This window comes from Chiloscyllium punctatum, chromosome 3 (genome assembly GCF_047496795.1).
Source record: "Chiloscyllium punctatum isolate Juve2018m chromosome 3, sChiPun1.3, whole genome shotgun sequence".
NCBI classification, from domain to species: domain Eukaryota; kingdom Metazoa; phylum Chordata; class Chondrichthyes; order Orectolobiformes; family Hemiscylliidae; genus Chiloscyllium; species Chiloscyllium punctatum.
The window spans coordinates 97,490,607-97,778,964 of record NC_092741.1 but is presented as its reverse complement, the minus strand read 5'-3'; the positions used below and the strand labels follow the sequence as shown (position 1 = coordinate 97,778,964).

The 288,358-nt window shown below is 40.0% G+C and overlaps 4 protein-coding genes across 7 annotated transcripts; 3 read left to right on the top strand and 1 right to left on the bottom strand.

Moving 5' to 3' along the window:
* The first annotated feature begins 67,765 nt into the window (after positions 1-67,765).
* On the top strand, positions 67,766-113,617 carry rhag (Rh associated glycoprotein). Its single transcript, XM_072557175.1, has 10 exons — positions 67,766-67,983; positions 88,792-88,978; positions 89,734-89,884; positions 94,713-94,860; positions 99,372-99,538; positions 101,427-101,564; positions 104,707-104,840; positions 109,590-109,699; positions 112,021-112,094; positions 112,915-113,617. Exons 1-10 carry the CDS (start codon positions 67,809-67,811, stop codon positions 112,990-112,992), a joined length of 1,362 nt encoding a protein of 453 aa, XP_072413276.1. The 5' UTR covers positions 67,766-67,808; the 3' UTR covers positions 112,993-113,617.
* Positions 113,618-129,096: 15,479 nt separating this feature from the next.
* mmut (methylmalonyl CoA mutase) lies at positions 129,097-170,648 on the top strand. Its single transcript, XM_072557163.1, has 12 exons — positions 129,097-129,489; positions 146,602-146,969; positions 148,172-148,329; positions 149,533-149,704; positions 150,723-150,971; positions 152,670-152,781; positions 153,955-154,070; positions 154,477-154,592; positions 159,161-159,292; positions 159,859-160,006; positions 165,695-165,862; positions 168,169-170,648. Exons 1-12 carry the CDS (start codon positions 129,138-129,140, stop codon positions 168,295-168,297), a joined length of 2,220 nt encoding a protein of 739 aa, XP_072413264.1. The 5' UTR covers positions 129,097-129,137; the 3' UTR covers positions 168,298-170,648.
* A 4,747-nt stretch (positions 170,649-175,395) lies between these two features.
* Positions 175,396-225,770, bottom strand: LOC140463325 (protein downstream neighbor of Son-like). Of its 4 annotated transcripts, none has more exons than XM_072557135.1 (9): positions 225,371-225,770; positions 200,411-200,883; positions 195,832-196,017; positions 190,497-190,675; positions 189,568-189,746; positions 187,601-187,679; positions 179,636-179,755; positions 177,369-177,555; positions 175,396-176,402 (listed from the first exon to the last, which is right to left on the bottom strand). In XM_072557135.1, the coding sequence occupies exons 1-9, from the start codon at positions 225,684-225,686 to the stop codon at positions 176,205-176,207; spliced, it is 1,917 nt and encodes a 638-aa protein (XP_072413236.1). In that variant the 5' UTR covers positions 225,687-225,770; the 3' UTR covers positions 175,396-176,204. The 4 variants fall into 4 exon arrangements, 3 of the variants coding, with proteins under 3 accessions (XP_072413236.1, XP_072413244.1, XP_072413227.1); XM_072557143.1 differs by lacking the exon at positions 225,371-225,770 and adding an exon at positions 211,953-212,016 and having other exon boundaries at positions 187,574-187,679; XM_072557126.1 differs by having other exon boundaries at positions 175,397-176,402; positions 187,574-187,679.
* A 4,830-nt stretch (positions 225,771-230,600) lies between these two features.
* Positions 230,601-282,262, top strand: cdc5l (CDC5 cell division cycle 5-like (S. pombe)). The gene is made up of 16 exons (XM_072557112.1): positions 230,601-230,808; positions 234,520-234,623; positions 242,340-242,501; positions 243,522-243,649; positions 248,563-248,662; positions 249,830-250,048; positions 254,483-254,627; positions 258,796-258,984; positions 260,411-260,559; positions 261,143-261,305; positions 264,904-265,068; positions 265,342-265,422; positions 265,667-265,909; positions 270,173-270,370; positions 280,599-280,811; positions 281,773-282,262. The coding sequence occupies exons 1-16, from the start codon at positions 230,764-230,766 to the stop codon at positions 281,878-281,880; spliced, it is 2,412 nt and encodes an 803-aa protein (XP_072413213.1). The 5' UTR covers positions 230,601-230,763; the 3' UTR covers positions 281,881-282,262.
* Positions 282,263-288,358: the final 6,096 nt, after the last annotated feature.

Below are 288,358 nucleotides of genomic sequence, written 5' to 3'. Positions count from 1 at the left end.
GAACTGCCAGAGGAAGTGATGGTGCAGGTACAGATCCACCATTTTAAAGATATTTGGGCAAGTACATGAATAGGAAAGGTTTAATGGAATATAGGCCAAATGCAGACAAATGGGACTAGTTTAGTTTGGGAACCTTAATAGGCATGGACTGTCGCTGGTTGGACTGGTTAGATATAAGGATCTGTTTCTGTGCTCTTTGAATCTATGGCTATATGACATGAGATACATTTGAAATACGATGGATATCAAATGGAAAGATAAAGTACTCAACACAGAAATATTTCAAAGAGCAGAAATATGTAGAATTGAGGCATTGATCATCAGATCTTAGTTCAGATAAAGTATAGCTCAAAAGAAGGAAGCATATGTCAGGTATAGATAGGAGCAATCGAGAGAATCCTTAGAAGAGTTAAAGGCAGTAGGAGTATACGTAAGAGGGAAATCAGGAAGACAAAAAGGGGACATGAGATAGCTTTGGCAAATAGGATGAAGGAGAATCAAAAAGGTTTTTATAAATATATTATGGACAAAAGGGTAACTACAGAGAAAATAGGGCCCCTCAAAGATTAGCAAGGAGGAATATGTGTGGAGCTGCAGGAGATGGGGGAGATACTAAATTAGTATTTTCATCAGTATTTACTGGGGAGAAGAACATGGAAGATATAGAATGTGGGGGAATAGATGGTGACGTCTTGAAAAATGTTCACATTACAGAGAAGGAAGTGCTGGATGTCTTGAAATGCATAGAAATGGATAAATCCCCAGGACCTGACCAGGTGTGCCCTAGAACTAGGAAAGTGATTACTGGGCCTCTTACTGAGATATTTGTATCATCAATAGTCACAGGTGAGGTGCTGGAAGACTGGAGATTGGCTAACATTGTACCACTGTTTAAGAAGGGTGGTAAGGAAAAAACCAGGCAACTATAGACCAGTGAGCTTGACATTGGCGGTGGGCACAATGTTGGAGGGAATCCTGAGGGGCAGGATATACATGTATTTAGAAAGGCAAGTACTGATTAGGGTTAGTCAGCATGGCTTTGTGCATGGGAAATCATGTCTCATGATTGAGTTTTTTGAAGAAGTAACAGAAGATTGATGAGGGCAGAGCAGTGGACATGATCTATATGGACTTCAGTAAGGCGTTCGACAATGTTCCCCATGGGAGACTAGTTAGCAAGGTTCGATCTCATGGCATACAGAGAGAACCAGCAATTTGGATACAGAACTAGCTCAAAGGTAGAAGACAGAGCGTGGTGGTGAAGTGTTGCTTGTCAGACTGGAGGCCTGTGATCAGTGGAGTGCCACAAGGACCGGTGCTGGGTCCACTATTTTTTGTCATTTATATAAAGTATTTGAAAGTGAACATAGGAGGTATAGTTAGTACGTTTGCAGATGACGTCAACATTGGAGATGTACTGGACAGGGAAGAAGGTTACCTCAGATTACAATGGGATCTTGATCAAATAGCCAATGGGCTGAGGAGTGGCAGATGGAGTTTAATTTAGATAAATGTGAGGTGCTGCATTTTGGGAAAGCAAATCAGAGCAGGACCGTTACACATAATGGTAAGGTCTTGGAGAGTGTTGCTGAACAAAGAGGCCTTGGAGTGCACGTTCTTTGTTCCTTGAAAGCAGAATTGCAGGTAGATAGAATAGGCATTTAGTGTGCTTTCCTTTATTGGTCAGAGCATTGAATATAGGAGTTGGGAGGTCATGTTGCGGCTGTACAGGACATTGATTAGGTTGCTTTTGGAATATTGCCTGCAATTCCTCTTGGAAAGATGTTGCAAAGCTTGAAAGGGTTCAGAAAAGATTTACAAGGATGTCGCCAGAGTTGGAGGATTTGAGCTATAGGGAGAGGCTGAATAGGCTGGGACTGCTTTCTGTGGAGCGTCAGAGGTTGATATAAAATCATGAGGGCAATAGGTAGGATAAATAGACAAGTCTTTTCCCTGGGATGAGGGAGTCTAGAACTAGAGGGCATAGGTTTAGGGTGAGAGGGGACCTAAGAGGCAACTTTTTCACACAGAGGGTGATGCATGTATGGAATGAGTTGCCAGAGGAAGTGGTGGAGGCAGCATTTAAAATGCATCTGGATGGGTATATGAATAGGAAGGTTTAGAGGGATACGGACCAAGTGCTGGAAAATGGGACTCGATTAGGCTGGGATATCTGACTGGCATGGATGAGTTGGACCCAAAGGTCTGTTTCCATGCTGTACATCTCTATGACTCTATGACTATCAATTAATTCGCTAGAGTCATGTGGTCGAGAATTGGTTTTTAAAGTGCTAGCACAATATTATGTTCTGACGAAGCGGAAGAAATGCTGTTGCAACCATTGCAATTTCTGGGAAAGAATAGCTGCAATTTTTAAATTGCTTATAGATTACCTTCAATTGCTTATTGTCCTCATCGAATCACACACAAATGAAAATGTTGCATTTTCCTAGTCATTTTGCTTCACACATTACTGGCATATGTGAGTTGGATTTTCATCTGACAGCCGGAAAATATTAACACATATTTTCCAAGCAGTGCACTTCAAAAACTTCAGTCCCATTTGAGGTAATATAATTTTCAATTTTCCCTAAAATTACCGTCAGCAGTAAAACAACATTTATGTCATACTCATTATCCACCAAATATTAAAGAGAGTCATAACAGAAAACACAAACTCACTAAAATACTAATTAAGAATTTATTGGCAATGTGGGGAATGTACTTAATAAAATTGCCAACTTATCTCACTAAAGCTTCAGTACATAACAGTATTAATTATACATTTATGGAGAGTCTCTAACATTCACTGTCCTGAACAAATAAAGGATTTGAAGAATTTTACAGCAATGCATGATATATAAATGTGTTTACTAAGCTTATATGGTAGTTTGAATTCATTTTTGATTTAATTTTGTTCTCCATTTATTTGTGCTGATGCTGCAGGATGGATCTATTCACCTTTACATATTCCCTTACCATGACCATCTCCAACAGGAGACAATTTAATTACTGCCCCTTGACATTCAATGGTGTTACCATCACTGAATTCTCCCACAAGCGACATCCTTAGGGTTACCACTGACCAGAAACTCAATTTGACTCACCACATAAACACAGTGTCTAGGAGAGCAGGTCAGAGGCTAGGAATACTGCAGTGAATAACTCGCTTCCTGACTCCCCAACATCTGTCCACCACACACAAGGTAAAAGTCTATGATACAATAATCCTCATTTTCCAGGATAGATGCAGCTGCAACAACAGTTAAGAAGCTTGGCACCAGCCAAGACAAAGCAATGTACTTGATTCACACCAAGGCTGAAACACTTGGGGCTGTTTTCATTGGAGAAAAGAAGGTTTAGGGGTGACTTGAAAGAGGTTACAAGATGATTAGGGGTTTAGATAGGGTTGACCATGAGAACCTTTTTCCACGTATGGAGTCAGCTATTACGAGGGGGCATAGCTTTAAATTAAGGGGTGGTAGGTATAGGACAGATGTTAGGGGTAGATTCTTTACTCAGCGAGTCGTGAGTTCATGGAATGCCCTGCCAGTAGCAGTGGTGGACTCTCCCTCTTTATGGGCATTTAAACTGGCAATGGATAGGCATATGGAGGATAGTGGGCTAGTGTAGGTTAGGTGGGCTTGGATCGGCGCAACATCGAGGGCCAAAGGGCCTGTACTGCGCAGTATATTTCTATGTTCTATGTTCTATGTTCTAAAAAATCTCCTTCCTCCACTATCAACACTCAGTAGCAGCAATTGTGTGCACTACCTACAAGATTCACTGCACAAATTCACCAAAGATCCTTAGGCAACATCTTCCAAAGCCATGACCAGTTCCATCTAGAAGGACAAGGGCAGCAGATACCAGGAAATACCACCACCTGAAAGTTCCCCTATAAGCCACTCACCTACTAAACTTGGAACTATGTTGTTGTTCCTTCACTGTCACTGGGCTAAAATCTTGCAATTCCTTCCTTAATGGCATTGAGGTCATCCTACAGCATATGGGTTGCAGCAGTCCAAAAAGGCAGCTTGCCACCAGTTTCTTGAGGGCAACTAGGGATAGGCAATAAATGCTGGCCAGTCAGTGATATCCACATCCCTCGAGTAGATAAAAAATATTAATATTGCAATAAGGTTCAATTTAACATCAAGCAAATTCAACAGCCAGACAGATTAGAACTTATATCAAGCAGTCAACATTATTGGTACCATGGAAAGGTTTGTTCATTCTCTGGGGCCTTCTCACCCTGACCACTTTCATTGTGTAGAAATTTTAACACATTGTAGATTCAAAATTATCTTTGTGTTTTAATGAACCATTCTAATATAACCATGAGTTTTGTTTGTAATATAGGTAGTTTTTGTTTGCTAAAGTATTCTATTATACTTTATTACAGAGAAAGATTTCTGTCAAATTTTTGAATAATTAATATTTTTGAGTAATTAGTCATTTTTGCAAATGTTTCATTTCAGTAATATTTTGAGTAATTAGTAATTTTTGAATAATTGGCAATTTTTACAGATGTTTCACTTCTAGTAACTTATTCAATATGTTGAGTCAGTCTGCTGTCATCAAGAGTGCAAACAAGTTGCATTATTATATATATATCAAACATGTAATTTATTTGCTTGTAAAATTGAAACAAACACATGACTATAGACACTAAGTTGTTGGATGGTACAATACATAACAACAAAAAGTTTCACTTAAATGGCCTTTCAAGTGTAGCAAAACATCCTAACAGGTTTCACAAGGACATTATCAGACAAACATTACCAAGATACATAAGATATTAAGCCTGTTCAAGAAATTTTAAGCCGCATCTTAAGAAATATAGGGAAGTGGGAAGGTTTATAAAAGGATTTGCCGTGCTTAAAGCTCAGGCAAAAAAGGCACAGCTGTCAATAAAGAAGTGAAAGAAATAGGGCATACACACAGGTTAGAATTGGAGGAATGCAGAATTCTCAGAGGATTGGAGGACAGGATGCAGTTACACATATAGGGATGGGTGAAGCCGTGAAGAGATTTGAATACGGGGATATTGATTTTGGAGGTTCATGATCCCAGTTAATTAGTGTTGACAGTTGACAATTCGTAGCAATTTGCTGATTGTATATTGAGTTTGTTAAGAAGCGGCAGTTTAGATAGGATACATGAGTTAATTTGTAAAGAAAAGTATACAATATTGATAATTTAGGGATAGTTCATTGATACCAAAGAACAAACAAGCTATTGATGCAGAATGTGTCAGTCTCGTCAAAATTGTGGAGAAAGCTCTCTAGCTGAGGTGTTAGAGAACTCTTCTTTGGCCCTTCCTCCTCTTCGTCTGGTCTGTCTTCCATTTGGAGAAGACAGATTGCCAAGGATTACTCTCACAAGTGAGATCCACCGTCTGCATCTGAGCATTTGTTGGTATGCCCTATTTCTAAGGGCAGGTATCTTACACTGTGTCAATCAATTATCTAAATACGTGTGGCCAATGACCATGGAGCAACTATTCATTACATCGGATTACTGTTGCCCCCTTGCCCACCTCTATTTGAATGCTGGTTTTCATTTCTCCTGAGAACAAAGTCTTATTTTTAAAATGTTGCACTCAAAATAGTGTGGCACTCTATAAATCTTTTGTTTATGCTGGTAGAGTGCTAGTTACCATTGTAATACAGTTAAGTGGTACCTTATTCCACAGGAAATACTAAATATGGAAAACTAAACAATTTTAAAGGTGACCCCAATGTGCAACAGGGACAACAATTTTAAATTTAAGGCTCATCTGTACTAGAAGCTAATGTAGAGAGGGTGAACTTTAGTGAAACTGATGATTGGAGGCAGCCAGGAGGGTGTTGCATTTATGGAGTCTGGAGGTAACAAAGAAATGGGTGAATCACCTTAGGAGCAGATGAACTGATGCAGGAATAATATTTCTGAGGCGGAAGTAATTTGCAGTCAGAATTTGCAGTTAGTTTGATGGTCAAGTAGGACATCAAAGTTGCAAATAATCTGGGTCAGCCTCAGAAAATGGCCAGGAAAGAGGTGGAGTTGCTGACAAAAGATGGCCTTTTGTGGAAATCAAGGCTGAAGGCAATAAAACAAAAGTAAAATACAGCAAAGCTGAAAATCTGGATTAAAAGCAAAAGGTTTTGGAAATACAGTACTCAGCAAGTTAGGCAACACCTATGGGGAGAGAAAAAGTTAACCTATTAAGTTGGTAGACCTTTCGTCAGAAGTTATGGTATGAATGCAAGTTGTTCAAACAATTACTCTGTTTCTTTTCCTAAAGACATCAGCTAAGGGCTTATGAACATTTAATTGGGCAGAATTTCTGCTCACCTAATTTTGGATATCAGACAAGAAGCTTGGCACAAAGGCAGTGGATGTGTTGAGAAAACAAGATATTTGGGGCTGAACTTTGCGATAGGCTTTGTAACCCTGATGTTTGAACTAAATAACAGCCAGGAGCAAGACCAGAGAACCAATTTTCCCTGGCATAGCCTCCTGCTTGGCCAGCTAGGTACTTGCCATCTGATTAAAAGTGGCGGATGGGCTTTCGAAGCTACTGTTCTAATCAGAGGACCTCACAGCTCTGGACTAATAGAGCTCCATTAAAAGAAATCGGCACTTTTGACCCAGCTAAGCAACTATGAAGGCACTTCAATACAGAGACAACCTAGTTGACTAGGATAACAGTAAGCAAATGAAAAGAATCCAGACCAATAAATATATATAAATAGTGGGGGAACATGTCAACAGATTGGTCTTGGCCAAAATTATAGCCTTTTATGCACAAAGTCTACTCTTTGCAGCTCGGAGCGTCCATCAAAGATATCCACTCACTCACCATCGCTTTGCACCCCACCCCACCCCCCCTCCAATCTGCTATATCTATAGAGCTTGCATTTCTACTGCTGGCAAAGAGCCATTCTGCTTGTTACAAAATATTGTTGCAATAGCTCTTAATTAGGTTCTTAACTAAGTTAATTGGCTGCCTGCCTATATTGAATGGGAAGCCACCCCTATCCAAGTCACTGATGAGAAATAGGAAGGAGCAGAAAGCTGTTGGTGATTGGATAATACTTGAATTCTGTGCTCTCATTCCTGACAAAACCTGCCTTCAAAATCACACCTACGAATGATATCAAAATTAGAAAAAAGATTTCTTATCCATAAAAAATGAAATTTTAGAAAAATATTGCCAGATAAAATATCAGAAGAACACTGCCAGAAAATGCTGAAGAAAATCATTGCCCCTGGAGAATAACTGTTGATAGAATCTCTGTTTAAATGAACTCCAAAGATGTGACTTGCAGATGGCCGTTCAATGACCTAGGTAGCTCATTCCTAGGTACCAGGAATGTCAAATATTGCAAACACAGTCATGCACAATGCTGAAACCTGAAAATTTAGAATTGAATGTGATGTATCATTAACATGTCACTGTTGAAAACATGTAAATATATTAATTACATCAAAAAGGTTTATTCATATAAAAACTCCAGAATGCTAATATTTAATACAATCACAGCCATAGAGTAATAGGGACAGATAGCACAGAAACAGACCTTTCAAACTAACCAGTCCACGCCGAACATAATCCCAAGGTAAACTAGTCGTACCTGTCAAGCCCTATTGAATGTAGTTTAATTGTGTAATATTCTGCTGATACAGCAATGAATCATGTTACCCAGTTCATAGGTATGTTGTAAGATTATTCTCTTCTTGGGTTTTTTGTTGTGACATCTGATTAAGATTATTCCTAGTCACAAAATAATCTGGATTAAGATTGCTACAATAATCAAGTGTTGCCCATATTATTGTTATAAACATTTTTTGCAGAATTGGAAAAAAAATCACTTTTCAACTTGTTTTTGGATGCTGGGGATGTTGTAAGGCAGCATTACCCTTGTTCTTCAAGGAGGTGACAATGGCTTCCAGTAAGGCTACTGAATAGAAAAGTCTAGGAAGTTGACCCAAAGATGATGAATAAATTGTGATAGTCATCCTAGTGTTGTGCCCAAATTACAGGAAAAATTGGAAGGGCAATGTTTCCAGAAGAGTGTTGTTCCTCTCAGCGGTAGACGCCAAGGGAATCCTGGCACTGGAGGAGGCTCCAGGATTTAGACCCAGCAGCAGTAAAGGTTTGGTGGTCCCCAGTTTTAATGAAGATGGGATAAGGGTAGCAGAAATGTTGATTCTCCTGCTCCTCAGATGCTGCCTGACCTGCTGTGCTTTTCCAGCACCACATTTTTGACTCTGATCTCCAATATATGCAGTCTTCACTTTCTCCTCATTGATTTTAACCTTACTGCAAAGCCTCTTCCAAGGATGCCTACCATGAAGACGTTCACCTCCCCTTTCCCTCTACACAGATCTCAATTAGTCTCTCTCCCTCACTGTACCCCCCGGTCATTTATCAGCCCTGCTGACCCACAAGCCTCATTCCTGATAAAGGGCTTATGCCCAAAACGTCAATTCTCCTGCTCCTCAGATGCTGCCTGACCTGTTGTGCTTTTCCAGCACCACACTCTTGACTTAGACCTCCAACATCTGCAGTCCTCACTTTCTCCTGGCAGACCAATCTGCACAAGCAAGGCTGGTTGGTCACCATCATCATCCTAGAATTGTTGTCACATGCCGTTGCTTTACTAATCATTCTATTTTTAAATTCAGGCTTTCAATCTTAGGAAAACAGCAGGTGGAAGGAAACAAGCTGAGAATTTTTAGTATGGCCTATGAACAGCAGGAGTGTTTTCCCCATGCACATCAAGCTACACAGTAATCCCACAGCCACTAGAACCTTTCCAGATTCCGACCCTTTGTCACTGGACTTGAAACATTAACTCCGTTTTTCTGTCAACAGATGCTGTTAGACTTGTTGTGTTCCTCTAGCACTCTGGTTTAGTTTCAACTTGTGGAAGGCATTTGGTACATTGACAATAGATTTCTGTGAATGTTATAGGTCACGGAATAAAACAGTCAATAACAATGTGGACACATAATTGGCTGAATAATAGGAAACAGAAAATAATGGTCAATGGATATTTTGCCAACAAGAGGAAGGGTTGTTGCAGACTTCTCTAGCGGTCATTATTGTGAGCCTTGTTTTTCCTGATATATATTAATGATCCAGATCTTGGTGAGCAATGGGCAATTTCACAAAACTTGAAGGAATTTTAAACCATGAGCAGGATAGTGTAGGAATCCAAAAGGACATGGAAGCATTGAAGAAGTGGATGCATAGATGGCAAATGAAGTTTGATTCAGAGAAAGTGAGGTGATGCACTTTGATAGGAAGAACATTGCAAGCCGACATAGATCAGAAGGTATAATTCTAGGAGGGAAGGGGTAGATGTGCAAAAGTAACAGAAACTGGATGCACGTGCGCATAGAATATTGAAAATATCAGGACAAGCAACTAGAGAAGTCAGTAAAGCACACAGTATCCTACATTTTATAGATAGGGGCATACGGCACAAGAAAAAGGAGGTGATACTGAACTTGAGTAAGACATTTGTTAGACCTCAGCTAAAATATTGTGTACTCTTCTGGGCAATATATTATAGGAAGGATGTGAAAGCATTAGAGAGAGTGCAGAAGCAATTTACAAGAATGATTTCAGGGATGAAAAACTTCAGTTATGGCAATAGAATGAAGAGGTTAGGACTGTTCTCCTCAGAGAGAAGAAGGCTAAAAAGTGATCTGATAAAGGTTTTCAAAATCATGTATGGGCTAGATTGAGCAAATAAGGAGAAATTGTTCCTCATTGTAAAAAGGAACAAGAATAAGAGCTCATAGGGGTTTAAAGTGTTTTTCAGAAGAATCAAATTAGTATTTAGGGTGTGGAAAGCACTACCTGGGAATGTGGTGGAGATGGATTCATAAGGCATTCAAGCAGGCATTGGACAATTATTTGTTAAAAATAACATGGGGGGGAATCCAAAATGGCAGCAATCTGAGAAGATTGCACTACAGAGCTTCGCATTGCAGCACAAGCAGGAAGAACCTTTAGCCCGCCCAACCCAAGCCATCATAATATCTTGTGACTCCGGAAAGATAGTGGAGTCCCATGTAACTTCTAAAAATTAACTTACCTATGTTTCCAGGCATCCAGAGATGCTGAAAAGGGGAGGAGGAACACCCAAGGCCTGGTCTGCAGTTCAGCCTGCAGGATTGTCAGAGTCGATTACTTTCCAGGCCCTGATGAACAAGCTCTCAAAATCTCACAAGATGCTGGGGAAACAGATTGAAGAGAAGCTGGCTCCAATCTCCCTCATGCTGCAGAAGCATGAGCAGCAGCTGGGAGACCTGGAGAAGAAGACGGATGAGATGGAGCACAGGGTCACAGTGGTGGAAGACGATGCCAGTTCATCCAAGGATAGGATCCAAGCCCTGGCGACACAGGTCCGTAATTTGCATGACCAAGTGGATGAGCTTGAGAACAGGGGCAGGAGAAAAAAACATTCGGATCATCGATGTGTCTGAGGGGAAGGAAGGTGAACGGCCTGAGGGGAAGGAAGGTGAACGGCCTGCGGAATTTGTTGAGGACTGGTTGCTGAAATTCCTTGACTTGGAGGCTGGCATGAAAGGATTGAAGATAGAGAGGGCTTACCTGGTCTGGGTCAACGTCCTCAACCTCTCCTGGTGTAGTTCCATCATTACCAGGACAAAGAGAGAGTCATGGAGGCTTCCAGAGTCCAGGGGAAGGATCTGAAGGCCCTAATTTACATGGGCTCTAAGATCATGTTCTTTCAGGACTTCTCAGCGGTGATCCAGAGACGAAAATCTTACGACGGCGTCAAGAGAAGACTGAGGATGCTTGGAATTCAGTACTCTGAGGTATCTGGTGGTGCTTCAGTTCACCTTAGATGGATCTGTACATCTCTTTGACACTTTGGAGAAGGCAAGAAACTTTGTGGCCAAACTAATCTAATTTGAATAATTTTAGTATGTATAAATAGTGTTGTTCAGGTATGTGTTTATCATTCTGTAAAAGAGACTGAGGTTGTCTGGTGGGAGCTTTATCTTTTTTTACTCTGTTGATAATAATTTGTTTTAAACTATGTCTGGTGGCGGTTGAGATGTACATTTTCAATTTCTAAGTTAGGAGATACCAAAGAATGGGTGGGGTATTTTTTCCCCTTTTTTAAAAGTAAATGTTTTAAATTCATATTGTTATTCTATGGGGTTTATTCTATTCTGCTTGTGTTTGCGGTGCAGCTCTCGCTGGAAGAAGTGAAGGTGGTTGGGATGGTTAGATGCCTACTTATGGGCAGTTTGGGATGGGTAGTTGCCCCCTCTGGGCAGGAGGTGAGTTCCCCTACTCAGCGTTGTTGGTACTTTATATGTTGGTTTGTTTTTTGATTTTTGTTGTTTTTTATTCTCAATAGTTTTGTAGGTTTGTTAAATGTAGTGGTTTTAGTTTATGTAGTTTTTATATTTGGTGGATCATGTGACAATAAGGCTTAGCAGTTTGTGGTTCAGATTCCTCCTCTCTGGAATTTAAATGTTATTGCAGAAGATTATGGCTAATGATTTGATTAAATGGTGTACCTGGAATATCAAAGGAGGTCACTCGCCAATTAAGAGGAAGAAGATACTCTTGAGTCTTAGAAAAGAAAAGGTGGAGATTGCTTTGTTACAGGAGACACATTTTGATGACAAGGAGCAGCTGAAATCACAGCAGAATGGCTTTGACCAAGTTTATTTTTCATCATTTAATACCAGAAGTAGGGGGGTGGCTATATTGGTTAGGAAGAATCTTGCATTTAAGTTGTTGGAGTGTGTTAAAGACACACACACGGGAGGTTTATAATTCTTAAAGCCTTGATAAATCAGGAAGAATATAGTGTTTTAAAAGTTTATTGCCCTCCAGCTCATCCCCTTAAAGTTTTGGTAGACACTTTTTCTAAACTGATAAGTCTTGAGTCCCGGCACATCATTATAGGGGGAGATTTTAACTGTCTCATGGATCCCACAGTAAACAGGTTGCCCAAAGGTCCCTCGATACCCTCTGTACGAACTAAACAGTTAGTGGGTCTATCTGGGGAGTGAGGGTTGGTGGACGTCTGGAGGCATCTCCACCCTACAGGTAGGGATTTTATGTTTTTCTCTAATCCACATAGATGTCACATGAGGATTGTTTTTTTTCTGACCCCTGCAGATTTGGTGGCATCTTGTCATGCTCCAGTGTACCTTATGGTTAAGATTAAGGACGTTACAGTGGTTCAAGATGCTGGCGAATGGATCCCATTATCCTCAAGGATAATACGTTTGTGGAGTATTTCTCTAAGGAATTTCGGACCTTCCTAGACATCAACATAGGCCCAGTTGATTGCTCATCCGTTCTGTGGGAAACTGCCAAAGCTTATGCTCTGGGGTTAGTTATTTCATATTCCATCATTAGGAAGCGACAGAAGAGTGAGCAGCGACGTCTCCTCGAAGCACGGTTGAAGGCAGCCGAGAAGACCTACTTTGACAGACCCTCGTTGGTCAAACTACAGAGGATTATGATACTGCGGTCTGCATTAAACTCCGTGCACACGCAGAGGGCAAAAAAAGAGCTGGCTTTTGCAAAGCAAAGGGTATAGGAGCATGGTGACAAGCCAGGCAAATACTTAGTGTATCTTGTCAGAAAGAGGAGTACCCCACAAGCCATTACAGCGATTAGGGAAGGGTCTGGGAACCTAACATGTGATTCTAAAAAGATTAATGTGGCGTTCCAGAGATTTTACTCTAAGTTATAGCATTCTGAGGAGGGGTAGGCCAAATGAAATCCTTTTTTAGGGATCTGACGCTCCCTGGTGTGACTCCCAAACAACAATCCTTTCTCAATGCCCCGTTATCAGAGCAAGAAGTGCAGATTCAGAGTGGAAAGGCGCCCGGTCCTGACGGACTTCCCAGTGAGTTCTATAAGGAATTTATAAGTATACTGTCAGACCCAATGCTCAATATGTTTAATGATTCATACAGTCATGATTGTCTCCCACCATCTCTGAGAGAGGTCAATATTTCACTTACCCTTAAAAAAGGGAAGGACCTGGAAGACTGTGCTTCATACAGGCCCATCTCGCTCTTAAATGTGGACTTTAAAATCCTTTCTAAGCCTCTCGCGTTAAGGCTGGAGACTGTGTTACCTTCTATAATTAAAGAGGATCAGATGGGCTATATAAAGAATCCTAGATCCTCCAATAATGTTAGGAGGCTGCTTAATGTGATTCAAGCATGCCAACAGCAGTCAATACAGAGATTGGTGATTTCTTTAGATGCAGAGAAGGCATTTGACCGAGTTGAGTGGCCGTACCTTTTCTATACTCTAGACCGGTTTAGTTTGGACGAAGTCGTCATAAGATGGGTAAAGGTTCTCTACGGTGGCCCTCTGGCGGCAGTCATCACCGACGGGGTATGATCAAGTAATTTTAATATTTTTAGGGGCAGCTGGCAGGGCTGTCCCGTTTCACCATTACTTTTTACGTTGGTGAATGAACCACTGGCGGAGGCCGTTCGTGGGGATCCCAATATATTTGCTCCAGAAGTGGGGTCAAAATTATGTAAGATTTTGTTGTATTCAGATAATGTCCTAATTTTTTTTGACAAATCCAGTAGTCTCACATTCATGCGTCTGGCACTTTTTCGGGGTACAAGATTAATTTTGCGAAATCAGAGGCTATGCCAATGGGTGGTCTTACAAAGGAGGGCGACTACAGGTTCTCATTTAGGTTGTCACAGAGGGGCTTTGTGTATTTGGGCAGATTCATTACTCCAGTTCTGGATTGGCTGTTGAAAGCCAATTTTATACAATTATTTGGAAAAATTAAACAAGATCTTCAAAGATGGGAGGCACTTTCAGTCTTGTGGCTGGGTCAGATAGTGCATATTAAAATGAATATTCTCCCTCGTTTGCAATACCCTGTACGGGTGCTCTCCCTGATTTTCAATAAGCAAACACTCAGGAGACTGAACAGCTGGTTCAGCTCCTTTATTTGGCATCGTAAGCAACCCCTCATTAAATTAGCCAAACTGCAATTGCCTCACAGACTGGGGGGGAGTGGACCTTCCAGACATTAAAAATGACCAATTAAGCTCACTTTTGTTCTGCGTGAGTGATTGGGCTTGTGGAGATCCTCTTTCAATTTGGCTAGATATCGAAGCCTTCCAGGCAAGGTGCCCCCTTACCAGTTTGCATGGGAGGATGTTTGGGAGAATGCAAGGAAGATACCAATTTGTGATAGGATCCATGCTTTACAGTTGAAGATTCTCCACAGGGTTCTCTTGGTTTCGGACGGTTTGTCAAAATTTAAACCAGGGGTATCTTCAGCATGTCCCAAGGGCAAGGTCTGCACAGGCACTCTTACCCATTGTCTTTGACCTTGCTTCAAACATATTGGATTGCTGTGGCGGGCGCAATGGAGAGGATTTTGGGTGTAATCTCTCCTTTTGGGCCTGCCCACTGTATTTGCTGCAGATGCGCATAAGAAAAAAACTTTTCAATATTCTCACGTTCTGTCCAAGAAAGAATATCTTGCTCAGTTGGATATCCGAAAACCTCCCTCCACCCCCCCCCCCATGCCTGTCAGGTTGGCAGAAGATTGTTATGGAGCATATTCCCCTGGATTTTTTCACAAATATGGTGCATCACAAAACTGAGAATTTTACAAGACATGGGAGCCCTTTTTGGAATACCTTGACACAGATTTATCTGCCACACTAACAAGGGCTTTTATATAGTCCAATACACAGAAGAGGAACTGTGAACGGATGAGCATTTTGATTGGCTGGGCTGAGTAATTACTATTTATTAGTTTATTGTTGGTTACTTATTTAGTTTAATAGCCAGTTTGGGTTTTTTTTTTAATTCTATATTTTTCTATATATGTTTACACATTTGTACATGAGGGTGGGTTGGGGTTTTTTGTAAATTTAGGTTTTTTTGTACTGTTTTGAATTGTATTTTTTATACCTGTAATACTAAAAAATCTATTTTTTCAATAAAAATATTTTTTTAAAAAAGCAAGAGATTGACATGAGGTAAAAAGATGCTCACTTGGAGAGTTACAGCAGACATGCTTGGCTGAATTGCTACTTTCTACACTATTAGAATTTCTATGATTCTGAGAACAAGTGAGCATTGTTTAAAATTAGTGGTCATCCTTTAAAGACATGGATGAACAGAATTTTTTTTCTGTCAGAGGTTTTTGCAACTTTGGAACTCTGTATCATCCAAGGCACAAGTGGTTAGATTCTTGTTAGGCACGGAAATCAAAAGTTATCGGGGTTTGATAGGCATTTTAGAATTCAAATACAAACGGGTCGGCCTTGATATTATTAAATGGCAATGCAGGTTCAAAGGATCAAATGTCCTTTTTCTGATCTTAATTCATATGTTTCTTAATTCGTATATTCAAATGATGTTGCACAGGTAGATTCCACAGAGTGATGGACTTACGAGACAGAGAGGGAGCTGTAAGTTTTTGGTTTCTGATTCTGCAGGTAGGGCAATTTTAGCTGCCTAATTACTTCACAATATGTTTGGAGATGTCCCTTCTTTCTGTCGCCCTTTGTCCTTGTCCTGCTGTCTCAGCCTGCAGAGTGGCTTCTTCTGGATTGTTCAAGGTGGACATTTCTCTTTTGTTTAGGCAGCTTGCATTCCTAGCAGGCAGAGTGTGGTGGCCACTGTTACTGCAGACCTATGCAAAGAGCAAAGTCATTTTCTATCAAAGGTACTAGCATTCTGCAAATAGCATCTCTCCCACTTGTAGTTCATAGCTTTAGTTGTAATCTGTGCCAAATTATAATGATAGAATGAGTTGTCAATAAAACTTTGTTGTCTTCTGGATACGAATCTTTACATAGAGACATAGGGTCATAGAGATTACATTATGGAAATAGATCCTTTGGTCCAACTCATCCATGCTGACCAGATATCCCAACCTAATTTAGTCCTATTTCCCAGCACTTGGCCCACAATCTTGTAAACCCTTCCTATTCATGTACTCAGCCAGATGCCTTTTAAATGCTGTAATTGTACCAACATCCACCACTTCCTCTGGCAGCTCATTCCATACATGCACCACCTTTTGCATGAAAAGGTTGCCCCTTTTATATCTTTCCCCTCTCACCCTAAAGCTATGCCCTTTAGTTCTGGACTCCCCACCCCAAGGAAGACCTTATTTATCTATCAAATCCAAGCCCCTCATGATTTTACAAACCTCCAAAAGATCACCCCTCAGTTTCCAATGCTCCAGGGAAAACATGCCTGTCTAGAAGGTTTATTGACTCCATGTTGATTTTCCAGTTGTTTGGCCAGGAGACATGACCAGCTATGTTTTTAGCATCTTGTGTCTCGTAAACAGTCAAGCTGACAATTTTTTTAACAAGGAACAATTAACAATTGCCTGACACAATTCTTTTTCTAAAAAGTCCCAGGTCATAACTACAGAATCAGGACAATTTGTAAGTTATTGTTTAATTTCTCAATAATAAGTGAATGCTCTTACTTTACCACAATTCTCAATACAAAATTTAATACAAGATTTATGAATAGTATTGGACTATGTTAAATGGGTTTGATATACTTTCTTGTCCATCAAGTGCAAAATTATGCAACTGTTTGCAGAACCGATGTTTTAAAATCTTTCTCTATCACTTAGTGATTATATTACCACAATACTACCATGATTATCCTTTATGTAGTCTTTTATGTAACTCATCCTACTTGGTTACACTTTCACCCATGTCATACATGTCACTATATCCAATATGGAGGAATTCTTATTGTCAAGCTATTGATAGATTATTATACTGCAGAATTTACACAAAGACTTAACAGCATCAAAATACTAGGAGGTGAAAAACAAATAAACTGACATGAAAAATTGAACACTAACAACCTCAAAAACTGTAAAATGGAATGCTTTGACTCATTCAAAATATTTATCTGCTATGTACCCAGTGATCCTGCAATGCTGAGTTATATTGAGAGGTGATTTTAGTTACCATATGCACAACATTAATGCTGACAAACAACAAGTTTCAACATACAATCCAATAACTTTTAACATTTCAATACACTTCCCTCACCGAACTTTCAACAGGAACTTGCTTTGCCAACCAAAGCCGAGAGAACTGCTTGTATTGAACAAACAATGCAAAGCCTCTGTGTTTTGGGTCTCTTCTCCATTTCCTCATCACAATGTTATATATGTAAATGCATTCTCAGCTGAAATGGGAACTGAACACAATGACAGTGAAATTCAACATCAGAGAGGTTGAAAAATAGATGGAAGCAGATCAAGCCACCCTTTATGCATGCTGCCTGATTTTCCATGTCATTGGCTCTAGCCCCAAACTTCTCCATGCATCGATGTCCCTCCATCACCCCTCTGAAATAAACTATCAGTTTGTCTACTAGCCCCTTTATAAGGTTACAAAAAAGTAAAACTTCAATATTTTTAAGGGTGAACCAGTACATTTCAATTTACTATTCCAACTCATTATCAGTGTGCCTGGCAACCAAATACCTAATCACTTCTTTTCCAGTATTGGTCTTGTTTGAGGCAGGTTAAAACTTTGTTCCTAAAAACGTCTTGTAGGAACTGTCTCAGAAAACAGGGACCAGCTGACATTCCAGCTTTTTCTGGCATTTCTGGCATTGTGCCACTAGGTTTACAACAACAGTACAGACATTTCAATGGCTTTCCGTGTAACATCACCAATCCCAGCAAAATAAAGATGACTGGGTGTTTCCTCAATTAGTCATGTGTGAAGATAGCACTACTACAAATGATTGAAATTGATTTTTAAAAATTATTTGATGACATTAGTGTTGCTGGCATGATCAGCACCTGATAGCCTTTGTTATTTGTCCTTAAGAAGAAAGTGATACGTCAGCTCTTGAGCCCTCATAGTCCTTCTGGTATAAGTAAACCCAGAGTGCTGTTAGGGAGAGTTTCAGGGTTTTCATCCAGATAGGGAGAGATAGGGAGAGTTCCCAGTCAGGTTTGTCTTTGACACGGAGGGGCATTTTATTTCAGGTGGTGGTACTCCCATCTGTCTACTGCCTTTGTCCTTCCTTCTAAGTGGTGGAAGTTTCTAGTTTGGAAAATGGTGTTGAAGGAGGTTTGGTGAGTTGCTGGCAATGTATGATCATATGTACATAATTTGTAGAAAATAACTGTACTTCATTCATTGCATTTTGCTGCGGGAAATAAAATCTTAAAATGTATTATTCTGTCTTTTCCTTTTGGCCCATTGTGCCTTTATTAGCTGTTTCAATTTGTCGGATTCTCCTACTCTTTCCCCAGAATACAGCAATCTTTCCCATTCATGTGTGGATTATCCTTCCTTCAGCTTGTGAAGATTTTTTTTAGTAGACTCTGTGAACAGAATTTGATTGTTTTGCTGCAAATGCAATCATAAGTCCCACCCCGTTCTAAGTCATTGGCTAACACATTAGTATCAACAGGCACTCCAAATGCTTTTGGGTCTTTGGTATCTTTAATAATGTCCTGTTTGACACCAATGATTCTTTGGGAAATCAAGCCAACAAATACACTTCCAATTTCATAGATAAATCATTTGTCTTACATCATCAATTGTTCTCCAAATGAAGTGCAGTATTCAAATCGTTGGGAACAATGAATCATCCAAAAAACTGTAAGATGTAAAACATAAATTTGGAGTCATGTAGAACAACATGGAGCTGGTCAGAAGAAGATCTTGTCGAAAGTGGAAATGGTACACTGAAAGATGTGCTTATCAAATTGGCAGTGGAATAAATTAATTTTTTTAAAAATAGGTTGACACCATTGTCAAAAACAGCCAATTATAACAACATATTAGTGAGCTTGTTACTAATATGACTCAACACGATTTCAAGTCCCACATACAGCTAAATATAAACAGTTTTCAGGAAAAGAAGCTTTATCTTTCTCATGCTGTGTTTCTTTCTGCATTATCACAAATTGCAATAGACTGCAGTGAAAAGATATAATACGATAATACTATGTTGCACCCATAAAATATCACACTGTATTCCTCTTACTTTTAACTCATCATGAGATCATGGATCTTGCTGACAAGGCCAATGTTTACAACCAGCCCTAACTGCATTGTGGGAAGTGTAGCTAGCTATATTCTCAAACTGCTGTAGTCCATATGGAGTAGCTACAACCATGGTACTGTCATGAAGGGAGCTCCATGGTTTTGATCCTGAATAGTGAAGGAACAGCAGTGTATTTCCAAGCCAGGATTGTTCGTGGTTTGATAAAGAGTTTGGAGGTTGTGGTATTCCAATGTCCTTCCTATTCACATTCTTTGAGGATAGATTTGGAAGGTTCTGTCAAAGAAGCTTCAGCAAACTGCTGCAATGCATCTTGGAGATGATACAGATTGTAACTGCAGTCCTTTCTAGTAGGGAGAGTGAACGTTTAGTGCAATTAATTGGCTGCCAATCTAGCACTGCTTGGTCTTCAATGGTTGTGAGGATTTGATTGTTTTTGGAGCTTCAGTTACGCAGGAGAATATTCTGTCATCTTCTTGACTTGTGCTCTGAAGATGGTGACTGGCTTTCACAAGTCACAAGTCATTCACCACAGAGCTAAAGGCCTCTGAACTGCTGTTTCAACCACTGTATATGTGGCCTGTTCAATTCAGTTCCTGGTCAATGATAACCTCTGAGATTTTGATTATGGGGGATTCAGCAATGATGATGTCACTGAGACAGAAATGGTTAGATATTATCTTTTTGGAGAAACTGGGTCTGTATTCTCTAGAGTTTTGAAGAGTAAGTGATGATCTCTCACTGAATCTGGTAAAATTCTTCCAGGAGATAAGAGGGTACATGTAAATAGATTGTCTTCCCTCACTGGAATAAGGAGCAGGCTGTTGAAGATTGGGATAAGGTGAAAGACCTGAAGAGCTGTTCTGGCTGGAGACAAGGATGCTGCCTCATTTTAATCACAATTTTAATTTATGATAAGCTGTATACATTTCTGTTCAATTAACTAATATATCATGTCTAAACAACTGCTTCTTATCAAACTTAAACTATCTGAAAATTCCTTACGAATGGTTAACTACATATATAGGTAAGCAGTACCTACAACAGGTAACTGTTGTACTGAATCCCCAAAATATGACAATTATCTGCAACAAGCATATACATCTTCCTTTGTGCTGAATATGACTCCAATCAGTGGAGAGCTTCCCCAGTTTTTCTGGGGCTGTGTAATGCCATATTCTGTCAAGTGCCATCTTGTTGCTGTGCGAGTCACTCTCAGCTCACCTCTGATGTTCATCTATTCTATCCATGTTTGAACCAAAGTTATAAGAAGATGGAGCTGAATGGCCCTTGAAGAACTCAAACTGAACATCAGTGAGCAGGTTACTGCTGATCAAGTCTCACTATCATTGGCCACGTCTTTTGTTTTGCTGATGATTGGGAGAAGGTTGGTGAGGTAATAATGACTATGTTGGATAGGACAAATGGGGATAGCTTTCAATATTACTAATGGATGCTAAAGTTGTAGTTACTGTCATCATTGGTGGTGCCTCAAAATTAAGAATGATATCTGTCAGACTAGATGAAGTTTCAGATGTCTGAGAGCCAAATTATGATCCACAGATTCTCTCCACAGCATGGGGTTACATTGTTGCATGAAACAGTGAAATTCACAGCCCAGCTTGGCTTCCTTCTTTTTACTGTGCTGCTGCTATTTCACATCGTAGGTGAGTCACTGAGCATAAAATTAGCTGATGTGTTGATGGATGAGGAAATGCCATGCTGAGCAGGCCACAGCTAGCTGACTTGTCTCTTGGTCAGTGGTGTCAATGCTTTAGGGAAACCTTATGTTTATTCTTTTACCTTTTCCCTTTGGCCTACCTAAGAGTGTTGTTAAAGGTTTGCCTTATCAAGAATTTCCAGGTAACAGCTTATATTACAGATCTATACTACACAATGTTGAGGTGCAGCCACTATTTAATATAGCATAATTAAATGAATTGATAACTAAGATAGTCATGATGGATTTATGTTTTCAGCAAATAATAAAATATTTTCATGCCATTCATTCTTAATTTACCAATCTGCAAAGCAGTCCAAATCATAATTTATTTCAAATACTCAGTTTCTGTTTTTTAGACAAATGTTTTACATGATAATATCTTAATTCATACCAAAAACAAATATTCATCATTCCCCATGCACTTCTAGGGATTATGCTCTTTCAACAGCCATCCAAATCTAGTGTTTTGCTTTGATCCACTCAGATCATTAATTTCAGTAATTCCTCTTTATACGGTGCCTGTGACTAGTTCCCTGGCAATTTTGGAAGTTAGTAATCATGGAGTCCTCTTCTCTGAATTTCCAATTCCTGACATGAAGGTGGCAGGAAAAAATTGCTTTCCCAAAAAATTCTTTATAGCTGCAGTTCTATAACAAAGTTGAATCCATGTCAAAATTGATAGTCTATCCAAATGTGAGATTTGCACACATCCTAATAGTGTGAACATAAGTGCAGACTTATTTCTAATTGTTTTAGTCTTTTATATAACTTATCAAAATTCATGATATATTCTTGGCTGGCTGTCCTGTTCTTAAAATTGGAAGAGTGACCATGCCTCATAGGCTTCCAACATATTGTCTTGTTCACAAATATCGTTGTCCAGAAATTTTATTCAAATTAGCAATCCCTCTTTGGTATCCAAGTCCTATATATCTCATCCAGAAAATACTTACTTGTAATCTTACCTTTTCCTTGTAACGACAATGCCTTGTTTCTTCCTAGTTAGGGAAGTCACCAGAGTCCACATTTCCATATCATTCTTTCCTTGTTTGTATGGTATAAAATCCCTAAAGAACAGTGGATAGACATTGTTCCTAAAACTGCAAAGTGGCTCAGTCATTTTTGCAAAAGAATCTTCTGCCAGCTTTACTTTTGTTAGAAGCAAACTTCTTATTTATCTTACCACCTGAAGAGATTGAGATTTATCCTCTGCTACAATGTTACATTGTGAATCATTTATTTACTGAAACAGAAAGCCAGGGTCTGTCTGTTGTCCTCAAATATTTATTCGTATTTCATAGTACAATATCAATTTCAATCAGTCCTCTCCCTTCTTAACTAACTCCCCTTACTTGCTGACATCAGCCTTTCTGTTTCTTAATTCCAGAAGGGCTATCACACACAACCGAACAGCTTTTCCCATCACTAAATCATTTGTGGCAAATTTCACCTCTTAACCATACTAAATCAATAAAACTAAAGGACACCACTTGCTGGAAATCAGAAGCAAAAACAGAAATTGTTGCAAAAACTCAGCATGTCTGGCAGCAGCTGTGGAGAGAAAATAGAATTAACGTTGTAAATCCAGTGGCACTTCAGAACCAAACCACTTCAGAATTATTAAATGACCTGTGTTTCTAATTGTTAGAACTTAGCTCTTCCTTTAAAATTCATAAGTGTTCTTCTGCGCAAATGAACAGGTTTCTTTCCATCACCAAATCACCATTTGTTTTTAGCTATTAACCACCACCAGTAAATCACCCATGTTTCCCACTTGATTGATTTACATGCAAAGCCTGTTAAGAGCAATGCTGACCATCAAATGTGAGGGACCTCTGGAGAGAGAGGGATACCAATCAAAATGGAGTTGCCAGAAATCAACCTTCTTTTTAGAGACACTACCACTGTACAGCAAGAACACTCAGATTTGTGGTTTTAATTCTTTTACAGAAATCAGCCTTTTTTTTATATCCAGAAATCAGTCTTTTTATATATCTTGAGAAGTGCTATAACGCACAAATGAATGTTTTTGTTTCCATCATCAAATCACCAATGGAGTTTCAGTCATCGATTAATTACGTTTACGTTCAAAGCTTGTTAAGGGTGATGAAATTGTCAAAAGTGAGAGAGGGGGAGGGACACTAAATCACATAAAAATCTGGCATTTTTGTCTATTTTTCTAATCAACCTATTCAGAGAAGTTATTATACATGTTTGGAGCAGGCAGCACTTGTACTCCGGCCTCCCCGTCCAGGAGTAGGGCTACTACCACTGCGCCACAAGAGGGCCCATTGTTTTAATCTATTGTTCTAATTAACCTGTTCAGAGATAGTACTGCTTAACTCTAGAGCAGATGAGACTTGAAACCTAGGCCTCCCACTCCAGGAGTAGGGACACTACCACTGTGCCACAAGAGGGTCCTTTTTAGAAATCAGATTTAAATATAGGGTCAAAAGAGCATTAGCTGATCTCTATTATTTCTGGAGCATGTCCTGCCTTGTAATTAAAAAGTTTGTCAATTATAGCATTGACAGAATCATGGAAGAAGTCACGAGCACAAATATCTCAGGCTTAAGTTGGTTAGCACTGCTGCCTCACAGTGCCAGGGACCTCGGTTCGATTCCAGCCTCAGGCGACTGTCTGTTGGGAGTTTACACATTCTCCCCGCGTCTGCGTGGGTTTCCTCCGGGTGCTTTGGTTTCCTCCCACAGTCCAAAGACGTGCAGGTCAGGTAAATTGACCATGCTAAATTGACAATATTGTTCAGGGATTTGTAAGTTCGGTGTAAGTTGGTTGTTTTTGATATTACATCCTGACAATTGGAGTTATGGTGTATGATCTGAACAGACACTGAAGGAGAGTTGCTTCTCTTCGATAATGATAGCCCTTGTTGCTTTCATCGGCTGTCGGGAAAGCAGCCAACATGACTAAATCCTCCTCCCACCCCACTTATACTTTCTCCCACCCTTTTCCATTGGGCAGAAAATACAGAAATTTGAAAACAAGTAGATTTCAGAGCAGCTTCTTCCCCGCTGTTATCAAGCTCATTAATGGACCTCTCATATGTGTGAGAGTTGATCTTTCTCTGCACCTTCTCTGTAGCTGTAACACTATATTCTGCAATCTGATTGATTATCCTGATGTACTTATGTAAAGTATGACTCATCTGATTATCACAGATGAAAACCTTTCACTGAATCTTGGTATACATGTCAATAATAATAAATTAAATCGAAGACAAAATAGAAATTGCTGGCAAAGCTCAGCAGGTCTGATGTGAAGAGAGCTCAGAATCAATGTTTTAGGTCGAATAACCCTTCGCTGTCTGATGAACTTTGAACATCGTGGAGATACCTATGATCCAAGGTGGATTCAAAGCACAAAGGATGAAATTTGAGTTGGAATCTACATGGGGTGACTCTGAGCTGGAGGCAGTCACTAAAGAATATGGCTTGGAGGTGCCGGTGTTGGACTGGGGTGGACAAAGTTAAACATCACACAACACCAAGTTATATTCCAAAAGGTTTATTTGGAAGCACTAGCTTTTGGAACGCAAAAAGCGCTCTTCCCGGCCCCCTCATTTATCTGTCTGCCCCCTTCTCCCTCCCCAGTCCTGAAGAAGAGTCCTGCCTGAAACAGTGACTCTCTTGCTTGTCTGAGGCTGCCTCACCTGCTGTGCTTTTTCCAGCACCAGCATCTGTAGTCTTCTCTTTCTCCTAGTCTTCGCAAGTACTTGGTCAAGCACCAGAAGAGACAGTGAAATTATTGTTGGTGGACAAGAGAAAAGATTGGAACAGAAATCCTGTCAGAGAAAGGAGCAGGACCTCTTCAAGATGGGCATGCCTAGAAGAGATGTGGTAGTAAGTTAAATACTAAATAAAGACAAAAAGAACTGCAGACGCTGTAAATCAGAAACAAAAACATAACTTACTGAAGAATCTCAGCAGGTCAGGCAGCAGAATCAATGTTTTTGGTTGAGTGACCCTTCAGCAGCTTTTATAAATCAAATCAAATCAAACTTTCCCCATTGACTGGTGCCAGCAGATGGTATTGAGGCCTCGGCCTGACCACAGCCCTCCTCTGGTGAGTCCTCTCCTCTGCACCCCGAATATGCAAAATGATTGGGAGTGAGAGACCCACTGTAAGTCCACAGCGTGAATTTAGTAAAGAAAGCAGGCAAAAACATTTGCAGCTCTATTTTCACATCTTACGTTCTAAGAACATGGACCACGTCTAGAACTAACCCATCCCATGATGGCCTCATCCCACACCAACTTGGTCTGGCACAGCCAGGAACCTGACTTGATCAGCAGAATGCCAGTCCACGTTGGTGGTGATGAAGTTGAGAGCTGGCATTGAGAAGAAGGTACTGGCAGGTGTGGCAACTTGGGCTTGAAGCAGCTCACACTATTCTTAGATCTTAGAGCAGTGAGAGTGCTTCTTTATGATCAAAGGATGGTAATAACAAGCTTACCATTTTGGTACTTCTCCTGCCATGTGAGTAAAACTGAACCTATTTGTCCATCAAAATGCCAATGTGCTATTATATCCCATTGACTCCAGTTTGCAGACTAAAGCAACATGTTACTCAAAATTGGTGGACCTCTTCCCAGAGAAGAATGGCAGAGGAGCCTGGTGTAAACAGGGCAGTAGGTTATTTATGAGCTGCTATAGATGTTAAATCCCTTCACCACGAGTAATAACTGTTCCACCCACTTTTGTCTCCCTGAATATCTTGCCTGTTTCCCATTCGAGGAGGAAAACAGCCTTAATAGGATAAAAAGGGTAAAGGTGGGTGGTGGGCTTCCTGACATTTGGCTCCTCAGTCCCTTTATGCAGACAGCATCCCCAAGCACCTAACTGACTGTTTCCAAGCTCTTGAACTGGTATCGGAGTCTGTCCTTGGCTTCCTGTGCCAGAGCCCCCTGACTGAAGGCTATCCACTAAGCCTGCTGATAACCATGACAAGCATCCAGGCTTTGCATCTGCGCTAAACAACAAGGTCAGAGAGAAGTAATGTGAACCTGATATTACTTGCTAAGGGCAAGGCACAAAAAGTTGAGGCTTGGCCGCTCTGAGCATCCAGTTAGGCTCAAAGTGAGTGAACACTAAAAAGACAAGTGAACAAGTAGGTATGGAGATTCAACCTGTTTTAGTCCATGAGACCTTGCTGCAGTGTTAAAATGATAGCTGCCAGTGCCACCTGAGGTGCAACATTGAAGTTCAGAACCATCCTGTAAGTGAATCAAAGATGTGCCATGAGAATTGCACATATCAGATGGAATTCCCCATACACATGAAGTGTGTATGGCCAGTGTCATTGGAGCATGCCCTCAGTGTTGGGGCCTGCTGACCAACATGGAAGTCACCAGGTAGCCACTCTGAGTTCCATGCTAAGAATTGTCAATGTCTAGTTATTCACAGTCAATTGTTCAATCAAGATCTGCATGAGGCAAGATCTTCAGGTCATTAACTAGCAACAATCCCCTTTAAAAAGCAACTTGCTGCTACGCAGCAAGAATCTTGACTTGATGCCTGTAACTTAGTTAAAAGATGCAACATGCTGTTCCCAAAATCAAGATAAGCCATACTGGGCCACTCAAACAATTCTGTCACATTTCTCACCACAGCCTACATTGTTCAGGCATCTATAAGATTTTACCCTGTAGATCCTATAATCGCAGAAGCTAATCAAATAGTCTGACTTAAGTGTGTAAACTAAATATATACAAATATCTATGAAAAGAATATAGTTTTCTGCATTGAAAGATAATGGAAAGAGACAAAAAACAAAAAGGGTTCAAACCATGTTAACGGAAGCATTAGAACAATAGGGTAAAGGTTACAGGATCTGAAACAGGAAATATTTAATGTTGGTTTTCTCTATCAAAATGTTTTGGATTCGATTCAACAATGTTATTTATTAGTGGTCTCCCTTCTTTTGACTTGGATTTATATAGTGCCTCTCATGACATCAAGATACCCCATATCCTATTTAGCCAATTAAATACTTTTATAATGTAGTCACTCGGGACCCGGGTTCAATTCCAATCTCGGACAACTGTCTGTGTAGAGTTTGCACATTCTCCCCGTGTCTGCGTGGGTTTTATCCGGGTGCTCTGGTATCCTCCTACAATCCAAAGATGTGGAGGTTAAGTGAATTGGCCATGTTAAATTGCCCATAGTGTTCAGGGATGTGTAAAGTAGGTGCATTAGTTAGGGGTATATATAGGATAATAGGGTAGGGGAATGGGTCAGGGTGGGTTACTCTTCTGAGGGTCGGTGTGGACTTATCGGGCTGAATGGCCTACTTCCAAACTGTAGAGATTCTATGATTCTATGAATATTGAGAGTAAATCTATCTGACATATAGGAAACTGGGAGGCAATTTTCACATCAGCAAAATGCCACTGAAAGCGATGTGGTAATCACAGATAATCTGTTCAGTGTTGTGTATTGAAGGATGAATATTGTCTTGAGATTGGTGATAACTCACTTGCTGTTCTTCAGAGTTTTACATGGCATTTCTTACGTGCACTTGAAGAGTTCTGAAATATTAACTCTATTTTCCCTCCACAGATACTGCCTGACTTGCTGAGTTTCTCCAGCAATTTCTGTTTTTGTTTGTTTCTCTCAGCTTTCTCAGTGCTGAACCTGAGTGGCAGCCTTGATCTTTTCTCTCAAGGTTCTTCAGTGAAATTTCAAGCCACAATCATCTTGATAATGGACCTTAATTGTTTTATTATGTGCAGGATGTGGACATTAACTGGGATTCGATTAAGCCTTATAAATAGACTGACCAAAAACTAAATTATTGGGTGAGGAAGTATATGCTTGTGTTTTTGTATGAGCAAAATAATTGTACCAGATTTGGCTCCAATTCTGCCATTCACTAACTGACTTTCTGGATTAGACTATTTCTGGTGCAGAGACTAGAATGCTTTTGAACAGCAGAATAGCAGGGCTGTGCGTGGTCTCCTGAATGGGATTGTCTGCTTCTATCTGCTTTCTTTCTTTTCTTTAAACTTCTGGTCTTTTTCTTTACTTTCATTTTTTTTCTCATTTTTCTTTTCTTATAGCCTTTTGTGACAGGTTAATGGGCAGCATCAGCACAGCAGTGCGAATGGGCCATGTGCGGAATAGTGGCAGCCTGCCGGTGGTCTGAGGCAGCAGCAGACACGGTTCTCCTGAAAATTAAAGGCAGCAGCAAGGATGTCATCCTGGCGTTCCCGACTGGCTGTGGCGTCAGCGGTACCAAAGCTCTTTCAGGGATTGGAGGCAGTGCTGACATCATCAGCGGCAGAAAGAACCTAGTTCCTCCCAGCCACTGATGTGAGACTCATAGGCTGGCTGAGACTTCATACTGTGGCTAGGCCAGGATACCTGTATCAGTGGTTCCAAAAATCTACATGGAGATCGGACTCAAACCTTGAGATCTAGACATTTTTCTTACCTTTTGGTTTTCTTATTACTGCTGGGTTTTTTTTCAGAGATTCTGGTTTTGTAACTAACATGCTACAAGAGAATGGCAACTTAGTACTCTTTTCACTGTACTCATGTATTCCTATACTTGAGTATTTGAAAGAATAGAATCTAATACTAATTCTCAGCTGCAATCAGCTGTACCATGTCTGACAGACAGATAGAACCAAGTAGAAAAGATAAAAAGACAAAACATCATTCATACATTATCAAAATCACATTCACATTCCGTAGATGCCCTGTGGGACAGTTGTCACTTCTCTAATTGCCTTCTCGGGTCCTAGCCTTATCACTCTCTACCAGCTGCAGCTTCAGATTTTGCTCTGAGGCTAGTTCATGCCACAATAATACTCTCTCCCAGTTTCAGTAACAGCTTCCAGCTTAGTTTATTTTAAGGAGCATTGTTAAATTATCGATAAAGGTAAATTGCCTTAATGAAGATGGCTTTAGAGCTGATCCAGCAGAATAGCAATTCGATGACTTGCGAAAAGAGACAGTTCTGGTCTGGTGGAATAGGCCTGCTGAGCCAATTTCTTTCTAGTTTTCATTAGCTTCCACTTATATTCAAGGTGATCCTGATTAGTGAGGTAGGCTTTAATTCAAAAATATCCACATATACAAAGAAAATGGCAAAATTCAACAACAGTGCTTTGTTTTATTCTTTCATAGGATGTGGGCATGTGGCTGTGCTAGCAGACAGCAGTTAAAGTCAACCACATTGCTGTGGATCTGGAGTCACATGTAGGCCAGAACATGTGAGAATGGCAGATTTCCTTCCCTCAGGGACATAAGTGAGACAGATGTGTTTTCATAACAACAGACAACAGTTATGAAGTCACCATTAGCCTTTTTAATGAGGACCACTACTAAAGCAGGGTTTGAAACCATATTCCCCAGAATAATAACCAGCAATTGACATTACTAATAAAATAACATTACCACTAAAATAGTGATGGAAAGGGATAGACCAGATCTAAAAGTTGAAGTTCTAAATTGGAGAAAGGCCAATTTTGACGGTATTAGGCAAGAACTTTCAAAAGCTGATTGGAGGCAGATGTTCGCAGGTAAAGGAATTGCTGGAAAATGGGAAGCCTTCCGAAATGAGATAACAAGAATCCAGAGAAAGTATATTCCTGTCAGGGTGAAAGGAAAGGCTGGTAACTATAGGGAATGCTGGATGACTAAAGAAATTGAGGGTTTGGTTAAGAAAAAGAAGGAAGCATATCTCAGATATAGACAGGACAGATCGAGTGAATCCTTAGAAGAGTATAAAGGAAGTAGGAGTATACTCAAGAGGGAAATCAGGAGGGCAAAAAGGGGACATGAGATAGCTTTGGCAAATAGAATTAAGGAGAATCCAAAGGATTTTTACTAATATATTAAGGACAAAAGGGTAACTAGGGAGAGAACTGGGCCCCTCAAAGATCAGCAAGGCGGCCTTTGTGTGGAGCCACAGAAAATGGGGGAGATACTAAATGAATATTTTGCATTAGTATTTACTGTGGAAAAGGATATGGAAGATATAGAATGTAGGGAAAGAGATGGTGACATCTTGCAAAATGTCCAGATTACACAGGAGGAAGTGCTGAATGTCTTGAAATGCATAAAGGTGGATAAATCCCCAGGACCTGATCAGGTGTACCCGAGAACTCTGTGGGAAGCTAGAGAAGTGATTGCTGGGCCTCTTGCTGAGATATTTGTATCATCGATAGTCACAGGTGAGGTGCTGGAAGACTGGACATTGGCAAACGTGGTGCCACTCTTTAAGAAGGGCGGTAAAGACAAGCCAGGGAACTATAGACCGGTGAGCCTGACTTCAGTGGTGGTCAAGTTGTTGGAGGGAATCCTGAGGGACAGGATGTACATGTATTTGGAAAGGCAAGGACTGATTAGGGATAGTCAACATGGTTTTGAGCATGGGAAATCATGTCTCACAAACTTGATTGAGTTTTTTAAAGAAGTAACAAAGAATACTGATGAGGGCAGAGCAGTAGATGTGATCTATATGGACTTCAGTAAGGCGTTTGACAAGGTTCCCCATGGGAGACTGATTAGCAAGGTTGGATCTCATGGAATACAGGGAGAACTAGCCAGTTGGATACAGAACTAGCTCAAAGGTAGAAGACGGAGGGTGGTGGTGGAGGGTTGTTTTTCAGACTGGAGGCCTGAGACCTACTGGAGTGCCACAAGGATCGATGCTGGGCTCTCTACTTTTTGTCATTTACATAAATGATTTGGATGCGAGCATAAGAGGTACAATTAGTAAGTTTGCAGATGACACCAAAATGTGAAGTGTAGTGGACAGCGAAGAGGGTGACCTCAGATTACAACAGGATCTGGACCAGATGGGCCAATGGGCTGAGAAGTTGCAGATGGAGTTTAATTCAGATAAATGCGAGGTGCTGCAGTTTGGGAAAGCAAATCTAAGCAGGACTTATACACTTAATGGTAAGATCCGAGGGAGTATTGCTGAACAAAGATACCTTGGAGTGCAGGTTCATAGCTCCTTGAAAGTGGAGTCGTAGGTAGGTAGGATAGTGAAGAAGGCGTTTGGTATGCTTTCCTTTATTGGTCAGAGTATTGAGTACAGAAGTTGTTGGGAGGTCATGTTGCATCTGTACAGGAAATTGGTTAGGCCATTGTTGTAATATTGCATGCAATTTTGGTTTCCTTCCTATCAGAAAGATGTTGTGAAACTTGAAAGGATTCAGAAAAGATTTACAAGGATGTTGAAAGGGTTGGAGGATTTGAGCTACAGGGAGAGACTGAACAGGCTGGGGCTGTTTTCCATGGAGCTTTGGAGGCTTAGAGTTAACCTTATAGAGGTTTACAAAATTATGAGGGGCATGGATAGGATAAATAGGCAAAGTCTTTTCCCTGGGGTCGGGGAGTCCAGAACTAAGGGCATAGGTTTAGGGTGAGAGGGGAAAGATATAAAAGGGACCTAAGAGGCAACTTTTTCACGCAGAGGGTGGTACGTGTATGGAATGAGCAGCCAGAGGATGTGTTGGAGGCTGGTACAATTGCAACATTTAAGAGGCATTTGGATGGGTATATGAATAGGAAGGGTTTGGAGGGATCTGGGCCGGGTGCTGGCAGGTGGGACTAGATTGGGTTGGGATATCTGGTCAGCATGGACAGGTTGGACTGAAGGGTCTGTTTCCATGCTGTACATCTCTATGACTCTATGACATTATGCCATCACCACCACCTTCTCTCATGTTGTTCACATAGTTGTTGTTGCCATTTTGAATAGAGCAGAGCCCTTTAAAAAGAAAGAGCTTTTAAAACACATTTGGAAGAACTATTTTGTATTATTTATAGTATGTAGAAAGTGAGGTGCTTTTTAATCAGATATTTTGCTTCTAATTCTGATACTTTATTAAATTTTCTAAATTGATTTTCTCACGTACTGTAAATAATAAAACAATCGTAAGTGCAGTTTTCAGATGAAGCTGGATTACGGGGAAGGTGTAGATATAATTCAGTCCCTTTTTAAATGCATTTTGTCATTATTTTAAATGATCCTCTGAGTTGATATTATTGTTGATAGATAAATAACAAGTTTGGTTGATTGAATATTAACAGATTCTCTGCAGCCCAGGCTGTGGAAGTAGGAGACTCAAAACTGAAGTACAACAGAATCATCGCTGTTATCACTGTGATGCATTCACTTCAATATTTTCCATTATAAGTATGGACACAGTGATCTTTAATTTGGAAATTGACAATAGGAAATAAGGTATCATTGTCTGGAAGTTAGTACAGTTGCAATACTTTTAATATGTAGTAGATATCATTTGATTACACCAAGCAGTACAGAAAGAATAGATTTATCAAGCATAAAAGCATTATGGACATATTCTGAGTAATGGAATGAAAAACAGAGAATAAAAGAAATGATTAAACAAAGCTGAACATTACACAGGAGATATACATTGAGTTGATAGATATGCCATGCTGATTTACAAGTATAATGTTGTGCACCCTTGGGATGTGTTCCACTTGGTATAACCATTTTTTCTATTCGATTTTCTGTACCTTTCCCACTGTGATGATAAAGATGTACCTCTAAGCAAATGTGCACTGGATCTTTGCCTTACTCAGGTAATAACAGCCTTAGCAAGAGGAACTTAAGCCATAGACTCAATGATATGGGGGTCTTGAATGGAATATGGTAGCCATGATGTGGAAGTGCTAGTGTTGGACTGGGGTGGATAAAGTTAAAAGTCACACCACACCAGTTATGGTCCAACAGGTTTATTTCAAAGAACAAGCTTTCAGATCACTGCTCCTTCATCAGGTAGTTAGTGATGAAGGAGCAGTGCTCTGAAAGCTCGTACTTCCAAATAAACCTGTTGGACCATAACCTGGTGTTGTGTGGTTTGTAACTTTGGATGGAATAGGAAGAACTGTGCTAGTCTTTAAGTTCTAAAGTTGGACTGTGACAGATAGTACAGATCAGTCATTATTTCAACATTACATTGGAAATGCTAAACACAAATATCTTAGTTATACTCAGATGAAAGTGCCATTGTTTGTATCTACAACACATCATAACTACAGGAGTGAAAATAGAACCTGAGGCATTGTTATCTCTGCAGATAATGCAGGGCCCCATCAGCCAAATAAACAGAATGGCAGCTGACCCAACCATTCATAGCCTCATGAGGCTAATTAGCTCAGTTAGCTGGCCTGCTGGCTTGTGATACTAATAGCATGGATTCAATTCTAGTACTGACTGAGGTTAACCATGAAGGACTCTCATTCTCAACCTCACCCATTACCTAGGTGGTGACCCTCAGTTAAATGAGCTCCTGGTTAACTCACTAATGAGACGCAGCCCTTTCACAAGCCATAGGCATTAATATTATTGCTGGAGCATTTGCTACTCTACAGGCATAGCAATCACAGTAATTGTGCTTGAAAACTAAAAATATTGGTGCAAAGGTATCAATGCACTAATAGCAAAATAATTCCAAACAACACTTAAAGCTTTAAACGTGGGTAGCATGGTAGCTCCCAGCGACAGGGACCTGGATTCGATTCCTGCCTCAGGAAACTGTCTGTGTGGAGTTTGCACATTCTCCCAGTGTCTGCATGGATTTCTTCCGGGTGCTCTGGTTTTCTCCCATAGTCCAAAACCGTGCAGGTTAGGTGAATTGGCCATGCTAAATTGCCTATTGTGTTAGGTGCAGGGAAAAAAAAAGCTTTAAACACAGCCTAAAATAAGTATTTTTCAGTTTTTGCAACCTCATGAAATCCCAAAGAATTTTATAGCCCATGAAGTTTTTTTTTCTATGTCTCATCACTTTGGTAATATGTACACACACTGGTTATCTGTTCCTATCATATTCATCTATTCAGTGATATTGTTTGAGGGATAAATATTGGCCTGGATAAAATTTGGTGTAGTGGTAATGTCACTTAACAACTGAGTCAATACAACTCAGGCTCATATTCTGGCGACACGGGCTTGAATTCCACCATGGGCAAATAGTGAAATTTCAACTTCAAAGAAAAAGCAAACTTTCTGGGGATGATATCACTACATATCAATTCTTCTGATTCTTTCTTGTCCTTTGGGGAAGGAAATTTGCCACCTGGTGTTACCTACATGTGCCTCCAGACCTACAGCAATGTGGTTGACTCGTAGCTGCCCTCTGAGCAACTAGGGATGGGCAATAAATGCTATCAACCCCATAGAAAATGAACAGGAAATGACATCACCACAAATCCCAGGAACCCCATCCAGGAGAATGATATAAATAGAAAGCAGGAGACAACAGCTTCGCTGCACTTGGAGGTCACCACTGATGATGATACCTAGCCAGGTAATGAAACGTCTGGATATCAAACCTACAGCTCAGAGAGCAAAACTACACCCTAAACCTCAATCTGAGCTACAAACCTTCACAAATCTTGCGAAAATGCTGATCTAGTTAGTAATACCCGTATCTAAATGCTCTTTAAAATAGCATGTTGGGATCCATTACATTCAATTGAGAGGACAGATAGGGTTTCAGTTAATATGTCTTCATAACAACAGAACCTTCAAAAATGCCTCACTCCTTTCATTTGTACTCAAGTGTTCACATTTTGTACCCAACACATTCCAACATATGGATGCTGAAGCGATTCATGGCATTATCCTCAGCCCAGTAACCTTAGTAACTTCATGAATCTAATGATCTTCTGTTCCAATATAAAGTCAGAAATCACTGATAACCACACACTGTTTAATTCAATTCAAAACTCAAATCCTGAAACAGTCAATGTTCACAATCAGGACCTGTACAATATCCAGGCCTATACTGATAACTGGCAAGTAATAATTTTGCCAACAAGTGCCAAACAATGACAATCTTCAATAAGAGAGAGTCTAATTGCCTTCCCTTGACATTCAATGGCATTACTATAATTGAATCCACCAAATGTTGAACTTCATTACATACCTGAACATACAAACATTAGATCATATGAAATAGGAGCTAAACCAGTCCATTTACCCAGAGAAAGTGAGGACTACAGATGCTGGAGATCAGAGTTGAGAGTATGTTGCTGGGAACATCTGAGGAGCAGGCAGCATCCGAGGAGCAGGAGAATCGAGGTTTCGGGCATAAGCCCTTCATCAGGAATGAGGCTTGTTGGCCGAGGCTGAGAGATAAATGGGAGGGGTTGGGGTTGGGGGAAAGGTAGCTGAGAGAGCGATAAGTGGATGAAGGTGGGGGAGAAGGTGATAGGTCAGAAGGGCGAGTGATGGACAGGTCTGGAGGGTGGTGCTGAGTTGGAGACTTGGGACTGGGATAATGTGGGGGGAGGGGAAATGAGGAAGCTGTTGAAATCCATATTTATCCCGTGTGGTTGCAGGGTCCCAAGATGGAATATGAGGCGTTCTTCCTCCAGGCATCGGTGGTAACAGTTAGGCAGTAGAGCAGTCCCAGGACCTGCATGTCTTTGATGGAGTGGGAAGGGGAGTTGAAGTGTTCAGCCACGGGGCGGTGGGGTTGGTGGGTGGACTGTCCCAGAGATGTTTTCTGAAACGATCCGCAAGTATGGCGTCCTGTTTCCCCGATGTAGAGGAGATCACACCAGGTGCAAAGGATGCAGTCGATGACATGGGTAGAGGTACAGGTAAATTTCTGATGAATGTGGAAGGATCCCTTGGACAGAGGTGAGAGGAGTGCTGTGTGCGCAGGTTTTGCACTTCCTGCGGTGGCAGGGAAAGGTGCCTGGAGTGGGTGTCGGCTGGTGGAGGAGTGGACCTGTTGAGGGAGTTGTGGAGGGAATGGTCTTTCCAGAACACTGATAGGGGTGGGGAGGGAATTATGTGGTTGATGATGGGGCCCATTTGGAGGTGGCGGAAGTGGTGGAGGATAATGTGATGGATGCAGAGGTTGGTTTAGTTACCCTCAAGTCTGTGCGTTCATTAAAGAAGATTGTGGCTGATCTGTTTCGAATTCCACATCGCTATCCACCCCCAGTAACCTTTGATTCCCCCATCTAACAAGAATCGATGTCCCCTATTTTATAAACAGCATCCCCAAGTTCTGGACTGACCCACAAGAGGAAATATCCTTTTCACATCCACTTATCAAGACCATTCAGAGTTTTATTCACCTCAATCAAGTCACCCCTCATTCTTTCAAACTCCAGAAGAAAGTCACCTATCCTGATAAGACAACGCACTCAATTTCATGTATCAATCTAATAAACTTCCTGTCAATCCACTCCACCACTGCATTTACATCCTCCCTTAAAACTGAGACCAAAATTGCACACAGTATAAGAGAGGTGGTCCTGAATAACTGAAGAATACCGTCCTTACTTTTAGGTTCAATTCCTTTCATAATAAAGCATAGCATCACATTAGCCTTCTCAATTGTGTGCTGTAAATGCATACTAAACCTTTTAGGACTAATGCTCTGAAACACGTAAACCCCTTTTCACCTTGAAATTATCCTTGAACTAATTGGCGTACTTGTCTATTTAGTACTTAAAAGTTAACCATATTGTTGTGGTTCTGGAGTCACATGTAGACCAGCTGAAGTAATGATGACAGAATTCATTCCCTCAAGGAATTTGTGAGCTAGTTAGGCTTTTCATGATCACCGTTACTGAGACTAGTTTTATATTCCAGATGTATAAACTTCATCATCTGCCATGAAGGAATTTGAACCCTTATCCCCAGACCATTAACATGACCCTTTGGATTACCACTACCTTGCCGAATAAATTTTTAAAAAGGTTATTTGTGTGGCATTTGAACCGATAGTGTTCTGATTCAAAGGGAAGAATCTTATTAACTGAGCTATTATCAAAACACATGAATTTGATATGGGAATATTCTCCAACATACCAACTATGTTAATGTAGTCTGTGCACCAATTGACAGTATTCCCTCCTGCCCACAAATTAACAGTTAGAACTCAGGCATACTAGGAATTAAGCACAAAAAGTCACAACATTTAATTTTTCAACGCATACCTGTTGCTTTTGTGTCCCACACCCTCAAGAAATACCCTTGCCTAAGCATTCTTGACAGATCAAGATCAACCTATCAATCCCTAACACGCAATGACTGCTAGGTGAATAATGTCTTTAATGATGAAGAAAGAACAAATTGGATCAGTTTAGAAATAATAATATCATCAGCTTAAGGAGAGAACGTTCAACTGTTTTAACTAACAGGGTTTGTCGGGATTACTTTCATTTTACGAATGTTCAAAGGTTATGAATGTTCAAATTATAGTCTTGATAAATCGTTCTTCACACTAGCATTTTACATATTGCAGAGGTTAATGGAATAATCTTTAAATATATGACTGTTTGCAATAAATAATGATTGCATTACCACAGTATAATCAATAACCAACTAACAAGCACAAAGTATAAATCTTTATATTTAAAATTCAATTAATCTTACTTTGCATAAATTAGCCCTTAAACTATTATTGATTTTTTTATACAAGATCCAAAACATAAAACATGTTTAGTAGGAATTATTTCAAAAATAGATTGATCATTCATTCTTCAGACTTTGAAGTCTCTCAGTAATTGTTCTTGCCATACTAGGCTACAGTTACAACTGGAGCATAGAGACAGCAACCTCACAAATCATCAGTAAGAACATTTTCACAATAAGTTAAGACACCCAATTTGCAGCTAAGTGCAATTATTTCAAACCTGCTGCCCTCCCAATTGGGCATAACATTTTGCATATTAACAATTGATAGTTTATATGACATTGTGCATTGATACAATAATAAAAAATAATGGTCCAGAAGGAGACTGTTTCACAGCCTGTTTCTGCTTAAACAATTTGCTAAGTCTCAAAATGCTTTTCCAAAATAAAAGACATAGAGAAATGCATAAATAATGATGATAAATGTATTTAAAATATATCTAATCTTTGTTAAATTACTCAACATAGTTGAGAAAGAATCAGTCACTTGAAGAAATAAAAATAAGTTATGATATTATATAAGACAACTAATACCTGAAAGGGATAACTGACATCAAAAAGAAAAATCTGCACATCACAATATAAAGGACAGTTTCTAGGTGGTGCTAACTGGTGTGTCCTACAAATTCTCCATGAGTTCACCAGAGATGCAGAGAGTTTTGAAATTGTAGTTCTTATGTTAAAAGCATGTAGCTAAAATATTAGTGTATATTTACATAAAATATAAGACCAGGCATAGGCCATTCAGCCTATCAAATCTGCTCAGCCACTCAATGAGATCAGAGTTTAGATCAGAGTGGTGCTGGAAAAGCATAGCAGGTCAGGCAGCATCAGAGGAGCAGGAAAATCGACGTTTCGGGCAAAAGCCAATGAGGTCATGCTAGTATGATAATTATCAACTCTACTTTCCAGCCTTTTCCCCATTATCCTTACTTCCCTTACTGATTAAAAATATGTCCATCTCAGGCTTGAATATACTGAATGACCTATTCTCTATAGACTTCTGTGATCAAGAATTTTGCAAATTGACTGGCCTTTGGGAGAATACATTCATCCTCAGCTCGGTCATAATTGGACTTCCCATTATCCTGAGACTATACCGTCTGGTCCTAAACTCTCCCACAAGGGGAACGAACCTCTCAGTATCTACCCTGTCAAGCCTCCTAAGAATCTTATACATTCCATTAACGTCACCCCTCATTCTTCTAAACCCCAATGAGTACAAGGGCAACCTACTCAACCTCTCCTCAGAAGAAATTTCCTCCAAGCTTCGGAACAATCTAATGAACCTTTGTGGACTGCCTTCAACATCAGTATATCTTCCCTTAGATATGGTGGACAAAATTGTTCATAGTATCCCAAGTCTGGCCTGACTAGGGCCTTATATAGTTTTAGCAAGATCTCCCTATTTTCATACTCTATTTCCTTTGAAATAAAGACCAACTATCCAGTTGCCTTCCCTATTGTGAAATCCCACTAGATCCTCAGTGGATCCCTGGAAGCAGCCAGTTGTATTAAAATTAGTCATGTCAGGCAAATGTCCTGCAAGTGCTGTAGGATTACTGAAATTTTGTCTCTCTACTCTCTTCCCAACTCTCACATTACTAAAGAAATGCCGAATTTCATTTAAGAACAAGTTCTGACATACAGTTTAATGTGAGTGGAAAGTAGCTCTGCGCCCTTTTATTTGGGAATACAGTGGAACACAGCTGAAACTTTAATGCTGACTTAAGATCATTTCTGCTTCACTAGGATGGATTTATAATGGTCAATCATATGGTCTGCACATACAAACCTTTGTGGTTGCCAATGTCTTTAAAACTATGCATGCTTAATTAATTCAACTAGCCCTTGAAGGTCCTCACATTGCCTACAAGTAGAGCCTACTTCTGCAGACAAAACAAATGTATTTCGCACACTCTGGGCATGCAGGCAGCCATCTCCCACATTCATGGTGCAAATGAGATTCAATCAAAGTTGGAAGACTTTCCAGTCCTTGGTCAAAAGAGTATTTCCCTCAACTTTCATGTTTCTTTAGGCATCACTTTCCTTGTCGATCTTACCAGTCTTGAACTTTCCCATTTTCCAAACCAACCCTTTTATTTCACTATTCATCTCCTCAAATCACTGTATGAACACCAGGCCCGACAAACAGCCACACCCAAAGTGGTGATTCACTGTTTCCCATCAAAGCCACTGTTGACCCCTGTTCAACAGTAACCCTTTCCCTTTCCCTTTCATGTTATATCAGCTTATATCTATCATTGCCCAACTTCAAAGTCATTGTTCCTTTGCTTCCAAACAACACACTTGGCTTGCCCAATTTTTCCAACACAGCACTGCTCCTGATAAACCCTGAGACATTGATGTTCCAAACCCCCAGGACTGATAGTAGTCTCTCCCTAACCCAACCCCAGACCAACTTAGGAGGCCAGCTCCAAAAGATGCGAGACCAGCTCTGTGCAGCTCCTCAACTAATTTGCTGGTAATTCCTGAGCTGATTGTACCTGATCTGCAAGACTGAGTGTTTCCTAATCTCCAAATGATAAGGGCACAAATCCCCAAACCCTGAGCATACCAATTGCCCAACTGAGTGTGGGCAACCTACTGGACTGAGTGAACTAAAGGCTGTCCTTGAGAGGATGAAAGGCTGTTTCCCTCAGACTTTCAGATATGGCTGTTTGGTTGAAGTACATTTGCTGAGTATGGCAGTACATTTGCTGAGTAGGCTGATGGTACTTTCAGTGATATTGACATAACATTGTGCTGTATAGCAAAATACCTATCTGCTTGACTATTAGGTTTGCAGACATGAAAGGCTGCCTGGCTTTTCTATCTTCACTGAAAAGCAAGGCAGAACTTTATGAGGTTGTAAGTTTTGAATGAAATGGCAAAGGCAGAGATACTGTGATCACCCAGATAGGTATAAAATGAGTGAACTCTAGGAAAGTAAGCTTGAAATGTTGAGTGACCCTGTTGTCATGTCCGAGATGGTATGTATCCCTGTGTGCAGCACCATTGCAATGTAAGGTGCCAAAGTGCAGTTTGAAAGGCTGAATTGTAATATAAGCAAAGTCTAAGAGGTGTTGTAATGACATGATGAAGCAGTGCTTGGCTGGTACCAGCCTCCATCGATGGAGGGCGCAGGTGGTCACCATCATGCAACATGCCTGATAATGTTGGGTAATTCTGGACAAGAGTGATGCCCACAGAGGACACTGGCAAACTGCAGGCATTAGGTAGCCACTCAGACCTTCCAGTCAGAAATTGATATTGTCTACTTTCTTACTGGTACTTGTGGGAGTAGAGACCTGCATATAAATGAGTCAAGAACAGGTTATAATTAGCTATTTCCCTGACTACCATTTATAGCAAAAAGAAATGATGAAAAGCTAGCAGGGGTCCCAATATCGTACTGATCTCAAAAGTACATCTCCCCATGGTATATTCAGCTTTGTTCAACCTCTAGAATGCCGGAACATTTTTATTCAACTCTCATGTTAGTGAGCATGTTTGTGAAAGGTGGAGTTCAGAACACAACATGCTAATCTAGAAACTTTAGCATTAGACTATTATCTATGGTAATGGCAGTTGACCAGAAAATGAACTGGATTAGACAAATAAAAATTGTGGCGACAAGAACAGGTCAGAAGACAGGAATCCTGCTGTGAGTAAACCAACCTCCTGACTCAACGTAGTAACATTAATCACAGTAGTGTCCTCAGCCCAACTATCTTCAGCTTCTTCATCAATGACCTTCTCTCCATCATATGGAGGCTTACCAGAGAGCTGGGTTCAATTCCAGCCTCAGGCCACTGTCTGCATGGAGTTTGCACATTCTCCCAATGTCTGTGTGGGTTTCCACCGGGTGTTCCAGTTTCCTCCCACAATCCAAAGGTCTGCACATTAGGTGGATTGGCCATGCTAAATTGCCCATAGTATCCAGGGATGTACAGTTTAGGTGAATTAGCCAAGGAAAATGCAGTGTTACAGATAGGGTAGGGGTAGATCTGGATGAGATGCTCTTACAAGGGTTAGTGTGGACTCGATGGGCCAAATGACCTGCTTCCACCGTGTAGGGATTCTATGATTCTATGAAAGATCAATGTGGGTAGGTTCACTGAAGATTGCACACTGTTCAGCTCTTTTGACAATTCTTCAGATACTGAAGCAGTCCATGTTCAAACGCACAAGAACTAGGCTTTATCCTTGCCACAGAATTTCCACGCAGTGGTCATTTTCAATAGCAGAAAATATACCATTGTTCCTCGACGTTCAATTGTGTTATTGTCACTGATTCCCTCATTGTCAACATAACATCCAGGAGATAACCATTGACCAAAAATTCAACTGAACTTGCCACATTAACATAGCAGTTACAAGAGCAGGTCAGACACTAGGGATGCTGCAGCAAGTAATTGCAGTGACTCCCCACAGTCTGTCCACCACCAACAAGGTGCAAGTCAAAAGTGTGATGGAATATCCCCACTTGCCTGGAAGGGTGCAGCTCCAAAAACACTCCAGAACTTGACATCATCCAGGGCAATGTAACCCCTTTGATTGCCATGTTGTCCACAAAAAACATTTAGCATCTCCACCAACCACCAGGACCAGCTACATGTACAATTTGCAAGATACACTGCAGAAATTCACCAATGTTCCTTAGACAAAGCCTGCAAAACCCACCACCTCTTCCGTCTTGAAAGATAATGGCAGCAGATACATGGGAATATTACTACCTGAAATTTGTCTTCCAAACCCCTCATCATTCTGACCTGGAATCCTTCAATGTCGCTGGGTCAAAATCCTAGAACTTCCTCCTTAATATTATTTTGGATTTACCTGCACCAAATGGACTGTAGCATTTCAGATGATAAAGAAATTGATGACTGATGCTGGTCCAACTAGCAAGGTCCACCTCGCATGAATGAATATGAAATATCTCAGCCAGGCATGTATTTTCACAGAGGAGCAAGAACAAGCTGCAAAACTCAGAGGTACCCATGCCCCTCTCACCTCATACCCATCCTCTCATCCCCTTCCCTTTGTCCCATCCCTTCTACTAACCCCACCTCTTGTCAGGTATTTCCATTCCATTCTGATCTTGCACTCTCTAATGCTGAGCTTTTACTCAGCAAAGGTCTTAGTTTTATCCTCTGCTCCCCCACCTGAATGAAGTTTGGGTAGGACATGACATTGAACTCATTTTCTGTTGTCTTTACCTCTATGCTCATTCCTTTGGACAGGAACCCTCCTCTCATCCCAGAGAAACCGTCACTGCCTCAACAATCTGCCTCCACCTGGACACCTCCCTTTCGACCTATACCTTCACGGTTCATCAAGAAGTATCAATGTGACATTGGTCGCCTTAAATTCTCTATCCCCACCCCATATCCAAGCTATCTGCCTCTGAAATGACTCCACTCCATGCTCTCAGATTCATGCTCTCATTTTGTCATCAAGCCTGTTTCTGTCTGGCATACTGATCTCTACATTGCAGAAGCTAAGTGCTAGCTATCAGACAGCTCCTCCTATCTCTGCCTGATCCATGACCTCGCCATGGAATGCCAGGTTATGATGTCTACAATTAGACTAGATTAGATTACTTATAGTGTGGAAACAGGCCCTTTGGGCCAACAAGTCCACACCGACCCTCTGAAGGACAACCCACCCAGATCCATTCCCCTACATTTACCCCTTCACCTAATACTACAGGCAATTTAGCATGGCCAATTCACCTAACCTGCACATTTTTGGACTGTGGAAGGAAACCGGAGCACCCGGAGGAAAGCCACGCAGGAAGAATGTGCAAACTCCACACAGACACTTGCCTGAGGTGGGAATTCAACCCGGGTCTCTGGCGCTGTGAGGCAGAGGTGCTAACCACTGTGCCACCGTGCCACCCATAAATGGTCACTAGTCTTTTTGAATCTGAGAATCTCTCTCCACTGCCACCATAGTCCCTCAAACCTGTACAGCCCACTCTACATTCTTCCCAAACTCCACAAACAAGAATGCCAGGTAGATTCATTGGTTCTGCCTTTAACTGCCCTATAGAACTCACCTCTTACTACTTGACTAGATTTATTCTTCTCTTGTCCTTTCACTTTCCACTTATATCTGCAAAATTTCTGAATCTGTATGTCAGTTTCAGCATTTCCAATTTGTGGACTCCAGCTGGCTCCTCTTCACCATGGATGTGCAATCCCTTTACATGCCTCTCCCTCATCAGGATGATCTCAGTGCACTTCACTCCTTCCTGAAACGTCGGCTTTAACTGTCCCCATCCACCATCACCCTGCAATGCCTGGCTGTGCTCATCCTCACTTTGAACAACTTCATCTTCAACTCCTCTCACTTTCTTTCGGTCAAAGGTGAGGCCATCAGTAACCACAGTTAACCTGTCTCTTTGTGGAACAGTCCTACCCCAGCCCCAACCCACAACTCTTTTTCCAGTATATCGATGACAACTTTGGTGCTACTTCCCTCTCTCATCCAAACTTAGAAAATGTCTTCAATTTCATTTTCACTTTCCACACCAGTCTCACCTTCACCTGGCCCATCTCTAACTCCTCCCTTCCCTTCCTCGATATCTCTGTTACCATTCCTGAGGATAGGCTAGCCACCAACATCCATTATAAACCAATCAACTCCCAGTTACTCAACTGAATCTTCATACCCTGCTTCCTGTAAGGACTTCATTCCATTCTCCCAGTTTCTCCATATCCAACACATCTGTTCTGATGATATCACTTTCTGCAGGGTATTCTCAGAAATGTACACCTTTTTCCTCAACTGAGGATTTCCCCGCTATTGTGGTCAACAGCTGTGTTTGACCTATCTCCTGCAATTCTGTCCTCACCCCTTCTCTTCACACCCACAGCAATGATCGAGTCCTCTGGTCCTCAGTTACCACCCCACAAGTCTCCACATCCAAAGGATTGTAAGCTACCATTTATGTCACTCCAACAGGATGCCAGGACCAGACACATATACCTCCTCCTTGTCAACATTATGCAGGGTCCGTTCTGGTCCACTCTTCCATTCCCAACATCTTCTCACATTCCCATGGCACCTCTCCATGTACCTGCAGAAAATGTGATACCTGCCCATTCACCTCCTCCATTCTCATCATCCAAGGCTCCAAACATAGCTTCCAGGTAAAGCAGTGATTTACCTGCACTTCATTCAATTCAGTCTACTATATTTGCTGCTCACAATGTGCTCTCCTCTACATTGTGGAGATGAACTGAGACCTGGTGATCACTTTGCAAAACACCTACGTTCTGTCTGCATGAATGACCCTGAGCTTCCGGTTGCCTGCCATTTCAATACACCACCATGTTGCCTTGTAAACATTTCTGCTCAGGCTTGCTGCAGTTCTCATCTAAGCTGGAAGAACAGCATTTCATTGTCCATTTCGGGACTCTACAATCTTCAGGACTCAATCCCGAGTTCAATAATTTAAAAAACCTTCTTCTATGCCCTCCTCCTCCTCCCCCTCCCCCACACACCCTAGACCCTGTCATGACATGGCGAACGTGAGGACTGCAGATGCTGGAGATTCGAGGTGAGAGTGTGGTGCTAGAAGGGCTTTTCCCCGAAATGTCGATTCTCCTGCTCCTCGGATGTTGCCTGACCTGATGTGCTTTTCTAGCAATACATTCTCGACTCTTGTCATGACATGGACTGCTTTTGGCATAACCAACACATTATCATCTACTTATGGTGCCCATTATCAGCTTTACCTGACCCCCACCGCGCACCCCCCCGCGCCCCCCTCCACCACCACCCCCGGAATACTGTCATCCAACCTTTTGTCTGCTTAACTGCTGTTCTGTCTCTGAACTTTATCTCTGTCCATCCCCTCACTCCTTCCCCTTCCCCCTCACCATATATGCCACCTTTTTCTAGCTAATATCAGTTCTGAAGAAGGGTTTATGGATTTGAGATGTTAACTCTGCTTTCACTGCACAGACGCTGCCAGATCTGCTGAGTTTCTCCAGCAATTTCTGTTTTAGTTTGTATTTTCCCAGCCTTTTCTTACTGTTTTGAAAGTCACAAAGATACTCCTGGTATCTCAAGATTGTCATTGCAGTAACATTTGGACATTTTTCATCAAAATATTCAATAAGTTCTATGAAAAAATTGATGAGCTCCTAAACCCACAGAATTCCTTGCATCAGGCAGACATCTAAGATATCTGTACTACAACTCATAATGTGCAGATGATTTTTGAAAAATATTCATATGAACATAATATCTTCATTTTTTTTATTTGTCACATGTTATAGAAACCATTTTCCATTCTGGGGTTTGAACAAATATCAGTACATTCTATTTTAAATCTATTTTCAATGAGAATACATCTGTTTTGTTTCAAGAAAAGAACATGAACTTCTCTTCCATAATTTGGTCTACCCTCATTTAATGTTTCCTTAAATTGAACCATTGTTAATGAGTCCCAAGAGAATATTCTTGCTGTTTTCTTTTGATTGAACCTGCATGTTTAGTATTGAACATGTGTTTTCATGAAACTTTTTTTTTCTAGATTTTTTTGCAAATGATAATGAGCTACATCTTTGCTAAGAATCAAACAACTAAATATGTCTCTTTTTTTCAGGTAATTATCAAAGTCATTTTAATTAAATTGTTTCAAGTCAAATATCCACCCTTTTCCTTCTCTGGCTGTAAACAGTCCTGAAGCTGTTATCATACAATCTTAATGAAAATCATAGGCTAGTAGTTCCCATGAAACTAGGAAATTTCTGGGGAAAGAGTAAAACATCCTGCTGTGGAAATTAGGAGATTGTGTAATCTTTTGATACAGGAAGGAAAGTGTATCTTTCACACTAATTATCATGATACGAAAAAGGTTTTTCTGTCACGCTATAGACTTCAAGAAATTGTAATCAGCAGTACAGATATTTAATCAAACTGTATTTCCACACTTGTCTCATTTTTGAGATTACATAAATCTCTAAATTCTGCCAGGTGAAGTATTAAATTATCTTGTAATTGTCTATAAATGTTACAACACACACTAGAAGATTTGTTCACTGTTGCTTTTAGAATGATAGAAATCATAAAACAGGAGTGAATGATACTATGCATATGGTCTTGATCATTTGTCAAGCTGAATATCACTGTTTTCATAGGTTGATATTTTAATCTACCCAGTAGCAAGGTGGCCACATCATAGGTTTTCCAACAGCACTAATCCAGCAGATCCAAAGCCAAGCTGATGTCTCTAATTTCTTTTCTCACTTGTATCCAGGCTGATACAGCTACATCTGGGATAAAATGCCAGATGGCTTTTATAAGGGGATATAGAGTTAATGTTTCAGATCAATGATCTCAGGTTGGATCCTGAGAACACAAACAAGTGTTGCATCTTCCCAAGCCAACAGAAAATGGTTTACCCCCAGCCTTTTTTAGCTGATGGGTGACATCACAGCCTTTGCAATATATCCAGTCCAATTTCCAACAAAAACAAAACTAGAAACAAATCCAGACATTCCTAATAGCCATCAAAGTATTGGTATATGAAAACATTTGTATTACATAACTTTAAAATTATGTTTCGTTACAAACATCTGTCTGATGTAATTATCCAGTGTGATTTTATACATGAAATGTAAAGATCTATCCAATGTTTAGTCAACCTTTCACATATGCAGCCACAGATCTGGATACATTCTGTTTTGCATGTATCGTATAATATAAACAACATATGCTTAAGCCAAAATCTTATGCCTTCAAGTATGTCTACATTTACCCAAGCCAAATAATTTCCAGACTATTTACTCTGCAAGTAGATATTTACTCTGTTGTTCATGATCATTCATGATTTCCTTTCACCTTGTGCGATACCTTTTAGCCTAGAATTTACCTCCCTAACTCATGGGCTGGATTTTGTCGTGAATGAATTTCTCACTGTCCCATTCACATCCTGTTCCCTTACTCCTACCAGGAAGAGTCGACTGGCAGCTCACCATCTAAAATCTGGTTGCCTTTCAGCAATAATGTACAAAAGCGGTCTTAACTACCCAAGAGTGTGATGTGTACCCCTTAGGGACAGGAAGCCCCACCCCCTTGAGCTGCCAGCCAATGAGATTATAAACCCAACTGGACCACCTTTATCCATTGATTGAAACCTCCTGGGATGGCTGGCCTACACAACTACAGTAATTTGCCACTTATGGACCTAAATGAATGCTTAATCTATTAGTGGTTATGTGGAAAGTCCAGGTTTTGATTTTGTGTGAGATAGACACAGACACATTTGAACTTCAGGTACCTAAAGGCTTTAAATAGAATAACTTTTGTGGAAGAAAAGACATATTTTATTGAAATATTTCTTCTTGCACTTATCAAAACAATTTGCAAGAAATACCAAACTAAACAGCAAACAACATTTGATCTGGATGAGCAGAGAATTCTGATTGGTTGATAAGTGGATTCTGATTAGTAGAGTTGTTGCCATGGAGAATATACAAGTTAATGATAATTGACAGTTAACAGATAAACTTTCCCTACATTTTAAACCAAGCAGGTCGAATCTGATTAGCCAAGGTATTGCCCTGAGCAATGAACCAATAAATGGCTCCTAGCCATTTTGTTGAGTTGAAACATGTGCAGTGTGTGTATACATGTATTTTCTGTCTGAAAAGGCCAGGACCCTATCTCTTAGTATATGTCACTACAAGTATGTACAAGTGTGGCACTCTGCATGCCCTATTGACAATCTTTCCTTGATGTCCTAATTGAGAAATTGACCAGGGTTTACCAGTGCATCAAACCTACCTTAACAGATCAGTAAATGTCATGGGATCCCTGAACAAACTGTAAGATCAGTTTCATCAGCCACCTTGTAAATGGGACCTGAGTCATTGTGATGCTGAAATTGGATGCATCAAAGCCATCCTGTGGGATAATGACCATCCTGATCAAATAATTTCTTAGTGTACATCACAAAAATCTCATGATTGGGCCTACGGACATCATTTTTATTCTTGAAAAGTGCCCTGTCTACCTCAGACTACCCTATCATACAGAATGGAAAAGGTTTAAACAACAGGTGAAGTTCTGTTTCATGCTGCAGCTTTACCACAGCATTGTCAGAGGCGTTTGCTACTAATAGAATGCTGCCTTCAAGCTACAAAGAGTTTCTGACTATCAGACAAAAGAGTAATGCGGCGTATGAATTTCAGTGCTGGTGTGAAGCAAAGTATATAGGCCTGATGTCCCAAAGACTTGAGGGACTTTATTAAACAAAACACCCTTTCAGCTGGTCACATCAAGCCAAGTACTAACTTTAACCACCCAACATAAACTTGCAAAACTCACTACAAAGTTACCAATATTAGATATCATTAGATATTATCAGTTGCACAATATTTGTTAAATAATCTTGACTAGCCAATTACTTTGTCAACCAGTTTATGAGTGTCAATTGGACTTACAGTGTAGTACATGTATATTAAAATCCAGAATCTTCATTTTTGCAGACAAAAGAAGTGTTCATGCACTGTAGCTGTTTCAACTCAAGACAAGAGTCAAACTTTCTCTGTTCATTTCTCAGGGCAAGGCCTTGACCAATCAGAGCCAACTGGCTTTGTTTAAAATGTAAACAATATTTGGCCATTAATTGTCAGTCATCACTAACTAGTGCATTTTATCACAATGCCTCCAACAATCAATCTAATGCCAATCAATTAACACTATCCTCTGACTGTTTAAAATTTTACAGTGATAGTTCATGTGAATTATCTTATTGAATATAAGATGAATAGTTTGACAAAATTCATCTTTCTTCAACAGTATCCAAATGACTATTATAATCATTTTTATTGATTAACCACTTATTAGAATATTTCAATAAAGATTGAATTATATACTATGGCACACAATTTAATATCCAAAGGTTTCAAACATATAAAAGTCCAACATTTGCTGGGAAAATAAAGGTGAGTTTAATGCAACTTTTGTAATTAATGTAAGTCATACAACAATTTAAAGAGGAAATCTGCTTTGGATTGCAGATGGCCACTTCGCCAGACAATTTATACAACTCTGTTGTGAGCGCTATAAAAGTGAGAGTTCACCAAAACCTCCCCATGAGAATCAAGCAATTGCTGCAATTTTGTAATAGATGTGAATTAAACTTACCACAAAGATTTAGGGGTGGTAGTTAACAAGAAACAGAGCCTTATAATGCCACTGCCACAACAATATCACTCAAATTCCCCAGACCATAAAAGTAGGCCATTCAAATTGTGTGTTCTCATTCCATACAATATTTTCCTTTTATTATTCATCTTTACATAGTGAAAATTTTAAGGAAGGCCAGAACCTATTTGACACCCTCCCTCCACTTGGGTAGATGGAATCTCCATTTGGTGAAGGTACATTTCTCAAGGTTAGGGGATTGGTGTTGAAGTTGGATTTTGACCAAGATACATTGAATTAAGAGCAATATATTTCCTGGTGACGATGATGTTTGGCTTAGAAAGGAATATCCATGAGGTCAAGTTTCCACATGCCTGATGTACTTGTCCTTCTAGTTGGTAGAAGGTTTTGGATAGGAAGGCACTGTCAAAAGAACATTGGTGAGTTGCTGCAGGACACCGTATAGATGTTAAACACTGCTGTCACAATGCATTGGTAGTAGAGTGAATGGATGTTAAAGTAATGGATGTGGTGCAGATCAAATGAGCTGGTGTGTCTTATATGGTACTAATATCCTTGAGTGCCCTTGATGCTGCACATATCAGGGTAAGTGGAGAGTGCTCCATGCACTCCTGACTTGTGCCTTGTAAATGGTAGCAGGTTAAGGGAAATCAGGAGGTGAGGTACTCGTTGCAGGATTCCCAGATTCAGACTTGCTTTTGTGGCTACGCTAACTAAATGGCTGATCTATTTCAATTTCTGATGAATGGTATCCCAGGATGTTAAAGTTTGGAGGATTCACTGATAGGGGGATTGTTCGGATCTTCCCTGTTGAAGAGAACCATGGCCTTGCACTTGAATGGCAAATTGTTCTTAGGTATTTTTTAAATGCTTTTTGAGAAAACATATAATATTGTTTCTGTATTTCATTCTGTCTTTTGGTTGAATTTTTCTTCCCCCTCTACATTTCTCCTTCTGTCTCAAAATTGGCTCTAATTCATCTTCCTCCTCTCATATTCCCATTTTACCTTCTCAATCCTTACAGGTTAGTTTGTTAGGTCTGAGTTGCTTCAATGATCTGTTATCAACTATGCTTTCAGAAATATGTAGCACAACAGTTTTTGTGAGCTAAAAGTTGAGAAAGAAATTCTAACAAAGTGGGCACACTGAGGTGCTCCTCTTGAACAAAATTAATGCCAATACTTTCCAGTGATTTGGAATTTTCAATGCCTCACAGATCATACATCATAATTTGTATATTGTTTTCTTATTATATGATCATCTTCTTCACTTCCAAGAACATAAGAAATAGTTGAACTATACTTTAAGTAATGTTTGTCATTGTGGAATTCCAGATATGGCATGTTTCCACTCAAATTGGTCTTAAATTAAAAGATATGTCTTTGAGTTTTAATTGCCAATCTTGGCTGAACTTCAGAGAGAAAAGTTCAAAAGGTCACAAAGTAAATCATCAAATTCTACCCATATACACAGCAGATATAAGGAAAATTATGTTTTAAAAAAATTTCAAATATTCTGTAGAAAAATTATTTAAGGTATATGCTAGATTAATGTTAAACCAATAATAGAAAAATGTCATTTTTTAAAATATTTACTCATGGGATGTTGGCATCGCTGGCTGGGCCAGTATTTATTGCTCATCTTTAGTTGCATTTGAGAAAGTGGTGGTGAACTTCTTTCTTGAACCATTTGCTGTAGATGAATCCACAATGCCATTTGGGAGAGAATTCTGGGATTTTTAGAATTCTGGGATCCAAAGTCAGCAATAATATATTTTCCAGTCAGGATGGTGAGTGGCATGAAAGATAACTTAGCGATGTTGGAGTTCCCATGTATCTGCTGTGCTTGACCTTCGAGACGGTAGTGAATGTAAGTTTGGAAGGTGATGACTAACGAGCCTTGGTGAATTTCTGCAGTGCATCTTGTAGATGATACACACTGCTGATACTGAGCACCAGTGGCAGAGGGAATGGATGCTTGTAGATGTGGTGCCAATCAGCAGCTGCTTTATTCTGAATGTTGTCAAGCTTCTTGAGTGTTAGTGGAGCTGCAGTCATCCAACCAGTTGGCAGTGTTCCACCATACACCTGACTTATGTCCTGTAGATGGTAGACAGGTTTTCGGGGAACAGGAGTTGAGTTATCCGTTGTAGCATTCTGAGCCTCTGACCTGCTCTTGTAGTTAATGTATTTATGTAGCTAGTCTAGTTCAGTTCCTGGTCAATGGGATTGTCTAGAATGTTGACAGTGGGGGATTCAGTGATGGCAATGCCATTGAATGTCAAAAGATAATGGTTAGATTATCTCTGGTTGCATATAGTCACCGTGTGACTCTCATATGGCAAGAATCTCACTTGCCACTTGTCATGTCAAGCTTGGATATTGTCCAGGTCTTGTTGCATTTGGACATAGACTGCTCCTGACCCTGAGAAGTCACAAATGGTGCTGAAAGTTGTGCAAACACTGGTGACCACATCCACTTTGGATATTATGATGGAGGGAAGGTCAGTAATGAAGCAGCTGAAGATGGTTAGACCTAGGACACTACATTGAGGAACTCCTGCTGAGATTTCCTGGAATTGTGATGACTGATCTTCAACAGTCACAACCATCTTCCAATGTGCCAGGTATGATGCCAATTGATTTTAATTTAGCTAGGTCTTCTTGATTCTACACTTAGTCAAATGCAGCCTTGCTGTCAAGGGCTGTTACTCTCACCTCACCTCTGGCATTCAGCTCTTTTCCCATGTTTCCACCAAGGTTGTAATGACACCAGCACCTTAGTGGCACTGGCAGAATCCAAACTGGTGTCACTGTGCATGTTATTGCTGAGCAAGTGTACTTGATGGAGCTGTTGATGACACCGTCCATCACTTTACTGATGATCAAGAGTCAAATGATGAGGTGATAATTGGCTGGGTTGGATTTGTCCTATCTTTTATGTACCGGAAATACCTTCATAATTTTCCACATGGGTTGGATAGATGCCAGTGTTGTAGCTGTACTTGAACACATTGGCTTAGGGTATTGCATGTTCTGAAGTACAAGTCTTCAGTACGACTGTTGAACGTTGTCAGTACATACAGCCTTTGCTGTATCCCCAGTGCCTCTAACCACATTTGGGGTATTTTGCACAGTTTTGTGCCCCATACTTCAAGAAGGATATTATTGGCCCTGGAGTATGTTCAGAGGAAGTTGACAAGAATAATCCCAGGAATCAAAAGCTTAACATATGAGGAATGTTTGAGGACTGTGGGTCTATGCTCAATGCATTTTAAAAGGAGGAGGGAGGATCTAATTCAAACTTACAGAACACTGAATGGCCTGGACAGAGTGAATGTTGAGAAGATGTTTCCATTGGTAGGAGAGACTAGGACCCAAGGGCACAGCCTTAGAGTAAAGGGTAGACCTTTTAGAACAGGGATATGGAGAAATTTCTTCAGCCACACAGTGGTGAATCTATGGAATTCACTGCCACTGAAGACTGTGGAGGCCAGGTCTTTGAGTATATTCAAGACTGAGGCTCTTGATTATCAAGGGGGATCAAGAGTTATGGGGATAAAGCAGGTGAATGGAGTTGAAAAACTTATCAGCCTCAATTGAATGGCAGAGCAGATTTGATGGGCTGAATGGCCCAATTTCTGCTCCAATGTCTTATGGTGGTATAGTCTTATAACTATTTCTTGATATCACGTGGAGTGAATTAAATTGGATAAAGACTGACATCTGTGATAACGAGATCCTTTGGAGGATGCCAAGATAGATAATCACCTCAGCACATCTGGCTGAAGATTGCTGTGAGTCTGTCAGTCTTATCTTTTGCACTGATGTGTTGGACTCTCCCATTACTGAGAATGGGAATGACTGTGGAGCTTCCTCCTCATACCAGTTGTTTCATTATTAACCATTATTACTAGGACTACAGAACTTTGTTATGATCTAAGGTTGTGATATATGATGAGGATATATTTGTGATATCACATGGCGTGATTACTTGCTGTTTATGCTTTTTGGCATGGAAATAGTTCAGCTTTGTCGCTTCACCATGTTGACACCTCATTTTTAGGTATGCCTGAATGACTGAGGTTTGTTGATAACATAGTTAATTTACAGAAACCGCCATTGAATGATTTGTAAAAGGAAATTCAGTTCAAAAAGAGCAAACTATATTGATATTGATTTGATATAAAATATCCTTAAGGGTACCTTCAGGCACAATGGATAATGTCCTTGCTTCTGAGCTAGAGTTCTGTGCTTGGGTCCCACTCTAAGGTTTAAGGATGGTCTGTTCATAATTTGGCTATACAAATATTTTCAACGCACTGTAGCAAGAGGAAAGACCCCTGATCAGCAATCCCTGATGTGGAGAGATAGCCCCTTAAGCGTCTTGCTTTAGACTCCTGACATGTTCTGGAAAAGTAAAGTAAACAATGGAAATAAACATTCAGTGTGTTTCACTTGCCTCATGTGGCTTTCGATGCAGAAATACTTCTAAACCTATATTATCTTTTTGCAGAGTACAGCATGCTCTAATTATATGTATTGCAACAAATCGATGATGGAAGTATAAAATGATCCAAAGACATTTCAAAAAATGAGATGCTACATTTAAGCAATTACAAGGTAAAAACAATGACTGCAGATGCTGAAAATCAAATACTGGATTAGTGGTGCTGGAAGAGCACAGCAGTTTGCTGCCTGAACTGCTGTGCTCTTCCAGCACCACTAATCCAGTATTTAAGCAATTACAGTCAAGTCCTGTCATTTATAGGTCTGTCCTTCCCAAGTTTGATCATCCATGCAAAATACACAAGACAACGTTGCAGCCAGAGCAAGCCTACACTTCATTAGTCTGGTGCATTAAAGTAAAACAAAAATGAACTAACCTACTGCCTAGAATAGAAAATGTACTCAGTGTGGGAGTCTTCTATGACACAAGTGCAGTCTTCATCTGAGAAAATCATTATTTTCACAGAACTGAACCACTGTGAATGGCAGAGCCTGACTATGCATCAAGATCAATGATCATTTTCCTCATTGAAATCCTGATTGGCCTGTTGGGAATTACTATAACGCTTCTGTAATTATAGTACTGTTACCAACATAGTAACTCTAGCTGCTCATTGTCACAATTTGAGTAATCATTGCATTGAAAAATAATCTGTGTTTTTATATAGTAACAACCTGCAGAAATACATTGAACACGCGGAACAGAAACAGGCTATGTGGTCCAACAGTTCATGTTTATGCTTTATCTAATCCTCTATCCATTACTTATGAGCTAAATCCATCAATACTGACTGCTGTTCCCTCTCCTTTATGTGTTTACCAACCTTCCTCGTTTCTATACCAATTGCTTCAACTATTCTCAGTGGCAGTGAGTGCCGCAGTACGAGATGTAAAGAATTTTCTCTTGCATTCCCTATTTGATTTCTTGATGATCATCTTATATTGCTAAGTTTTGATCTACCCCAATAAAGGAAACATATCTCTCTAAGTACTGTCCTAACATTTATTTTCTTAAAGATGTCCACCCTGTCTTTTGAAGAAAGAAAAGGATCCAATCTGTTTATCCTTTTATGATAGCTATGACTTCACAGTTCTGGTATTACCTCTATAAATATATTTCTTTCACCCTTCCCACGATATCAATATCATGTTTATAATATACTGTTACAACATGGTGGTGAATCCCTCTGTTAATTAAAACAAACACCCAGAAAAGCTCGCCACACCTTGTAATCTGTTAAAATATGAGTTACAAGAGAATTCCCAAATTTCACTATTTAAAGAAAATGACATCCATTTAATTGTTAACTCTAAAAGTGAACATTAAACAACTATTCACAACTCTAAGCCCCCCCCCCCCCTTTCTCTTACCTGCTTACTATCTGCCTCCAACTCTATAACAATAGTCTTAAAGGGGAGGGTGAGCAGCCAGAAGTCATGGTACACAACGGTACCAATGACATAGGTAGGGAAAGAGAATATAGGGAGTCAGGTTCGAAGCTAGAAGGCAGGACAAGCAGACTAGTAATCTCAGGATTGCCATCAGTGTCACATGTTGATGAGGCTTGGAATAGACAGTGAGTGCAAATGAACATTTGGCTATAGGCTGGTGTAGGAAGGAGGGCTTCAGATATGTGGATCATTGGGATACCTTCTGGAGAAGGTGGGACCTGTACAAGAAGGACGGGTTGCACCTGAACTGGAGGGGCACCAATATCCAGGGCAGGAGGTTTGCTAGAACTTTTGGAGGGTTTAAAGCAGATTGGCAGGTGGTTGGGAACCTGAGCTACAGATCAGATGATGGAGTAGGTAGTGAACAGCCAGATACAGCATGCAGAGAATCTGTGAGGAGGGATAGGCACTTGATTGGGCAAAGGTGCAGTCAGTGTGATGGGTTGAAGTGTGTTTATTTTAATGCAAGAAGTATCAGGAGTAAGAGTGATGAACTTAGACCATGCATCAGTACTTGGAACTATGATGTTGTGGCCATTACAAGGACTTGGATATCACAGGAGCAGATTGGTTGTTGGATGGTCCAGCGTTTAGATGTTTCAAAAGGAATGGGAGGAGGTAAAAAAGGTGGGGGGGGTGTGGCATTGCTAATCATTGATAGTATCTCAGCTGCAGAAAGGGAAGTCATTGAGAAGGGTTTGTCTACAGAGTCAATTTAGGTTAAAGTCAGAAACAGGAAAGGAGCAGTCACTTTATTGGGAGTTTTCTGCAGACCACCCAATAGCAACAGAGACTTAGAGGAACAGATTGGGAGGCAGATTCTGGAAAAGTGCAGAAGTAACGGGGTTGTTGTCATGGATGACTTTAACTTCCCTAATATTGATTGGAACCTACTGAGTTGGATGAAGCAGTATTTGTCAAGTGGGTCCAAGAAGGGTTCCTGACTCAATATGTAGATTGGTCAGCTAGAGGGGAGGCCATATTTGATTTGGTTCTTGGCAACGAACCATGCCAGGTGTCAGATCTCTTAGTGGGAGAGTATTTTCGGCAGGAACTGGAGCACCTAAATTTGGAACAGATGTTCTTAGTGAAATGCCCAGCAGAAATGTGGAGGTTGTTTAGGAAGCACTTACTTATAGTACTGGACAGCTTTGTAAAGTATTAGAGAGGATTCTGAGAGACAGGATTTATGATTACTTGGAAAACCATAGTTGGATTAGAGATAGTCTTGTGAGGGGCAGGTCATGCCTCACAAACCTTATTGAATTCTTTGATGATGTTCCAAAACACATTGATGAACATAGAGCAGTGGATGTAGTGTACATGGAATTTATCAAGACATAAGGTAAGGTTCCCTATGGTAGGCTCATTCAGAAAGTAAAGAAGTATGGGATACAAAGAAATCTGGCTGTCTGGATACAGAATTGGCTGGCCCATATATGATATCGGGTGGTAATAGATGAGAAGAATTCAACCTAATGCCAGTGGTGTTCTGCAGGGATCTGTTCTGGGACCTCTGCTTTTTGTGATTTTTATAAATGACTTGAATGAGCTTGTGGAAGAGTGGGTTAGTAAGTTTGTTGATGACACAAAGGTTGGTAGAGTGGTAGATAGTATTGAGAGCTGTTGTAGATTGCAATGTGACATGGACGGGATGCAGAATTAGGCTGATAAGTGGCAAATGGAGTTCAACCTGGACAAATGTGAAGTGATTCACTTTGAAAGGTCGAATTTGAATGCAGAATACAGGGTTAAAGGCAGGATTCTGGGCCAAATGGAGGAATAGAGGGATCTTGGGGTCCATGTCCATACATCCCTCAATGTTGCCACCCAAGTTGATAGGGTTATTAAGAAGGTGTATAGTATGTTGGCTTTCATTAGCAAGGGGATTGAATTAAGAGCCGTGAGGTTATGCAGCAGTTCTATAGAGCCCTGGTTAGACCACACTTGGAATATTGTTCTGGTTGCGTCATTATTGGAAGGATGTGGGAGCTTTAGAAAGGGTGCAGAAGGGATTTACCAGGATGCTGCCTTGACTGGACGGCATGTCTTATGAAGAAAGATTGAGGGAGCTAGGCTTTTCTCATTGGACTGAAGAAGGATGAGAGGTGAGTTGATAGAAGTGCACAAGATGATGAGAAGCACAGATAGAGTGGATAGCCAGAATGTTTTTCCCATGTTGGAAATGGCTATCACGAGGAGGCTTAATTTTAAGGTTTGGAGGAGATGTCAGAGGTAGGTTCTTTACACAGAGAGTGGTGCGTATGTGGAATGCATTGCCAGCAGTACTGTCAGATACATAGACTAACCTACATAAGTAGGTTAAAAAGAGTAAGATAAAAAGGTGGGAACAACATCAATGGTCAAAGGGCCTATTCTGTGCTGTATAGTGCTATGTTCTATGTTCTAATATACTGTTCTGATAAGACACTTTTTCAAATTGCATCAACTTAATTTCAAAACCACACAACAACTGTCATCTTCTGTGTCTTTCCTCTTCGTCTGAAGATCTCCCTGGATCGTCTTCTTTCTTTTTACTGCAAGTATGTTTCATATGAAAAAGTACCTTTGATAGAGAGTGTTTCCTAATTCTTGGAGAGGAAGATGTTAACTCTCCATGCATTTCTGACTTGATGGCAGTTGCTCTCTGACCAATTTTTAAAACTTCCCACAATTTAAATCCTCCAACATCAGATCATCTCATAGATTCAATGTTGGCAAAACAATAAATTCAAACTCAATTGGTTTTTAGTATCCTAGAACATAATTTAAACCAATTGGTTAAATTTGAATTATTGTCAAAATAGCAACCAAACCTCAGGTATCCATTTCACAGCCAAATGTTACATATTGTCAATTCTCCAGTACACTCTGGGACTGCCATCTAGTCATATACACAGGTGCTTATAAGCTCTCAGTTCAGCACAGCATTTACTCTCTCTTAAAGATGTAGTACACACTATCAACTTCATAACAATACCGACTAGAACTGTATGTGACACTTCATGGGTATTCTAAACATTCCATTCCAATTATTTGATTCTGTTCCTCTAGAAATAAAATGTAATATTTGGCTTGCTTTTATTATTATGTATTGGCCTATGTTGTAAATTCAAGCCATTTATATACCTGTACATCCATCGCTCTTTGTTCCTCTTCTCCACTTAGTTTCTTATTCCCCATAATATGGGACCTCCTTACTTTTCTTATTTAAACAGAGAACCTCACCAGTACTGGACCAATTCTATGCCCTTTTTGCAAGTTTTCTAATGTTCTCCTGTAACTTGTTGAAGCCTTCCTCAGAATTGACTACCCCTCTTAACTTGTTGTCATCACAAACACAGGAAAAGTACTTTGGTTCCAAAATCTAAATAATGAATATGATCTGTAACCAGTAGGGGTTCCAGCACTAATCCTTACAAATTATTTGTAGAATTTCTACACTTTATTACAATCTTTTGCTTTCTGTCTGCCCATAATCCATTCTACTGCTTGTCCCCTGACTCTACTCTTTATGAAAAGCCTTATCAAAGGCCTTTTGGAAATCTATTTATATTTACTTCATTAACTTTATCTACTCTATCTAGATGAGAAAGATGGTGACAGAGTAGCAGGGCTGTGTGTGGGGTCCTAAGCCTGGGGCTCGACCACTCTCATCTGCTTTTTTTCACTTTTGCCATTTTTTTTTTCCTTTTTCATTTTTTTCTTTTCTCTAAAGCATTTTGCAGCAGGTTAATCAGTGGCTTTGGCATGGCAGCAAGAGCCAACCACGTGCAGAATGGCAGCAACCTCCCAGCAGTCTGAGGTGCTGGTAGTGCCTGGTGCTGGTTCCTCCTGGACTCCTCTCAGAAATCACATGTGGCAGCAGCATAATGTCAGCAGCGAAAGCCATCTTCGCTGGAATGGTGGCAGTCTCCTAGAGGTTGGAAGCAGCGGCTATTGCAGCAGCAGGGACACAGCTCTTCCAGCACCACTAATCCAGAATCTGGTTTCCAGCATCTGCAGTCATTGTTTTTACCTCATTGATTTTAACCCTACTGCGAATCCTCTTGCAAGGATGCCTGCCTTGAAGAAGTTTTCCTCCTCTCTCTACATGATTTATTGGTGGGGCGGCACGGTGGTTAGCACTGCTGCGTCACAGTGCCAGAGACCTGTGTTCAATTCCCGCCTCAGGCTGTGTGGAGTTTGCACATTCTCCCCGTGTCTGCGTGGGTTTCCTCCGGGTGCTCCGGTTTCCTCCCACAGTCCAAAAATGTGCAGGTTAGGTGAATTGGCCATGCTAAATTGCCTGTAGTGTGAGATGGAGGGGAATGGGTATGGGTGGGTGCGCTTTGGCGGGTCGGTGTGGACTTGTTGGGCCAAAGGGCCTGTTTCCACACTGTAAGTAATCTAATCTAATTTTGCTGCTCCTTGGATGCTGCCTGAACTGCTGTGCTCTTCCAGCACCACTAATCCAGAATACAGCTCTTCCTGGCAACTGGAAACTGCAATGGCGGTGGCGGCAGTGGCAGCAGCAGGAAAGCACCTCGAACGATCAGAGGCAGTTGTGACAGTGTCAGCTGTAGCATGAAAAGGGCTCCTCCTGATGATCGATACAAGACTCTCAGGCTGTCCAAGACTTCAGACCGTGGCTAGGTCCGGGTGCCTACATTGATAATTCCAAACACCTTTATGGAGATAAGACCTAGACTTTAATATCTGGATATTTTTCTTGTCTTTTGCTTTTCTTTCATTTCTGCTGTTGTTTTCGTTTAAAGTTCTTATTTTTAAAACAAGATGGTCATTGAGAATGGCAACTTTGTACACTTGTCACTGTCCTCATGTATTCCTATATTTGAGTAGAAATGACAATAAACTCTAATTCTAATTCTATCTGCCACCTCTTCAGAAAATTTTTAAAGTTCATCAAAGAAGACTTTCATTTTTGTAGTTCGCGTTGACTATTCGTTACTCCACTTTTGATTTCCGGATTTTTCTTTTCTTTTCTTCTTTAGTCAGGATTTCATTGTTGTTTTCACTATTTGTGTTAAGTTAATTGCCCTATAATTCTGAAACTATGTTCTTTCTGTCTTCTTAAGTATAAGTTATCTGGCAATCCTCCAACAGTACACATTTTGCTAAACAACTGTTACAAATGTGGGTCTGAAATCTCTTCTCGAGATTCTTTTAGAATGTGAAGATGCTGTCCATTGGACCAGGATATTTATCATTTTCAGCACTGATGTCTCACTTGTGTTTAGTTTTTTTTAGCAGAGCATATTTTCTTGTGTTCAATTGAACAGCAATTTAGCTCTTGTGCATTGTTCATTGCTTTCCTGTACTGTTGTCCAAAATTTGTTCTGCTCTGTGATCTATTTTTAGCCCTCAGAATCATTTTCTCCCCCAATATATCATCCTGGTCTTTGTTCTATTTATATTTTTTTCTCAATTATTGTCCTACACTGTAGTAGATTGTGATCACTATTTGCTAAGTGTGTTTCAACTTTTACTACGTTTATCTGCACCAGCTCATTGCCCATGACAATATCTAATAATGAATCTTTCCTTGATAGAGTCCTATGTTATAGGAAATAACCTTCAACACTTAATAAGAACTCAATTCTTTTAGTCACTTTATTAATCACTTCTGATCAATCAGTTTCATGGAACTTGAAAACCTCCATGATTACTATTCTATAATTGTTACTCTTTTCTGTAATTTATTTGCATATGCATTTTTTTTTACTATAGCTTCACTTTTCAATGGTCACTGACTGTGTATTTGATCCTTTTCTTTTCCATTTCCACATGATTTTAGTTCTATCTTTTTGACAGTTGTGTGACATTATCTCCTGCTATCATGTTATCACTACCAAGTACAACATTTTACCTTCTATCTTCCCAATTTTCAAACACTTTGTACCCTTCAAATCTTAGTTTTCAGTTGTAATTTTTCAATGTGTGGATGTTTCCTCTTATTTCAGTATCACTACTTTTAGTTCAACTTTTAAAATTGCAAACATTGTGTTCATTACTGTATAAACAGTTTAACCCACTGATACTGTATTTCCTCTCAACTTATTTTAATCATTTTCATCACATCAGTTCTATATACGTGGGCAGAATTTCCCCAAACTTTGGCTCAGTATTAATCTCAAAGAGTTTTATTCTTCCCATGAAGCCCAAGTGACATTCCTCACCCAATTTTATCCTGCTCATCTCATTAAGTACTTCGCCTGCATGCATGTGACACTCTCACCCATCTTGAACTGCTGTGTAGAAGTACTTGCCAATGCTGGGACTTTATGGCATTCATGCCACAGGCACCATATTTAAAACCCAGTTGCACACTGTTTAAAACTGAAATGAAATATCTGCCTGGGTCAAGTGTAGCCTCTGCAGACAAGAGAATAGTACAGCAATGCCATAAGATGGTCAATGGTCTTCTTCGCTCTGCAAGTATAAGTGCCACCACCATCTCTCTGCTATTTCATACTCACTCAGTCTCTGCCATTGAACCTAACTCCCACCAAGGATCATGTTATACCAGTCTCAATATTGCATGCAGCACCTTCACTCAATAGTCCTTGCCCAACCCACCCATCGAATGACTAACCCTTTCAGCTTTCTGTACTACCTACTCACTCACTTTGAACCCCTCACAGCCTTCCCTTACTGAGAACAGACCAGCCCCCTTATTGACCATGGTCCCCTTTGACTGGACTATAAATTACTCCCCTTAGACTTCCAGACATAGTTATTCAGTTGAACTCTTTCAGTAAGCTATTGCCACATGCTGGTAAATGTAAAATTGATGTAGCGCAGTGCCATAAACCAATTTGTCTACTTGGTTTACTTCAAAAAAATGACAAGCTGCCTGGCTTTCTGTCTATGTTAAAAGGCGAGACAAGGCAGACCATAAGGAAGTGCAACATGAGTGAGTACTAAGAAAACCAGCAAAGAGCCCTAAAATGCAGTTTGTTCTGATGCATAAGATTTGTGCCTGTCCTTGTGTGAGAAGTGGCTTGGCAGCATCATCACAATTTAAGGTGTTGCTCAGGTGGGCGGCATGGTGGCAGTGGTTAGCACTGCTGCCTCACAGCGCCAGAGACCCGGGTTCAATTCCCACCTTGGGCAAATGTCTGTGTGGAGTTTGCACATTCTCCTGGTGTCTGCGTGGGTTTGCTTCGGTTCCCTTCCACAATCCAAAAATGTTCAGGTTAGGTGAATTGGCCATGCTAAATTGCCCATAGTGTTAGGTGAAGGGGTAAATGGAGAGGAATGGGTCTGGGTGGGTTGCTCTTTGGAGGGTCGGTATGGACTTGTTGGGCCGAAGGGCTTATTTCCACACTGTAAGTAATCTAAGCTGCAGGGCACAGCTGTGAAGTGCTGAGCTGTTTTATAAGTAAGTCTGAAATGTGCCATGATGATGTGGACAGAAGGTGCAGGTGGTCACTGCCATGACATGTGTCCTGCGATTTTGGGAAATGATAACCAAGATAAATGCCGGCAAACTGCAGCCACCGGGTTACTGCTTTGTCTTTCAAGTCAGATTTGGCAGCATCTAGTTTCTTTCAGGTATCTGGAAAAAATACAAGCTATGTATTAGTGAGATAAGATTAATTAATAATGAAGTGTTAATGCATGCAAATAGGTCTCCTCCACTCACAAGAAGGTTCTCATCCAACTAATAAACCTCAAGGGAAAAATCGGACATTTTTTCTCAACCCAAGAGTTTTATTTTTTCACTCTTGCTGCATCTTCCCGAACATTCCCTCCATTGCCCATGTTGTTCAGAGTTTGTAAAAATACCACCAACTAGTTAATCCCTGACATTTACTTCCTTGCTTAGTCAACTCTATTATCTTGTCTCCTTTTGTAATTCATTTAAATTTACTCTAGCATTGTTTGTAATCATTATATCCAATGTTCCATTCAAACTTGCTGATTGACAAACGCCACAGTCTGCCTGCATTGGAAAGTTGAGGACACACGGGTAAGCTGGAAAAGCCATCCTGAAATCCTGCAGGAGTTATTGGAATAGAGAAATAGCGTAAATTGCCAGTTCCCTCAACCGCTTCTATCCTTTGCTAAAAGCATTCTTAAAATGTTACATTGAATTTATACTTTACGATTTACCTTTCTCTTAAAGGTATCCAGAGACTATTTCCCAGGGCAGAAATGGCTAACATGAGGGGTCATAGTTTTAAGCTGGTTGGAGGAAAGTATAGAGGGAATGTCAGAGGTGGGTTCTTTACACAGAGAGTTGTGAGAGCATGGAATGCGTTGCCAGCAGCAGTTGTGGAAGCAAGGTCATTGGGGACATTTAAGAGACTGCTGGACGTGCATATGGTCACAGAAATTTGAGGGTGTATACATGAGGATCAATGGTCGGCAAAACATAGTGGGCTGAGGGGCCTGATCTGTGCTGTACTGTTCTATGTTCTATGTTCTAAAGTTGGTACTATTAAGAATAAAGCTAAAATTATAAAAATATTTCAACAAAAAAATTATTAAAATATGAGAATACAGTGATATTACAAAAAAAATATGAAATTTTAAGGGCACATTTTCAAATATATTATTTATGATCTTCATAACAATAAGTACAACATATTCAGTAATATTCACTGTTTGGTATGTTCGCAATTTTTTAAAATTGTGGTCTTGTTTTGTTATTGTGGTTCTCCAAGGTATGGTCTCTGTGTTAATCTACAATGAACAATGTTGTGAAAATCAGGAAATCACTGTCTTCCAATAATAACAACTTTATTATAAGCTCTTCTTTTTAAGACATTTAGCTGTGTATGTTATGAAATTGTTTTGCAATGTTATAATGATTTATATATGGGTGATTTTGAAGCATCCAACACATTTCAGACTTTGGGAATTTTTTTCAATAATGCAGTCTGCGAAATAAATGAGGTGTGGTAGTCCATGCCTGTCAACTCCATCAGATTTGATCTTCTTTTAGCTCCTCCCCAATGCTTTCATTTAACTGCTCACCTCTGCACTTTATCCTCTGAGCCCCAGACATACACATTTCATTTTAGTCTAGCATGGGATGTGTGCATCATTGTCAAGGTCAGCATTTGTTGCCCTCTCTGATTGCCCTTGAATTAATTGGTTGTCAAGGGCATTTTGAAGGCAGTCAAAAGTCAACCACATTGCTGTCGGTCTGGAGTCACAAATAGGCCAGACCAGGAAAGTATGGCATATTTTCTTTCCCAAAGGACATTAATGAACTATGTGGGTTTTTAAGATGATTGACAGTTGTAACATGGTCTCCATAAGGCTAGCTTTTAATTTCAGATTTCATTGAATTGAAATTTCACCAGCTGCTGTGGTAGAATTCAAATCCATTTCACAGAACATTAACCTGGAACTCTGTATTACTGATCCAGTGTTATTGCCACTGAACCACTACTCTCCATAGTTGTGCTAGATGTCCTCAGGCTCTGTCCCCACCATTGACTCTTGGTGGTGGTGACCATAAATAGCCCCATCCCATTGTATCCAACTCTTATATGTTGAGTTTCTACCTATTCACAATTATTGACCTTTTCACATTCCAATATGCTGCCTCCAATCTGAACAAGTGACTTCCCCAATGTCCCCAAAACTGTGGTGTCCTGATAACTACCATTTAGTTTCAGTAAGCTTGTCCTTCTATGTCATTCTAGACTACTACTTCAGGCTCTCACCCTGCCACAGTCCAAGGTTCTGACAATGGTATGTGATCATTTCCCGAAAAATGTCATTCCCAGATTCATTATGAGAATTTGCACTGCATTTTCTTGCTTTCCAATATTTCACACTCTAGTTCTTCAGTTTTGGAGATTTAGCCAATATTTGAACATATCAATAGCCTTCTCTGCTTCACCAACATTGTCACATCCCTCCATTCAATGAATCTTTCAATAGACGTTATCTGAGTCACCACTTTAGTCTGGTTTCCTTTAGATATGATAGCCCCATTCTACTCATCAGTATCATTCTACATAGTGCAAACTAGCTCCTTATCTACTGTGCTCTGTTCTTCAACCCTGTTGAGCACATGAGTATGTGAGGTACAGAGTGCCTTATGTTAATTTCTCAGATTTAGAAATGATGTAAACCAATTCCAATTAAACAGGATGTATGGATTTTAATAATTTGACTACTATACTAGAGAATCATTGTCTTATTATCTGTATTGTTAAGCGCAAAACTGATGTTTCTGAACCAGATCATTAAGGGCTAACTGGTCAGTGTAATTGAACATGGCAACAAGCAGCTGAAGAAATTACATGAAAAGCAGGCTCAGTGTAAAAGTAGCCTGTTTGGCTGGAAGGTAACTGCAATGACCTTCGATCCAGGCACATGGATTCAGGCACATAGGCTGCTGTCATTTCTGTGGCAGCTGCACTAAGAATGTGCACAAAACTGAGGGAGGAATATACTCACCTGGAAGCCCTGGACCAGCATCAATCTCCAGCAGATGTTCAGCAGCCTCCTGTAGTGTCGCTTTCAGCCCTCATGATGTGGAAACAATGCAAGAACCCCACAGTCACTTGGTTTCCATGAAATGCTGTGCAGCAGCGAGACGGGCAGTGGCACAATTATTTAGAGGAAGTAATCAGAACATCAAACCATAATGTCTAGCATATCTAAAATGTAACATCTTCTTCAACTGGGACCAACAGGGCAATAAGATATGTTCTCCACAATAGGTTCATGTTTGGTTGTTTATTGCAGAACAGTACAAACAGAGGATGCTGCTTAACCCTCAGTTATTTTCCTCTGTGAGAGCTGCAACTTTGCACCAAATGGGAAGAGGGCATTTTCCAGAAGGATCAGGACTTTCAGCATCTTACAGCACAGCAGTATTGGCCAAAGCAACCCAGGCAGAACATCTTTGCAAATGTTGTCCAATGGAAATGATTTGCAAGATGTTATTTTTGGCTGTCTATAAACACTTTAATACTGCTAAGGCCAGCATCTGCTAGGTAATTGCAACTGCAAAACACCTTAATGGTCTGATCTTTTTATGCTTTTCTTGTTTTGTAGAAGTTAAGGTTACGAACTGCTGGAAGCATTCATAACACGTGATGTTCCTTCATTCAATTCTAACAAAGTTTCATGACAGTGTAGGTGCTATGGAAAGAATAGCTATTATCCAGATAGAGTTAGAACATTGTGTGGCACTAACAATGGCTATTCTCTCCATCTTCATTTTTGTAGTTTGCAGCGACAATGCAGGAATGTGGTAATACAAATATCTGTTATGCACTGGAGAGGGTGCAGAGGAGATTCACCAAGATGTTGCCTGGGTTGGAGCAATTCAGCTATGAAGAGAGGTTACTAGACTTGGATTCTTTCCTTTAAAGTGTAGAGACTGAGAGGGTATCTGTTTGAAGTTTATAAAATGATGAGGGAGATGAGCAGGGTGGATTGGAAGCAGCTGAGTTGAAGGGTCCATAACAAGGGAGTATAATTTTAAGGTGAGTGGCAGGAGTCTTAGAGGGAATTCTGGGAAATTCTTTTTTTATCCAGAGCATGGTGGGAATCTGGAATGCTTAGCCTGGGAGGGCAGTAGATGTGGGAACACTCGTAAAAGTTCATGGATGAGTTATTTAAACGTCAAAGTATTCAAGGCTAATTGGCCAAGTGCTGGAAAGTGAGATTCATGTGGTTAGGTTGGTACAGATTCTTCTGTACTGCAAGGTTTTATGATCTGATGACAGTTGCTTACAGGACTGATGATGAAAAATAAACATCCCACTGTTTTTAATCAATGTATGATTCGAAAACTTTGCAATTTTGTAAATGTTGCTGATGTGTTGATTTCATAGATTTTCTTGCTGCTCTGCTTTCTTGTTCATCAATATTGTTCATTTATTTTTCCCAATTTCATTCTCAACTACTCAAAATCATTTTTAACTCTATTTATGTCTTCATAGTTATTATCCTAAGCTGTATGATGGTCACTACTACTATACAAGTTCAATTTCTTTCTTTCATTTTGATTGTTAGCACAATTCCCATCTAGTTTTGCATTTGTAGTTACATGGATTGGAATTTAATATTCATTTTTCAGAAAAAGAAATTAAGCAAACCCATATTATTTGTTGATTTTTAAAGGAAATTTGTTTTTGCAAAGTGTGAAGGCAGAACGCTTCTCACATTTTGCTTTTTTTGCCCTATTTGCAATATTTTCTGGGGGCTCAACCTTAATCCTTAGAAATTTAGATGATTATTAGTATTTCCTTTGTAAAATACTACAAAATGGAAGTATCCAGCAAAGGAGATATGGCTGTTTGCCAGTTGGTCCCACCCTTTTGCTGTGGGTGTGAACTACCAGCCAGTTTTATTCTCCACCTATCAGTTTGCAGTTATTAAAAGTCACTTTTAAACTCAACAGTAGATCTCAGAAAGTTTGCTCAGATAAAGAAAAACTGCAAGATGCCTGCGTCATATTCTACCAATATGCGTTTTAAATTTCCTATTCTGGCAATTGCACTAGAAGCTGTGATCATTATTTTATATGGATTTTTTATTACCTATGATGATGGAGCTAATTCTAGACTTATACATAACAATACTGGCCAAATAGAACAATTCTACAAAATCTATCCAAGTGAGTATATCTAAAGTAGACATGTAATAATCTAAGCTTATGTTGTTACTTATTGTTGTGTGATACATATATAAAAATAAATGTATTATTCTTTTCCAATAATATGATGATGTCCTTAAAGTCTGAAATATTATTTTTTTTCTATGAAATACAACTTTTTAAGTATAATTTGTCCAAGTATTCACATATTTTCTAAAAAAAATTCTTTGAGTAAAACAAAAGTCATTTCCTATGGCATCATAAGAAAAGTATATAAAAAGGTTACAAAAATATAGGCTTGTTTGTTTCAGAATTGTTTAATATCATCCTTGCTGTAACACAGAGATAAGCTTGTTTACTAATCTGCATTTATAGGAATATTTAAATATTTTACTCCTTCATATTTGTTTGGGGATACTCACACAAGAATTTAAAATACAAGTCCTCAAGTAAAATAGTTGTATAGTGGAATTGATGTGGCTTTACAGCCTGTGTTCTAAATACTGACAGGGCACTGTTCTTCATAACAAAAACAGAAATTGCTGGGACAACTCAGCAATCGAGCAGCATCTGTGGAGAGAAAGCAGAGTTAATTTTTGGGGTCCAGTGACCCTTCTTTAGAAGTTTGTGTTTTTGTTTCTCAATTTCGGAATCCATAGCTCTTTGGTTTTTTTTCGTTGTTCTTCATAAAATTGAAGCTTATGGTGCATTCCGACATCGCAAAGTTTGAAATTTTCTTTTTCATTAATGGTTTTTCTTCCTAATTGTTAAAACATACATGCCTCTTCCTTAAAATGTAACTTAATATTTATTAAAAATATGAGTTACGTTAGATTTGCAATTGTGTGTATAAGATATACAGTAGTTGTGTAAAATATTTAAGTCAAGTTATTTACTTGAGTCTCTAATAATTCAATGATCCCTACAGTGTGGAAACATGCCATTTGGCTCAAAAAATCCACACCAACCCTCTAAAGAGCTATCTGCCCAACCCCAATACACTTACCCCTAACCTATATATCCCTGTATCCTATGGGCAACTTAGCATAGCCAATTCACCTAGCCTGCACATCTTTGGATTGTGGGAGGAAGCCCATACAGATATGGGGAGAATGTGCAAGCTCCACAGTCAGTGACCCAAGGTTGGAATTAAACTTAGCTCCCTGATACTGTGAGGCAGCAGTGCTAACCACAGAGCTACCATGCCACCCATTTAAGGAACGTTTCCACAAGAATAATCCAAATCCTGACTAAAATTTGGAAGATACACTTTTTTAAAGTTGTTTGCAAATTCATGGCAAATTCCAGAAATACTGTACTTAAAAGCTAGAGATAAAAATTAAAAATGCTGAACTCTGAAATTAAAAATAGAAATTATTGAAAGAGCCTGCCAGTATCTAGAAGTTTAGATTTATCTTAAATGTGTTCCTATTTCTGATGTTGTGAACTTCTTGTTTTCATTTCTTGTATATAATTTTTTATGTCAATGCATCTAAAACTACTCATTTAATGGAGAAACTACTTTCTACAAGTCTATTCTTTAGTGTTAGTAATCCAATTATTATTCTAGTTTAGGTGTTTTTTACTGATGTCACATGATTTTATCCTCATTAGTTTGAATGGAATTAAATTGAGCAAGCTGTACAACAGGTGAATGAACCATATGTTACCACGCAGCCAGTGAAATTACAAATTAACCCCACTATCTTTATCAGTGCTGTTTTGTGCATGCATATGTCTTCATTTTTGTTTGTAAAATATGATAAGATGTTGCAAAGATATGAGATAAGCAGAGAAATATTTAAACAAACTATGAATGTAAAACCCACACCATTTATCCACTATTCACTCCAAGCTCTTTGGATATTATATCATTGAAATGTTTCTGATACTCTATAACTTGTAATGAATAAAGTAGATGTTTGTGAGAAAATCTTCTTCAGTGTCCTTGACGTAGAAATCTAAGCCAACAGCATTTCATATGACTTAAAAAGGGTTCTGCAATATTTAAATGCTTTAATTGCTTTGTATTTAATTTCCTTGCATGTTATTGGAAGAAAATGCTCTGCATATTGTACACATTAATAATGGGTAGAACAAAGAAAAGGAACACAAAGGAAGGCATAACGGAGCATTTCAACTACTTTCTCAGAACAATAATGTTATTATGGTGAGTTTACAGGATTTAATAGAATTCACCGAAATCTTTAGGTTTTTCTTTATTCTTTCATGCCAAGACATAGATAATCTAAGGGCTAGATATGATACCTGCGATGTGACAATGGATCTGACTGCTGGTTTGCAAAACAATTATTATTGCAACTTTTATATTAATGCAACCAAAATACCCAAGCTGATGGCATTTCACAATTTTAGGCTCATCTTCCATACCCTAAATTACTGCCTAATAAATAAAGCTTAAATACCTCAACATATTGCAGATATTTCAACACAAATAAAACAGACCCTCAGTAATGACTTCTGATTTTTCATACCTAAAGTTTGAACTCCCCTTTCTGTCATTCCTCAACCTGTTCCACATTTCTGGCAACTTCTATATTTATTCATCAATTGGGAAATGGGAGTTGTTTCCTCAGTTTAGAATTCTTGCGTCTGGTGTGAGTCAGTAAAATGCTGACCATAGTTGTCCCTCTCCAAGTTAAAGGAAAACCATTGTACTGTGTAAAAAGGCATTTGAAGGTATTTGTGTTTAAATGTAATGAATAGCTTAAACTGACAATTGCCCTAAGATCCAACACTTGCACAAAAGTAAAAGTTATAACACTGATATTTCGATTGGTCAGCAGTGGGATTGATAGTCACAATGCATGTGTCTTGTACATCCATTTTAGATGATCTATGTTTAAGATGAAATAATTGAAGGACATGACTAAGGATATTGCTGAACTCTACTATATCCTATAATCTAAATTTATTAATATTATTACGCTGAGAAAACAATTTAAAGTTATATCTTCCTTTATTCTACACTACCTTAACAAATGGCAAAATCAGTCCGACTTTTAAATATCAATGTAGACCTCTGCAAACTCCAGCTTAGATTATGAACTTGGACTGATCCTTTCAAACCAAAATAACTTCTGCATACTGGATTTCTGCAAGCTATTACATTACGAACAGGAGCTTGCCATTTAGTTCCTCAAACTTTATTACACCATACAATGAAATCATGACCAATCTGATAGCTATATACTCATTTTTTCTCTAACTCTTTGATAAACTTGATTGATTTTTTAAAAAAATCTAATAACCTCAGTATTAATTTAACCAATCTGGCATCAATTGACGTTGTTTGAGTGCGTTTCAAATTTCCATCACCCTTTGCAATGAAAAGGTTTTTCTTAACTACACCCCTGAATCGTTTGGTTATAATCTTTTGACTATGTTTCCTAGAAGTTGAGCCTACAACTATATTTTTTTCAAACTGACAGTTTCGTGAAAAGTAAAATTCTACATCTTGTGTGACCATAACCCCAAATAATCCATTAGTCATTGAGAATTGTACAGTAATCTGTGATTAACGTGTTGTCTACTTCCTTTGTGAGCGGCACGGTGGCACAGTGGTTAGCACTGCTGCCTCACAGCGCGAGAGACCCGGCTTCAATTACCGCCTCAGGCGACTGACTGTGTGGAGTTTGCACCTTCTCCCCGTATCTGCGAGGGTTTTCTCCGGGTGCTCTGGTTTCCTCCCACAGTCCAAAGATGTGCAGGTCAGGTGAATTGGCCATGCTAAATTGCCCGTAGTGTTAGGAAAGGGGTAAATGTAGGGGTATGGGTGGATTGTGCTTCGGCGGGTCGGTGTGGACTTGTTGGGCTGAAGGGCCTGTTTCCACACTGTAATCTAATCTAAATACGTAGATTTAAACATAGTAGATTCAAATATAGATTGCCAGATATCTTGGTAGGATGAGTACTTCTAAACTTTCCTGTGGCCCAAAGACATCTGTCAAATAAATGTAATCTGATTTTGACAAATATATATTCATAGCATGAAAACAAATATTTTGTCAAACGTACATTATTGCAACTTCATCCTGTTTTATATAAGACTGTAAACCTATAGAAATTAAGTCATAGCGTCCTCTTGTGGACAAGTTAGTATGAAGCTGTTAATTGAGTCTTCTACAGAATGTATCAACAGATTGACAGGGAAGTTGTCAACACTTAAAAGTTCAACTCTATTAAGTATTAATGTTCTGTAGATACACATTCTCAATATTCAGTTCGTTCTGTTAGTAAATTTTCTTTTATAAATCAGTCTCATGATTCAAGACTGTGGCGAATGCAGCAGGGAACAATTGATCTCCATATTTTAAAAAACACAAAACCTGAACAAATTTGTTCAGGTCTCTGCATATAAATATATGTCACTCCTGGAAAGCCTAAGTAATATTGCAAGCCTGACCAATAATCTCATATTGATTTTTAGTGTAATTCTTATGGAATATTCAATATTTTTCTGCAAGTGTTCAGTCACAGAATCATATGTAATGTTAGATGGTTTTCTGTGGCGATCCTCCGCCTCTCAATGATATGAGCTGAAAATGTCTTGCTGGAAAAGCACAGCAGGTCAGGCAGCATCCAAGGAGCAGGAGAATCGATGTTTCGGGCATGAGCCCTTCTTCAGGAATGAGGAAAGTGTGCCAAGCAGGCTAAGATAAAGGGTATGGAGGAGGGACTTGGGGGAGGGGCATTGGAAATGTGATAGGTGAAAGGAGGTTAAGGTGAAGGTGATAAGGTGAGGGTGATAGGCCGGAGTGGGGGCGGGGGCGGAGAGGTCAGGAAGAAGATTGCATGTTAGGAAGGTGGTGCTGAGTTCAAGGGTTGGGACTGAGCCAAGGTGGGGGGAGGGGAAATGAGGAAACTGGAGAAATCTGAGTTCATCCCTTGTGGTTGGAGGATTCCTAGGTGGAAGATGAGGCACTCTTCCTCCAGCCGTCGTGTTGCTATGGTCTGGCGATGGAGGAGTCCAAGGACCTGCATATCCTTGGTGGAGTGGGAGGGGGAGTTGAAGTGTTGAGCCACGGGATGGTTGGGTCGGTTGGTCCGAGTGTCCCATAGGTGTTCTCTGAAACGTTTCGCAAGTAGGCGGCCTGTCTCCCCAATGTAGAGGAGGCCACATCAAGTGTAGCGGATGCAGTAAGTGATGTGTGTGGAGGTGCAGGTGAATTTGTGGCAAATATGGAAGGATCCCTTGGGACCTTGGAGGGAAGTAAAGGGGGAGGTATGGGCATAAGTTTTGCATTTCTTGTGGTTGCAGGGGAAGGTGTCGGGAGTGGAGGTTGGGTTGGTGGGGAATGTGGACCTGACGAGGGAGTCACAGAGGGAGTGGTCTTTTTGGAACGCTGATAGGGTAGGGGAGGGAAATATATCTCTGTGGTGGGGTCCATTTGGAGGTGGTGGAAATGATGACAGATGATACGATGTATATGGAGGTTGGTGGGGTGGTAGGTGAGGTGGGGTTCTGTCCTGGTGGTGATTGGAGGGGCGGGGCTCAAGGGCGGAGGAGCGGGAAGTGGAGGAGATACGGTGGAGAGCATCGTCGAGTGCAACTTCTGATGTCTTCTCCAGGGTTTCATGTTGATCATCATTCCCTAGCACCTCATTGTAACATCATGGGCAGTAGTACTTTGACTCTTCATCCACCCAAGTTGGCATTGGCAAAGCACCAATCTCCACCACATCACCATGGCGATCTTGGATGAACCAATAAAACACTTCATCAATTCACCACTGAACTTTAAATTCATGGACGTCTTACATTGCAGTACACATGCTAGGTTGTTCTTCTAGCAGGGAGACACCCATCTCATACAGGGGGCATCTCAACTACTTTAGCTCAGCACTCATACACACTTTGCACTAACTTGGATACTCACAGTACCTATGACCTGCTTTGTCTTTGATTTGATTTGATTTATTGTAATCACATGTACCTAAGTACAGTGAAAAGCTTTGTTTTGCGAGCAGTACAGGCAGATCATAGCAATCAAGGATATACAAATCATAGGGGGCTTAGACACAGTGAAGCATGCAGGTTATGACTGCATAGGAGGTGCACAAAACAAGATCAACATTAGCCAGATTAATATCATTTGAAGTTAGAGAATCATTCATCAGTCTAATTACAGCAGGAAAGCTTTTGGTTCATGTGTTTAAGCTTTTGCCTGATGGAAGAGATTGTCTGGAGCATTACTAGGGTGGAAGGAGTCTTTGATGATGTTGGCAGCCTTTCTACGGCAGTAAGAAATGTAAATGGAATTCATGGATGGGAGGTTGGCTTTCATGATGGTCTGGACTGTGCACACAACCTTCTGTAGTTTCTTACAGTCCTGGGCAGAGCGGTTGCCTTACCAGGCTGTTATGCACCTGGACAGTATGCTCTCAATGATGCCTCTGAAGAAGTTGGTGAGAGTCCTTATGGACATATCAAACTTATTAAGCCACCTGAGGAAGAAGAGGCATTGTTATGTCTTCTTGACCATCGCATCTACTGGGAAGTCCAGGACTGGTTGCCTGTTATCATCACTGCTAGAAATTTGACGCTCTCCACACTGTCACCTCAGTTCCATTCATTTAGACAGGGGCATGTCCTCCTCCTTTCTTCCTGAAGTCAATGATCTTGTGTTTGCTGACATTGAGAGAGAGAATGTTATCATTGCACCATGACACCATGCCTTCTATCTCCTTTCTGCATGCTGATATCTGTCCAACCACAATGGTGTCATCAACAAACTTGTAAATGATGTTCATTCAGAATTTAGCTATACAGTCATGGCTATACAGGCAGTACAGTAACAGGCTCAGAACACATCCTTGGAGGGCTCCAGTATTGAGGGTTATTGTGGATTATCACTGATTATGGTCTGTGGATCAGTAAGCTGAGGATCCTATTGGAGAGGGTGGAGCCGAGACCTAGGTCTGAGTTTTTGGTCTGAAGGGGGGAATATTGTATTGAAGATGGAGCTGTAGTCAATGAGTAGGAGTCTGACTTAGGTGTCCTTTTTATCCAGATGTTCTAGGGCTGGGGAAATGGTGTCCACTGTGGACCTGTTATGTTGGTGGGCAAATTGCAGGAGATCAAGACAGGCTGGGAGGGAATGACCAGTCTCTCGATGCTTCATGATTATGGAGGTCAGAGCCACTGGGTAGTAGTTTTAGATTAGATTAGATTACTTACAGTGTGGAAACAGGCCCTTCGGCCCAACAAGTCCACACCGACCCGCCGAAGTGCAACCCACCTAGACCCATTCCCTTACATTTACCCCTTCACCTAACACTATGGGCAATTTAGCATGGCCAATTCACCTAACCTGCACATCTTTGGATTGTGGGAGGAAACTGGAGCACCCGGAGAAAACCCACGCAGACACGGGGAGAATGTGCAAACTCCACACAGTCAGTCACCTGAGGTGGGAACTGAACCTGAGTCTCTGGCGCTGTGAGGCAACTGTGCCACCGTGCCGCCCTTTTGTATGGTTTTCTTAACTTTTGCACAGACAGAAAGCTAAGCAACTTGTCATGGTTGCCAGCACTAAGTAGTCAATGAAGTAGGCATTATACAATACAGCACCATGCCATATCTATGTCCTTCTAGGACACATGCTAGCAGCTTATATTGTAAATACATGCCCAGTGCTTCGATTGAATGGCCATGTCTGAAAGTCTCATGGGATTAAGTCCTCAGTCAGGTGAATACACCTCATGCCACATTCAGATGAGGGCATCATCCAATCTCAGTATAAAGGGGTCAGTCATGGTCAGTCATACAGGTGAAGTCAAACCAGTCTGATGATTACAATTATGTCAGTCATTGTATGCTGTGAAGATGTCAATCCAGGCGATTGCAGTGGGATGTCGGAAGGGTTTGAATATGATCAAAGTAGATGGAAGAGCTCTGAGTAATGATCCCAGATGAAGAAAAATGGTGAGCTGTCACCAATGAGTAGTAGGAAGCACAGGGAGCAGGACAGTTAGTCACTTGGGAGGTCGGGACGGGTGAGAACTATTTCCATTAGGAAATATGCTGCATGCAATACTGAGAGTTGTAGACCATAAGTCGAGGTCGGGGTGTGTGTAATGGTAGAGTTAGAATGAGTGTGAGGTAGCAGTAAGAAGATGTCAACAGTTAATCGTGTGGAATGAAGAAGGTCATAACAGTGAAAATTGCATCGACCTGGTTGGCTATCTCTGTCCAGAGTGACCAAAGAAGGTGTCAACTTGGACCCCACCAGAGGGCCACTTGCCCTGGGCTTGACATGTATGCTCAAACTGTCAGGAAAAAAAAAATTCAAGATTCATCAGCCGTACGCACAAGGTAGAGCAAAACATCACCCGTTCACAATGCAATGCCATCCAGGCTCTCAAAACCAATCACAACATTGTCATCAAACCAGCAGATAAAGGAGGAGCCATTGTCATTCAAAATAGAACAGATTACTGTAAGGAAGTGTATCGACAACTGAACAACCAGGAGCACTACAGGCAACTACCAGCTGATCCGACCAAAGAACATGCCCATGAATTAAACACATTGATCAGAACTTTGGATCCAGTCCTTCAGAGTTCCCTACGTGTCCTCATCCCATGTACTTCTCGTGTAGGTGACTTTTACTGCCTTCCAAAGGTACACAAAGCCAACACACTAGGATGTCCCATCGTATCGGGCAATGGGACCCTATGTGAGAATCTCTCTGGCTATGTTGAAGGCATCTTGAAACCTACTGTACAGGGGATCCCAGCTTCTGTCGCGACACTATGGATTTCTTACAGAAACTCAGCACCCCTGGACCAGTCGAACCGGGAATATTCCTTGTCACAATGGACATTTCCACACTCTACACCAGCATCCCCCACAATGATGGCATCGCGGCAACAGCCTCAGTACTCAACACCAACAACTGCCAATTTCCAAACACCATCCTACAACTCATCTGCTTTATCCTTGCTCACAATGTCTTCACGTTTAACAACCAGTTCTTCATCCAGACACATTGAACAGCCATGGGGACCAAATTTGCACCCCAACATATTTATGCACAGGTTCGAACAAGACTTCTTCTCTATGCAGGATCTCCAACAAACATTATACACCAGGTACATTGATGACATTTTCTTCCTCTGGACCCATGGCGAGGAATCACTGATAAAACTACACAGTGATATCAACAAGTTTCATCCCACCATCAATCTCACCATGGACTACTCTCGACTATCTGTCTCATTCATGGACACATGCATCTCCATCAAGGATGGACACCTCAGCACCACACTCTACCGCAAACCCACAGACAACCTCACAATGCTACACTTCCACCCAAACATATTAAAACAGCCATCCCCTATGGACAAGCCCTACGCGTACACTGGATCTGCTCAGATGAGGAGGAACGTGACGGGCACCTGGAAGTAATCATGGATGCCCTCATAAGAATGGGGTGTGATGTCCAACTCATCGACCTCCAGTTCCAATGTACCACAGCAAGGAACTGTAATGACTTCCTCAGGAGACAGACACATGCTGCAACTGACTGGGTACTCTTCATTGTCCAGTATTTCCAGGGGCTGAAAAACTACGCCATGTTCTTCGTGACCTGCAACACATTATCAATGAGGATGAGCACCTCACCGAGACCTTCCCCACACCTCCACTACTTGCCTTTAAACAACCGCCAAACCTCAAACAGATCATTGTTCGTAGCAAGCTGCCCGGCTCTCAGGACAACTCCATACAACCCTGTCACAGTAGGCGCTGCAAGACGTATCAGAGTGTGAACATAGATACCACCATTACGTGTGGGGACACCTCCCACTTTGTACATGGCAGGTACTCATGTGACTCAGCCAACATTGTCTATCTTATACGTTGCAGGCAAGGATGCCCTGAGGCATGGTACATTGGGGAAACTGAGCAAAGACTAAAACAACGGATGAATGGGCACCGCACAACAATCAACAGACAGGAGTGTTCCCTCCCAGTTGAGGAACACTTCAGTGGTCCAGGGCATTCGACCTCGGACCTTCGGGTGACCATCCTCCAAGGTGGACTTCGGGACAGGCAGCAGCAAAACGTGGCCGAACAGTGGCTGACAGCTAAGTTCGGTACCCATAGGGAGGGCCTCAACCGGGACCTTGGGTTCATGTCACATTACAGGTGACCACCATTGCACTATACACACACACAGACACACCTACACACACACACACACACAGGCACTCCTATACACACATACACATGGACACACATATACACAGACACGCACACAGACACCCTCACACACCCTTACAGACACACACACTCCCGCACTCACACATGCACCCCCTCACAGACTTAAGACACTCTGCACTCACTACACACACACATACACTTTCTCACACTCACAATCCCCAACCCAGACACACACACACGCACACGCACACGCACACACACACACACACACACACACACACACACTCACACACTCTCACACACACACACACACACACACACACACACACAAAGACCCACATGCACACATATATTTTGTGGAGTGAATTTGTACTTGCAAAATTACTTTGTACTTTCCTCAAAAACTGCATGAATTCATGTAAAACTCTGTTATCTCACTTTATCGATTAGAATCAATCTAAATATCATGGCATAGACAGAGAAGGCAGGGGGCTAACACCTTCAACATATTGTCTAGCAATTACCCATTGCTAACAGCTAACCTGAGAATGCAATTTTTTTTAAAACGTTTTCGTGATTTACACATGAAAGAAGTGAAATTATCATGGCATTCAAACAGATGAGAGACTCAACAGACATTCAATTTTTCAATGTATAATTTCAGTTACATCACACTGTAAATTTTTGCTATAAATTCTGTGTTAGGATTGAGCCCTCCACTACCACCTGATGAAGGAGCGTCGCTCCGAAAGCTAGTGTGCTTCCAATTAAACCTGTTGGACTACAACCTGGTGTTGTGTGATTTTTAACTTTGTACACTCCAGTCCAACACCGGCATCTCCAAAGCTGTGCAGGTTGGCAGTGTCTAGAGCTGTGCTCTCATTGGTTGTCTTAAGAGGATAATCCTCCTGTCCATTATCCCATCTACCAGAATTTCATATTCCTTTTCTCAGCTATTTATTTTAAGTTGTGATTGTATAAACCATTTGGAATGGTTGTTCCTAATTTGCAGAATTTGAGATGGTTCACAGCTGAGATTTAAATATGGCACCGACACCATGAGTGTTGGGAGATCCTGACGGCAGTGAGCATCTCTGTCTCTGCTCACAAAATTATACAAGAGGTGTGCTATAGAGGCTAGTTGCATAATTAATCAGGTGAGCAGCAGAATATTGAATGAGAAAGGCTGTAGGGCTTACAAAGGGAAACCTTCCATGAAACTCCATGAAACTGATACTGAGGAGTCTCAGCCCTATCTCCGCATTTTGCCAGCAAAACCTAATTGAGCACAGCTAATGGACAGACAGCTGAAAGGACAAGCTCTTTCAATATGATTGAAATAGATGGAAGAGCTCTGAGTCATGATGCCAGATGAAGGAAAAATGGTGAGGTGTCACCAGTGAGTAAGTAGAAAACACAGAGAGCAGGACAGTTAGTAACTTGGGAGATTGGGGCAGGTGAGAGCCATTTCCATTAGGAAATATGGTGCATGCAATAGTGATCAACTAAGCACTGGGACTTACAGCATCAGCACTGAAATGTATATACCATATCATTTACTTGTGCAGAACATTGTTTTTGTTTGATGGCAGCATCCTAGTAGTGGAAAATACCATTTGGGTTTCTACTGCATCTTAGCAGTGGGAACTGGACAACTTTTGAGAAACCTCAACTTTCCAGGATTATTTGAGGTAGACTGGGCACTTCTCTATTTCATTTCTCCAAGAGTGTATTGGAGCTAAGGTTGTACCAGTTTTCATATCCAAGAGTGCGGAAAATGCTCAAGTGGTATATTTATCACAAATAAGAGAGTACTATGCAGAACAAGACTGGGCAAACTACTTGTTCGATTATTAATTTATGCCATGATTTGCACTGCATTTGTTCTGAAGTATGGAGATTTCTTCCATTTTTTTTCATTGCTGCCGTATTTCCTCAATAGATGACCACACTATAAAGAATACCAGCTTGAAACATGCCCATATTGTAAACCCACTCAAGGAGAAGTGTTTCATGAGTACAATGAATAATGGCGCCAAACATGTACTGGATTCTTTTGATCATCCAGTTTCTGAAAGTGAGGAGTTTGTCATTATGCATGGTTTTAATTTTGATGTTCCTATTCACATCAAATGAGAAGAGGTATTATTGAAGGTTTTACCTCCACCATTCTTAGCTATCCCATCAGAATTCAGTGTCCACAGAAAACACTGAGATCTTGAAAATACAGCTGATTTAACACATGCTTTGATTGATCCCCAGTGACTAACCTGATTCTTATATGCAGCATGAATAAGTGCTGTATTGCAGCTATTAATGCCATCCAGACATAAATATTTGCAATTCGCAGTAAAGGATTGGAATTGTCATTGAAATCATATCCATTGGACCCACATCATCACACAGTCCTACTGAAAATTAAGTTACAAAAGAAGACACAAGTGTATGTCATCCTCATGGTTCTGTACATCAACATATGTAAGACCACACAAGAAGCACATACTAATGTCAAATTACAACCGATCTTATTTATGACCAACTCTGCGTAACATCAATTGGTGATATGTTTGTGTAAGTTTCTACAATTAGTTCTGAGCATTTCACTTAGACAGTGAAGGATTGCTTCACCTTTGCAGTAACTATATGCAAATTGCCAATGAATAGAAATGTTGTACCTATGCTTTCTTTTGACATTGCAAGACGATTCACTAATACAGTATACCACGTAAGGAAGCCATAGACATTTGCACCATGCCACTATATCTTGCAATCTAGATGAGTCAACATGTTCTGTAGCTATATTCATTGGAGGACGATCCTTGCTAGAGTCAGCTGTCATTAACATTTTTGTTCTCTTTCATAAAAAATAAGTTTTCAATGGAATGTCCCCTCATCTCGTGCTGACTATATATTTCCCATATGTGATGAGAAATTTGTTATATTTTGTTCTGCACCTGCAAATAAAAATTTCCTGACATAGCTTGATGGGCCCCATTCCGTGACTAATGTCACGTCTGAACTGAAGGCATTTAAGGAGCTCTATTTCTTCAACATGGTAGTTGAGAAAAATCAATTTTCAAATTACATTATCAGACTTTTAATACCTAAGATCTTTCATGGGCAAAAGTAGTTTTAAAAAAGGAAAAACACTGACTTGAGGTGGTCACAGTGAGAACCTGACCAGATTGGGTCAGTCTCATGAAACCATCAATACGTAAGACCTGAAACAAAAACAGAAATTGCTGGAAAAGCTCAGCAGGTCTGGCAGCATCTGTGGAGAGAAATCAGAGTTTACATTTTGGGTCGAGTGACCCTTCTTTGGAAACAGTGTTTCATTATTTTTCTCAGGGTTAGTAAATAATAAAATTCCTCTTCCTTTCATTCAAGAGAAACTTGTAATTAGCTCATTAATTTGGACGATCACCACATTTAATTGAGTTGTAATATAGCTGGGTGTTGAAATAATTTGAAATTCTTAGTGTAGCCAATTGAAAGGTTAAAAAGAGGGGAGCTGATTTGCAGTTCCCCTCCCCCCACTTACCTAGTCACAATGTTAGTGATTGGAATAGGATCAGCCAGGTGGATCTCTAAGAATATGAGTTCCCTGACTGGGGCTGTTAGCATGGTCCAATCAAGGAGCCCTGGCTGACAGATATAAACAGAAGTGTCAGAGGTTCTGTTCACTTTAGGAGCAAGCTCTGAGCTAGCTGGGTCAGTGTCATATACTATGCACGAATAAAGGGCAACTTGGTGATGCGATACCACCTTCATGGAGTTATTTCAATAACAATTTATTTGGCTCCATTGGTTTCAAGATTGGCCTTAACTTAACTATTATGAGTCATCTCAGGTCTATTTAAGAGATGAGCTGGTGAAACTACACAATTAGAAGGCTTCACATAGTCAGGGAGAAGAGATCATATCTGGAATGAGATGCTATCCAAGATGTTTCAGAGACTGCTGCAGTGACAAAGGCAGAGTGGCCCATTCCTTGTGGCCATTGTAGCGATGTTCTTCTGGGCTCTATAGAATGGTGGTCTGCTTTGACAGCTTCAGTGTCTTCGATGGCGTGATGGGTCCAGCCCAGTATTCCAATGGCCCAGGCCAGCAGTGTCTTCAGTGGTGAGGTGGGTTCTGCCTGGGATTCCAACAGCCTAAAATCCCTTCAGGCAGCTTCTGTGGTGTCTTCTGGCTTCAGCGACCAGGTGGCAGCTTTGGTGGCATGGCGGACCGGTCCAGGATTTCAACAGCCTGAGATTCAGCAACTTCGATGTCTGCTTTCTGCAGCAGTTGAAAATGTGATTCCAATCTTTTACTCAATGTTGGGAACCCATGAGCTGCGAATTGAATAAAGATGGACTTTGTCTCAATTTTTTAAATATGAATTTCTGTTATTAATAAGTCTTCACCTGATGAAGGGGCAGGTCTTTGAAAGCTTGTGAATTCAAATAATCCTGTTGAACTATAACCTGGTGTTATCATAATTTATTCTAAAAGCAATCTCATAATGAAGGCCCAAGCCATTTGCTCAGCATGTGAGCTTGGCACTGAAAGAGGATGCATCAAAACGAAGCTGCAGGATAATGCATATTGCAATCAGACCATTGCCCAGTGAGTATCATGCATATTCACAAATTGACATAAGGTCACCTTTGGTTCTGAAAAGTGTTCAGTGCAGTTTAATCTAATCTAATCTAATCTAATCTAAACAATCCTGGAAGAGTAAATTCTCTCAAACACTTCAGCTGTTTGTACTGCTCCCTCTAATTTTTTTGGCTGGTTACCAGGGCTTCCTAGAACTATGCGCAGCAGCGACTTCAGGAACCAGAAGTCATTGCCTTGTCAGCAGTCCAACACTGATTATGGTGCATGGAATATTGGAGGGGCTGCAGTGCACACAGCCATGCAGCTTAGGGAGTACTTTGGCTAGAGTTGCAGGTCTTTGTTTCACAATGTAATAGCAACATGAGTGGAACCTTCCACAAAGAGGATGATACTATCAAACTGAGAAGACTGCCTATCACACACATGGATAATGTGATACACTCTGTCTTCCAGATCCACAAGGTTCTGTTCCTGAGAATCCCATTGAATGATTGAAAAATAGGCTAAAAGTTCACAGAAATGGGAGTCTTGCCTGCAGATGTTGAATTTGTTGTGTATGTATGTTAGCACTAGTTCAATGCCAGATATATAAGCTGTACATCCAAATGACTGACAGTTCATCACCAACAGTACATCCCTTTGGCTATTTGCAATAGGCAGAATATTAATTGTAAGCAAAAGTATCTGCTCCCAGGGGGATCAGTTCTACCACAGAACACAGCAGTTGGCCTCCTTCTTTAAAGACCGCAATTTCCCTTCCTACGTGGTTGAAGATGCCCTCCAATGTGTCTCGTCCACATCCCGCACCTCCACCCTCAAACTCCACCCATCTAACCATAACAAGGACAGAACCCCCCTGGACCTCACCTTCCACCCCACCAACCTTTGCATAAACCGCATCCTCTGCCAACATTTCCGCCACCTCCAAACGGACCCCACCATGAGGGATATATTTCCCTCCCACCCCTTTCCATTTTCCGCAAAGACCGTTCCCTCCATGACTACCTGGTCAGGTCCACGCACCCCAGCAACCCACCCTCCCCTCCTGGCACCTTCCCCTGCCACTGCCAGAATTGCAAAACCTGCACGCACACCTCTGCCCACACCTCCATCCAAAGCCCCAAAGGAGCCTTCCACATCCATCAAAGTTTCACCTGCACATCTACCAATGTCATTTATTGTATCCATTGCTCCTGATGCAGTGTCCTCTACATTGGGGAGACTGGACACCTTCTCGCAGAGCGCTTTAGGGAACATTTCTGGGACACCAGCACTAATCAAGCCCACCACCCATGGCCCACCATTTCAACTCCCCCTCCCACTTTGCCGAGGACATGCAGGTCCTGGGTCTCTTCCACCACCATTCCCTCACCACCCAATGCCTGGAGGAAGAATGCCTCATCTTCCGACTCTGAACACTCCAACCCCAGGGCATCAATGTGGACTTCACTAGTTTCCTCATTTCCCCTACCCCCACCTTACCCCAGTTCCAACCTTCCAGCTCAGCACCATCCTCATGACCAGTCCTACCTGCCAATCTTCCTTCCCAGCTATCCGCTCCACCCTCCTCTCTAACCTATCGCCTCCATCCCCACCTACATTCACCTATTGTACTCTTTGTTACCTTCTCCTCAGCCCTACCCCTCTCCCATTTATCTCTCCACCCTGGAGGCTCCCTGCCTTCAGTCCTGATGAAGGGCTTTTACCCGAAACGATGATTTTCCTTCTCCTTGGATGCTGCCTGACTGGCTGTGCTTTTCTAGCATCACTTTTATCTAGAATATTAATTGTACTCAACCATCTGATGCTTAAAAACATCAGATCAAAATGTCTGTCATTAGATGTGAGTCTGCAATTGTGCAGCACTTACTGAACAATCCCAATGGTTTATTCTAATACTCGTAGCCAAGTTAAGATGATCAGATGGGCTCACATAATTAAAAAATATTTAGGAACAAAGGAGAGGAGTAGGCCATTCACCCCTTCAGCCTGCTGCATGAGTCTAGATCATGGATAATCATTTGTATCACTTGCAATTGCTAGAAACTGAATGTATTCATGCACAAAGTACAGTCCTCTATAGGTAAAAATAATTTGTTCAGGAATTATGCCTTATTTGAAATAAACAAAACATGATGGTTGTGGGGAGGATTGGTGGAGGTCGGTTTGCAAGTGACCTCTGGTGCTCTGTTCATTACAATGCTTTGACTGACTTGCCAATAAATCAGTATCCTTTCCTAATGTAGTCTAAATTACAGCTTACTTTGAAATTTAGAATTCGTGTATTACGGGACTGTGCAATGCTTTGAAAGCATATCACTTTTCTCAGCAGTTCTCTGGTCCTGTGCAGCACTATAGTCATGGAGTCATAGAGATGTACAGCATTGAAACAGACCCTTCAGTCCAACTCATTCATGCTAACCAGATATCCAAAATTAATCTACAGTCATTTCTTTTATAACATGATAGTTCCTGTGCAACCCTGCACCATACAAGAATCGCACAGTTGACATAGCAGTTAAAGTGTTAGCGAACGAAGTACATTATAGGCGACATGCAATTTAAAAGTTTTCCCTTTAGAAAGGCAAGCATACCAAATGCCTTCTTCCCTATCCTGACCATCTGTGACTCTACTTTCAAGGAACTATGAACCTGCACTCCAAGGTTTCTTTGTTCAGCAAAACCACCCAGGATCTTACCATTAAGTGTATAAATCCTGCCCTGATTTGCTTTTCCAAAATGTAGCACCTCACATTTTTCTAAATTAAATTCCATTTGCCACTCCTCCGCCCATCTAATTAAGGTCCCGTTATACTCTGAAATAACCTTCTTGGCTGTCCACTACACCTCCAACTTTGGTATCATCTGCAAACTTACTAACCATACCTCCTGTATTCACATCCATATATTTAAATAAATGACAAAAAGTAGTGGACCCAACACCAATCATTGTGGTACACTACTGGTCACAGGCCTCCTGTCCAAAAATCACTGTCCACCACTACCCTTTGTCTCTGTCTTTTAAGCAATTTCTGTATCTAAATAGCTAGTTCTCCCTGTATTTCATATGATCTAGCCTTGTAAACCAGTCCATCATGCAGAACCTTGTCAAACATCTTAATGAAGTCCATATAGACCACATCCACCACTCTGCCTTCATCAATCCTCTTCATCACTTCCTCAAAAAACTTGGTCAGGATATTAAGTCATGATTTCTCACGCACAAAGCTATGTTGACTATCCCTAATCAGTCTTTGCCTTTCAAATACATGTAAATCCTGTCCCTTAGAATCCCCTTCAACGACTTGCCAACCATTGTTGTCAGGCTCATTGGTCTATAGTTCCTGACTTTTCCTTACAACCTTTCTTAAATAATGGCTCCACGTTAGCCAACCTCCAGTCTTCTGGCACCTCACCTGTGCCTATCGAAGATGCAAATTTCTCAGCAAGGGGCCCAACAATCACTTCCCTAGCTTCCCACAGAGCTCTAGGGTACACCTGATCAGGTCCTAGGGATTTATCCATCCTTATGCATTTTAAGATGTCCTCTGTAATACAGACACTTTTCAAGATATTGCCATTGCTTCCTCCAAGTTCTCTAGCTTCCACATCCTTCTCTGTACTAAACACTGATGCAAAATACTTGTTTAGTATCTCCCCATATCCTGCAATTCCACGCATAGGCAGTCTTGCTGATCTTTAAGGGCCCTATTCTCTCCCTATTTACTTTTTAATGTATTTGTAGGATCCCTTTGGACTCTCCATAACCCTATTTGCCAAAGCTATCTTCTGTCCCTGTTTTCTCTTCCCTTTTTCCCTCTTGAGTATACTCCTACTGTCCTTACGCTTTTCTAGGGATTCACTTAATCCCTACTGTCTATTCCCAACATATACTTCCTTCTTTTTCTTGACTGGAACCTCAATTTCTCTAGTCATCCAGCATTCATCCTAACAGGAATGTATTCTCTCTGGACTATCATCATTTTTGAAGGCTTCCCATTTTCCAGCCATCCCTTTACTTGCGAATAACCAGGAAAAATCTACTTTTAAAAGTTCTGGCTTAATACAATCAAAATTTGCCTTCCTCCAATCTAGAATTTTAACTTTTAGGTCAGATCTATCCTTTTCCAATTTTTTTAAACTAATAGAATTATGATCACTGACCCCAAAGTGCTCCCCCAATGACACCTCAGTCACATGCCTTACCTTGTTTCCCAAGAGATGATCAAGTTTTACTCCTTCTCTAGTAGGTATTTTCACATACTGAATAAGAAAAATTTCTTGTACACATAACAAATTCCTCTCTATCCAAGCCCTTTTATTATTCTGACAGATAATAGATCTTCTTACAAATTTGTTTCTCAATTTCACATTAACTATTTGGGGATCTGTAGTACAATTCCAATAAAATTATCATCCCATTCTTATATCTTAGTTCTACCCAAATAACTTCATTGGACACACTCCCCAGAAACCTCCCTAAGTATAGCCGAAATATTGTCCCTAATCAAACACATCACTCCCCCTCCTCACTTGCCCCCACCCCTCTTCTATCATTCCTATAGCATCTATACCCTGGAAAATGTAGCTGCCAGTCTTGTCCATCTCTGAGCCACAACTCTGTATTACTGTGATATCCCAATCCCATGTTCCCAACCATGCCCTGAGTTAATCTGCCTTATCTGTCAGGCCTCTAGCAGTTTAATTTATCAGTCCATCCTAGGGAATGAACATGGTCAAGAAGTGCTGTCAAATGGGACTAGGATATCTGGCCAGCATGGACAGGTTGGACCGAAGTGTCTGTTTCAGTGCTGTACTTCTCTATGACTATGACTCTGACTACCTTGTTCTCTACTTGCTCCTGCCTGCCTTGACTGTTTGACGTGCTCCTTTTCCCAACTGCTCCAGCCTTAGACTGATCTCTTTTCTCACAACAGGTAGTTCTTCTGTAATGCGATGGTTGCGTTTTTGTGCAACCCCGCATTATAGAAAGATCACGCTTTAGAAACAGCGCTTAAGAAAAAGTGTCCCTAATTCAGCAATCATGTTACAGCGAATTCGCATTAACAAAATACACATCATAGCAGAACGATTTGGGAATCCCCCCTCCCCCCCCCCCCCTCGCCTTACTAGTTTAAATCCTCCCATGCAGCTCTAGCAAATTCCCCTGTCAGTATATTAGTCCCCTTTCAATTCATGTCTTTCTTAAACAGATCATTTCTACACCAAAAGTGATTCTAATAATCAAAAAATGTGAATCCTTCTCCCCTGCATCAGATCCTCAGCCATGCATTCATCTATTCCTACTTTCCCCTGCACTTTGCACCAGGAGTAATACAAATATTAGTATTAACCTCTTGCTTAATTTCATATGTTCTCTTTTCAGAACTTCATCCTTTTCTCTTCCTATGTCGTTGGTTCCAATGTACACAACAATGTCCTGCTGATCTCTTTATCCTTTGAGAAGATTCTGCACTCTCTCCAAAACATCCTTATGATTATTAGCAGTTCACCTTTTTTACAAATAATCACAGCATTATGAAAACAATTTCCTTTCCAATTCATTGTGTTATGGTGCATTCAGTGGTACTTCATAATCTTCTGCTTTTCATTTTCTGGTATGGACAGTGTCAATTTGAGCATCAAGGATTTTCAAAACACATGGAGCAATTCAAATGGGAGAGTAAAGCTTCTTACAACTTAGCCAATATTTCAAAGAGTTCCTTTTGGTTCACAGAAATTCTCATTCAAACGGGACAGTCCAGGTCTAACAACAAGCCTGAAGACCCTCAAAAGAGAAGCAGTGATCTGTATCCAGATTATCCAATCGATCGAAGGGGTTTGCTCTCTTCTCATTGTTGCTCCCTGACAACAACCAGAGTGTCCTATGATATTAACCAGAAGTAATGCATTTGAATGTGCTAATCCTACACAGCATTGACATACTGGAATTCAGGGAAATCAGCCCCCCACTGTCTATATAGTGTTTCAGATGGGCCAATGATGATAATGAGTTATACATATTCCTTATTCAGGTTTCCAGGATATACACGTAATGATTTTTGTTGGATTTGGTTTTCTGATGACCTTCTTGAAGAACTATGGATTTAGCAGTGTTGGATTTAATTTACTCATTGCTGCATTTGGTCTTCAATGGGGGATTCTGATGCAAGGTTGGCTGCACCATTTAAAAGATGGAAAAATCAAAGTTGACATTTTCAGGTATTTTAAATCTTTTATTGATTAATTGCTTGCCTAACGACTGTCTTCTCAATTTTTGTTGAATCTTTCCTCTGAACTCTGCACCTAAATTTTCAATATGGCAATGTCACTAGATTAGTAAAATCCACCCTTATTGTCTCAATTTTAGTCTGTATTATAATTATTTGGGGTTTTCTCATACTTCACAGAAAGATGAAAGAAATAGCTCAAATCAACGGCGTAACTAATTTTTAAAAAACTTAATAAGGGATGTATTGTAAATGAAAGTAATACTCAGATTAGGAAAATAGTGACAATTGCTTTTTTCTTTCCTCGTATACAAATTATCTCAATCACAGCCTCGCAAAAAACAGCCAGTAGCAAACAAAAATATAACATTTCAGTTTTTCATGGCAGTTATACATTTGCCTTTCTGGTATTATTTAAAATTGATGCATTACTTGTAATTTTCAAATGGAAAAAGATAACATGCCAAATGATGGTATTTATTATTTTTTTTATCAACTAATCTGAAATCTAATAATCCACACCTGCATTCCTAATCAGCCATAGGTAACTACTAGCTATAATATTGAAAAGTACACTGGACATGAATTTGAACAGAAATAATTTAAATTCAATTAATTATAAGATGCATAGCAGTTGAGTATTTTGAGTAAAATTGTAACTATTGGTTACAAATGACATTAATTAACCATTAAACTGAATTCAGAAAATAAACAATGGCAAGTAATTTAATTGTTTTTGTTCTGTAGCTTAATAAATGCAGACTTCAGCACAGCAACTGCCCTGATTTCATTTGGTGCTGTCTTGGGGAAAACCAGTCCAATCCAACTGCTGATTATGACTCTTCTCGAGATTACCATATTTGCTTGCAATGAACACTTGGTCACTACAGTCCTGAAGGTATGTATGCTTGAATTTGAAGAGACCAAACTAAAATCCTTCAAAAGTTCTCTGAGAGACTCATTAGGCAAAGAGGGGTAAGAGGGGCAAGAAATGTCCTGCAATCACAATAATCACTGGATCTCCCTAATATTCCTATAAGATGGAAATGCCTTGATGGCTGCTGTCTGCTGTGGGTCTGCCACACCATTCAATACGATCATGTCTGATCATTCAACTCAGTACGCTATTTCCATTTTCTACACATACATTTTGATCCTTTTAGTCCTATGAACTATACCTAACTCCTTCTTGAAAGCATTTAATGTTCTGACCTCAACAACTTTCTGTGACAGAGAATTCCACAGGCTCATCACTCTCTAACTAACGAAATGTAACCTGTTTTCAGTCCTAAATGTCCTAATCTTTAGATTATGACCTCTGGTTCTGGTCTCTAGTAGGCATGAACATCTTTTCTGCACATATTCTGTCTAATTCTATCTGAATTTAAAGGTTTCTATGAAATCCCCTCATTCCCAGGAAATATGGTATTAACTGATCCAGACTGTCTTCATATGTTAGTCCTGCCATCCCAAAAATCAATCTGGTAACCATTGTTGCACTCTTTCCATAGCCAGAACATCCTTCCTCAGATAAGGAGACCAAACTGCACACAATGCCCCAGGTGCAGTTTTACAATAAACCCTGTACAATTGCAGCAAGACATCCCTGCTCTTGTACTTAAATCCTTTCGCAGTGGAGGCTAACATACCATTTGCCTTCTTCACTGCCTGCTGCATCTACATTCTTATTTTCTGTGACTGGTGTACAAGGACACTCAAGTCTTGTACAGCCTCCCCCTTTCCCAATCTATTGCCATTCAGATAATAATCTGCCTTCCTGTTTCTGATACCAAAGTGGATAACTTCATATTTCTCCATATTATATTTGTTCGTCTTTGCCAGTCAGTTCTTTATCCATGTCAGTGTACTAGCCACCAATCTCTAGTGCTTTAATTTATCTATATTATATTTCTTTTGCCATGCATTTGCCCATCACTCAACTTGTCCAGATCACAGTGTAGCACCTTTGTATTCTTCTCATAATTCATCCTCACCCCAGCTTTGTATCTTCTGCAAATTTGGAGATGTTACATAAGAATAGAAGCAGGAGTAGGCCATCTGGCCCATCGAGCCTGCTACACCATTCAATAAGATTGTGGCTGATCTTTTCATGGACTTAGCTCCACTTACCCACTGCTCTTAATTCCCTTACTATTCAAAAATCTATCTAACTTTGGCTAAAATCATTCAACAAGGCAAACTAAATTGTTTCAGTGCGCACAATATTCCACAAATTCACAACCTTTTGGGTGAAGAAGTTCCTCCTCAACTCAATCCTAAACCTGCTCCCATTATTTTAAAGCTATGTTCCCTAGTTCTAGTTTCACCTGCCAATTGAAACGACCTCCCTGCTTCTATCTTTTTTACTCACTTCATAATTGTATATGTTTCTTTAAGATTGCCCGCATTCTTCTAAATTCCAATGAGTATGGTCCCAGTCTACCCAATCTCTCCTCATAAGCCAACCTTGTCAACTCTGGAAGACATTTAGTTCCCTCATCTAAATGATTAATATATATTTTGAATAACTGCGGTCCAAGCACTGACCCTCGTGGTACTCCACTATTCACTGTTTGCCACTCAGAAGAAGGCCATTTTTTTTCTTGCTCTTTGTTCCTCTTTGCCAGTTAGTTCTTTATCCATGTCTGTGTACTAGCCACCAATCTCTAGTGTTTTAATTTTACATGCTTATCTCTTTTATGGAAACCTTCTGAAAGAGCAAATAAACCATTGGGTTTACATTGTCAACTCTACTAGTTACATCATTAAAAAATTCCAATAGATTTGTCAAGCATGATTTCCCTTTTGTAAATCCACACTGACTCTTTCCAGTCCTGTCACTGTTTTCCAAGTGCTCTGCTACTAAACCTTTTATAATAGATTTGAAAACTTTCCTCATTACTGATGTCAGGCTAACTGGCCTAATTCCCTGATATCTGTCTGCCTCCTCTTTTCAATAGTGGGATTACATTAGCTACCTGCCAATCCACAGAAACTGGTCTAGAATCGATAGAATTTTGGAAGATGACCACAACTATTTCTAGGGCCATTTCCTTAAGTAGTCCAGTATGTAAATTATTGCTCCATGGCCCCAATTTAGCTCTCATTGAAGCACCTTGTTCAGGTATATTAAGCCAAGTTTGGGAACTGATACCATTGCCAAGAACCACATAGTTGGCTGTACAAGTTTTCAAATAACTTGTTTCTGGGACATGGCCTCAATCTGAATCGCATCTTTGACTTTAACTGAGTTTGGAACTTTTCTGTGAGTGTGAACAAACAGGTGGCTGATAGCACATAACTACAAAAGGCTTCAGTCTTCAGTGTGGCATGGTGGACAATGAGTGGTTTCCCCAGGAATTTAAAGTACATTGAATATTGTTGCTTCAAATTAATTTCTTGGTTTCTGACTGATACGTGAATCTACATTAAGAATGCTGTTGAGGTTTTTGCAAGTTGTCCTGCTGAGCAATGAATATGGCTGGTTGTAGACAGCATAAAGGATTTCAAAAATATTGTCTTTGTGCCTTGACATTGCTGAACCTAGCCTTGCCTTTGACCTTGCAGCTGGTTCCACATGAGCTTTACAATTGGATAAAGGTTATAAAGTAAACCTCCACATCCATTGAAGCCTGAATGACTTCAGCCCCTGTGACCAAACTGAAGTGAGTATGAGAGCCATTGACAGCATCGTTGGCACTCCAATATTGACTCTCCCAATCTGCAATTTCACCAAGAAAGAACAGGTTTGCTGTTCAACTTTGCCTTAAAAAGTGGTGACATTTCCTTAGTACAGATTTTTGTAATGTTAAGAGGCTGTTGTGACTGTAAGCATTGTTTTCTGCAATATTGACAGGGTCTGCTTTTTGTCTCTGGAAATTCTTTGCATCATCTCCAGAATTTTGAAGTATGGCAGTAAGTGCATTTTCCACATGCTTTCGGTTCTGTAACTGTGAAGACGATTCCATCCTTTTTAGCTGGTCTGAGTTTAGAAAGGAATTGCTTTCTCAAGTCAAAGTCAGTTCCCTACAATGTTGATTGACAGACTAGTCTAGTAATCAGTTTGACCGTAAAGCCTGCTGTACCATACAGCCTCTGGGCTAGTTGTCAACCTCCTCCATGGTTAGATTGCTGGGCTAGCCTTGCCCTTCACCCTTGGCTCTGTATTGCTACTGGATTTAACTTCAGGTGCTGACTTCCTGATAGCTTATAATTCTGTGAGTCTGCTCACCGCTTGTCACCAGCTAGTAAGATCAGATCTGCATTCAGGTGAATAAACATGAACAACTATTATTGAAAATAACTAGAAAGAAACAATGGTAATAGAAGATATTTTTTGGAAACCTTACATACACCAGATCCAATCCAAGTGATCTGATGGAACAACATAGATCCTTATGGATGCATTCTTCTTAGAATCGAGTGCTGTGACATCCGCAGCATATATGCAGTTGTGGTGGACTTTGTGGGGAATTCTACACGTGCTCTACTGCTGATGTCACAATGTACTGAAAACAGCATCATCACTGGCTCATGTGCAGCCACATCCTGGAATATTAATGCCAGATGTTCATGTACAACCACTTCTGCAGCCTGTCATGCCTTGATGATATTAGGGATGGCATCTGCACATGTGCAGGGATCTTTTTGTGTCATGGATAACGATACCAAAATTTAAAATCCATCAAAATTTTGTTGAAGCGTGAAAACTTCTCAGATAATAGCATCGGAAAGAGTTGTGAAACTTGAAAGGGTTCAGAAAAGATTTACAAGGATGTTGCCAAGGTTGGAGGATCTGGGCTACAGGGAGAGGCTGAACAGGCTGGGGCTATTTTCCCTGGAGCATCGGAGGCTGAGGGGTGACCTTATAGAGGCTTACAAAATTATGAGGGACATGGATAGGATAAATAGACAAAGTCTATTTCAGTCCAATCCGTCCATGACAACCAGATATCCCAACCCAATCTAGTCCCACCTGCCAGCACTCGGCCCATATCCCTCCAATCCCTTCCTATTCATATACCCATCCAACTGCCTCTTAAATGTTGCAATTGCACCAGCCTCCACCACATCCTCTGGCAGCTTATTCCATACGTACCACCCTCTGTGTGAAAATGTTGCCCCTGAGGTCTCTTTTATATCTTTCCCCTCTCACCCTAAACCTATGCCCTCTAGTTCTGGACTCCCTGACCCCAGGGAAAAGACTTTGTCTATTTATCCTATCCATGCCCCTCATAATTTTGTAAACCTCTATAAGGTCACTCCTCAGCCTCCGACGCTCCAGGGAAAACAGTTCCAGCCTGTTCAGCCTCTCCCTGTAGCTCAGATCCACCAATCCTGGCAACATCCTTGTAAATCTTTTCTGAATCCTTTCAAGTTTCACAACGTCTTTCCGATAGGAAGGAAACCAGAATTGCACGCAATATTCCAACAGTGGCCTAACCAATGTCCTGTACAGCCGCAACATGACCTCCCAACTCCTGTACTCAATACTCTGACCAATAAAGGAAAGCATATCAAATGCCTTCTTCATTATCCTATCTACCTGCGACTCCACTTTCAAGGAGCTATGAACCTGACCTATGAACCTGAACGCCAAGGCCTAAAAAGAACAATAACTGAATTTTTTTTCTTTCTCTGCAGATGTTGCCTGAACTAGGCATTTTGAAGGTTTATGCATTTTCGCTAACCAAGGTAATAACACATGGTATCTGGGTATTTTACAGGCCAAAGATGTTGGTGCGTCGATGACTATTCATGCTTTTGGTGCATACTTTGGTCTTGCTGTCAGTCGTGTCCTATACAGACCAGGATTGCAAGGTGGCCATGATAATGAAGGATCAGTGTATCACTCAGATTTGTTTGCTATGATTGGTAAGCAAAAATGTACTGCCCATACAAGCTATATTAGAAATTAGTAGGGGACCCCTACAATATGAAATGCAAATGTGTACTAACCAGGCTATTTCTGATCTATGTACCTATCTACCTCTGTCTAATGTTACATTCCTTCCCAGCTCTGTTGTACAGACATAGAGTCATAGAGTCTGACAGCATGGAGACAGGCCCTTTGGCCCTAACTGGACCAGCCGACCATAATGTCCATCAACACTAACCCCATTTTCCTGCACTTCTAAACCTTTCCTATCCATGTATTTGTCCAAATGCCTTTTAAATGTTGTTAATGCACATGCCTCAACCACTTACACTGGCAGCTCATTCTGCGTGTACCACCCTCTGTGTAAAAACGTTGCCACACAGGTTCCTTTTTACTCTTTCCCTCTAAACCTGAACTGACACCCTCCAGTTCCTGATTCCCTAACCCTGGGAAAAAGACTGAGTGCATTCACCCTATCCATGTCTCTCATGATCTTATACACTTTTATAAGATCCCTCCTCAGTCACCTACGCTCTAAAGGAAAAGGTCCTGGTTTGTCCAACCTCGCCTTGTAACTCAGACCCTTGAGTCCTGGCAACGTCCTTGTAAATTTCTTCTGCAGTCTTTCCAGTTTAATAACATCCTTCCTATAGCAAGGTGACCAAAATTGAACACAATACTCCAAGTGCGGCCCTACCAATGTCCTGTATAACTGCAATTTAGCTTCCCAACTTCTATACTCAGTGCCCTAACTAATGAAGGCCAGCGTGTCAAAAGCCTTCTTCACTGCCCTGTCTATCTGTGACTCCACTTTCAGAGAATTGTGAACCTGATCTCCAAGATCCCTCTGTTTCACTGCACTCCTTAAGGCCCTACCTTGATTTGACTTTCCAAAATACAAGACCTCACACTTATCTATGTTAAACTCCATTTGCTGTTTCTCAGTCCACTTCCCCAGCCCTACTGTAGTTTCTGATAACCTGCCTCACTGTCCACACTACTGCCTATGTTACTGTCATCAGCAAACTTACTCATCACGCCTTGTACATTCTCATCCAAATCATTGTTATGGATAACAAACAATAATGGGCCCAGCTTCAACCCCTGAGGCATTCCACGGTTGCTTCCATTTTAAAATTCTCATACTCTTATGCAAGTATGTATACCTTCATCGCTCCCAAACCCTATAACCTCCTCCAGAACTACTTCCTCAATATAATCTGTGTTCTTCAAATGTCACCTTTTTTATATCTACCCACTTCCTGTATCCAACAATAGTGGTAATGTTTTCAGATGTCTCAGTCTAAGGCTGTGGAAAAATCTTCCTAAACTCCTTTGATTCTTCATATTTCTCCATTATTTTAAGTTTCTGCTTCAAACCTACCTCCCTAAGCAAGTGTTTGACTACTTCTCTTTATGTCGTTTTCTGATTTTACTCTTCGGAAACACATTTGACTGCATTAAAGGCACTACATAATTGTATGGCATTCTTCCTTTTTAATCTATGATCTCAAGTGTACTCCTACAAATCCATACATTGTTACTTCTTCATGTGAAAGTTACATTTGTTTTGGCAACTTGTGCATATGTGTCAGGTTTTTATTTCCACTTTTCCCGGTCAATCAGGTTTACTCTGGATATCAATAACGCAGGCACTTCTAACAATGAATACCCAATGTTCTTTATTAAAGCAAAGAACACTTCAAAATACCCCAATAATAGTAATGCATCACAGTTTAGTCATACAATGCTTACCATAGCTATTGACCAAGTTGACATGGACTTGTCTGAAACAGACTAAAATGTTGATCAGCCTACTCAGTCTCAACCTCAAATTGCTGATCAGGCAACTGCCCCGCCACCACCGCCCCCCCTCCCCCCCCAACTTCCCCCCAACCCCCCCCCCCCTCCCCCCCCACACACACACACACACACACACACACACACAAGATTCTTTTCCATATAAGCTGGCTGTGTTTTTAAACTTAGACCCTGTCCAGTCTCTAGGAATTTGATCAGTTTGACCACTGGCGGACATCAGAAATATGTCATCTACTACAGTCAGTTTGATCATGAACTCATTGAGATATTTTCTTGTTTTCCTGAAAAGAAGTTTACTATTGCTTTGTTTTAATGAATTTTGACATCATGCTTAATATGCTCACACTGTTGTTACCTTGTCATATTATCAACTGTATATTTACGCAGCACAATTCTACCATCAAGCACACTCAGTTTAACTAGTAGGTAGTAAACATGATTTGGAGATGCCGGTGTTGGACTGGGGTGTCCAAAGTTAAAAATCACACAACACCAGTTTATAGTCCGACAGGTTTAATTGGAAGCACACTAGCTTTCGGAGTGACGCTCTTAATCACCTGATGAAGGAGCGTCGCTCCGAAAGCTAGTGCTTCCAATTAAACCTGTTGGAGTATAAACTGGTGTTGTGTGATTTTTGACATCGTAAACATGATCACATCTAGTGTCCTACTTTGCTTTAAACAGAACTTCAGCCATACACTTTGTTGGAGTTCAGTTATTGCTGATGTGCTTACAGCACTTCATTTAAGTATACACATTCCTTCAGAAGCAAGAATATTAAGACCTTTCTAATCATGAGGTCATCATTTAACCACTGACTTTTCAATAGAGCAGATTTCATATGTTATTTTTTATTTCATTACATTTGGGTTAACCTAGTAAATTTTAGATAACTACCTACTACTCTCTTGTCATCAATACAGAAAGTTCAAGAGATTGTGCTGCAGACTAGATGTTGCTGTTTTTCTCTTCAGGAGCAGAATAAGATTATTTGAATGTGTGTCCCTGCTTGAGGCAATTGCATTAACCATGCATCCACTGATTCAGAAATGCCACTGACCTGGCATCATTGACAGATTTTTTTTTGCAAGAGTGCACTTTAAAAAAATGATGGCCTCAAGTAATAATGATCATTACTTGGTTTACACTAATTGCCTCCTTGATGGATAAGCAAATCTAATCAGATGCTAACTTAAACTCTCAATGGAAATTAACATTTCTGAATCATATTTCATATCTGGCACTGGAAGAAGATGTTTCAGAGGGACAATTCCTGGCTTGCAGTGTCTGATGTGGTGTTCAGCTGGAGTTTAAATAATGCACCTGTTGTGTGACTGTCACAAAGTCCTTCACAGTCATGAGCACTTATAACCACAATTTTTATGAGACAAGTGCCAAAGAGGCCAGTTGCTGAATTAATGAGATGAAGAGGAAACGATTGTGTTAGAAAGGTTGACATGGTTTATGGCAAACCAGGAGCCAGGAATCTCATCTACAGCAATTTGAAAACTTCAGCCATTGACTTCAGAACTGACATCTTAACAGCCACCTAGCCAGAACATATAAAAGCAATTGGAAATGATAAAGCATGCAGAGCTGCACTTTCAATAATCTGAACTGTCCATGGGATGAAATATTTAATTCATCAAAGACTTTTCTATACTTACATTGTTGATGTTTTTCTTGAGAGCTTACCAACTGGCAGAAGAAATAGCCTGGCAAAAATGTCGCTTAAAGAGCAATGAAGAAGTTACTTCTTCCAAATAACACATGTTACTGAACACACGTGCTGCAAAATTTCACAAAGAACTGCAAAGGAGACAAAAACATATTCTTAACTTTTAAACTCTTCCCACTTCCCATTCACATCTCAATGTAGCTGATGCAAAATTCAACAGCTGCTAAAGACTGAATTTTTTTTTATTATCTGGAGCAGTGTCTCAATAACCCCACTATGGTGTCATTAGCTTCCTTTAAAGGGACAGACAAGTTCTGAAGCTTAGTTCCTCTCCTGCCCTCATGAAAGTGGCCAAAGGTGGAAAACATACAAGATATCTGGCCAGCTTAGTTAGTGCCTGTTTTTTTCAGCTCCACTGTGGTTTGGGATCTAGAAAATCTAGCCCTATGATTATACACAGAATTGACTGGCCCTCTGTCCATATCCTAATAATACATCTGAACACAAATTTCTGAAAAGCAATATGGTACTTATTAATTTCCCACACTACAATCTTCCAAGTTTGCTAAGTTAGTTCTTGTACAAAATTAGATGGATTTTGGTACAATAACCTTCTATTTTCCAGGAACTGATTTGATATGGCCAAATTCATCTGAAATAGTCTGTGGACAAAAGATATTTTTATTCCATCTGGTTTTGAACCCAGATCCAAATAATTGTTTATTTAAATAATATTTATGAATGGAAGCGATACATTTTTTTTGTGGGAGGACAGGAAGTTTCTAGATAGAGGCACAATATTTTAAACAATTATATAATGTTGAATGCTAAAAGTGCCTCTTCTGTTTTGTTTGTTTTTTTTATTTTACATGTAATGACAGAAATGTATAAACTTCAGTCCATAAGCTGAAACAGAATTTGTAATAATCATATCATATTTTATGATAATTACATCATCATATTTTTAAAGCTCTGGAATAATTGGAGATTATTCTAAATGTTTTCCAGGTACTCTCTTCTTATGGATGTTTTGGCCAAGCTTCAATTCTGCCATTGCAGAAAACCCTGATGGACAATACAGAGCTATTATCAACACTTATTTCTCACTGGCTGCATGTGTACTCACTGCTTATGCTCTCTCTAGCTTGGTTGATAAGAAAGGAAAATTGGACATGGTGAGAATGAATACTTTCATTTTATCATACACCCAGATATTCCAATGGCCAGCTGGTTAGTGGAGCCATGCAGATTGGAATTCTGAGCCACGACAATCTGGAATCCCAAAGGCAACAGGCTCTGTGGGAATCCCCTGGAAAATTGAATGGGACTTTCTACTGTCTCTGGATCACTCTGAAAGAATCTATGAAATGTAGAGAATTCAGAGGGATCTGCCTCAGGCAGGTTAATATTTACCCAGAAAAACTCAGAAGAGAACACCCTTCTCACTCATATCAGAACTCCTTTCCATCCACTGAGTCGACAGTGTGGTGCTGGAATAGCACAGTAGGTCAGGCAGCATCCAAGGAGCAGGAGAGTTGATGTTTCAGGCATAAGACTTTCATCAGGAATGATGAAGGGCTTATTCCCGAAACATTGAGTCTCCTTTTCCTCAGATGCTGCCTGACCTGCTGTGTTTTTCCAGCATCACACTCTCAACTCTGATCTCCAGCATCTGCAGTTCTCATTTTTTTTCCATCCACTCGCCCTGACATACCCCACACCCTAACCTGTAAGTGTGAGTTGGCAGATAGAAGGTGGTGGTACATATGCTAGTGGAGTACAGAACATTAGTGACCTTCTTGCTGCACTGATAAGTGTAATTTCTCACTCACAATACAGCTCTCAAACAAACTACAGTCTATATATCCAGGTCTCGTGGGTCTGGTTGTATGACTTCCTGTGGCAATTGGCAGGAAATAAGATTGCACTCCTCTCCACCTCCCCATCTATCCAAGTCCCTTTCTGAAATGTGAGAGCAAACTTTCCTTTCTTCAGGATCATGTCTTTGATGATAATGATTAAGCACCACAGTGTGAGGGACAGTTTCTGGCTTGCGATGCCTGAAATGGTTTGCAATTGTTACTTAAATATGGTGCCAGTGGTAGGAACGCCACATGGTCCTGGCAGTATAAGTGAGCACTCTCCACTTTTCCGGTCACATGAATAAGATGTCCAAGAGCCTAGTTGCATAATTAATGAGGTGAAGAGCAGAAGATTTGTAAGAAATGTCATTTTGTGTCATAAAAGATCGGTGCTGTGAATCTCATTCAACAAAACAAAAAACTGGGAATGAGTAAATCCCAGCCTTAAATGCTATTATTGCTTGAGGTGGAACACCTCAGCTATTTACCACAAAGAAGAGCCCTTCCATCCATAATAGCTTCATCAGCAATTGTAATAGGATGAATAGTCACCATGCTCCTACCAAGTGTTGGGAAAATTGTATCCCAGACTAAATTCCAAGAAATTCTAATGTTTGAGTCGATATATTTCCCTGGTCTTGCAATACTGCAGCATATCAATGTTAAGAAACTTGAGAAGTAAAGGATTTTGTGGATGTGAATTTCATCTGGGTGGTTACATTATTTCCTGACACAAGAGTTATGCAATTCAAGATGTAATTTCCCATGTGATGTCCTTCTATTGGACTTCAGTTAGACCTTCAGTGTAGCATTGATAGTTTTCAATTTTCACTGAGCATTAATGCACATGATGAGGCAGTGCATACAATGGCTGACATTTTTAAAATGTATCAATGTTCACCCTAACTCATACATTAATTAAATCTATATAAAGGATTTAAATGGTTATGCTCCACCGTGTGATCTTTAAACCAGGTTGTGGTCAAATATGTATTTACATTTTTGTGGGATTCATTTATATTGTAGTTTTTTTGACATTTTCTAATCAAAGATTCTTCCAAAATGTCTTCCAAAATGATAGCCTTTGAACCAATTATTTATTTTGACCGATTCTTACAAATTATGCTGATTTTTAACGTGTCAAGTAAATTTTGTTTTGCTGTTTCTCAAGTGAAACTAGTGCTTGCTTTCCTTTGTGCAGGTCCACATACAAAATGCTACTCTAGCAGGTGGTGTAGCCGCTGGGACCTCTGCTGACATGATGATCCACCCTTATGGAAGTCTGTTGATTGGATTTACGGCTGGAATAATCTCCACAGTTGGATTTAAATATCTGACAGTAGGTTTTGACACTTGCATTATTAAATCTCTGATTTTGTGAACGTGTCAATTTTTACCTTGATTTGGGAGCAATTGATCAAATTGAAGAACTCTCTCTGCATATATAAAACCCATTATTAAACCCCTATTTGTGAATGACCTACATTACAATTCATAACATACAATTTCAGCAAAAATTACAACTTGATTTTCTCTTTTGGAAAATTCACTAAAAATGTACATTTTTATAAATTTTATGCAGATACTTGCTTGTAACAGAACATGTTGGAAAAATTTAGTTGCAAACATAATTGCAGAAAATCACATTTATTTATTATTAATACATGCCTGCTAAATAAAGAAACACATCAACTAAATAGCTAAATTAAGAGAATAGATTGCCAACAATTTGTCAATAAATTACTCCACATTCTAACCTTGAAATTATTTCAGAAATGCTGGAAAAGTAATGGTGAGCTCACTACAATCATTACTTTTATATGTGAAAAGACCAGCACTCTGTGGAAAAGGGAGAGAAGTGAACTGCCACAAACTGCTGAATGTTTTGTGCTGCTCTATTTTTAGCCTCACAGAAATAGAGGCTAATAGTTCACACAAGGTTCTGAGAAAGGGTCACTGAACCCAAAACATTAACTCTGATTTCTTTCCACAGATGCTGTCAGACCTTCTGAGCTTTCCAACAATGTCTGTTTTTGTCTCTGATTTCCAGCATTGGCAGACCTTTCCGTTTTTATTGATTCTAATTCACCCTTTTCTCTTCTGGGTCATTTGCTCTGTTTTTTCACCATCCTTAAAATTAATTGCTGAGAGTCATATGGATCTACAATATAGAAAAAAAGCCATTTGGCCTATTGCATCTATGCCAGTCAAAAAAGAAAGTAACAATTCTAATCTCATTTTCTAGCCTTGTATGCCTTGCTTTGCAGGTGCACATCTGAATACCTTTTAAATGTAATGATGGTGTCTACTTCTACCAATCTTAAAAGGAGTTAGTTCCAGGTTCCCACCACCCTCTGGGTGAAAAGGTTTTCCTCACATCTCCTCCAAACTTTCTGCAGCTTACGTGAAATTTATGTCCCCAGCCACTGATCCCTCCATCAATGACTAACCTATTTATGCCATTCATAATTTTATGCATCTCAATCTCCTATACTTTAAGGTCAACAACCAGTTTGTCCAATCTCTCTTCATAACTAAAACTCTCCAGCCCAGTCAATATCCTGATAAATCAGGAAACTAGAAAAATCAGGATACTAGCAAATCTACCTTAAGGTGATTGATTATTGACTCCATCATTTAGAAGGTGCCAAAAGTCCTGTTAATGTCACCATACCATTAACAATTTAAATTTTACAGAAATATACAGCACAAAAATATTACAAACTAAAAAGGAGGAAAATATCCTGTCCAGGATATTCACCGTGAGATTATCCACTCCTCTGAATTCTGGGCCATACTATTAATCCTCTACAGCCCAATTAGAGAATAACCTATGGACATTTACAAATATTTCCAACTGATTGTAGATGCAACCTTTGCTATTTCTTTTATCAATAGGTAATGACATTCAGAAGGATAATTTAATCAAACCTGTTCTGCTGGAAATCGGTTGGATCAGATCAGCTTCCCAATTTACACTCACCTGATTTTATGTTGAGTTTAAATGTAACTGAAAATGACTTTCTACCCCCTCTATAGTCTCTTCCTTCAGTCACAAATGCAGAGAAGTAATTTTAAACATTTAGATCAATCACATTATTTTATTGTATGATAGCAAGTGAAGGAGACAACAAAAAAGGATGGAATCAGTGTTAGATTAGATTATATTAGTGTGGAAACAGGCCCTTCGGCCCAACAAGTCCACACCGACCCGCAACCCACTCATACCCCTTACCTAACACTACGGGCAATTTAGCATGGCCAATTCACCTAACCTGCACATCTTTGGACTGTGGGAGGAAACCCACACAGACACGGGGAGAACGTACAAACTCCACACAGTCAGTCGCCTGAGGCGGGAATTGAACCCGGGTCTCTGGCGCTGTGAGGCAACAGTGCTAACTGCTATGCCACCGTGTCGCCCACCCGTGTTCTGTGACTTTTAATCATAAAGATCCAAACTTCCTTTTGAAACATAAAAAGGTGTTTGATTAGTATTAGTGAATGAAAACTTGTTTGATAGTTCATTTAGCATCAACAAGGAAATTACCAATGTGCTGTTTTCACTCTACTGTCAAACCTTCACTGAACAAAGTCTGTTACACTTCTGAAAATAAAGTATAGGATATTGGACTGAGACCAGCTGTGAGGAATTGATTTTTGTATCAGAAGATAATAATGTTTGTTTTCTGAATTTATATCAGATCAGTCAATATCTGACCCAGAAAGATGTGTTAACAGATAGTTTGGCATCTCTTAAAATATATGTTTTACCCAGCTCCTTAATAAGTTGTACCTCAGTGTGGAAAAGAAAATATCAGCTAGAAGCCAAGAATAGAATACATGTTACTTTTAGCTACAGATAGCTAACAGATTCACAATCCTTTTTGGATTTTAAAACATTAGAATGACCTAATAAAACAAAACGATTATCAGGCATGCCAGAAAAATAAAAACTGATTTTAAAAGATTTCAAAATGAAAAGAAAATAAACAACTTTGACAGAAAAATTTTACAGAAAAAGTAATGGAGAAAGAATAAATTTGAACGGTAATTCAATATTAATATTAAGACAAGATGAAATAAGGGAAAAGGAAGCCATTTTGAGCTTTGCTGCCTGGTTGGCAATGTGGTGGCGTAGGTTTCCTGGTCATGATAAAGTTCTTCTGATTTATATCCTAGTAACAGAACAGACAAAAGCAAAGTGTTTAGCAAAATTATTTTGATCACCAAGACCTAACGCACACTTCCAATAGTTTTAAAGTTTTTATTTTTAAATTCTCTTCATTTGATCTCAACCTTTCTGCTTCTGCAATGATTGAGTGATTGGCTAGTGAAGAATGGAGGTTGTTTATAGTGATTTTGACTCATAAAATAATGTTAGATAACCATTTGTAACCCAAATAAAAATGCTTCCCATTCTCAAGAAGAAAATAAAGCAATTATTTTACTAATTAGTTCTTTCTTTATTCTCTCTCCAGCCAATTTTAGCATCTAAATTGAAAATACATGATACCTGTGGTGTACACAATCTTCATGGCATGCCTGGAATACTTGGAGGTCTGGCTGGTATAATTGCATCTGCCATGGCCAGTGAAAAGGTATATGGTCCAGGGTAAGTTTTGTTAAGGGACACAATTTATTGTGGTTGATTAAGTTCTACATTTTAAATACCGTGCACAGATTTTGGCCATTTATTTGGAAAAGCAACCTTGAACTACTGGGAATGGAATACTAACTGACACATTGTCCTATCTCTCTTGGACTGTGACCCCAACACCAACCATTAAGTTATTGAATGCTAAGACTGCAACTGATCTCATCGTCTCTGGAAATTTTCCCTCTACAGATTTCAGTCTCACTGTCACATAAACCCAAACAAGCTACTTTTTCTTCCTTTTCAAGATCCACAAACAGATTTGCCATAGTAGACCCATCACTTCAGCTGGTTTGTCCCTCATAATTGACTTCTTAACAATGTTGTCCCCTCTTGTGTCATCTCTTTCTCAAATTCCACATGGTTCTAATGAAGCTTGATATATGCTTGAGAAATAGCATAAATTCAGCACAATATAACGTGGAATTCAATCATTTTCAATTGTAATCTTTTCCCCATTTTAAGAAATGATAACAATTACTAATCTTGCTCCTTTTCACATTCACACATCCATTCCAAACATTATTGGTTTCTTTACTTGTTCTATTACCACCTTTTTTGTCTTGCACCATTATCCCTTGGCATTAAGGGTAGAAATTGAGATTTTTTTTAAACTTTTGCAATGAAATGACACTTTTTTATATATTTCCATTCTCCACCTGTGAAGACTACATCTTTTCATGTCCTTTGATTTTATACTGTGGAGTAAATAAAAGCAGAAGATATTGGTTTAAACCAAGAAGACTATGTAAAAAAGATGGCTGCAATTTTTGTGGAGCATATTGTGAATTGCACACAACACTGCTTTCCCTGGAACAGTGAAATGGAGAGTAGATACCCTGGAACAAAGGGATTTGATCTGAAGGGGATAATTCCTTGGCAACATCTTGGTTAGCTCCTTCCCAAGTGACCGTGGGCTTGTGTGAAGCCAGAACAGCAGAGAGCTATCTAATCTGCAAACAGAACGCATAAACAAAATCTCTTTCTCTTGTGGAGGTACAAGTAACAGTTAGCTGGCTTCCACTCTACTCACCTTCCTCTGCAAGTCATCTGTTGAAGGAGGAATAAAATACGCCTAGATATAGTGAAAGGATTAACACTCAACCAGTGAATGAAAGAGAGCATCAGTTTGCAAACAACCTTGTGCTAACAGCAAACAACTAAAAGAAACAAATTATTGCATCCTGTGTTCCAGATTAGTGCCATCAAACTGTGTTTCCTTGAATTTTTTTCATTTTCCACTCTTAATATCAGTGTCTTGTCTGTCTTTGTGTGGCTGTATGTATGAAGGGGGAAATTTAGAAAAAGAGAAAGTTCATGTGTAGAGTTATAAGTTAGCAATTCACATTTCCTAATTTCAATTAATTAAAGGCAATTTGATCAAATAATCAGCTACTTTCATATTAAGTACAGAAAAACTAGTGAGTTTTTTTCTTTTAACTGGAGTTCATCAGTCAGGTAAATTGCAGACTTTACATAGTTTGACTAAATCATTTCAAAACTGTAAAAGTTCCTGGAATAAGGGGACTTGATTTCCAGTGCACAATCCTAGTGAGTTATAACACTATTTAATCTGGATGTTAAGCTCTTCTTCAGCTGAGTCAACAGCTGAATAGATATTTGGTGATTTAATAATCCCAATATTGCAGGAAGAAATTTGCACTATTGAAGTGCAATCTGGACTACAGCAACAATACTTTTTTTATTTTGCGATGACTGCTTCTGGAACTGAGCTTCTGTCAAGCATTTTATCCAGTTGTGATTTGTCAGTAAACATTGATGACAGCTATCAGCTGAGGGTGAACCATGGATAGTAAGATTGTTTCGATGCTGTTTCCCAAGAAGGTGCAGGCTAAGGGAGGCCTAGGGCATTAGTTTGAGGCAGGAAGGGACCAGGGTTCAATTCCACTCTCGGGCAATTGTCTGTGTGGTGTTTGCACATTCTCCCTGTCAGTTCATGGGTTTCCTCCGTTAGTCCAAAGATGCGCAGTTGAGGTGGATTGGCCATACTAAATTATTCGTGGTGTAGGTTAGGTGGACTAGTCACGGAAAATGCAGAATTACAGGTATAGCATAGGGGGCAGGATTCTGTTTGGAAGGTCAGTGTGGACTCGAATGGCCTGCTTCCACACTGTAGGTATTCTATAGCTCAAAATCTTGTTTGAATGTTTTGTGATCACAGTTCCTCTCTCAAAGTCTGAGAATGCATCTTTGTTCTGCTACATGTTGTACTTTATGCCAATACTGCTGCCTGTACATTGAGACACCTGTCTGGCTTCTCTCAGGCTGTGAGTGTCAGCACATACACACAGCCTGAGGCTGCTTGCTTCTTATCTCTAAATAAGATTCTTCAACTTCTTATGTTCTGTAACACTCCTTTAATGCCTTATTACATTGTAGATTACCAAAAACAACTTCTTCAATAGTGTCTAAGACTTCTCTGTTCACGCACACATTCAAGACTGTTGTGTCTTTTCTTAATGATGTCAGAGACAGGTCATCACATATCATGACATACATGAATCTTATTATATATTTTTCCCCAAGCTTCTCTCTACATTGTATTTAGTCTACATTATTCCAGTAAGTTACTTTACTTACTTGAAACTTCGTAATCACTACTGCCATGATTACAATCATTATAACCATTAGAATTGTTAAGAGCAATATCCCCATCTTGACATCCCCTCAAGGTCAAAATCTCGCAGCTTGAGATAGCTTGGAACTCTGACTGGAGATCCCAATCTGGTTCGCTTGAGTTTAGCATTAAGTTGGTGGTGTTGTGCCACTTCCAGAATTGTCAGCCTGCTCCGTACACTGATGTATGTAGTAAAACATACTTGGTCTCAATTCTTGGCTCAAGTAAGATCAATACACTTTGTCTCTAAATGCTGTTTCAGGTACTTTTACAAAATAAGATCTCAGTTGGCCTGTTTTTCTGATGACCATGGATTCTGACCTCTTGTTTCTCAACCAGACTGTCGATCCTGACTTTAAGGTTAACAGTGTGTTCACTCTGTGTTTTAGCAACTTTACTGTTTTCTACTTTTTTATAGTTGTATTATCATCTCCTAGTCCTAAGAAGACATTTCTCACTTATGATGCTAATCTAAAATTGATACATCTGTTTTCAACCTTCACCCCATTAATAATTCCACCGGTTAATCTTGCACTGAAATTGAATTATATCTTAGAATGTCCCAGTCAACACCATCAGCATCCTTGGTTATGTCCTTTTCAAGTTTCAGGAAAGTCTCATCAGAAGTGCCGGAATAGTAGTATAAAGTTGGGAAGGAGTTGACTTTTAAACCGCACAAAGTTTCATGGTTTTAGGTCAAAAATGAGCAAGGAAATCTTCTGCTGCTTATCCCCTACCGCTCCTGCCACTAGGAACTCAGCTGGTCAAGTCCTAAAAGACATAAATGCTCGGTTGGTTCTAAAACAGGCAATGAGGGCATAAATATGAAGGAAAATCAACTTGACCTCATCTTCACCAATCTACCTTTCACAAATGACATGCATGACAGTAATGGTAGATGTAACCACCGCACAGTCTTTGTGGAGATGAAGGCCTGGCTTGGCATTTAAGCTTCTACTGTGTTGTGGAATCCCACCACCATGCTAAATGGGATAGATTTCAAACAGAGCCAGCAATTCACAGCTCATGAGGCGCAGTGCATCATCGGATTGTAACCACAGTCTGTCACCTCAAGGCCTAGCATTTCCCCAATTCCACCATAATTATCAAGCTGGGAGATCAACCCTAATTCAAGGAAGAATGAGAAGAATATGCCAAAAGCAACAGCAGACATACCTAAAATGTAGATGTCAACCTGATGAAGCTACAATACAGGACTAACTTCATGCCAAACAACAGAAGCAATAAGTGATGGACAGGGCTAAGTGATCTCATAACCAATCAATTAGGTCTAAGCTCTGCAGTCCTGCTACACTCATTGTGAATGGTGGTGGATAACTGAACAACTCACGAGAGGAGGAGGTTCAAGAGATTTCTCTAATTCAATGATGGGGGAGACCAGCAAATTAGTGCAAAAAGTAAGACTGAAGTATTTGCAACAATCTTGATTATAGACCATAATGCAGGAAAATGTCAAGCTTTTTGTTTTGATAGGAATAATGAAAAAAGAGCAGAGTATTAATTAAATGATGAATGATTGTGGAATTCGAAGGTGCAAAGAGTATTAAGTGGTCCAGCTAATAGGCAGGCATAGCACATAATCAGGAGAGCTCATTTTGGTTGTTTGTGATAAAGGAACTGTGATTTGTGGTAAAAACTGCTGGCAATCACAGCAAGCAGGCAGCATCCACGGAGACAAAACAAGCTAACTCTTCAGCAGAGTCATTGTCAGAGTGAAAACATTGTTTTAAAGTGTTTAGGTGTTACCTTTTAAGGATGGAGATGCGGGGAATTCCTTTCTCTCAGAGAGTTGTGCAATTTTGGAGCTCTCTGCCTCAGAAGGCCATGGTGATGTGAATATTTTTAAAGTGGAAATGCATAGATTCTTGTGAGGTAGGGGGTGTCAAAAGTTTTTGGGGATAGATAAGAATGTGTATTCAGCACATAGAGCAGCCATGAGCTTATTCAATGGTTCATTAGGCTTAAAACACCGAATGGCCTATTTTTGATCTTAATTCATATGTTTGTAACATGCACAATTTCTAATGTTCAACATTTTTGTTTGTTAGACTTATTCAAACTTTTCCAACTGGAAGATCTGGTATTGTACAGGCTGGATATCAAGCTGCTGGATTAGGTGCATCCCTTGGAGTGGCCCTTATTGGAGGGACTATCACAGGTCAGAAACCACAACACTACCAATAATAATTTGTTCTGTGAATAGTTTTAATCACAAATACACTTTCAGTATGATGTACTCTCAACAGTTAATCTGACAATCAACCAAGTCGAAAAAGAATGTTGTATTGTAATCAGTAACTCGGTTTTGATTTTGATGGAGGCCAAAGATCCAGTTGTTACACCTTGTAAATTTTTAATATATAAAGCTGGGTTCACCAACTGAAATTAATTATGACAATTAATCAAACTGTCTTGTTTTCTTGGCCTGATATTCTAATTGTCAAGATGGTGCTATGTAATTACTGGTTACTTCACCTGCAACTGTAAAAGCTGTGAAATCTGCCAGTACACCACCACCCTCACCTCCATCCAGGCCGCAAACAATCCTTTCACGCGAGACAGAGGTTCACCTGCCTCTCCTCCAACCTAGTTTACTGTATCTGATGCTCCCAATGTGGTTTTCTCTATACTGCGGAGACCAAACGTAAACTCCGGGCATATTTTGCTGAGCATCTCAGCCGGGCTTACAGGGGCTAACCTGATCTCCTAGTCACCACCCATTTTACTTTCTCTTCCCACTCCCTTTCCGACATGACCATCCTTGGCCTCCTCCTTTGCCACAACAAATCAAATCACAAATATAAGGAACAACAACTCATCTTCTGCCTGGGCAGCCTACAGTCCGGAGGACTCAATATTGAGTTCTCCAATTTCAAATAACCTCCCTTCCCATTCCCCAACTCCCTTCCCAGCCCTTCCCTTTCCCTTCCATTCCTCTAATCAATCCTGTCTTCCAGCTACCAACCATTTTCAGTTCTCCCATCGACCAACCAGGTTGTACCCTCTACCTGTGTTCACCTATCCCTACCTCACAAACCATTCCCCACCACCCCACCCCTTTATCCGAAACTCCCCTTACACCCATCCCCAGTCCTCAAGAAGGGTTACACCCAAAACGTTGACTTCTCCACCTCCTGATGCTGCCTAGCTGGCTGTGTTCTTCCAGCTTCTTGCTTGTCTATTTTGGATTCCAGCATCTGCAGTTTTTTTTGTCTCAAACAATACAGCTCCTAGCATCATGTTTGGCTGGAATTAAGAATTGTACATTGAAATGTGGGATAAGAAGATATATATTCAATTTCCAACTGAAAATACATTAGTCACATAATTTTGAGTTGGAAGTCATGTATTCAATCAAATTTTGTAACATGAATGAATAACTGACTATAACAAGTGGACCTACCCCAATGATACATTCTGCTTAGCTTTCATTGTATTTCCTTGTTCACCACAAATAAAGCACATTGACTATTTTATTGAGTAAATGTATGAGTTGGAACGTTCTTTGTCAGCCAGACCTGCAATGGAACAGCTTCCCTCTGTTAGAAAATTCTACGTGTATGTTCTTGGCAAATTCAAAGCATCATACTTATTCCAAGGGACTACCATACATCCACTCATGATCTGAAGTAGGCAGTCATAGTATACAGTAGCTAGCAAATCAAATGCACTCATTAAAAGAACTTGTACAAATTATTCCAAATTAGAATATTTACAAAAAGTGAGGAATTCAGACCAGACTAGATTTGGATGATTTTCAGCCCAGCCTTTTCTAAATTAGGTGCATAATGTCAGAATGTCTTTCTGTACATGTATAATAATAGCTTATATATTTTTATCTTATTGCGGTTTTCTGTAAAAGGGCATATGCACTTAGAATCCCTACAGTGTGGAAACAGGCTACTTAACCCAACAAGTCCACACTGACCCTCCAAAGAGTAACCTACCCAGACCCATTTCCCTACTACTCGACATTTACCCCTAACTAATGCACCTAATTTACACACCCCTGAACACTATGGGCATTTTAGCATGGCCAGTTCACCTAACCCGCATATAAACCATTCATCTTTGCTATGTCTATCCTTTTACTACAAAAGAGGTCATCATGTGAATGTTAATTTTACAAAAATATGCATCCATTCACATTGTTTAATAAATGTTTTAAGAGTGTCCAATTTCCTACACTAGTCTCATTTGGGTCTTATCTTATGCTCAGCATTCTTCATTAATCAACAAATCAATATTTGACTTCCACAGTTTTCCATTAGAGTGAACAGAATATTATGTCAGTAACTTATCATTCAAAGGACTGATAACTATTTATAAAGTTTGCAAAAATAATATTCAGAAAGAAAATTTTAATTAACTAAGAACTAACTACATTTCCATACGCAATGAAGTTCTCTCCTTTTACTATATGGAAAATTAATGTCCTAAAGAAACAGATAAATAATTATACTGTTCCTCTCTTCACAGGTTTCATTCTATGCATTTCTTTTTGGGGACAGCCACCAGATCAAAATTGTTTTGATGATGACATTTATTGGGAGGTATGAAACTGTTACATATTCATATAAAATTTTATATGAGAATACATTGTTTTTGTCTGCGTTCACAATTTCTAAGTCAATTCTTGCATTTAAATTGCTGATGCACTTACTTTATGCTTTTAATACACTTGGTATTGTCTTTAACATGTCTTGAGTTTTGAATCTCAGAAGTGATTATTTACTAGATCAGTGCTAATTTATGCTGAAGAAAAATCACCTGAGAGATGGTAGGATAATGGTATTCATCTGTAATACAACTGCAACCAGCAATCAGTCCACCTATGGACTTATGTTCAACTACTCCATACATGACTCAAGAACACACAATGTGGAAATTAAATACAAACCCTTCAAATATATTTAAGGTTGAGATCATGCATAGAGATACGCATCAATTGTGCAATCCATTCTAAAGCTGCAGTCAGCTCACTGTGCGAGATATGAATTGCAGACAGTAATTCTAAATTATTGTTATTCCTTGATCCTCACATTATTTTATTTGTAAAAATCTAATCACACTATTACATAATGAGGTAACTAAATAAGTATTTCTCAAGCAGAAGATCTAATGTAGACAGGATCCAAATGTATGGTTTTACACAATGGTTACATATTCAAATACAAAATTTTGATCAAGTGCTCCATTATTGTGCATGTGAGACATAAACTCACATTCCTCTATGATAACATTAGCCATAACCATCCAATTCAGGAATAAAATTGTTTTAAACTGACAGCATAAGTGAAAAGTTCAATTAATTTGCACAATCAAGCTTTATTTTTTCTCTTTCATAATGGTGATTCTTTTACTCATTTGCAGTTGCCAGATGGTGAAACTGAAAATGAAAATCTACTTTCAGCAGAACATGGAAGGCAGAACATTAATGCTGAAGCATGAACCAACATGACTTTTTTAAACACAGACATCAATATTTAGAGCCAACCAAAAAGAAATCAGAAACACTAATATTTCATCCAGAATATGTTATATAGAATAGTCTATTTAAATGAATAACAAAAGAAATCTGAAAATTATATTAGAATTTACTTGCTGTCCTTTACAAAATATTTTGTAAAGTAAAATAATCTGATAAAAATACGAAGTATGTTTCCCTATTGATAATATCCAAGCTTTTTTCTATTTCTTTTTATTCATATAATTTTCTAGTGCCCCATTTGATTTGCTTATACATAACACCTAGAATTCTCCCTTTTTTTATTATAGTTGCAGAAAGGCATGATGTCAAATGATTGTGGATTCAAAGACATTGCAGGACTCAAACTTACTTGTAGTCAATTAAATACAGAAAGAGTGTGGCATTACCAAAAGTTTATTGGTATAGATTCTTGATAATCATGGAAATGAAAGTTTATCAGGGGTAAGCAAAAATATGAGGTGAGATTATTAAATGATGAAGCAAGCATGAGGGAATGAGTGGTCTAGTGCTCCTAGTTCGAATGTGCATACATATGTTCATGAAGTTAAAAATCACACAACACCAGGTTATAGTCCAACAGGTTTAATTGGAAGCACACTAGCTTTCGGAGCGACGCTCCTAATCACCTGATGAAGGAGCGTCGCTCCGAAAGCTAGTGTGCTTCCAATTAAACCTATTGGACTATAACCTGGTGTTGTGTGATTTTTAACTTTGTACATCCCAGCCCAATACCGGCATCTCCAAATTATGTTCATGAAGATTTTCAGGTATATTAAACTAAGGCTGGCTTGTCTCATAGATTCTGTAGCACTTATTGAAGAAATATAGGGAGTTCTCTCAGTTTTCAAACTAAGGTTAATGCATTAACCAATATCACTAAAACAAAGTATTTAATTATTCATGTGAGTGTTGTTTGTGAGGCTTCACTGTGATGTAGATTTGTCTAACCTAAGATACATAAGAACAGTGACTATGCCTCATATATATAAAAAAACTATTATTACTTGTAGGATATTTGGGATATTTTGAGCATACAAAAGGCACTATATGAATGACAATTTTTTCTTAGCTACATAACACATATTAGAGCAATGGGATAGATACAAAAGTTAATCTGTGTTCTTCAAGTAAGGAGTAGAAGATAGCAAAGTGTTCTAAAAGCTGTCCAGTATCCAAAGGTCACATTGGGAAGTGCACATATAAGGACAGAACTGGGCTTGCTTATAATTCTTGTATGGTCAAATAACCTACTAAATTACTGGACTTAGATGTAGAATGGCTACTTCTTGATACTGGAGAGGTTGATATTTAAGAAAGTTGTTTTTCCTTGGTATGAAACTTTAATGGAATAATCATTCAAGTTTGAAATTGGTGAACAAACTAAGATCAAAAAAGCAAGATTGCTTTATAGCATTGGTACTGACAATACCTTTCCTACACAAATTCATTTCCAGAATAAATTACATTTAGATAACATAGTGAAACGTTCCTACGTGCTTAAGAAGAGTGCAGGAGAAATTAGTCAGATAACTAAATCCTTGGTTAAAGAGGTAAGCTTTAAGGAATGTCTTACAGAACAATAGAAAACAAGCTGGAGAGATTTAGAGAATTGTAAGGTTTACTGCCTTGACAGCGGAAGGGAGCTAGTGTTAAGGTGATGAACAAGAGGACCAAATTGGTTGAAAACAGAATTCTTGGATGGTTTTAGGACTCCAGGAGATCACACAGTTAGAGAAGAATGAAGGATTTGAACAGGAGGATAAAACATTTCAATTTAAAGCAAGTACTAGACACAGTTTCTCACTGGTAATGGGAAAAAACTATTATAAGCTATTTCAATAATAAATATAATTTGCAGCTTTCAAGACCTATGCACCTACGGGTAGTATAAGGCATTTACAAAATGTGCAGCAGGGAATAGAGTTGAAATATATATGGAAACAAAAAGATGCACAGAAAGCTACAAACTAATTATCTTGCAGGTGCAAAATTCCATAGGAATGCATGACAAAATAATCTTTTTTTATATTGGTGAGCAACAACAATCAACAATTACCACACTTTCGGCACATATTCAAGAAATGGAAAAATCAACAGCAATCTTTTCTTTATTCTGTGCAACATTCCACGTGACCTTTATTACAGAGTTATGAATCTAATATTTTTAATTTCTAAGAACAAGTATTTTGTACACCCTGTGCAATTTATCAAATGCTTGCATCAGATTATATTATGTAAGTACTCACAGTGTCTCTGCAAGAAAAATACATAGAAACAAAAAGTAACAGATGGCACAAAATATATCATATAGTTTGTGAAAGAAAAACTTAAATGTGTGCTTAATAGTTTTTACAAGAAATGTGTTTTCTGCTTTTGTGGAAAATTTCTCACATTTTTATTGCCTTGTTTATTTTCTACAAATGATTTATAATACAACAAAATTTATAATGAAAAGTATGGCAGTCATGTCATTGTTGTATTTGACAAAAGGCTCAAATGCTGTGAGTTGAAGTTCTACATCTAAAACAATGAAGCAAGACTCAATAAATTTAATAGTTTATTGTAAACTTACAGTACAGGAGGAATCCATTTGACCAATCACACCTCGGTCAAGCTCCAGCAAAATGATGGATGATATCTCATGAAAAACCTGTCACCCATATTTGGACTGACCTCGATATGATGTCAGTTCCATATTACATGGTTGACTCTTAATTGCTTCTAATGTGACCAAGCAAACCACCCACTATTACATTGCACAGTAGTGCAGAATCAGGTAGTGATTAATTAATCTATAATACTTGATGGTAAAGAATATTAAGAGGGTGGCACAGTGGTTCAGTGGTTACTACTACTGCCCCACAGTGCCAGCAACCTTGGGCAGCTCAGGTGTGGAGTTTGCACATTCTCCCATGTCTGCATGTGTTTCATCCAGGTGCTCCAGTTTCCTCCCACAGTCCAAAGATGCGCAGGTTAGGTAGATTGGCTATGCAAAATTGCCCAGTGTCCAGGGATATGCAAGCTATGTGGATTAACCATAGGAAATGCAGGGTTACACGGATAGGGTAGAGGGTTGCAATGCTCATCTGAGGGTCAACGTGGACTCAATGGGCCAAATGGAGGAAGGTCTGGGTAAACAATAGTAATGTATTTCAATTTCCATAATCAAGCAGAGCATGATAGTGACACAATTGACCAAGCCAGTTTCAAAGATTTGGTCCCAACTGATGCTGAGCCAGATGAACAACACTTGGCTTGTCTTTGAAACTAAATAGAAAACTTTGAACATCGGGTTGCATCAGTGGTCATAGAAACAAAGGCTCCCTTTAGACAGTGCTCAGACTGAGAATTTTTGATAAGGGATAGCATTACAGCTGTGCTGAGGGGTGATATTCCTGGAAATACATCCAGGGAAGTTAGTTGAGTGGAACTGAGAAATAAGAAAGGGATGATCACTTTATTGGAATTGTATTATAGACGCCCTAATAGTCAGAGGGAAATTGACAAACAAACTTGTAAGGAGATCTCAGCTAACTGTAAGAATAATAAGGTGGTTATGGTACGGTATTTTAACTTTCCAAACATAGACTGGGACTGCCATAGTGTTAAGTGTGTACAAGAAAATTTTCTGATTCAGTATGCGGATGTACCTACTAGAGATGGTGCAAAACTTGACCTACTCTTGGGAAATAAGGCAGGGCAGGTGACTGAGGTGTCAGTAGGAGAACACGTTGGGGCCAGTGACCATAATACTATTTGGTTTAAAATAGTGATGGAAAAGGATAGACCAGTTCTAAAAGTTGAAGTTTGAAATTGGAGAAAGGCCAATTTTGACGGAATTAGACAAGATTGGGGGCAGATGTTCACAGGTAAAGGGATGGCTGGAAAATGGGAAGCCTTCAGAAATGAGATAACGAGAATTCAGAGAAAGTATATTCCTGTTAAGGTGAAAGGAAAGGCTGGTAGGTATAGGGAATGCTGGATGACTAAAGAAATTGAGGGTTTGGTTAAGAAAAAGAAGGAAGCATATGTGAGGTATAGACAGGATAGATTGAGTGAATCCTTAGAAGAGTAAAAAAAAGTAGGAGTATACTTAAGAGGGGAATCAGGAGGGCAAAAAGGGGACATCAAATAGCTTTGGAAAATAGAATTAAGGAGAATCCAAAGGGTTTTTACAAATACGTTAAGGACAAAAGGGTAACTAGGGAGAGAATAGGACCACTCAAAAATCAGCAAGACGGCCTTTGTGTGGAGCCGCAGGAGATGGGGCAGATACTAAACGAGTATTTTGCATCAGTATTTACTGTGGAAAAGGATATGAAAGATAGAGAAAGTAGCGAAATAGATGGTGACACCTCGAAAAATGTCCATATTACAGAGGAGGAAGTCCTGGATGTCTTGAAACATATAAAGGTGGATAAATCCCCAGGACCTGATCAGGTGTACCCTACAACTCTGTGGGAAGCTAGAGAAGTGATTGCTGGGCCTCTTGCTGAGTTGTTTGGATCATCGATAGTCACAGGTGAGGTGCCAGAAGACTGGAGGTTGGCTAACGTGATACCACTGTATAAGAAGGGTGGTAAGGACAAGCCAGGGAACTATTGACCAGTAAACCTGACGTCGGTGGTGGGCAAGTTGTTGGAGGGAATCCTGAGGGACAGGATGTACATGTATTTGGAAAGGCAAGACCTGACTAGGGATAGTCAACCTGGCTTTGTGCATGGGAAATCATGTCTCACAAACTTGATTGAGTTTTTTGAAGAAGTAACAAAAAGGATTGATGAGAGCAGAGCTGTAGATGTGATCTATATGGACTTCAGTAAGGCGTTCGACAAGGTTCCCCATGGGAAACTGGTTAGCAAAGTTAGATCTCACGGAATAAAGGGAGAACTAGCCATTTGGATATAGAACTGGCTCAAAGGTAGAAGACAGAGGGTAATGGTGGTGGAAGGCTGTTTTTAGGACTGGAGGTCTGAGACCAGTGGAGTGCCACAAGGATCATTGTGTGGTCCTCTACTTTTTGTCATTTACATAAATGATTTGGATGCGAGCATAAGGGGTACAGTTAGCAAGTTTGCAGATGACACCAAAATTGGAGGTGCAGTGGACAGCGAAGAAGATTACCTCAGATTACAACAGGAACTTGACCAGATGGGCCAATGGGCTGAGAAGTGGCAGATGGAGTTTAATTCAGATAAATGCAAGGCGCTGCATTTTGGGAAAGCAAATCTTAGCAGGACTTATACACTTAATGGTAAGGTCCTAGAGAGTGTTGCTGAACAAAGAGACCTTGGAGTGCAGGTTCATAGCTCCTTGAAAGTGGAGTCACAGGTAGATAGGATAGTGAAGAAGGCGTTTGGTATGCTTTCCTTTATTGGTCAGAGTATTGAGTACAGGAGTTGGTACAGAGTATTGAGTACAGGTCATGTTGCGGCTGTACAGGACATTGGTTAGGCCACTGTTGAAATATTGCGTGCAATTCTTGTCTCCTTCCTATCAGAAGGATGTTGTGAAACTTGAAAGGATTCAGAAGAGATTTACAAGGATGTTGCCAGGGTTGGAGGATTTGAGCTATGGGGAGAGGTTGAACAGACTGGGTTGTTTTCCCTGGAGGCTGAGGGGTGACCTTACAGAGGTTTACAAAATTATGAGGGGCATGGATAGGATAAATAGGCAAAGTCTTTCTCCTGGAGTGGGGGAGTCCAGAACTAGATGGCATAGGTTTACGGTGAGAGGGGAAAGATATAAAAGGGACCTAAGGGGCAACTTTTTCACACAGAGGGTGGTACGTGTATGGAATGAGCTGCCAGAGGATGTGGTGGAGGCTGGTACGATTCCAACATTTAAAAGGCATTTGGATGGGTATATGAATAGGAAGGTTTTGGAGGGATATGGGCCGGGTGCTGGCAGGTGGGACTAGATTGAGTAGGACCGAAGGATCTGTTTCCATGCTGTACATCTCTATGACTCTAATGGTAAATCATTGGTGGCAAGTCTCAAAGTCTAAAATATACTCGCTCCAAGGTCAATATTTTATTTCTTAGCTATGTTGTCCAGAAAACTCTCTGCACTCTACTTTTGAAAGCTTTTTGCATAGGAGACTGGTCAAGATGATATCCATGGGATCCAGGGCAATTAGGCAAGTTGGATTCATCATTGGCTTCGTGGCACAAACCAAAGAGTGATTGTCAAAGGTTTTTTTGTAACTGGAGTGTTCAGTGCTGGGTAGTTTGTAGTGTAGTGTAGTGTAGAATAATGATTGTAGTGTACAATAATAATCTCAACATGAATGTAGGATACTTGATTGGTAACTTCATAGATGACATGAAAATTGTTTGTCATAGCAATAAGGAAAGTCTTAGACTGCAGGACGATACAGATGTGCTGATCCAATGGGCGGCACAATTGGTAAATGGAACTTAATGTGAAATATTATGAACTAATGGAGGAGAAACAAGGCAAGGGAATGCATAATGAATGAATCATCGGAAGTATAGAGGATCAGAGGGACCTTAGTATGTATGTGCGTAGATCAATCAAGGCAACAGGATAAGTGGATAAGGTTATTAAGAAGATACTTGCCTTTCTTAATTAAGTTATTGAAACGAAGAAAAGAGAGGTTTTGCTGAAACTGTATAAGGTATTAATTAGGCCACAGCTGGAATATATATACATTTTAACTAAAGTGAAACTAGATAGGTTGGGGTAGTTCTGTTTTGAAAGCTGAAAAGGGGCCGAACTGAGTTATACAAATTATGAGGGACAGATAGATAGGAATAAATTTTCCCCTGAATAAAGATGTCAATAACCAAGGAACATTAATTTAGGCCAGGAGGTTTAGAGGGGATTTAAGGAAGAATGTTTTTACCCAGTGGGTGATATATATCTCAAACGCACTAACTGAAAGTGCCATAGAGGCAAGAATCATCACATTTAATAGGTATTTGGATAAACACTTGAAACACTATACCGTACAAGACCAAGTGTTGAAAAGTGAAACCACAAAACATGGGTGTTTGATGACCAAAGGAAACATGATGGATTGAAAGCCTTCTTTCTGTTCTGGGAAACATTAAGAGTCATCAAAATTTCTTAGTCAAACAACTGTGGAGGATAAAATTGGATGTATTTAATTGATCATAGATGCTTGATCCACAGGGAAGTAAAGGGTTAGAAGAATCAATCAGGCAGAAAGGTGAAGTTTATGCAAAATTATATCAGTCTTGATCTTATTGGCATGAGATGCTACATGGCCTATTCTTGCTCTGACTTCTTGCACTTCAGTACAAAATAATAGTAATCGTCTTGCTCCTCCATTGCTCAAGGCTCATGAAGACTGGTTAATAAAAGTAAAGTTGTCATAATCCCAGAGGATCATAGGGCTGCCCTCTCAGTAGAGAGATGACTGGTAGCAAGTTTAACCTAAGTGGCACCACACCTCAGGCATGGTTGAGAAACTAGAACACTCATGGTGCCCACAGCTGGTATGAGAATTGAACCCACACTGTTCGCATCAATCTACATTACAAACTTGCTGTCCACCCAACTGACCCAACTGACAAACCACTGGTTAATGATATAGCAGTGAGATAAACATTCATGGAATTTGATTCCCATCAAATTGAATTTTTTTTGGCAGCATGTTAAAATGATGCCAAAAATGTATCTTTCCATAACCAAAATCTTTATTGAGTTAAAGCTACTTGTGCTGGATGACTACTGAGGTTTTGTTTTGGACGGATATCTACTTTTATTTTAAAGCTGATAAATTACTTTTTTTATTTTGTGTAATACATATTTCTTCTGTTCACTTAAAAAAATGCTACTTAAATTATTGCTGAGAGACACATATTTTTTACTCTATGTGCTGAGACATATAACTTGACCTTGCAATTTAAATGACTGAATAGACTGATCATAGTACAAAGGAAGGAAAAGCATACACAAATTAGTTGGGTCCTCAAATTAGTCAAACGATTGGACCTTGTTTTCTTGAAATGACTACAGCATGATAATGGGAAGGATAGTGCAAATTATGACCATTCGACTTGATTTAGTTTCATTCACTCACTGTTTCTTACTTATAATGAGAAAAAAATGGCGAAAGGGCAGGGAGTGGAATTAGGGAAGTTGTTCTTGCAGAGCGCCAACATGCACATGTCAAGCCAAATGGCCTGCTTTTGAGTACTTATCAATCAATCCTTGCCTTTGTTTTCAGATTGCAGCTATTCATGACCCTGCCATTCATACCATCTCTGCACATATTTTATTTCTGTATTATCCCTAGACTATGGAAACAGGGCATTCGGCCCAACAAGGCCACATCAACTCTCCAAAGAGCATCCCACCCAAACCCATCTCCCTGCCCTATATTTCCCATGGCAAATCCACCTAACTTACACATCCCTAAACTCTATGGGCAATTTAGCATGGCCAATCCACCTAACCTGCACATCTTTGGACTGTGGGAGGAAATAGGGGCACCCAGAGGAAACCAACACTGACACGAGGAGAATGTGCGAATACCACATAGACAGTTGCCTGAGGCTGAAATTGAACCCAGATCCCTGGCACTGTAAGGCAGCAGTGCTAATCAGTGAGCCCCCAAGGCCCACCATTTCTTTCTGCTTTCATTACCTTTTGGTCTTGAACCACAAAGCCCTTTGTAATTCAATCTTTTCTGCCTTCACCCTATACAAGATATTTTGTTCTTTTCCCACCTCTCCCCTGTCATTTGTTAAAAACAATTGCATTTCTAACTTTTTCCAATGTCTAATGATAGATTACAGCTTTACATTTTTTTCCCCAAATTATAATTTATTCATAAGTTTTTTAAAAATTGCATGAGCTTAAAAAACAAATGCAAAACAGTGTCTTTCAATATTGTACTTCTTAAAAAACCCTGGCAATGTCTGGTATTGCTGCATTTGGACAAGGGTTGCTTCAGTATCTAACGAGTTTTAAATGGTGTTGAACATTGTGCAATCATCCATAAACATCATCATTCTGCCTCTATGATGGAAGGCCATTGATGAGGCAGCTGAAGATGGCTGAGCCTAGGACATTACCAAGCCTGAAAAACCTGTAGCGATGCCCCAGAATATAGATGATAGCCTTCAACATTCACAACAATCTTCCTTTGGGCCAGGCACAACTCCAACCATTGGAGAAATTTTCCCCGATTCACACTGACTGCAATTTTACAAAGGTTCTTTCATGTAATGCCATGATGTCAAGGGTAATCACTCTCCCTTCACATCTCTAATTCATTTCTTCCGCCCATGTTAGGAAGATTGCTGTAATGAGGTGAGGCACTGACTTGCTCTATCAGAATCGATGGCCCTTCCACCAGTTTGCTGATGATCAAGAACAGACCGATTGGACAGTAATCAGCTACTCTGGATTTGTCTTGATTTTTGTGCAAGATACACCTGAGCAATTTTCCACATAGTCAGGTAGATTGCCAGTGCAGTTGCTTCTATTTGCAGTACTATTGTTGAAATGTTGGCTGAGCCATGGTATTTTCAGTATTCAGTGCCTTTTCTGATTTCATAAGGAGTGAATTCAAGTGGTTGAAGATCAGCATCTATGATGTATGGCACTTCAGGAGAAGCTGAGACAAGACCAAAAAATTTAGGAACAGGAGTAGACAATTTGCCTCCTCAAGTCTGCTCCATCATTCATTAGAATTGTGACTGATGGAACATGCATCACATTTACTTTCCTGCATTTTCCCCAGAACACTTGATTCCCCTACTGATCAACAGTCTATCTATCTGAGCCTTAAATATACACAAGGACTCTACCCCCATAGCACTCTGGAGATCCAAAGACTCTCAACTCTCTGAGAGAAGAAATTCTTCTTTATCTCAGTCTTCAAGTGGAGTCAAATGAAATGAAATCTTTTCATTCACTCTACAAGTAACAATTTATTTATCTAATTCCAACAGTGAACAAGTTAACAGAATTCCTTACCAACTGGACAATTATTCCCTAATGAACTACTGATTTCCAATTAAAACAAGATTCTATTGATATACTGTTTCAATAACACAGGTCCCACTTAAAAATCGAATTAATAAGAACAATAAATTAAAACTTAAGTCTCTCCAAGATGACACAGAATTGATTCTCTAGAATGGTCCTCTTCCTCTCCGCTAATTCTGCTGTTGGGAATGTTTTCTCTGTAATTCTTCTGTTCTGAACGCTTCTCTCCATCAAATTCTGGTGTCAAGAATGTTCACTAAATATGCCATGTACCTTGTAAATGGATGGTGCTTTGATAGAGAGTGTCGAGATTTCTTGTGAGAACCCAGTATTTCTTTCTCAGATGGCAAGTTTGCTCTCTATTCAGATGACAGTTGGCTCTCGCTCTAATTTTCAAATGCCTCCATGTTTTATACCCTTGATCGCATGTTAATTTATTTACAATCGGATTGGTTCGAGGTAGTCAAAACCAACAGATTTAAATTTAATTGATCTTTAGTCTCCGAGTGCCTTTTTAAATTAATTGGCTGAATTTAATCTGTCGCCTGAGTAAAAATGCTGCTTGGGCCTGCTAACTGCATGGCTTTTTGTTACATTAGGTCAATCTGAGCACCTGCAAATGCTTACCCATATTCATTCATTTTTAAATCTCTAAGCACTGAAAAGAATATAAGCTTTTAAAGGGATATCACAATGTTTTCCCCTATTTTACATTTTATCATTTTTTTATACATCAATTTCTTGACAACAGGACTTTACCTCATTAAGGTTTCTGCATTAGCCACAACTTCCAGATTGGTAACCAGATTGGACAAGGTCAGGTAAGGTTTTATTTCCCTCTATTTGATTCTTGTGTCTCAAGCCACAGATCCAGTCTAGCAGTTATGCTCTTTAGGAAATTGAGTTACCCCTGGTGATATAGGCTGAAATTCTAACTAAGAATACATTCTGAATCTTTTGCACCCTTCATTCGTCTCCAATTAGAATTTGACATGGAGGACCACTGACATCTGTGTCTCTCAACACTGGGTCAGAACAAACCCAACAGTGGTGATGTTTCAGACATTGTCTGCAAGGTATCACTACGACTATTGATGACGCCTTCATTATTTTTACTTTTATCATTTTGGTTTGGAGCTGACAGCTGAAGATGGCCTTTGAACTATTGCAACAACTGAAAGTTAATTGCATGTTGATTTTTGTTCAAGCAACCTATAGCATTTTGTCTTCAGAGAGGCAATATGTTCAGACAGCAGATGTTTGAATGTTAACAGGGGACTCACAGGGAGTTATGGTTACAATCAATCCAGCAAATAAAATGTTGGAAAAAACAGAAAGAGAAACTAAAGTTTGCACTGGCTTTGAACAGTGTGTTTTTTAAAAAATCAAGGATAGAAAGGGAGGCAGGAGAGGAGGGGGAGTAGCGTTTTTGATAAGGGATAGCATTACAGCTATGCTGAGGGATGATATTCCTGGAAATACATCCAGGGAAGTTAGTTGGGTGGAACTGAGAAATAAGAAAGGGATGATTACCTTATTGGGATTGTATTATAGACCCCCTTATAGTCAGAGGGAAATTGAGAAACAAACTTGTAAGGAGATCTCAGCTATCTCTAAGAATAAAATGGTGGTAATGCTAGGGGATTTTAACTTTCAAAACACAGACTGGGACTGCCATAGTGTTAAGGGTTTAGATGGAGAGGAATTTGTTAAGTGTGTACAAGAAAATTTTCTGATTCAGTATGTGGATGTACCTATAAGAGAAGGTGCAAAATTTGACCTACTCTTGGGAAATAAGGCAGGGCAGGTGACTGAGGTGTCAGTGGGGGAGCACTTTGGGGCCAGCGACCATAATTCTATTAGATTTAAAATATTGATGCAAAAGGATAGACCAGACCTAAAAGTTGAAGTTCTAAATTAGGGAAAGGCCAATTTTGATGGAATTAGGCAAGAAAGCTGATTGGGAGCAGATGTTTGCAGGTAAAGGGACGTCTGGAAAATGGGAAGCCTTCAGAAATGAGATAACAAGAGTCCAGAGAAAGTATATTCCTGTCAGGGTGAAAGGAAAGGCTGGTAGGTATAGGGAATGCTGGATGACGAAAGAAACTGAGGGTTTGATTCAGAAAAAGAAGGAAGCATATGTAAGATATAGACAGGATAGATCGAGTGAATCCTTAGAAGAGTAAAAAAAAGTAGGAGTATACTTAAGAGGGAAATCAGGAGAGCAAAAAGGGGACATGAGATAGCTTTGGCAAATAGAATTAAGGAAAATCCACAGGGTTTTTACAAATACATTAAGGACAAAAGGGTAACTAGGGAGAGAATAGGGCCCCTCAAAGATCAGCAAGGCGGCCTTTGCGTGGAGCCACAGAAAATGGGGGAGATACTAAAGGGGTATTTTGCATCAATATTTACTGTGGAAAAGGATATGGAAAATATAGACTGCAGGGAAGTAGATGGTGACATCTTGAAAAATGTCCATTATACAGAGGAGGAAGTGCTGGATGTCTTGAAATGCATAAAAGTGGATACGTCCCCAGGACCTGATCAGGTGTACCCTAGAACTCTGTGGAAAGCTAGGGAACTGATTGCTGGACCTCTTGCTGAGATACTTGTATCATCTATAGTCACAGGTGAGGTGCCGGAAGACTGGAGGTTGGCTAACGTGGTACCACTGTATAAGAAGGGCGGTAAGGACAAGCCAGGGAACTATAGACCAGTGAACCTGACATAAGTGGTGGGCAAGTTGTTGGAGGAAATCCTGAGGGACAGGATGTACATGTATTTAGAAAGGCAAGGACTGATTAGGGATAGTCAACATGGCTTTGTGCATGGGAAATCATGTCTCACAAACTTGATTGAGTTTTTTGAAGAAGCAACAAAGAAGATTGATGAGAGCAGAGTGGTAGATGTGATCGATATGGACTTCAGTAAGGCATTCGACAAGGTTCCCCATGGGAGACTGGTTAGCAAGGTTAGACCTCATGGAATAAAGGGAGAACTAGCCATTTGGATACAGAACTGGCTCAAAGGTAGAAGACCAAGGGTGGTAGTGGAGGGTTGTTTTTCAGACTGGAGGCCTGTGACCAGTGGAGTGCCACAAGGATCGATGCTGGGTCCAATACTTTTTGTCATTTACATAAATGATTTGGATGCGAGCATAAGAGGTACAGTTAATATGTTTGCAGATGACACCAAAATTGGAGGTGTAGTGAACAGCGAAGAAGGTTACCTCTGATTACAACAGGATCTTGACCAGATGGCCAATGGGCTGAGAAGTGGCAGATGGACTTTAATTCAGATAAAAGTGAGGTGCTGTACTTTGGGAAAGCAAATCTTAGCAGGACTTATATACTTAATGGTAAGGTCTTAGGGAGTGTTGCTGAACAAAGAGACCTTGGAGTGCAGGTTCATAGCTCCTTGAAAGTGGGGTCGAAGGTAGATAGGATAGTGAAGAAGGCATTTGGTATGCTTTCTTTTATTGATCAGAGTATTGAGTACAGGAGTTGGGAGGTCATGTTGCGGCTGTACAGGACGTTGATTAGGCCATTTTTGGAATATTATGTGCAACTCTGGTCTCCTTCCTATCGGAAAGATGTTGTGAAACTTGAAAAGGTTCAGAAAAGATTTACAAGGATTTTGCCAGGGTTGGAGGATTTGAGCTATAGGCAGAGGCTGAACAGGCTGGGGCTGTTTTCCCTGGACCGTCAGAGGCTGAGCGGTGACCTTACAGAGATTTACAAAATTATGAGGGGCATGGATAGGATAAATAGGCAAAGTCTTTACCCTGGGGTTGGAGAGTCCAGAACTAGAGGGCATAGGTTTAGGGTGAGACGGGAAAAATATAAAAGAGACCTAAGAGGCAACTTTTTCACACAGAGGGTGGTAAGTGTATGGAATGAGCTGGCAGACGAAGTGGTTGAGGCTGGTACAATTGCAACATTTAAAAGGCATTTGGATGGGTAATGAATAGGAAGGGTTTGGAGGGATATGGGCCGGGTGCTGGCAGGGATTGGGTGGGATATCTGGTTGGCATGGACGGGTTGGACCGAAGGGTCTGTTTCCATGCCTTACGTCTCTATGACTCTAAAACTGTGGCTGACAAAGTCAAAAAATGGAGGTTTGATTGCTGCCTGATTATCTTCCCATTATCAATTTATTGAAAGTTCAGAGAATAGAATCTCAGTTATATGAATTAAGTCAATATTCCTTGGAGCCTACTGGAAGTTATTTGCATTAACCAGCGTCTTCAGAAACCATGCCAAATATAATTCTGTGTGAATTGTCCAGTTACAGCTTCCATTTTTCTTCTTAAATTTAACTGTTTTTATCCTTTAATTGCCTGATTTTCTCTCTGGCTTTGTCTGAATGGGGTCTAGAATTGAAGAAGGATTAATTGACACCTATGAATTAAACTAGTGTGTTTTGAGAAGCTTTGTAGCTCAGGTTGAGGTTCTGGATGTATAGAGAAAACAAGCAAAACTAATGTGATTTACAAAAAACCTTGCAAGAACTATAACAAATACTACATTGGACAAACTAGCTACCAGGATACATGAATATTAACTAGCCACAAAAAGACATGACCCACTCTCACTAATATCCTTACATACGGATGAGGAAGAACACCATTTTGATTGGGACAACACATCCATCCTGGGACGAGCCAAACAAAGACATGCTCAAGAACTCACCCGTCAGTCCCAGTAATGTATATCAGCCTCAAGCATGTTTAACATGTCTAACTTCTCAATCAATCTTTTCACTCAAGCACCTTTTCTGGAAGTGATTTCATTGCTGTCCTTATTTCCAGGTACCCAACACTCTATGAGTGAAAACATTTCTCCTTAAACCCCCTCTAAACCTCTGGCCCCTTACCTGAAGTCTATATTTCCTGGTTATTGAAAAATCTCTACCAGGAGGGAAAATTCATTCCTAACTATGACCCTGATAACTTTGTATACCTCGATTAAGACCCCCTCAGCCTTCTCTGCTCCAAGAAAAACAACCCTAGTCTCTCAATATTTAAGATCTTCAGCCCAGGTCAACATTCTGGTGAATCTTTCTCTGCACTGTCTATTGTGCATCACATATACTGTAGTGGCCAGTTTATACATGATATATATGTATAATTTTAACACCAAAACTACATACAATATTCCTGGATTAGTGGTGCTGGAAGAGCACAGCAGTTCAGGCAGCATCCAAGTAGCTTCGAAAACGACATTTCGGGCAAAAGCCCTTCATCAGGAATAAAGGCAGTGAGCCTGAAGCGTGGAGAGATAAGCTAGAGGAGGGTGGGGGTGGGGAGAAAGTAGCATAGAGTACAATGGGTGAGTGGGGGAGGGGATGAAGGTGATAGGTCAAGGAGGAGAGGGTGGAGTGGATAGGTGGAAAAGAAGATAGGCAGGTAGGACAAGTCATGGGGACAGTTACTGAGCTGGAAGTTTAGAATGAGGGTGAGGTGGGGGAAGGGGAAATGAGGAAACTATTGAAGTCCACATTGATGCCTTGGGGTTGAAGTGTTCCAAGGCGGAAGATGAGGCGTTCTTCCTCCAGCCGTCTGGTGGTGAGGGAGCGGCGGTGAAGGAGGCCCAGGCAGAGTGGAGGGGGAGTTGAAATGTTGGGCCACGGGGCGGTGTGGTTGATTGGTGCAGGTGTCCCGGAGATGTTCCCTAAAGCACTCTGCTAGGAGGCACCCAGTCTCCCCAATGTAGCAGAGAAGGGCTTTTGCCCGAAACGTTGATTTCGAAGCTCCTTGGATGCTGCCTGAACTGCTGTGCTCTTCCAGTGCCACTAATCCAGAATCTGGTTTCCAGCATCTGCAGTCATTGTTTTTACCGATACAATATTCCGGTCTGGCCTAATCAACCTCTATGCAGCTCCACAATGACCTCCTAGCTCTATCATCCTGCGCCTGCACCAAACAATAAGGACATTGCCTGACATTTAAACATGGCCAGCTCCCTTGCTCTGCGACAACTTGTCATTCATATGCCCCACGTGTTCATTGGCTGAGGGAGGAATGACCGTTGTGATCATGTGACCGTATGGGCTGTGATTGGTTCCTGGATTCCTCACCCACTCTCGGCCGGCGGGACCTGTTCCCCTTGGCGACATGTTGCGAGGATGGCGAGTCTGTCGTTTATGGAGGCTGTGGTCCTCCGTCGAGGTGGTGCCTTACCGCGGCCGGCACGGACTGCACTCCGAATGGGTCGCTTTGGCCGAGAAGCAGCTGAAGGGCAAAAAAGCTGAAGATCTGATATGGAAAACGCCGGAGGGAATCGCCATCAAGCCCGTTTATACCAGTCGGGACACGGCGGATCTGCCCGAGGAGCTGCCGGGCAAGTGGCCTTACACCCGGGGTCCCTATCCCACCATGTACACCTATAGGCCGTGGACCATCCGGCAGTATGCCGGCTTCAGCACGGTCGAGGAGAGTAACCGCTTTTACCGGGATAACATCAAAGGTCAGCTTGGCCCTCCCCGCGGGGGTGATCACGGCACCGGGAAGGGGCGATGCCAGATTTGCGGGGTTACCGGGTCACCCGGGCAGGGGCTGTGCGGGGGTTACCGGGTCACCGGGCAAGGGCGGGGGTTCAAATGTAAACATTGGACGTCGTCATCTATCCGACTGTGACGTCACTCGGCTGGGTGATAGTGTCCTGGTTGTGGTGTGTCGTCTGCACCCAGACTCGAACTAAATCCGACTACTTTCCAAATGCACCCCAACCTTCTGCCCTGTTCTTAACATTTAGCTATTTGTATTCTAAGCACTTCACAATTGCAGTACCTACAAAGACATACGTTTTGCATATGGGAAACATTTGGAAAGTTATATGAAATATTTTTACTCCAATCTATCCAGTTTAATGTTCTAGTAGCTTAATCTGAGTAGAGAGTTAAAAATCACACACCAGGTTATAGTCCAACAGGTTTAATTGGAAGCACACTAGCTTTCGGAGCAACGCTGCTTCATCAAGTGGTAGTGGAGGGCTCAAAGTTTGTGCGAAGATTTGTAGCTCGGGTGCTCGTTGTTGTGGTCCTGTTCGCTGAGCTGGGAATTTGTGTTGCAGACGTTTCGTCCCCTGTCTAGGTGACATCCTCAGTGCTTGGGAGCCTCCTGTGATCTTTCCTCTGGCATTTGTAGTGGTTTGAATCTGCCGCTTCCGGTTGTCAGTTCCAGCTATCCGCTGCAGTGGTCGGTATATAGGGTCCAGGTCAATGTGCTTAATATATACCGACCACTGCAGCAGACAGTTGGAACTGACAACTGGAAGCAGTAGATTCAAACCACTACAAATGCTGGAGGAAAGATCACAGAAGCGCTTCACAGGAGGCTCCCAAGCACTGAGGATGTCACCTAGGAGGGCTCAATTCTAACACAGAATTTATAGCAAAAATTTACAGTGTGATGTAACTGAAATTATACATTGAAAAATTGATTGTCTGTTAAGCCTTTCATCTGTTAGAATACAGTGATAGTTTCACTTCTTTCATGTGTAAATCACAAAACCTTTTTTTAAAAAAAGTTGCATTCTCGGGTTAGCTGTTAACAATGGTGATAGCTAGACAATATGTTGAAGGTGTTGGCCCCCAGCGTTCTCTGTCTGTGCCATTATGTTTAGATTGATTCTAATCTAAAATGTGAGATAATGGAGTTTTACATAAATTCATACAGTTTTTGAGCAAAGTACAATGTAACCCTGCAAGTTCAAATTCACCCCACAAAATATGTGTGCATGTGGGTCTGTGTGTGTGTGTGTGTGTATATCTGTCTGTCTATCTGTCTGGGTTGGGGGTTGAGTGTGAGAGAGTGTATGTGTGTGTGTGTGTGTGTGTGTGTGTGTGTGTGTGTGTAGTGAGTGCAGAGTGTCTTAAGTCTGTGAGGGGGTGCATGTGGGAGTGTGTCCGTGTGTGCCTGTGAGTGTGTGTGTGTGTGTGTATAGTGCAATGGTGGTCACCTGTAATGTGACACGAACCCAAGGTCCCGGTTGAGGCCCTCCCAATGGGTACCGAACTTAGTTATCTGCTCGGCCACTTTTCTCTGCTGCCTGTCCCAAAGTCCACCTTGGAGGATGGTCACCCAAAGATCCGAGGCTGAATGTCCTGGAGCACTGAAGTGTTCCCCAACTGGGAGGGAACCCTCCTGTCTGTTGATTGTTGTGCGGTGCCCATTCATCCGTTGTCGTAGCCTTTGCTCGGTTTCCCCAATGTACCATGCCTCCGGGCATCCTTGCCTGCGTATAAGATAGACAACGTTGGCTGAGTCACATGAATACCTGCCATGTACAAGGTGGGAGGTGTCCCCACGCGTAACGGTGGTATCTATGTCCACACTGACACATCTTGCAGCGTCTACTGTGACAGGGTTGTATGGAGTTGTCCTGGGAGCTGGGCAGCTTGCTACAAACAACGATCTGTTTTGAGGTTTGGCGGTTGTTTAAAGGCAAGTAGTGGAGGTGTGGGGAAGGTCTTGGTGAAGTGCTCATCCTCATTGATAATGTGTTGCAGGTCACGAAGAACATGGCATAATTTTTCAGCTCCTGGGAAATGCTGAACAACGTTGTAACTCCATTTGTGTCACCTGATTTTCCTTTCTAATATCGGCAATGTCTCTGTTATTGACAAAACGTTAATGCCTTACTTGTTCAGCTAATGCTTAAGGACCCCCCTGACCTCGCTACTGCAAGTTCTACCAAACAAAATATCCCACTAGCTGCTTCCCATTTTCACATACTGCAGAGACTATCTGATTCCCCAGTCGTGTATTCATTAATTATTCTAGCTTGCAAATTCCTGTCAATAGACAGTAGGTGCAGGAGTAAGCCATTTGTCCCTTCGAGCCTGCGCCACCATTCATTATGATCATGGCTGATCATCCATACTCAGTATCCTGTTCCTGCCTTATCCTCATCCCTTGATTCCATTACCTTTAAGAGCTCTGTTCATCTCTTTCTTGAAAGACTTGGCCTCCACTGTCTTCTGGGGCAGACCATTCCATACTACTCTCTGGGTGAAGAAGTTTCTCCTAAACTCTATTCTAAATGGCCTGCTCCTTATTTTTAAACTGTGTCCCCTGGTTCTGGACTCGCCCATCAGTGGAAACATGCTTCCTGCCTCCAGAGTCTCCAATCCTTTAATAATTTTATATGTCTCAATGAGATCCCTTCTCATTCTTTTAAACTCAAGTGTATACAAGCCCAGTTGATCCAATCTTTCAACATATGAGAGTCCTGCCATTCCGGGAATTGACCTCGTGAATCTACGCTGCACTCCCTCAATAACCAGAATGTCCTTTGTAAAATTGGAAGACCAAAACTGCACACAATACTCCAGGTGTGGTCTCACCAGGGCCCTGTACAGCTGCAGAAGGACCTCTTTGCTCCTATACTCAATTCCTCTTGTTATGAAGGCCAGCATGCCTTTAGCTTTCTTCACTACCTATTGTACTTGCTTGCATGGTTGCTTTCATTGACTAATGTACAAGAACACCTAGATCTTGTTGTACTTCCCCTTTACCTAACTTGACTCCATTTAGATAGTAATCTGCCTTCCTGTTCTTGCCACCACACATTTATCCACATTAAACTGCATCTTCCATGTATCCGTCATTCTGAAAGGGACCTGTTTATCACTATTCGTTCCTTCCTGTCAATCAGCCAATTTTCAATCCAAGTCAGTACCTTGCCCCCAATACCATGTGCCCTGTTAGATTCTGGGTAATCCAAGATGGAGGACGGGAAAAATTTCTGGCTGTAAAAGCTGCTCCTTTTTTTTTTGAGGTATTTTAGGTGTTGGAGGTGATTTCCTCGAATTCCAGGAGCAGCAATAACTGTTTTATATGCTGTTGCATTGTTTTGGAACATTGGGGGAAAAAAAAGTCAAGACAACAGCAGCTTAAAAGGGGGAAGGGCAGACAAAAGAAGCACATGGTGAGGTCAGTGCAGGAGAGAGAGAGAAAGAGAAAACCTGCAAAGTTACCGCCTTTGCTGTTTGGATTCGTGTATCACTGGACATCGAGTGCATCTGGGAAAATTAACAAACAGTGAAATTCACAACTAATCTTGGAGGAACTGTTGGGCGAAGTTCACAGCACAGAATCAGATAAGTTAATTGTTGTTTTAAGTCTGTCCAATAGAAAGGCTGCAGTAGTGGATACAGGGGATTCTCTTTTGATTATATGTTTTTGGAGATAAGTCTCTTGATTAAACTTAAAATATAAGGTATAGCTATTAATTTAACCTGGGGCAGTGTTTGTAGAGGAATAAGACGGTGTTATTTTCTGGATCTGTAGATTGTGCACGAGCAAAAATGGCCTTTGCAGTGATATGTACTTCTTGTCAGATGTGGGAGTTTAAAGAGAGTTTAAGGGTTACTGCAGATTATATCTGCTATTAAATGCTGTTGGATGCAAATCTTATCAGATCGAGTGGATCGTTTGGAGAGACAAATAGAAGCGATGGGGAATTTGCAACAGCTACAGTATGTGATGGATGGCAGTTATAGAAAGGGGGGAAAGTCTCAGATACAGTCACATAGATGGGTTAACTGCAGGAAGGGTAAGAGAGGTAGGCAGCTAGAGCAGGAGTCTTTTGTGGATATACCCATTTCAAACAGGTATGCTGTTTTGGAAAACGTAGGGGGTGATGGATTCTCAGGGGAACGTAGCATGAACAGCTAAGTTTCCGGTATTGAGACTGGCTCTAGTGCAACGAAGGATACGAGGGGTACGTCCAAGAGATCAATTGTGTTAGAGGATTCTGTAGTCCGAGGTACAGACAGACGTTTCTGTGGCCAGCAGAGAAAAAACAGAATGGTGTGTTGTTTCCCTGGTGCCAGGATCAAGGATGTCTCAGAGAGGGTGCAGAATGTTCTCACGGGGGAGAGGGGCCAGCAGGAGGTCATTGCCCACATTGGAACCAATGACATTGGAAGGGAAAAGGTTGAGACTCTGAAGGGAGATTACAGAGAGTTAGGTAGAATTTTAAAAAGGAGGTCCTCAAGGGTAGTAATATCTGGATTACTCTCAGTGCTACGAGCTAGTGAGGGCAGGAATAGGAGGATAGAGCCCTTCCCCCACCTCATCCTAGTTTCAAACTTCCAGCTCAGCACTGTCTCCTTGACTTGTCCGGACTTGTCCGACCTGCCTATCTTCTTTCCACTCCACCCTCTCCTCCTTGACCTATCACCTTCATCTCCTCCCCCACTCACCCATTGTACTCTATGCTACTCTCTCCCCACCCCCACCCTCCTCTAGCTTATCTCTCCACGCTTCAGGCTCACTGCCTTTATTCCTGATGAAGGGCTTTTGCCCGAAACGTCGATTTTTGCTGCTCGTTGGATGCTGCCTGAACTGCTGTGCTCTTCCAGCACCACTAATCCAGTATTTGGTTTTCAGCATCTGCAGTCATTGTTTTTACCCAGATGAATGTATGGCTGAGGAGCTGGTGTATGGGAGAAGGATTCACATTTTTGGATCATTCAAATCTCTTTTGGGGTAGAAGTGACCTGTACAAGAAGGACGGATTGCACCTAAATTGGAAGGGGACTAATATACTGGCAGGGAAATTTGCTAGAACTGCTTGAGGATTTAAACTAGTAAGGTTGGGGGTGGGACCCAGGGAGATAGTGAGGAAAGAGATCGATCTGAGATGGGTACAGCTGAGAACAGAAGTAAGTCAAACACTCAGGGCAGGCAGGGACAAGGTTGGACTAATAAATTAAACTGCATTTATTTCAATGCAGGGGGCCTAACGGGGAAGGCAGATGAACTCAGGGCATGGTTAGGAACATGGGACTGGGATATCATAGCAATTACAGAAACATGGCTCAGGATGGGCAGGACTGGCAGCTGAATGTTCCAGGATACAAATGCTACAGGAAGGATAGAAAGGGAGGCAAAAGAGGAGGGGGAGTGGCATTCTTGATATCGGATAGCTTTGCAGCTGTGCTGAGGGAGGATATTCCTGGAAATACATCCAGGAAAGTTATTTGGGTGGAACTGAGAAATAAGAAAGGGATGATCACCTTATTGGGATTAAATTATAGACACCCCAATAGTCTGGGAAATTGGGAAACAAACTTGTTAGGAGATCTCAGCTATCTGTAAGAATAATAGGGTAGATATGGTAGGGGATTTTAACTTTCCAAACATCAACTGGGACTGCCATAGTGTTAAAGGTTTAGATAGAGAGGAATTTCTTAAGTGTGCACAAGACAATTTTCTGATTCAGTATGTGGATGTACCTACTAGAGATGGTGCAAAACATGACCTACTCTTGGGAATTAAGGCAGGGCAGGTGACTGAGGTGTCAGTGGGCTTTTGGGCCCAGTGACCATAATTCTATTCGTTTTAAAATACTGATGGAAAAGTATAGACCAGATCTAAAAGTTGAAGTTCTAAATTGGAGAAAGGCTAATTTTGATGGTATTAGGCAAGAACTTTCGAAAGCTGATTGGAGGCAGATGTTTGCAGGTAAAGGGACAGCTGGAAAATGGGAAGCCTTTAGAAATTAGATAAGAAGAATCCAGAGAAAGTATATTCCTGTCAGGGTGAAGGGAAAGGCTGGTAACTGTAGGGAATGCTGGATGACTAAAGAAATTGAGGGTTTGGTTAAGAAAAAGAAGGAAGCATATGTCAGGTACAGGCAGGATAGATCGAGTGAATCCTTAGAAGTGTATAAAGAAAGTAGGAGTATACTCAAGAGGGAAATCAGGAGAGCAAAAAGGGGACATGAGATAGCTTTGGCAAATAGAATTAAGGAGAATCCAAAGGGGCTTTACAAATACATTAAGGACAAAAGGGTAACTAGGGAGCGAATAGGGCCCCTCAAAGATCAGCAAGGTGGCCTTTGTGTGGAGCCATAGAAAATGGGGGAGATACTAAATGAATATTTTGCATCAGTATTTACTGTGGAAAAGGATACGGAAGATATAGACTGTAGAGAAATAGATGGTGACATCTTGCAAAATGTCCAGATTACAGAGGAGGAAGTGCTGGCTGTCTTGAAATGCTTAAGGTGGATAAATCCCCAGGACCTGATCATATGTACCCGAGAACTCTATGGGAAGCTAGAGAAATGATTGCTGGGCCTCTTGCTGAGTTATTTGTATCATCGATAGTCACAGGTGAGGTGCCGGAAGACTGGAGGTTGGCAAACATGGAGCCAATGTTTAAGAAGGGTAGTAAGGACAAGCCAGGGAACTATAGACCAGTGAGCCTGACCTCGGTGGTGGGCAAGTTATTGGAGGGAATCCTGAGGGACAGGATGTACATGTATTTGGAAAGGCAAGAACTGATTCGGGATAGTCAACATGGCTTTGTGCGTGGGAAATCATGTCTCACAAGCTTGATTGAGTTTTTTGATGAAGTAACAAAGAAGATTGATGAGGGCAGAGTGGTAGATGTGATCTATATAGACGTCAGTAAGGCGTTCGACAAGGTTCCCCATGGGAAACTGGTTAGCAAGGTTAGATCTCATGGAATAAAGGGAGAACTAGCCATTTGGATACAGAACTAGCTCAAAGGTAGAAGACCAAGGGTGGTAGTGGAGGGTTGTTTTTCAGATTGGAGGCCTGTGACCAGTGGAGTGTCGCAAGGATCGGTGCTGGGTCCAATACTTTTTGTCATTTACATAAATGATTTGAATGCGAGCATAACAGGTACAGTTAGTAAGTTTGCAGATGACACCAAAATTGGAGGTGTAGTGGACAACGAAGAAGGTTACCTTAGATTACAACAGGAACTTGACCAGATGGGCCAATGGGCTGAGAAGTGGCAGATGAAGTTAAGACCATAAGACATAGGAGTGGAAGTAAGGCCATTCGGCCCATCGAGTCCACTCCGCCATTCAATCATGGCTGATGCGCATTTCAGCTCCACTTGCCAGCGTTCTCCCCGTAGCCCTTAATTCCTCTAGACAACAAGAACCTATCAATCTCGGCCTTGAAGACATTTAGCGTCCCGGCTTCCACTGCACTCCGTGGCAATGAATTCCACAGGCCCACCACTCTCTGGCTGAAGAAATGTCTCCGCATTTCCGTTCTGAAATGACCCCCTCTAATTCTAAGGCTGTGTCCACGGGTCCTAGTCTCCTCGCCTAACAGAAACAATTTTCTAGCATCCACCTTTTCAAAGCCATGTATTATTTTGTACGTCTCTATTAGATCTCCCCTTAATCTTCTAAACTCCAACGAATACAATCCCAGTATCCTCAGCCGTTCCTCATATGCTAGACCTGTCATTCCAGGGATCATCCGTGTGAATCTCCGCTGGACACGTTCCAGTGCCAGTATGTCCTTCCTGAGGTGTGGGGACCAAAACTGGACACAGTACTCCAAATGGGGCCTAACCAGAGCTTTATAAAGTCTTAGTAGTACATCTCTGCTTTTATATTCCAACCCTCTTGAGATAAGAGACAACATTGCATTCGCTTTCTTAATCACAGACTCAACCTGCATGTTTACCTTTAGAGAATCCTCGACTAGCACTCCCAGATCCCTTTGTGCTTTGGCTTTATTAAGTTTCTCACCATTTAGAAAGTAGTCCATTCCTATATTCTTTTTGCCAAAGTGCAAGACCTCGCACTTGCTCACGTTAAATTCCATCAGCCATTTCCTGGACCACTCTCCCAACCTGTCTAGATCCTTCTGTAGTTTCCCCACTTCCTCAGTACTACCTGCCTGTCTACCTAACTTTGTATCATCGGCAAACTTCGCTAGAATGCCCCCGGTTCCCTCATCCAAATCATTAATATATAATGCGAACAGCTGTGGCCCCAGCACCGAACCCTGCGGGACACTGCTCGTCACCGGCTGCCATTCTGAAAAAGAACCTTTTATCCCAACTCTCTGCCTTCTGTTAGATAGCCAATCCTCAATCCATCCCAGCAGCTCACCTCGAACACCATGGGCCCTCACCTTGCTCAGCAGTCTCCCGTGTGGCACCTTATCAAAGGCCTTTTGAAAGTCCAGATAGACCACATCCACTGGGTTCCCCTGGTCTAACCTACTTGTTACCTCTTCAAAAAATTCCAACAGGTTTGTCAGGCATGACCTCCCTTTACTAAATCCATGTTGACTTGTTCTAATCAGACTCTGCTCTTCCAAGAATTTAGAAACCTCATCCTTAATGATGGATTCTAGAATTTTACCAACAACCGAGGTTAAGCTGATTGGCCTATAATTTTCCATCTTTTGCCTTGATCCTTTCTTGAACAAGGGGGTTACTACAGCCATCTTCCAATCGTCCGGGACCTTTCCTGACTCCAGTGACTCTTGAAAGATCTCAACCAATGCCTCTGCTATTTCCTCAGCAACCTCTCTCAGAACTCTAGGGTGTATCCCATCGGGGCCAGGAGATTTATCAATTTTAAGACTTTTTAACTTTTCTAGCACTATCTCTTTCGTAATGGCAACCATACTCAACTCAGCCCCGTGACACCCTTTAATTTTTGGGATATTACTCCTGTCTTCCACTGTGAAAACTGACGCAAAGTACTTGTTAAGTTCTCCTGCTATTTCCTTATCTCCCATCACTAGGCTCCCTGCATCAGTTTGAAGTGGCCCAATGTCTACTTTTGCCTGTCGTTTGTTTCTTATGTACTGAAAGAAACTTTTACTATTATTTCTAATATTACTGGCTAGCCTACCTTCATATTTGATCCTCTCATTTCTTATTACACTCTCTTTGTTATCCTCTGTTTGCTTTTGTATCCTTCCCAATCTTCTGATTTCCCACTGTTCTTAGCCACTTTATAGGATCTCTCTTTTTCTTTAATACATTTCCTGACTTCCTTTGTCAGCCATGGTTGTCTAATCCCTCCCCGGTTAATCTTTCTTTTCTTGGGAATGAACCTCTGTACAGTGTCCTCAATTATACCTACAAACTCCTGCCATTTTTGCTCTAGTTTAATTCAGATAAATGCGAATTGCTGCATTTTGTGAAAACAAATCTTTGCAGGACTTATACACTTAATGGTAAGGTCCTAGGGAGTGTTGCTGAACAAAGAGACCTTAGAGTGCAGGTTCATAGCTCCTTGAAAGTGGAGTCGTAGGTAGATAGGATAGTGAAGAAGGAGTTTGGTATGCTTTCCTTTATTGGTCAGAGTATTGAGTACAGAAGTTGGGAGGTCATGTTGCGCCTGTACAGGACATTGGTTAGGCCATTGTTGGAATATTGCGTGCAGTTCTGGTCTCCTTCCTATCGGAAAGATGTTGTGAAACTTGAAAAGGTTCAGAAAAGATATACAAGGATGTTGCTAGGGCTGGAGGATTTGAGCTACAGGGAGAGGCTGAACAGGCTGGGGCTGTTTTCCCTGGAGCGCCAGAGGCTGAGGGGTGACCTTATTGAGGTTTACAAAATTATGAGGGGCATGGATAGGATAAATAGGCAAAGTCTTTTCCCTGGGGTGGGGGAGTCCAGAACGAGAGGGCATAGGTTTAGGGTGAGAGGGGAAAGACATAAGAGACCTCGGGCAACTTTTTCAAGTAGAGGGTGGTACATGTATGGAATGAGCTGCCAGAGGATGTGGTGGAGGCTGGTACAATTGCAACATTTAAGAGGCATTTAGATGGGTATATGAATAGGAAGGGTTTGGAGGGATATGGGCCGGGTGCTGGCAGGTGGGACTAGATTGGGTTGGGTTATCTGGTTGGCATGGACAGGTTGGACCGAAGGGTCTGTTTCCATGCTGTACATCTCAATGACTCTATAACTCTATCACATTCCATTCGAACTGTGCATTTCTCTTCACTATGTAATCGGTCAACATTTTTTTCAACCTGTCTGCCGTGCATCTTCCTTCAGTGGTTACTGTGCTTTCCCATGCTATAGTTGAACAGGGCTTTAATGAGACCATGATTTGATTATTGTGTGCAGTTTTGGTATTCAGATTTAAGGAAGGATATAACATCATTGGAGGACGTGCAGGGAAGGTGCATTTGGACCTGGTATAGGTTGTCTTGTGAATAGAGTTGGAATAAATTGAGTCTCTCCTATAGAGTTCAAACGTTTGAGATGATCTCAGTAAAAGGTACAAGATTCTGAATGGATTGACAAAGGTAGGATTGATGGGGATTCCTTTTGGTCGTTGGAGCATCTAGAACATGATTTCTCAGGGTAAGGGGTTTGCAATGAGGACAAATTTCTTCACATCAAGGGTGCACATCTTTGAAGCTCTCTACCTCAGATTTGTGAATGCTCCATCATTGGATATGTTTAAAGCTGAGAGCAAAAGATTTTTGCTATCTAAATGTGGGGAACAGCCAGGACAGTAGAATTGAATCCAAGGATCAGGCATTATTGTATTTAATAGTGGAGTGTACCTGAAGGCCAAGATTGTCTATTTGTCCTTCATTCTGACTGTTCCTAACACTTTAGTTACACTCAATCTGACAAATGCTGTGTTTATTATCTTCTAAATAATATTCTCTGCTGGATTCCTTTTTTTAAGTCAACTTGGTCTTTCACTGATCTTCTGTTAGTCTTAAATCTTTCTTGTTTACCATTTCCATAGATGATTTCGAGTTGGGGATCAAGAGTTGAGTGTCAAAGTTTGCAGATGATACTAAAATGAGTAGTAGAGCAAAGTGTGCAGAGGACACAAAGTCTGCAGAGGGATATAGTTACATTAATTGAGTGGACAAGAGTCTGGCAGATGGAGTACAATGTTGGTAAATGTGAGGTCATCCATTTTGGTAAGAATAACAGTAAAATAGATTATTACTTATCTGATGACAAATTACAGCATGCTGCTGTGTAGAGGGACCTGGGCGAACCTTGTGCATGAACCACAAGAAAATTTGTTTGCAGCTATAGCAGGTAATTAAGAAGACAATTGGAATATTGTCCTTCATTACTAGAGGGATGGAGTTTAATAAACGGGAGATTATTCTATAGCTGTATAGGGTGCTGGTGAGGCTGAGCTTATGAGAAATGATGTATTGGAGTGCAAAGGAGGTTCACTAGAATTGAGAGGTTCGGTTTGAGGACAGATTGATCAGACTGGGACTTTACTCATTGGAATTTTGAAGAATGAGGGGGATGTTATAGAAACACAAAATTATGAAGGTAATAGATAAGATAGAAGCAGGGAAGTTGTTTCCACTGGCAGGTGAAATGAGAACTAGGGGGCATAACTTCAAAATAAGGGGGAAGCAGATGTAAGACTGAGTTGATTTGATTAGATTCCCTACAGTGTGGAAACAAGCCCTTCGGCCCAACCAGTCCACACCGACCCTCCGAAGAGTAACCCACCCAAACCCATTTCCCTTACACTATGGGTAATTTAGTATGGCCAGTTCACCTGACCTGTACATCTTTGGATTTTGGGAGGAAACTGGAGCACCCGGAGGAAACCCACGCAGACACTGGGAGAATGTGCAAACTCCACAGATGGTTGCCCGAGGCTGGAATTGAACCTGGGACCCTAGTCTGTGAGGCAGCAGTGCTAACCACTGTGCCACCATGCCAAAGGGTTGTGAATCTGTGGAATTCCCTGTCCAATGAAGCAGTTGATATTACCTTGTAAATGCTTTTAAAGCAAAGATAGATCTATGGATAGTAAAGAAATTAAGGACTGGTGAGCAGGCAGGTAAGGGGATTTTGAAGCTACTTGGATGCTGCCTGAACTGCTGTGCTCTTCCAGCACCACTAATCCAGAATCTGGTTTCCAGCATCTGCAGTCGTTGTTTTTACCTAGGTAGGTGGAGCTGAGTCCAAGAAAAGATCAACTGTGATCTTATTGAATGGCAGGGCCACATGGCTTACTCCTACTCCTATTTATTATGTTCTTATGTTCTCAGTAGTGCTCTGTGTCTGTGATCTGAAAAATCAAGGAGATAGAGTCATAGATCTCTACGACATGGAAGTAGACCCTTCAGTCCAACTCGTCCATGTCAACCAGATATCCTAAATTAATTTAGTCCCATTTGCCAGAATTTAGCCCATATCCCTTTAAACGTTTCCTCTTCATAAACCCATCCAGATGCTTTTTTAAATTCTACCATGCACCACCACTGGCAGCTCATTCTATGTACACACCACCCTCTGTGTGAAAAGGTTGCCCCTTAGGCCCCTTTTTAAATCTTTCCCCTCTCACCTTAAACCTATGCTAATTTGGACTCCACTAACCTTGGGAAAAGGCCTTGGCTATTCACTCTATCCAGGCCCCTCATGATTTTATAAACTTTTATAAGGTCACCCCTCAGTCTTTGACGCTCCAGGCAAAATAACCCCAGCCGACTCAGCCTCTCCCTATCGCTCAAATTCTCCAACTTGGCAACATCCTTATAAATGTTTTTTCTGAACCTTTTCAAGTTTCACAACATCCTTCCTATGGTGTGGGGACCAGAACTAAACGCAGTATACCAGAAATGGCTTAACCAATGTCATGTTTTGTTAGGCAAACTCCTTAGTGGATGCTGGTTAAATAACCTCAATAAAATGTAAGTTTTTCTACTTGTTATTTTCTTAATGGATCTTCAGTTGATTAATCACCCTGTTTAGTTACATATTTTGTACTGTTAGTTTCTAGTTGTATTAGTACAATATCAGTATTTAGTGATTTGCTTTCACGTGATTGCCAGTGCCCAGAAACAGTCAAAATTCAAATAGCAATAAAACAGCTTATATCATTCAGGAAACAATAGTTGAAGTTTGTGTATTATAGGTGAACAAATAATAATACATAATTAAAATTTCAGTTTCATATTTTAAGCACTTTGTGAAAGTGCCATTTATTTTCTGAACATAGGTTTTAGCGAGGCTCTTCGTATTCCTTATGATAGAAGCCTCTGGGAAGCACCCCTTATTCCCCTCACATATTGTAATTAACCACAAATGATCCTCTTGTCAACACCCTCTTTTCCTAAACTCCTCTTCTATACTCACTCACTCACTGTCCCTATCTCTCTGCCTGGTCCCCTTTCCTCTTTTTGGTATTTTTGTAAACTTGAGATCAGTGGCACATTAAAGTTCGAAGCTATCATTAACTTTCTGGCTCAGATTCAAAATATCCTGATTTATCCTGCAATCGGGAGTGACAAAGTCACAGTATGGACCTCTAACTGTGTGAAATCAGTCGGTAAACAACCCAGGCTCACTCAAACTCAATGCTGGAAGTGTTTTCAAAAGTTTAAGAACAATTTGGGCCATTGAGAATTATTCTGGTGGGTCTAGACCTACTCGATTGGATTTGAGCAGTCTCCTCACTAATAGCACCATTGCAGCTCAGTGCAGAGACAGGTCATGACCATATTAATGTTTCTGTGACCCAATCAGAAGATTTAGGAACTCCTGTTTTCACTACTTTCACCTGTCCAGAGCATGGGCCAGATCTTGCTGGAAACAATTAATGTTGACAACATAAACTGTTAGTAATAAACAAATCAACTAGCAATTTAGATATCATAGTTATCATAAAACTCAACAAATTGTTGAGAGGAGTTGTGAAGTAGGACTGCATTTGTTAATTTTCATGCATACGTGAGCTGACTTAGTTTTATTATAGTGAAGAGTATAACCAACTTGTCTTGGTTATTGACCGTTCCAAGCTTTACGTAAAACATTACAACATTCATCCTACAGTTCCCACACTTGCTTGTCCAGGTGTTTTCGCACAGTTTTAACAGCATTGTATTCCACCCAAGGCTGAAAGTGTGACTCTTGCACTTCTGGCCTATCTTCATACATTCGCTTTTACAAAATGGTTGAAAATTTAACCCTTTAATTAATTGAAACTGATTCAAACTCTTCACCATAAATAATGGAACATAAGTCAATCCGTCTTATCACATAGCCCCATTTTTCCATCCATAAAAAGGATGTATATACTTAATGTAAAAGTTGAATCCCTTTTCAGTCATGGCAAGCAAATTCTCACTAATAGCCTCAATTTCCTTCCTCACAAAAGCCTGTCTTACTTGCTGGTACTTTATACCTTGTGAAGGGAATGAAATTGGTCATTGAGACTGTGTTGGGAAGATGTACAGAAATTTAGAAGATGTCTATCCTTTGTATTAAATACCGATGACATCCCAATAAGGTGACCAACCACACCCAGGCAAGCAGTTCATTTTATTGGCATCTCAGTTGACAGAACATAGAACAGTACAGCACAGTACAGGCCCTTCAGTCTTCAATGTTGTGCTGACCTTTTATCTTACTCAAAGATCAAACAAAGCTACATACCCTTCATTTTGCTACCAACCATGTGCCTATCCAAGTGTCGCTTAAATGTCCCTAATGTATCTGACTCTACTCCCACTGCCGGGAATGCATTCCACACACCCACCATTCTGTGTAAAGAACCTACCTCTGACATCTCCCCAAAACCTTCCTCTAATCACCTTAAAATTATGCCCCCTCATGAAAGCCATTTCCGCCATGGGATAATGTCTCTGGTTACCCACTCTATCTGTGCCTCTCATCATCTTGTACACGTCTATCGTTACTTCTCATCCCTCTTCATTCCAATGAGAAAAGCCCTAGCTCCATCAACCATTTTTCATAAGACATGCCTTCTAGTCCAGACAGGATCCTCTGCACACTCTCTCTGAAGCTTCCACATCCTTTCTATAATGAGATGGCCAGAACTGAACACGGTATTCCAAGTGTGGTATAACCAAGGCTATATAGACCTGCAGCTTAACCTCGTGGCTCTTAAACTCAATCCCCTGTTAATGAAAACCACCAGACCATTCACATTCTTAACAAGCCTATCAATTTGGGTGGCAGCTTTGAGAGATGCATAGACATGGATCACAAGATGCCTCTGTTCTCCACAGTGCCAAGAATCCTGCCTGTAACCTGTAATCTGCATTCAAATATGACCTTCCAAAATGAATGACTTCACATTTTTCCAGATTGAACTCCATTTGCCACTTCTCAGCCCAGCTCTAGATCCTGCCATTGCAACCTACAACAGCCCTACACACTATCCCCAACTCCATTAGTCTTTGTGTCATCAGCAAACTTACCAACCCACCCTTCCATTTCCTCATCCAAGTCATTTATAACAATCACAAAAAGCAGAGGTCCCAGAACAGATCTCTGCAGAACACCAGTAGTCGCTGAGCTCCAGGCTGAATATTTTCCATCTGCTACCACCCTCTGTGTTTTGTGGGCCAAGCCAATTATGTATCTGGATAGCCAAATTTCCCTGTATCCCATGTCTCCTTACTTTCTGAATGAGCCTACCATGGAGAATAAATGCGCTCCCCCCATACTTCACTTCACCTCTGAAGAGTCATCTGGACTCGCAACTTTAGCTTTACCTCTCTTCATGGATGCTGTTTGATCCGCTGTAAACTCTAGCATTTGTTGTTTTCAGAACCAGTAGATATGATTTTGCAATTGAGCAACATTTACTGGATAATCCTGAATTCCTGCTAGGAATTACACTGACAACCAATTTCTCAGTGTGGCATATTTGCATGTACTGTAAGCTACTATTAATTCACAGAGCCCTGTTCTTTTGAATATGTGCACACACTGCACCTGTTTTGACCTAACAAAATAGGTAATAGTCATTCATCAATTTTATTTTTGCAGGACAATGCCCTGACTAATCAGAGTTAACCAGCTTGATTTAAAACATAAACTCTGGCTGGCTGTCAGCATTGGGCATTGATCATAAATCATAGAATCCCCGCAGTGTGAAAACAAGCTATTTGGCCCAGCAGGTCCACACCGACCCTCTGAAGAGTAATCCTCCCACACCCATTTCCCTACATTTAACTCGTGACTAATGTACGTTAGTTGCAACTCTGAACACTATGGGCAATTTAGCATGGCCAGGTCACACAATCTGCACATCTTTGGATTGTGGGAGGAAACCAGAGCACCAGGAAGAAACCCATGCAGGTGCTGGGAGAATGTGTAAACTACACACAGACAGTCCCCTGTGTCTGTAAACAAACCTCAATCCCTGGCACTGTGAAGCAGTAGTGCTAACCACTGAGACACCGTGCCACCTGTTAATGGGTGCATTCTCCATGATAACACTTGAGCTAGTTAGATTTCACTTGTCAACCAAACAGATATTTCTCTTAAAATTGTATTCTTGCAAAATGTTCTTGATGAATGCAGGATGAAAAACTTCACATTGTGCCCATTTTTAGTAATATTGTGTTATCTGTATTATGCATGTGTCTGTTTTCTTAATTAAATTCTTCCCTATATCATGGGGTCTGCAATCTCTTTTGTCATTTGGAGTTTCTTAACTCCATCCAAACGGATTCTACTTCATTTTCTAAATTATTTTTCTTTCTTTCTACTGTCTTTGTGCATCTTTCTTTCTAACATATTCCTTTTTCCATTTCCATTTTCCTAACCATTCTAAAAGTTAATTATCCTGGAATATTTAGCTCCTAACTTGAGTCATTCTGTACACACAAGATGCTCTGCTGCAGTAAAACATAATTCATGTTATCAGTTTAATTGTTATAAATTTCCTTTTTTAAAATTGCTTTCATTAAGTCTTAATACTGTGATACTTTTTGATGTTAAACAGAGTAATGTGTGTTTTAACATGTAAATTCTAGCTGACAATGATCCTAATTCACTTATTCTTCTAAAGCTGGTCAACAGGGACTTTCTGTGGCTTTTGATCTTGCCACTCACAGGGGATATGATTCAGACAACCCTCGTGTTCATGGAGACGTTGGAATGGCAGGCGTTGCAATAGACAGTGTGGAAGATATGAAGTTGTTGTTTGACTCAATTCCTTTGGAAAAGATGTCTGTTTCCATGACTATGAATGGTGCGGTGCTGCCAATCCTGGCTATGTTCATTGTGACGGGGCAAGAGCAAGGAGTTTCTGAAGAGAAGCTAACAGGCACCATTCAGAATGACATATTGAAAGAATTCATGGTCAGGAACACTTTTATTTTCCCACCTGAACCCTCCATGAAGATTATAGCTGATATATTCCAGTATACGGCTAAAGTTAGTATATTTTTGTTTAGTTTATCAAAAATGTTTTGTTCACTTGCTGTTCCATAGCAATGTGATATTATTTTCTAAAACCACTTTTACTCATATATGAAAAACTTTGAGGCACACTAACCTCAGGGCTGTCTTTTTGATTTGATTCACCAATCCCGCCGATCATAACTTAATTTGTATCACCTCCATTTTATCTGTCATAGTCTACAACCCTTAATTAATTCTCTTACCTGACAAAAAATAATATTGCTTTGTGTTTTGAAATTTACAATTGACATGGCCTCAATATAATATCTAGGAAGAGTTTCTCACATTTTGTAGTGAGGAACTGGTTCCTGACATTACCATTGAACAGCATGGCTTTAATTTAAATATTACGCTCCCTTGTTAAGGTCTCCCACACAAGGGGAAATAGTTTATCTCTATCTACTTTAATAGTGTATCCTTCCTGAGATGTTATGGTTTGAACTGAGGTAAACGAGATCCCACCTGAATTTTTGTACATCTCTTGGTTTCTGTTGCGTTTTGTGTTCTTGAATATGTTAAGGACCTTAACAGTAGTCATTAGCATGACAAATTTCGAAGTAATGGTAGAAAATACAGGTTCGCTGACAGCTGAGTTAAAAAAGGATAGTCAGGGCATGCTTCAATAAAGAGAGAGAGAATCTCTGGAAGGTTATGGCAGTGCTGAACTGATTGAAATAAATGGACATGCTGAGGAACGTCCTAAATAGCAAATAAAGGGATTTGCCATAAACCTTGTAACTGCTATTGAAGTTAATTGTAAATACATTAATTATTCAAAGCAAAAAAATCTTAAGTCCTAATAGTGTAAAATATTAGCATGATGATATTCCTTAAGCATTTTAATGAATAATTTCCATTGAGAAGCAACACTTCTCAGTAAGGAATAGAAATAAAAATAAATCATGTAAGTCAAAAATGCCTTGCTTTCTGCTTGATCATGAAAGGTACAGAAAGCAAATGTGCAGAAGCAAAGGAGGAAGCTATATCACACATAATTAAGATAGATTTAATTATAATTCACAAAGTGGAATAAAGCAAGAGTTGGATTTTAGTTTTCTATTAGGTTTCCTATTAGTCAGTAAGATTTTTCTTTTCCTCATTATGATTTAATATATCTTTTTATAGAAGCAACAGTGATGATTTTTATTTTAAAAGTTTGTTTTCTCCATCCACAGCATATGCCTCGATTTAATTCCATTTCTATCAGTGGATACCATCTCCAAGAAGCCGGTGCTGATGCTGTTTTGGAATTGGCTTATACCATAGCAAATGGTTTAGAGTACTGCAGGACTGGTATTCAAGTTGGACTTAACATTGATGAATTTGCACCACGGTAATGTTCAGTAACTCACTTTTACACTTGCAGTTATACAAAACCAACTTGCTTATTTAAAACAAATTTATTAACCTGACCTGGATGAACCTTTTGTAAAGTATATAACCATATAAAGTCTGAAAATTTTGCCAATCGTTGATAAATGCATTGAACGCTGACATAAATTATTTTTAAAAGCGAAGATTTGCGAGCACACCTTTTATCCCAGAATACTGAATATTTATATTTAATATTACATTGCTGTAATGAAATACAACAGTTGACATTTTAATGTTAGTGAATGATAGACTGCCTTCTTGATTCTGTACTAGTTGAGCAAATTATTCATGTTGTTTCTAACCTTTTTTACTTAAAAATTTCTTATGATTTGAATGGCCCGTAGGGCAAGAAATATGATATGCTTCAAATGATTTTGAGTTTCCTAGAGAAATATTCTAAACAAATGCTAGTTTGGCAGCATTTATACTGAACGTTTTATTTCATTGTGAAGCAGTGTTAATATTGCAATGATACAATTGGCATTCTGATCATAAGATGCCAATCCATGTCACTGAAACAAATAACAGAGATGAAAACTGTTCCACAGTTTATATTTGTATGGATCTAGTGCACAGAATTGAATTTTCAAGGAGTTTCAATTAAAAGCATTAGTGAATCAAAATGTATGTCTGGGGAAATTGGCAAGTCTGGATCTAATTGAATCTTTATTATAAAAATACATGCTGCAATGAGTGAATTGCATTTCTAAAGTTGTATAAAATATAAGCTTTAATGAATGTAAAGTCAATCATTAATGTTTCTTCTCAACCTAGAATACCATGATGTTAACTAAACCAAATTTTGACAATTAAGTACACTATTCAATTTGCTAGAATGCCCAATGATGGGGGAGCAAAGCTGGTACAGGTTCTGATATAACACGATAGTTCCTTCCTTGTGCGATCTTGCGTTATGGGACATTTGTGCAATAGCTGTGCCATTTAAACTAATGGGGACCAGATCGTGTTATAGCCAATACAGTTAATGAAAGTTCGCATTCTACGAATAATAGTCTAAATTCTTCAAATATGTTAAAGCCAATTCACATTGAAGAAACACAGGTTATAGCAGAACCAACTGAATTGGAAGGAATTGTAATATTAGTGAGTTTTAAGAAGTAGGATTATTTCAGAGATTGAACTTGTCATTTTTTTGTTATAGACTTTCTTTCTTTTGGGGAATCGGTATGAATTTTTACATGGAAATAGCAAAGATGAGAGCAGCTAGACGACTGTGGGCTCATTTAATGACAGAAAAATTTAATGCTAAAAATTCAAAATCTCTGCTGTTGCGAGCTCATTGCCAAACCTCTGGTTGGTCCCTCACTGAGCAGGTTAGTGTACCTAATAGAAGTTTAAAATTCTGAATACCAAACAGTGGCCCAGATTTTATAGTTGTAATGACAATTGTAAATGTAAGTAGTTTGCAACAGAACTGTGAAACTGAAAGCAACTTGTTGGCCATTACGCATGTTGAACAAGAAATCTCAGGAGTTGGAGTCAGTGGTTTCCCCGCTTCTCCCTACAAGTGCACTGTTGAAAGTTCTGCAGATGAATATCTTCAAAATCACTTGAATTGGTTTCAATTTCTACCTCCAGTCTTGCTGTAAAAAATCCTGTGAAAGCTCTGTCTGGTTAAATGAAACATAATGAGTTTTTAATTGTATACTGAGTTAATAATTAGTGAACAACCTTTTTAGTCCTAAAAATTACTTTTAATTTTATGAAATGTCATATGTCTCCAATAACAGAAAATTTCATTGATATTGTCTTTTAAATCTTATGATATTTCGCCTTCTATCTTAGTTCCACATGGATACTCCAGTCTTTATCATACTGACTATAACTATTTAAATTGAAGTTTATAGTAAATTCATTTTTTAATATCCTGGTTTTCTATTCTGAAGTATGGAGTCTTCCACATGGCGTTTTATTTACTTCCTTCTAACCAGAGAGTGCAAAGGTTGACGTCGCAACTTCATCTGAGTTGGCAGTGGAAGTGATTATTCTCAGTCAGGCACATTCCTCAGTATTGGGATATATCTTCTACGGTCATTGTGATTGAGTCATTGTTCAAATGGAATTTGTAATTAAGTGTATAATATTCTACTTCATTAGCCATAAGGAACTATAAGGAATTTTAAGTTTGGAAAATCCCTATGCATAGGTGAAGCACAAATACGTATATTCTCAAGCTAGAAGGCTGTATCCCCTAAGCTAGAAGCCAATATCTCTGAGGAGTTATTTTCTTCACTGTATCTAAAATAGTTTGCAATTTTTTAAACTTTGAAGATAGTAAATAATTCACCATATTTACTTTGTGCAACTGTTAATAAAATATTTCAATTTCAGGATCCACATAACAATATTGTTCGCACAGTGATTGAGGCAATGGCAGCTGTGTTTGGAGGAACTCAGTCATTACATACTAATTCCTTTGATGAGGCATTAAGTCTACCTACAGTACAAAGTGCCCGGATTGCCAGGAACACTCAGATCATCATACAGGAGGAGTCTGGCATCCCAAAAGTGGCAGATCCTTGGGCTGGTTCATTTATGATGGAATCACTAACTAATAACGTGTATAGTGCTGCCTTAGAGGTTAGTACATCTAAGCATCTAAATCAACAAATTGTATTAGTAATGGTAAATGACTTGGTGCATATCTGTGATACTTACTGCAGTCTCTTGTTAAAATAAGTAGCTTATAGGATAATAACAATTGGAGTTGCAGGCTGCTGAAAGAATGTGTTTTAAATAGAACATTCATGTCATAGTCATTTTAAAGTTTGAAATCTTAGTTAACATGTATATAAACCACTTTTTAGATTTTATTATTTTTGGGATGGTTAAGCTTTTCTAAAACTCTGGTTTTAACAGATGAGAAGTTGCTCATATGATTTAGATTTGGAACCATATCGCCTTTAGTTCACTGTTGCTACGTCAAGCTCTGGACCCCCCCCAACTGTTTAGGTGTCTGCACACTCCAAACTACAGTTCAAAATGGCAGCTCACCATCACATTTTCAGGGCAATTGCACATGGACAAGAGATGCTGACATAGCCAGTGTTCCCCTTATCCCATGAACAAATTAAGAAAAACATAATTGCTTGATTGGTTTTGTTCCACTAGTTAACGTTTGTTATGTAATGAAGCTGGGACCTTTCAGAGACAGGATTGCTGTGATTGAGCACAGCTGGAATCAAATACTGCTCTAAAGAACATATAATGAGCCTATGAATTCCTCAAATCTGCTTCTTATATCAGTTGCAGATGTGCTTAATCACTTAGATTCTGATTTTCTCTCACATAGCTTAGTTGCCCATGTTTATATGTTCCTTTCCAGTATAGTACTCTGAAAAATGGTATCTAACCCTATTGTTACTGCCCCCTCATATAAATCATAGCACATTTTCATCAGTAATATTTCAATGGCTCATTCCAAATTGAAACCCTGCCAACATTCTATTGATTAAAGACTCATTGCACCTCTTTTAATAGAATTTTCATTTGCTGGAGTTACCCAGATATTCACTATTCGGTAATTATTAAAAGTCTCCATCATATTGACTGCTTGAGTATTTGTGGTTACTGTCAACTTCATCTGTTGTTACACAAGATTGAAAATAATTTGTCCACTTGGGTTGAATGTTCCTGATTAACCTTTTCACTAAAATTCATCTAAAACGATCGAAATTTACTGGTGACAAGACGAGATTTGTCAGCCAATAGTTTACAGACTTGCTGCTTTCTTGAATAAAAGTCGTAGTATTTGTCACCTGCCATTCATTTAGCACAATTCCCATTTTCAAAGAGATTTTGAAGATTTATTGTGACAGATTCTGCTATCTTTTTCTGTATTATGACCTTGGCCAACCTTTTTTAAATAAATGGTTCCTTTAATGAAACATTGGTTTTCTTGTTGGAATATATTTAATAATTACTTATCTATGACCTTAAATATCATCTTCCTGGTCTAATGTTTGATCGACCTTTTTGTTTTCCGTCCAGTTAGTCTGAGCTGGGTGTGCTTGCATTCTATCAAAGTTGGCTAATTTGCAATCTATCGTCTTTCTTCTATCATCTTTATTTTCTTAATCTGTTCTCAAATTGAACTCTAAATAACATTACCATTTTCTACTTGTTCCCTTCTCTTCTGATTGCTTACTTATCCTTCTTTCTATCCACAATTAAATCGAGTGCAATATTGCCATCAAATGAAAATATTGCCATCAAATGAAAATATTGCCATCAAATTAAAATATTATTTTATACTAATCTAATTATGTTTAATTTTAGTTTATTAATGAGATTGAAGAAATGGGTGGTATGGCTAAAGCAGTAGTAGATGGTATTCCAAAACTTCGTATTGAAGAGTGTGCGGCCAGAAACCAAGCCATGATTGACTCTGGTAAATATTTATTCTGAAAGAACAGGTCGATCAGAGGTAGGCCTGTTGCCATAGGCCAGATTTGTTTCTGTTCTAGAATTGATTGAGTTTTATTGGCAGTAGAAATAATTTGATATTAAAAATTGGAAATTACTGGTACCTGCAACTATAAATTCATTTTAATGCTATTTTTAAATGGCTTCTATTCAGGGTAAATGTATTGCTGAAAAGAGAGACATATTGCCAAAACTTTTCAACTCACACTTATCAGCAAAAATGCAGGAAATTTGAATTCCAAACAATCACCGTTTTTTAAAAAAAAGGTGCTGTCTGTTATTCAGTTCAGCAGTGGCTGAGGGTCCTTTATCTACTTGCTTCTTCCTTCAAGTGTTACTTAAAATGTACTTTGTTGACTACATTTTTGTCTACCATCATAACAGCCCTGCTGTACAGAAACAGGGCATACACACTGAAATGAGCACTGGGGCCTCGCAGAAGTCCCCATGTCCTGAGCTGTGGGAAATTGTCTGCCAAGTTTGAATGTCCAACTGTTAAGAGATTCTGAAATCATTTCCTAGTTTGAGTTGAATTAGAGTTGACAACTTCAGAAAATTCTGATTTACTAAACTAGATAGTGAAAAGGAAATCTTAAGTTAGTCTTAATTCCTGAGTAAGTATACAACGTATGCACACGCATTCTCTGTCTGTCTTTGTCTCAGGCATGCTCCCCTCCTCTTGCATGCTTTCCCGATCTCCACCTCCCCACCCCGGTCACCCACTCACACGCTTCTCCCATGCTGTCATGCACTACTCCCTGTGCGCTCACTCTCAATTGCTTCCCCCCCCATCACGCATGCACTCTGTCACACACATTTGACCTCTCGCATGTTCGTGTATGCGTGCGCACAAGCACACAAATGTGAAATTTTTGAATTTAAACGACTCTATTAGTATATGATTTTGGGGTGGTTGAAGAGCCAAAATGATGGCCTTTGAGAGTAAATTTGCTTGTCGTATATTTTTCAAATTCTAAATTTTAGTTTCAAATGCTGCTGTGATGGGAATAAATCTGAGCTGTTGAAATCTACAATAAGATCTGCATATGAGGGATATTATCTTCACAATCAAATACTCAGTGATTTTATTTTCAAAGCAAAAGCTGAATATGGTCTTTTTTTTTCCATAATTTATTAGGTACGAAGGTAATTGTAGGAGTAAACAAGTATCGTCTGGAGAAAGAGGAAACTGTTGATGTGTTAGTTATTGATAATACTGCTGTGCGAAATCAACAGATTGCAAAACTAAAAAAGGTGAGATGTTACCAAATTTATCACATCTAATGAAGCCACAATATATTATGTCTTGACACTGCATATATGTTCTACTTCCAGTGATTTTCTTCAGGGTTCTCAAGTCAAGATTATAGCAAACCATCAGAAGATATGTAGAAACTCCAGGATAAAACTGGTGTAAATAGCTTTTAATACCAATTTTCTGGGTTCTGTGAAACCATTGGCTTGAGTTGAAGCAGCCTTAGGAAATATTACCTTTATTTTATAACAGACTACAAAATAAAATTATAGTATAAATGCATGCTTAGACCAAAACTGGTGGGGAAAAGAATAAAGAATGCTTTTCTTTTATTCCTGTTAGCTGGATTAATGCTCTGGTTCAGTAAACATTGTGCTTGATTCAAGGATTACATTTTTCAATTAGTTAAAAGCATCCAGAAATGAAGCAACAGTAGCACAATGTCTTGATGCCATTACTGAATGTGCACGCTCAGGAGAGAAAAACTTGCTGGCTCTTGCAGTGGACGCTGCTCGTGCAAGGTAAAGCAGAGCTCCTTATTACCAAAACTGAATGATTAGATCTGATATATTGCCATATTACAGACTTGCAAGTTTGATCATTTAATTAGTTTGTGGAATTGAAGTGCATCAGTGTCTTGAAATTTTAGATATAAATTTTCAAATGTGTAAAGTAATATGCTCTTCCTTTTTTTTAAGCTAAGTGTGCTAGTGTGAATTTGTCCTTGTGATTTCAGACTTTGTTTTTTTGACTTGATGAATTTGAAGATAGAATTTACTATATGCAATAAAGGTAATCTGGCCTAAAGAAAAAAGTAACAGACTTCCATTTATTTAGCTATCTTCCAGATTTTACAGACAAAAATGACTGATCTTCAGTTTACCTCAACTTGAATATGATGTCAGTTGCTTCACCTCCCCAAAACTGGAAGGAAAGCGCAAGTGACAGGAAGGGCGTAAAACTACTTTGACATTTATGTTCTAGCCACCAGCAATCTGCAAGCACCAGACAACAAGCACTTTTGCAGCTTAATGATTGTAGAAGAATGGGAAATCTGCAAGTTAGCACACTGAGCTAGCCAGCAGCTTTGCCTGATGGGGCAGACGCCAAAGGGAGTATTCAGCATGGTGGCTTACAGCATGTCTGTAGAACTTGCAGTTGCATTTGCTCTGCAACTACATAAATTCACCAATTTTAAAATTTTGTTATTTTTAAAAGGAGCATCAATGACCCCTTTTAAGTACTGCTGGCTCAGACAATCATAAATTAAGTTCCATATCAGGCAGTAGCTCGTGACTTGCAGATGAAATCCCTGTCCTCAAACTGGATCTGCTGTTCTTCCATTTAAAAGCGCACCTTTAAAATTGTTTAAGCCTTGGGGATGAATAAAAACTCCCAACCTACATGCTTCCTGATTTCTAACTGCTAACCACCTGTGTTTTTTTTCCAGGAAGAATAAACTAGCATTGTGACACAAATTCACTTTTTCTATGCCTAGTGATTATGGTATTAATTGCTATGAAAGTTATACCAAAGATAGACAATTAGAAATTCCTGCATAAAGTCAAGGTGCAAAATTTCAGTGTATGTATAGAGTATTCCCTCGAGACCTTTCCTGTATTTCAGGATTTTGGACTGAAAGTATAATGCAGAACCATCAATTTCATCTGGTGAGCTTATCTTTATAGCTTTTGTCCAAGGAGGTTTTCTCCTGTATACTGCTTTCTGAAGAATGAGAGGTTATCTCCTTGAAACATATAAAGCCCCTTCAGAATCCAATAAGGTTAATAATGAGGGAATGTTTCCCCTCCGTGGGAAAGTGTAGGACCAGAGGACATAGTCTCAGAATAAAGGGATGCCAGTTGAAGAATGGGATGAGGATGGATTTCTTCTAACGGCTGTGAATCTTTGCCCCCACAGAGGCATGGAGTTACAGAGTCCTGGTGTACATTTAAGGCTGAGATAGATAATCCTTGATTCCTCTGCCAGTCAAGAATTTATAGGGAAAGGGAAGAAAGTGGACATGAGTGTTGGATCATGCTCTCTCTTGTTAAATGACAGAGCACGCTTAAGGGGCCAAATAACCTACTGATAATTCTATTTTTAATTGTCTTGTGATCTAAACCATATTTATAACATGGGGGTGGATGATTTTGTGTTATCCGATCAGTTATGTTTACTCCTGTTTTCAGAACAGGAGTTGTTGATAGAATCTTCAAGTTGAGTCTTTTCTGTCCCAGGGAACGATCCTTGAATTAACAGGGTCCAGTGTAGCTGTTTTCTGGACTGTTGTACAGCATCCTGATATTTCTGTCTGATTTTTCTCCTGACAGTATAATTTAATGTTATAGGAAAAATGGGTAAGTATTATTTCCAAAAAACCTTTAAAACATAAAAGTCAAGAATTTGAAGCCAGTTCATTAAGGGTAAAGATGACCTAAGTATTGGGATTTGGGATTTGGAATTTGGATGGAAAGAGAGAAAAATGATCAATGAACAGGGTTGTTAGAAACTTTTCATTAGAGGGTTACAGTGGTGACCAATGCTGCTGGGCAGAGCACTGTATGTGCATTTCTTTTAAACTCTATTTTTTGTAGAACATTGCAGATACACTACAAACTAAGAGGTCAGTACTTGGTGATTGATTAACACTCAACCCATTAACTCAGGTTGATGGGAAACCGATATAGTTGGCACAAGCTCCATTCAACATTGTAAGATTCAATCAACTGCAACCTAAACCTTGTTGTTTAACTTTTCTGACAAGATCATCAACCCTTTGGCTGTTTTTAGTTCAATCTCCTCTCTTCTTGTCTTATCCTTTGTACTCAAGGCATTTGAATCAGTTTACTTTATAACCAATGAGAGCACCATGTAGAACATATGCCAAGAGCTGCACTTCACTAATGGAGTGATGGGTGCAGTTATTCTCCTGCAACGGATAAAGCATAGATTAACTTTAGCAGTTCAAAAAAAAAGCTTAATACCACCTTTTTTTTTGAGGGCAATTAGGGATGTGCAACATTGACATAATTTGAAAGATGAGCTGGGAAATCCTCTGCCTACTGAAGACCAGGCATGCAGCATTCCAGTCAAATGACCCAGACCTTTACAGGAAATCATGACATGACCTCTGCAAGGCCATTATAGATGCATTAAGTACTGGACCAAATTTGAGCCCCAAACTAACCACACGGACACCTGCCACCTGTGGCAAGATCTACACGATATAGTGGGATACAAAATGAATCAGAACAAAATAGCACATACTTCCCCGATGCACTCAATGCTTTTTATGCTTGGTTTGAGCAGAATAGCAGTGGCGGGGTGTCATCTGCCCCAACAGCCCAAGAAGCAGCTGTTCCCTCCGTCACAACTGCAGATGTCAGATCAACCACCTTGAGAGTAAACCTGAGGAAAGCAACCGACACAGATGGAGTCCCGGCCGTGCACTCAGATGCTGTGTGGACCAGTCACGGGAAGTATTTGCTAACATCTTTAAACTCTCCTCACTACAATCTGAAATACCCACCTGCTTCAAGAGGACCACCATCATCCAAGTACCAAAGAAAACACATGCAATGTGCCTGGTGGCTCTGACCTCCATAATTATGAAGTCCTTTGAGAGGCTATTCCTGGTCCACATTAACTCTACCCTCCCAGGCTGCCTCGATCCCTTGCAGTCTGCCCACCAGCAAAGCAACAGGATCACAGCAGATACCATTTCTCTTGTCCTACATTCCTCCATGGAACATCTGGATATGAAGGATACCTACTTAGTGACTAAAGCTGCACCATCAACACTACAATTCCAACCAACCTAATCTCAAAACACAAACCGAGGCGTCAGCTCTGCCGTCTGCAACTGGATCCTCGGCTTCCTGACTCATAGACCACAGTCAATGAAGATAGACAACAGCGCCTCCTCCACGATAATCCTCAACACTAGCATCGCACAATAATGAGTCCTCAGCCCCTTCCTATACACTCATGGCTGAGGCCAAATTTCATACTCATGCCATCTATACGTTTGCTGATGGAGGCTAGATATCAACAATAATGAGACAGTAAAACAGAAAGGCAATGGAGTTCTTGATAATGTGGTGCAGTGATAATAACCTCTTTCTCAATGTCAGCAAAACAAAAGAATTGATCATTGACTTCAGGAACAAAGGAAGAGGACACTTCCTAGCTATATCAATGGAGCTGAGGTAGAGAGGGGTGAGACTGTCAAGTTCCTAGGATCTATCCTAGACATCCCACGTAGAGGTGATGGTCAAGGCGGCACAGTAATGCCTCTTCTCCCTCAGGGGGCTTAGGACATTTGGCATGTTCATAAGGAGGGTCCCTCCCAAACTTTTACAGATGCACCACAGAAAGCATTCTATCTGGGTACATCATGGTATAGTACAGCAACTGCTCTGCCCAGGAGCATAAGAAACTACAGAAGGTTGTGTGCACAGCCCAGACCATCTGAAAGCCAACCTCCCATCCATGGACTCTATTTACACTCTGCATTGCTGCGGAAAACCTGCCAAAGTTATCAAAGATCCCTCCCACCCTGGCAATACTCTCTTCCAACTTCTTCTGTCACTCAGTAGATAGAGAAGCTTAAACGTGCATACCAACAAGTTCAAGAACTCCTTCATCCCTGCCCATTATTTGACAGCTGAATGGACCTGTCTGGCTTCAAATCCAGTGTTGATCTTGCATTTTGTGCGCCCCCTGTGCAGCTGTAACCTTGTATGCCTCATTCTGTCTAAACACCTTATTATCTGTACTTTCATTGTAAATTACGATCTGCCTGTACTGCTCACAAAACAAAATTTTACACTGTACTTAGGTACATGTGACAACAATAAATATGATATCAAAAGAGCATTTTGCCAATTTTTTTCCCTGGGGATATATTATTGTAAATATCAATTGTGGTGATTTATTGTAGGAAGTAAAAGCAACAGCATGAAGTTCAAGTAGCAGCATATCTTGGTTGTGCATATCTTTCAACTCAATTTCTGTCTTTTCTCTATTTAGAAGAAATTTCATTTGTGCCTTACTATGTGTGAAATCTATTAATCTATTTATTTAGATGCACAGTTGGAGAAATTACTGATGCAATGAAAAAAGTATTTGGTGAACATCGAGCAAGTGATCGCATGGTGACTGGTGCATATCGACAAGAATTTGGTGATAGTGAAGAAATGTCAATGGCAATAAATCGGTGAGCTAAAATTAAGTTGTTAAGGTATATGCCTTTGCTGATATAACTAAAACAAAGGTAATATATTATCATTAATGATTGAGATTAAATAATTTTACTCGACTGGTATTTTTCAGCAAATGTGTAATGATTGTATTATTTTGAATTATTTATTGTCGGTCAGTATATGCAACCTTCAATAAATTTACTTGAACTGTTATTTTCCATCTCCATCCTCCAATTTCATGGCTGCACAAATGTCATGTCAACTTGTCCTTTATTTCCCACTAAGACAAAAAATTTCTATCTTCCCTGTTGATACGTTTGAAATCCTCCAATCTTCAAATAAATTACCCAAATCTTAAATGTACAACAGTAGTTTATGTAATTTCTCCTCATATGGAGACCTGGTGATAATCTAGTGAATTTACACTGAACTTTTCCCAAACCTAGTCATCTAATTTAAATGTATAAAACAACATGTATTCTCAGTATTTTAAAGATATTCACAATACATTCAAAGTGTCATTTGAAATTTATCCATTGTTGGCTGGTCGATATCCTGGCATTGATCTTTTTATATTTAGCATTGAAAGATTTGCAAAGAATGAAGGTCGTCGTCCTCGTCTGCTTGTTGCTAAAATGGGTCAAGATGGGCACGACCGAGGAGCAAAGGTTATCGCAACAGGATTTGCTGATCTTGGCTTTGATGTGGATATGGGTCCACTGTTTCAGGTAGTTTAACAATACTATTCTAATTTGAGGAAGAAACTTAATAAATTGCAATTTGGTGCTTATAAACAAAACAATATCAAATTTCATGTAAAGGTAGAGAACTTAGTTTGGTAATTATGTATTACCAAGCAGGTTTGAAATTAAACTTTGAATTAAATCAGGACATTGTTGAGGCTATCTTTAGAATACTGAGTATAGTTCTGGCCATCCTTCTATAGGAAGGATGTTGTTAAACTTGAGAGGATGCAGAAAAGATTTACAAGGATGTTGCTGGGACTAGGAGAGAGTGTTACTGGGAGAGGTTCAGTAGAGCTTATTTCCCTGGCGTGTAAGAGGTTGAGGGGTGACCTGCCATCCATATGAGGGGCATGGATGGGGTGAATAGCCAATGTCATTCCTTGGTTGGGGATTCCAAAACTGGAGGGCATTGGTTTAAGGTGAGAGGGGAAACATTTAAAATGGATCTGAGGAGTAACGTTTTCATGCAGAGGTTGTTGCATGTATGGAACCAATTGCCAGAGGAAGTGATGGAGTAGGTACAATTTCCACATTTTAAGAGGCACGTTTAAGATGGGTATATGAATAGGAAGGGTTTAGAACATACAACATAGAAAGGTACAGCACAGAACAGGTCCTTCGGCACACTATGTTGTGCTATGGATTATTCCAAATCTAAAATAAAATAACCTAACTCCCCTCAATTCACTGCTGTCCATGTGCATGTCCAGTAGTCACTTCAATATCCCTAATGACTCTGCTTCCACCACCACTGCTGGCAACGCATTCCATGCATTCACAACACTCTGCGGAAAGAACCTACCTCTGACGTCTCCTCTATACCTTCCTCTTCAGAGTCATAGAGACGTACAGCATAGAAACAGACCCTTCGGTCCAACCTGTCCATGCTGACCAGATATCCCAACCCAATCTAGTCCCACCTGCCAGCACCTGGCCCATATCCCTCCAAACCCTTCCTATTCATATATCCATCCAAATGCCTCTTAAATGTTGCAATTGTACCAGCCTCCACCACTTCCTCTGGCAGCTCATTCCATATATGTACCATTCTCTGTGGAAAAAGTTGCCCTTAGGTCTCTCTCTCTCATATTTTTTCCTCTCTCACCCTAAACCTATGCCCTCTAGTTCTGGACTCCCGACCTCAGGGAAAAGACTTTGCCTATTTACCCTATCCATGCTCCTCATAATTTTGTAAACCTCTATAAGGTTCTGATGCTCTGGGGAAAACAGCCCCAGCCTGTTCAGCCTCTTAATCCTCCAAACCTGGCAACATCCTTTTAAATCTTTTCTGAACCCTTTCAGGTTTCACAACATCTTTCCAATAAGAAGGAGACCAGAATTGCACAAGATTCCAATAGTGGCCTAATCAATGTCCTGTACAGTCGCAACATGACCTCCCAACTCCTGTACTCAATACTCTGACCAATAAAAGAAAGCATACCAAATACCCTCTTCACTATCCTATCTACCTGCGACTCCACTTTCAAGGAGCTATGAACCTGCACTCCAAGGTCCCTTTGTTAAGGAACACTCCCTAGGACCTTACCATTGAGTGTGTCAGTCCTGCTAAGATTTGCTTTCCCAAAATGTAGCGCCTCTCATTTATCTAAATTAAACTCCATCTGCCACTTCTCAGCCCCTTGGCCCATCTGGTCAAGATCCTGTTGTAATCTGCAGTAACCCTCTTCGCTGTCCACTACACCTCCAATTTTGGTGTCATCTGTAAACATACTAACTGTACCTCTTAACGCTCGCATCCAAATCTTTTATTTAAATGACAAAACGTAGAGGACCCAGCACCGATTCTTGTGGCACTCCACTGGTCACAGGCTTCCAGTCTGAAAAACAACCGTCCACCACCACCCTCTGTCTTCTACCTTTTGAGCCAGTTCTGTATCCAAATGGCTTGTTCTCCCTATATTCCATGAGATCTAACCTTGCTAACCAGTCTCCCATGGGAACCTTGTCGAATGCCTTACTGAAGTCCATATAAATCACATCTGCTGCTCTGCCCTCATCAATCCTCTTTGTTATTTCTTCAAAATACTCAATCAGGTTTGTGAGACATGATTTCCCATGCACAAAGTCATGTTGACTATCCCTAATCAGTCCTTGACTTTCCAAATACATGTACATCCTGCCCCTCAGGATTCCCTCCAACAACTTGCCCACCACTGAGCTCAGGCTCACTGGTCTATAGGTCCCTGGCTTGTCCTTACCACCCTTCTTATACAGTGGCACCATGTTTGCCAACCTCCAGTTCTATGACGATCGATGATACAAATATCTCAGCAAGAGGCCCAACAATCACTTCTCTACCTTCCCACAGAATTCTCGGGTACAGCTGGTAAGGTCCTGAGGATTTATCCACCTTTATCCGTTTCAAGACATCCAGCACTTCCTCCTCTGTAATCTGGACATTTTACAAGATGTCACCATCTATTTCCCTACAGTCTATATCTTCCATATCCTTTTCCACAGTAAATACTGATGTAAAATACTCATTTAATATCAAACCCCATTTTCTGCGGCTCCACACAAAGGCCACCTTGCTGATCCTTGAGGGGCCACATTCTCTCCCGAGTTACCCTTTTGTCCTTAATGCATTTGTAAAACCCTTTGGACTCTCCTTAATTCTATTTACCAAAGCTATCTCATGTCCCCTTTTTGTCCTCCTGATTACCCTCTTAAGTATACTCCTACTTCCTTTATACTCTTCTAAAAGATACACTCAATCTATTGTCTATACCTTACATATGCTTCCTTTTTTTAAACCAAACCCTCAATTTCTTTAGTCATCCAGCCTTCCCTTTCACCCTGACAGGAATATACTTTCCCTGGATTCTTATGTCATTTCTGAAGGCTTCCCATTTTCCACCAATCCCTTTACATGTGAACATCTGCCCCCAATCAGCTTTTGAAAATTCTTGCCTAATACCATCAAAATTGGCCTTTCTCTAATTTAGAACTTTAATTTTTAGATCTGGCCTATCCTTTTCCATCACTATTTTAAATCTAATGGAATTATGGTCGCTGGCCCCAAAGAGCTCCTGCACTGACATCTCAGTCGCCTGCCCTGCCTTATTTCCCAAGAGTAGGTCAAGTTTTGCACCTTCTCTAGTAGGTACATCCACACAGTGAATCAGAAAATTGTCTTGTACACACTCAACAAATTCCTTTCTATCTAAACCCTTAACACTATGGCAGCCCCAGTCTATGTTTGGAAAGGTAAAATCCCCGACCATAACCACCCTATTATTCTTACAGATAGCTGAGATCTCCTTACAAGTTTGTTTCTCAATTTCCCTCTGACTATTAGGGGGTCTATAATACAATCCCAATAAGCCAATCATCCCTTTGTTATTTCTCAGTTCCACCCAAATAACATCCTTTATCTATTTCCAGGAATATCCTCCCTCAGCACAGCTGTAATGCTATCCCTTATCAAAAATGCCACTCCCCCTCCTCCCTGTAGCATTTGTATCCTGGAACATTAAGCTGCCAGTCCTGCCCATCCCTGAGCCATGTTTCTGTAATTGCTACGATATCCCAGTCCCATGTTCCTAACCATGCCCTGAGTTAATCTGCCTTCCCTGTTAGGCTCCTTGCATTGAAATAAATGCAGTTTAATTTATTATTCCTATTTTGTCCCTGCTTGCCCTGACTGTTTGACTCGCTTCTGTTCTCAACTGTACCAGTCTCAGATTGATCCGTTTCCTCACTATCTCCCTGGGTCTCACCCACCTTACTAGTTTAAATCCTCCCAAGCAGCTCTAGCAAATTTCCCTGCCAGTATATTATCTTAAAAGTATGACTCCTTGTGCCAGTCAATCCTGCTCTGGGGAGAAAATCTCTGGATATTGACTCTATATCCGTACCTTTCATTACCTTGTATACCTCGATCAGGTCACCTCTTTCTCCTTCTCTCCAGCGAGAAAAGTCTGAGCGTCGTCAACCTCTCTTCGCAAGACAAGCCCTCCAGTCCAGGTAGCATCCTGGTAAACCTCCTTTGCCCTCTCTCCAAAGCCTCTATCTTTCCTATAATAAAGCGACCAGAAATGGACACAATATTCCAAGTGTGGTCTCACCAGGGTCTTCTCGAGCAGGAGCAAAACCTCGTGGCTGTTAAACTCTGTCCCCCTGTTAATGAAAGCCAAAACGCCATATGCTTTCTTAACAACCCTATCTACTTTGGTGGCAACGTTGAGGGATCTATGCACTTGAACACCAAAGCTCCTCTATTCCTCCAAACTGCCAAGAATCCTGTCTTTAATCCTATATTCAGCTTTCAAGTTCAACCTTCCAAAATGCTTCACTTCACATTTATCCAGGTTGAACTCCATCTACCATTTCTCAGCTCAGCTCTGAATCCTGTCTATGTCGCGCTGCAGCCTGTAATAGCCCTCATTACTATCAATGGTACCTCTAGCCTGTGTGTCATCAGCAAATTTACTAACCTACCTATCAACCTCCGCGTTCAAGTCATTTATAAAGACTACAAAGAGCATAGGCCCAAGAACAGAGGCTTGCGGGTCACCACTCACCACTGATGTCCAGGTAGAATACTTTCCATCTACAACCACTCTCTGCCTTCTGTCAGCCAACCAATTCTGAATCCAGGTTTGGGGGGGATATGGGCCACATGCTAGCAAATGGAACTAGCTGAGATTGGAATGTCTGGTCGGCACTGATGAGTTGGATCGAAGGGTCTTTTTTCGTGCTATATGACCCTATGACTGTTTATTACAGAATGGTGTAAACTGTTTTAGGACAAAGAAGCAAGTAAAGTGAATCACATTTGATTCCACTTTCTTCAGGTAAAGCAAACAAAGAAACTTGGTTCTAATTGGATGAAGCTGTGATAATCTCCTTTTTGTTCTAAAACATAATGATAGGCCCATGTTGTGCTATTTCAGCTTGCTTTTCTCAAACTATCAATGTTCAATTTAGTTTTATTTTAATTTCCCCAAGAGGTGGTCCTTTCCAACTTGTCTACATGGACTGGCTAACTAATGAGTATAAACAAAAATAGATTTTCTGAATTGTATCCTTTTTGTGAAAGTTGCAGTCTCAGTATTCATTCTTTATTATCCTTTTAAGATTCAGTGCTTGCTATCACCACGTGCCAATATATGTTAAGGACATAAACCTACATAATTGCTTGGAGAAATTGATACCAAACTTACGTGAACACAAAGTTTGGCATTTGATTAGTTTCTAATTTCATGTCCTATATTGGCTGCTGAGTATATCAGAATCTTTGCCAACCAGAAACAAAATAAGGGATAATCAATGTGGAAGGGATATCTGAGTAACAACATATTACGCTAGCCCTTTGATTTTCCAATGGCTAACTCTGACGTGAGAAACTATATTGTATTTGAGCAAAATTTGAGTCCTGATATAATTCAGATGGGATACTATCCTGAAGGGACACTCGGCTCAAAATTGTCAGGAAATTAAATGGGTTTATGAATAATTCCTTGATGGATTCTGTCTAAGCAATGGCGTAGAACAAATTGTTCATTTATTAGGACAGATGGAAGTGCTTTTGTTTTAAAATAGAGAATGGAAATATTAACATGGTGAAATATGCACACTTCAAATATTAATCAAAACATATTATAACAATTCATTAGATCACTATCAAGTAATTTGTTTTACTTCTAGACTCCTCGTGAAGTGGCTCAACAAGCAGTAGATGCGGATGTTCACTGTGTGGGTGTCAGTTCGTTGGCTGCGGGGCACAAAACTCTTGTGCCAGAACTGATTAAAGAACTCTGTGATCTTCGGCGCCCTGATATTTTGGTCATTTGTGGTGGTGTGATTCCTCCACAGGTATTGTGTTTAAGACAATTTCAGAGTCCCTCATGTTGTGAATATGTAGACATTTTCTAATCTGATGTTATCATACACCTCTGGAGCAGGTGGGACTTGAATTCAGGTCTCTGGTACAGAAATAGGGCACTACCACTGTACCACAAGAGCCCTCTATATAATGATACATACACTGATGTTAAGTGAGTGCTTCATTAATCATGCTCCTTTTATCAGGATTGTGTTAGATCTTGATAACTGGAGTAAAAATGTCCAATGAAGTTTGCTTGTTAATGATTCAGAAATTAATGATTCAGAAATCAAGGAACAGAAGGAAAACAGTTGCAATGTAAAACTTAGTAATATACTAATTTATCTCTGCCATGAAAATACAATGATAATTAATTTAATGTCCTGTAATAGGAAGAACAGCCTTACTGGTTCTCATTTGGTTACCCTCTTTCCTGTTTTCATCTGTTTTTCTTTGTCTGGTTCACTTTTAATTAGCTAACATGCAGAGCTGAAACTTTGTATATTTGATAATACTTTGAGGCATTCTGAGTAGACAGTAAGGGGAGAATAAAATAAATGTACATTGATGAGTATACTTCAACACTTACTGATAGTATCTTTTGCAGCAGTTTTATGCAGGGACGGAAAACAAAATTTCTTGTTTTTCATTTCCAAATGTGCGCAAGTAGTTTGGGAGCAGGATAAGGTGGGAATCAATGATAGAGGACATAGGTGGATGTGTGCTGAGGGCAGACAGCAGGCATGTTCAGCAGCTCAATGCAAGAAACCTGGACAATGAAAACATATAGAAATGATAAGATTATGAAACAAGTAAAAGAGATCTATGAATGCAGATGAATTGGTCTTTAAAATTGGGGATGTGGGAGAAAGCCATAAAGATGTAAATTGTTTTTTCACTTTTAGACATAGGAACAATGAACGAAAAAGTGAATAATTGGTACTAAACTTATAAAGGTTTTGTTTAAGCTATACTTGAACTGTTGTGTACAATTCTGGCATTCCATTATAAGAGGAATTCCATTATATTCCATTATAAAGCCATGGAAAATGGAATACTGATTCCTGTTTGCATACAAATCATTTAAGATTATAGCTGTTAAATCTTGCTTTGCATGCAGAAATCATGACATCATAGCAAACCTGATTCTGTGATTAGTTATTTGGAGATTAAATGTTGGTGTCTATATCAATTAGCAGCAATGTAGTATTCCATTTCATTTATTTCTCCTTTAGTGTACTATGGGAGCCTGATTTAATTTGTTAGTGAATTAGTTGATCTTGCAAAGATTTAATACTAGTCATTTACATGAAAATGAATATCTTAAGTCATGTTTCATCATAAGACTTGAAAGTAATATTAAACTTTTGAAAGGCAGATTGGGAAAGGTGATTGAAGCTTCAGATCTTTTGGTGGAAGCACTGTTTTCTGGAATGCTATCAGAGGCACAATGCCATTGAAGAAAACTCTGCAAATTTCCAAGCGAGCATTTTCATTAAGTATAACCAAATGAGCTGAAAGCTACACCACAACGGGTGGGGGCATGGGAAATGATATATAGTAAATACAACATGAAAAATAGGTCACTGTCTTAAATAGGCAACCTCTTACTCTGAGTTTACACCCTTTCATCCCACATCCTCCCATAATGGTAAAGAACCTCTGGATTTTCCCTGTCAAGCTCCCCAAGAGGTGGAGGTGCCAGTGTTGGACTGGGGCAGACAAAGTCAGGAGTCACACAACACCAGATTATAGTCAAATATGTTTATTTAAAATCACAAGCTTTCGGAGCATAGACCCTTCGTCAGGTGGTGAGAGAAGAGCGCACAGACCCAGACAGAGATCAAACGATCACAGACAAAGGGGCTGTGCTGTGAGAGCTTGTGATTTCAAATAAATCTGTTCGACTATAAACGGGTGTCATGTGACTTCTGACAAGCTCCCCAAGAATTGTAAATGCATAAGTGGGTTTCCTCTCATTCTTCTAAACTGAGTACAAGTCCAACCAACTCAATCTCTGTCATCTAGTCTTTCCCTCTCCTCATCAATGAAGTTGTTTGTTTTCCTCTAAATTTCAAGTTCCATTTTCTGATATTTGTAACACAGTTTCCTGTTAGTGCTCTGAAGTGGAATATCCTATACGAGGGAAAGTACATAATTCTGCATACCCATAATGAAAAAATCTTTAATAAGAAAATGTTCAAATTCAGCATTGTCATTTTGAAGTTGGGATTGGGTGACTGATATGTTTCAGCAGAAAATAACAGTGCTAACATTTTTTTTTAAATCCCTCTAGGATTATGACATCTTATACAAGTCAGGTGTTTGCAGCATCTTTGGCCCAGGTACCAGAATTCCAGTTGCAGCACTACAGGTGCTTGCTGACATTGAAAGAAATTTAGTCAAAAGGCAGCAATCAATGTGAATGTCACCTTGGAAATGAACAAATATGTTTTCCTTTAGAGATATGCTATGAAAAATCTTTGTGTCAATCAAAAACAATTTGTAATACATTTGTCTTCTGTACTTTCTGGGAAAGTTTGTAGAATATCAATATCTTGTAACCAAATATCTTCATTCACTTACTGGGGAAATCTATAATCATATATTCAAGCTTTTACAAAGTTAATAAGTATAAATGCCAGACTCACAACTAAATATCTTTTTAATGCCTAACATTGATATGATTTTGGAATTCAGTTGCATTTGCATGATTAATGAGTAAACTGTTTGTTTTATGACCTGTAGAGAAAATAAAATTATTTTTGTGCAATTTTTCTATTTCTACTATGTGTTTAATAGTATCAGTAACAGAAACCTAGAAAAAAAAAGTGCTGGTACTTCCACTGAAAGATGTTGCTGTGGGGGTGGTGACCTAAATTTGGGAAATCAGCATTTGGAAATGGTTAGGGTAATTATGAGGAGTGATAAAGATATTATGGGTGGGAGTGGTGTATAGATCCCCTAACAGTAACCATGTACGACAGGGTATCACACAAAAGGTAATGGAAGCTGTCAGAAGGGTGCAGTGAGTATCATAGGGATTTTAATTTGAATTTAATGGAATTAGCTTTATTGTGTCATACTTCTAAGTGTAAAGTTTACAATTCGCCACTTAATGGCTCCACCTTGGGTACAAATATACTTGGGTATGAATTCTTCAGTACAAGTTCTTAGGGGGCAAAAAAACTTGAAAAATAAAAAAAAATCCAGCATTGCAGATCATAGGAATATGTGAGAAAATAAGAGAAATAAATATTTCCGAACAATGATCCTTCCAACCCAGTCCACACTGGCACCTAAAAGCCTAGATGAGGAATTCATACATTTTTTTTTCTGTGCTTGTTTCCTAGAACAGTATGTTCTGGCAGCAAACTGACCAGGCTATACTAGACCTGATATTGACCCAGTAAGACACGATGAATTAATGTCCTTAGTGAAGTCTCCCCAAGGTAGCAATGATCAATTGAAATTTGCGTACTGTTTGAGAAAGAGAATAGAGTCTAAAACTAACACTGTAAAGATAAATAAATACAATAAGGGCATGAAAGCAGAGCTAGGAAAATTTGAACTGGTAACTTAAAAGATTGATCAGTACAGATACAGTGGCAGATGTTTAAGGGGATATTTCAGAATGCAATGAAGCGGGGTTGGTAAAAAGATTGCCGGTTTTTATATTCCGTCCAAAGAGCAAGATAACTAAAAATATAAAGACAAAGTCTTTCTGCAGCTACTTAAAATACAAAAGTTAACAAAATAATTGGTCCATTGGAAAATGATTCCGAGAAACTGATGATACAAGTTAAGGAGATGGCAGATGAATTGAACTGTTGATTTGCACTGATCTTAATCCAAGGTAAAGTTATCATAGTCTTACCAGACCCTTATTAAACAATGATACTTGGTAGTTTAACCTTTGGGTCACTGCCTCAGGCAATGGGACAAGTTGAGAGGGAGAATCCTTCATGATAACCTCAGTCAGTGCAGGAATTGAATCCACACCGTTAGCAGTGCTCTGCATTGTAAACCAGCTAACTAGCTGCAATTATGGTGACAGACAGAGATTGCACAAAGCGTTTGATGGATATACCTGGGACCAACCTTGTGTGACTGTCCTGTGCAGTGTTGAACTTAAAATTCTTAGTCATGCTCAAGGGTACGTACTGAGGTGGGGCATGGCAGGTCATTTATCCTTTTGCAGCATTGGAGCCAGGCACTCTTGAGCCACACACCAGCCCTGACCCTCCACAAACATCTGTCCAGGCTGTCGTCTTCAAATCGGGATCATCTCTTATTACTATGTCTGGGGAAAAACACTTTCCTTCAGGCACTAGTCAGACCAATGCAGGAATACAGTGAACAGTTCTGATCCCCTTATCTCTCAAAATGTATTTGAGGCAGCTCCAAGAAGGTTCACCCAGGTTGATAGTGTATGGAGGGACGGTCTAAGAACAAGTTGAGTATGTTGGGCTCATACTCATTGGAGTTAACAATGACAAATAACTTTGTTGAAATATTATAAGGGACTTGATAGATGCCAAAACATTGTTTCCCCATCCAAAGAGTCTAGGACTAGAGGGTACAGAATAAAGGGATGTCTGTTTAGACGGATAAGGAAGAACTTCTGTCTGATGGTAGTGAATTTGTGAAACTCTTCACCACACAGGCTGTTGAGGCGACATTTAAGTAATCTGGCCAGTTTTGTTATTTATCCCTTAAGTGTCTGTCTTTTGTGTGAATGGAGACTGAAAATAAATGTTTTGAGTTTAAAGCACAGGTATTTGTCAGCTTACCGTGTTGTTTAAATTTTTCTCTGCTAAAATCACGGCGTACTTAATAAATAGCTAAGTCTTTGTTTTAGATGCAAACTGGTGTCTGAAAATTATTCATAAAGTCTGGGATTGGTTATGGAAATGCCTAATTAGGAACCATTGGAGTGCCTATTTAGGAGTCTTCAACAGTTTAATTTTACTGTGTTGTGAATAGAGGTGGAGAAGCTGACATGGTTCGGCTATTTGCTTCTGTGGTGTAACGCTAGAAATATTTTAACCCTATGCTACTCATTAATTCAGTCATATAACATAATACTGTGTGTAATAGAACCTGCTCTAAGAAACTCTCTCAAAACTATTCTATGAATGCATCATCTAGGCTACTAATGCCAATCTGACTATTTCAATTTATATGTTGATTAAAATCACCCATGATTATTGACATCCCTTTAAAACATGAAGCTAATATTTATTTGTCCCACAAAGCAGTTAGTGTAGACTGCTCATCTCCAGCAAAACTGAACCAAGATCATCTCAAACTATAGCACAAATGCCATCCATAATCAATCACTCTACCCCACCACCTTCGCCTGACTTTATTTTTCTTAAATGCCTTTTGCCCCTCCATATTCATGAGCCAATCCTTGTCATTTTGAAGGCATGGCTCTGTGATGGTTATCAGATTATATTTATTTACTTCATTGTGTACTATCAATTCATTTACTTTATCAATTCAAATACAAATCTTCAATTTTGACTTTTTATTGTCTTTGTAGCAGCAAGACTTGATTGTGCATTTTAAGGTTTTTCTTCTTTGTAGCTTCCTGCCATTCTCTGATCCTCATTTCTGTTATTACTATTTTCCTCTTACCCTGTCCCTACTCTGATGTATCACATTTTTCCACATTTGTTTCATTGTCCCCACTGTTTAGTTTAAACCCTCTGGAATTTGCTAGTTATATGCCTCAGGAGAACACTGGTCCTAACCACAATTCTGGTGTAGACAATACAAACCATGCAACCCCCCGCGCCCCCGCCACCATTTTTCTTATTAAGAAATAACCTTTATCTCTTAACATTTTAAAACAACAGTCATTAATCAATAACCTCAAAAAGAACTTACAACTTAAGGTTGTCTGCTCAACAGGTCTCCACTGGTGTTCATTCCAACTCAAGGCACCTTGCAACATTGCTTCATCTCATTCTATTTATTATACTCTCTTACGTATTTAGCCAACATCCACTTCAATTAAATCATAGTAATCATTTGAAATAGTCCATTTGACAGCAGAATATTATAAGTTGCTTCTGAATTCCCTATTGAATGTAGAATAGAATCCCTACAGTGTGGAAGCAGGCCATTCAGCCCATCGAAGTCACCCCCCCCTTCCCTTTCCCATGACCAATCCACCTCGCCTGCACATCCCTGGACACTATGGGGGAAATTTAGCATAGCCAATCCACCTAACCTGCACATCTTTGGACTAGGAGGAAACCAAAGCACCTGGAAGAAACTCTCACAGACAAGGGGAGAATATGCAATCTCCACACAAACAATCGCCTGAGGTTGGAATTGAACTGGGGACCCTGGCGCTGTGAGGCAGCAGTGCTAATCACTAAGCCACTGTGCCATAAATTTTACACTTCTGTTCCCTATATTTAGAATACCCCCATGAGTGGATGCAGCTCCACACAGACGCCATCAAACATCTTTATAATTTAAAAATGTTAATGGGTTACCTGAGCTTTCTCTTTTCTAGAGGAGTTCTAACTTCCTCCTTTGCTAACAGATGAATTCTCTCAGTTCAGTTCCATCTTGTATTTATTTTCACTTTCTCCGATGCCTCTTTTTTTTCATATGGCGAGCATAAGTCTTTATAGTACCCCAAGAGTGCTGTAACCAATGCTAATTAATAAAGTTAACATAACTTTTCTGCTTGCCTGTGCTGTGTTGCTGGTACAAAATGACTGCTTATATAACAGCATAGTGTCATGAGTTGTGCAGCAAGTTTGAGATATTCAACCTCTATATTAAGACAAGTGATCTTCTGAATCCACGACTGTCCAGTGTCTTTCAATAGCTGGAACTATTCTCATTGAGCTCCATGCTTACCTATCTAACACAGTTAGTGAGTCCATTCCCCTCTGGCAAGACACTGAGAATAAATAATCTTTTTACCACCTTACTCTTTCAGTTGATCCTCAGATGAACATGCAGCTACATTTTCACACCAGCACTAAAACAATCTATTACCGCCTCCATAACATCACCTAACTTCACCCATCTCAATATTTGCTGCTTAAGCCCTCATTCAGCCTGTGTTACCTTTTGACTTGACTATTCCAATGCACTCCTAGTCGGTCTCCCCATGTTCTATCCTGCATAAACGATGTCATCTAAAACTTAGTGCCCATTCCTTACACACCAGTTCCTCCCATCATTTGTGTTTGCTCACTACCAGGCTCTGGTCAAATGGCATCTTGATTTTAAAGTTCTCACCTTGTTTTCAAATCATTACATGGCCTGCTGTGTACATTCACCCTGTCTTTCTTGATCTTGTACACTTCCATAAGATCTCCCTTCAGTCTCCTATGCTCTAAAAAGTCTTAGCTTGTCCAACCTCTCCCGATAGCTCAGACTGTTAAGTCTTGGCAACATACTTGTAAGTTTCTTACGTACTTTTTCCAGTTTAATAACATCCTTCCTATAACAAGGTGACCAAAACTGAACACAATATTCCAAGTGTGGCCTCACCAACATCCTCTACAAGTGCAACATAACTTCCAAACTTCTATACTCGATGCCCTGACTGATGAAGGCCAGTGTTCCATAAGCCTTCTTCACTGCCCTGTCTACCTGTGATTCCACTTTCAGAGAACCATGCACCTGAACTCCAAGATCCCTCTGTTCCACTACTCTCCTTAAGGCCCTAACATTCACTACGAAACTCCTACCTTGATTTGACTTCCCAAAATGCGAGACCTCACCCTTATCTCCATTTGCCATTTCTCGGCCCACTTCCCCAGCTGATCAAAGTCTTGCTGTATTTTCTGATAACCTTCTTCACTGTCCACAATACTGCCTATTTTAGTGTCATCTGCAAACTTACTAATCATGCCTTGTACATTCTCACCCAAACCATTGATATAAGACCATAAGACATAGATAATATAGAACACCAACCTGAGGCACTCCTATTCACAGGTCTCCAGACTGACAAGCAACCTTCCACCATCACCCTTTGCATCCTACCATCAAGCCAATTGTGTAACCAATTTGCCTGCTAGCCCTGGATTCCACATGATCTAACCTTCCAGAGCAGCCTACCATATGATTAGATTAGATTACTTACAGTGTGGAAACAGGCCCTTTGGCCCAACAAGTCCACACCGCCCCACCGAAGCGTAACCCACCCATACCCCTACATCTACATCTAGATCTACCCCTTACCTAACACTACGAGCAATTTAGCATAGCCAATTCACCTGACCTGCACATTTTTGGACTGTGGGAATCTTATCAAAGGCCATAGTGAAATCCATACAGACCACGTCTACTGCCCTACCCTAGTCAACTTCCAGGTCACTTCGTCAAAGAATTCTAACAAATTTGTGAGGTATGATCTCCCACTCACGAAGCCATACTGACTACTCCTAATCAAACCCTTTCTTTCCAAATGCATTTCTATCTTATCCCTCAGGATCTTCTCAAGTAACCCACCACAGATGTTAGGTTTACTGGTCTATAGTTCCCAGGTTTTTCCTTGCAGCCTTTCTTACAAAAGGCACAATACCTCCCAGTCTTCTGGGACATCATCCATGGCTAATGATGCCCTTCTCTAACTTTGACCTTTTCTGCATATCAATTGTAATTGATCCACAGTTGGTGGTCTTATTCTGCAGTTGTACGCTTCTGAAAAACTAGATTTTTGACAAGTCATTTTTGTTAGTCATCTGTTTTAATATTTTTTTATATGGCTTGGTGTCAGTGTCATTTTGTTTTATAACTTTGTGAATTGCTGTTGAAAGTTTCAAAATGTTACAGGTGCCGTGTCAATACAAATTCAATATTTCTATCTTCTTTCAATCTCCATATGCACCACATTACGACCTAATCAACACTTCTTATTTTTTTCATGAATTCTCTTCTACCATTTTCAACCTAAGTGAGACTCTGAACTAGTTGGTGCTGGAGTGTTAATGATACTGGACTAGTAATCAAGGGAATTAGATTAAAGCTTTGAAAGCATGGATTTCAATCCCATCATGCCACCTGGTGGAATTTTACTTCAGTTAAGAAATCTGGAATATAACCACTAATATCAGTAATGGTGCCATGAAACATCAAATGATTGTTGTGAAAACCTATCAGATTCATTAATGAACGAAATTTGCCAAACTAAAGTATTTTGACCAACATGTAATGGCAGATCGATTGACAGTAATATGGTTGGCTGCCGCTGAAGTGGTGTAGCAAGCCACTCTGTTCAAGACACACTTAGGGATAGACTACAAATGTTGTCCCTACCACTGATACCCACATCCAGTGAAATAATAAAACTTTGGTTCCCCAATAAAAGAAAAATTACAATGTGAAAATACTCTACTCACATTCATAATTTTAAGGGTGTAAAAATAGCTATTTTAATTTTTCATTGCTTTAATAAAATTTGGAAAAATTCTGGAAAAGAATTTGCAACCTGAATGTATAACAAGCAGTGTCAGTATGAAATAATTAGTCAATTAAACAATATGTCTTATATATGCACATTTAATCAACAAGACAATTAAATAATTTGCAAGTTGCAATGTTTGTCATGGACCAAATTTGTAGCTTATGTAAAAACTGTTAGGAATTACAGTGACCCAAAATTATTGTGCATACAGCATTAAACATACATAATTAATGTTTGTTTATTCCTGCTGACATCATTTAAGATTATTGTGCACCAAATATAGATAACATTTATTTTTAATTTCCAATTACGTAACAGTTAATTTAATGCAATATAATTGCAAATAGTAAGATTCCCTGCACTACACCCAGACTTGCTAATACCGCATTTATTTTTCCTGTTAGTCACTGGTTAATACACAATATAAATATAACTCAGTACATTATATTGCCATAATCAAATTAGACTATAAAAGGAATATATACATATATATTCACATGACGGATCAGTATTGTGCCAGCTACAGAAAAATGTACTTTCACATTAATAGTGAAGTGAATCTTCACAAAGTAATTGGGTATTAGTGAATGAAATGGGTGCTAAGTAAGGACACAAGGGATAATTCCTGCCTGAAACGGAAATGCTAAAACAAACTCTTGAAAGCCAAGCTTACTCACATGACAAATCTACATCTTTAAGATTGTTACTACAGTTAAATTGTAGCTATACTTATTTTCTGTTACAATTCCCTTAATTTTGGGAGTAGCTTGGGCATTGAGCAATGATTTGAGTTCTGAAGAAACATAAACTGTTTGCTGGAGATCCACAACAGTATAACTACTTCTGATATAGCGATGACAACAAACATAGTGTTTCGATTTTGACTAACTAGAAAAATGAACATTGAAGACAGAGGTGCACTCCTGGACATTAACAACATTCAATGTTCCACCATACCCGTTGCACTGCAGAATATGATTGATATAGTCCATAGAGTGTGGAAGAATGGGACCTGTGATCTCTAAGCTGTAAGAGTCTATAAGACCATGACAACCCTGGACTTTTCCACAAGTATTAGAAACCTACAAAAGGAGAAAAATTGAAAAATTCTGGCATTAATTGTTATATTATATACATTAAACATTGTGGAATGTTTTCATAAGATTTATCATATAGGTTTCACTGTGATGTTTAAACCAAATACTACAGTAGTACAGCAAGAAATAAATTTGAATACTCTTGCCCTCGCTAAATCTACTAATTGCAAGTCAAATAGAAATGCTCAAACCACCCCTTGAGTGAGGCAGGGTTAAACTATCAAATTTACAAAATTTCTATCCCTAATCACTGTGAAAATACCAACTTCCCTTTAAAATGCTGGGACATTTAGGAAATCCAAATAACCAGTTCCAGCCTATACTGTAATATATAAATGCAATCACACCTCTAGAGATTTTGGCAATGACTTAAATTTCATGACTGATGGACCAAACAAAGAGAAATTAGTAGCAAGTGCTTCATACAGGTTGTCCATCAGCCAGTTTTCTGCTATGATTGGCCAACCTCCTACAGCACTTCCTATGGTCTTCCAATCAACTACTCTGCACCCCCTGCCCAAACTAGCATCAGTGTATCCCATTTACAATCTTCCATAGCCCTCAAAACAATCTTTTGCTTTCCCCTCTACAGCCAACTGTGGAATCTAATTGGGAAAGTTTCAGAATCTTTGAATCCACAGGAATCTGGCATTTCCTAGCTTGTTGCCCCTCATCTCCCATGAACAGAGGATCAATCTGTATCTCTGCATAGTTCAAAACAAGAGCTGACTGCAAAGTATATTTCAGTTTTGCAACTAGAATCAAAGCAAGATGATAACAACTACACAGACGTTACCTTAGATTCTACCTCAAAGTAAATCCTAGATTTGAAATGAGCTTTTGTTGCTAAATAACTAAGTGAACTATAACTTTTCCAAACATGTTTTGTCAGATACTGTTGTTTGGTTCAGACTTTTAAAGCATTTTTCAGTTCATGGAACAAAAACTTACCTGGAGCAACTGTAGAGCTGCTCCGGGGAAGGCCACAGGGCAAAGCAGTGTGGGTGGCAGCCCTCGTTGTACACCCTCTTGTGCAACTATATGTGATGAGTTCATTAGAAAAGTTATTAAGGATTCTGTGTAGGATCCTTCAACTGCAACCAGGAATTTCAGTTGCATATCCTGATATCCCTCATGCCTGATCAGAATAAATTAAGGTTAAAACATTGAATATTAAATTATTGTATACTACCAGGAGAGTATTGGAATAGCTTACTTGCATAATTGGCTTTAGAAATCATATTGTCACTTCATTTTCATGTTTTTAGCACATGGATGCTTGTACGTGACAATGAAAGGGTACTTATACATAATTCTGTATCATTGAAAACAGAATGAATGCATCAAAATGTGGTACATATTGAATCAATTATAGAAATTTAGAGAATGGAAGGATGCTATTTGACCCACTGCATCCACTCTGGCTGAAAAGAAGATGATCCAGCCTAATCCCATTTTCCAGCTCTTGGGCTTTGGTTTTGTAGTTTCAAATTTGCTTCCAATTACCATTTAAAGGATGACAGTTTCGGTTTCTATTACCCTTTCAGACAGTGAGCTCCAAATTTCCATGCAGAGACACATACATACCTCATGCATCTTCTGGCTCTCAGCTTGCTTTCATAATGCTGACTCATTGGCAGCTTCCAAGTAAGCACCAAGTGTCTGTGTCCTTCACTTTGCCTCCTTAGTATATACTCTCTGATTTCAGCACTGACCTTTGGGCTTCCAGCCTCTTTGGAGCTCGCATTGCTTTTTTAGGGCTCCATTATTAACAGTCAGCTTCAGTGGCTTGCATTACCTCTTAATACAGAGCAAGAAGCAGGCAGCTTTTTAAGGCGGAGAGCACTGAAGAGTGAAGGGAATGGACATGCCACTGAGCAGCTCTGTATTATGTCACTATCGTAAGGACAGCGCAAGCCAGCACTTTACATAGCAAACACATTGTATGTCCTTCAATCAAATGGCCAGTCGTACAAGTCAAAGTGGAACAGTCCTTAGTGGGATGAAGGGGAACTACACTTAGTCAGGAGCTACTGAAACCATCAGTAAAGGTGTTTGTCCAATTCCAGTTTAGGGGATTGACACGGTCAGTCAAGTATTGGTCTGACCAGAGACAACCCTCCGAATTTCCCTTTTATACCCCTTATAATCCTCAAGGGATTCACTTGATCCTAGCTATCTATACCTGACATATGGCTCCTTTCTCTTGACCAGAGCTTCAATATCTCTAGTCATCCACGTTCCCTACTCCTAACAACCTTGCCCTTCACTCTACAGGAACATACTGAGTCAGAACTCTTGTTATCTCACTTTCGAATGCCTCCCACTTGCCAGTGATCCCTTTGCCTGCAAACAGGCCACCCTAATTAACTTTGTAAAGTTCCTGTCTAATACCGTCACAATTGGCCGTGCTCCAATTTAGAACTTTAACTTATATACAAGGCCTATCCTTTTCCTTAACAACTTAAAAACTAATACAATTATGGTCACTAGTCCCAAAATGTTCCTCACAGATATCTCAATCACTTGCTCTGCCTTATTTCCCAAAAGGTCAAGAGTTGATGAATGGAAATAATGCATGCAATAGCAAAGGTACAGTGGCCCTGTGAATACAGAAAGCAGAGAGAAGGTAGTACTTAACCGTTGGGCAAAGCATAATACCACTGACCTCCTTCTTATACTGTTGGTCATTCCTTTTCACCTGGGATACATCAGTGACTGATCCTGCAATCTGTGTATAAGCTGGTTGCGTCTGATGCTGTGGACTCCTGTGACAGTCTGTCAGATAAAGGATGGTGCTCCACTCCAGGACCACATCCACCACCTCATGTGTGTAGGGGCTCAAGCACAGTCATTCCTGGTTTGCAGCACCATTGGTGTCACCAGCTTTAAATATGGCAGAAAGCCGTAAGGTCCTAGCAGTGAGCAAGCAATGTTTGCACTGAGAAAAGTGGCTTCATGCTTGGGGACTATCTCTGAAGAAAATGAAATTCTACCCTTCATCCTCTCAGAGTATCCTAGAGTTTAGTGAATAATTTATTCTGTATCACCTTCAATTATTTTCTAAACTGTGCTCATCAAGACATCTGGCTTCTGTATTACTCCACGATATGAATTATCTAAAATGGTGACTGTTAACAAGCTGGATACCTTTAGTATTGCCACTTTTTGACGCTTTGCTCAAAACTAAACCGCCATCGAGAAGTTGAAAAGGATACAGATAGCATTCGGATGACTCTGATGTTGGAATTTCTTCCTGAGGTTCTGTCTTTATGGGTGGAAAAGACTTCTGTGCACGTGAGTCAATCACTGTTTTTTTGACATTTCTGATATAATTTCTATTAAAAAATGAAATTTTATATACATTATATCTGGCCAATAAAGGAAATTGCCAGTTAAATTATCTAAAGGCTAAACATGCAGATTCCAGCAGTGCGCACCCAGTCTTTCATCCCTTGGAGCTGTTTAAGTAAGTAAATGCCATATAAAAGTTATAGACCCGTGTTGTACCTGCCACACTGTTGTTTGTCACTCTGGCTATTTTGGCTATATCTACATTGACATATGCATGACTAATAAAGGCCAATCTGTTCCTCCTTTATGATTAGATGAAAGATAAAAATATGGTCTTCTGACATAAAGAATACTACCCGAAAATTGCTTTTCTGTCAAAACATATTATGTAACAGCCATCGTAGAGGCCATCACTATTTTTTTTCATTGACTTCAATTTTGGTTTGGAACTGTGAGTTGAAGTTGAGAATTGAAGTTTGAATAGCAGCTTGTTTTATAATGAGGAATAAACAAAAGCCTTATGTTGCTTGTTGGGAACAGGCCTGGGAAGATAAAGCAGGTTATTTACTGCTGTAAGGACACTGTAGATGATTTGACACAGAGATGTTATTATGATCAGAGACTGATTGGATGTTGAACTGGTCAATCAAGGCAGGTCAGGTACTGGCCAGCCAACCACACAAAGTTAAAAAAGAAAGAACAAAGAATGAACTGGCTCTGGATTTTTGAGCAGGAGGCAGTTTTTGCTGTAAAAACTACCAGACTTGGAAGTTTTTTCTTGGTTTTGCTCTCTCTAGTTTTTCTTATTACGACTTGTTGAACAGTCTGAGCTAAGAACTCCAGTCTGTAAGAAATACGTAAAAGTCAGACATCTGTGAAAATTATTCACATTGACCAGTGACTTTGGAATTCAAGATATACAATTCTACCTATCTATAACATACCCATCATTAAAAGTTTTCATGAAGACCTAGTATTCATTGTTCAAACAGTTATCGAACTGGCAAATTACATGTTTTTTCTTTTTTAATTTAACCCTTCATTATCTGCTCGTGAAAGGTTGGGCTTAGATTTTAATGACATTACCTAATAGGTTGTATTCTGCTAAAGTTACAATCTAAATTATCAACTGTTTGTTAATAAATAATAAGTTCTAAACTTGGTGTCCAAGACACAAATTTTGTAAAATCCAGTTAGGAAAAATTGAGCAATTTTGAGGGTCACTAAATGCTTTAGTTTCACTATGTTGCGAATCCAGTGATAACAAAAGACATCTGAGCAGAAATTAGGCCATTCAGCCCATCAAGTCTGCTCTGCCATGCAATCAAGGCTGACAAATTTCTCAACTCCATTCTCCCCGTAACCCTTGATCCCCTTAACACTTAACAACCCATCTATCTCAGTCTTAAATATACTCAATGATCTGGCCTCCACAGCCTTCTGTGGTAATGAATCTCATTGATTCACCACTCTCTGGCTGAAGAAGTTTCACCTTATGTCTGTTCCAAAGGGCTCTCCCTTTACTCTAAGGCTGTGCCCTCAGGACCTAGTTTCTCCTACCAATGGAAACATCTTCCCAATATCTACTCTGTCCAGGCCATTCAATATTCTGTATGTTTCAATTAGATCCCCCCTTATCCTTATAAACTCTGAATATAGACCTAGAGTCCTCAAACATTCCTCATATGTTAAGCTTTTCATTCCTGGCACCATTCTCATGAATCTTCTTTGAACATGCTCCTTCTGGAGATATGGGGCCCTAATCTGTGCACAATACTCCAAATGTGGTCTGACAAGAGCCTTACAGAGCCTCAGAAGTACATCCCTGTTTTTATATTCAAGTCTTCTTAAAATAAATACCATCATTGCATTTGCCTTCCTAACTACTGACTCAACCTACAAGTTTACCTTAAGAGAATCCTGGACTAGAATTCCCAAGTCTCTTTGCACTTCAGATTTGTGAATTTTCTCCCCATTTAGAAAGCATTCTATGCTTCTATTCTTCCTAGATTCTGGATTAGAGTGGTGCTGGAAAAGCACAGCAGTTCAGGTAGCATCCAAGGAGCAGGAAAATCAACATTTCAGGCAAAAGCCCTTCATCAGGAATACAGGCAGAGTGCCTGAAGGTTGGAGAGATAAATGAGAGGAGGGTGTGGGTGGGGAGAAAGTAGCATAGAGTACAATAGGTGAGTGGAGGAGGGGATGAAGGTGATAGGTCAGGGAGGAGGGTGGAGTGGGATAGGTGGAAAAGAAGATAGGCAGGTAGGACAAGTCATGGGGACACTGCTGAGTTAGAAGTTTGGAACTGGGGTGAGGTGGGGGAAGGGGAAATGAGGAAACTGGTGAAGTCCACATTGATGCCCTGGGTTGAAGTGTTCCAAAGCGGAAGATGAGGCATTTTTCTTCCTCGCATCGGGTAGTGAGGGAGCGGCGGTGAAGGAGGCCCAGGACCTCCAATGTCCTCGGCTGAGTGGGAGGGGGAGTTGAAATGTTGGCCCATAGGACGGTGTGGTTGATTGGTGCGGGTGTCCCAGAGATGTTCCCTAAAGCGCTCTACCAGGAGGCGTCCAGTCTCCCCAATGTAGAGGAGACCGCATTGGGAGCAATAGATACAATAAATGTTATTGGTGGATGTGCAGGTAAAACTTTGATGGATGTGGAAGGCTCCTTTAGGGCCTTGGATGGAATGAGGGAGGAGGTGTGGGCACAGGTTTTGCAATTCCTGCGGTGGCAGAAGGTGCCAGGACGGGAGGGTGGGTTGTTGGGGGGGCGTGGACCTGACCAGGTAGTCACGGAGAGAACGGTCTTTGTGGAAGGCAGAAAGGGGTGGGGAGGGAAATATATCCCTGGTGATGGAGTCCGTTTGAAGGTGGCAGAAATGTTGGATGATTTGGTTTATGTGAAGGTTGGTAGGGTGGAAGGTGAGCACCAGGGGGGTTCCGTCCTTGTTACGGTTGAAGGGGTGGCGTCTGAGGGCGGAGGTGCGGATGGTAGGGTGGAAGGTGAGCACCATAACAAGGACAGAACCGCCCCTGATGCTCACCTTCCACCCCACCAACCTTCGCATAAACATCTCTGGGACACCCGCACCAATCAACCACACCGCCCTGTGGCCCAACATTTCAACTCCCCCTCCCAATCAACCGAGGACATGGAGGTCCTGGGCCTCCTTCACTGCTGCTCTCTCACCACCCGATGCCTGGAGGAAGAACGCCTCATCTTCTGCCTCGGAACACTTCAACCCCAGAGCATCAATGTGGACTTCAACAGTTTCCTCATTTCCCCTTCCCCCACCTCACCCCAGTTCGAAACTTCCAGCTCAGCACCGTCCCCATGACCTGTCCTACCAGCCTATTTTCTTTTCCACTCTCCACTTCACCCTCCTCTCTGACCTATCACCTTCATCCCCACCCCCATCCACCCATTGTACTCTATGCTACTTTCTCCCCACCCTCCTCTCATTTATCTCTCCACCCTTCAGGCACTCTGCCTGTATTCCTGATGAAGGGCTTTTGCCTGAAACGTCCATTTTCCTGCTCCTTGGATGCTGCCTGAACTGCTGTGCTTTTCCAGCACCACTCTAATCCAGAATCTGGTTTCCAGCATCTGCAGTCATTGTTTTTACCCTTCTATTCTTCCTACCAAAGTGCATGACCTCACACTTTCCCACATTGTATTCCACCTGCCACTTTTTTGCCCTCTCTCCTAAGCTGTCCAAATCCTTCTGCAGCCTCCACGCCGCCTCAATGTTACCTGTCCCTCTTTGGGTCATCTGCAAACTTAGTCAGATTGCCCTCAGTTCCTTCATCTGGATCGTTATTGTATAGAGTGAAAAGTTGTGGTCCCAACACTGAGCCTTACTGATCACCACTTGTCACTGGCTGCCATCCTGAGGAGGAGCTTTTTATCCCCGTTCTCTGATTTCTGCCACACAGCCAAACACTATGGGCCCTTAATTTACTCAGAAGTCTTCTTTGCGGCACCTTGTCAAATTCCTTCTTGAAGTCCATGTTATCTACCTGAGGCAACACAGTGGCTCAATGGTTAGCATTGCTGCCTCACAGCGCCAAGGACCTGGGTTCAATTCTAGCCTCGGGCAATCTGTATAGAGTTTGCACATTCTCCCCATGCGTGGGTTTCCTCTGGGTACTCCAAAGATGTGCAGGTTATGTGAATTGGCTATGCTAAATTGCCCATAGTGTCCAGGGATGTGTAATTTAGGTGCATTAGTCAGGGGTAAATATAGGGGAATGGGTTTGGGTGGGTTACTCTTTGGAGGGTCGGTGTGGACTTGTTGGGCCGAAGGATCTGTTTCCACATTGTAGGGATTCAATGATTCTATCCATTGGCTCTTTTTAGTCTAACCTGCTCATTACTTCTTCAAAGAATTCTAGTAATTTTGTCAAGCATGACTTCCCCTTGATGAAAGCATGCTGACTTTGCCCTATTTTACCACACACTTCCAAGTATTCAGAAATCTCATCCTTTACAATAGCAGGATGTTACCCACGTCTGAGATTAGGTTAATTGATCTGTAATTTACTGTCTTTTGCCTTAATTCACTTTTTAAACAGGGGTGTCACATTAGCAATTTTCCAGTCCTCTGGGACTCTCCCAGATTCTTGCAATTCCTGAAAGGTCACCACTCGCCTCCACTATCACTTTAACTATCTCCCTGAGAACTCGAGGGTGTAGTCCATCTGGTCCAGGTAATTTATCCACCTTCAGGCCATTCAGATTTTCTAGCATCTTCTCCTTGGTGATGGCCATCATATTGAGCTCTGCTTCCTCAGTCTCTTGAAATTTTGGGATATTACTCATGTCTTCCACCATGAAGACTGATGCCAAGTAATTAATCAGTTCCTCAGCCATTTCCTTGTTCCCCACTACCATTTCTCCAGCGTTGTTTTCCAGTAGCGCAATGTCCACTTCTGCCTCTCTTTTGCCCTATATACATTGAAAGAAACACTTATATTCTTCCTTTATATTGTTGGCTAACTTACCCTCATATTTACCCTTCTCCTTCCTTATTTCTGTTTTTGTTACCCTCTGTTGGTCTTTGTAAGCTTCCCAATCCTCTGGTTTCCCACTGTTCTTTGCCACATTATATGCTTTTATTTTTGCTTTTATGCTTTCAAGTCAGTCATGGTTGCCTCATCCTCCTTGTAGCATGTTTCTTTTTTCTTGGGATGAATCTCTGCTGTGTCGCCTGAATTACTCCCAGAACCTCCTGCCATTGCTATTCCACCATCTTTCCTGTTAGGCTCCTCTTGCAGTCAAGTCTACCCAGCTCCTCCCTTATGTCTCTGTAGTTGCCTTTATTCAGCTGTAAGGAGAAAGTGAGGACTGCAGATGCTGGAGATCAGAGCTGAAAAATGTGTTGCTGGAAAAGCGCAGCAGGTCAGGCAGCATCCAAGGAGCAGGAGAATCGACGTTTCGGGCATAAGCCCTTCGTCAGGAATGAGGAGGGTGTGCCAAGCAGGCTAAGATAAAAGGTAGGGAGGAGGGACTTGGGGGAGGGGCATTGGAAATGCGATAGGTGGAAGGAGTTTAAGGTGAGGGTGATAGGCCGGAGAGGGGCTGGGGGTGGAGAGGTCGGGAAGATGATTGCAGGTCAATCTTCTTTGACCTACAATCTTCTTCCCGACCTCTCCGCCCCCACCCCCTCTCCGGCCTATCACCCTCACCTTAACCTCCTTCCACCTATTGCATTCCCAACGCCCCTCCCCCAAGTCCCTCCTCCCTACCTTTTATCTTAGCCTGCTTGGCACACCTTCCTCATTCCTGAAGAAGGGCTTATTCCCGAAACGTCGATTCTCTTGCTCCTTGGATGCTGCCTGATCTGCTGCGCTTTTCCAGCAACACATTTTTCAGCTTTATTCAGCTGTAATACAGTTATCTCTGATTCTATCTTCTCCCTCTCAAATCGTAGAGGAAATTCCATCATATTATGACCATTGCGTCCTAAGGGTTCCTTCATCTTAAGCTCCCTTATCAAGTTTGCCTCACTGCACAACACTAAATCCAGTATTGCCTGTTCCCTAGTGGGGTCCACCACAAGCTGCTCCAAAAGGCCAACTCGTAGACACTCCACAAATTCCTTTTCCTTCAAAGCCACCAACCTGATCTTTTCAATCCACCTGCATATTGAAATTACTCCCCATTTTCACTGTAACTTTGCCATTCCTATACATCTTTTTTGTTTCCTAATGTATTTTGCACCCCAGCTCCTAATTACTGTTTGGAGGCCTGTACCTCCAACTTTTTTTTTTATTTTATCTTTGTGGTTCCTCAATTCTACCCACACAGATTCTACACCATTTGATCCTACTTTGTTTCTTACTATTTATTTAATATCATTTCCTACTAATAAGGCAACACCACCACCTTTGCCCATCTGCCTATCTTTTCAATAGGATATGTATCCTTGAATATTCAGCTCCCAATCCTGATCCTCTTGCAGCCACCTCTCCGTGATGCCCACCATGTCATACCCGCCAATTTCAATCTGCGCCACAAGCTTATTTACCTTATTCCTTATACTACATGCTTTCAGATATAGCACCTTCAGTCCTGTATTAACCGTCCCTCTTCTCATTGTCATTCATTTGTCCAATGTGCTTGAAGCTTGATTGCTAACCTTTTCTATACACTCTGTCCAATTTTTATCTGTGCTGGAGATTTTAATAACCTTCCCTGAGTTCTGCACTCTTACCTCCTCCTTTACTTCAGGTTTTGTAGTTTCCCCTATAACTGAACCCTCCTCCCTCCATTTAGTTTAGAGCAATGTTTACAGCCCTTGTTATGCAATTTGCTAGGATTCTGGTCTCAGCACAGTTCATATGAAGACGATCCCATTGGAACAGGTCCCTTCTTCCCCAGTACTGATGCCAATGTCCCATGAATTCAAACACATTTCTCCCAAACCAATCTTTGAGCCATGCATTTACCTGCTTAATCTTATTGGCCATGTGCCAATTAGCTTGTGGCTTAAGTAGTAATCCAGAGATTATTACATTTTTGATTCTGCTTTTCAATTTAGCTCCTAGCTGTTCATACTCCCTTAGTAGAACCTCTGCCCTAGTGTTATCTATTGTTGGTACCTATGATAGGGAGGATGACTGGCGTGGCTTGCTATCCCTCTGTTGCAACGCCATCCTGTGCAGCCTTCTCACATAGTCCTTATTCACTACAATGGACAGAAAATTGTGAAGGTCATGATTCAAACAAGTGGCTGCATGCCTACATTCCTGATACATGTTAACATAATACTATTCTAACTCAAATTTTGTAGCCCAGACTTAAAAGCATAAAATAAAAGAGCAGGAATACACAATACAGTCCATCAAACCTCCTCTGCCATTTAATGTGATTTTGGGCTTCAACTCCATTTTTTCACCTGCTCCCCATATTCTTTGATTTCTTGAGAGATCAAAAATCTGTATTTTTCAGCCTTAAATATATTCAATGATGGAGCACTTACAACCCTCTAAGGTAGGGTATTTCAAATATCACAAGTGAAGACATTTCTCAGCTCAGTCTTAAATGAGTAGCCCCGATCACGAAACTGTGTTTCTTGTTTATTTTTAAGTCAGATCACCTCTCATCCAGATAAGGCAAGAAGGCATGTAAAGCTCAACTCTCAATTTTGGTTCTTTTACATATATGGGCAAGTGAAAAGAACGTTGTTCATATTCCAGCTCAGGAGAAAGTGGAAAAACTGACAAACCATTTTTTTGGCCTCAACACATTGCTATCTACTAATATAGAGTAGCTATATTTGGGGCAGCAATAATGCAAATACATTGTAATTGTTAAAGGAATTTCATAAAAAACTATTAGTTATATACTGAGCTACTTACAAATGAGCTGGTGTAAGATGTACTGACCCACATCCATCTGATGAAGAAAGGTTCACGTGAACATTTTCCTGAGAATTCTCAACTAAATATGTTGAGAACTCAACTTCTGCAAAACATGGAATACATTCAATGACAAAAAGATCTTGTTTCAAAACAAGAATCAAAAACACTATTGAATCATTTAATCCATTCATCTCCTTAAAGATACAAAATTTCAAAAATATCAATGTTTAATATTTCTTCCATTTACAAGCAGGCTTGTTTCAATGATGTATTGTTTCAGTATTATTTTAGCTTTTGTAAATCTTCTGTATCTATATTTTCTGTCAATTTTATGTAATTGTTTCAATCACAGCTAAATTGTCAAAAATATCTAGTTCATGGCTTATGAGTTTTAGAATAACTTTTAAGTTATACTTTAACCCTATAGGCTAAAAGGTTTGAAGAGAGCTATAAAACAGTAGGTGGCTTATTGGTGAAAGAATTGGGAATATAATGTCTACAATGCTTGTAAAAACAAAATTTTATTCACAGAGATACCTATCCACTTTAAAAACATTCAGTAAATCCCAAAATACTGTAAATCCCATTTAACTTCGTTAGATATTGGAATAAATTGCAAATGATAAATTATTGGTCAATTTAAAAAAGCCCACACAGCAGGCTACATTGTCATGGAATTGGGTGAAACTTAGGAAAGTGCTTTGGTTTCGATTTATCTGGTTGTTTAAAAGGAGAGGTTTTTAATTGCCGTTTAAACCTTGTGATTTGCAGATCCTTGAGAAAAGATAGCCAAAGTGAATCACCATTAAACAGATATGCACAGGAAAAACAGTAAGACCCTAAAGACCTCATTCCTGATGTTTTTGCCCAAAACATCGAATCTCCTGCTCCTCAGATGTTGCCTGACCTGCTGTGCTTTTCCAACACCACACTCTCGACTCTAATCTCCAGCATCTGCAGTCCTCACCTTTCACCTAAAGGCATCACTGACCAAAAAATATGCATAAGGCTTAATTTCAGCTTACAACTTGTAGGTTTAAGAGTGTCTTATTAAAAAGAGAAGCATGGAAGTATTGAAAAGTCACCATAATAAGGGGCTGGACATCCACAGTCAAGAGACTGTAAACAAAAGCTTTACCTCCAATAACAGCAGATGCTGAGGAGAATTCTCCAGAAGACTGTGGCATACTTATGAACTCTAGGAAGTAAATAACTTCAAGATTGATGTGTTTTACTAGAAACATTTTTTGGATGAAGTAGGAAAGTAAACCAATGTGCAAAATATACCTTATATACCCGAGTAATAGTTGATCTCGTAAAAGTCGACCCCCTATTTCTGGCCAAAAAATCTGGAATTTTCCATTTATCGTGTGTAAAAGTCGACCCTAGCTCTTCACAGATAACAGATCAACATTTAGGAGTCAGTGTGCCAGTCGTCCTTCTCCGCTCTGGGTCTTTCAGTCTGCCAAGCATTGCACTCCACTCTGGGTTTTCAGAATTACTGTAATTCACTTTTTTTTTCTTTATTCGTTTAGAGATCAATTGGGCTTCTGCTAATGATACAATATGAATTTTGACAGACATGAATTTCAGCCACTTAAAAGTAGTAGCCATGTAATAGTCGACCCCATAAATTTAACCTTTAAAAGTAGTCAAAAAAATTTGACTATTACTCGAGTATGTACGGTTTTGAGTAATTATTCTATTTAAATTGCTTGCTAAAAAGTTTCAAGAAGTGCAATCTTGGAGTGGTTGTACTTGTTAAAATAAAGCATTCAGATTTATTTTTAAATGTGAACAAACCCTAACCAGATCAAAATTATCATGCAAAGTCTTGGTGGCAAGCATGCATTACAAAGATTCATAATAACAAATATTTTTTCAATACTTTACATTCAGAATTTATCTATTAATACTATTCAACCTCAAGATTATTATTTCAAAGCGATTGCACTCAGTTCAACATGGATAATGCAATAAAAATGATTTACCTGACAATCTCATTGCTTCTAAAACTTCCACATTTGCTGGGTACAACAAGGCAGAAATTGATTCTCCTCTGGATTCCTGAGCAGCCTTGAAAAGTACTGTGAATTGGTGTGTACAGATGTAAAAGAAAGGACAATGACCAGACTGTAGGAGGTCGAAGAGTGAGCTACAGGATGACAACCTAGAATAGAATTTATTATTAATTTCAGCATGTGAAAAATAAAAACAATTTTTAAAAAGATTAATTTGTAAATACAACTAATTTACTATGCTTTGAGCACTAATTCTGATTATCACTGACAATGCGATTTTTATTTCATATCACAAAACAGACACTTGACTTTTGGGTGGCGTAGGAATGCAATGCCCAAGCTGTTGCCTCAGACTAACTGGATTGATCAAAGGGTCTTTTCCCCATATTTCAATTTACTACATTGGGGGCCCTTTGTGCGTCATTAATCCAGGAAAAATGATCCATCACTGCATTTGGGGTGCACATTACTACACAAGTTAATTAGTCAAGTAAATAGATTTGTAGAAGGGCATATAGCTTTATAGCAAGCTGGGAAGTTTGTTTAGGCTAACACTTGGACGAGATATTTTAAAGGGCCAAAAAAAAACGTTGAATATAAGTTTAATTCAGAACTGCACAAACCTAAAAGAGATTCAAGCAGTTTAGATGCAACAAAGAGCCAGAACCACAGTAGTGCATGTAAAGTAGAAACTCGTTCATGTTAAATTGGTAACTATCCTAACCTTCGCTTTAAAAAGATTTGATTTTATACCTTGTGCATTTCATTCACAGAAAAGCAGAATCTCCCAAAAGTAAAGATGACAATGCAAGCAGATGGAAGCATTGTTTCAAAAATGAAAATCTGTGCTTCAGTCTTCTACCAACATGTTACTTCTCAGCTGGCTACTACTGACTTACCAGTCTTTCATTAAAATATTCTGTATCTTGTAATCTGGGGACCACTGTAAACCATCATCAACTGATATACTATCAACACCAATTCTTGGAAAAAGTTGCAGCCAGGGTAGCCTGGGATGCATCCAGTATCTCAGACTCTGCTGGAAGGCACATTTTAAAGGAGGACTATCATCGGGCTCCTGAATAGGTAAAAAAAAACAAAATAAAATACTTACTTGCTCTGAGTAACTTAAAAACAAAAGATTTTTCTTTATGATTTTTATTATGAGTTCACAGTAAAACAGACCAAAAATGTTAGGACATTGTCAGCCATCATGATACATTTTTAACTAGAACTAATTAAGAATAACAATATATAAAACTCAAATAAATGGAAGTTTAAATGTTTTTGTTTACAAATACAAAGCCAGAGTTTCCCCTTTTTTGCATGAATCTAATTGTTGTTAGCACTTATTTTATCTACAGAAACTAAAGGTTCATAATTTCTAGATTTTCCCAAAATTCAGTTATATATAGCAATTTCATTTTTGAGTAAAAATTACTTAACTTTCATCTAGTTTCCAACTCAGCATTCTCAACTCAATAGTGTCAGGCAAGAGTTACTTTTATTTCACAGAAAATTAGTTTCACTAAACTCCAATGTAGGGAGATTCAACTTAATGTGCAACTAAAATGAAAGCGATCTGGAGATCCTAATGAACAATATATATTTACCATCACAACATTATTCGTTGATTGTCATTAAAGCAAACTAAATGTTAGAATATTAAACATTTTGTAGATCTTGTTGCTTTATAAATGATTGACATGATGACATGTAGAATATGATATACTGTTCCCGTCATGGTTTAATGAAAGGATGTTGCAGCTCTTGAAAGAATGCAGATGAAACTAACCAAAATGATTGAGGGTATTGAGGATTTGGATGATGGGCACTGTTACAAAGAGTGAGCATAATATCCTGCTGGAATATTCTAATTTAATAATCTAATTGCTGTTTTCAAAATTCTAAATAGGAACAATGAGATAAGAAAATGGCAGGGCTACAGGTTTTCACATTGTCCAAAACAGTAGAACTAGAGATCACAATTTACACTTGAAGGGAGACCAAAGTTAAAATAAATTTGTGGAGAACTCATTAAAAAGTGAGTGGTGATCAATTTGTAGGGCATGATTCCTTGGAGATGAAGAATTTGCACATACTAGCACTGATCACACTTTAGCACAAGTGCAATGCAAAGAGGTAATTGTGCCTTTAATTGAGGTTATGCAGAAGTCCCATCTCAGTATTGGAGTGAGCCGATCATGCTCAACTCAGAAATAGGTTTATGAATATAGTGTGCTGTTTCTACAGGACAGTTCAGAGAAATCACTGAGTTCACTATCAGGATAATGACAGGGAGACCCAATTTGAAAATTGTTATTACAAAGAAACAATATGGTCACTAGTTTTGAAAATGTGGAAACATTCTCCCTTTCCAATTAACCTCACAGAACTTTTAAAAATCCAGTCTAAATATTTACTAAATTGTCACACTTCTACAATAGCTTCAAAAAGCCTTATGATTGTCCATGTAATTTTAACATCTGGCTTGTGTGCAGAAGTTGTTGATGCTCATCTGACCAACCTGGTAGCACGGGGAGCTGAGTCAGAAGACTCCAGAAAGGTGATTGTAATTTTTCTTTGTTTCTATTTGAGCCATACAAGTAGAGGTGTGTCTCTGGACCAACACAGAAACAAATGAAACTTACACAAATTAAAAACCTTATATACAGTGTGTTGTCATCTCTGACACCAAAGCATTTTCAAAAGGCCTGCTTCCTTCTTCTCTCCCATTATGTCTTAGTATTATCCAAAGTTCTTCACCTAGGACTGAGGGAACCTGTTTGGCATTTGAGCCTGTTGATCCTGGAGATTTAGTCATGCAACCCAGGTGCACATATCTGGTCAATGCAGACATGCTGAAGGACATCTTGCCACAGATGTATGGACCCTCCTTGTCTTGAACTTCCAAAGGTTGGAGGTGGACGGTCTGGCCACCTTTTACAGAATCATATGTCTTTCCCATCTCTCAGTCTTCCTTTTCATTTAAATCTTCCCTTTCCTGAACCTAAAAATTAATAGTTAACCTTTCCCTTCTGGGAAATATTTTTAAAATAAATCATACTAAAATCCATCCTGATGAAATTATGAATAATTCAAAAAGGTAGTTATCATGGACATATGTATAAACATACCCGTGTGATGACTGGGATTTCAGTAAAATGTACAGATATTAGATATGCTCACACAGTGTGTACTTCAGCTTAGTAAAGCAGGCAATTACAGATTCTGCCTTTCCAAAGTTAAACTATGTTCAGGGAATAAATTTTGAGTTAAAGTAAATTAGAAGACATATTGTTGTTAAAGGTTTGAAATCAGTGGAAGTAATTTATTACGATAAATTAAAAGTTTCACGAGGAAAAATGAATGAGTATATTTGTGTGAAGATGCTATGACTTTAAGAAGTGTATTTTGTTCTTTTTTTAAAAGTGAAGAAAAGTTTTAAGACAGAGGCGTCAAGGTAATTATTGAAATTCCATAAACACCTTGCGAGGCCTCAAGTTTTTTCAAAAGTAGGAACAATCCAAGCAGCCTGAATGGGTGGGGCAAGCTCCCACAGAACCAGGATGTTTTGTTTTAGTTTTTCAGTCACAGTTGCTGAGGTCTTGAAGTGTGGAAGCTGCTTTTCCTCTCTCGGATACAGCTAAAAGCTGGGGGTTCTCTTCCTGCTATTCAAATTGCATATAAAGCAACCTGTTTTGCTGAATTTACCTTAATCAAGTGTGTGTTTATGAGAATGTTACTATGTTGAAAGTTACTGTTTAGTGGTTAAATACTCTTATTATTCTGTTAAGTTTTCTATTGGAGTTAAATTATTCCAATTTCTTCTTTCGTTTGCTGAGGTGGAGGGTGCACAAACTATGGATTGTCCAGAGAAGAGACTTTTGAGAGTCCATTATGTGATGCCACCTCCAGTTGGGTGCCTCCTGGCACAGCCCTGTCACCTTGTGAGGAACAGGCAGATAGAATTTGCACCAGATTCCCTATCCTCCTGTCTCTATTGCTTCAGTCCGGAGGACCAATGGCTGGGAGGATGGGAGTGCATGTGTATCTCCAGCAGGTGGATGCTGGAGTTGGCTTTTCATGGCAGTCAGACAATCACATGCTTGACGAAGGTGGGTTCCCATAGTGTTGCTGTTCTCCTGCAGCCTCTAGGTATTGAGGGCCATTACCTCCCACAAACTGGCCTGCTGCTCAAATTCCTCCAAATGCCTGTGAAGTCCCTAACTGCTGATACCACAACAGTGTCTCCTGTCTACAGCTGAGTAGGTGCTTGATCTCTGGCATCTTCAGAGTGCTAGTAGCCTGGGGTGCTTCTTCCTTGGCCAGCTACAGAGCTATTATAGTGGCATGCTCACCAGATTGTGCTCCCAAACCTGCTAAGCATAACATTCCCACTGAGGAATTAGTATCTGAGCTGGTGGGGGTACAGGAGGCAGACTTATTAATGCTACCACTGAGACATTCTTGTCCTCAAAAGTCAAGGTGATGGTTCTGGTGGATCATGCAATTTCTCTCTTGAGGCCGTGGACATCCCACTGGTGCCTGCAAGACACAAGGGAAAGAAGGAGTAGCAGCCAGTAGTTATAATTATGTGCAATGAATGACACTGACAGTGGGATTAATATGAGAGTTGCAGTGGAATGAAGATTGGTATTTCTTCAGTTGGCGGTATATGGATGTCTCTGCAATCCATTGAAGTGGTCTCAGTCTTCACTTGTGAAAGTCAGGATTCCCTCCTCACAAGGGGTGGGTTGGGGGGGGGGGGGTGGAGGTAAGTACTTGATGTTGGGCATCCCTTCTGGTCTGGGCACTAATTTATTGTGGACTGTCTTCTGCTAAAATGAGAGATGGAGAGAAAGACTAAGTAAGGTTAAATTAAGTGACACAGCTATTAGTGTTTGGGGCAGCAAGTGAAGGAGAAATTTGCAGGCAACAGTGAATGTGATAGTGTTTGAACTTTGTTAGGAAGTAGGTACAGCAGTAGAGCTAGAATGAGTATGAGGTAGCAAAGAGAAGAATGTGACACTTACATTTACCCAAGAAGTTGCTGACCTTCTGGAAGCCCTAATAGCTGTTCCTATGGACTGTGCAGACAGTACCAACCACTGACGACCTCAGACTAAGCTCAAATGTCAGTCATCCAGGAAGAGGAATGCCCTTGTCTGGACCATCCTTTCCACCAGGACTGTGTCACAGAACCAAAATGCCATCTTCCCCTTCTCTGACATCTTCTGACAAAATGTCCGTCACAGAGCAAGGCAATTGTAGTGCTCATGTGCATGCACAGCAGCCTTTCAAAACACCAGGGATATTCGTTTTTTGGCAGATAACTGGAGAGTTGCAATTTCTTCAGAGAGTTGATGCGTGGTAAGATGGGGCTAGAATTATGTACAGATATGTAGTGGTGGGGCCAGTAGTTAAGGAGCTAAGTTTGGTGAGATACAGAGGGAGGTCTCACTGGACCTCACAGAATTAAATCCTCCACAAAATCTTGAAAAAGCTGACACTTTGCCAAAAAACTCTCAGCACTCTTGCTTCTTCTTTAGTTCAGCAGAATGTTTTAACCTACTTACTTAATTTATTATGGAGATACCCATAAATTCTTATCTCCATAATAAATTAACTAAGTAAGTTAATTTATCCAGCACAACTAGTTTTGAGATTACTTCAATGTTTTCACAAAATTAAAACATTGCTTTTTAGCAAAAGCTTTGTACACATTAAACTGCAAACTGGCATACAAACGAAAATGGTTGATTCTTAGTGTTTTTAAAAAATACTTTCACCATCACCTCCTCCCCCACCCTTTTAATTTATTAAGAGTTAAATGAAACAGGGCATTTCTTCCAATTCCTATTCAAGTTGCTGCATATAACTGTATTTTCAGAATAATGACAAATAACACTGTAAACCATATCAGTGAAGGGTAACTCTAGAAAAGTGACAAACACTTGCCTATGGATAACACAAACAAAAAGGAAAGTCAGAAATGGCAGGTTTTTTTTGTTGACTAGAAGGTTATCATACTAATAATGATTTTTTAAACACATACAGTTTCGTTAGTGGTTATATGAAAACAATTCAAAAAGGTAAGACAGGTACAGTTCCCTTTACTAATTTCTCAACAGAGTGTCTTAGTAACAAGGTTAGTCAGAAACAAAACAGGCAGGATAGCATAAAATCTTGAATTGATGGCAACATGATCTTTTTTCCTCAAAAAGGCCTTACCTGTTTAATATAAAAATCATCAGCTTTTATTGTTGTTCTGTGAATGGATCCTGATAACAATTTGATACTTGATTTTGCCCAGGAGAATGGAGTAGGTGAGGTAACCAAGACTCTTGTTTTAATACTCCAGTCAGTATGTCCATCTGGGTAAACGCTAGGCTGATCTGGGCTACATTCAGCTGAAGCCTAAGTAAAGGATCAAAAATAAACAAAGGTCACGATTGGATATTTGCCTCACTCATACAATATTCTTGCATGGGTTAACTTCATGCAAGTTTATTTTGTCAAGAAAAATGTCTACTGTTCTTAAATTTTGAATTAAAATGATGTATTCATATCAATTCAATGATACTGAAAGTTATATCCTACACAATGTGGTAATGAATAACATTGAATTTTAATGACAGTAGATGGGTCAATGAAGTGGTGCCCAATGTGGATCTATTTTTCTTTCTGAAACCTAGGTTTAAATTCAGTCAGACTGCTCGGAAGGCCTCTCTGCTTAATAATGCTGGTTTCCACTTGCATTCAAATAGGCAAGCTCAGAGAATCCAGATTAAAAGATCGTAAAGGCAGAACTGCTATGAAGTCATTTTCATCTACAGGCATTTAGTTTCATATGAACTCCACAAAACCTGACATTATTCCCATAATTACTCACAGCTAATGTCAAGCAGGAGCACAACAGAAGAGTTAAATTAGGCTCAGGCCACCATTATTAATTTCCTGGAGTTCTAGATCAAGGTTTTGTCTTGATTTCCTAAAGTAAAATGTGCCTTTGGAAAATTTTACAAGGTGAACAAAAACCAATTAAAATCCTGCCACAGGGACTTGGAATGAATGAAGGCTAATATCAACCATCCAACACATCACAAACCATCCAACACAGCACAAACCAGAGGGCAGCCATTCAGTTTGTCATGCTAGCTTTCTGTAGTGCAATCTAATCAGTCCCATTTCCCAGCAAGGCTATTTCCCACAAGTGTTAATCCATTTTCCTTTTGAAATCATTCACTGTCACACATAATTTCTAGGTCACTATCACTCACTGTATATTAATACTCTCCCTCATATCCTACCCTACATTCTTTGCATGTAATATTTAATCTGAGTCTCCTTGTACCATCAGCTAACAGGGACATTTTTTTGTCCACCTTTTCTAAAGTTATTATAATCTTTTACACGGTCAAATATTTCCTTCATCTCCTTTTCTCCAAAGGGAAAATCCCAGCTTCTCCAACCCTGGACAGAACTTACTGGCAGTAATATGGATCCTACACACTATTAGAGAACTGGTGGGAGTTCCACCACAATTCCAAGCTAATCTGGCACTTATATCAGAGAATAATTATTACAGTGCACAAGGCCATTCAGTCTATTATTCCTGTCCTAGCTCTTCAACCGATCATCGTTATCCTTAAAATAAAACAAAGATCTGTGGATGCTGGAGATTTGAAACAAAAACAAGAATTGTTGGAGAAACTCAGCAGGGAGAAAGCAGAGTTAACATTTCAGATCCAATGACTCTTCATTAGAACCAGTTCTGATGAAGAGGCACTGGACACAAAACATAAACTCTGCTTTCTCCCCAAAGATGCTGTCAAACTTACTGAGTTTCTGCAACAGTTTCTGTTTTTGGTTGAGTATTATTACCTATTGGCCAGCTCCTGCCTTTTCCCACATGCTTGTGCACCATTTCTAGCCAATTAATCATTAAATGTCTTCTTGAATGTCTCAACTGAACTTACCTCCACCACATGTCCTGGCAGTGCATTCTGTATCTCAACTCTGATTTATAACTGGATGATATGACACACTGATGTAATTTAAGAACTGCCTAAGTGTGCCATGAAATTTCATACAAATGTACTGCAAATCAATGCAAACAGATGTAACCATTCATGTATTTGATCCTTCTTTAGCTTGTATGCTCTGTGTTGAAATCCTCATTAGTTAGAGCATAACCATAGTAAATACAAGTAAATGCTATGTTTATGAGCAATGAATTCAGCCTAAAAAGGTGGGTGTGATTTGGAATTGTTTGCTTCACTAAAGTGTGCCACATCAATGAAAAGATTGGGAATGACTGACCTAACTACTCACAATGTGAAAAAGCTTTCTCTCTTGTCAACCTTGCTTCTTTTGCAAATCTCTTTAAACCAATGCTCTCTTGTTTGTGTTCCTGCTTGACCTGGAACAGCTTCTCCTAACCTATTCTATCTGTTTTTTTTGAAAACCTTCATTAAATCACTTTCCCTTCAAGGACAAAAGTCCCAGCTTTTGGGACTACATAACTGAAATTTCTCATTCTTGGAACGATACTTGTAAATTACTTTTGCACTCTCTCCAATGCATTCACATCTTTCTTATAATGTTGTGCCCAGAATTGTCCACAATTCTCCAGCTAAGGTTGAACAAATGGAATATGCAGGATCAATATTATCTCCTGTCTTTTTGTACTCTGTGTCCTTTTAATATAGCGGAAGACATATTATACCTTTTCACTTCTCTCTCCCTGTCCTGCCAGCTTCAATGACCTGTGCACAGATACACCAAGGTCCATCTTCTGCACACCCTTTGAATTGTAATCCCCTATTTTATATTGGCTTTCAATTTTATTTCTATGCATTGAACCTCATTGGCCACTCACCAGCCCACTTCATCAACTGGTCAATGTTCTTTTAAGGTCCTGGACAGTGTTAGGTCTCCCACTGAATGAAAGCCCCTGGTAGGTCAGAAATGTCACCCTGAAACCTGCAAGCCAACCAGAGGTTCACAGCTTTGCATTAACAGAATTTACTGGCACTTGGAGTTATGCCAGAGTCAGGGCATCTCTGTCAGTTTCCTGGAGCTCAAGATGTAGGTCTTGGCATGAATCCCTAACAAAAAAAACTTTGTGCCTTTGGAAAATTGTACAGTTATGCACTAGAACCTACCCACAGGACTAACAATAGATCCCCTACATTAGGTCTGTGTGGGCAGGACTGTTGTGAAGGTCAAGGGCTCCAGTCAGGGTGAAGGAGAGGGAGACAGATTTGATATAAAATGTCATTCTTCCGGCTGCCCCACCTTCCCAATGCTAGAATCCTTTACCAGGCACACAAGGTCAACCGCCGCCTCAAAAGTCTGCATGAACACCTGACAGGATTTCCGAAACAATGTCCCCCACTCACTGCCAGTGAATATGAGCAGCAGCAGCAGGTTAAATTCCTTAACAAAACCTGCAGTACCTTCCAACACAAAGACTGAAAATAAACAAAGACATGTGAGGTAATCCAAGCAATGATTTATAACCCTAGACAGTCAGCATTAATGCTTATCCTCCTGGCACTAGAATGATTTGTCCAGGAATAATGATGATGAAAATAAAATGATCAAAACTTACAATGTATCTTGGAGGTGATGATATGTGCATGAATAGTGCTGGTATTTCTCACCAATTCAATAACATTAGGCAACAAGTAATTCACTTAAATAAAATTCAGGGCCTGGTCAGCCTCACAACCAGCCTCACATTGGTGTTGGTATGCTCCAATTCATTAAAAGACCATCACTGTGTTCTCAGCTCTATTAAATGTCAATCTAATGAACAAAAGTAGGAATTGTTTTGTAACAAACAGTATAGAAATATATTTTTAACAAGGAAACTGGAAATAGCGATACAGCAAGTCAGCGATTTTCTGTTGACTGTTAACAGCCAATCATCCTGGAAACATAAAATTCCTTCCAATTAGAAGTTAAAAAACAGTTGCTGCAGGTGTCAATGAATTGTGATAATTGCTTCAACAAAAGTGCAGAGATTCTTCATCCATTACAATAGTTTAGGTTTAGCAATACGTTCAATGCTTACACCACTGGATAAACATTTGTGACACTATATCCACAAAGGTATTGTTATTGTGAAGTCTGCTGCTTCAAGAACTGGAATCCTTCACTGTGGCTAGCACTTTAGTGATGATTGTGCTCCAATCAGGGAAGGTAGAAGGATCCTAATGCAGTGCTTAAACTGAACTTTATTGAGCCATTCAGCTCAAATTGTTAAATGATTAAAGTAGAACAGGAACTATAATTTATTCATAAACTTGTCCTCTGTTGAGCTTTACAGTAAAACCATCATTTCTCAATAAGCTATGTCAGCAAATGTATGAAATGAATGTCATTTTATTGTTTTTCATTCAAGCCAGTTTTTTCCTGTGATTTATTTTGGGAGTGTTATGCTTTATCCATCACATTTTGATTAGAAATCCAAGGCTTATCACCTCCATCCTATGCTTTGTTTTTATAGTTTCACTACTGCTTCTTACTAAATAGTGCTATGTTAATACTTGCCCTGTAATTTCTCCCTATCTGCTTATTATTAGCCTATGTCTGCACATTAAATATCTAATGTTTTCACCCTTGTTTCAGTTCTTGCTGTCTAGGTGATAGGCATTTTGTTGTTTGGATTCTTATTGACAGTAATGCACCCAAAGTTTGTAAACCTTATATACAACATCAGCCAAAGCCAGAGTTGACAAACAGAGGCAGTTTTGTCTTGCATTATACATAAACAAAATTACTTTTCAAGTTCAGAACTTACTTTGGTCTGCAGCTGTGGAATTGTTGAATACATTGGAAACTGAGTGCAACATTTGGATTCACCATCTTTAAATCTTTTCAGCTCCCCACTGATTTGATTATATTCTGCCTTCAGATACCGATGCTCATCTTTCAACCCAGCAATCTCTGTATTTAGTTTCTCATTTATTTGATGCAGTGCCTCACAAACAGTGGTCATTTGAACGCCTTCATAGCTTGAATTAACTTTAAAGATATCCAGCAGAGTCTGTGCAGCTTCAAAACGGGCTTTTTCATCATCACCCTCTTGATGATTCAGTGATAGAGATGCTACAACTGATCCTTTCTTTGGAACTGCAGAGCTAGTAAAAGGTACTTTGGTTCTTTTTGGAAAATCCTTCTGTTGTCTCTGGCCATACTTCGGTTTGGCCCTCTTGTGAAAAGTCAAGACATTCTGGGAATAGTTAAACTGATTTCCATCTTGTGACAGCTGGCCTAGAGAAAAATAACAAAGCTTGCTGTTTTACACTTTATATCTGTTGGCAAAGTGTGATAATTAGAAAAAATACAACAGAAAGAAGGTAAAATAACCAGGGTGAAACGATAGTTCATATTCTGTAAAACAATCTTTTTAGTGTCTGTACGAAAGTTATGTTCTAGTTATATCTTCGTGATACATTACATCACAATTTATCTACATTATAATTTATTCTTTAAGCAGAATATCCCAGCAATGACTGCCAACAGCATCATGAGTTATGCCTCAAAGACTGCAGCAGTTCAAGAAAGCAGCTCACAACTACCTTTTCAAGAGCAATTAGGGATGGGCAATAAATGAAGGCCCAGATTTCCTTGATTAGATAAATTAATAAAAGGGAAAATTGATTTCCACAAATTAAAACTTATTTTCTTCCTAGGATCTCAGCCAATACATATTTTACACCCTATTTTAGTGGTTATCAAAGCAACAATTTGAACCGGAATCTCAAATAATCACTATGGTTTTAAACTAATAGTAAGGTAAAGGTAATTTATTTCTGATAATTGGACAATAATTTTAAATATTGTTTACAACATATAAATTATGATGATTCACAACATACAGTAAACTGAACTGCAGGTGAGTTTGCCTGCCATGGCCAAATAGCTGGAAACAACAAGAAGTGGGTGCAAAATAGCATTAGTAGGTATGGCAGGGCAAATTGGACTATGTGGACATCAGGCATGAGTCACAAGTGTCAGCGAGTGTTGCTGGTTGAGAGCTGGGGTTGTGGTGCATCAAACATTGCAAGAGGTGGTAGGGGAATGTCAAGTGAATTTATATTCACTTCCCTTAATCAACATGTGAAAGGTTACTGGAACTCTTGTGACACTATTGCCTTCAGATCCCGAAACTGACCTTCCTGATCACCACCTCCCACTCCTTCCATCAAATGATTGTTGAACATCTCCTTGCCATCCTGCAAAACCATGGGCATCTCACAACCTGCTCACTGTCAGCTTGCAGCCATCTCCATGCCTGATGTTCAATTTTCTATGCGTTAAATTCAGAAGTTCACATCAATGCAGCCTCCTTTTCAGTGTAAAAACTTACCTTTCAGAAGAGCAGGTTAGTTGCAGGATATGTGAAGAAAGCTATCTGGCTCACCTGTTAAGCACAGAGGAGCCCAGCAGAGTTATGAGGAAGGTAATAATGCAGGACCTACTACATACTACAATCGTACAGCTGAGGTATGTACAGAAAGTTTGTTTATCCACCTTAATCTGAACAGACACAAACAGGGCAACAATTGTGACCCCTACTATGACCAAGACACAGTAAAGCACAATTGTCAGTCTTAATGAGTACATAGAATCTAAAATTTATGAGGACAACTGATTTTGTAGCTGTATGTTGAACTATTGCAATTTAAATTAAGATAATCATGGATCATTGTAACTAAACAAAACAAAAATAATACAGAACTAAAATGCGCTTTTTTTAAAACAAAAAACCCTCTCCTTCACACAGAAGTCCAGATAAAACAATCGTCATTGGGAAGTGACTTACATCAAAATAGTTTTACTGCTTTTTGCAACAACTTTATTTGTAACATCGAAAAGCTGAAACAATACAAAAGGTTTCCCTAATAGCTCACTTGTAAAGGCAGTGCCCAATGTGCAAATGAACAATGTAGACTAGGAATCTCCAGGTTCACTTACTGATTTGAACATATTTACTTTTGGTTTCACTACATGATAGAAGATAAATTTGCCTTGGAAGGCAATGTACTGAAAGGTCACTTAGCTGATACTGGGATGGTAGGATGACTATATTAGGAGTGGTGGGTTTGACTAGGCCTATATTAGTAGTTTTATAAGAATAAGAGGGAATCTGATTGAAATATGTAAAATTGTAACAGAGCTAGACAGACAATATTAGATTACATTCCCTACAGTATGGAAACAGGCCCTTCAGCCCAACAAGTCCACACTGACACTCCAAAGAGTAACCCATCCAGACCCATTTTGCTCTGACTAATGCACCTAACATTATGGGCAATTTTAGCATTGCCAATTCACCTGACTTGCACATCTTTGGACTGCGGGAGGAAACCAGGGCACCCGGAGAAAACCCACACGGACTCGGGGAGAATGTGCAAACTCCACACAGACAGTCATCTGAGGCTGGAATCGAACCTGGCTCCCTGGCGCTGTCAAGCAGCAGTGCTAACCACTGAGCAACCATGCCACCCAAGATGCATGGTGAATGCTTCCCTGCTGGAGAGCCTCGAACCAGGGGTCTAAGTTTACAGGGTTGACCATTTAACATGGAGATAAAGAAATATTTCTTCACACAGTGGGTGGTTAACTTTCTCCACAGAACACTATAGAGGCCAGGGCCCCAACTAAGAGTCTGATAATTGTTTTTGATATTAAAGGTGTCGAGGGGTTTGAGAGAAAGCAGGGATATGGCATTGAGATAGAGGATCAGTCACAATCATACAGAATGGTACAGCATGCTCAAAAGGGCCAATGCCCACACTGACTCTTAGTTTCTATGTTTCCAAATCCAGCCATCAACCTGTCCATGAAGGAAAGCAGATACTTGAGGCAGCTGAGGCCCCATAGCACAGTTGCTCGTCTGCAGCCTCTGGGAATTTGAGCTTTTGCATCCCAAAATTGAGAGCAATTTCTCAATGATGAGTCAAGCAATACCTTGGCATAGTTACAGTCACGAAATCAATGTACCAAGCAACACCATCATCATCCTAGGTATGTCTTGCCCCACAAACAGAACCCATCGGAGGTGGCAACACAGTGGTATCCAGCTGGGAGAGATCCCCTCGGAATTCTCAGCATTGACTCCGAACCTCAAAGTTTCATGGCATCAGGTCAAACAAGGACAGGGAAGTCTGCTAATAATCATGTACAGCCACTACTTGGCAAATGAATCAGTGCTCCTCTATGTTGTACAGTATTTGGAGGAAGCATTGAAGAAAGCAAGGAGGCAGAATGTACTGTGGTTCGGGTACTTCAATGCCCACCACTAAGAATGACTCGACAGTGCTATTACACCTATGCTGTTCAGTCCTAAAGGTCATAGTGTGGGGCAGTGGCAGGTGATATGGGAACCAACTAAGAAATGAAAAAAATTACCTGACCTCTTCCTCACCAATCTGCCTGCCGCAGATGAATCTGTCCATGACAATACTGGCAAGAGTTACCATCCGCCATAGTCCTTCTGGAGGCAAAGTCCTGTTTTCACATTGCAGACACCCTTCATTATGCTGCCTGTTTTTACCACTGTACTAAATGGATTAGAATTCAACTTGGTGAAGCTATAATACAGGATTACATGTATGCCAAATGGCATATGCAGCAATTGATAGACAGAGCTAAGTGATTCCACAATCAACACATCAAATATAAGCTCTGAAGTTCTGCCACATTCAGTTATGAATGATGGTAGACAATTAAACAACTCACTGGAGAAGACTCCATAAATAACTGCCATAAACAAATATGGGGGAATCCAGCACATTAGTGCAAAAGCTAAGGATGAAGCACTTGCAACAATGTTCAGCCAGAAGTGCCAAGTGGAGGACCCATCTTGGTCCCCTACAGAGATCCTCAGCATCAGAGATGCAATTTCCAGCTAACTCAAATCACTCTACATGATATTAAGAAACAGTTGGAGGCACTAGATACCTCAAAGACTATGGGCTCTGATAATATTCCAACATTCAAAGACATATGGGTGGCACTGTGGTTAGCATTGTTGCCGAGAGCACCAGGGACCTAGGTTCGATTCCAGCCTTGGGTGACTGTGTGGAATTTGTATGTGCACCCTGTGTCTGCATGGGTTTCGGCTGGATACTCCAATTTCCTCAGTCCAAATATATGCAGGTTAGCTGGATTGGCCATTCTAAATTGCCCCGTAGTGTCTGGAGAAATGCTAGCCAGATGGGTTAGTCATAGTAAATGCGGGGTTATGGGAATAGAGTGGAGGGATCTGGGTGGCATGCTCTTCGGAAGTCAGTGCAGACCTGTTGGCCTGATTGGTCTCTTTCCATAGTGTAGGAATTCTATGATTCTACATGTTCCGGAACTTGCCGTGCCCTTAGTTAAGCTGTTCCAGCACAGCTGCAGCATTGGCATTATCTGGCAATGTGGAATCTGCCCAGGAACAGCGCTTTCACAAGACAATGCAGCACAAATCTAACTTAGTCAATTACTACCCCAGCAGTTTACTCTTGATCACATGCAAAGTGGAGGAAGAGGTTATCCAACAATACTATCAGACAGGGTTTGCTTTGCAATAACAAGCTCACTGACTCATTTTGGGTTCTGTCAGAGTTAGTCAGCTCCTGACCTCATTACAGATTTGGTTCAAACATTGACAAAAGAGCTGAATCCCCAAGACGAGAAAGTGACTATCATTGAGATCAAGGCAGCATTGGACTAAGTATGGTTTCAAGAAGTTCCAGCAAAACTTAAGTCAGAGAATCAATGCAACTTCCTTACTGGTTGGAGTCATATCTGGCATAAAGGAAGATGGTTGTGGCTTTTGGAAGTCAGTTACCTCAGCTCCAAGACATCTCTGCAAGAGTTCCTCAGAGTGTCTTAGGCCCAGCCATCTACAGTTGCTTTATCAATGACCTTCCTTTCATTTTAAGGTCAGAAGTGGGAATGTTTGTTGACAATTACACAGTTTTCAGTATCTTTCATAACTCCTCAGAGACTGAAACAGTCCATGTCCAAATTCAATAAAAGCTGGACAATATCCATAACATTTGACTTTAAATGTTAGCTGTTTTCTCTCCACAGATGATGGCAGACCTGCTGAGTTTTGCCAAAAATTTCTGTTTTTGTGTGTTTGAGAACGCTAACATTTAGAGTTTGTCGTTTTACTTCTCTCTAGTTTCCCAAGTCCCATTCTCACATCACGGTTTCCTCCTTTTGACTGTCAAATCAGCTTTACATGGAGCAGTTCAAGCATTAATGCATTGAAGTCAAATTTTCCACTCTCAAGGGAATTTGACAATCAAGTACCACTTTTTCCCATGGAATGTTGCAATGATTTTAATGTATGCCAACTCTTATGCATGCTTGACTCTGCAAACAAAAAACTGTCTTGGCGTTGAAAGTCTGCTACTGTAATTTCAAAGCCGAAACACAAGCAGAACTGGATTGGGACAGAAGTGAGTGACAGGATTATCCAGCCAAAACATATTGATGTAAGAAATTTATCTTGCATTCACCTGTTATTTCCTTGCCCCACGTAACAACCAAATTTTCTCATTTGAAGTTACATGGAAGCTGGTCAGGAATGCATTAACACACAGTGAAATCTTACAGGGCCCTCAGTGATGAGGACAATGAGGAGAAATCTGGGAGAATCACATGGGAAGTATAATGAGGTCCTTCCCAATGTCAGGAGCAACACGCTGTATTTTTCAAGAGAGGTATAGGTATTGAGATGAGATAATATTAATATTAATGGGAATTATTGCTCATTATCACCATCATTAACACCAAATCTAGTACCATTGATTTGCATTGAATGGTCCCCATTCTATCATTGATCGGAGAGGAATTAGACACTAAGAACTCCAAGAGTCAGAGTGGGTGCCTGGTGACTCCAGCATTTTGCTTGCTTCTCTGGGCTTCCATCTTGGACAACCAATACCACCAACATTGCAGGACATGCTCCATTGACAATGGCTGCATATACTTCACATCACTTGTATGGTCACTGCATCCTTCCAATCTAATTATAGTATGCTTCTGCACTTTGAAGCACACCAGTATCACTCTTTCAAATACTGCTGTAAGGACACTTTCTGTACTTAGACTGGCACCCAACTTACAGATTGGATCTGGCCGATTCTCAGAGTGCTCATGTGCTTTCCTAGTACTCACTCACTTTCTGCCTACTTGGAGGCAGACAGCATGTCTGCCTTACTGTGTCTTGGCAGCTTGGCATGATTGTCAGGACTCATCAATCCAGAGTACGGATACGTTGCTGTATGTCACCATCAGAACTGGGGCATAAATTACCCCTTTTCTGCCAAACCCTTCTCTAGAAAATATCACAAACCATGCAGAGCAACTCTGGAATAACAATGTTTGTCGAGCTGCACAATGACCTTTCAAAGATGGCACACACCAAAAGTCCCAGGGTATTCTGGGATATCTCAGTAGTGGCGAGTGGTTGCAGCAATGGTAATGACAGATTCGAGCTAATATCAGATGAGAGAGATAGTTAATGAGGCAAGCTTGTGATAATAGCATGAGAAAACATGCTCAGCTTCATAGAAATCTTCCACAATGCTTGACAAAAATTACACCAAAATATGGCAAGATTCAAAATTACAATCCTCTACTAGGCAAACAAATACTCAGAGCCACATGTGTTATGACAGGAATAGAACATAATATGGAACAAAAACATAGCCAAAACATTTGCTGTTATACAGACAATGATAATCCTATTTTTAGTTTAATAGTGTAAAAATTGATGTTATCTGAGAGCCCTCATGCAGAGTTTCAGTCATGCATGTGAAACTGTAGGAGGTTGTTGGATAATGTTTCACTCTATAAATGGTGTATTCTTTGGATGACTGTAAATAAGACAGAACTCTCAAATGATGTCTTACTGAAAATTATGGAAACACTCACCATAATATGTTAGTAGGATCAGTACTATTACACCTACTGGTGTCACTGAATGCCATTGGAAAATACATACCAAAGGAAAAACAGTACATTGTGTTAATATGCTTTTCGTTCAAAATTCTTCAGTCATCATCTTTACTTCCTGTCATCAAAATCAGTGATTTTTAAACTTCATCACAGCAATTCACTATCTTTTTTCCAAAAATTATTTAAAGTAAAGTCATTTTAATCTTGCATTGTTTAAACTTAGAAGCTTTTTGTGAAAGTGAAAACTAAGGAGTTCTAATTGGCAGGTAGATAAGATGCTACCTTTGATTTGTTTCCTTGTAGTTTGTAAGTAATTAACAATTTATTAGCTTGTTTCAGAAATGGATACATACCTTACATACACTGATTTGCAAGTGTTTAATCTTTCTGGGTGAGAAAAGCCAGAACCAAAGTGAGCCAGACGTCTGCAAACAACTTAGTGCACAGGCAGGAAGGCTGAAAATGGGGAAAAGACAGAATCTGGCAGGGAAAAGACATTCTGCTGTGAGCTGCAGATATCCAGAATAAATGCAAAAGAATTACATATGAATGAGGAGCAGGAGATGGTCACTTAGCCTTTGCAGCCTGCTCTGCCATTTAATAAGATTAAGGCTAATCTGATTGTGGTCTCATCTGACTGCCTTGTTAATCAAGAATTTCTCTAACTTTGCTTGAAAGCAATCAATGATCCCACTTCCCATGCTCCCTCGAGCAAAGATCTACAATACCTTAAGAGAAAAAGATCCTCCTCATCTATATATCAAATGGGAAACTCATTATCAAACTGTGTCCCCAGGTTCCAGTCTCTTCCACAAGGGGTAATATCTATTCAGAAGCCACCCTGTCAAGTCCCCCCGGACTTCATACATTTCCTGTCATTCAGGCCTAGCATGTCCAACTTTTTCTCATGCATCAGAATCCACTTCCCCAACCCAGCCAGTCCAAAAGTGGAATGAAAAACAATAGTGGTTTTATTGCAGAAATGAAATGAATGCACAGAACAATACATATAATTAATTCTCAGCTTGTTTCAATTAAATACAAAACTTCAAAGACAAATCATACTTTCTCCAATAACAGGTTTATTTAACCTTTCTCTGGTCAGCATGCTTATCCTGTGCAGTTGAGAAGAGCATTTTTCCTTTTGCTTAGTCAGGCTGAAATGAGCTGGCTGACCCAACGGCTGTCAGAAGTCCTAATGATCTTCATCCCATTCAATAATTCAGAAGTAGACTCCTAACTAAAATCACATAGCTTGCCCCTCCATTTTGCTATTCCCAGAACTACAATACACAATCAATAGATTATTGGACAGCTTTTGTCGGCATTTCTATAGAAATGGTGCATCCTGTTCTTTTGATTATCTTGTACATCTATTAACATTGTATCAGAGTACCTTATATAAAAGTTTTATAGAACAAAAGCAAGCAATTCAGCTCAGTGATTCCTTTTAGAAAAGATTGAGGACTATGCTAGATATTTAATTGAATAAATATTTGATGGAAAGTAAACTCTGAACTTGCATTTCCAAAATGATAAACTCTCAGTTCATTTTCCTTGAAGATTCAAAGCAAATTCCAAGATATATATTTAAAATTAATTATTTTCCATCATAATTAGATATAATTGTATCACAGTAAGAAGTACTCCATTCAACAGCCAGGTATTCAGTATACAACTTCAGAGATTTACTGTTAAAAGACCAAAACTGCCCCTATTCTACCAATGATCAGTATGTAGAGTTGAATTTGATAAACAACATACAAACTCGGAGCAGGAGTAGGCCGTCTGGCCCTTCAAGCCTGCTTCACAATTCAATAAGATCATGGCTGATCTTTTTGTGGCCTCAGCTCCACGTACCCACCATAACCCTTAATTCCTTCATTGTTCAAAAAGAAAATCTACCTTAGCTTTAAAAATATTTACTGAAGTAGTGTCACCTACTTCACTGCGCAGGGAATTCCAGAGATTCACAGTCCTCTCTACGTCTATCTCATCTATTCCCTTCATAATTTTATATGTTTCTGTCAGATCCCCCCCTCAGCTTTCTAAATTCCGATGAATATAATCTCAGTCTATTCAGTTTCTCCTTATTAGCCAACCCCCTCAACTCTGGAATCAACCTAGTGAACCTACTCTGCACCCCCTCTCGTGCCAGTACTTCCTTTCTCAAGTGAGGAGACCAAAATTGGCCACAGTACTCCACGTGTGGCCTCAGCTGCACCCTACACAGCTGCAACATAATCTCCCTGCTTTTAAACTCAATCCCTTTAGCAATGAAGGACAAACTTTCATTTGCCTTCTAATTACCTGTTGTACCTGCAGACCAATCTTCCGTGATTCATATAGTTGGTTCAAAGACATTTATACTGAATCTGCATACAGGTAGTTCTCCTATAACATGGTAGCTACATTTCCGTGTGACACCCTGGTGTAGAAAATCATGCAATATAAATAATGGGGCCTATGGAAAAAAACAGAGCCATGGCGAACCACCAAAAATATCAGTAAAAAAGAAAACAAAAAAACTGTAGTTAGCCTTACACAAATAATAGCACACTCTAAGTAAACCTTTAAATTTTTTTTAACAAAATAATAGTGCATTTAACACTTTAACACTAAAACCACTGACTATGGCATTGTACCTTTCATGAAGCTCTTCACCAGAAAGCACATGAGCTAACTGACCATGTGATGCTGACACGGAAATCCAGGTCTCCTCAAGATCTTCCCCTGGTTTGAAATAAATTTCCTTCTAAATGTAGACTACAATTCCCAGTTTCAAGCTAAGTTTCAAATCTTGCAGAACTGATTGCATTCCTATTTTAACTGAACTATGAATTTGCATTTTGCAGACAGAGGATCCTGAGGCTGGGTTTTGCTACGAGGTAGTGCCAGGATGGAATCATGTAACAGTGAACAGCTGCTCGCTTATAGAGTTATAGAGATGTACAGCATGGAAACAGACCCTTCGGTCCAACCTGTCCATGCCGACCAGATATCCCAACCCAATCTAATCCCACCTGCGAGCACCTGGCCCATATCCCTCCAAACTTTTCGATTCATAAACCCATCCAAATGCCTCTTAAATGTTGCATTTGTAACAGCCTCCACCACATCCTCTGGCAACTTATTCCATACACGTACCACCCTCTTCATGAAAACGTTGCCCCTTTGGTCTCTTTTATATCTTTCCTCTCTCACCCTAAGCCTATGCCCTCTAGTTCTGGACTCCCCCATCCCAGGGAAAAGACTTTGTCTATTTATCCTATCCATGCCCCTCATAATTTTGTAAACTTCTATAAGGTCACCTCTCAGCCTCAGACACTCCAGGGAAAACAACCCCAGCCTGTTCAGCCTCTCCCTATACTCAAATCCTCCAATCCTGGCAACATCCTTGTAAACCTTTTCTGAACCCTTTCAAGTTTCACAACATCTTTCCAATAGGTAGGAGACCAGAACTGCACACAATATTCAAAATGTGGCCTCACCAATGTCCTGTACAGCTGCAACATGACCTCCCAACTCCTGTACTCAATACTCTGACCAATAAAGGAAAGCATACCAAACGCCGCCTTCACTATCCTATCTACCTTCGACTCCACTTTCAAGGAGATATGAACCTGCACTCTAAGGTCTCTTTGTTCAGCAACACTCCCGAGGACCTTACCATTAAGTGTATAAGTCCTGCTAAGATTTGCTTTCCCAAAATGCAGCACCTCACATTTATCTGAATTAAACTCAATCTGCCACTTCTCAGCCCATTAGACCATCTGGTCCAGATCCTGTTGTAATCTGAGGTAACCCTCTTCGCTGTCCACTACACCTCCAATTTTGGTGTCATCTGCAAACTTACTAACTGTACCTCTTATGCTCGCATCCAGATCATTTATGCAAATGACAAAAAGTAGAGGACCCAGCACCGATTCTTGTGGCACTCCACTGGTCACAGGCCTCCAGTCTGAAAAACAACCCTCTACCGCCACCCTCTGTCTTCTACCTTTGAGCCAGTTCTGTATCCAACTAGCTAATTCTCCCTGTATTCCATAAGATCTAACCTTGCTAATCAGTCTCCCATGGGAACCTTGTCGAACGTCCATGTAGATCACATCTACTGCTCTGCCCTCATCAATCTTCTTTGTTACTTCATCAAAAAACTCAGTCAAGTTTGTGAGACATGATTTCCCATGCACAAAGCCATGTTGACTATCCCGAATCAGTCCTTGCCTTTCCAAATACATGCACATCCTGTCCCTCAGGATTCCCTCCAACAACTTGCCCACCACTAAGGTCAGGCTCACCGGTCTATAGTTCCCTGGTTTGTATTTACCGCCCTCCTTAAACAGTGGCCAACCTCCAGTCTTCCAGCACCTCACCTGTGACTATTGATGATTCAAATATCTCAGCACGAGGCCCAGCAATCATTTCTCTATCTTCCCACAGAGTTCTTGGGTACACCTGATCAGGTCCTTGGGATTTATCCACCTTTATGCGTTTCAAGATATCCAGCACTTCTTCCTCTGTAATATGGACATTTTGCAAGATGTCACCATCTATTTCCCTACAGTCTATATCTTCCATATCCTTTTCCACAGTAAATACTGATGCAAAATATTCATTATACCCTTTTGTCCTTAATGTATTTGTAAAAACCCTTTGGATTCCCCTTAATTCTATTTGCCAAAGCTATTTCATGTCCCCTTTTTGCCCTCCTGATTTCCCTCTTAAGTATACTCCCACTTCCTTTCTATTCTTCTAAGGATTCACTCGATCTATTCTGTCTATACCTGACATATGCGTCCTTCTTTTTCTTAACCAAACCCCTAACTTCTTTAGTAATCCAGCATTCCCTATACCTACCAGCCTTCCCCTTCACCCTGACAGAAATATACTTTCTCTGGATTCTTGTTACCTCATTTCTGAAGGCTTCCCATTTTCCAGTCGTCCCTTTACCTGCAAACATCTGCCTCCAATCAGCTTTCGAAAGTTCTTGCCTAATACCGTCAAAATTGGCCTTTCTCCAATTTAGAACTTCAACTTTTAGATCTGGTCTATCCTTTTCCATCACTATTTTAAAACGAATAGAATTATGCTCGCTGGCCCCAAAGTGCTCCCCCACTGACACCTCAGTCACCTGCCCTGCCTTACTTCCCAAGAGTAGGTCAAGGTTTGCACCTTCTCTAGTAGGTACATCCGTATACTGAATCAGAAAATTGTCTTCTTTGCACTTGAGAAATTCCTCTCCATCTAAACCCTTAAAACTATGGCAATCCCAGTCGATGTTTGGAAAGTTAAAATCCCCTACCACAGCTACCCTATTATTCTTACAGATAGCTGAGGTCTCCTTACAAGTTTGTTTTGGTAAAAACAATGACTGCAGATGCTGGAAACCAGATTCTGGATTATTGGTGCTGGAAAAGCACAGCAGTTCAGGCAGCATCCGAGGAGCAGTAAAATCAATGTTTCAGGCAAAAGCCCTTCATCAGGAATACAGGCAGAGTGCCTGAAGGGTGGAGAGATAAATGAGAGGAGGGTAGGGGTAGGGGTGGGGAGAAAGTAGCACAGAGTACAAATGTGAGTGGGAGTGGGGATGAAGGTGATAGGTCAGAGAGGAGGGCAGAGTGCATAGGTGGAAAAGAAGATACGCAGGTAGGACAAGTCATGGAACAGTGCTGAGCTGGAAGTTTGAAACTGGGGTGAGGTTGGGGAAGGGGAAATGAGGAAACTGTTGACATCCACATCGGTGCCCTGGGGTTGAAGTGTTCCGAGGCGGACATGGTTGAAGAGCTTCAGTTCTCAATTTCCAGCTGACTATTAAAGTGCATACAATCCAATAAGGTGATTTCTTATTTCTCAGTTCCATCCAAATAACTTTCCTGGATGTATTTCTGGGAATATCTTCCGTCAGCACAGCTGCAATACTATCCCTTCTCAAAAATGCCACTCCCCCTCCTCTCTTGCCTCCCTTTCTATCCTTCCTGTAGCATTTGTATCCTGGAACATTAAGCTGCCAGTCCTGCCCATCCCTGAGCCATGTTTCTGTAATTGCTATGAAATCCCAGTCCCATGTTCCTAACCATGACCTGAGTTCATCTGCCTTCCTGTTAGGCCCCTTGATTGAAATAAATGCAGTTTAATTTATTAGTCCTACCTTGCCCCTGCCTGCCCTGACAGTTTGACTCACTTCTGTTCTCAACTGTACCAGTCTCAGATTGGTTCCTTTCCTCACTATCTCCCTGGGTCCCACCCCCCCACCTTACTAGTTTAAATCCTCCCGAGCAACTCTAGCAAAATTTCCCTGCCAGTATATCAGTCCCCTTCCAATTTAGGTGCAATCAGTCCTTCTTGTACAGGTCACTTCTACCCCAAAAGAGATTCCAATGATCCAAAAATGTGAATCCTTCTCCCATACACCAGGTCCTCAGCCATGTATTTATTTGCTCTATCCTCCTACTCCTGCCCTCACTAGCTCGTAGCACTGGGAGTAATCCAGATATTACTACCATTGAGGACCTCCTTTTTAAATTTCTGTCTAACTCTCTGTAATCTCCCTTCAGAATCTCAACCTTTTCTCTTCCTATATCGTTGGTTCCAATCTGGACAATGACCTCTTGATGGCCCCTCTCTCCCTGGAGGACATTCTGCACCCTCTCTGAGACATCCTTGAACCTGGCACCAGGGAAGCAACACACCATTCTGCTTTTTCTCTGCTGGCCACAGAAACGTCTGTCTGTACCTCGGACTACAGAATCTAACACAATTGATCTCTTGGAAGCCGACGTACCCTCGTTGCATTAGAGCCAGTCTCAATACCAGAAACTTGGCTGTTTGTGCTACGTTCCCCTGAGAATCCATCAGCCCTATATTTTCCAAAACAGCATACCTGTTTGAAATGGGTATATCCACAAAAGACTCCTGCCCTAGGTGCCTACCTCTCTTACCCTTCCTGGAGTTAACCCATCTATGTGTCTGCATCTGAGACTTTCCCCCCTTCCTATAACTGCCATCCATCACATACTGTAGCTGTTGCAAATTCCCCATCGCTTCTATTTGTCTCTCCAACCGATCCACTTGATCTGATAAGATTCACATCCAGCAGCATTTATGGCAGATATAATCTGCAGTAACCCTTAAACTCTCTTTAAACTCCCACATTTGACAAGAAGTACAAAGGCCATTTTTGCTCCTTCACAATCTACTGACCCAGAAAATAACACTGTCTTACTCCTCTACAAACACTGCCCCAGGTTAAATTAATAGCTTTAATGAAAAAAAGTCCGCAATTCGCAAGTCACATTACAACCAAATTGCGTTTCATAGACTCGCATTACAGGAGAACTATCTGTGATTTTTAAAAAATTTACTCAGGAAATGTCTGCATCACTGTCAAATATAACTCATACTGCCCATTCCAAAAAGTCCTCCAACAATGATTATGAACGGTTTTCTTTAACCCTAGCAGTGCATATGTGGTAGATACAAACAAAACGCTATTAAGGAGGGAATTCCAGCATTTCAACGAGCAAATGCGAAAGGATGTAAATATACTTCCAAGTCAGAATGATGTATGACTTCATGCAGAACTTGCAGCTGATGTATTCCTGTGCATCTGCTGGTCTTGCCCTACTAGGTGGTACAGATTGTAGGTTTATAAGATACTGTTGAAAAAGCCTTGTTGAATTGCTGCAGTCCATCTTGTAGATAGTTCACACTTCCACCAATGGCAGCAGTGGCAACAAACAAGCAGGCTTTTTTTTCCTGAATTATGTTGAGTGCAATCATCTAGGCAAATCGAAATAATTTCACTACACACTTAATTATTGTCTCACAGAGGGTGTACAGACTTTGGGGGATCACCGGCATTGTGGTCATTCAGTGCAGAATTTTCACCCTCTAACCAATAGAGTCAGAGTCAGAGTGTTTATGTGGCTTATTGCAATCAGTTCTGTGCAATTGTGATATTAGCTTTGTCAATGATGGGGAATTAAACATGATAATGCCACTGAATTTCAAGGAAAGGTAGTCAGACTTCCACTTGCTGGAGATGTCATCATGTGGCACTTGTAAAAATGTTTTCTTGCCACCAGGAGCAGGGATAGAAATCACAGGCCTTGGTACTGCTCCTGGCACTGCCATGACCTGAGCACAACAGGCCCCTCAGAGCCTCTGTTATTGAGCCTTGCTGTACCCCTCAATCCCGGGCAGTGCTTGCCACTTAACAGCCCATGCCATAATGGCATCTAGGTCTTGTGGCACGTGGGCATCAACTTTTCCAGCACCTTAAGCTTTATAATTGATATGGAACACTTTCCGATCATTCTCGCGTATGACCTTCTGATGGACTGAACGTCGTGATATAGTGAAAGATTGTTCAGTCTAGCTCAATTTCTGCAGTGATGCCCTGGAACTGAGATAATTAGCCTTTGATAACCATAACCATCTTTGTTTATTCTAGGTATGACGTGAACAAAAAGACAGTTTTAGAATTTTCCAAAATTCCCACTGACTTCAATTTTACAAGGCCTTCTGAATGTCACTCTTAGTCAAATGCTGTCTTTTTCATTTTAAATCAAGGGCAACCAATTTAATATCTCCTCTGGAATTTTGACTATGTTTGGACCTGTTAGGAGGTTAGGAGCCAAGTGGCCTTGGTACAAAACAAATGAAGCATCAGCAGACAAATTCTTGATGAGTGCACTGTCAATGGCACATTCCAGCTAATAATTGTGAACTGATGGAATAGTAATTAAATAGGTTGAAATTTTTTCTACTTCTTTCTTGCAGGGCATACCCATATAATTTTCCACATTAGCAGTAACAGCCTGGTTAGGGGCACAGCTGGTTTTAGAATACAAGTCTTCAGTACTGTTGGCAGATTGATTGATTAATTGCTTAATTAATTGACTGTTGTCACATACCAAGATACAGTGAAAAGATACATGCAAATCATACCATACAAAGTGCATCAGGGAGCACAACAATGCAGAATACAGCGTTACAGCCACAGCAAAGGTGCAGAGAGGGAGATCAGAATTTTAAAATTCTGATAACAGCAGGGAAGAAGCTGTTCTGGAATCTATTCCTACATTAATTCAAACTTTGAATATTTTCTGCCTGGTGGAAGAGGGTAGAAGTGACCATAACCAGGCCGGGAGGGGTCTTTGATTATGCTTGTTGCTTTCCTGACCCACTGGGAAGTTTAGATGGAGTCAATGGATGGAAAGCTGCTTTCTGTGAGGGACTGGGCTGTGTACACAACTGTAGTTTCTTGCAGTCTTGGAAATAGTAGTTGCCATACTAGGCGGCGATGCATCTACATATGCTTTCTATGGCGCGTCTATAAAAACTGGTAAGAGTCCCGGGGACATGCCAGATTTTCTTAACTCCCTGACGAAGCAGAGACAATGTTGTACTTTCTTGACTGTTGCGTCAATGTGGATGGACCAGATTGTTGGTGATCATCACTCCCAGGAACTTGACACTCTTGACTATCTCCACCTCTGCATCATTGATACAGACAGTGGTGTGTCCTCCACTCTGCTTCCTGATCATCACCTTCATTTTGATGATATTGTTGAAGAGATTGTTGTCTTTATACCACGCTGCTAAGTGCTCAATCTCTTTCCTGTATTCTGTCTCATTGTTGTCTGAGATCCGACCTACAACAGTGGTGTTGTCAGCAAACTGTAAATGGAGTTGTGGTGGAATTTGGCCACACAGTTGAGAATGTATAAGGAGTAGGTCTTGGTGTTTGGAGATGGGTTTGTTTGGGATTATGGTGTTGAAGGTGGAACTGTAGTCAATAAGTAGGAGCCTTACATAGATATCCTTATTATCCAGATGTTCCGGGGAATGAATGGAGGGCCAGGAAGATGATATTTGCTGTGGACTGGTTGTGCCAGTAGGCAAATTGCAAATTTGGTAGGCTGGAGTTGATGAGAGTCATAACTAACCTCTTGAAGCACTTCATAATTATGGAGGTCAGAACCCCCAAATGACAGGCATTTAGCAACGCTACATGATTTTTGTTTGCAACTGGGATGGTAGTTCTCACCTTCCTGAGGCTTCACATTGTAGTAAGGAGAGGATAATGATGTCTGCAATTACTCCCATCAGCTGGTCCCCACAGGATCTGAGTGCAAGGCCGGGACTCCACCCATGCCAATCAATTTCCGGGGTTCACTATCAAGAACGCTGATCGAATAGCTGTGATGGTGGCTATGGGTACAGGTGTATCCGAGGCTGTTGGGATAGGTGACATGGTTTCACTGACCTCCCATTCAAAGTGAAGATAGAATGCATTAAGCTCATCGAGGGTTGTACTATTGCCCACGATTCTGTTCAACTTTGCTTTATAGCCCATTATAGGGGAAAGTGAGGACTGCAGATGCTGGAGACCAGAGTCAAGAGTGTGTTGCTGGGCAACCGCATGGGACCCAGCTATGCCTACCTGTTTGTTGGATATGTGGAACAGTCAATCTTCCGCAGTTACACCGGCAACATTCCCCCACCTGTTCCTCTGCTACATCGATGAGTGTATCAGCACCACCTCGTGCTCCCACGATGAGATTGAACAGTTCATCAACTTTACCAACACCTTCCACCCCGACCTCAAATTCATCTGGACCATTTCGGACACCTCATTCCCCTTCCTGCACCTCTCCATTCTGTCTCTGGTGACCAACTAACCACAGACATCTACTAAAAGCCCACCGACTCCCACAGCTACCTCGTCTATACCTCCTCCCAACCTATCTCCAGTAAAATTGCTTAAAGTTAGTGGACTGGTCCATATTGAAGGACGCAGCAGCCAACCTAAAGAAGTGCGCCACGCCCGTCACAGACTTCATGAGTAAGTTTATAGAAATCTGTGTCCTGAAGTTAATGCAAATATTCTCCAACCAGAAACTAGGAGATCCACTTCTTTAAGGTCTGAAAAACATCATCCCTTATTCCCAATTCCTCAACTCTGCCGCATCTGTTCCCAGGATGACCAATTCTACCTCAGAAAGTCCCAGATGGCCTTCTCCTTCCACGATTGTAATTTCCCTTCCCACATGGTTGATGATGCCCTCCAGTGTATCTCCTCCACTTCACACACCACCACCCTTGAACCCCACCCCTCCCAATGCAACAAGGGCTGAACTTCCCTGGCCCTCATCTTCCACCCCACCAACCTCCACGTACATCGCACCATCCTCCACCACTTCTGCCACCTCCAAACAGACCCCACCACCAAAGATATATTTCCCTCCCCACCCCTATCAGCATTCCGGAAAGACCATTCTCTCAGTGACTCCCTTGTCAGGTCCACATCCCCCAACCATCCCACATCCAACTCCCGGCACCTTTCCTTGCCACCGCAGCAAGTGCAAAGCCTGTGCCCACACCACACCCCTCATCTCTGTATAAGGCCCCAAGGGATCCTTCCACATCCGTCAGAAATTTACCTGCGCCTCTCCCATCTGTTGCACCCAGTGTGATCTCCTCTCCATTGGGGAGACAGGATGCCTCCTTGCAGATCGTTTCAGAGAACATCTCTGGGACACCAGTACCCACCAGCCCCACTGCCCTGTGACTGAACAATTCAACTCCTCCTTCCACTCCGTCAAGGACATGCAGGTCCTGGGCATCCTCCACCGCCAAACCGTTACCACCCGATACCTGGAGGAAGAACGCCTCATATTCCGCATTAGGACCCTGCAGCCATGTGGGATAAATGTGGATTTCAACAGCTTCCTAATTTCCCCACCCCCCACATTATCCCAGTTCCAAGCCTCCAACTTGGCACCACCCTCCGGACCTGTCCATCACTTCCCCCCTCTGACCTATCACTTTCTCCCTCACCTTCATTCACCCATCGTTTTCTTAGCTACCTTCCTCCCCAACTCCAACCCTCTACGATATATCACTCAGCTCTGACCCACAAGCCTCATTCCTGATGAAGGACTTGTGCCCGAAACGTTGATTCTCCTGCTCCTCAGATGCTGTCTGACCTGCTGTACTTTTCCAGCAACATACTCCCTACTCTCCATAACCCATTATGTTGTATAACCTGTGCCACAAATGACAGGTGACCGTGTGACTGGTCTGGGTCTTAAAGCTTGGTTTGGTATTGCCCCTTGGCGTCTCTGATGGCCTTATAATGTTGTACTTAGATTTCCTGTATAGGTCTAAAGAAGTGGACCTCCTAATTTCTGGTTAGAGAATATTTGTGTTAACTTCTTCAGGATGCAGTCTTCTAGAAAGTTACTCATGAAGTCTGTGACGGGTGTGACGCACTTGTTTAGGTTGGCTGCTGCGTCCTTCAATATGGACCAGTCCACTGACTTTAAGCAATTCTGTGGGAGCTCTTCTGTTGCCTCAGACCAACACTGCACTACTTTCTGGATCCTCACACTTCAATTTCTGCTTATAAGCCAGGAGGAGGAGGAATACAGAAAAAAAAACGAGAAAACTGCAGGTGCTGTAAATCAGAAACAAAAACATAAGTTGCTGAAAAAGCTCACAGGCCTGGCAGCATCTGTAAAGAGAAATCAGTGTTAATGTTTTGGGTCCAGAGACCTTTCCTCAGAACTGATGGCAGTTAGAAAAATGTCAGTTTATATGCAGAAAATACAGTGAGGGCAGGGGGTAAAGAATAAATTGTCACACAGTCCTACAGCACGGAGACAGGCCCTTTGACTCAAACTGGACCATGCCAACCATAATACCTATCAACACTAACCCCATTTCCTTCAACTAGGCCCATATCCTTCTAAGGTAAAAACAATGACTGCAGATGCTGAAAACCAAATACTGGATTAGTGGTGCTGGAAGAGCACAGCAGTTCAGGCAGCATCCAACGAGCAGCGAAATCGACGTTTCGGGCAAAAGCCCTTCATTTATTCCTGATGAAGGGCTTTTGCCCGAAACGTCGATTTCGCTGCTCATTGGATGCTGCCTGAACTGCTGTGCTCTTCCAGCACCACTAACCCATATCCTTCTAAACCTTTCCTATCCATGTATTTGATCAAAAGCCTTCTAAATGTTGTTAATGCACCTGCCTCAACCACTTCTGCTGGCAGCTCATTCTACGTGTACCACCCTTGTGTAAAAAAGTTGCTGCTCAGGTTCCTTTTTACTCTTTCCCCTCTAAACTTGAAATGACACCCTCTAGTCCTTGATTCCCTAACCTGGGGAAAAAGACTGAGTGCATTCACTCTATCCATGTCTCTCATGATCTTATACACTTCTATAAGATCCCCCTCAGCCTCCTACGCTCAAAAGGAAAACGTCCTAGTTTGTCCAACCTCGCCTTATAACTCAGACCTTTGAGTCCTGGCAACATCCTCGTAAATGTTTTCTGCAGTCTTTCCAGTTTAGTAACATCCCTCCTATGGCAAGGTGACCAAAACTCAACACAATATTCAAAGTGCAGCCTCACCAACATCCTGTCCCAACCTTGATACTCAATGCTCTGACTGATGAAGATCAGTGTGCCAAAAGCCTTCTTCACTACCTTGTCTACTGTGACTCCACTTTCAGAGAATCATGCACCTGAATTCCAAGGTCCCTCTGTTCCACGACACTCCTTAAGGAGTGGGGATAGGTGGGGATAGAGCAAAGAGAGAGAGGAGGACATTGGACAGAAAAAGTTGATAGCAATCTGGCTAGGAGGGTAAATAGCTGTTAACGGAGACAGTTAGTGGCTAACAATGGAGATAGTGTATAATGGCAGGCTATGTTTAGAGTCTAGATTAGAGTGGTGCTGGAAAAGCACAGTAGGTCAGGCAGCATCTGGAACGGAGGCCAGAGGACTGCAGGGTCTCCACTCTGCCCTCACTCTAACTCCTCCCTTCCTTCATTGACACCTCTGTTTTCACTTCTGGGCAAAGTTAAGAATCACACAACACTAAGTCACAGTACAAAAGATTTCTTGGAAGTACAAGCTTTTCGAGCACTGCTCCTTCGTCAGGTAGCTAGTCAATGCTCCAAAGGCTTGTACTTCCAACTAAATCTGTAGGACTATAATCTGGGGTTGTGTGATTTTTTAACTTTGTCCACCCCAGTCCAACGCTGGCATCTCCACTCTATTTCTAGGGTTAGACTGGCCACTAATATCACTACAAACCCCCTCCCCAACTCCCCCAGCTACCTGGACTATACATCCTCACAGGATTAGTGGTGCTGGAAGAGCACAGCAGTTCAGGCAGCATCCAATGAGCAGCGAAATCAACGTTTCGGGCAAAAGCCCTCACCTTATACATCCTCACACCCTGCTTCCTGTAAAGACTCCATTCCATTTTCTCAGTTCCTCCATCTCCATTGCATATGTTCTGATGAGGCCAACTTTGACAGGGGAACCTCTGAAATGTCCACCTTCTTCCTCAACCAAGGATTTCCCAGCACTATTGTCGACAGGGCCCTCAACTGGGTCTGACACATATCCCTTGCTTCCGCTCTCACCCCCTACTTTTCCTCCCACAACAGCAATAGTGCTTACCTACTATCCCACCAACACTCACATTGAGAAGATCATTAAGTGTAATTTCTGCCACGTCCAGTGACATGTTACCACCAGACACACGTTCACCTCCCCTCCCTTGACCACCTTTCACTGGGAACGTTCACTCCAGGACACGTTGGTCCACTCTTCCTTCACTCCCAATACCCCTCCAACCCCCACAGCCCCATGGCACCTTCCCCTGCAACCAAAGGTGCAACACTTGCCCATTTACCTCCTCACTCCTTGGTATCCAAGGGCTCAAACATACCTTCCAGGTGAAGCAGCACTTTACCTGCACTTTCAATAATTTAGCCTACTGCATTCGCTGCTCACAATGTGGCCTCCTCTACATTGGGGAAACGAAGCGTAGATTGGGTGACCACGTCACAGTATGTCTACATTTTGCCTGCAAAAAAGACCTTGAGCTCTCAGTTGCCTGCCACTTCAACACACCACCCTGTTCCCTGGCCAACATCTTTGTCTCAGGCTTGCTGTACTGTTCTCAGCAAAAGCTGGAAGATACAACACCTCATTTTCTGCTTGGGGAAAGACGCTGCAGCCTTATGGCCTCAATATTGAGTTCAATAATTTCAGGGCCTGAACTTCCCCACGTCATAGCCCCCACACCATTATAATTACATAGCCTGCCATTACACACTACCTATTGTTCGCCACTAACAGTCTCCATTAACACCTATTCACACTCCTAGCCAGATAACTATCAACTCCTTTGTCTGTCCAACTGTCCTTCTCTCTCTTTGGGCTGTATCCGCACCTGTCATTTACTCCTTTCCCCCTGCCCTCACCCTATCTTCTGCATTAAAATCGACATTTTTCTAACTACCACCTGAGGAGGGGTCATCGGACCCGAAATGTTAACTGATTTCTCTTCACTGATGTTACCAGACCTGCTCAGCTTTTCAAGCAACTTCTGTTTTTGTAAGAGGAATACAGATGGGATGGTGTGATAGGCATCTTTAATGGTCACCTGCCAGGATCCACTGCCTTTGCAGTATCCATTGTGTTCAGCTATATCTAGGTACCACATGGTGTTTATTTTAATTTCATGTGATTTGGCTGAACAGTGGCATCTGTGATAGTGCAGAACAGATGAAGAAACTGATCTAGATTGTCCACATTACACTTCTGCCTGAAGATGGATACAAATACTTCATGTGCAACACTGCACTGATGTGATGGCCTCCAATATAATTCAGGATGGTGACAATGCTTTCTCATTAGCTGCTTAATTGCACACCACTATCAATGACTGTATTTTGCAGACCTGCATAACCTTTTGTTCACAGGGACTACGCAGCTCATTTCTACCAATACCTTCACGAGTAGATGCTCAGTAATAAGTATTGGTAGAATGGGCAAACATATGTTTCTGTCCTGGTTTCGCACCAGTGTCCCTGCATTCCCACACATTTACCATGCCCTTGCCACCCTTGTCACTTCTGGAACGGGTGTTCAAATGGGGGAGTACTGATCCATCAGTCAAGGGAGGGAAGTAGGTGGTAATCAGGAGATTCATTTGAAGTAATGCTTTGGGACTTCATCAGGTCTGATAACAATAGTTCCTGATGAAGGGCTTATGCCCGAAACCTCAATTCTCCTGCTCCTCAGATGCTGCCCGACCTGCTGTGCTTTTCCAGCACTACACTCTCGACTCTGATATTCAGCATCTGCAGCCCTCACTTTCTCCTGACTACATTATGCGCCAATTCTCCCAAGTACCCAACTGTTTGTGAGAAGGACTTTGCAGCAACTGGGATGGGTATGCATTTCTAGAGTCTGAATCCTGGGCTGACGTTAATGCATACAGCATTTCCATTCAATTTCATTATCTTCCACAGCAGTTATGATATGGTTGAGTTCTTGCTGGACCATTTCAGAGGATAGATACGAATCATAACTGTAGGTGTGAAATCATATATAGGACAGACCAGATACAGACAGCTGATGGTCTTCCCTGAAGCACATTAGTGAACCAGATGGATTTCACACAAAACAGTTTTAGTTGTCACCATTGCTAATAAGAGCTTTTAATTCCTTTGTATTAATATTAATGAACTGAATTTGAATTCCCCAGAATTCAATGTACAAATTTGATGTCTGTAGGACTGGAATACTAATCTAATAGCAAAACCACAATGCCATCATACTTTTAAAGGCAAATTTCATTTTCTGAGCAACCTTAGTTGGGTACAATCAACGTTTGCTGATATTATTTCCTTGATAATTCTAAATTGGTATCATTATGCTTGTCAAATAATGTTCAGTAATAGAAGCAGAGGAAATATTCCTAGAAACTAATCTAACAATTAAGCCAAAGTAATACTTAAGGCTGACATCTGGCCAAAACACCTGAAACCACATGAGAATCTCATATAGGGTAGACAGAATTATAACAAAGACATTCACATCAGATGCAAATAAAATATTGTGGTTGTTAAAAGTTTTAAAATGACAATAGCATTGAACTCTGCTGTACTCATTAAGCTTTGTGTAACAAAGCTCATGAATATCAGTGCTGACCAATAGATCTGTCATAGTTCAGAATATGCTACCACTAAACTAATAGCTTTTAGTCATTTCAAACTCCACCTCACTATCCTCATGAAATAACGAGAGCAGTGCATTGCAATGCTTTATGTGACTAGCAGCAGAATGTGTAACCTAGCTGAAAGTGCCCTTAGGGGAATTTCTGCCAAGGATGTGGCATGGGAAGGGTGGGGGGTAATCTTGATTCTTTTTTCAACATTCCTCTCATTTATGAGATTTTTTGCTCGACCCACAAAGGGAAGTCGGAAAAAAAAGGAAAGTATCCCAGAGCAGCAGTCAAACATCTACCAGTCACCGAGTGTCAATGGAACACAGCGATTTCCTGTTTTCTTAGTAGAGAATGGTATTATGGAGGAAGCCAAAATTAAACCAGCTGTATCCCAGACCCATTTGAAAAACACGACGTCATCACGAAATGCTCAATAAAAACCAGCGAGTTATCTAACAGTTACACAGCTGAAGAAGTCAGATTACACTGTAAACAACAGACTGCAGTTCAGGCATTTCAAATGGAAACCCCCACATCTGTGCAAGTGATTTACAAGGGAGCGAATTCTTTTTAGGATACAGACCTGGCCGCTACTCCCCGTGACCAAACGGATTACTTTAAATTTTTTAAATCTGAATTTTCAACGTGTGTGCTATTTTCGATGCTAAATTTAACAGGGGTTTATAAACTTTTGACCTGACCCCTGGGTGCGGGGTGGTCCCATCTGCTGCTGCATGTGTGGAGAGTACCTGGTGGGGTAACCTCCTTGGCACCCAGCAGCAGGAGCTTGGCCTGCTCCTTCCTGCGGGACCTCTCGACCTTCACGGGGAAGACGATGGGCACATTGTTCATGTAGGTCTTCTTGCCTCCGGCGAAGTGGGCGTCGCAGACTTTGTGATGGGTTTTGGGCTGCCACACGCTGAATTTCCTCTCGTCCAAACGCGACAGGTTACTGATCCAAACACCGCGCAGCGTCTCGTCCTTGGGGAAGACGTGAAAAGAGAGCTCCTTGTTCTTGAGGGTGTTGTTGAAGCAGCCCGGCACACAACAATAGGTGCCCACCATGGTCACCGGGAACTGGCCGGGGTCTCCGGTAGGGGAAGTGGAGAGGGGAGGGGGGGTGAGAATGGAACTCACCTCCCAACCTGCACCGCGGCAACGCCGGCGGGACATGCGCACTGCGCCCCCCCCGCCCTCACCCAAGGCATCATGGGAGTCGTAGTTCTCCCACCTGTCCCACACTGTCAAACTCTGATGATTTGGAGATGCCGGTGTTGGACTGGGGTGTACAAAGTTAAAAATCACACAACACCAGGTTATAGTCCAACAGGTTTAATTGGAAGTACTAGCTTTCAGAGCGACGTTCCTTCATCAGGTGGTTGTGGAGAACACAGTTGTAAGACACAAAATTTATAGCAAAATTTTAGTGTGATGTAAATGAAATTATAAATTGAAAAATACCTTGATTTTTTTGTTGAGTCTTTCATCTGTTCGAATACCATGATAGTTTCACTTCTTTCATATGTAAATCACAAAATTTTTTTTAAAATTTACATTCTCAGGTTAACTGGAACAATTGGTGTCAGCCAGATAATATGTTGAAGGTGTTCACCCCCCACAAAGTTCCCTGTCTGTGCCGTAATGTTTAGACTGATTCTAACCTAAAAAGTGAGTTAACAGAGTCTTATATGGATTCATGCAGTTTTTGAGCAAAGTACAATGTACCTCTGCAAGTACAAATTCACCCCACAAATGTATATGTATATATGTGCATGTGGGTTTTTGTGTGTGTGGGTGTCCGTCCGTCTGTCTGTCTGGGGGGGGGGGGGGGGGGTTGTGAGTGTGAGAGAGAATGTATATATGTGTGTGGATGTGAGTGTAGAGTGTCTAAGTCTGTGAGAAGATGCATGTGTGAGTGTGTGTATGTGTCTGGGGTGGGTGGTTGTGAGTGTCTGTGAGACAGGGTGTATGTGTGTGTGTTTGAGTGTAAAATGATCAGTCTGTGAGAGGATGCATGTGTGAGTGTGCGAGTGTGGGAGTGTGTGTCTGTGTGCATGTCTGTGTATACATGTGTATGTGTGTGTATAGGAGTGCCTGTGTGTGTGTGTGTGTGTGTGTGTGTGTGTGTGTGTGTGTGTGTAGGAGTGCCTGCTGCGAAAAGTGGCCGAGCAGAGGCTGATAGCTAAGTTCTGTACCCATAGGGAGGGCCTCAACAGGACCTTGGATTCATGTCACATTACAGGTGACCACCATTGCACTATACATACAAACAGAAACTCCTACACAAACACATACACACGTATACACAGACACTCACACACACTTCTACAGACACACACACTCCCACACTCTCACATGCATCCTCTCACAGACTTAGACCACTTTACACTCTCACACACACACACACATACACTCTCTCTTACAGACACCGCAACCTCTCTCACCCTAAACCTATGCCCTCTAGTTCTGGACTCCCCACCTCATTTACCTTATTTATGCCCCCTCGTGAATTTATAAACCTCTAAGTTCACCACTCAGCCTCCAATGCTCCAGGGATAACAGCCCTAGCCTATTCAACCTTTCCCTATAGCTCAAATCCTCCAATTCTGGCAACTTCCTTGCATATCTTTTCTGAACCATTTCAAGTTTCACAACATCCTTCCAATAGGAAGGAGACCAGAATTGCATACAATAGTCCAAAAGTGGCCTAACCAATGTCCTGTACAGCTGCAATATGACCTCTCAACTCCTGTACTCAATACTCTGACCATTGAAGGAAAGCATACCAAACGTCGTCTTCACTATCCTATCTACCTGTGACTCCACTTTCAAGGAGCTATGAACCTGCACTCCCAGGTCTCTTTGTTCAGCAACATTCCCTAGGACTTTACCATTAAGTGTATAAGGTAAAAACAATGACTGCAGATGCTGGAAACCAGATTCTGGATTAGTGGTGCTGGAAGAGCACAGCAGTTCAGGCAGCATCCAAGTAGCTTCGAAATCGAAATGTCCGAAATGTCGATTTCGAAGCTACTTAGATGCTGCCTGAACTGCTGTGTTCTTCCAGCACCATTAAGTGTATAAGTCCTGTTAAGGTTTGCATTTATCTAAAACTCTGTATGCCACTCCTCAGCCCATTGGCTCATCTGATTAAGATCCCGTTGTAATCTGAGGTAAGCTTCTTCGCTGTCCACTACACCTCCAATTTTGGTGTCATCTGCAAACTTACTAACTATACCTCTTCAGTTCACATCCAAATTATTTATATATATGATGAAAAGTAGTGGACCCAGCACCGATCCTTGTGGCCCCAACCCATATAGACAGAAATTGCTGGACTAGCTCAGCAAGCTGGCAGCATTTGAAAAAAGAGAAACAGACTTAACATTATCCTGCTCCTCAGATGCTGTCTGACCTGCTGTGCTTTTCCAGAACCACTCTAATGTGGACTTAACATTCCAAGTCCAATGGCCAACTGTAAAGAAACTTTAATGGTTGAAACTGTTGCTGAATGTGCTGGCAAGATGGACTAAACAGTGGCAAAATGAATTTAATCATGAAAAGTTAGAGGTGATACATTTTGAGAGGTCTAACAAAGCGAAGGAGTATATGTTGAATGTAGGACCTTAGGAAATACAGAGAATCACAGGGATCCATAGATATTTGAAGGCAGCAGGACAGGTAGAAGGTGTAAGAGATACTTGCCTTTATTAGTTGAGGCATTGAGTACAAAGGTAGGGAGGTAATGATTGTGCTGTATAAGTTATTAAGCCACAGCTGGAGTACTGTGTGCAGTTCCGGTCTCCTCACTGTTGGAAGAATATGATTGCACCAGAGAAAATTATGATGGTGCAGCGGTTAGCACCACTACCTCATACTGTTGGGGACCCAGGTTCAATTCCGCCTCAAACAATATTCACTTGCTGTCTATGTGAGTTTCCTTCCACAATCCAAAGATGTACAAGTTAGGTGAATTGTCTATACTAAATTGCCCATGGTGTTCAGGGATATGTAGTTTAGTCAGGGATAAATATAGAGCGGTAGGGGAGTTAGTTACCCTTCAGAGGGTTGGTCTGGACTTTTTGGGACAAATGACCTGTTTCCACACTGTAGGGAGTCTATAAAAACTTATGTTGAAGGCTCATGATTAATATTCTTGTTATTTGGAAAGGTCAGCTCTGATCTAGAGGGAAATGGAATAAACACAGAATGCTGGAGAAACTCAGCAGGTCTGGCAGCATCTGTGGAGAGAGAATGTGAGTTAAGGTTTCAAGTCTGGTATGACTTTTTCAGAACTGGAGACAGAAAGCATTGAACGTGGAGAAGCTGTAAGTTGAAAAGGGAAATCCTGTTGGAGAGAAGAGAAGAACTTCTTCAAACTGGCATATCTGGAAAAAAGTTGGCAACAACTGATACACTCAAAAGGACAAATTCTGAGGAAGAGCCCTCATGAGGGTTGAACATGATGGAGAGCTGTCCTCCAGCTGTGAGCTGGGATGGTATGATGACTGCGGCCTCGCAGCACCATGGACCCAGTTTGATCCCAACCTTAAGCGAGTTTGCACATTTTTCCCCGTACCTGCATGGGTTTCCTCTGAGTGCTCCGATTTCCTCTCAGAGTCCAAAGTCATGCAGGTTAGATGGATTGGCCGTGCTACATTGCCCGTAGTATCCAGGGATGTGAGGCTAGGTAAATTAGGCATGGGAAATGCAGGATTACAGGGATAGGGTATGGGGGTATGATACTCTTCAGAGGGTTAGTGTGGACTCAATAGGCTGAATGGCCTGCTTCCACACTATAGGGATTCTATGATTCTTAGAAGAGATTCAACGGGATGATACCTGGGCTGGAGCAATTCAGCTACAAAGAGTAGGTTTGAGTAGGTTGGAGTTGCTTTCCATAGAGCAGAGAAGGCTGAGAGGGGACGTGATTGAGGTATACAAAAAGTATGAGAGTCATAGATATAGTATAGTAAGTACGCAGAAGCTTTTCACCTTAGTAGAGGAATCAACAACTGGGACAATAAATTTAAAATAAAGAGCAGGAGACTTAGAAGGGATTTGAGGAAAAATCTTTCACCCAAAAGGTGGGGGGGTTGTAGGGGTGGTAGAGGGGGTATCTGGCATGACAGTATTGTTGGTGCAGGTAGTCAATAGGTAATGAGGTGTCCTGGGTGAGTGCATGGGCAGTGCAGAAGCCATTTGGGTTTAATGCTGTGGGAGGTTAGAGGAAACAAGGATGAATGTGGGGAGTGATAGTGCAGATCATGAACCTTGTTGCAAGGTCAGTGCAGTAGTGGAGTGATTAAATGTCAGGCAGCAGAAAGTGGAGCAGAGCACTTACCCTGTCAGAGCAGAGAAGGTCACTGTTTCTCCATTCCATTGAGACCACATTGACTTGGACTAGGCTGCCAGGACCAACCCTGGAACTAGGCGAGGGAACCCCTTCAATAAACCTGCCTCAGCGGAAACTTCAGCTATTCCCTCTCAGAGGCCCCAATCTTGCCTAACCATCCTGTGTGAAAACGTTGCCCACAAGTCCTTTTAAATCTCTCACCTTAGAGAGCAGAGGTTTAAGATGAGAAGGGAAAAAATTAAAACGCACCTGAGGGGCAATGTTTTCACACAGAGAGTGATGCATATGTGGAATGAACTGCCAGAAGAAGTGGTAAATGCAGGTACAGTTGCATTTAAAAGACATTGGACAGCTACATGAATAGTAAAGATTTAGAGGGATATAGGTGAACCACAGGCAAATGGGAGTAGTTTAGTTAAGGAAACCAGGTCGGCATGGACCAGTTGGATCGAAGGGTTTTCATTTTACCTGCTGTATGATTATTTCCCACCAACTAGGATTTGTCTTTAGGATGAGGTTGCTGAAAAGCTGTTCTGTCCAGTGTCAGGTTGTGAAAGGAGTGGAATGGTGTAGTATCAGTCAGCCAGGCTTGGTGGCGCTCATGGTGGCAGCGGCGGACTCTCCTTGGCAGCGGTGTGTGCTCCCTGTCGTCTCTCTGGCCGTTGCTGCACCGAGGGCCGAAGCTGCAGCTCCGGGGCTGGGTTTCAGCTTGAACGACTAACCCGATCCCTTTCTCGCCGTTTGCAGCTGCCGAGGTTCTCCTCGGATCTCTCATTGAGCGCCAAGATGCCGCGGATAATGATTAAAGGGGGTGTCTGGAGGAATACGGAGGTGAGCGGCGGGGCCTGAGCGATAGGCCCGGACACCGAGGTCCACCCCCCCCCCCCCCCCCCCACTCGCCTGTCCGCTGGCTGGGTCCAGAGACCGGGTCCTTCTCTCCCTTCCCCGAGCTGGTGCTGGTATTTCCTGGTTGCGTTTCAATGTTTTCATCAGGCGACGTTGAGCATTTTCTTGATCTTTTCCCCTTGCCACGGCCAAAATTATACCAACCTCCTGGGTTTCTTGTTCGTCGGTGTCTTTTATCAAGTAAAAGTTTCTCGTGATTTAGGTACTGACTAAGGTCGCTCTTTTAGGCACGGGATTTTTGTTTGATGTTCACCCTGGAATTGCCGCCTCCCTGGTTATGTACAACGCAAGGTGGTACAATTCTCGCACCAGCTAAGGTTACCATTGAAGGACTCTCCTCCTCATTTTCTTCCTCTCACCTGAGGCATGGTGACCTGCAGATAAACCCCCACCAGTCAACTTCCTCTAATGAAGTCAAAAATCACACAACACCTAGTTATAGACCAACAGGTTTATTTGAAAACACAAGCGCTCCGAAAGCTTGTGTTTTCAAATAAACTTGTTGGACTGTAACCTGGTGACGTGTGATTTTTGACCTTGTTCAACCCAGTCCCACACCGGCATCTCCACATCATGCCTCTATTGAGAACACTGCCCTATGTCTGCCAAGATTATGGCGATTTTACCTTTATTACACTTTATCCCACAGTGTTGCAGCTTGAGGTCCTTTTCTCACACCGGTAAGTTATTGGAATCCCGGGGTGTGATCTGTGAAACTGGGTGCCAAAAATGTTTCACTTTCTTCCACTGGGATCTCTTATGTTAAAGAAGACACTGGCAGAGTTTTAATTCAAGGGTCAATTGAATTACGAAGTCCATGAATCTCAAAAGTTAGCATCTGTGTTCAGAACAGTGAAGACAAATAGAACGTTGGCCTTCATTTCAAAGAAGAAAATGAGGACTGCAGATGCTGGACATCAGAGTTGAGAGTGTGGTGTTGGAAAAGCACAGTAGGTCAGGCAGCATCCAAGGAGCAAGGGAATTGACTTTTCAGGCATAAGCCCTTCATCAGGATTCCTGATGAAGGATTTATGCCCGAAATGTGAATTCTCCTGCTCCTTGGATGCTGCCTGACATGCTGTGCTTTTGGTAAAAACAATGACTGCAGATGCTGAAAACCAAATACTGGATTAGTGGTGCTGGAAGAGCACAGAAGTTCAGGCAGCATCCAACGAATGTCGATTTCGCTGCTCGTTGGATGCTGCCTGAACTGCTGTGCTCTTCCAGCACCACTAATCCAGTATGCTGTGCTTTTCCAGAACCACACTTCATTTCAAAGGGAATGGATTTTAAAAGTAGGGATGTTTTGCTAAAAATATGCAAGGCACCAGTCAGACCACACCTGGAAAACTGTGAACTGTTACCGAAGGAAGGAAATATTAACATAGTCCAGAGAAGTTTTACCAGGCTGGCACTAGGTATGGAGGAAATTTCTTATGAGGGGAGATTGCGTAAAGTTGGGCCTATACTCATAGGAATTTATAGTGAGAGATCATAGAGATTTACAGCACGGAAACAGACCCTTTGGTTCAACTCATCCATGCCGACCAGATATCCCAACCTAATCTAGTCCCGTTTGCCAGCAGTTAGCCCATATCCCTCCAAACCCATCTAGATGCCTTTTCAATGTTGCAATTGTACCAGCCTCCACCACTTCCTCTGGAGCTCATTCCATGCACGCACCACCCCCTGCATGAACAAGTTGCTCCTTAGGTCCCTTTTATAATCTTTCTCCTCTCACCCTAAACCTATGCCATCTGGGTCTAGACTCCCCAACCCCAGGAAAAATCCTATCCATGCCCCTCATGATTTTATAAATCCCTATGAGGTCACCACTCAGTCTTTGACACTCTAGGAAAAACAGCCCCAGCCTATTCAGCCACTCTGTATAGCTCAAATCCTCCAATCCTGGCAACATCCTTCTAAATCTTTTCTGAACCCTTTCACAACATTCTTCCAATAGGAAGGAGACCAGAATTGCAAGCAATATTCCAAAAAAGGCTTAACCAATGTCCTGTACTGCTGCAACGTGACTTCCCAACTCCTATACTCCAGGCTCTGATCAATAAACGAAAGCATACCAAACGTCGTCTTCACTATCCTATCTACCTGTGACTCTACTTTCAAGGAGCTATGAACCTGCACTCTCAGGTCTCTTTGTTCAGCAACACTCCTGAGGACGTTACCATTTAGTGTATAAGTCCTGCTAAGATTTGCAAGACATAGGAATTAGGAATGGGAGTAGGCAATTCAACCCTTCGAGCCTGCTGCACTATTTAACATGGTCATGATTTATCTTATCCTGGTCTCAACACCACTTTCCTGCCTGCTCCCCATACTCTTTTATCCTGCTTTTCAACATTTCTTCTTTTTTGAATCTTTTGATTGATTCTCCCTCCACTGCACCCTGGGGCAATGAGTTTCACAGATTCACAACCCTCTGTCAGAAGTAGTTTCTCTTCATCTCAATTTTGAACCCACCTCCTTTCACTAACCCACTCCTTTGTGCACAACTGTCCCAGAAGAGAGAGCATCTGATTAACATCCACCTTTATCAATCGTCTTTAGCATTTTATCTACCTCAAATCAGATTCCCACCCCACCCCCATTCTTCTGAACTCCAGTGAATACAAACACAAGCTATTCAACAGCTCCTCGTATGACAGCCCTTTCATCCTTGGAATCAACTTGGAGAACCTTCTCTGAACTGCCTCCAGTGCCCACATCCTTCTCCAAGTAAGGAGACCAAAAATGGACACAATATTGCAGCTGTAGTCTCACCAGTGTCTTTGATAATTGTAACAACACTTGTTTACTTTGAGTCCAACCCTTTTGTAATAACTACCAGGATTCCATTTGCTTTTCCTAATATTTGCTGCACTTGCATATCCACTTTCTGAAATTCATGCACAAAGACACCCAGATCCCTTGGCACTGACACACTTTGAGTCAGCTTCCTATTTAAATAATAATTTGCCCTTTTAGTTTTCCAGCCAAAATGGGCAATCTCACACTTATCCACATTAAACTCCATCTGCCCAGTTCTGTCCCATTCTCCTAGTTTATCAATATCCATCTGTTAACAGTTTATCTCCTCATCACTGCTGCCTTTCGCACTTATTTTAGTATCATCCGAGAAGTTTGCTATGTTACACTCTGTCCCTGCTTACAGATCATCTATATAAATTGTAAGTAGTTGAGGTCCAAAAACTGTGGCACTCCATTAGTTACAATTTGCCATCTAAGGAAGGACACATTTATCCTAATTCTGCTTTCTGCTAATCAGAGAATCCTCTATCCAAGCAAGAACTCTACCCTTAACCCCTGAGATCTAACATTTCGAATCAGTCTTTTATGCAGCAGCTTGTCAAATGCCTTCTGGAAGCCTAGATATAGCCCATTATCCACCTTGCTGGTTATGTCCCCAGCGAAGTTCATTCAGTCTGTCAAGCACTATGTGACCTCTGTAGAGAAATTATTCACCTATGAATTGCTTCACTACAACTGCTTGTTCTAGATTCACCCATAATTGCATCCTCTTCATATCTACCTACCAATGTTAGTGTCTTTTATGCTAAACAGATTTACTTGCTTTAAATGTTTAAGCTCTTATTATTAATGCTATTGTTATTTTAGGATGAGATTCTTAAAGCAGCGGTTATGAAATATGGCAAAAACCAGTGGTCTCGTATTGCATCTCTGCTGCACAGGAAGTCAGCCAAACAATGCAAAGCTAGATGGTAAGTTTTATATTTTTTCCCCCGTTGTATTAGAAATTGTTATTTAAATCTGTTAATAAGCCCAGAATAGTTGTCAGATATTGCAATCCATCACACATAGAGTAGTAGAAGAATCTTTATTCCCTGCTGTGTATCCATATCAATTGGTTATGTACACATATTGAAATTATAAAGTTTTTTTTAAGAGAGTCATACAGTCAGCACAGGAAGCACACCTTTCACTCTAACTCATCTGTGCCAACTAAGTTTCTCAAAGTAATCTACTCCCACTTGCCCTGTGTTTAGCCATATCCCGCTCAGCCTTTCCTACTCGTACTGTGCAAACGTCTTCATGTTAGAAGTTTGCTCACTGAGCTGGGAGGTTTGTTTTCCAAAATTTCACCACTATGCTCGCAACATCATCAGTGAGCCTCTGGTGAAGCGCTTGTGTTCTGTCCCGCTTGTTGTTTATGTGTTTTTGTCTGTTAAGGTGGGTGATATCATTTCCAGTTCTTCTTCTCAGAAGTTTGTAAATGGTGTCCAACTTGATGTGTTTGTTGATGGAGTTCCAGTTTTAATGCTGGGTCTCTAGGAATTCATGTGTATGTCTCGGTTTAGCCTGTCCTAGGATGGTTGTCTTGTCCCGGTCGAAGTGCTGTCCTGCTTCGTCTGTATGTAAGGATACTAGCGATAGTGGGTCATGTCTTTCGGTGGCTAGTTGGTGTTCGTGTATCCTGGTGGCTAGTTTTCTGCATGTCTGTCCACCACTTTGTACACAAATGCAATCGACCATGAATGGACAAGCACACTAGAATGAGCCATCAGCGTCAAACAACAGCAGACCAAGAAAAAGAAAAAAAACAGCCCTACAGGAAAAACTGGACAGGCTCACACAGAAGAACAACAGACAATTCAGAAGCTTGGATTAAGAAGCTATCAACCAACCACAAACAGACATGGAAAAAGGGATGAACTACAACTAAAGTGATACGGAGAAAAAGAACTTCTTAGCAGTATTAGAATCAACCCTGAAAGTCAACGGACTCACAGTAGAAACCCAGCAGACCATCAGGCAGATAGTTGCACCAGCACTAAGCAGAAAGAAGGAAGGGAACAGCCTCAGCACACAGGAAAGGAAAGCCCTAAAAGGACTCAGAAAAGACAGAAACGTTGTAATCCTACCTGCATGACTGTCATCAAAAACAGAACACAGTACATTGAAAAGGTACTCAGATACTAACACTTACCAACAGGTGTTGAATCACTCAACTCCACAGCTAGGAAACCTTATCACAGCTACATTGAGGAAGCTTCATAAATCAAGTGAAATTAACAAGATAGATGTCCAGAAAATGAAACCTGATGGGATCCAACACACCTCGCTCCTACAGATTACCTAAAGTACACAAACCAGGGCCCCCCTCAGACCCATAGTCTCAGTTCCCGACACACCAACATACAGACTAGCAAAGGGACTCCACTGAAAACTGAAATACCTAGTAGAAGATTCATGCCACTCCTCCATTCCACCCCAGAATTCCTGGATATCATCAAAGACACCAAAATAGAGAAGAGGACAAAATAATGGTCTCCTTTGACATAACAGTCCTATTCGCATCAATTAACATCAGACCAGCCAAAGAAAAATTGACCTCACTACTAGACGAACCAAGGACACAAGCACCAGACAGCACCAACTTCACCAACAAGAATAGCATCCTCAAGCTAGTAGAACAGTGCCTCACTTCCCACTTTACGTTCAATGACAAGACCTACAAACAAATTAATAGAAACCTGTGGGATCTCCTGTGTCAGGGTTCCTAGCAGAAGCAGTAATGCAGATACTCAAACGAACAGCCCTCCCCACGATCCAACCCAAACTTTGGGTCCAGTATGTGAATGACACCTTTGTCATCACAAAACAGACCAAATTAGAGGAAACCTACTACAGCATCCTTACTGGCCTACATTTCACAAAAGGGGAGGAGAACAACGCTTCCTAGATGTCACAGTGGAAAAAACAGTCAGTGGGAATTGCAGACCAGCATCTACAGGAAAGCAACACACACAGACCAGATACTTAACTATAGAAGCAATCATCCCAACACCCACAAATGGAGCCGCATCCAGGTATTATTTAAATGGGCCACAACACACTGCAGCACCCAGGACCTACCAGCAGCAGAAGAAAAATTCTTTTATAGAATATAGAATCCCTACAGTGTGCAAACAGGCCCTTCGGCCCAACAAGTCCACACCACCCCTCCGAAGAGTAACCCACCCAAACCCACTCCCCTACCCACTACCCTATATTTACTCACGACCAATACACCTAACATATACATCCCTGAATACTGTGGACAGTTTAGCATGACCAATTCACCTAACCTGCACATCTTTGGATTGTGGGAGGAAACTGTAGCACCCGGAGGAAACCCACGCAAACACTGGGAGAAAGTGCAAACTCCACACAGACAGTCGCCTGAAGCTGGAATCGAACGCAGGTCACTGGCATAGCAGTGAAACAGTTACTGATGAACCTAAAAGACCTTATACAAACAACCAGCAAAACAAATGTCATTTACAAAATACCCTGCAAGGACTGTAACAAGCACTACATCAGACAAACAGGCAGAAAACTAGCCACCAGGATACACGAACACCAACTAGCCAACAAAAGACATGGCCAGCTACCACTAGTATCCTTACATACAGATAAAGAAGTACAGTACTACTTCCTGTTTAGTGCTCGTGCAACTATCTGTCTCATGGTCTGCTGGGTTTCTACTGAGAGTCCGTTGACTTTCAGGGTTGATTCTAATACTGCTAAGAAGTCCTTTTTGTCTGTTATCACTTTACTTGTAGTTCATCCCTCTTACTAGGACGGCTGTAGTTCATCCCTCATATTAGGATGGCTTTTTCCTTGTCTGTTAGTGGTTGGCTGATAGCTTTTTAATCCAAGCTTCTGAATTGTCTGTTCTTCTGTGTGAGCTTGTCCAGTTTTTCCTATAGGGCTTTTTTTTTTCTTTTTCTTGGTCTGCTGCTGTTTGATGCTGATGGCTCATTCTAGTGTGCTTGTCCATTCATGGTCTATTGCATTGGTGTACAAAGTGGTGGACAGACATGCAGAAAACTTGCCACCAGGATACACGAACACCAACTAACCACCAAAAGACATGACCCACTATCGCTAGTATCCTTACATACAGACGACGAAGGACAGCACTTCAACTGGGACAAGGCAACCATCCTAGGACAGGCTAAACAGAGACACGCACGTGAATTCCTAGAGGATTCTGGATTAGAGTGGTGCTGGAAAAGCACAGCAGTTCAGACAGCATCCAAGGAGCAGGAAAATCGACGTTTCGGGCAAAAGCTCTTCATCAGTATTCCTGATTTTCTTGCTCCTTGGATGCTGTCTGAACTGCTGTGCTTTTCCAGCACCACTCACATCCAGAATCTGGTTTCCTGCATCTGCAGTCATTGTTTTTACCTAGTGAATTCCTAGAGGCCTGGCATTCAAACTGGAACTCCATCAACAATCACATCAAGTTGGACACCATTTACCAACCTCTGAGAAGAAAAACCGAAATGATATCACCCAACTTAACAGACAAAAACACATAAATAGCAAGCAGGACAGAACACAAGCGCTTCACCAGAGGCTCACTGATGATGTTGCCGAGCATAGTGATGAAACTTTGGAAAACCTTCCAGCACAGCAAGCAAATTACCACATCTTTCTCCTCTCACCGTAAAAATATGCCCCCTAGATTTGACCCCCCTCCCCCCACATACATATACACACATATACACACACACACACAACAGAAAAGACCTTTGGTGTTCACCTCATGATTTTATAAACTTTTATAAGGTCAGCCTCCAACATCCTATGCTCTAATAAAAATATCCCAGCATTTACAGCTTCTACTTATAACTCAAACCCTCCAGTCCTGATAATATTCTTGTAAATCTTTTCTGAACCCTCTTCAATTTAGTAATGTCCTTCTTATAGCAGAGTGACTAGAACTGTGTGCAGGCCTCACCAACGTCTTGTAAAACCTCAACATGACGTCCCAACTCCTATGTTCAATAGTCTGAGCAATGAAGGCAAGCATGCCAAATGCTGCCATAACCACACTCTACCTGTGATACAACTTCCAAAGAACTATATACCTGAACCCCTGGTCTTTTTGTTCAACAACAGTAAAGTACTGGTCACTACTTACAGGAAGGATGTTAATGTGTTGGAAGCAGTCCAGAGACTGCTTCCTGTTAAGTAGGCTGATACCAGGAATGACGAAGATGAGGCCTGTATCCTCAGGAGTTTAGAAGAGTCAGAAATGTTGAAACATAAGATGCTGAGGGGCCTTGACTAGTGGACGTTGAAAGAATGTTTCCACTTATGGAAGAAGCTAGCACAAAGTCACAGTTTAAAGATAAGTGGCAGCTTAGTAAAAACACACGTGAGCAAACACTGATGTGAGTGTGAGGAATTCCCTTCCTAAAAAGGAGGAGAAACTAGATCTTCAAATATTTTTAAGGCAGCAGTGCATAGATTTTTGATGACCATGAGGATGAAAGCTTATCGACGATATGTGGCACGTAGTGTTGAGGTTCACATTAGGTCAGCCGTGACTTTATCAAAGGGCAGAGCAGGCTCAAAGGGCTGAGTGGTCAACTCTGATTCCTTGTTCACAATTCTATTAGAGCCATCATTTTCACTGTTCTTGGTGACATTTGCCTGACAATATGTCCTAGGTAAGTCAGTCTTGTTTTCCAAATTCATTTTTAGCTAAACGTATTACTGAATTAACCAATGGGAATTATTTAAAATTGGTCTTCTGCTTGAGCCAGATGATCTTCTCATATGACACTACATACCATGATATCAATTAAATAAGCTACACAGTTACAAATATGATGCAAGATTGACTAAGTGGGGATGTTGCTGAAATAGCTCAGTTGGAGCATTTTAGCATGAAAGATCTAAAAGTTCCTGGTTCAATCCCTAGTTTCACTAGTGGATTTAAGGGGCCCTCTTGTGGCATAGCAGTAATGTCCCTACCCATGGAATGGAAGACCAACCACTGGGCGGCACGGTGGCACAGTGGTTAGCACTGCTGCCTCACAGCGCCAGAGACCTGGGTTCAATTCCCGACTCAGGCGACTGACTGTGTGGAGTTTGCACATTCTCCCCGTGTCTGCGTGGGTTTCCTCCGGGTGCTCCGGTTTCCTCCCACAGTCCAAAGATGTGCAGGGTCAGGTAAGGGGTAAATGTAGGGGTATGGTTGGGTTGCGCTTCGGCGGGGCGGTGTGGACTTGTTGGGCCGAAGGGCCTGTTTCCACACTGTAAGTAATCTAATCTAATCTAATCTAAAAAAAATCTTATCTCATAGAGTCACAGAGATGTATAGCATGGAAACAAACCCTTCAGTCCAACTCTTCCATGCTGACCAGATATCCTAAACTAATTCAGTTCCATTTACCAGCACTTGGCCCATATCTCTCTAAACCCTTTGTATTCTATACCCATCCAGATGCCTTTTAAATGTTGAAATTGTACCAGCTTCCACCACTTCCTCTGGCAGCTCATTTCATACATGCACCATCCTCTGTGTGAAAAAGTTGCCCCTTCGATCCCTTTTAAATTTTCCCCTCCACCCTAACCTTATGCCTTCTAGCTCTGGACTCCACCACCCCAGTGAAAAGAGCTTGTCTGTTTACCTTATCTACGCCCCTCATAATTTTATGAACCTATATAAGGTCAGCCCTCAGCCTCTGACACTCCAGGGAAAACAGCCCCAGCTTATTCAGCCTCTTCCTATAGCTCAAACCCTCCAACCCTGGCAACATCTTTGTAAATCTTTTCTGAATCCTTTCAAGTTTCACAACACCCTTCCAATAGAAGGGAGACCAGAACTGGACACCTTATTCAAAAAATGGCCCAACAAATGTCTTACTTCATGACCTCCCAACTCCTATATTCGATACTCTGACCAATAAAGAAAAGCATACCAAACGGCTTCTTTACTATTGTATATACCTGCGACTCCACTTTCGAGGAACTATGCACCTGCACTCCAAGGTCTGTTTGTTCAGCAAGACTCCCTAGGATTTTACAGTTGCGTATCAGTCCTACCCTGATTTGCCTTTCCAAAATGCAACACTTTGTATTTACATAAATTAAACTCCACCTGCCACTCCTCGGCCCATTGGCCCATCTAATCAAGATCCTGTTGTACTTTGAGGTAACCTTCTTTGTTGTCCACTGCACCTCCAATTTGCTGTCATCTGCAAACCTACTAACTATACTGTCTATGTTCACATCCAAAGCATTTATATAAATGATGAAAAGCAGTGGACCCAGCACCAATCCTTGTGGCACATGACTGGTCACAGTCCTTCAATTCGAAAGGCAACCCTCTACCACCACCCTACCTTTGAGCCAGTTGTGTATCCAAATGGCTATGTCTCCCTGTATTTCATGTGATCTAACCTTGCTAACCATGAGGAATCCTTTACTGAAGTCCATCAGGATTGTATCCACCACTCTGTCCTCGTCAATCTGCTTTGATACTTCAAAAAACTTAATCAAGTTCATGCAATGATTTCCAATGCACAAAGCCATGTTAACTATCCTTAATGAGTTCGTGCCTGACAAAATACCTGTAAATCCTGTCCCTCAGGATTCCCTCCAACACCTTGCCTACTGGCTCACTGGTCTCTAGTTCCCTGGCTTTTCCTTACCATCTCCTTCAGAGGTGTGTGATAATATCTCTGAACATATAGATTAGGAAAAATATAGGTACAGAGTTGAATTAAAATAGTAGCTAAACCATAAAAAAAACTATAATGGTTTTCTTTTCAAATTAATCCCTTAAGTGAAGTTTCATTGTCAAAGCTATCAATTTATTGGCTTTAAGAATTAACACCATGAGAATTGAATTGGTAAACTGCATGTCGTAAACCATATAATCAAAGATCACTTGTACGTGTGTCAATTAGCAATACCTAAAGTTAAGGCCTATGACTATGATATGATCTTAAATTTGGTGTGCCACATTTTAATTTATCAGATACTGAACATCATTCTGCTTCATAGCATACATCAAATGCAGATAATGTTTCAGTGATTATAGGTAAAATACTGCACAAAATAGGTAGTAAAATAACAAATTCACTTTGGGCCAAATTTTATAGTGACAGTGTCAGTGAAACTATCAGCATCCTCTATCATGATACACCAAGTTTAGCAATTTTTGGAGCCTGTATATGTGTTGAATAACATGGAAATCCCGAAGTTGTCCGTGATTCTATGCTTCCCAGAAGCTCTCACTTGAAGTTACTTAATTTGCCATCAAGAGGATTACTTGAAGGTTCGATTATATTTTAACTTCAATCTTAAATCATAATTGTTTATTTCACTATGTAGAATTTCAAGTTAACTGCCAGTGATTATTACTCTTAACTTCCTGGTTTGCTATCTCTAAGAATAGCCCATTACAATTGACTGCTTCATAGTCAATACCAAACACTGATGTTCCACCACTGATTTTAAAATTCCAGATCATTATGTATATTTTAATTACTTATAATAAAATGTTATTCACTTGTGGTACTTTAAATTGTATGCTTGTCACAGTAATGATATGGCTAAGTACAAATCAATGAAATTTTAAGCTAACCTTTTGTTATTTTAAATCATGTTTTTGACATTTTTTCACAAACAAGGTATGAATGGCTGGATCCAAGTATCAAAAAGACAGAATGGTCAAGGGAGGAAGAAGAAAAGTTACTGCATTTGGCAAAGCTCATGCCAACACAATGGAGAACCATTGCTCCAATTATTGGCAGAACAGCTGCCCAGTGTTTGGAACATTATGAATATCTTCTGTAAGTTGATAGATAATATTTAATATTTACAATCAGTTTTCTTTAGTTAAATTCTGATTAGAAATTGATGTATAATGTGGCATTATTAAGAATTCATAAGTGTAATTAATTATGATATGACTACTATTCCTTATATTGAGTAGAAAGAACATTTTCAAAGTATTCATTGAGTGAAATGATGCAGCGGAAATAGAAATAAAATGCTTCTGAAACCCTGGGGAAATTTTATGTGAGAGACTCTTAACTGAATAAAAATGCTAAGGTCACTTCTCTCAATAATCTAATGTCTTTGCATGTCTTCACAGAGAAACAATCTTGTTGAAAGATTCTGATTAACACAGTGGTTTGAATATTGGTTTGAATTAGGAGCTTGACTTTTTAAACTTTGCTATTACCTTTCTGTTATGAGATTTTTTAACGTTTAAAATGATCTGTTTGCCAATTTAGCATGTACTTATCTGTTTGTGTAGGTGGAAAAAAATGAACCAATTTGTCTTAAGTTAGACAAGTAAGGAGTTAGCTTTATTGTGCTGGAGCTACCAGATAAAAATACGAAAAATGTTAGATATGTAAAAATATGTTCCAACTTCCACAAGAGGCACATCAACACATATTTAAACCAGATATACAAAAATACAAATTACAGAGCAGAAATTAACTTAGGCCAAGTTAAGGTTCAGTGCACATTATTGTACAAAAATGGCAATGCTCAATAATTTTATTAAGTTAAAAATCTCACAACACCAGGTTATAGCCCAACAGGTTTATTTGGAAGCACTATTTTGTAAAGCACTGCCCCTTCATTTACCTGATGAAGGAGCAACATTCCGAAAGCTAGAGCTTCCAGATAAGCCTGTTGGGCTATAACCTGGTGTTTTGTGATTTTTTAATTTGTCCACCCCAGACCAACACCAGCTCCTCCACAATTTTATGCTGACTCTTTTGAAAGAATGTTGAGAAAATCACTTCTTTTTAATAAGTTGTTATGAAATTGAATTGATGTCCCTGGACATGTTTCAGTGACAAAGCTGCACAAAGAGATCAAGAAGAAGAAACTGCTGATGATCCTCGAAAGCTTAAACCTGGCGAGATTGATCCAAATCCAGAAACAAAACCAGCCAGGCCTGACCCAGTGGATATGGATGAAGGTATTTCATGATTAAATGCAAGAAGTAAAGCAAAGCAGATATCCTGGAGCTGTACAATGGGGGAGATTAGCAGAGGTGGTAGGTTGAGGCCCTGGAGAAATTAGAAAAAATAAGAATTTGAAAATTGGGTCATTGCTTAAATGGGACCGATTGTGGTTCAGTAAACAGAGAGGTGTTGAATGAGCACATTTAATGCAGTAAGGACATAGGCAGCAGAATTCTAAATAAGCTCCAGCGTATAGAGGTTCAAATGTGGAAGATTGACCATCCTGAGTTGAAATAGTCAAATGTATAAGTAACAATGACATGGATGAGCACTTCTGTAACAGATGAACTGAGGCAATCAGGTGATATTAATAAAAGTCTTGGTGATGACATGGATATTTTGTCTGAAGCATATTTGTGTCATATGTACACCAACATTATTTCTGAACCAGATCATTTACATACAGTTACCAAACAATGAAAACACATTTAATTTCAGGGATTGGATATTCCCTTTCCTTTAAAAGACTCACCAATGTTTCATGCATAGTCACTTCTAATGTAAATGAGTCTGATGTTATCTATGACATGATTTTGGGGTATAGTATTTCTTAAGGAAATTCAGCAATGTTGGTTAAAATTGGCAAGCAGCACTTAATGTTCCCTTCATAAAGAAGGTAATGCTGATTTTTCAGTCACTGTTGATGTTATGAAAGATATACCAAACGTGATGTATGAACCTTTGGCACCTAGAATTCTGTGAACATGAAGTAAGATGAAAATGGTTAATGATTTTGTTTGATTAAAATTGAAAATGCAACTTATTTATATGTGCCAAATCATGTTATCTTTGTTGAAGCTCCTTTTGAGTTAATATCCCAGTTAAACCAGATACAAGTCTAACTCTCTAAAGTAGACAAAAATAATGGACACAGTGAAATAACAGACTTATAAAATAAATGCATTGCTTTGGTAGAGAAAGCGATAAAGGTGGCATAAACAAGAAAAACTAAAAAAGAACAGGAATTCAGTCGATTTATAATAGACAAACTATTGAAATTAAAGATAAGCAAATCTCCAGAATCCAGTGGTCACCAAAATGGAATTTTAGAAGTAGCTGAGAAAATCTTTCAATGGATAATTTAGGAATGTCCCCTCTTTGTTAATTTTCCAATGTCCACTATTCATGATGCATAGGAGAAAAAATAAGAAATTGTAGGATTTTTGTTATAACACCAGCTGTAGGGAGACTCCTGGAATCTCTCATTCAGAATGGAATGCCTAAGGATTTGGAAATTAGAGAGCTAATATGGATTTGTAAAGGGCAAGTTATGTTTAACGATTTGAGTTGAATTTTATGAGGAAGTAATGGACACGGTATGTATGGGAGTTCTGAAGGTGTTTCATGTATGGACTTATGGAAAGAATTTGACAAGGTTCTATGTAGGGGACTGTTTTTAAAAATGAGCGCATGGGGATAGATCATGTTGGCAAAACATTGGGATATGGAGTTCAGTGTATGAAAATGTGAAACTTCAATAAAAATCTGGAATGAAAATGCTAATGTTTTGGTAAAAACCTAATGGTATAATCATTTGGGGATGAAAATCTGCCATCCTTACTTGGAAAGCATATGTTTACACACATTTCCCCCAAAAAACTGCTTGGTAGGTCAACTGAAAATTCCAAAATTGAGTTTAATAGATTTTTCTAAACAAGTGTATTAAGGATTAAGGAACTGAGGCAAGTCGGTTGAGCTAATATAAATATATATTAATGATATATGAACGGTGAAACATAGTCAATAAGATGAATGGCATACTCCTGTTTTGTAAAATTACCTCTGACTTTTAGTCTTTTTTTAAGTTGTTCAAAAACTCCGGTCCAGCATTATCTTATACATTCTTTGAATCACAGAATTGTTATTGTGAGGCCATTTGGCCCATTCTGGCTGCACTAGCTCTTCAAATGAGCATTGTTACCCAATGTTAACCTGTTGCTTTTTCCCTGGAAAAAATATTTTCTTTGGCCCTGGTTTTTTTTAAAGCTTTGTGGCTTTCTGTTTGATTTTGAATTTGATAATTATCAAAAACTTGCTTTTCCTTTCTCATTTGAATTTCAGTTTCTTCAGTCATCCAAGGAATTCCACATTTGGATACAGTTTATTTTCCTCAGGAATTCCTTTCACTTGTTATTACATACACACAGTCCTTTGTTTGAGGGTCCTTGCTGTCATTTATGTGGATGTTCACAATTTAATTTTGAATTATGTATCCATTTTCTAAACTAAAATGACCTTCAACTTAATTAAGCTTTTTGAGTGATTTGTTTGCATTGCTCTTTGAGGCATCTCTTGTATTTGTCCCACTTCTGCAAACTGTTTTTTGCAGATTTAAGTTTTTAACTTCATATACAACTGAGAGTATATGATTAATTCTTAGCTGATGAAATATACTTAATGTATGCTAAGACATATGTAGCCTTGTTTGGACTTTTTATAGATTATATTTAAATCTTGAAAGTCATATGTTTATTATTTCTAATCATCATGAAATATATTAGCTGCATGTCGCCTTTCATTACTGTGGTGGTCGTCATTGCCAATTTCTCATTATAAAATTAAGTTTTGTATTGGGGAGGAGAAGATTCTATTTCCTAACATTTCTTGTTGACATTTTCTTAACTTCAAATGTTGATGTAAGTGGACCTGAGGTCTGATAAAGAGATTTAGACAATAGACAATAGGTGCAGGAGTAGACCATTCAGCCCTTCAAGCCTGCATCGCCATTCAATATGATCATGGCTGATCATTCCTAATCAGTATCCTCTTCCTGCCTTATCTCCATAACCCTTGATTCCACTATCTTTGGGAGCTCTATCCAACTCTTTCTTAAATGAATCCAGAGACTGGGCCTCCACTGCCCTCTGGGGCAGAGCATTCCACACAGCCACCACTCTCTGGGTGAAGAAGTTTCTCCTCATCTCTGTCCTAAATGGTCTACCCCGTATTTTTAAGCTGTGTCCTCTGGTTCAGCACTCATCCATCAGCGGAAACATGTTTCCTGCTGCCAGAGTGTCCAATCCTTTCATAATCTTATATGTCTCAATCAGATCCTCTCTCAGTCTTCTAAACTCAAGGGTATACAAGCCCATTCGCTTCAGTCTTTCAGTGTAAGGTAATCCCGCCATTCCAGGAATTGACCTCGTGAAACTACGCTACACACCCTCAATAGCCAGAATGTCTTTCCTCAAATTTGGAGACCAGAACTGCACACAGTAGTCCAGGTGTGGTCTCACCAGGGCCCTGTACAGCTGCAGAAGCACCTCTTTGCTTCTATACTCAATTCCTCTTGTTATGAAGGCCAGCATGCTATTAGCCTCCTTCACTACCTGCTGTAACTGCATGCTTGCCTTCATTGACTGGTGTACAAGGACACCCAGATCTCTCTGTACTGCCCCTTTATCTAAATTGATTCCATTTAGGTAGTAATCTGCCTTCCTGTTCTTGCCACCAAAGTGGATAACCATACATTTATCCACATTAAACTGCATCTGCCATGCATGTGCCCATTCACCTAACTTGTCCAGGTCACCCTGTAATCTCCTAACATCCTCATCACATTTCACCCTGCCACCCAGCTTTGTATCATCAGCAAATTGGCTAATGTTATTGCTGATACCATCTTCTATATCATTAACATATATTGTAAAAAGCTGCGGTCCCAGCACGGATCCCTGCGGTACCCCACTGATCACTGCCTGCCATTCCGAAATGGAGCCGTTTATCACTACCCTTTGTTTCCTATCAGCCAACCAATTTTCAATCCAGTGTAGTACTTTGTCCCCAATACCATGCGCCCTAATTTTACTCACTAACCTCCTGTGTAGGACTTTATCAAAAGCTTTCTGAAAGTCCAGGTACATTACATCTACTGGATCTCCCTCTTCCATCTTCAGAGTTACATCCTCAAACAATTCAAGAAGATTAGTCAAGCATGATTTCCCCTTCATAAATCCATGCTGACTCTGTCCTATCCTGTTACTACTATCCAGATGTGTCGTAATTTCATCCTTTATAATAGACTCCAGCATCTTTCCGACCACTGAGGTCAGACTAACTGGTCTATAATTTCTTGCTTTCTCTCTCCCACCATTCTTAAAAAGTGGTACAACATTAGCCACCCTCCAATCCTCAGGAACCGACCCCGAATCTATCAAACTCTGGAAAATAATCATCAACGCATCCACGATTTCCCGAGCCACCACCTTCAGTACCCTGGGATGTAGACCATCAGGCCCCGGAGACTTATCAACCTTCAGACCTAACAGTCTCTCCAACACCAAATCCTGGCAAATATAAATTCCCGTAAATTCAGGTTCTTCAGCCACTGTTACCTCAGGGAGATTGCTTGTGTCTTCCCCAGTGAACACAGATCTGAAGTACCCATTTAATTCTTCTGCCATTTCTTTGTTCCCTGTAATATATTCCCCTGTTACTGTCTTCAAGGGCCCAATTTTAGTCCTAACCATTTTTTTTGCCTTGCACATACCTGAAAAAGCTTTTACTATCCTCCTTTATATTATTGGCCAGTTTACCTTCGTACCTCATTTTTTCTCTGCGTATTTCCTTCTTAGTAATCTTCTGTTGCTCTTTAAAAGCTTCCCAGTCCTCAGTTTTCCCACTTATCTTTGCTATGTTATACTTTTTCTCTTTTAACTTTATATTTTTCTAAACTTCCCTCGTCAGCCACAGCCACCCATGTCTCCTTTTATCAGGGTATATGTTTTTCAATGTATTTTGTTTGTTATGATGGGTAAGGCTGTATACATTTTGTATACATTTTAAACATCGAAGTTTTTTTCTTATCATTGTACATTCCTAGTACTGATCTTATAATGTCCAAATTACATTTTTAAAAAACTCTTAGATGAACTTGAGATGCTGTCTGAGGCTAGAGCGCGTTTGGCTAATACTCAAGGCAAGAAAGCAAAGAGGAAAGCACGAGAAAAGCAACTTGAAGAAGCCAGGTTAGTCTTTGAAATAATTTGTACGGCAAAATTCGTGTCATATTTTAAGAACAGATCTGAGGGTAACTGGAGCTGCAGATTAAAGTCCGAATAAAAGGAGAATTCTTTTCAGAAATGAGCCTGTTATTGTTATTATGATATATTATAATAACCCAACTCTTATACTTGGGTGGATTTAGCAACTGTGCATCTTGGTAAACATGGTGACAGTCCATTAATCATGGGTGCCTTTAATTGTAATGTAGTTTGGGTAAGTCAAATTGACAGATAGTCATGAGAAGCAAATTAGTGTATTTAGAACAGTTAAACAGAAGTGGGTACTGCAGATGCTGGAGTTTAGACTCAAGATTAGAATGGTGCTGAAAAAGCACAGCAGGTCAGGCAGCATCTGAGGAGCCGGAACATTGACGTTTCGGGCCAAAGCTACTCATCAGGAAGGTGCCCGAAACGTCGATGTTCCGGCTCCTCAGATGCTGCCTGACCTGCTGTGCTTTTCCAGCACCACTCTAATCTTGACTGTTTAGAATAGTTTCCTAGAACAATATGCTGTGGATCTAACAGGCATTTTTGGATCTAGTAATATGTAATGAGGTAGGTTTAATAAATGATCGTGGAGTAAAAGATGTCCTAGGAAACAGTGAGTTAAATATGTTAGAATTTAGCATTCAGTATGAGTGTGATAAACCTGGGTTGGAAACAACAGGCCAAATGTAAACAAAGGCAATTATAAGGGAATTAGGGGTCGAGCTGATGGAGTGGAGTGGGAAAGAGGTTTAGCAGTAAAGAGAGTTATGAACAATGGCTTGCATTAAAGATACAACCCAGGGAGTAAAATGAATTGTCGGAAAGAGATAAACTGACCATGGTTAATCAAGGAAGTTATGGATAGTATCAAAATTAAAGAAAAACACTCACAGTGTGGTGAAGAATAGTGGTAAACAGAGGATTAGGTCAGCTTTAAAGGCCAACAAAAGAAAACCAGAAAAAGTGGGAGAAAATAAACTGACGGTAAATTATGTAAATCTAGGCTTCAGGATTGTTCCAATCAACTTCTGTTTTTTAACTTGCTGCAAAGTTCTATCAATTGATTTTCTAATAGGCAGAATTGTGAGGCACACTCTTCATGGAAAGTTAATAATGCGTGTCCATATGAACTTTGTTACATAGGAGACTTGCAGCCCTTCAGAAGCGTAGGGAATTGCGAGCTGCTGGAATTGAGATACAAAAGAAAAGAAAAAAGAAGAGAGGAGTGGATTATAATGCTGAAATTCCCTTTGAAAAGAAACCTGCAGCAGGTTTTTATGATACCGCTGAGGAAAACCATCAAGCACTTGAACCAGACTTCAAGAGACTCCGCCAGCAGCATTTGGATGGAGAGCTAAGATCGTAAGTTGCAGTAAAATACTAAATTATACATAGAATACCTTGAATCATCGAACAAAAGCAGAGAACCCTAACCTTATTGCATCCCATACAGACCTAGTCCCCTACTCCAACCGTATAACCCTGCATTTACCAAGACTAATCCACCTAGCCTGCACATCCCTGGACTCTATGGAGGTAGTTTAGCTTGGCCAATCCACTTAACCTGCTCATTTTGGACTGTAGGAAGAAAATGAAGTCCTGGCTAGAAACCCACATAGACTCTGGGAGAATGTGCATACTCCACACAGTCACTCAAATCTGGAATCAAACCCTGGCACTAAGGCAGCATGCTAACCATTTAGCCACCGTGCCACCCCTTTTTAATGTTTACTTTTAATCTTTAGTGGGCAGCATGGTGGCACAGTGGTTAGCACTGCTGCCTCACAGCGCCAGAGACCTGGGTTCAATTCCCGCCTCAAGTGACTCTGTGGAGTTTGCACATTTTCCCCGTATCTGCGAGGGTTTCTTCTGGGTGCTCCGGTTTCCTCCCACAGTCCAAAAATGTGCAGGTTAGGTGAATTGGCCATGCTAAATTGCCCGTAGTGTTAGGCGAAGGGGTAAATGTAGGGGTATGAATGGGTTGCGCTTCGGCAGGTTGGTGTGGACTTGTTGGGCCAAAGGGCCTGTTTCCACACTGTAAGTAATATAAATAATCTAATTCTCTCTCCGTTGTGCTCATTATAATATGAAAATAATAGATGAAAAGTATAAACCAGTCAGATTAATATGTATTGGTTAAAAGTAATAAATGTATTTACAGGTAGAACATTACAGAAGCAATAAAATATCAAAAATTACTGGAAATGGGAATCAGTCCATTCAGAGTTAAAATGTCCTTTTACCAAGCAAGTTGCACAGCTTGATGAAAACCTTTTAAGTCCTTCAAGCTTGGTCCATCGTTTAATGAGATCATGGTTGATCTGTGACCTGACTCCATTGTCACATATCACTCAATTCTTTTATTTGAAAGAACTCTTGTCTAACTCAAATTTAAAATTAACAATTGATGTAGCATTGGTATAGGAAACCAGAAATTTCTGCCATCCTTTGTGATTAGAAGTGTTTCTTTACTCCTGAAAAGTCTGGGTCTCACCTTTACATTATGTCTCCAGTCCTAGATTCCCAAATGAACTCTTTATCTACCATATGAGTTCACTATAATGTCTAAGAAATTTTGATAAATGACCCTTTAGCCTTGTAAATTCCAGATAATTACTCCTCCTAATTGTATAATTTCTCTTCATAATTTCTTTGGAATTCAGGTATCATTCTGATAAATCTATAGAGCACCCCCTCCAATGCCAGTATATCATTTGATGGTGTGATCTGAACTGTTCATAGTACTCCAGATGTGATTTATTTCAGGCTTTCACAGTTATAATTTGACTTGACCCTTTTGTAGGAGAAAGTGAGGACTGCAGATGCTGGAAATTAAAGTCGAGAGTGTGGTGCTGGAAAAGCACAGCAGGTCAGGCAGCATCCGAGGTGCAGGAGAATTGATGTTTCGGACATAAGCCCTTCATCAGACCTTTTTGTATTCTATCCCTCTAGATATAAAACAAAAAAATATTCCTTTAGCCTTTTTCATTATTGTCTGTCTGTTTGGTATTTTATAATCTGTACACATGGATCTCTTTTGACTTCCTTATTTCTAGATTTTCACTATTAGGAGAAATCTGATCTGTCCATTTAAGGTCTATAGCTGCATAGAAATCAATTATTCAGCTTTATATATTTATTTAGTTTGCTAATAACACTTCTTATCTTTGTGTTATTGACTGTTGGCTATTGAACTCTCTCCCATCATTAATGAACATGGTAAATAGTTAAGACTCTACTATGTTTGTTATCCCTTTGCTCAGTTCAAATTCTGCATCTTTTTAATACTTGAGCCTGTGTTTTCTTTGTTAGGGAGAGTGTTTGCTTCAGCTGGGTTAGAATTAGATTTTATTGAAACGTACTAAAGAATAGGAATATATGAGTACAGTGAAATGTGTCCAAAGTCATCATTCTCTGGCACCATCTTGGTTACAAAACTAGAATTTAAAAACAAAAGCAGTATAAGTGAAAAAAAGAGCTAAGGGTAATACAACATCCTGATCTTAAAGTCTAGCGTCCATAAAGGTGTTTGAAACCTCCGCCATCAATGCAGGTGCCACGGCCTTGTTATTGTATCCATATTTGGATACCTCACTTCAGGAAGAATCCAACAGCATTAGAGAGGGTAGAGAAGAGATTTATGAGAATAGTTTTAGGAATGAGGGATTTAAGATATGAAATTATGTTGGAAAAGTTAGGATTGTTTTCCTTGGAGAAGAGAAGATCTGATAGTGGAATTCAAAATCATCAGTGGTCTGGATAGTATAAAGGGGAAGAAAATGTTCCCACTTGTGAAAGGATAAACAAAAAAAGGACATAGATGTAGGAAAATTGGCCAAAAAAAAGCAAAAGTGATTTTAAAAAAGTGTTTTTTCACACCGATAAGACCTGGTTAAGGTCTTGAATGGAGTGTTTGATCAATCAATGCCCTCAAACCGAAGGCAAGCCAGATGGCAATAAATGAAATGCTCATATGAAGGTTACTATTGTTAATCTCTTAAAGTCGATATCAACTTCTGAAGATCACACATATAATTAAATGTAGAGATCACAAATTGCTGTTACTGATTCTAACTCTCATCATAACCTGCATTGTTCACTTCTTCAGATGCAAATCAATCAAACTATTGAATTGATGTGAATTTCCCCTTTTATTAGAAATGGGAGAGCTTTAATATTGTTGGAAAGAAAGGAGAAGTAAGAGTTTCACTCATCAAAATACAGAGGGTTAAGAGGAGATTTGAAAGTGGTTTTCAAGTCATAAAAGGTTTTGAAAGAGTAAGTAAAGAAAAGCTGTGCCAGGTGTTCAGTAAGCAGAGGGCAAAGATTTGATGTCATAGGCAAAAAGAACCAGAGGTAATATGATGAAAATGTTTTTAAACAATGAGTTGTTGAGATCTAGAAAGTGCTGCCTGTGTGGAAGCAGATTTAGTAGTAACTTTCAAAAGGAAATTGAAGGAAAAGAAATTGCGGGATTGTGAGGAAAGGGAGTGAGATTAATTGGATTTGTTTTTCAAAAACTGGCAATGGCTGAATGGTATTTTGTGCGATGTTACTGAGTGAAACTATAAAATGGAGATAGAGTGGAGCTTGGTCCCTGACAGTAGCGTGGATTTGGTAAGAAAATGCTGAAACCTTGGATGAGTTACAAGGAGGATCTCAAAGGGCTACAGAACTGGCATAGTGTTCTAGGAGCCAGAGGAATTTGGTGATGGAAAAGAGACAAGCAGATTAGATACCAAAGAAATCTGTCAGCCATGGAAAGTATCAGGAATTGGAAATTAGAATTTTTATATTAATCAACATTTGAAGCAGCAATGGGAAAGGTTCAATGGTGGGATGGTTAGGGATGCTGTGATTTCAACGAGAAATGCTTCGGAGAAGGGAAGTTCTAATTGTATGGAGGGATTTCTCTAATCTCTGTCAAGGCCTTGGAATCATTTCGCTGGAAATACAAAGAAAGTTTGAACACAATGTTGGGATAAATGTGAGTGCTGCAGTCAAATCACAACAGTAACATGGGAGTTCAGCTGACAGACAAAGGGAACAGTAATCTGAGCAGTGAGGCAGGTCATAACCATTGGAGTGACAAAAACTATTAATTGCTGAAGAACAGTGTTAAATAAACAACATTGTTTCCAAATTATGCATCCAGTTATTGGCTCCAATTGGGTTCTGCCTAGACCTACAGCTCAGAAAAGCCAATGCTTAATTCCTTCAACCTAAATTAGTATAATATTTTAATTATTACTATATTTTTTACAGTGCACGTAAAGGAATAATAAGAATCAAGTAACTCCATGTGAGCTTTCAAACGAAAGCAAAATCCCAATTAATGTTTGGCTGACTTTAAGTCAAGATGATTTATGAAATGGGCTATGGGCTTTCAAGCATGCATTGGGAATGGGATAACCATTGATAGCAATTTCATATTTACAATTACTGGCAAAATTAATTTGAAATTTTATTTAATATCAATCCATATTCATTAGTTGGTTGAAGGATTTTTTTGCTGCAACCTTTACTCACTTTGTATAATATTAACCAGTATAATTCATAATAAAAGAATGTAAAATTAAAAGTAGACCTGACTGCCTTAAATATTGCATGCTGCTTAGTTTTAAGATTTGTGTGTGTAAATTAATCAATGTGAATATTTTCGAGTTCAGTTATGTTAAATTTCAGTTTCTTAGACTGAACAAATTACAGATTTCAAATGCTTTAATGGACTTTTGAAGCCTGCATTTTGCTTTCGACTGCTCTTGAATATTTAACTTCTGTATTTTTTTAATTCAGTGAGAAAGAAGAATCTGAACAGAAGAAAGATAAGCAGCGTCTGAAAAAGAAGAAGGAATCAGATTTGCCTTCTGCTATATTACAGATTAGTGGAGTCTCTGAGTTTACCAAAAAAAGAAGCAAACTAGTTCTTCCTGCACCGCAGGTAAATAGTACATTTCTATTCGAAAAACTGTAATGGTAATAGTTATGTTTTCTATTGTGATATCTACTTCACATTACTGCCTTCCAAGCATGTGAATAGATGAAAATTGCAGTTATGCAATTCTTTATTGTTGCTAAAAAATCAACCCTTGTCATTTGTGCTCATCAGAATTTGGACTCAAGAAAAAAGTTTGAAAATGAATACCAATTTATACAGTCTAAGAAGAAGGCACTGAATTGTTGGACCATTGTTGCTATGGAGATGCAGCAGAAATAGTTAACTGTCAATCTAAGTTTGCCAACTAGGCCTGTAGACTCTGACCAGTCAGTGTTGCCTTGGGAATCAGCAGAAATTGGCATCCCCGTGCCCCAAATCAAATTGTATATGTACACATTCCTTTGCCTACATCATTTTCCTTTAATCATGCCCAACTATTCCACAAGTTAGTTAGAAACTATAAATTTGAAACCTCTGAATTGGATCACCAGAACTCAATTTGCCCGACAAGCTGCTACCAGAACAGGAGCAAACCATACTAGGTTTTGTCAGTGACTGTAAAAATAATATTTATTGTATCTAGCTTAACTTTAAAAAGAACAGCAGAAGAATGTTATTTAACCTATACACCCAATCTCACACCCAAACCAACAACCGCACACACTCAAACAGGGGAGGCAGAAGACAAGTGATTTAACCCATATTCTATGGTTGGAAAATAAATGTAGTCAAAAAGTGATTAAAATTCTGAAGACTAAAAGTTCAGATCACAAAGGGGAAAGTCCTTTTTGTCTCATAGAAACATAGAAATAGGAACAGAAGTAGGCCATTCAGCCCTATAAGCCTGTTCAAACATTCTATGATTAAAGTTGATTACTCAACAATCCCTGTTCCTGATTTTCCCTAAAGCCTTGATCCTTTTAGCTCTAAGAACTATATTTAATTCCTTTAAAGCATTTAGTATTTTGATCTCAACCACTTTCTGTGGTAGAAAATTCGTCAGGACCACCACTCTATGGGTGAAGAAATTTCTCCTCATCTCTGTTCCTAAATAACCTATGCTGCGACTTTGAACTGTGCATAGTCTGGATTATTTAACAAATGTTGTCCCATGTGAAAATCACATCTAATGTTGGAAATAGAGCTCTGACCTTTGCCAGTATATTAATAAACTGCGTGATATAAACTGCCCACTAATGTAAAGATAGCATTTCTTTATTTTTCTGTATTTTTGATTGTGATCTGAAAACAGAAGACTGTTTTAAAAGCCAAGAATTGTTGAAGGCTTCTCCCACTTTGTAAAAGCAAATTACCTGACGCTCATTGTAAGTAGTGTTTGCAGAGCTGTTTGTTGAAGCAGAGACGGATGTCTAGACACAGATGAGCTGGAGTCACAGGGTAGGTAGGAATGGAACTTCAGCTGACAACAAGTATGGTCTGTAACAATTGTCATTTGCTCCCAGGTAGCTGAACTGCTTATGTGTACGAATATTTGAGGGAGAAGTCACCAAATCTCCGAAAGGGAAGGAGCTGTCAGTTTTCTCTGCCGTAAATCGAAATTAAGTCTGAAGAAAGCCACTTTATTTTTTTCTTCAAGCATAACTAATAAGTGAAGCACTTTATAACTGTGAACCAATTGACCTGTGCCCATGCAAGGAACAGCATCCTGATCATCTCTCTGGAAGCAGGAACCATTGAACCTCCTTTCCGGCCTTTTCCAGTGCCTGTAACAATTATTTTTGTTTGTGTCTGTCTGCAAGAATGTGTGTATTGGGTGAGGGTTGGTTAGAGTTTTAACTAAGAAAGTTATATATCAGCAGTTCATAATTGTTTACCTGTAGCTGGGATCTTTTTTATATTAAGTAGTAATCATTAAATACAGAAACCTGATCAGTGCTTTTTGTCACCCTGAATCTAAAAGATAGGTAAATTGAGGACGGAGTTTTATATATTTCTGTAGCTTCTTTAACTTTTGTGGTGACTCGGGAATAGTGAGGCTTGATTGCCAGCATACTACCCAGTGAGACATACACACTTTTTACAAGTGTGTTTGTATTACATGACAAGTTTACAAAGGAAATTTCCATTGCACATGCAAATTCAAAGTTAAAGTTTTCCCTAGTCGCTCATGTGCTTGGGAGATCAATCATTATACTTGTATTTCTGTGAATTCAATGAATTTAGACTTACCTCATGTCTGTTTGATGCCATTGGTGATCTAATTTGTTTGACATGGAAGGAATGGATTGTTTCCTCTTAGTTAATGAAAGGTAATCATTATGACCACAAAGCTGTTGTTCACTCTGATGGCTTGTTGCATCATAACTGTTCATTTCACTGTCCCAGTACAAAACAATCATGTACTCACCATGATCTAGCTTGTTCACAGATCTGAATTAAGCAAAGAGTCCATTTGACATCTTTGTTCTTAATACAATAAGAATGGATAAGAAATGTAAAATTTCAAAATATCATCTATTTCATTGGTCTTTTGCTCAGTTGTTTTCACTTTCTGTTCATAAACTCAAATTATTTAGAGGGCATGGCATGTCCAAGTTGTATCAGAAGCTCTCCTTTTGTAAAATAAAGATGGAAAGAGATTGTGCCATGAGGCCATGTCTGACTTAATTCCAATTATTTTAAATGTTTGAACATAGGTACAAAGGAGTACTTTTGATATTAACCACAGCTGAGTGCATATCTCATCTGTAAACACTTAATAATATCTTTTTTTAATAAAACTGAGTTAGTAATAAGTTGTCATTGTAAAGTTGATGAGACTATTCTTGATTTAACTTTAACTTTATCTGGGACAACTTTTTTTTTGTAAGATTATGGCTATTTCTTTCCTAATAGTGAAACTAGTGAACATTTCAGATTGTATGTGCCAAATTGGCTTGTAATCCCTGAATGGCCTTGGTTATCAAAAATGTGAAAAACCTGTTTTCAGAACTTGGTTTACATTCTTTAGTCCTCACCATCAATGATTAGACTAGTCAGTTAACCCTAGCTAGTATTTTTGAAGGTGTTTCTCTCTTTTCAGGTTCCAATCAAAGTTTGAAATTCCCATTTTCCTCAGGCTATCTAATGTAATTAGATTTCCTTCTTCAAAACTAATACATCTGTTTGCTTGAATTACATGCTTGCAGATGTAATTTGGTAACATTATTATAATCAGACTTAAGGATATGTAGGGATGTCTTCACATACTATGTGTGACTAACTTCTTATCCTTTTCTTCCCGAAATTCTACTTTTCTTTAATCAAATAATAATGCATTTTTAATGCAAATTCAACAGACTTCTCATTCCAACAAACAGTTATGGTCTCCTAAGGCCAAGACTTAAATAAACCCAGAAAATGTCTTATGAGTACTAATTTATTGATTTCCATAATTTGTGTTTTTAATTAGAATTAACAACAACTGTCACTAGCTGTCATAAATTGGATTGTCTTTATTATTCCTTGTATGTTGACAGACTGTACAGAAAGATAAGCTATTAGCAGCTGTTTCCCTTTTTGTCCACTTATTACAGGAAATCCCATGTTTCATAAATGTCACAGCAGCTACACTGTAGCCACTCAATTTATAACAGTCCCTGCAATTTTATGTGTAATTACTATATATTGGCTTTTCCCTTTTTTTGTAGTGCAATTGTTTTTCTCTAGCGTTACACACTGGCACCTTTGTAGCATTATATGATGTATTCCTTCAATCTGCAATGGAACGGTCTCGCTTTCAGGGTGATAATTCAGTCAGTATTTGGTTGTCTGCAGCAAGCAGGGACACTTCCAAATGAATTGTCTGAGATCATAATGTGTTAGTGATTTTGAACATCGCCGCTTATTTCCAAGTTGACTGACAATTTGTTTGTTTGCCTTTAATAGCTCATTAATATTCAAAAGGAGATGCTTTCACAGATTAGTGCTATATATTTTGTTATCAACCTGTTCAAGGATGTTATCTCTGACTTCTGGAGCAGGTGTGGTGTGAACCTTGGCTTCCTGGCTCAGCAGTAGAGCACTAACCCGATGCCATAACATCCCTGTTCTGTGTTGTATAAATGTCATCTCATAGGATTCAGATGTATACTGCATAGTTATTTTATAATGCTAAAGGAATTAATGCTTCACTATTCAGTTAAAAAGAAAATGTGTTCCTTTTTAAAAGATCTCTGATGCTGAGCTGGAAGAAGTAGTCAAAATTGGTCAGGCTAGTGAGATGGCCTGTCAGACAGTCGAAGAGTCCGGAATGCCAAACTCTGCTTCCAATGCTCTCATATCTGAATATAGCATTGCCAACACTGGTTTGAGTTTGCGAACGGCACGAACTCCTGCAGCCCAAGATCGTATTCTCCAGGTAATTAAACCATATTAAGCTAAATTGAATTTTTATCAGAACTCATCATGCGTTGTCATTATTGGAGGCTTTCCTGCAAATATTTCTTGATCACCACAATATTCTTTAAATGTTTGTTCTTTTTTAACGTGATTCTTGTCTTAATAATGTAAAGTTTTTTTTTCCTTCCTCTGGGTTTCAAGTTTGAATATTTTGTCTTTTGAATAAAAACAAGGAATTGTAGAAGTGTAGTACTTGTTTTTAAAGTTGTTTAGTTTTAGAGATTAGAAAATGTTGTTATATTTCAGAATCCAGATCTTTTGACGAGAAATAGTGGTCACAGAAGCCTAGTCTAAGATTGGACATCCAGGCATGTTGTAGTCCCGATACAACTGACTTCCTGTGATTGCTGTGTACAGTATTCTAAAAAGTTCTCATAAGCAATTACGTGGATTCTGGAAGCCTCCAAAGTTTGCCAACTCTAACTTAGAGTGCGACACTTTGGAGGATTCTGACAGACTTAGATTTATAGTTAATCAGAAAATATGAAACTAACCTCAGTTCCTGATGAACAATTAAACTGACCACTTCACCATGCCCCTGATACCATCCCCCAGTCAGTTGACTTCTTGCTGGTTGCTTGAGTCACTGGAGTACATTGGAATGCGTAACTAAGAATGATCCTGGTCCAGAGATTTGCATGACAGCTCGAAAGGTTGTCATCAGAAAGGTTGTTCTGATCAAGATCAGGAATAGGGTTTCTGATTTAATACTGATCACTAGGTCTAGGTCAAGATTTTTTTCCTTCAAATTTAATTCAGTTTCTTTTTGCTGCTAAAATGTTCCAAAGTTACCAGTACAATTGATGTCTTGATTTATAACATTCATTCACATGGACCTTAGCTGTGACCTTCAGGGCTATGCAACATCCCAGCTGAGTTGAACCAAATCAGCATCTAATGGTCACACACAAGCACTTTCATCAGGATTGATCTAATAGAATTACTGGAAAATACAGTTTGGATTTCCTTCCTTTTACTTAGTAGCAATGAAGTCACTAGTGTTACTCCATAATGGGCTGGTTAAAATTGGTCATGTCAATAATCAAACCTGAGTTTGAGCTGGCACTTTACATCAACTGCTCTGAGCTCAGCGAGGCAAATTAAATGTAAATTATGCATTTTGATTTTGGTTTCGTCTGCCTTATTGAAGGTCTCAAGTTTGCTTTTGATTATTATTGAGCCATTGATAGGAAGGTTCCAAATACTTTCAAAAGTGTGAATTTCAGAGAAGGTTCTGCTTTGGTTCGGAGAAGTACTGACAGACTGCTGGAATTGGGCTCTTGGTCTTAGCCATTGACTGACTTCTTTCAGAAAAAATGGGTGGGTGTGCAGAAAAATAGAGTGCTGTCAAAGTTGCCTTTTCTGTTTTGTTCTTCATTATGTAGGAAGCTCAAAACTTGATGGCACTGACAAATGTTGATACGCCTCTAAAAGGTGGGCTGAACACACCTCTCCATGAAAGTGATTTCTCAGGAGTAACCCCACAACGACAGGTAGTACAAACACCGAACACTCTGCTTACTACACCCTTCAGGTAAAGGATTATGTAATTTTTTTAGAAAATTCAGAAAATTAAAATGTCTTTGACCAGCTCGGTTTTGGAGTAAAAAATAAAAGATTATATATTTGCAAGGACTTACTGCTTACTGGATTGGATTACTGCTTAATGTAATGTGTAATATTTCATTTTTTTTAAAACTTAATTCGTGTTGCTTATTGACATAATAGCTCTTAGCTTATGAATGGCTCCTGAGTTGATACCTGAAAAGAGAAAATAAAATTCATCCTCTCACTATTATTTGTGCTGAGGTCTTGAAAAATGAGTAGATAAGTTAGATCATCAGTTTTAAATGTAGGTCCAGGAGACATTGTTTCTAGTCAAGACAGTGGAGAGAAATGCATCCATTATCTCCTTGCCAGGATGGATGAGGAAGAAAACTCTTAGTAAGAATGGCAAACAAATGGAAGGGCAGAAGAGAAATGATTTGATCTATCAACACCCTAACTGAGCTTTTATGTAATCTCTGCATTTCATTAATCACCTATTCAGCATTTATCTATTTTGAATAGAGAAATCTTAGCGGAATGATTTGTTTTTTTTGTTTTGAAAAATTTAGGACTCCGACACATGATAATGATGGCTTGACTCCACGTAGTGGAATGACGCCAAAACCTGGTGTTGCAGTGACCCCAGGAAGGACTCCTTTACGGGACAAATTGAATATCAACCCAGGAGAAGAAATTGTGGATTATAATGATCCTTCATATAACAAGCAATTGGTAAGCCATCAGGGCTATTTCCAGAGTTAATCTGTGGTTAACAAAATAGAATATTTTTACATTAGTATATTTTACATATACACAATATTTAAATGTACACAATGACAGATCTGATCTTAAGTACTTGCCTTAATACTTCTTACTATTTAGATATTATGCAATATGAAAGGCAATATGTAATTATTTTCTCTTCAAATTATATTTATTTGAATTTGGCCTGTAGATTGAATTTGTTTTCATTTGAGACCAAATACCTATATGTAAAGTTTGTAAAGAGGCTTCAAGCTTTGAAAAGCTGATTGTGTGGGTAAATCGATGGCAGCTATGGCATAACGTGGATGAGTGTGAAAGCAGATTGGCAGAGAAATGATGTACAAAGGGACTGAAAGCAAACATACAAGTACACCAAGCAGTTAGGAAGGCAAAAGGTATGATTGCCTTTATTGCAAGAGGATTGCACGAGGAATGAGGATGTTTTACTGCAATTTTACCAGACCTTGGTGAGACTGAGTATTGTGTGAAGTTTTGGTTGTCTTATCTATGGAGATATTTGCCATTAGAGGGAACACAGCAACGTCTGACAGAGCTGGATGGATTCAGTGGAGGAGACGATACTTCCTCTGTTTAGGAGTTCAAGAACGAGAAGTCTCTAGATGAAGGGTAGGCCAATTAGGACTAGATGAAGAGAAATATCTTCAGGTAGTGAACTTGTGGATTTGCAACCACACAAGGTTGTGGAAATCAAGTCCATTTAAGGAAGAAATAATTTCTAGGATACTACAGATGTCCAGGAGTCTGGGGAGAGAAGTGGAGGATCGCAATAAGATAAAGTGGAAGAAAATGCTCTGTGGGTGAAATGGCCTACTCCTACTCTCAATGTTATTTAGTGCATATTTTTTAAATGATAATCATCATTGTTTATTACTGCTTCTAGCAGATATAATTTGCCAATATGCCAATAACGTATTATAGATCATTGAGGCAAATGACGACTTTTTACGCTGTACATTCTGAGAAAATAACCCAAATTATAAAAAAGTTAAAGAAGTGGCAAACATTTTTATTTGCAACATTTAAAGATTCCAGAATTTTATAACAGGATAGTGAAAATTGAAAACCATAACAATGTACAACTTTGATGGAATTAGAAGGCAACGTAACCTGTTTAACTCTGGGAAGGGGTGGTAACAGCAAGGGCTGCTGACTGAATGGTGTCAATATTAGTGTCAAAAAAATCATTACTTCCACATTTTTTTAGTTGGCAAGGAAACAGGACAGACTGATTTAAGAAAACTGTGCAATTGAGAAAAAGAGACCGGGGTTATCTTTTCACTCCTGGAACAGAGAGTAGTGAAGAGCAGAACTTGATGGTGCTTAATTTAGTCTAGTCATATATGACAGTGAACCATTCGGTCAAATGCATTCAGGTCTACGTCCTGTGAACTTGAGAATGAAGGTAAACTCCATTGTGGGTGAGTGACCAGGGTGTGAGAGACTATTAGACTTACTTGGGTATAGGTAGTGCAATGGTTGAGCAGATTGATAGCTGTAGAAATGTTATGATGAATGGAGGTCTAAAGTAATTTCTACAAGCACAGTTCTTAGTGCATTTGGCGATACAGAAGGAAGTAAGATTGGGAAAGGGCAAGGTAATGGGAGTGAGGAATGATTCGTGTATGCAATCAGAAACCTATTTATCACACTGAGTAGCAAAGCTGTGTAAGATGGCAAGTTCATGGAGCTGGATTTAAGTATGGATTCATTTGTTTACATGAAAATGAAGAGCAAAGAGAGGAGAATAGCATTCTGTGGAGATGGTGCAGATTGAACTCAGAAATAGAGAACGTGAAGGATGAGAAATATCTGAGTGCAAAGACTTGAGGAAGAAAGCAGTAAAGACAGCTCAGTGAGAAAATATCTTATTTGTACTTGGTTGTCCTGCAGGGTCAAACCTTTTAAAAACAAGGCTAATGAAGTGGAACAAAGGTAAAATGTTCAGAGTAGAAGCAGGGTTAAACTAAGTTGTGATTTGGTGTATCACAATCAAGATTTGTGTTTTCTTATTGTCCATATTTTAAGTGTTTTAATATGTGGGGTACTTGTATGTTCTTACCCTCAGTGATTTGTCTCAATTTAAGTAATTCCAGCTACAAATCTTTGTTAGCTTAAATGTAAATTATATCATTATGTTATCATCATGCATTTGTCCCAGAGGTTCAAAATAAATGCAATGCCTGACTTTACTCCCTCACGCAATCGCTCACAAAAACTAGGTACAGTGGAGGCAAACACAATCTAATTGCAATTTTGGAATATCCGTTTTTTTTTCCCATGGCAGATCTTTGATTTCTTAGATGAGTTGATGCTTTAACTGGAGGATTCTCAGTAAGACAAGCTTCTTGTAATTAAATTGCTTGGGAGGTAGGTTTTCAAGTGAACCTGAAGTTAGAATATTTTGGAAGGAGTCCTTCACATGCTTTCAGGCTGTAGTTACTTATTACCTTGGCTGTTTAGGTGCTTCAATAGCTTTCCGTTGGTGTCTTTGTTCAGAATAGCTTCAGCTATTATTTTTGAAAGTTAGTAGTAGCATGGCTGTCTTTCCAAGCTGTCTGATTTAAACAAGTCCAATATCATTTTCAAACAAGATAGTGTGTTAGACCAACAAACATTCTTGTGTTATGGTTTTTAAACCTTGAGTGTTTGAAGCAGCTGAGATTTTTGTACTTCCATGGCTCCTTGTCTCAAACATATTGAAAAGTCAATGTGATCCATTGCATGATTGTCTACATTCCATCTAACTCTCTTGTCTGTGATTAAGTAGAAAGACATGTTAACTGCTGTGTCCAGCCTGTTTTGAATTGAATTAGAATTAGATTCCCTACAATGTGGAATTGTCCAGAGCTAATAGTCTATACTGCCAAAATCAAGTGATAACTATATTTATAATAACAGCTTTCTTAAAATTTGTAATCTGTGCATGCCTGCACTGTATATGATAGTGTTCAGAGCCATTCTGCCACTAGAGGGCAGGGAAAGGCATAACTAGCTGGAAAGGCATCATTTAGTGGGAAGATATCTTTGCCCTTTAGCCGGATTTCTTTTAAGACTAAGATGTCAATAATTATTTTTTGGAAGCTTTCATGGTTTTAAAGGTTTGTATTGAAATCCAACATGAATACTTTATCAACCCTATCAATATATTTAAAATTCATTCATGGGATGAGGGTTCTTGCCCATTCCTAACTGCCCTGAGGACAGTTGAGAGTCAGCACAGTGCTATGGCCTTGGAATCTGATGTATGCAGACCAGGTAAGGATGGCAGATTTCAATCCCTAAAGGACATTAGTAACCTAGATGGGCTTGTCCTGACAGTCAACAATGGATTCTTGGTCATCATTAGACTTTTAATTCCAGATGTTTATTGAATTCAAATTCCACCATCTGCCATGGCAGGATTTGAACCCAGGTCCTCAGAATATTACTTGGATGTCTGGATTGATAGTCCAATGATAATGCCACTGGGCGATCACCTTCCCCTATGCTGTAACTCTGGACTTTACTACTATATCCTAAAACGTCTGATTAATTTTGCTTGTAGGAAAGAGAACACCGAGAGCAACTGCGAATGGGCCTGCTGAACCTTCCAACTCCAAAGAATGACTTTGAAATCGTGCTCCCAGAGAATGCAGAGCGAGAGCTTGAGGAACCAGAGACAGAAGATAATTTCATAGAAGATGCAGCTGATGTAGAATCCCGTAGACAAGTAAGCTGCTTCAAGAGTTCCACCAAAATAGATTTCTGAAAATACTTTTTGTGAACGCATTCCATTGTAAGCAAATTTACTAAATTTTATTTTAATTGTAATGTTTTACTGGATCATATGGCCAGGGTTTGAATTCTAGAAACTGATCCATTCTTTAAGTAATGACCTGGTAGCTCAGTGAAGTTGTCCAATGCATTTCGCATATGTGCATTTTTACTTTAGAGACAAATCTTTATTTATAAGTTTCAAACTTTTCACTTGTTTTCTCTGCAGGCAATGAAAGATGCAGAACGAGAGAGGGAGTTAAAAAAGAGGCACCAATCAGTACAGCGAAATCTTCCAAGACCTACAGAGGTAAGTATAAATTTTGCAATTTTATAAATACGAGCAGAAAATAGCATGAAATTGAAAGCTAATAAATCATATCAGACAGAATGTGGAAAAAAAGACTCTCCTATCAATGGAAGATTGCACAATGAAAATGAGACAATAGCATGAAAGATATGAATAATGTTTTCATAATTTTTGAGATTAGATATCATATGTATGAGCTGTTGAAATGTTCTTCAAAAAATGAAATTGAATTTTTGATTTTTAGGTAAATGAAACCATTTTACGGCCTCTGAATGTTGAACCACCTCTGACTGAGATGCAGAAAGCTGAAGAGATGGTGAAGAAAGAAATGATCATTATGCTACACTATGATACACTTCATCATCCATATGTAGACCAATTTGGAAAAAGAGGGAAAGGATCAGGATCAAGCTCCAGCAATGCTGAGCATATTGCTTTCCTAGAACACAATGGATATGAAAAAATCAGCAAAGAAGAGATGAAAAAGGTTTGTTAATGGTTGCAATGTTTTAAATTGAGTATATAACCATTTATTTATTTTGGATGATGGGACATTCAAATTCTAATTAGTAAACTCTGAAGAGATAGGAAGCAAAAAAATGAATTTAAGCTTGTATTGATGAGGGGAAGTAATTCTAGGGTAATCTATGCTTCACTCTGAGGGAAATGCAGTTTGTGCTTTTTGTTTGTTTCTCGGGGAGAAAAATTATTTAAATGTGTGATCCAGAACTAAAAAATGCTGGGTGATAGAGAATAATGCAAACTATTCCTTACTGTGTCACTGTAGTGGCAGTACCTGACATTTGACAAAATCTTTTACACTGATTAGCGGACCTGCTGGAAAAGACATACAAGTGTCAGTCAATAAACGTCTTTGAAAAGAAATTTGATGAGCAACTGATTTGGATTAAAAATTGAGGAATTAAGAACTAGATTTTACAATTAGTTCCTGTGCTGTTATAGATAAGACTTTGGGAGTATTAGTGGAGTGCAGTAGTTTAGAGTTGAACAGAAGAGTTGTGGAAATGAATGAATAATCTTGACTATTTCTTGATCACCATTAAGAATTAGGAAGTAATTAAGCAAAACATTCTGACAGTTAGCTATGGTAGAATCCAGAGTTGGGTAAATTGTACATGGTGCACAAGAGTTTGACAAATGATGAAGCACATGCATTTTTCTTCAATTTTATATTGTCTATTTGCACAGAAAATATGTATGAAACTGAAGGAAAATGCATGTCAATATGCAGTAATAAGCTTTTAAAATCTGTTTTAATTACTGAAAATAAAAATATTGGCTTTTCAGAGTTGAGGGATTATTACAGCAGGAAGTACTGAATGATTATCAGAGATATTTAAAATATTTTTCAAAAAGAAAAGTTGATGAAAATTAATATTATATTCCCAAACATCATGATAAATGAAAGATTTTTATTCCTGGGATTCTTTTGTTGAAGTTCCCTTCCAAATTGTTTATTTTCTTAAACTTGTTTAAGCATTCAGTTTCCTCTATTTGTTTTCTAATCTGACATTAGATTGGAGTTCTGAAACAAAGAATGTACCATTAGTCATCATTTACTTGTATGTACGTCATTACAGAATTTTGAATTTTTAACTTGTGCAAGATGAATAAAACAATATGAAAATAAGAACATAGATTTCAAAAAGATGCTCCAATATTGCAAATGCAAATTCACATATTACATTTGCTAAACTAAGTTTGTTATCTTGTGCAGTTGTTGTGCTCTTGGCTGCATAATTGAAGAGTACTAGAGTTAACGGTGTGGTTAATTTTTACATCTGGAACAAGGCTAAACTCAGATTTTGAAAGTTCCGGAAATGCAAGGCCAATAGCTAAGCTATGATGAAAATCTTCAGTTACCTCTTTTCTGTTTAGCTGCCTGAATTATTTACATATTAATCTAATTATTGGGTGCTGGTGTGTTCTGATCACGAAAGCATAGCTGAGATCAGTAGCATTTTGACCCAGTAGTGCTCCCAGTAGTGTTTGCAGATACCATAAAGTTTATTTGAATAATTTGTCATTTTTAGCATAGATATACAACAAATCTCTCACTAATTATTAATAATTTCTTAAAAATAGGACCTTCCTTGGTGTTGCAGTTGAATATAATTAATGCCAGTGCTCAACCTGAGCTGGGATGTTGTGCCCAGATCTGTGCACCAGACTCTCAAAAAGGGAGAGGGGCCACAGGAGATGTATGAGAATATCGTCAGGATTGAAAAACTTCAGTTATGTTGGCAAACTGAAAAGAGGCTAGAGTAGTTCTCCTCAGCAGAGACTTTTAAGGGGGAAGGTTTGATAGAATTGTTCAAAAGCATGAATGGTTTTGCTGCTGAAATTGTTTCTCTTATCAAGTTTAGAATTCAGAATATACTGCCTTAAAGTGGTGAAAGCAAATTCAATGATATGTTTCAAAAGAGAATTGAGTAAATACTTGAGTGTAGGTTTGGTAGAGTAATTTGAGAGAAGCTATTTTCAGTATCAAGATAGTTGACAACTAGGGAGCACAGATTTAGGTCTATCAGCAAAAAAACCGAGAAGAAATGTTCTTGTGCAATGTGTTGTTATAATTTGGAATGCTTTATCTGAGGTATGTTAGAAGCAATGTCTTTAGTAATTTTCAGAAAGAAATTGGATGAATATATGAAGAATAATGCAGGACTATGAGAAAGGTGAGACAAATCAGATACCTCTTTCAGAGATCTGTCGCAGTTATGATTTGTTGATTGGCCTCCTGTGTTGTGTGGTTCTATGTATACTGTCAATGAAATTGTAATATCCTTATATCAAGTTACACTTGATCTTTTGTTTGTGTATTGCAATAAGTACTGGCAAGTTCATGAAAAGTTTGGATTCATCTGATTGTTTGTGAAGCACTTTGGATAGTGTTTCAGGAAGAATAATTAGTCGTTATCATTCAGTTTATTGCTAACGTTGGGGACAAAGCGCGTAGGGCATCTAAAATATGCTTGTATCTGGAAAAGTAATTGTAGTCTTTTGGACTGCAGTGGCTATACTTTAACCTTGTCCGTTAGATCCTTGAGTTTTGCATTATTTTAAACTGATCATGATGTGCCAGTCTAGAAAGTGCCAGCAATAATATTTAGAAAGTCTTTGAGGGTTTATAATCTGATTAAATAAATAAGCTAGAATTTCAAAAATGTTCTATTTTGTTTCCTTTCCGTAATGCTTAAAATTCCTTTATGAAACTTTCGCAGTAAAAAAATCAATAAGTCAAATGCAAGTATTTTGTGTTTTATTTTCCCAGGTGGCTGACTGTTATGAATTTTGATCAAAATAAAAGTTCTATTTGTGAGTAGAGGGTTGGGGAATAATGCGTAATGGGTATATTTTGGGCTGTAACCAAATAGCTGTCTTGGATCACCCTGAATCTTCTGAAAGCTAACTTTCTGCACATGTAGTTGTAATGTCTATGATGACAAATTCAGTGATGTCCTAGGTAGCTGGCTGCATCAAAGATTGTGAAAATCTCAGAAAAACAAAAAGTTTATCTGTCAGGTTTGGGAGTGACACTTGGCCTGATAAATTGTGGCTGGCAAAGGGCAGAGGAGCAGTGTGTTTTTTTGACTGATGTGAGCTTGGGAGGAGGGGCTTGGCAAGGTGTCAGGAGGAGATGGATGATAAAAAGTGGTAGAGGAGCAGGGCGGTAGTGGAAAGGACCGTTCCCTGAGCTTCAAGCAGTTATAAATAGTGTGTCTATGTATTATTACCCACAGTCAGAGAATATAGTCAACAGTTACCACCATCATAACGTACAGTTATAAACCAGTACTGATCCTGGCAAATGGACTGACTGGAATGACATCGATGATGGAACAAGATATAATTACTTCTGGCCAATTGATGTTGGGAATTAGTGAATCAAAATTCTTCACCTACAATACTGCAACCTTCAATTAATGCCTTTATTGCTTACTGCCCTAGTTTCAAATGCACTTCGTAAGGATATTGCAACTTCAAATCACCACACTATTTCATAGTGTAGTTACGATACACCAATTGTGCCACTGGATGTCAGCAGTGTGTTTGTAGTCATGTGTTAGAGTTTAACAAGACTGCTGTAATGAATCAATGGACCCATTCACTCAGAACCAGATGCTCTCAAAATAGGTCAGCTTTTGTGGCAAAGTTATGAAAGTTATTTTCAAATCCACTTGCTATTTTCACCTGGTCAATCTATGAAAGCAATTACGAATACAACAACAAATGTTTTTCTACTTTGCTGATTTTTCATTTGTTACCACTTATTTAATATTTTGTTTAATAGAATAGCATTTGCACCTGGAAAACACAATTCAGTACCCTCTGTATAGTGTTTCAGGTTTGGAGCTATTTGAAGTGAAACCTGTAGCACAATGTAATAATTTTCTTGAAAAAAACATAATTATAACATTCAATAATATCTTCAATTATCAGGTTCTTTTTTAATTAATTTTTGTGAAATGTGAACATTGCAGTTTGGCCAGCATTTATTGCCAATCCCTAGTTGCCCTTGAGAAAGAGGTGGTGGGCTGCCTTTGTGAACTGCTGCAGTCCACATGCTGTGGGTGGTGGGGAAAGAGTTCTAGGCTTTTGACTCAGCAACAGTGAAGGAATGGCAATATATTTCCAAGTCAAGATGGTGAGTGGCTTGGAGGGGAACTTAAAGGTGATGTATTAGTAAAGGTATTTGTAACATTTCTACTGTGTACCTTTTTTTCAGGCCAGCGATTTGTTGACACTGGAGATGGAGGTTGTAAAACATGGTATGGGACATGGAGACCTTCCTCTTGAAGCATATAATCAGGTTTGGGAAGAATGTTACAGTCAGGTGTTGTATCTACCTGGACAAAACAGGTACACTCGAGCCAACCTGGCTAGCAAGAAAGACCGAATAGAGTCACTGGAAAAGAAGCTGGAGGTTAGTTTACACTAGAAAACTATTAGTTGCTGATTAAGATGAAAAGATTGGGTTTTGTCTTGCTCGTGGCCAAAAAGAACACGAGTCAAACCTATGTAAAACCAATTTCTTAGAGAATATAAGATTAGTACCATTCAGCCTTTCCAACTGAGAGCAATTAACTGAGAGTTATCTCATTTGTGATTACTTATAGCTTAGTAACTGGGAAAAATATTACAGAGCAGTTAAGAGGTTCATTATTGACTTGTGAATTGTAGAAGAAAGATCTTGGCAAATGGATTGCAGACGAGTTTAAACAAACAGTGCTGTGTTTTAAGAATTAAGTTATCAAAATAGCATTGTGTATTTAAAGTTAAGATCAGTAAGATAAAAGGCAATCTGCATTGGTTCTCATGTATTGTAAAAAATGACTTAAATCCAAAGTGGGAAGATGTTTAATTCTACAGCGATTAAATGTGCTGATAACAACTTATAGCAATATTACTCTTTTCCATTTAAAATGTGCATGAATGAAAATCTTTTTTAAGTTAAGAAATGTTGATATTTTAGAGAAGGGGTTGCAGTTTGAAGTCTGTGTGACCACTAAATTGACCAGTGTTTTATTTAGTGCCCAGATTAGTTACAACACACAACACATAAAGAACGTAGCATCCTGTTAAGATCCACCAAAGGGTTGCAGTCCAACTTCAGAAAAGAAGCCCTAATATAGTAGTATGACATTTTCTATTTCCCTGAATCCCTAAGTGCCAAATTGCAGTTTGTGCTGTCGGCATTTCCCACTGGAAACTGGGCGAAGACTGCAGTATAATTTCCCATTACAGTCTTTCAGTCCACAATGACCTTTTTCTTGTTAACTAGGCTATTGAATACCACAGATGAATGGGAAATGTAATGTTATTTTTAATTTAGCGTGAATCTTGGTTAGAAAATATAAAAATGTTTTTTGTTTCTTCAACTTCCATTTGTTCCTAACCCAAAAGAAGCATTTTATTCTTACATATTTGAAATTAGAACAGTGGTGTAATTTTATGTTGCATAATGTAATCAGAGGGAGATAGTCACAAAAGTAATTCTATTTACAGAGAAACCTCGATTGTCTGGCATTCGATTATCCAAATATCAGATTATCCAGAAAGATCGCAATGTCACGATGCTTGGCCAAACTATGTTATCCGGCATTCGATTAACCAATGAAATACTCCCTGCCTGTGTCCTTCAGATAATCAAGGTTCCTCAGTACAGGGTTACCTGTTAATTGAATTATAAGTGGTCAGCAATTTTAAAGATCACTTGTTTTTTATTTTCATACAAATTCACTATAGTGTGATAACCATTGGTTATAAGAGTGGAATTGTTGCCGGTATTTTCAACCATCAGAAGATTTCTTTAATTTCCCAAACATGAATATTAACTAAATATATTGAGAAGATTTTGCAGTCAGGGTGAACTAGTGGCACTAAACACTGTATAACCAGACTTTATGTGGGATTTTAAGCTATGGCTTGCCATGATTAGAAACTTGTTGGGACATGTGAATAGGGCAAGCAACCATGTCTCCTTGATTAGTCAGATTAGAGCACCATTTGAGTGTCGGAGGCTGAGGGGTGACCTTATAGAGGTTTACAAAATTATGAGGGGCGTGGATAGGGTAAATAGGCAAAGTCTTTTCCCTGGTGTCAGGGAGTCCAGAACTAGAAGGCATAAGTTTAGGGTGAGAGGGGAAAGATATAAAAGAGACCTAAGAGGCAACTTTTTCACACAGAGGGTGGTACGTGTATGGAATGAGCTGCCAGAGGAAGTGGTGGAGGCTGGTACAATTGCAACATTTAAAAAGCTATTTGGATGGGTATATGAATAGGAAGGGTTTGGAGGGATATGGGCCGGGTGCTGGCAGGTGAGACTAGATTGGGTTGGGACATCTGATCAGCAAGGACGGGTTGAACTGAAGGGTCTGTTTCCATGCTGTACATCTCTATGACTAGAAAGTGAACTGGACTAGCCCCCATATAAACTACTAGAACAATTCAGAGTCTAGAAATCCTGCAGGGAGTAACTCAGCTCACATATCCTGCAAGCGTATTCACTATCTACAGAGCACCGGTCAGGAGTTTGATCAGATTCTTCCCACTTGCCTGGATGGCTGCAGTCCAACAACTTTCAAGAAGCCGGACATCATCCAAGCTAATCCAGCCCCTTTGAAAGCACGTCCATAAACATTCACTCCCTCCACCACCAATGTTTAGTAGCAGTAATGTATGCCATCTACAAGATGCACAGCAGAAATTAACCAAGTCTGCTTAGATAGTATCTTTTAATTCCATGACTACTACTATTGAGAATGACAGAGACAGTGGATACATGGAAAGTTATTTAAATCAACCTGTCCAGACATATTATTACACACCTATGGAGCAGGTGGGTCTTGAACCCTGGTCTCCTAGCTCAGAGTTAGGGATGCTACCACTTCATCACAATAGTTCTTCGGATAGTTCCTTTAGTGTCACTGGGTTAAAATCCTGGTAACTGCCATTTCTAAACCCCCCCCCCAAAAAAAACTAACAGCACTGTGTGTGGCTGTTATGCCATCATTGTGAGGTGGGAGAAAAGAGAGAGATAAGAATCGAGAGCAAATGTTCTTACAAATGAAGTTTTACTTCTCTTAAGCTCGCTAGCAATAAAAGACTGAGACTTCATACTTATGAAAATGTATTTTCAGTGCCAGCAACGAGAGATTTAATAGAGGCAAAGAGTCATACAGCATAGAAACAGACCCTTCGGTCCAATCAGTAAATGGTGAACATAATCCCAAAGTAAACTAGTCCAACCTGCCTCTTCCTGGCCCATATCCCTCCAAACATTTCCTTTGTACTTCTCCAAATGTCTTTTAAACATTGTTATTGTACCCACATCTGCCACTTCCTCAGGAGATCAGTCCACATGTGAACCACTCTGTGCAAAAATATTTGCCACTAATCTCTCTTTCAAAACTCCCTCCACTTACCTTAAAAAGGTTTGCACCTCTATCTTGAAATCCCCCATCCTAGGGAAAAGACAACTACCATTAACTTAATCTATACTCCTTATTATCTTATGAACTTCTAGAAGGTTGCCTCTCAACCTCCTACCCTCCAGCGAAAAAAGTCCCATCCTATCAAGTCTTTCTTTATAACTCAAACCTTCCATACCTGGCAAAATCCTGGTAAGTCTCTTTTGACACCTCTTCAGCTGAATAATGTCCTTCCTATAAAAACTTATTTACACTGGAATGGACAAACCATATCTTTTTTCTGGTGTGCTTAAGTTTTTATCATGCAAGTGCAGCACTTCACACTGTTTGTAACTGTTTCAATATCAATTCACTCAGTTGCAGAGGAGCTTCTGGAAGAGCAGGGCAACTTAGATGGCAACTTCCTGATTTCTGTGACTAATGTTGTAGGTATAGTTGCTAGAAGCTGCTGTCCAATTTGCGCTGTACACATGCTAAGCATTGGTAACCTCACAAACATTTTAATTGGGAAGTACGATATTATTATTTGTCAGTTAAAATCTAACATAGATCTTTGTCGTGTTAATGTTGCATAATTTTTGGTCAAATGGAGTTCAAATAACCTTTTCATTGATAATGTAAAGGCATTAACCTGAAATGTAGAATTCGACTGTATGTTTTGCAAGATTAATTACATTGGACTACATTTGCTACGTATTGAGGCAAGCAACTTCAGGAGTGATTTTTTTTTCATTTTTTTTTAATCCAGAAGTGTTCTACTCTTTTAATCCAAATCTTTTAATCTATTAACCATCATCATCAAATCACCTGTGTTTTATAATTGATTAAATTACATGTAAAGCTTTTTTAAGACCATCAAAGATGAGTGAGTTAGAGAAAGAGAGGGGATTTAAGGAGTGATTAAATCCTTCTCTCTACCAGCTAGAAAGCTTACCAAATATCAATTAGGTACTTATGTGCTATCCAGTGAGCTTTTCATCTAATCAGGACACTCACTTGGATGTCCAGTCCTGCCTGAGGCTGCCAGTGAATCAGAGGCCGACTCTAGAACGATAGCAATGTGGTTGGCTCTCAGTTGTCCTCTGTAAGGACTAGCAAGCCACTTGGTTCAAGGGCAATTAGTATTGGACACCAAATGCAGGCCTTGCCAGTGACATCCACATCCATGAAATAATAAAAAAAAATTAATGTATGTCAACAGCTGCCTACAGGCCTATTCTTAAAACTATTATGAGTGCTTCCAACCTGGGTCAAGACAGTTATTAACCTTTCTTGCAGTATAAGATTTAGAATCCATCTGGGCAAGGGAGAAGTGCATGGGGAAGATTTACCCACAGACTACCACAAGGCTAAGTGCTTGCCCCAACATTGGTTGCTATATATAACTATACACATGGCAACACAAACTGCCAAAACCATATCCTGCAGCTTCATCTTTGCCCATGACATCTTGTGTTGCTGGAGCAGATCCTTAATGGAGATATTACAAAGTTAACAGGGTACTGCTACATATGGTATCTAACATTGAAGGCTTTTAAAACTATCATTGTCCAATCACACTCCGCAACAAAGTATTATGTACCTATCTGAAAACAATTTCATCTTTTTGACACTCCATTGAATGCAGCATGTGCATCATAACTGGAACCCCCCATTCAGCACACCACTCCTGCCATACTGTCCTTGCGAACATCAAATGGCAGATATGTCGGGAATGATGAAACCCCATTAGCCGATTGAAACAATCCATGTTCTACCTCACTTCCTGACTTCACATGCCATAATGACCTGTTCAGTCTCCCACTGCCTGCCTTCCATCTCCTCAATGCTCAATATGGAGCATCCTTCTCTGAGCTAGATCAACCAATACACATCCTTTGTATCAACAAATCAGAAACACTGGAATGCACTAATGAGTTCCTTGTGACAAACCTGCTTGAGTGGTAGACTTTTAATTGCGATGGTGAGGGTGGTCATTGCTGAACTGCTTCAGAACAATCCAGCACTCCTGTGCTGCCAAACCCCACTGCTGGGGCCTTGGTACAAACCTCTTATTCAGAAGATACAAACAATACTGCACAGTATCAAAAGGTGTCCCCTCTACACACCAAGTGGCAGACTGGTCACCTTATCTAAGCAAATGAGGAGACTGACTCCAAAAATTTGCATTCACTGAAGAAAATGAAATTCACAAAATACCTTGCACGCTTTTTAATAAAATGCACAAGGTTGGGAATACGAAGTGAAGTTACACATTTGCAAAAGTTACACTTATTTATCCAGAAGAGTGCAGCATTGATCCACTTCAGCTGAAGCCATATTTTTAAACCAGAACTTTCTCTCAATGCAGAATAAATGAGATAGTGGCAAGTAATGATCAACCTGCAGGTAAAGGTTGCACAGTTTTCATAGTGAATACTTGCTGCTTGATTATGAAGGCTTGTTAAAATGTATGAAGCGAAAAGGAAGTCTGAATGATAAATACCTTCTATCAGCCTGCTGTTAGGTGTTTAATTTACATTTGTTCTTTTGGCTTCAGAGGTTAATTGTTATTCCATGTTCTAATTTTTAATACTGTCATGTGGAACCAACAAAGGTCTACACTTTAAAGTTTCAATGACTAAACTGATCATAAAGGTCAAGATATAACATGATTGCTTTAATGTGCAAAGAATTCCTGATGAAGGGCTTTTGCCCAAAACGTCAATTTTCCTGCTCCTCGGATGCTGCCTGACCTGCTGTGCTTTTCCAGCACCACACTCTCAACACTAATTTCCAGCATCTGCAGTACTCACTTTCATCAAAGCATTTTGCCTTGTATCTTTAGCAAAAAAGTGTTATTTTTAACTGCCTGTCCTTCTATTATTTTAGTATAACCTTACCAATTTTTATTACAGTTATTAGTTCAACAACAAAATGAGTGGCAAGAATAGAGTAAGCGTTTTTTCAGCAATGTTTCTTTTTTAAACTCAATTTTTGGCTGTAAAAATAAACTCAATGGGATTGCAAGCGTAGCATGTTTTATTTATACCCGTATGGATAAGTTTCAGTTAATCAGGAAGTTATTCACAAAGGGTGGATTTGTTTAAAATATCTTGGCAGGGAAACGTGGTAAGTAGTTTGGAAATCATTCACACGTGTACTTCTGAGAATCAGGCAGTAGCAGTTCCATTCAGAGAATTTACCATGCTTCTATTGGTATTAAAAACAGCTGTGGACCATATCTAAGTAAGCATTTGTTAGTACAGTCCAACTTTAAGGTGCGCAGTCCTACTTAATCCTTTTGTGAGTGATGGTTTGAAATAACCATAATAGTGAAGGATAATTACAAAATGAGCATATTCCCAGTCTTTATCAATAATTTAACGCAAGTATTTTTTCAGCATCCCTATGCCAGCTTCCCAAGCTTCATTATTGTGAATTTCACAAGTCTGAAAGACAATGTCTGACTGCCATTTTGAATCTAAACTAAGATTGTAGCCAATGAAGTGGCCTGGAATGAAGTCTGAAAATTCAAAAGAATTAATAATTTTGAGTTAGTTTTATCATCTACATCATACTGCCTTTCACAATAATCTTGAAAAAAAATTAGGAGACTGTTGGAATGGTGAATGGACTAATTCCAGTTGCATACAGTGGTAGGAAATTTAGTTTTATTTAAAGCCTCAATCTTCTAGAAATGGCCTGGATGGTCAGGAGATACAATATGCTAAATAGCTGCTTCTGTTTTTTTTCTTCAATTGTGGTCTGTTGTGCTCACCAGACCAGAATTGGTATTATATTGTTTTCTGTTGTATGATTCAAATAACATTCAAAAAGCAAGAGCAATTTGAACAGCTTGGTGTTTTTCTGGAGATGTCTCCTGCATATGTCAAGTGTTCTACTACGTGAATTGACACACAGGATGATTAAAAGTGGAAAATTCCTTTTGAACAAAAGGCGTGCTTATGTATCAGTGGGTGTTTTCTAGTGATAACTATAAATACAGTAAATGAATTGAAGCTAATTTGAAAACATTCCATAGCGAACTTAAAATTCATGAAAATCAAAAGAACTGCAGATGGAGGAAAGCTAATTTTGACAGTATTAGGCAAGAACTTTCAAAAGCTGATTGGGGTCAGATTTCACAGGTAAAAGGACGGCTGGAAAATGGGAAGCCGTCAGAAATGAGATAATGAGAGTCCAGAGACAGTATATTCTTGTTATGGTGAAAGAAAAGGTTGGTAGGTGTACAGAATGTTGGATAACTAGGGAAATTAAGGGTTTGGTTAAGAAAAAGAAGGAAGCATATGTAGAAGGGGATAATGGTAGTAGGAGTATACTTAAGAAGGAAATCAGGAGGACAAAAAGGGGACATGAGATACCTTTGATAAATAGGGTTAAGGAAAATCCAAAAGGTTTTTACAAATACATAAAGGACAAAAGGGTAACTAGGGAGAGAATAAGGCCCCTAGGAGAAAGTGAGACTGCAGATGCTGGAGTACCAGAGTTGAAAAATGTGGTGCTAGAAAAACACAGCTCCCAGGCAGCATCCGAGGAGCAGAATTGATGTTTCGGGCTTTTGCCCGAAACGTCGATTCTCCTGCTCCTCGGATGCTGCCTGGCCTGCTGTGTTTTTCCAGAGAATAAGGCCCCTTATGGATCAGCAAGGCGGCCTTTGTGTGGAGCCGCTGAAGATGGGGGAGATACGAAACATGTATTTTGCCTCACTGTTTACTGTGGAAAAGGACATGCAAGATATAGAATGTGGGGAAATAGGTTGTGACAGCTTGAAAAATGTTAATATTACAAAGGACGAAGGGCAGGATGTCTTGAGACGGATAAAGGTGCATAAATTCCCAGGACCTGATAAGGTGTACCCTAGAACTCTGTAGGAAACTGCTAGGCCCCTTGTTGAGATATTTGTGCCACCGATAGTCACAGATGAGATGCCAGAACATTGGAGGTTGGTTAACATGGTACCACTATTTTAAAAAGGTGGTAAGGACAAGCCAGGGAACTATAGAGCGGTGAGCCTGACGTTAGTGGTGGGCAAGTTGTTGGAGCAAGTCTTGAGGGACAGGAGTTCCACATATTTGGAAAGGCAAGGACTGATTAGGGATCGTCAACATGGCTTTGTGCATGGAAATCATGTCTCACAAACTTGATTGAGTTTTTGAAGAAATAACAAAGAGGATTGATAAGGGCAGAGTGATGGATATGATCTATATGGACTTCAGTAAGGTATTCAACAAGGTTCCCCTTGGAAGACTGGTTAGCAAGGTTAGATCTCATGGAATACAGGAAAAACTAACCATTTGGTTACAGAACTGGCTCAAAGGTAGAAGACAGAGGGTTGTGGTGGAGGGTTGTTTTTCAGACTGAGGCCTGTGACCAGTGGAGTGCCACAAGGATCGGTGCTGGGTCCACTACTTTTCATCATTTATATAAATGATTTGGATGTGAACATCGGAGATATAGTTAGTAAGTTTACAGATGAGACCAAAATTGGAACTGTAGTGGACAGCGAAGAAGGTTACCTCAGATTACAGCAGGATCTTGATTAGTTGGGCTGAGAAGTCGCAGATGGTGTTTAATTTAGATAAATGCTAAGTGTTGTGCTTTGGGCAAGCAAATCTTAGTAGGACTTATACACTTAATGGTACGGTCTTAGGGAGTGTTGCTGAACAAAGAGACCTTGGAGTACAGGTGCATAGCTCCTTGAAAATAGAGTCACAGGTAAATAGGAGAGTGAAGAAGGCATTTGATTTGCTTTCCTTTAATGGTCAGAGTATTGAGTATAGGAGTTGGGAGGTCATGTTGCAGCTGTACAAGACATTGGTCAGTCCACTATTGGGATATTGTATGCAATTTTAGTCTCCTTCCTATTGGAAGGATGTTGTGAAACTTTAAATGGTTTTGAAAAGATTTACAAGGATGTTGCCAGGATTGGAGCATTTGAGCTATAGGGAGAGGTTGAATAGGCTGAGGCTATTTTCCCTGGAGCGTTGGGGGCTGGGGGGTGACCTTATAGAGGTTTATAAAATCATGAGAGGCATGGATAGGATAGATAGACAAGGTTTTTTCCCTGGGGTCGGGGAGTCCAGAGCTAGAGGGCATAGGTTTAGGGTGAGAGGGAAAAGATATAAAAGAGATCTAAGGGGCAACCTTTTCATGCAGTGGGTGGTTCGTGTATGGAATGAACTGCCAGAGGAGGTGATGGAGGCTAGAACAATTACAACATTTAAAAGACATTTGGATGGTATATGAATAGAAAGGGTTTGGAGGGATATGGGTTGGGTGTTGGCAGGTGGGACTAGATTAGGTGGAGATATCTGGTTTGCATGGATGAGTTTGAATGAAGGGTCTGTTTCCATACTGCACATCTCTATGACTCTATGCTATAAATCAGAGACCAAAAATAGAAATTGCTGGAAAAACTCAGCAGTTCTGAGGAAGGGTCTCTTGACCTGGAACGTCAACGATAATTTCTCTCCACAGATGTCGCCAGATCTGCTGAGCTTTTCCAGCAATTTCTATTTTTATTTCTTAAAGCTCATGACTTGACTGATGCAATTGTGCCTCTAACATTGAAGGTGCTGTACAAGTTCATTATAGGGTGTTGGTCTGCTAAAAAGACAGTTTATGAATTTTGAAGTTGCATCCATATGTATCAGTTTTTTTTAAACAAATTCCCTAAAAATATTTGCCACAATTCATAGTTTGATCTCATGAGGTTGATAATATCCACTTTTAAAATGTCAACTATAGCTTATTTTAAGTTAGTCAGAATAAGTTTGTTATCTTGGCTGCACTTGTTTATGAGCAGTATGAAAGGTATATATGTTGCGAGTGCCTGCAACTCCTTCAACTTTGTAATCCCTTTGTACTACAGCTTGTCAAATGTCTTCGAAAAAAGGACAAAATGCCTTGCTTTAAATGTGTTTCATTAAACTGCCCTTGTTATTATCACAAGTTCAAAATCCCAAATAAAATTACTGCACCCCCTTAGGAGTGATGTAGTAGTTCTGAAATGAAATTACTGCACCCCCTTAGGGGTGATGTAGCAGTTCTGAAATAAAATTACTGCACACTCTTGGGGGTGATGTAGCAGTTCTGAAATAAAATTACTGCACACCCTTAGGGGTGATATAACAGTTCTTGCTGATAACTAGTTTTTATTTGGTTCTAGAAATTGCTGATTATTTTTTGAGTCATAATCACCGTTTGCTTTTGTTATAGACCAACAGAAATCACATGACCACAGAAGCAAAACAGGCAGCAAAAATGGAGAAAAAATTGAAGATATTGCTTGGAGGATATCAGTCACGTGCTACAGGTCTTATGAAACAGTTGAGTGATCTCTGGGATCAGATTGAGCAAGCACACCTGGAATTATGTACCTTTGAAGAATTAAAGAAGCATGAGGATATAGCTATTCCAAGGCGACAAGAGGTAATTCTGATGATCTTTGCTGATTTGAGTTGTGCAGAATCAGTAGATTTTTGTGTTTGCCACAATGTATTTTTTAAAATGAGTTCTTAAAATAATTTTTGTATCATATAGTAAATTGAAAATGGTTTTGAAACCTGGGCTTGAGTGATAAGCTTTTTTCTATCGTAAAAGAAGGCAACTGAGAAAAATCAACAAAAACTTAAAAATGCCTGTCTCGTTTCAGTAGAAAACCAGTTCCATTGATAAAAGCATCAGTTAAAACAGAAATGAATTTGTGGTGCCTCTACTTTCACTCTGAAGTATTCAGTCCTAAATTCTAATGAGCCTACATTGCCTTTGGAGGGATAATATGGCAAGTGCTAAGAAGGAAGACTCTTGTGTACAATAGAAGATAAAGGTTTAGGTTCTGATCTGCACTTGATTTTACATGGAATATAGTACTAAGTGGATAGCTTTAGTAATATTAGGTAGAATGCTTTCTCATCCAAAGAATTATGGCCTTGGGCAGACTACTGTCCTCAATGGTCATATGAAAAACTCAATTGCTGTATTCATTCTGAATTACATTTCCTTGGTACTACTAACAAATTATTAATTGCAGTACTGGCATTGAATGAAGAATTCAATTACTTCTGGGGGTTTTTTTGTGTCAAGTCACTTTAGTCAATTAGACACAATCTTATTACAACTCATCGATCTTTGACAGGGTGCATTTTTCATAATCAACATGAATGATATGCTCTGTAACTGCCAAACATTATGTAAAGTTCTGTAGCACATTTAAGGAATGCAACCTTTAGTCATGTGATTTAAAAAGTCTCAGTGAAATTTATTCCATAAATGTTTTCTGACAATCCAAAGGATGCATCCACAAAAGCAGTAAAGGCTTTATGGTCTGTCATTAAGCATCATGTAACTTATGTTTTTTTTCTCATATTGTTTCCTAACTCCAAAAACTCAGTCTTTGAGGGAAGATGTTGCACGGCAGCAGGAGAGAGAGAAGGAACTCCAGCAAAGGTATGCAGATCTACTTCTGGAAAAAGAAGGGCTTGTATCAGCCAAGTATTGAAAAGCGGAACCTCTGTTCTACATGCATTTCATATTGTTCTGTACAGTGAACTCCATTTAAGCAGTATTTTCTGTTACAATAATGGATTAAAAAGGAAACTTCAGTAATGTCACCCCATGCAAACTGTGCTTAGCATTTTGCTGTAGTATATATGAATCCTTTGTATATTCCACATGGAAAACATAAGTAATATATGGAGTAAAGTTCCTGTCTGGCAGTGGTGCAAGAAAACAATGTTCAGCTGATCTACTGTCAAAATCTCAGCAGTACTGAATTAAATATTTTTCTGAACATTTCTTAACTGTATGTTAAACTTATGAAAGGGTGATTTGTACTGTGATTTGAGTAACATTCTAATAAAATGTGAATTTTTTTTTCTTTACATTGACTTACTTCCTTTTAATTTGAAAATAACTAGATCTGTGTGCATAAAAGCAAATGTTAAATTCTTGTAGTATTCACTCTTATTTGGGACTTGCATCTTTTCAACGTTCAAATTATAATTAATCAGCTGGTGTTGGTATATCATAGATGCAAGCAAAAGAAAAAGGTGCACGACTGTACTGGAAGTCTGAGTTTCGACATGCTAAACTGTGCCAGTGTATGATCTTGAAGGCCCTTGGCTTTTTTAAAAAAATGCTCCCAGTAAGTTTTGATCTAACCCAGAACAACAACAATATCCTTGAAATATATTTACAAACATTAAAATTAGAGTATCCTTTCCAGCACTATTTGCAGCTTTGGATTATTATAACTTTCCAACCTGAGCACTTGAAATGCATTTTACTGATGCAGTATTATTTAGGATCAGCTTTGAAGATTTTCTGATATTCTACAAAAGGGGCCAACACCTAAAAACCATTATCAGAGTAATGCACCAGAACAAAGTTCGTCATACAGTCTTCTCATGTCTTTGTCCAAAGACAGCATCTTATCTTTGGATTCACCTCATCTCTAATGCCATCTTTCCTTATTTGCATTGAGTGAGATGTCACCTACTCTTTGCAGACTATGTGTGGTGCTAATACGTTTTACTTAGTGAGGTGATGCATTTGTAAATATGCTTCTATTCATCATGAATCAGCTATCTATGCTTTGTATGCTGCTGACTCCTTGTGCAGCCCCTGTTCCTAGACATTCCCACAAGGAAAAACAACATTATCGCATTTACACTATCAAGTCTCCAAAGATCTTCAATAAGGTTGCTTTTCATTCTTCTAAATTTCAATGATTTCAGGCCCAACTTACTCAACCTGTCTACATAAAATAGGCCCTCCATACCCAGTATCAATCAAGTGAACAATCAGGACTGTCTCAAATGCCAGTGTATCTTTTCCATTCACCTTGCCCATTTACCTGTTGAACTTAAATGCTTGTTTTTTTTTTGATTACTGCTTGAAGCCCTTCCATCTAATCCTTCTGTACTGCAAGTTTGTGCAACCTTTCTCCATTTAAATAATATTTAGCTCTTCTGTTATTTCTGCCATAGCCACACATTTTCCCATATTTTATTCCATCTGCCAAGTTTTAGCATGTCTGCTTACTGTTTGTCATCCTCAACATTTGCCTTCCCATGTACGAGTTTGGTGATAGTACACTCAGTTCCTTAAGCCAAGTCATTTATATATTACAAATAATCCTGATTCTGGCACTGATCTCCACAGTATTAGTTAGAGGTTGCCATCCTGAAAATGCTGCTTTAATCCCAACTCTGTAATCTATTAGTTAGCCAATCCTCAAACCATGCTAATATATGCTGCTCCGAAAACAATGGAATCTTCTCTTATTAAGTAGCTTTTTTTGCGATACTTTATCAAATACCTCTTGAAAGTATAAATATATTATGTCTACCAAGTCCCCTTTATCTATCCTGCTTGTTATCTCCTCAAAGGACGGTATTGAATTTGTCAGGCATGATTTCCCCTTACCTATTACACTCTTATGATTAAAGTAAAGACCGTCCAGCCTTGCCTTGCTCTCTTGACACTTTACATAGCTGAATTCACTGTGATTGCTTCCTTTGCTATAGTATGAAGTTAAAAATCTCACAGCACCAGGTTATAGTCAAACAGATTTATTTGGAAGTACTAGCTTTTGGGGACTGCTCCTTCATCGGGTAGCTGTGGAACAGGATCATAAGAGACAGAATTTATAGCAAAAGGTCTCAGTCTCATGCAACTGAAACAATATATTGAACAAACCTGGATTGCTGTTAAGTCTTTATCTTTTAGAATTGATTGCAGGTTTCAGTTCATTAACATGTAAATCCCAGACTTCTTTTAAATCACATTCTCAAGATAACTTTAGGCTTAATTTTAAAAAATGTGATATATTATGAGAAAAAAACTATAGTATGACATGTCTCTATTCCATTGATATTCCGTGCCCCCTCCCTGCCACACTAGTTTAAACTTCTCCCAACAGTAGTAGCAAACCTACTTATAATGTGGTTCAGATGCAGACCATCCCCTTTGTCAATGTCGCACCTTCCCCAAAAGTGGTCCAAATGATCCAAGAATTTAAAACCTTCCCTCTTGCATGAACCCTTGAGCCATGCATTCTTCTGTCCTATTTTCCTACTTTTAAACTTGTTAGCACGTGGCACCGGGAGTCAGCCAGAGATTATGACCATTGAGGTCCTGCCTAGCTCCCTGAATTTTTGATACAAGATCTTATTCCTCACTTTGCCCATGTTGTTGGTACCAACATGTACCATGACCTCTAACTCATCAGCTTCTCCTTTCAGGATGCCTTACAATTATTCATTGACATCCCTGATCCTGGCACCAGGGAGGTCACACAACATCTTATAGTCATATCTTTGGCTGCAGAAACGCCTGTCTGCTCCCCTGACCAAAGAATCCCCTATCACCATTGCTCTTCCTTTCTTCTTCCTCCCCCCAGCACAGTCAAGGCAATTGTGGTGTCAAAAGCTCAACTCTGACTGTATTCCCCTGAGGTATCAGCACTCCTCATCTTTCAAAATAGAATATTGGTTAGTGAGTTGGACCCCAAGGTATTCCTGTATAACCTGCCTTTTTTTTTCTGGAATGTCTGATGGTCATTTATTCCCTTCTTCCCTCTAGTCCCTTGAGTTGCTGTGTGACCACTTCTCTAAATGTGCTAGCCATGTCATTCTCATTCTCACAGATGTGCCAGAGTGTCTTCAACCACTGCTCAAGCTGCGACAACTCCAGTTTCTGCAGTTGGGAGCACTTACTGCACATGTCATCATCTAGGACACTGGCAGCACGCAGGACTGCCCACATGTGACAGACTTACATGGTCTACTAGGCTGGCCTGTCCTGTCATGTCTTAAATTTACAATTAGCATCTTAGATTTAGACTAGCATTATTGGACATATTTTGTTGGACTTCCCATTCTATCACTAAGGTTATGAAAGGGTTAGCTAAGTTCTCACTGTTCTAAATCTGTAGAAGCAGAAAGGATTTACCAGTAATTGTCAGGTGCCCAGTACTGAAAATGTTAATTGATGTTAAGCTAACTGGCCGATAATCATCTGTATTTTTACCTCCCTCTGTTTTTGAATAAGAGTCTTACATCAGCAGTCGTTTCTGCACAGCGCTTGCTCTGTTTATTCTGAAATGTCACCTTAAATGTCTGTCATTGCATCTCTATTGACGTACCCACTAATCCCAATTGTCAGTTCACTTTACCTAGTTCTGCTTTCAGGCCCTTGTGATCAACTTTACTTGGGAATAAAATACTAGTGTTGGATTCACTCCAGTCGCTCTCAAATTAACTGTAAAATTTAATCATAGTACAGATATAATATGTGGTCATTAATTAATCCTATCTCATTATGCATTGCCAGATATCATATAATCTGCTCTCTGGCTGGATTCAGAACATGCCAATCTGAGCAATAATCTATGACCTCCTCATTTAGACTATTTTTGCCTATCTGATTTTTCCAGTCTATGTATAAATTAAAATCTCCTGTGTTTATCATCACTCCTTTCTGATACGGTCCATTATTTCTTCTTTTGTACTCCTGCTGTGTGATAACTGTTCAGAGGCCTCCCACATGTGACTTGTCTTTAACATTTTTCATTTTTGTACAAACTATTTCTACTTCTTGGTCTCCTAAATATATGACAACTCTCTCTTGTGCTAATGCTACAATTAACTAACAGCTCCTCCATCATTTCATAGCATCTCAACCTTTCTAAGTGTCCTGTACCCTTTAATATTCAAATCCCAATTGGTGTCATCCTGCAACCATACCTCAGTAATGGCTGCCAGATAATGCAAATAGGAATGCATAAGCATAATCAGTTCATCTTTATTCTTCCAAATGCTACACGAGTTCAGGCAGACAGCCTTTGCTTTTGTCCTTTTTGATATTTGCTCATCATGAGCAATTTAGAGATTGATCCTTATATAACCTTGTACATTTATGAACTCGCCTCTTATTCTGTGTACAGGTGTTGTATTCGTATTTCTTCTCACGTTTAGGCATGAGTTAACTTCCTTTTTCTGCTAAATTCAAGAATGCCTAGTAAAATTGGCATTCTAGAATTTAAACATAAATGCATTTGGGCTGGCAGAAATGAATGCGCATGGATCCTTTTTAAATTTCTGAAACAGAACAAGGGGGCAGGTGAATAAAGAAGTGGATCTGTTTAACCCTCCTCACTAGGGATCTTAACATTTTGGGTAATCATCTGGAACCATAATTAGGAATCCTTCCCTGGTTTCTGGTCATAACTAGCTAAAATCAGATCAGGTGTGAAATAATTGGTAGTTGGAGTCGGTTTGAGACCCCCAAAGGGATGATTCCTGTCCCTAACCTTTATGTTTGTATATTTTTTCCCAGAGCCATTTTAAAGTTTTCACTTCAAGTATTCACTCAACTTTTTTTTGTAAGAAATTATTGAATTCGCGTCCAACACTCTTTCAGTCAGTACATTCCAGATTATAAATTACTGAGTAGAAAGATTTTTTTACATCTCACTTTTGATTCTTCTGCCAATTATCTTAATCAGTTATCTTCTTGTTACTGAACCTTCTGCTGTTGAAAACAGTTTCTCCTTACTCACTCAATCAAAACCATTGATTGGTTTAAACAGATCTTACATATTTCTCATTGATTTTTGCTATTCTAAGGAGAAAAAAATCTGCTTCTCTCATCTCTTTCCATAACTAAAGCCTCACATTATCTGTGTCATCTCTGATGTCTTGTCATTTTTCCTACAGTATGGTGTCTGGAATTGGACACCATATTCTAGGTGAGGTCTAACCAGCAATGCCTAATGGCTTAGCATATCCTAATTTTATTTTACTCTGTCACTGTTTATAAAGACATAGATACCATATTCTCTTTAACAGTTACTTCAACATGTTTTGATTTGTCAAGTTTTGTGTACACAGACCCCCATTTCTTTCTGTTACTAGAGTCATAGAGATGTACAGCATGGAAACAGACCCTTCGGTCGAACTTGTCCATGCTGACCAGATATCCCAACCCAATCTAGTCCCACCTGCCAGCACCTGGCCCATATCCCTCCAAACTCTTCCTATTCATTTACCCGTCCAGCTGTCTTTTAAATGTTGCAATTGTACTAGTCTCTACTACTTTCTCTGGCAACTCATTCCATACATGTACCACCGTCTGAGTGAAAGTGTTGCCCCTTAGGTCTTTTTTATATTTTTCCCCACTCACTCTAAACCTATGCCCTCTGGTTCTGAACTGCCTGACCCCAGGGAAATGACTTTGTCTATTTATCCTATCCATGCCCCTCATAATTTTATAAACCTCTATAAGGTCCCCCATCAGCCTCCAACACTCCAGGAAAAAAGCCCCAGCCTATTCAACCTGTTGCTATTGCTCAAATCGCCCAACCCTGGCAAAGTCCTTGTAAACCTTTTCTCTACTCTTTCAAGTTTCACAACATCTTTCCGATAGAAAGGAGACCAGAATTGCGCACAATATTCCAACAGTGGCCTAACCAATGTCCTGTACAGCCGCAACATGACTTCCCAACCCCTGTACTCCGTACTCTGACCAATAAAGGAAAGCACATTAAACGCCTTCTTCACTGTCCTATTTACCTGCGACTCCACTTTCAAGGAACTATTAACCTGCACTCCAAGGTCTCTCTGTTCGGCAACACTCCCTAAGACCTTACCATTAAGTATATAAGTCCTGCTAAGATTTGCTTTCCCAAAATGCAGCATCTCACATTTATATTTCTTTTACTTTCTACTACTTCCTTTTAAAAATGAAATAATTTAGTTCATACTGTCTCACCTCATTCTTTCTGCCAAAATGTATTTATTATTAATTTACTGTCTTAAATTTCATTTGTCATCTACCTGTCTATTTCAATAATGTGTCCATGTCCTCCTCAATGTTTATTACATTTAGATGTTTGGTGTCATCTGCAAACTTTGAAATAATTGCCTCTGTAGTCAAATTCAGGTAATTAACATTTATCAAAATAAAGCATCAGT

Coding starts and splice junctions, on each gene's coding strand:
- rhag (XM_072557175.1), top strand. CDS start 67,809: ATGCCTGCGTCATATTCTACCAATATGCGTTTTAAATTTCCTATTCTG. Junction 89,885..94,712: donor TGGTCACTACAGTCCTGAAG/GTATGTATGCTT, acceptor GGTATTTTACAG/GCCAAAGATGTTGGTGCGTC. Junction 101,565..104,706: donor TTGGATTTAAATATCTGACA/GTAGGTTTTGAC, acceptor TTCTCTCTCCAG/CCAATTTTAGCATCTAAATT.
- mmut (XM_072557163.1), top strand. CDS start 129,138: ATGTTGCGAGGATGGCGAGTCTGTCGTTTATGGAGGCTGTGGTCCTCC. Junction 129,490..146,601: donor TTACCGGGATAACATCAAAG/GTCAGCTTGGCC, acceptor ATTCTTCTAAAG/CTGGTCAACAGGGACTTTCT. Junction 154,593..159,160: donor GTGGACGCTGCTCGTGCAAG/GTAAAGCAGAGC, acceptor CTATTTATTTAG/ATGCACAGTTGGAGAAATTA.
- LOC140463325 (XM_072557126.1), bottom strand. CDS start 225,686: ATGGTGGGCACCTATTGTTGTGTGCCGGGCTGCTTCAACAACACCCTC. Junction 187,680..189,567: donor AGAAGCAATGAGATTGTCAG/GTAAATCATTTT, acceptor CATGTTTTGCAG/AAGTTGAGTTCTCAACATAT. Junction 177,556..179,635: donor GAGTCATCCGAATGCTATCT/GTATCCTTTTCA, acceptor TATTCTGATCAG/GCATGAGGGATATCAGGATA.
- cdc5l (XM_072557112.1), top strand. CDS start 230,764: ATGCCGCGGATAATGATTAAAGGGGGTGTCTGGAGGAATACGGAG. Junction 242,502..243,521: donor GAACATTATGAATATCTTCT/GTAAGTTGATAG, acceptor GACATGTTTCAG/TGACAAAGCTGCACAAAGAG. Junction 265,910..270,172: donor GCAAAGAAGAGATGAAAAAG/GTTTGTTAATGG, acceptor CCTTTTTTTCAG/GCCAGCGATTTGTTGACACT.